Source organism: Mustelus asterias, chromosome 15 (assembly GCF_964213995.1).
Source record: "Mustelus asterias chromosome 15, sMusAst1.hap1.1, whole genome shotgun sequence".
In the NCBI taxonomy this organism is placed as follows: domain Eukaryota; kingdom Metazoa; phylum Chordata; class Chondrichthyes; order Carcharhiniformes; family Triakidae; genus Mustelus; species Mustelus asterias.
In genome coordinates this window covers 85,257,078-85,545,435 of record NC_135815.1, presented here as the reverse complement: position 1 = coordinate 85,545,435, position 288,358 = coordinate 85,257,078, and the positions used below count along the sequence as shown (strand labels likewise).

General features: G+C 43.2%; 3 protein-coding genes across 10 annotated transcripts in view; all 3 read right to left on the bottom strand.

Moving 5' to 3' along the window:
* The window catches only part of LOC144504617 (SAM and SH3 domain-containing protein 1-like), a 97,331-nt gene extending 93,713 nt beyond the window's left edge, over positions 1 to 3,618 (bottom strand). The window contains exon 1 of the mRNA XM_078230243.1: positions 3,309 to 3,618. Within this exon, the coding sequence (XP_078086369.1) occupies positions 3,309 to 3,311 (3 nt within the window). The 5' untranslated portion in view covers positions 3,312 to 3,618. The remainder of the gene's footprint in view (positions 1 to 3,308) is intronic.
* A 48,715-nt stretch (positions 3,619 to 52,333) lies between these two features.
* Positions 52,334 to 53,523, bottom strand: LOC144504749 (sterile alpha motif domain-containing protein 5-like). The gene has a single exon (XM_078230491.1). The coding sequence runs from the start codon at positions 52,850 to 52,852 to the stop codon at positions 52,334 to 52,336; it is 519 nt and encodes a 172-aa protein (XP_078086617.1). The 5' UTR covers positions 52,853 to 53,523.
* A 25,294-nt stretch (positions 53,524 to 78,817) lies between these two features.
* On the bottom strand, positions 78,818 to 261,538 carry stxbp5a (syntaxin binding protein 5a (tomosyn)). 8 transcript variants are annotated; one of them, XM_078230233.1, is made up of 30 exons: positions 261,202 to 261,538; positions 258,106 to 258,203; positions 235,234 to 235,315; positions 228,756 to 228,856; positions 203,426 to 203,560; positions 199,113 to 199,176; positions 187,729 to 187,812; positions 182,071 to 182,194; positions 179,280 to 179,358; positions 171,309 to 171,463; positions 163,937 to 164,009; positions 158,955 to 159,102; positions 156,930 to 156,997; positions 151,697 to 151,737; positions 150,087 to 150,307; positions 148,485 to 148,663; positions 136,374 to 136,499; positions 133,571 to 133,722; positions 131,379 to 131,462; positions 129,319 to 129,381; positions 120,260 to 120,319; positions 120,114 to 120,161; positions 107,639 to 107,689; positions 99,201 to 99,314; positions 97,531 to 97,770; positions 95,638 to 96,007; positions 89,719 to 89,884; positions 88,030 to 88,141; positions 85,779 to 85,999; positions 78,818 to 80,650 (listed from the first exon to the last, which is right to left on the bottom strand). In XM_078230233.1, the coding sequence occupies exons 1-30, from the start codon at positions 261,337 to 261,339 to the stop codon at positions 80,609 to 80,611; spliced, it is 3,639 nt and encodes a 1,212-aa protein (XP_078086359.1). In that variant the 5' UTR covers positions 261,340 to 261,538; the 3' UTR covers positions 78,818 to 80,608. The 8 variants fall into 8 exon arrangements, with proteins under 8 accessions (XP_078086359.1, XP_078086362.1, XP_078086360.1 ...); XM_078230236.1 differs by lacking the exon at positions 99,201 to 99,314; XM_078230234.1 differs by lacking the exon at positions 131,379 to 131,462.
* Positions 261,539 to 288,358: the final 26,820 nt, after the last annotated feature.

Genomic DNA, 288,358 nt, shown 5'->3' with positions numbered 1-288,358 from the left:
GTGTACAGTTCTGGTTACCCTATTATAGAAAGGATATTATTAAACTAGAAAGAGTGCAGAAAAGATTTACTAGGATGCCACTGGGACTTGATGGTTTGAGTTATAAGGAAAGGCTGGATAGACTAGGACTTTTTTCTCTGGAGTGTAGGAGGCTGAGGGGTGATCTTAGAGGTCTATAAAATAATGAGGGGCATAGATCAACTCAATAGTCAATATATTTTCCAAAAGGTAGGGGAGTCTAAAACTAGACGGCATAAGCTTAAGATGAGAGGGGAGAGATACAAAAGGGTCCAGAGGGGCAGTTTTTTCACGCAGAGGGTGGTGAGTGTCTGGAACAAGCTGCCAGAGGTAATAGTAGAGGCGGGTACAATTTTGTCTTTTAAAAAACGTTTAGACCGTTACATGGGTAAGATGGGTATAGAGGGATATTGGCCAAATGCGGGCAATTGGGACGAACTTAGGGGTGAAAAAAAGGGACAGCATGGACAAGTTGGGCCAAAGTGCCTGTTCCCATGCTGTAAACCTCTATGACTCTATGAAAATCCCCTAGTCGCCACACTGCGGCACCTGTTCGGGTACACTGAGGGAGAATTTAGCATCTAACCAGCACGTCTTTTGGACCATGGGAGGAAACCGGAGCACCGGGAGGAAACCCACATAGAGATAGGGAGAACGTGCAGACTCCGCACAGACAGTGACCCAAGCTGGGAATTGAACCTGGGTCCCTGATGCTGTGAGGCAGCAGTGCTAACCACTGTGCCACCGTGCTCGAGGGTCGGTAACCAGAAGATGCATTTAAAATAATCTGCAAAAGGAAAGGGCATGGGGGAGAGACAAATAGAATTATTTTGTACACAGGGGCGGCACGGTGGCACAGTGGCTAGCAATGCTGCCTCACAGCGCCAGGGACCTGGATTCAATTCTGGCCTCAGGTGACTGTCTGTGTAAAGTTTGCACATCCTCCCTGTGTCTAGGTGGGTTTCCTCCGGGTGCTCCCGTTTCCTCCCACAGTCCAAAGATGTGCAGGTTAGGTGGGTTGACCATGCTAAACTGCCCCTTTGTGTCTGGGGATTAGAAGAGTAAATACGTGGGGTTACGGGGGTAGGACCTGGGTGGGATTGTTGCTGGTGCAGACTCGATGGGCCGAATGGCCTTCACTGTAGGGATTCTATGAGAATAGTTATGATCTGGAATGCAGGCCTGAAAGCTTGATTGGTGGAAGCCAATCCAATAGTAACTTTCTTAAAGGAATTTCTGCTCTGAACAACTCCTCAACAAACAGCATTAGATTTCCTTCAACTTCTCATCACTATCTCAACTTAATTCCTTGAAACCCTTTGCCAGAAAGTGACTCTGATTTATTTTGTGGAATGACCAGATCCTTCCCTTTTATGGTTTCCAAACTGTGATTCGGGCAGGATCCTTCAGCTGGATTTTGAATAACGAAAGAAAATAGTGAAGAAACAGAATCAATCTCACTGGAGGTCTGGCAGCATCTTTGGAAGCCATGATGTGGAAATGCCGGTGTTGGACTGGGATAAGCACAGTAAGAAGTCTCACAGCACCAGGTTAAAGTCCAACAGGTTTATTTGGTAGCACAAGCTTTCAGAGTGTCACTCCTTCTTCAGGTGAGTGAGGAGTTGTGTTCACAAACAGGGCACATATAGACAATTATCTTGTAAATTGAGTTTGTGTCTATATGTGCCCTGTTTGTGAACACAACTCCTCACTCACCTGATGAAGGAGCAGCACTCCGAAAGCTTGTGCTACCAAATAAACCTGTTGGACTTTAACCTGGTGCTGTGAGCCTTCTTACTGAGCATCTGTGGAGACAGAAAAAGAGTTAGCATCTCAAGTCTGTATGACTTCTTCAGAGCTGAGTAGGGATGGAAATGTGATGGATGATATATTTGGAGAGGGGGAGTAGAGGAAGTGGAGCAGAATAGGTCACAGCTGACCATCTATTCTGCCCCACCTTCACCATTCCCTCCCCATCACACATTTCTACCTCTCTTCAGCTATGGACTTGAAATGTCAACTGTTTCTCGCTCCACAGATGATGCCAGACCTGCTGTTTTCTGTTTTAAGAACATAAGAACTAGGAGCGGGAGTAGACCATCTGGCCCCTCTAGCCTGCTCCGCCATTCAATAAGATCATGGCTGATCTTCTCATGGACTCAGCTCCACTTACCCGCCTGCTCACCATAACCCTTAATTCCTTTACTATTCAAAAAATTATTTTAATTCAGATTTCCAGCAACTGCAGTATTTTACTTTCTCTTTATTATAGAATCCCTTCAGCACAAAAGGAGGCCATTCGGCCCATCATGCCTGCATCGACTACAATCCCACCCAAGCCCTATCACTTAACCCCAAGTATTTATCCTGCTAGTCTCCCTGACACTAATTTAGTAGGGCCAATCAACCAAACCTGCACACCTTTGGAGTGTGGGAGGAAACAGGAGCACCCAGAGGAAACCCACGCAGACACGGGGAGAACGTGAAAACTCCACACAGACAGTGACCTCTGGCTGGATTTTAACCAGGGTCCCTGGCACTGTGAGGCAGCAGTGCTGACCACAATGCCACCGTGTCACCCCAACTTCTATCAATCTCACTGTTTTGAGTGTAAACTATCCCTGACAACAGTCTAAAATATCAGTCATCTCCAACTTAATATTGAAATAAAACTGGTACACAAACGAACAGTCGCCATTAAAAAAAAACCCTTTCCTTCTGTGTCTGTGTATAAAGGAACAAGTATCAAATAACAACAGACAGAAAGTAGCAGGTTTCTATAGTCCTTTAAAAAAACAATTTTAGTATCTTTTTAACTCAACGCATTTGAAAAAGCAACTTTTGAAAAAGATCCACCCACAGAATGGCGCATTGGAGTGTGCATCATACCTCACCCTCATTGCTCCAGTCTCAAACTGAATAAACAGGCAGAACAACTTCAAGTCTGAACTGCCAGGTTTTGGATTATCTGACCTAATATCTCCATAAGTGGCTCAGTGTCATATTTTGTTTATAATGCTCCAATGAAGTGTCTTGGAACACTTTATTACATTAAAGGTGCAAATTGAAATACAAATAGTTATTGTTGCTGTGAAGGCAACTGAAATGAGTAGCTACGATTAAACAAAATGACACCATGTCAACTGAACAGCAGTGCACAGGAGAAATATGTGGCAGAAACCAGCAGAACATATAAAGTAAAGCCCTGGGGTTGCAGGACCAAAGTGTTGCTTGGGTGACATGCAGTCAGTCATATCTGTTGCCTTATCACTTACTTGGAGTACACTTACCATGTGACATCAGGAATTGCAGCTATGGTGGTGTTATTCTCCCTCGGATTGGCAGCATGTAGTGTGTGCACCTGCAGTCCCTTCAAACCTTAGTTAGAAATCCATCCCACGTGAAACCTTACTGAGCACGGAAGAATAATTATTTCCCAAGAGTAGGAACAAGTCCAGGTGACCCACAATCCAGGGTAACAGCAGCTGTCCTTACTTTCCTCCGATCTGTAGTCTTTTCTCCCGGAGACTATTGTCTGCCTTTACTACAGGCACACTTTTGGATAACTCGCCCTTCCCTTTCCAGAACACCCTTCCTTTCCTGGTGACGATGTCATTTCCACCCTGGCTCCTCTCAACACCAGAATTGGCTGTCGCTATCGGCAACCTATGGCTGAAAATTGGCACCGTGACAACTCACCTCCCAACCCTGCAGCAGAGTAGGGCTCCACACCTACTGAACAACAAACATTCTGCGTAAGCAGGCACCAAGCTGAAAGTGTGACGCACTCTCTCTCTCCCCTAACAATTAATCTGAAAGTCACTACAAACTTATAACAACTACACTACCTGACTTTAAAGGTACGAGGCAGCAGAATGGTGCACCATGCAAGGTATCATACTCCGCTCACTCGAAGACTGTGTTATTATAATTCTATTTATACACAGGATTTACAGTGTGGAAATGAAGCATTCAGCACAACTGTGTTTGCGCTCCTATCCTGTCAACAACTATAACAATCACCTGTATTTATGTAGTGCCACAGTAAAACATCCCAAAGAGGTTCACAGAAGTGTCATGAGAGAAGTTTAGACACATGAGGGGACAGTCGGGCAGATCGACCAAAAGGATAAGACAACACAGGAGCAAAGAAGTGGATTAACAAAACCATCGGTTCTCAACTACCCACTCACTCAGATATCTATCCAACGTGCCTTTAAATCATTTTATACCCTTTGCAGGACAGTGTGCTCCATACTTTCCACCAGCTGCTATGGCTTCAGCTGTCATTGAGTGGTGGCACTCTCGCTTCTCAGAAAGTCATAGGTTCAAGACTTGAACATATAATCTCAAGGTCAACATTCCAGTGCAGTAAAGATTCTATGATAACATTTTGAAGGAGTTTTCTTTATTTATTAGTGTCACAAGTAAGTTTGCTATCACACTGCAATGAAGTTACTGTGAAAATCCCCTAGTCGCCACACTCCGGCGCCTGTTCGGGTACACTGAGGGTGAATTTAGCATGGCCAATGCACCTAACCTGCATGTCTTTCGGACTGTGGGAGGAAACCGGAGCACCCGGAGGAAACCCACGCAGAGGGGAGAACGTGCAAACGCCACACAGACAGTGACCCAAGCTGGGAATTGAACCCAGGTCCCTGGCACTGTGAGGCATCAGTGCTAACCACTGTGCCACCGTGCCGTCCTATTGGCCTATCGGTCGTGTCCTGGCCAGGTATTTATCCCTCGGCCAACACCACTAAAGCAGGTTGTCTGCTCATTATAACTTTGTAGAATTAGGTTGTGTCCAAATTGTCAGTTAAAGCTGCGACTACTACAGTTCAAAAGTATGTACTTCAGTGGCTGCAAAAGCCACTGGGACATCCCAAGGTTAAAAAGGCAGTATTTAAGTGCAAGTCTTTCTTTTTTTCTTCCATCGTGCACACACCTCTTAAGGTTCTCACTATCCTCAACGTCTCAGAAACACCTTTGTTGGCCGACAGTGTGCCCTCCACATGTGTAATCAGTGGAGAGGCTGTACAGGAAGTTAAGGCAGTCATCTCTCCATGTATGACTGATGCACTATCAATCGAGTCAAGACTAGTTGTGAGCAAGACAAATAGGCTTTTATTAGCAAGAACTTGGAGCCATCCCTGTCAGAGATCTGGTCTGTACTGAAGGCTAGGGGGAGGAGCCACCGCCATTATACCCGGACCAGGGGAAGGAGTCTTGGGCGGAACCGACAGGGATGTGCCACATATACAGGTAATAATAAATACTAACTAACAGTGGTTAACCACCACGGATAACAGATAACAGTGGTTTACCACATTCACCCCCTGTTTAAAAAAAGAGTCCGTCAGGGGTGAGGCAGAGTGAACAATATTTACAATATTTACAGATTAAGTCTATCCGAGGGCTTGCTTTGCCGCTGCGATCGCCGTAGTGCCGGTTCCGATGTGGTTTCAGGTCGCGGTGTCATTTCAAGCGCCGGAACGTTGCTGTCATCCGTAGTCTCGTCCGCCCATCGGGTGTGTGGTGACGACTCCTGGGGCTCAGGCGAGCTGTATACAGGGGCGAGAGGAGTGAATAGTGGTTCTGACGTGGTAGGGACAAAGTCGGGGGTTGGGGGTGAGGGGTTGGGGGCTATAGAGGCCCCTGAGTCACCTGCGGGCGCTAGGTCACGGATAGATACCGTGTCCTCCCGCCCGTCAGAGTACAGCACATAGGCGTACTGGGGGTTGGCGTGGAGGAGTTGTACCCTTTCGACATGGGGGTCAGACTTATGGGTCCTGGCATGCTTCCGAAGCAGGACAGGGCCTAGGTATGCCAGCCACGACGGTAGTGAAGTCCCTGGGGAACACGAACATCCGTTCGTGGGGGGTGGCATTGGTTGCCGCGCACAGGAGGGACCTAATGGAGTGTAGCGCCTCCGGTAGGACCTCTTGCCAGCAGGTGACTGGAAGGCCTTTAGACCGTAGCGCTAGTAAAACGGTCTTCCAGACAGTGGCGTTCTCTCTCTCCACCTGCCCGTTACCCCGGGGGTTGCAGCTAGTAGTCCTACTTGAGGCTATGCCTTTGGAGAGCAGGTACCGTCGCAGTTCATCACCCATGAAGGAGGATCCCCGGTCGCTATGGATATAGCTGGGGAAACCAAACAGAGTGAAGAGGCTGCGCAGGGCCCTAATGACTGTGGCCGAGGACATATCTGGGCAGGGAATCGCAAAGGGGAAACGTGAGTACTCGTCAATGACATTGAGGAAGTATATGTTGTGATCAGATGAGGGGAGGGGGTCTTTGAAGTCGATGCTTAGGCGTTCAAAGGGGCGGGTGGCTTTTATGAGGTGTGTCCTGTCTGGTCGGTAGAAGTGTGGCTTGCATTCCGCGCAGACCTGGCAATTCCAAGTTATACACCTGACATCCTCAACTGAGCAGGGCAGGTTTTGGGCTCTAATGAAGTGAAAAGACCTGGTGACCCCCGGGTGGCAGAGGTCATTGTGGAGAGCCTGTAACCGGTCCACCTGCGCACTGGCGCATGTTCCACGGGACAAGGTGTCAGGTGGCTCATTGAGCTTCCCAGGCCGATACAAGATATCGTAATTGTAGGTGGAGCGTTTGATCCTCCACCGTAATATCTTGTCGTTCTTGATCTTGCCCCACTGCGTATTGTTGAACATGAAGGCAACAGATCGTTGGTCCGTGAGTAGGGTGAACCGTTTACCAGCTAAATAGTGGCACCAGTGCTGTACAGCTTCCACTATGGCTTGGGCTTCCTTTTCGACAGAGGAGTGTCGAGTTTCGGGGCCTTGGAGGGTTCGTGAAAAGAAGGCCATGGGTCTGCCCGCCTGGTTAAGGGTGGCGGCTAGGGTGAAGTCAGATGCATCGCTCTCCACCTGGAACGGGATGGATTCGTCTATAGCATGCATCGTGGCCTTCGCAATGTCAGCTTTGATACGGTCGAAGGCCAGCCGGGCCTCCGCCGTCAAGGGAAAAAGGGTGGATTTTATAAGCAGACGGGCTTTACCCACATAGTTGGGGACCCACTGTGCATAGTATGAGAAGAAGCCCAGGCATCTTCTCAGTGCTTTGAGGCTAGTGGGGAGGGGAAGTTCCAGGAGGGGACGCATACGGTTGGGATCGGGGCCGATGACCCCATCCTCCTCTACGTACCCGAGGATGGCGAGGCGGTGTGTACTGAATACACACTTCTCCTTATTGTAAGTCAGGTTAAGGAGATTAGCCGTGTACAGGAATCTGTGGAGGTTGGCATCGTGGTCCTGCTGGTCATGGCCGCAGATGGTGATGTTATCCAGGTACGGGAAGGTGGCCCGCAGCCCGTTCTGGTCTACCATTCGGTCCATTTCGCGCTGGAAGACCAAGACCCCGTTGGTGACGCCAAAAGGGACCCTGAGGAAGTGGTAAAGGTGACCATCCACCTCGAATACCGTATATTGGCGGTCCTCCGGGCGGATAGGGAGATGGTGGTATGCCGACTTCAAGTCAATGGTGGAGAACACCCGATATTGTGCAATCTGATTGACCATGTCAGATATGCGGGGAAGGGGGTACGCATCCAGCTACGTATATCGATTAATGGTCTGACTATAGTCAATGACCATTCTGTGTTCCTCCCCGGACTTAACGACTACCACTTGTGCTCGCCAGGGGCTGGTACTAGCTTCGATGATCCCTTCCCTGAGGAGCCGCTGGACTTCGAACCTGATAAAGGCCCTGTCTCCAGCACTATACCACCTGCTCTTGGTGGCGATGGGCTTGCAGTCGGGAGTGAGATTCGCAAACAAGGAGGGAGGGGCGACCTTAAGGGTCGAGAGACTGCAGGTGGTGCACGGTGGGCAATTTAGGCGCTGCTGATTGCAGACGGAGAGCGGGGGAAAAGGGCCATTATACTGTATAGTGACACTCTTCAGATGGGTCATGAAATCTAGCCCCAGGAGTACAGAAGCGCAGAGGTATGGCAGCACGAGGAGCCTGAAGTTATCATATACCGTGCCCCGCACCTTCAGGGTCACCACGCAGCAGCCGAGGACATTTACAGAGCGGGAATGCGATGCCATGGAGATCGTTTGCTTGACGGGCCGCACGGAAAAGGCGTATCGGCGCACCATATCAGGGTGAATGAAGCTCTCCGTACTCCCGCTGTCAAACAAACAATGCTCCCTGTGCCCGTTTACCTCAATGTCCATCATGGACTTGGCGAGACGCTGAGGCTTGGTCTAGTCCAGGGTAATCGACGCCACCGTTGAATCCTGCAGAAAGCTGTAGGGGGCTAATGAGGTAGGAGATGGCGGCCCCTGCTGCTCCCTCGCGGCCGTTGTCATCCAAGATGGCAGCCCCCGCGGGTCGCTGGCGGCCGATGACGTCATCCAAGATGGCGGCCCCCGCGGGTCGCACACGGCCGGTGTCATCCAAGATGGTGGCCCCCGTGGGTCACACGCGGCCAGGGTCGTCCAAGATGGCGGCCCCCGCGGGTCACACGCAGCGCTCGTGGATTTGGAGGTAGACTTATGGCAGACTTTGGCATAGTGCCCCTTCTTCCCACACGCGGAGCAGAACGACTCCCTCGCCGGGCAGCGTTGTCGGGGGTGCTTACCCAGGCCGCAGAAGTAGCATTTCGGGCCTCCAGAGGTTGCTGCAGTGGTCAGGTCACCGGTGAGGCGTGGGGCGGTGTAGGTCTGTGGTCCTCCTGGTAGCGACGGCTGCGGTGTCCACGATGCGCCCACGTGGTCAGGTGAGTAGACTTCGAGGTATTGTGAGGTCACCTCTAAGGATTCAGCCAGTTCCACCGTTTTCTTTAAGTCCAGCGCACCCTGTTCCAGCAGCCGTTGCCGGATATAAGTAGTTCCGATGCCCGTGACAAAGGCATCCCTGATTAAGTCGTCTGTATATTGGGTGGCAGTCACAGACCTATAGTTGCAGTTCCGGGCAAGCAGTCGCAACGCACGCAGGAACTGGTCAACTGATTCACCTGGCTGCCGTCTGCGCGTAGCAAGGAGGTGTCTCGCGTAGACTTCATTAGGCCGTTTATTATACTGGCCCTTTAAAGATTTGATAGCGACCGTGTAATTTTCCGTGTCTCGGATCGTAGCATATACTACATCACTTACCCGGCCGCGGAGCACCCGTAGTTTGTCAGCATTTGTACGGACGGCAGTGGAGGCTTCGATGTAATCTTCGAAGCATTTCAGCCAGTGATCAAACGTGTTGGACGCTCCGGCAGCTTGCGGGTCCAGATTCAGCCTGTCGGGTTTTAGTAACTGCTCCATTTAAAAAAAAACTTGCTAATAAAATTGATGCACTATCAATCGAGTCAAGACTAGTTGTGAGCAAGACAAATAGGCTTTTATTAGCAAGAACCTGGAGCCATCCCTGTCGGAGATCTGGTCTGTACTGAAGGCTAGGGGGAGGAGCCACCACCTTTATACCCGGACCAGGGGGAGGAGTCTTGGACGGAACCGACAGGGATGTGCCACATATACAGATAATAATAAACACTAACTAACAGTGGTTAACCACCACAGATAACAGAGGTTTACCACAATGACCACTTATGACACAGAGGCAATAACATTAAGGAAGATTTGTAGTTACTTTAAAACATTTGGCTAATTTTAATTTTTTTTTAAAGTTTAAAAAGGACATTTAATACTTTGTGTCACTTATAAAGGGCTCAGTTGTAATCTTTGGATAAGAAATACTGGTCCCTGTGATCTGGTGACCCTTGACCTGGAAGCAGTACCAAGAGAAAGTTAGTTAACATGTGGAAGCTGTCTGGCCAGACACAAAGATGCAGATGGAAGAGCTGGAGACAGAGGTGATTGGGCACGATCAGCACGCTAAGTCAGAGAACTGGACTTCTGAGCAGTGGAAAGCACATCAAGGATTGCTGCTCCTGTTTCTTTCACGTCTGAGTCATTGTACCCAGGGTCAGCCACAGAGGGTGAATGTGTAAATTATCAGTTCTTAGGTCATCCCTTCACTTGTTATACAGCCAGTTGACACTTTACACATATTGATTATACTTAGCTGCTTGCATTTACCTATTAGCACTCATGATTACCTGTAAAGACTTATTATTCAGCCGGCCTTCACTGCACTACACTGTCTGTACTTATAAGTTGACACTCTTGATTACCTGAGAGAGTCGGACTGTCCTCACTCCCGTCTACATATTCTGTGCCTGTGCGCTTCTCTCCACTTTACCTGATGAAGGAGCAGCGCTCTGAAAGCTTGTGAATTCAAACAAACCTGTTGGACCATAACCTGATGTCGTGTGACCTCTCACACAATATGAAGGCATAGGCAGCTCTGGTGGATTCAAGTTATCTCAACCAACCGGAGCTGGGAATGGAGAAGATTCAAGAATGAGCGTGCCTTACAGAGAAATTTACATGTGTGTAACTCTATTTGTGTGAAAGTTGCTGCCTGCTAAGTCCTTGAAGGAAAAGGACAGGAATTTGGTTTGGAAGAACTAGAATCATAGAATCCCTACAGTGCAGAAGGAGGCCATTTGGCCTATCAAGTCTGCACTGACCACAATCCCATCCAGGCCCTATCTCTGTAACCCCATGCATTTTCTCTGCTAGTCCTCCTGACACGAAGGAGTAAGTTAGCATGGCTAATCAACCTAACCTGCACATCTTTGGACTGTGGAAGGAAACCGGAGCAAATTCACGCAGACACGGGGAGAATGTGCAAACTCCACACAGACAGTTACCCGAGGCGGGAATTGAACCCGGGTCCCTGGCGCTGTGAGGCAGCAGTGCTAAGCACTGTGCCACTGAGCCGCCCTCGTGACTAGTCATTAGTCACTGCGTGACTGAAACTGATGCTATGCGGGCATGTGGCCTAGAAAACATGTAAATCAGTCGTTGTTGTATCTGTTATTCCATGCTGATTGTGATTCACCTGTTAATTCATGTTTAACTTATGTTGATTCTGATTCTTGTTAAAGTAAAAGTTCCAAAAGGAGAAACCTTACTGGCAATTTTTTCATTTTGGGGGTCGATTTGTAAAGTTGCTTTTTCAGATGCAACTGGGATTGTAACACATGGAAAGCCCTCTGGTGTACATCACAATAATCAGCTCGCTGATAGCGTTAGTAACTTCATTGCAGTGTTAATATAAGCCGACATGTGACTAATAAATAAACTTACTTTCTTCTGGGAGCACCTTCATCATTTGGACTGCAGTGGTTCAGGAAGACAGCTCACCGCCAGAGTAATTAGGGATAAGTGATGAATGCTGGACTTGCCAGTCATGGCCACATCCCCAGTTTATTTTCTCTTTTAAATACTGGCTCTATAAGAGGGAACTTCAGCTGCATTGCTCGAGTTTAATTGTTCATGCTGCATGGGTCTCAGGAAAATTGTCCTCCACGAATCATAAGATTCAATAGCGAGATATTATTGACTGCCCTAAAACGACAAGCCATCAAACATTGCAGCACAGTAATATCGAAAAATACAAACTTGGAATTTCTTCTGCAGTTGCACCCAGAGATATGCACAATCTGGTCTCAAACAAATTTACCTGGCTTCAAACGCCATAGAAATTTGGGCATTAGCAAGTTGCACATTACGATAAAATGGTTGCAACTCCTCCGGCATTTATGTCCATCTCCCAATCTGAATTTATCATCCAAACCAATCTACAACACTGCTGTGTACCCAACAAGATAGAAAATTGCCCACTTATGGCCTGTTCACAAAAAGCAGGACAAGCTTGACACCATTCAGGACAAAGCAGCCCACTTGATTGGCACCACATCTACAAACATTCAATCCCTCCAGCACCGACGCTCAGTAGCAGCAGTGTGTATTATCTACAAGATGCACTGCAGCAATTCACCAAAGATCCTTAGACAGCACCTTCCAAACCCATGACCACTTCCATCTAGAAGGACAAGGGCAGCAGATACATGGAAACACCACCACCTGCAAGTACCCCTCCAAGCCACTCACCACCCTGACTTGGAAATATATTGCCATTCCTTCACAGTCGCTGGATCAAAATTCTGGAATTCCCTCCTTAACGGCATTGTGGGTCAACCCACAGAACATGGACCGCAGTGGTTCAAGAAGGCAGCTCACCACCACCTTCTGAAGGGCAACAAGGGATGGGGAATAAATGCTGGCCCAGCCAGCGATGCCCATGTCCCACGAATGAATGAAAAAAAAAGTCCAATCCAGCTCTCGGTCGTCAGCTAAGTAATGGAAGGTGTCCTTAACAATGCTACCAAGTGTTACTTACTCAGTAATAACCTACTCACTGATGCTCAAAATGTGTTCTGCCAGGGGCACTTGGCTTTAGATCTCATCACAGCCTTGATCCAAATATGGACAAAAGAACTGAATTCCAGAGGCAAGGTGAGAGGGACTGCCTTTGGTGCCAAGAATCACCATCAAAATTGAAGTAAATGGGAAGCAGGGGAAACTCCCTTCTGGTTGGAGTCATACCAAGTGTAAAGGAAGCTGGCTGTAGCTATTGGAGGCCAATCATCCCAGCCCCAGGATATCACCAAAGGTGCTCCTCAGGCAGTAGGAACAGCAGCTCGGCACTCCGGGGCCATCACACAGGTGACTCCATCAGCTCCAACTCCACAGGCCGAGGAGGGTGCATTTGCTCAACAGTAGAATAGGACCCTCCAGAGGATGCTCACCGAGGTCATCACAGACAACAGATAGCAGTCAGCACACTACCCGCACCCCCACACCTTGAGGTGGAGCTCCTTGAGGTGTGTTGTCAGATGGAAGGCATACAGATAATATCCCACTCAGGATTGTGTACCTGCCCGTGCGTGTTGCAGGATGCTGTTGAGATTGCGATGCTGGATGAACGTGTAAGGATGCAGCACTTTATGATGTCTGATGTTCTCCTCCAGGTAGCTCTTCATTTCAGGACTGACATATGCCCTGTCTTCAAGGTCTCATCATTCTTAAAACGATCAGGTCAATATGAGTGAGCTGTGTCGAACACTCTTGGGATTTATGGTTGTTTTAAAATCATAACAAATACGAACTGAGCCATCTGATTTCATGACAGGTACGATGGGGATAGCCCAGTCACTCATTGTAACCAGCTCTAACACACCAGTGTTAACAAGTCGTACTAATTCCTCTTTGACGTTGGGACAAATTGCATATATCATATTTGCTTCAAGGCCTTGGTTGACTATTAGGCTTTATCTTGAGTTTCACTTGAACTCCCTCCATTGAGCCAAGTGTCTCATCGAATACACTCTTGGATCTATGCAGAAGATGCTGTAGGTCTGTTTTGACATCGACATTGACATCGAGTGTTGACAGCACTCCAGTTAAGCTTTATCTTCTCCAACCATGATCTCCCAAATAGAGTTGGAAAATTACCACGGACAAAATGGAGGGGCAACTCTGCTGTCTATCCACTCAACCCTATGTCGACCATGATATAACCTTTTAACAGCACGACCTCTTCCACATATGTCCCTAAAAACACATCACCTTGTTTTAAAGGGAGATGCTACAGTTTTTGCTGGTATATAGTCTCAGGAATTAAAGACACAGCAACATCAGGATCAACTTTTATCCATTTAAGGTCAGAATCACTCAGAATCTATGTGATGAACCCTGTATGGATAAGATGTTGGAGCTCTTCATCATATTTCTGGACATTTCCTTCTTCACAGTCTTAAATCTTTTCTTCTATGTTGTGAATTCCTTTTTGTAGAATGCAACCTGTTCTTTTCGAAGGTACCCAGATTCTTCTTCCGCATATTCTTCTCAGGGGAAGCTAGTCTAGCCCAATGGGTTTTTACAATGTGACCCATTTTGCCACAATTTTTGCATTGATTACCCTTGCTCCAGCATTCACTCAGTGAATGGCCTATTTTAGCACACCTGCGACATGCTCTTGCTCTTTTAACTTCTTATGGGCAATTCCCAACTTGTGGATCTTCATTCCTGCACCAAATTGTGATGCCTCTTTAGCAGCCAGATCCATTGACACTGTAGCTTCTACTGCTGTTTTTAAAGTCAAAGCATGTTCAGTAAGCAATCTTCTTTGGGTAGCTTCATTTTGGAGACCACAAACTAAATGATCTTGAACAGTATCTTCCAATGACTGGCTAAACTTACAATGTTGTGCCAGCCTTTTTACGGTCGCCACAAATTGAGCAATGCTTTCGCTATCCACTTAATTCCTTCGATGGAACCTGAACCATTCCGCGATGATCATTGGCTTTGGAGAGAAATGCTCATCAAGAATCTTTGTCAAGTCATCATAAGTTTTGGTTCCTGGCTTTGCTGGACGAACCAAGTACTGGAGTAAATTGAAGGTTTTACTTGCTATTGTACTGAGAAAAGCTGGTATGAGCAACTCATCAGCAATTTGATTAGCTTGTACAAAGTACTGAACATGTTCTGCATAGGAACTCTGTGATTAATTTTCTCCATTGAAAGGACACATGGATCCTAACTGACCCAGCGTTTCTCTTGCAGACACTAGCGACTTGAGATTGCGCATTATATATGTATTTTTACTGCCTTCCCAGTACCCACCTTTTTACTCTGGAAACCGTCGACTTAATGTATTTTCTTTTCAAATGGTCTCAGTCATACAGCAAAGCACCCCTGCTTTTCAAATATGCCAGCTACTCCCTGGCACCTCACCCTTCTCTGATCAGAATAAAACACTCTTAAAACCACCCAGACCTTTTTTTTACTTCTTGGGATCTTTTCTTGATGTTCTCAACAAAACAAAATCCCGACTCGTCGCCAATTTTCTTTTTGGAATGTCCTATCTATGTTCGGGTTGTGGGTTTTAAACAAAAAGAAAAAGACAGGGTTTGCACATGTGGATTCAAAGTAACACACAGATGCATTTAAAGAGATGTGCTCTGCCCAGAACAGAAAATGAAATAAAGACTGAAGCCTCTGAAACTCTTTAATGACTTAATGATCAAGCCATGTGACCTGCTCTTAACGTAATTATGCAACCACTTAAAAATATAACAAGCATGAGCCTCGCTATCACTTCCCTCAGCAGGCTTCTGAAACTGCCACATGGACGCCATCAGCCACACACTTTATAGGTAAGCCTTATCCCTGAAGAGCCAATCTTTCATTCTGTGTGGTCTCTGGAAGGTGTTAGGGATCTGAGACCTATTGAGGATGTACAAGTTTTGGATGCTTCCAGGGTATCTGGTGCAAACCTGCAGGATATGTTTGTTCTGGTCATACTCCAGCTGAACATTGAGTGACTGGAAGCCTTTTTAGTTGACATATTCAACTGCTGGTTGCCAGGGAGCTTTTAGAGCCACAAGACTGCAGTTGATAGCACCCTCCACGTGTGGGGATCCAGAAATCTCAGCAAAGCCCAGTGCCTGATTTCTGTTGACATTGATAAAATTGTGTGCCTTGACAAAAACAACGTCTGTGTCCTGTTGGGTACATTCGTGGGTGGCAGCTTGCAAAATCCCCACACAGGTCCTCAGTAGAGCCCTGGAAAGAGCAATCACTTCCTCGTTTTATGTTGTTGGAAATCTCGTTTCAGATCTTTTCGTTAGATTTTGCTCTCATGCCCACCATGACACCCAGCCCCTGGAATGGAAGATTTTGATTTGATTTATTATTGTCACATGTATTGGGATACAGTGAAAAGTATTGTTTCTTGCGAGCTGTACAGACAAAACATACCGTTCATAGAGTACATGGGGAGATGGAAAGGAGAGGGTGCAGAATATACTGTTGTAGTTACTGACAGGGTGAAGAGAAAGCTCAGCTTAATATATGACAGGTCCATTCAAAAGGGAAGAAGCTGTTCTTGAGTGGGAAAGTATATAACCAGAGGCCATAAATAATAAAAACCCAACAGGGAATGTAAAAGAAATACCTTTAACCAAGGAATAGTGAACACGTGCAAATCTCTACCATGGGGAATGGCTGGAGGGAATGGTATAGGTACATTTAAAGTGAAGCTAGACAAGCATATGAGGGAGAAGGAAATAAAGAGTAATGATGATAGATTTAAATGAGGAAAGAGATGAGCAGAATTTTTTTCTCAGAGTTGTACAATTTGGGACCCCTCTGCCTCAGAAGGCGGTGAAGGTGGAGTTGTTAAATATAATGGGCCTAGAATGGTGGCACGGTGGCACAGTGACTAGCACTGCTGCCTCACAGTGCCAGGGACACAGGCTCGATTCCCGCCTTGGGTCACTGTCTGTGTGGAGTTTGCACATTCTTCCCGTGTCTGTGTGGGTTTCCGCCGGGCGCTCCGGTTTCCTCCCACAGTCTGAAATATGTGCGGGTTAGGTGCATTGGCCGTGCTAAATTCTCCCTCCGTGTACCCGAACAGGCGCCGGAGTGTGGCGACTTGCGGATTTTCATAGTAACTTCATTGCAGTGTTAATGTAAGCCTATTTGTGACACTAATAAATAAACTAATGAATAAACTTAAATTTCTAAATTTCAGAATCGGGGATACTGTCTCCAAATAAGAGGCAGGTCATTTAGGACTGAGATGTGGAGGAATGTCTTCACTCAGAGGATGGCGAATCTTTGGAATTCTCTACCTAAAGAAGCTCAGTCATTGAGTATGTTCACGAGAGAGATCAATAGATATCTAGATATTAAAGCTTATCAAGGGATAAAGGAATAGCGCAGAAAGGTGGCACTGAGGCGCTGATGATCAACTGTGATCTAGTTAAATGTAGAGCAGGCTCAAGGGGCCAAAAAGCCTACCGCAGCTTCCATCTCCCATGTTCCCAAGTTCCACAACACATTTCAGTAAAAGAGTGGTCAATTAAAAGACAAAATTGTTTTGGTGCTTGAGAAAGAAAAAAAATGCAAAAATATAACAAAACACAATCAGGTTCAAACAATTGTAAATCTCTCTTCAAGCAACATAAAGATCTGGATTCTTCTGTGAAAAATGCTGATGACATTTTAAAACTTTAAATAAACTGTTACAATTACTATTATATCTTGGGGTTGTGTCTTTAAATTTATGGTAAATGAAGAGAGTCAGGTGAGCTGTACTGCAGTTTGGGCAGTAAGTGTGAATCGTTTGATTGTCAGAGATCAAAGAAAGATTCAGATTGTTCAACTGAGAAGGTGATCCAAGATATTCATGCTTGGAGCCTGCAGTCCGAATATACCATGAGTAGATCCTGAGTCTTCCAGAGTCCCAGAAAGGAGTTGATGTATCACATTGTAAACAGTTCTGCTGTAAAGTATCTATTAACTTCTAAGATTAAAGGGAGCTGGGATCAAAGATAACTAATTAGCACTTCTATTTAGATACAATGTTTCCCACTGCCTTAGGGAAGAGGATAACAGGAGCCATTTTTCAGATTATGCTACAGGCTTCCCTATAATCCCATGAATATCACAGACAGACAGCAGTTTTCAGTGTTGTCTTCAGCTATCTGAGAGGTAGAGAGCAAGAGATAAAAGCAGGCAGGCCTGCACCTTAAGCAGAGAAAATGCTAAGTTACTGCTGAGTCCATCATTCATCGCGCAGAACACAAATGGGAGTTTGCACTCTGAGTAAAGACTGAATTTGAGGGGTTTTAGAGGAGGTTGAAGGATTTGACTAACTTGGAGCTGGAGGAAGGAATCCACAGAGGAGTGCTTACACGGAATGGCATTTCTGGGAATAGAAGTTACCCGGCTGGGAAAGTAATAAGGAAACGAGCCATCAGGAGCTGAGAATAATTTGGACAGGTTCCTGGAGGATGAAGTGTTCATTTAAGGGAAAGCGTTGAGTATAACTGCAGCGGCAGATTTCCCAGTCATAATTGAAGTTAAAATGGGGAATCTCTTTTCTGGAGCTAAGTTGCCTTCGGACAAGAAAATAGTGTTTAATTAACAGTGCTTTTCAGTCACAGTAAAAGGTTATAAAACCCTTTCACCTTGACGTCTTGATCTTGAAATCTTGATGTGCCATTCTTTCAAGCTGTTGACTGGGAGTTCAAGCATATCTTTCAAAGCTATTGCTCTCTAAGGATATCATAACAAAACATTGAATTGTTTCAAACATGAATCTTTTTAAAATGCAGTAACAACAGGCAGTAGACAGCTTCCAGCCTGACAACCTTTTCCCCTTAACAACTAAGGTGACATCTCGTTTGCCACTGCGCCATCTAGTCTCACTGGCAGTCACCCCGTCTCGGCATTTTCCATTGATTACCATCAGAATGGAGGGGTGTGGCACGGTGGTGAAATGCCAATCTGATGAGCTGTATGCTGGTGCATTCACCCCTTCAGAAATATCACATTACTGATCTTCAGTCCCATGGTTCTGTATCAAATAGCCATTTGGCAGTATGGAACCTGAGCACTGCTGAAAAAGGACATTTTGTTGAAACTTTCCATCTTGCACTCATCAGGACAAGCGCATGAATATCAATGTCAGGGCACACAACAAGTTATACTGTACAAGAAGAGAGTGCTGATTGGTCGGCAAGTAGATTCTGATTGGTGGAGGTGCCACACCCTCTTCTTACACAGTTGTTGTTTCCCCTGACACTGGAATTGTTCTGATGAGTGCAAAATGAAAAGCTTCAGCAAAATGTACTTTCTCACCAATATTCAAGTTTCTGTATTAGCTTGTTTCCTTTCTAATTGGACAGTAAACCCCATTATACTGCTAACATTTCAAAATATCTCAGGAAATATTGTAACATTTCCAAAATACCTTGGACGTTTCCTCATAACCACTCAGGAGATACTGTAACATTTCCAATTTTTATCCCAGGAAACATTCTAGTGCTTGTAGATAATGTACCATGCTCACTGAGAACGTGACTTTCAAAAGCCACACGGTGTGTGTCAAATTCTCTGAGCTCAGCAATAGGAGCAACAAACTCAGTGCATCACTTTACATTATTGTCATCGTGCTGAATGCATGTTAACCGCCACTGATCTCTCAGTCATCTGTTTCCACTAATAGATCAATTTACACCTGATTTTGTCTCATTGTCTGCTAATCCTGTTGCTGGGTAAATTGCATGCTATCATGCATTTAGAATATTGGTTACTGTTGTTGCTAGGCAGATTTCCACCCGGGCAATTCACATTTTATCGTGCCTTTTAAAGTTCTTGTTACTGCTGTTGCTCGGCAGATCCCTGGCACAACCTAATTGCAAATCAGATTTCTTGCAAATTAGATTTTCTTTTCAATTTATGCAAAAGATTAGTTTTTTCATTTCACCTCCTCTGTATCCTTGGTAAAAAAGTTGTATCAATTTGGATGGTCTGGATAAGCTTGTCAAGAACAACATTATCATTGTTGACAATCCACCTGACTTTTGGATAGGGGCAGTTATGAGTTGAAACTCAATGAGAAATCTCGTGTCACCTCACTTCTTACCCTCTGAATTCAGTAATTCTCCTTACATTTCTTTAAAACCAGACACCAAACTATTATCAGGATTTTTAAAAACACACTCTGAACCACTCCATTCAACTATTAATCCTTGATCTTATTCCTTGCATATCTACATGCTTTTAAAAAAAATATCCAATCAATTTCAATCAGCCAGACATCCAACTTGTCCTTCATCACAATCAAATTCACCTCAGCCTGTTTAACTTCAGAATCATTTTAAATTCAAATTTCTTCCATGACCTCACCCTGCAGTTTTCTTTTCCAGGAGATTCATGTTTAACGCTGCTTTTTTTCTGTGAAAGTTGTTCATTTTTCTTTCAAGTCAGATCTTCTTCAGCTGCTTTAAGAACATCACAGAGGTTATGCCAATGCTCAGCAGAGAAAGCTTGATGCACCTTTTTAATTCAATTCACTAATTTTACCAATCGCATGCATTTCTTCCATGCTCAGAGTTCAAGCTTAATACCGCTCTGATAAAACCCACTGCTGCCTTGTTCTGAAGTTTTAATTTAGGTTAAAGAATACGTGGCCTGCCTCGGAACTATATAGTGTCAGTACTGGATTTAGCTTTCCCACTTTCTATCAAAGCATATTTTCGCTTCCTTTCATCATTAACTTTCAGTACGATTGTTATCTGTTTTACTTCACTTTGCTGATGGTCTAACTGCATTTTTAATTCAGGTGAGGTTTAAACCAGCAGGCTAAGTTTCTGATTCTTTAGACCCTTAGGAACATTAACATACAGGGGGATCTGGACGTGCAGGTCCACAGTTCCCTAAAAGTTGCAGCACACGTGGCCAAGGTGATTAAGAAGACATATGGCATGCTTGCCGTCATCGGCCGGGGCATTGAGTACAAGAGTTGGCAAATCATGTTGCAGCTCTATGAGACCTTGGTTAGGCCGCATTTGGAGTAATGCGTGCAGTTTTGGTCGCCACACTACCAAAAGGACTGGGAAACTTTGGAGAGAGTGCATAGAAGATTCACCAGGATGTTGCCTCGTCTCCAGGGTGTTGGCTCTGAGGAGAGGTTGAATAAACTAGGATTATTTTCACTGGAAAGACGGAGGCTGAGGGGAGACCTGATAGAGGTCTACAAAATTATGAGGGGCATAGACAGGGTGGATAGTCAGAGGCTTTTTCCCAGGATGGAAGAGTCAACTACAAGAGGGCACAGGTTCAAGGTGAGAGGGGGAAAGTTTAAGGGAGATGTGTGGGGAAAGTCTTTCACGCAGAGAATGGTGGGTGCCTGGAATGTGCTGCCAGAGGTGGTGGTGGTGGAAGCAGGCACATTAGCAATATTTACACGGCATCTGGATGGGGAGGGAATAGAGGGATACGGAGTAAGGACAGAAGGTTTTTTTAGTTCAGCTGAGGCATCATGATCGACAGGGGCTTGGAGGGCTGAAGGGCCTGTTCCAGTGCTGTACTTTTCTTCGTTCTTATATAGCTTTAGTTGGAACATCAATTTTAACAGCAGGTTCACAGAACCTTTTGTTTCAAACTGATTTGTTTAAGTCACTCACCTTTTCCATACAACCTCAGTTTCAACAGCTTTAGTGAACTCTCCCAAAACAACTGGAGATGGCGATACCTTTATCCCCAGCCGAGTCACTATCCAACAAGAAAATCACATCTTCAATAGGCAAATTCGGAATGACACCAACAATGACAGGATTAGTGACTAAGTCACATTTTAAATTAACTCTATGCAAAAAGGAATGGGTAAACAATTTCAATCGATAAACTGCATCAATCTGTTTCCATTTAGCAAAATTCTGGAGAGAAATTCACTTCACTTGCCAGCATCAGTGACTGTGCTGATTCTATATGTCTAGGAATGACAACTGACTTCCCTGTCACACCGGACAAAAATGATGATACTTCACCTTTAAACAGGAAGCTTCCATCATTTCCCACACAATGAAGAACCTATCCATCTGTGTAAGCTTGACTCACTCTGGGACAGTATTTTCTGGATGTTCATTTCATTTGACAAAGTCAACAGGGGCGATTCTCCCCCCAAAAATTCTAAGTGTCGAATTTGGGAAAAACTGGAGTAAATCACGCTGTTTTTTTCAGTGGGAGTTTCAAAATGGATCTCCCATACTCTGCGCACTGCAGACTGCCTTAGCGCCAATCCCATTGAAAATCAATGGGTGGGACCCATTTCCGCTGGCAAGGCCGACAGCATAGCACTGAGTGGGCCACTGCGCATGCGCTGATCTGTCAGTGGTGAGATCGGCGCATGCACAGTGGCCCCTGTCTGCTGGCCTCCCAACCGCTGGCCAGCCCCGCGACCCCTGATCACTGCTCCTTTGACCTCCCCATCCCCATGGCCCAATTTCTGACCCCCTGGATGGCCCAGCCATGTCCCCTGCACCCCGATCTCCCGACTCCCCCCCCCCTTCAATCTCCCGATTCCCTCCCCCCACCGGGCAGGTAGCCTCGACCCTCCTCCCCCACCCCCAACCCTCCCCGATTGTAGGCCTCCCTCCCTCTGATCGGGATCCCAGTGCAGAGTGGCAGTGAGATCCCCCCCCACCCATTGCCCGCAGAGGCCCCACCCCTCATTGGGCCCCACCCCCTTGGTGCTGCCCAATGCTTGATGGGCAGTGCCAAGATGCCCCCTGGACATTGGCACTCTGCCCCTTGGGCAGTGCCAGGAGGTCCAGGTTGGCACTGTCAAGGTGGCAATGCCCAGGGGGAACTCCCCAGTGCTTGAGAATCTGGGGGGCCTCGATGACCCCCGTTCACTCCAGCTGGGTTAGGCCACCAGCTCCCCACAAGTACCGGGCCCATTAATTATATGTAAAGGAGATTGAAATGTGCATTAGAATAATTTATCCAGCTCCACGCCAGAAATGAGCAGAGATGAGTGGAGGTCGTGGCGCCCAACGGGGAGCCCGCAAAACAGCCCCCACTCGAGTCTCCCGGCCCACTGCATTACAAAACAGCGCAACGGGATAGACGAATCGCCCCAAACATGTTAGCCCCGTTGAATCAAGTTTATCTTCTGGACTTTCTCTCTTACTAATCTACGGAGTGTCTGCCTCGTCAACCTGTCCATCTTCCTATGTTGACCAGATTTATTTTTGCCATCAGACCTGTTATCTCTCCATTTTCTCTGCGATTTGCCATACAAAGGTCTGCTACTGAGGTACTTGAGAGACAATTTGTGGTTGCCTGCCGTTACTGCAGAATCTCTCATTTTAGAAATTTCCAAGTAGGACCTTACATTCTTCCATCAGAATCACACAAGGTTCTCAAAATCTTCAACCTTCGTCAACCTACACCCGGTACCGATCAACCTTCGTCACCCCTGGCTACCTATCAACCTGGCTACTTATCAAGCTAATGTCCTTCGGGAAAGGAAACCTGCCTTCCATACCTGGTCTGGCCCATATGTGACTCCAGACCCACAGCAATGTGGTTGACTCTTAAAATCCCTCTGAAACAGCCTAACAAGCCACTCAGTTGTATTCAACCATGAAAGATTGAACAAAAAGGAATGAAATGGGACGGACCACCTCGCATCGACCTCGGCACCAGAAATGACAACAGCAAACCCAGCCCTGTTGACTCTGCAAAATCCTCCTTACTAACATCTGGGAGCTTGTGCCAAAATTGGGAGAGCTGTCTCACAGACTTGTCAAGCAACAGCCTGATGTATTCATATTATTGGAATCATACCTTACAGATAATGTCCCAGACACCACCATCAACATTCTTGGACATGTCCTGTCTCACCAGCAGGACAGAGCTAGCAGAGGTGGTGGAGGCACAGCGATATACAATTGGGAGGGAGTTACCCTGGGAGTCCTGAACATTAGCTCTGGACTCCATGAAGTTTCATGACTTCAGGTTAAACATGGGCAAGAAAACCTCCTGCTGATTACCACGTACTGCCTGCCCCCCGCCCCACCCACCCCCCACTCAGCTGATGAATTAGTCCCCCTCCATGTTGAATACCACTTGGGGAAAGCACTGAAGGCAGCAAGAGCGCAGAAGGTACTCTGGGTGAGGACACAAAATCCATCACCAAGAGTGGCTTGGTAGTACCACTGCAGATCGAGCTAGCCGGGTCATAAAGGACATAACTGCTCGACTGAGACTGCTGCAGATGATGAACAACCAACAAGGAGGAAAAACATACATGACCTCATCCTCACCAACTGCCTGCTGCAGATGCATCTGTCCACGACGGTGTCAGTAGGAGTAGACAGTCCTTGTGGAGATGAAGTCCCCCTTCACACTGAGGCTACCCTCCATTGTGTTTTGTGGTCAAACTACCACTGTTTTAATGGGATTGATTTTAAACAGATCTCGCAGCTCAAAACTGGACATCCATGAGATGCTGTGGGACATCAGCAGCAGCCGAATTTTACTCAACTGCAATCTGTAACCTCCTGCCTGGCATATCCCCCACACTACCATTACACTGGCATATACCCAGCAATGTGGAAAATTGCCCAGATATGCCCTGTACACAAGAAACAGGACAAATCCAACCTGGCCAAGTACTGTCCCATCAGTCTACTCTCGACCATCAGTAAAGTGATGGAAGAGGTCATCAAGCTAAGAGTGACTGCCCTACATCAGCCTTTGACCGAGTATGGCATCAAGGAGCCCTGGCAAAACTGGAGTCAATGGGAATTGGGGGCAAAACCCTCCGCTGATTAGAGTCATACCTGGCACAAAGGAAGATGGTTGTGATAGTTGAAGGTCAATCATCTCAGTCCTAGGACATCACTACCTCAGGGTAGTATCCTAGACTCAACCATCTTTAGCTTCTTCATCAATGACCTTCCTTCTATTATAAGGTCAGAAATGAAGATGTTCGCTGATGACTGCACAATGTTTGGTATCACCAGTGGGATGCCCCAGGGATCTGTTCTGGGACCCTTGCTCTTTGTGATTTTTATAAATGACCTGGATGAGGAAGTGGAAGGATGGGTTGGCAAGTTTGCTGATGACACAAAGGTTGGAGGTGTTGTGGATAGTGTAGAGGGATGTCAGCAGTTGCAACGAGACATAGATAAGATGCAAGACTGGGCGGAGAAGTGGCAGATGGACTTCAACCCAGATAAGTGTGTGGTGGTTCATTTTGGCAGGTCGAATAGGATGGAAGAATATAATATTAAGGGTAAGACGCTTGACAGTGTGGAAGAAGAGGGATCTTGGGGTCCGGGTTCATAGGACGCTCAAAGCGGCGTCGCAGGTAGAGGCTGTGGTTAAGAAGGCGTATGGAATACTGGCCTTCATCAAGAGAGGAATTGAGTTTAGAAATCGGGAGATAATGCTGCAGCTGTATAGGACCCTGGTCAGACACCACCTGGAGTACTGTGCCCAGTTCTTTTCGCCTCATTACAGAAAGGATGTGGAAGCCATAGAACGGGTGCAGAGGAGATTTACGAGGATGTTGCCGGGATTAGGTGGCATGCCTTATGAGGATAGGTTGAGAGAGCTAGGTCTATTCTCCTTGGGGAGGCAAAGGATGAGAAGTAACCTGATAGAGGTGTATAAGGTGTTGAGAGGTATTGATAGAGTAGATTCTCAGAGGCTTTTACCCAGGGCTGAAATGGTTGTCACGAGGGGCCACAGGTTTAGGGTGCTGGGGAGTAGGTATAGAGGAGATGTTAGGGGTACATTTTTCACTCAGAGGGTGGTGGGTGCGTGGAATCGACTGCCGGTAGTGGTGGAGGAAGCGGATTTGATTGAGTCTTTTAAGAGACTTTTGGATAGGTTCATGGAGGTTAGTAAGACAGAGGGTTATAGATGAGCCTAGAAGGTAAGGAAATTGTTCGGCGCAACTTGTGGGCCGAAGGGCCTGTTTGTGCTGTAGCTTTTCTATGTTCTATGTCCAAATGCTGCAGATCTGGATAATATCCAGGCTTGGGCAGACAAGCAGCAAGTAACATTTGCCCCACACTAGTGACAGGCAATGACCATCTCCAACAAGAGAGGATCTAACCATCACCCCTTGACATTCAATGGTATTACCATTGCTGAATCCCCCATTATCAACATCCTGGGGGCTTACCATTGATCAGAAACTGAACTGGATGAGCCATATAAATACTGTGGCTACCAGAATAGATCAAATGCTACGAATCATGTGGTGAGTAACTTACCTCCTGACTCCCCAAAGCCTGTCCATCATCTACAAGGCAGAAGTCAGGACTGTGATGGAATACTCTCCACTTGCCTGGATGAGTGCAGCTCAAGAAGCTTGACATCAGCCTGCTGGATTGCTGCCCCTTCCACAGACATTCAATCCCTCCACCGGTGGATAGTGGCAACCCTGTGTACCATCTACAAAATGTATTGCAGGAACTCTCCAAGGTTCCTTAGGCAATACCTTCCAAACCCATGACTACTACCACTACTAGGAGGACAAGGGCAGAAGATATCTGGGGAAATCACCACCCTGGAGTTTCCCTCCAAGTTACCATCCTGATTTGGAAATATATTGGTGTTCCTTCACTGTCGCTGGGTCAAGAATTCAGCACTCCTCTCTAACAGCACTGTGGGTGTACCTACACCTCGGACTACAGCGATTCAAGGCGGCAGCTCACTATCAGCTTCTCAAGAGCAATTCATTGCTGCCTCACAGCACCGGGAACCAGGGTTCACTTCTGGCCTTAGGTGACTGTCTGTGTGGAGTCTGCACATTCTCCCCGTGTCTGCGTGGGTTTCATCCAGGTGCTCCGGTTTCCTCCCACAGTCCAAAGATGTACAGGATAGGTGGATTGGCCATGCTAGAATTGCTCCTTAGTGTCCCAAGACATGTAGGTTAGGTGGATTAGTGGGGTAAAGTATGGGGTTATGGGGATAGGGCAGGGGGTTGGATGTTCTGTTAGAGAGTCAGTGCAGACTTGATAGATTGAATAGCATTCTTCTGCACTGTAGGAATTCCGTGACATTCAATGGTCTAGCTACCCATCAACCTTTGTCAACCCCAAGGCTACCCATCAAGCACCATTTCCATTCCTCTCGGAAATTCCACTAAAGCCTGATTCTGTTTCCTTTTAAAATTTCTGTCCGTGAACCGCTGGCACGAACTCAAGGACATTAAGAACAGCAGTTTTCACCCTATCACAGGCACCAGACTGTTAGGCTGACAGAGCTGAGTACACCATCAACCTTTTCTCTGCAAACACACGCTTTAGGTCACTAAAGCCTCGTGACAATTTTCTCAAATTATACAAACTTGTTCCTCCCTGAATTAGGCACTAAATGGATAATCCTCACCAAATCAAAACCAGGAGTTGATTCTGAGTCATCTTCAGGTTTTACTGCCACCCCCTGTTGGTGTAATCTAAACCTTTCTCTTTCCAGTTTGAATGTTCTTGCGTCACTTTCTCTTTGAAATTCAAGATTTTCTCTCTCTCTCTCTTTGCAATTATAATTTAAGTTTTTTTTTCACTTCTCCCTCTCTTTCCAATTCAAGTTTTGCTCTGTCTGACTCCAATTCAAGGCCTTTCATTTGTAACTTGAGTCTAGAAAACTCAACCCGAGTGCTATTGGGGTCACCCTTTCCTTCCTCAAGATTCAAGTGCTGAGCCAATGCCTCAGCGATGCCTGCCTCTCCAGCTTCTGCTTTCAAGCTAAACCCCAAATCCTCTGCCACACCTTTCACATTATCCTTTGTTAATTGTTCCGAGGCATGCACAGACAAGTCCTCTTGCCACAAACACTTGGGGATTAAAAGTAGCCATGTTGATTTCCCACTGAATTTCAGCAAAAGCAGACATGAAACTTTGTTTGTTCAAGCACTGGATCTCCTGACACAAACTGGAAAGGCGTCAGGGATAATTCCATGTACAGACTCGGCACACACTGGCTGCCGATACAGGCACAACCTTTCCTGATGCCCTTTTTGATTTGATTTATTGTCACATGCATTATACAGTGAAAAGTCTTGTTTTTTTTGCACACCAAACAGACAGGCAAAGCATAGCGTTCATAGAGAAGGAAAGGAGAGGGTGCAGAATGCAGTGTTACAGTCATAGCTAGGGTGTAGAGAAAGATCAACTTAATGTGGGGTAGGTCCATTCAAAAGTCTGATGGCAGCAGGGACGAAGCTGTTCTTGAGTCGGTTGGTACGTGACCTCAGACTTTTGTATCCTTTTCCCGACAGGTGGTGGTGGAAGAGAGCATGTCCGGGCTGCGTGGGGTCCTTGATTATACTGACTGCTTTTCCAAGGCAGCGGGAAGTGTAGACAGAGTCAATGGATGGGAGGCTGGTTTGCGAGATGGACTGGGCTTTGTTCATGACCCTTTGTAGTTTCTTGCAGTCTTGGACACAGCAGGAGCCATATCAAGCTGTGACACAACCAGAAAAGATGCTTTCTATGGTGCATCTGTAAAGGTTGGTGACAGTCATAGCGGACACGCCGAATTTCTTTTTGGTTGGCAGGCAATAGCAGTTAGCAATTTTGAAATACTTAAATGAGATCACTTGTGTTGCTATCTTTAGACCCAGTGTCACCTCCCTAATTTATTAAAAGGCTATGTTTATTTGAAGAGTTAACAAGTTGGATAAATGTCGCTAATTCAGTTGGTAGATAACGGGAACTCTTAATCCCAGAGGTCACGGTTCTGAGCCCACAATGGATTTTTATTTGAGTTGCTTTTAAGAATTTGTTTTTCTTAAATTTTCAAATAGGTTCCTGGGGAAAAAATATCTGCCTGTCACTCCCAGGCATCTCGTATTCACTACTGGAATAACTATTTGAAAAGCAGTATTGCTTTATTTGATACATTTTCAAGACTTTAACTTAAATAAAACTTTCCATCATGAACAAAGCTTCAAAATAAGATCTATCGTCGTTATGTCAAATTTTGCCCACTGAAGAAAGATGTTTTAATAGAAAACAGCATTTAAAAGCATCTCATCTTAAGTAACCACAGCCTAACAATCTCTCTGCATCTGCACATGTGCAGAAAGTGCTCCCTCTAGTGTTGTGGCACAAATAAAATGCAGCCTTGTCGGAAAATTCCAGTGTGCTATTTTACAGTCCCCCAGTTCCATTCTGCAAGAGATCCCAATCTGCTACGAACCCCTTGGCAATCAATAACCCGTTAAAAGAAATGACTCTCCACAATGCCAATAAAATAACGGAAGGCCAAGATTTCACTGTTAGACATTTACTGTAACATACAAACTAAAATCAACATAGTTCAAACATTACTTAACATGCAACTGATAAATCAAACTCAAGAAAAAAGGTGGAGTTTTGCAATAAAGTTTAAGTTTATTTATTAGTCACAAGTAAGGCTCACATTAACACTGCAATGAAGTTACTGTGAAATTCCCCTAGTCGCTACAGTCTGGCACCTGTTCGGGTCAATGCACCCTAACCAGCACTTCTTTCAGACTGTGGGAGGAAACCGGAGCACCCGGAGGAAACCCATGCAGACACAGGGAGAACGTGCAAACTCCACACAGACAGTGACCCAAGCCGGGAATCGAACCTGGGACCCTGGGGCTATGAGACAGCAGTGCTAATCACTGTGCCACCACGCCACCCATGACCAAATAACACCATTAAAATAAGCCTTTTGAAACACTCTTCTGGTTAATACATAGCATTCAGTCTGAAAAGTCATTCCTAGCTCTCCAGTAGTTCAACTCTCCACATCAGGACGAAACCTCCAGTGTCCTTTGAGAATTGTTCCACTCTACCTGAGTTTTCTCAGATACAATCACCACCAGCAAGGCACGTTTTGCCAAATCCCCTTCTCCCTCATGTCACCACAGTCCTGACAATCCAGAATTCCAGACATTCCTGCATCTGAGACAGAAAGTGCTGGAGAAACTCAGCAGGTCTGACAACATCTGTGGAGAGAGAATAGAGTCAACGTTTCGAGTCTGGATGACCCTTCATCAGAGCTGTTTCTATTTTTGTCTCAGATTCCAGCATTCACAGTATTTTGCCTTTATTCATAGAAACATAGAAATGTAGAAACAAAGAAGATAGGAGCAGGAGGAGGCCATTTGGCCCTTCGAGCCTGCTCCGCCATTCATCACGATCATGGCTGATCATCCAACTCAATAGCCTAATCCTGCTTTCTCCCCATAACCTTTGATCCCATTCACCCCAAGTGCAATATCCAGCCGCCTCTTGAGTACATTCAATTTTTTGGCATCAACTACTTCCTATGGTAATGAATTCCACAGGCTCACCACTCTTTGGGTGAAATGTCTCCTCACTTCTGTCCTAAATGGTCTACCCTGAAACCTCAGACTGTGACCCCTGGTTCTGGACTCCCCCACCATCAGGAACACCCTCCCTGCATCTACCCTCTCTAGTCCTGTTAGAATTGTACTCAGGTATAGTATTCCTGCATCTGACCCCTTTAAATGGTTTAGTCGGCTCTGGTAAAACTGCTTTCCCATAGATGCCCTCCCCATCATTTCCCATAGAGCAGAAAATACCTGTTCCTGGGAGAGTTTCAATCCACATCTCCCAACAGTCTGAGGTTTCAGGGTAGACCATTTAGGACAGAAGTGAGGAGACATTTCACCCAAAGATTAGTGAGCCTGTGGAATTCATTACCACAGGAAGTAGTTGATGCCAAAAAATTGAGGTGCTATAAACTGCAGTCCTACACGCAACTGGCTTTTACTTGAGTTTCTCTCCCTTCTCAACTTACATCTGCAGAGCAACGGGAAGTCACATGGGCACTTTTCCGAACCGAGGTGTGCACCAGGAATTTGCCACCCCTCTTTTCGCAACATCTGTTTTACTTTGGAGTTAAAGGGACATTTTGAAACATAATCACTTTGTAAAATTTATGACACCATGCTGCTTATCCATCTTTTGATTTGATTTGTCACATGTATTAACATAGTGAAAAGTATTGTTTCTTGCGCGCTATACAGACAAAACATATCGTTCATAGAATAGGAAAGAAGCGAGTACAGAATGGAGTGTTACAGTCATAGCTGGGGTGTAGAGAAAGATCAACTTAATGCAAGGTAAGTCCATTCAAACGTCTGACAGCAGCAAGAAGAAGCTGTTCTCGAGTCGGTTGGTACGTGACCTCAGATTTTTGTACCTTTTTCCGAAGGAAGAAGTGGGGGGAAGAGAGAATGTCCGGGGTGTGTGTGGGGTCCTCAATTATGCTGGCTGCTTTACGGAGGCAGCGGGAAGTGTAGACAGAGTCAATGGATGGGAGGCTGGTTTCAGAAGATACTGGTCTCAGAAGATACTGGAGCAGTTCCATATTCTTTTCCTCAGGGGATTCTGTAAAATCGCCACATTATCTCAGGGAATTCTGTAACATTTCCACATTACCTGTCTGAGGGATTGTGATAAAATTTCCACATTATCCACCCCAGGAGATACTGTAACATTTAGGCATTATCTGTGTCAGAGATACTGCAACATTTCCACATTATCTCTCCCAAGGGACAGGGTACATTTCCACATTATGTATTCCCAGGAGATATGGTAACAATTGCACATTATCCATCTCAGGAGGTAATGTAACAATTTCACATTATCTCACCTGAGATATTGTAACTTGTTCACAATATCTCACTCAGGAGATTTTGCAGCATTTCCACCGGGAGCTGCTGTGACTTTTCTAGACGATGTCATATTTCCGCATTACGGAGGAGGAATAGGACTCTGGGCCATCTGATATTTCTAAGCACAATGTGGCCTCTTAGTGCTTGAAAATTAGGTCTGAAATGCAGGGACGATTCTGACAGGAAGCATGCTGGACATTGCCTTGGCAAAATTGATTGTGTCTGGAGATCTAATGACCAGAACAGCATGAAGATCAGGCAGATTATAACCTCAATGATTGTGCAGGCTGATTTAATGCCAGCATTGCCATTTTGAACTCCAGGTTGCAATCTAGGTCCCTATTTTGTCGTGCACACCGAAACACAGCATTAAGTGGAGAGAAGGATTCCCACTGACCAGCAGTGATATTTAAAGAGATCATGAAACACTGTCACAATCCCTGTAGAGACCAATAGCTTTAAAGAGATTTAACTTCCCAGCTAATTTAAAGGGATTACACAAAATTTCAAGACTTTTACTACAACTAAAATCAACATTGACTAAACATTACTTAGTGAGCAACTAACACACTAAACCACAGAAAAAGACATCCTTTATTAGTGGTTTAACATATTCAAAAATCTGCAGAAATGTCCCTGTGGCAATTGCCCTCCATCACCCATAACCATGTTCCTTTGTGCTAGGTATGACTCCAATTAGTGGAGAGTTCTCCCCGATTTCAATCAACTTCAGTTTTGCTCGGGCTTCTTGATGCCATACCCAGTCATTGATGTTCTTGATGTCAAGGCAGTCACTCTCACCTCACCTTTGGCGTTCAGCTCTTTTGCCCATGTTTGGACCAATGCTGCAATGGAGTTAGGTGCTGAGTGGTCCTGGTGGAGTGTAAACCGAGCATCAGTGAGCAGATTATTGCTAAGTGCTAATTGACAGAACTGTTGACGATCCCTTCTATCACTTTGCTGATGTTCAGACTAGACTGACAGGCTGGATTGGATTTGTCCTGCTTTTTGTCGACAGGACATACTCGGGCAGTTTTCCATATTGCCAGACAGATGCCAGTGTTGTAGCTGTACTGGAACAGCCTGGCTCGGTGTGTGGCTAGTTCTTGAGCACAAGTTTTTGGTTCTATCGTTGGAATGTTGTCAGGACCCGTAGCCTTTGCAGTACCCAGTTCCTTCAGCCATTTCTTGGTGACATGTAGAGTAAATTGAAATGACTTTTGACTGTAATCCTAGGAAGAGTCTGAGATGGGTCATCCACTAGGCACTTCTGGCCAAAGATGGGTGTAAATGCTTCAACCTTCTCTTTTGCACTGATGTGTTGAATTCCACCATTATTGAGGATGGTGATGTTTGTGGAGTTGCCTCCTTCAGTTATCTGTTTAATTGTTCACCACCATTCATAACTGGATGTGGCAGGGCTGCAGAGCTTTGATATGTTCCTTTGGTTGTGGGATCACTCTATCGCTTGCTGCTTCTGGTGTTTAACATGTGTGCAGTCTGTATTGAAGCTTCACCAAGTTGGTAGCTCACTTTTAGGCACGCCTGGTGCTATTTCTGACATGCTCTCCTTTACTTTTCATTGAATCAGTAATGATGACCATGAAAAGATTGTTGATTGTCATAAAAATCCATCTATTTCACTAATATCCTTTAGGGAAGGAAATCTGCTGCCCTTACCTGGTCTGGCCCACATGTGACTCCACACCTACAGCAATGTGGTTGACACTTAAATGTCCACTGAAATAGTCCAGCAAGCCACTCAATTGTATCAAATCATTACAGAATGAAACCACCCTGACATCCAACTAGACATCAGAAGTGGCAACAGCCCCATCAACCCTGTAAAGTTCTCCTTACTAACATCCGGGGGCTGGTGCCAAAATTGGGAGAGCTGTCTCAAAGACTAGTCAGAAAACAGCCAGACATGCTCATACTCTCAATATCCCAGATATCACCACATCACCATCCCTGAGTATACCCTGTCTCACTGGCAGGACAGACCCATCAGAGGTGGTGACAGTTGGGAGGAAGTTGTCCTCGAAGTCCTCAATGTTGACTTTGGACTCCATGGATTTGCATGGCATCAAGTCAAAGATAGGCAAGGAAACCTCCTGCTGATTACGACCTACCAACCCGTCTGCTGATGAAACCATACTCATCCATATTGAACACTACTTGGAGGAAGCACTGGGGATGGCTAGGGGACAGAGCGTCCATCAACAAGAGTGGCTCAGTAGCACCACTACTAACCTACATGTCCTCACCAATCTACCCGTGACACTATAAACAGGAGTGACCACCACACAGTCCTTTTGGAGATAATGTCTGGTCTTCACATTGAGAATACTCTGCATCTTGTTGTGCGGCACTACCGCTGTGCTGAATGGAATAGATTTCGAACAGCAAATCAAGACTGGGTGCCCATGAAATGTTGTGGGCCATCAGCAGCAACAGAATTGTATTCAACTACAATCAGTAACCTCATGGCCCAACATATCCCCACTTTACCATTAGCATATCTCAGGTTGTTTGCTGCCAGGATGTGGTTCGTCCCACAGTTTTGATGCCCAGCTTTTGCACATGTGCAGTACGCACCTCTCAACCTGGAGGGTCACACTCTCAGGTTCGCCAGCAGTCCCACCCCCCCACCAACTCTGGTCGTATGATCCCCCACACCAATGTCCCTTCATTTTTCTCCCTGAGAGTTGGTCACCCTCCTTTTGCAACAATGTTAATTATATAAGGCTGAGGAAAAGCAGATTAATTTTGAGTACTGATTGATTACGGTTTTTGGCAAATGTGAGATGGGATGTAAAAAATTGAGCCAATGATGAGGCTCGTGGTGCTGTCAGTACGATATCCCATTTGCAGATGAACTCACCTTGACAACTCATCTCAGATTGTTGAACTTTATCCTGTGCTGCATCATGTTTGTGGAGTAACATTGACCTCTGCCACAACTTCTTTCCATGATCTCCTGAACGTATGTTTGGATAGCCTCCTGCCCAACTTGCAGGTACAGTATATATCTCTCCTCCCACCCACCTCTTCTACCTCCAGAGTATTCTCTGAAAACCTTGATGCTTGTGCTCTTGCTTGCTCAGTTGTTGCAAAAGGAATCACAACGCAGACTGACATCTGGAAGGGAAAATCTCCCAGTATTTCTCGCTTTAGCACTTGCTTTAAAGTACTTTAAGAGGGTGCAGAATTACTTTACATTGCTGAGGTATATAACCAATCAACAGTCTGGGACATGCAGACTTCAGACAGTAATGAGTTAAAGGAGTAAGTAGCACCAATTTAATAGGCTGCTTGCAATGCAATGAATGGGTGAGGGTAAATTGTGTATTGCATTCCCACACTCAATGTTAGGGGTTAGTCAATTTGTCTTCGAGTTCTGAAAGAAATACTGTCACAATTCCAAATATCACTCATGGGATAATAACATTTCCACACTATCTTTCCCGGAGACCCTGTATCATTTTCACATGACCTCTCTCAGGAGATACCCCAATTCCACAATATCTCTCTGAGGAGAGACTGCAACAGATTCTCTCTTCCAGGAGGTAATATAATAATTCCACGGCACCTCTCTTGGGAATCCAATATCACTTCTCATTTTCTCTCAGGAGATACTGGATCATTTTCAAATTACTTCTCAGTAGAAACCTGGATCACTTCGATATGGTCTTTCGCATAAGGTACTGTCACATCTCCTCTATCGCCCAGGAGGTTGTCACATTTAAACATTGCCTCGGAGTGGATATTGTAACATTTCTACATTATCTTCCTCAGGAGATACTCGACCATTTCCACCTTCTCTCCCGGAGGAGAGTGAGTCACATTTCCACATCAACTCTCAGGAGATTTAACATTTCCGTATTATCTCTCATGGGAGATACTCTGTCATTTGCACATTACCTACACTATAAGATACTGTAACATTTCCAGTGTATCTCTCAGGATAAAGTATCAGTTTCGCATTCTCTCTATTTTGGGACATGGCAATGTTTCCAAAGAGATACTGTCATACTTCCCCATGGTTTCCTCCAGGGGATGCTGCTTCATTTCCATCTCACTATCTCAGGGGTCTCTCTCGGGAGATATTGTAAACATTTCCAGATCACAGAATCTCCACAATGCAGAAAGAGGCCATTCAGCCCATCGAGTCTGCACCAACCACAATCCCACCCAGGCACTATCCCTGTAATCCCACATATTTACCCTGCTAATCCCCTGACACTAGGGCCAATTTAGCATGGCCAATCAATCTAACCCACACATCTTTGGACTGTGGGAGGAAACCGGAGCACCCGGAGGAAACCCAGGCAGACATGGGGAGAATGTGCAAATTCCACACAGACAGTGACCCAAGGCTGGAATTGAACCCGGGTCCCTGGCACTGAGAGGCAGCAGTGCTGACCATTGTGCCACCATGCCGAGTAACTATCTATCTTCTTTTTCTCATGAAACACTGGCATTTCTACATTATGCTGTCAGGGGGAAAAAAAGTACTATTTCCGCATTATTTTTCTCACCATAGAATCTTCAAATGGTTAGAATACAGGAGACTATTCGGACCACTAAGTCTGTGCTGTTTCAGCAACTCAGCTAGTCCCATTCCCCTGTCCTTTTCCCCACAATACTGCAATCATATTCTTAATCTACAGGTGATCAAATTCTCTTTTGAAAGCCACCATTGATTTTACCTCCACCAACCTCAAACAGTGCATCCCAAACATTGGCTGCATTATTTTTTCCCCTCATGCTGCCTTTGATTCTTTGGCAAATCACCTTATTTCTGTGTCCTTTGGTTCTCAACTCTATCACCAAAGGGAACAGTTCTTCGCTATTTACTCTTGTTGAGACTCCTCTGTTCATGATTTTGAACACTACTAACAAATCACCTCTTCTGTAAAGAGGACAACCTCAGTTACCCATGGAACTGAAGTCCCTCATCTCTGGAACCACTGTCATAATTTTTCCAGAACTCATTCTCTCTCTAAAGCCTTTGCATTCTTCCCTAAAGCAGGTGGTTAGCACTGCTGCCTCACAGCGCCAGGGACTCAGGTTCGATTCATGGCTTGGATCACTGTCCGTGTGGAATTTGCACGTTCTCCCCATGTCTGCATGGGTTTTCTCTGGGTTCTCCTCCCACAGTCCAAAGGTGTGCGGTTAGGTTGATTGGCCGTGTTAAATTGACCCTAGTTTCAGGGGGATTAGCAGGGTAAACATGTGGGTTTACAGAGATAGGATGGGATTGTTGTCAGTACAGGCTCGATGGGCTGAATAGCCTCCTTCTGCACTGTAGGGATTCTATGATTCCATGAAGTGCACTAGCCAGAAGTGGACAAAATACTCTAACTGAAGTTGAACCAGTGTTTTACAAAGGTTCAGCATCATTTCCTTGCTTTTGTGCTTTATACTTCTATACATAAAGACCAGGATTGCCTTTAAAACCAATTTGTCAAATTGCCCAGTTGCAGTTTCAACAATTTGTGCACATATACCCGTTCCAGCACTCCCTTTAGCATTGTACCCTTTAGTTTACATTGTCGTTCCTCATTCTTCCTACTGAAATGTATCACCTCTCATTTCTCTGAAAAAATATGGCATCTGCCAGGCGTCCGCTCATTTCACTACCATGGCTACGTCCTCTTTGAGTCTACCGCTAACCACCTGGCAGTTCACAATACTTCCAAGTTTTGTGTCATCGGTAAATTTTGAATCTGTGCTCTGTACATCCATGCCCAAATTATCAATAAAGAACAAATAAAGCAGTGATCCTTGTACTGGTCCCTGAGGAATCCCATTGTATATCTCCCTCTAGTCTGAAAACAACCGTTCATCACTCCAGTGCTCAGTTTCCTGCCACTCAGCCAGCTTTATATCATTGCCACCGCGTTCTCTTTTGTTCCATTGACTTTGCTGATAAACCTATTATGTGGCACTTTATTAAATGTCTTGTGGAATTCCATATACACCATATCAATCATATCACCCACATCAAATCTCTATTACCTCATCAAAAAACTCAATCAGGTTGTCAAACATGATTTATCTTTAACGAATCCATGCTGGCTTTCCTTAGTTAAAGTTTATTTATTAGTGTGACAAGTAGCTTACATTAACACTGCAATGAAGTTACTGTGAAAATCCCCTAGTTGCCTCGCTCAGGTGCCTGTTCAGGTACACAGCCAATGCACCTAACCCGCACATTTGGAGTGTGGGAGAAAACCAGAGCACCCAGAGGAAACCCACGCAGACATGGGGAGAACATACAGACTCCACACAGACAGTGACCCAAGCCTGGAATCGAACCTGGGTCCCTGGCACTGAGAGGCCACAGTACTAACCAGTGTGCCACCGTGCTGCCTTGGATAATCCATCCTTATCCAAGTCACTGTTAATTTCATCCCAGATTTTCATTTCAAAAAGCTTTCCCACCACTGAGGTTAAACTGACCGGGCTGTGGAGACTGGATTTATTTTTACATACTTTTATGAAAGGTTTGCAATTCTCCAGTCCTCTGGCACTTAGCCTTGTAACCAAGGAGGATTGGGAAGTTATCGCTAGTGCTTCTATAAATTCGACTCATACTGTTCTCAGCATCCTTGGATGCATCCCATCAGGCCCTGGTGACACACTGACATTTTAGTACAGCTATCCTATCTAACACCTCTTCTTTATCAATTATCCTTTCCTTCACTGACTTTGGCAGAATCTGTATCTTTAGTAAAGACCCATCTGTGGGGAGCGAGGTAGAAAAAGAACAAAATGGGAAGGTCTACATACACATCTTTACCTTACCCTCTATGCTTCAGGGAGCTCTGGTTGCCCTAGCTTTTCCCTTTATGGGAACATACTTTAACTGGACTCAAACCAATTCCTCTTTAAAGATGGACTATTGTTCTGTTTTGGCTGCTAATCCTTTAATCCGATTTCCCTGTGCTATCCCTCAAAGGGTGGCACGGTAGCACTAGGGGGGCACGGTAGCACAGTGGTTAGCACTGCTGCTTCACAGCTCCAGGGACCTGGGTTTGATTCCTGGCTTAGGTCACTGTCTGTGTGGAGATTGCACATTCTCCTCGTGTCTTCGTGGGTTTCCTCCGGGTGGTCCGGTTTCCTCCCACGTTCCAAAGATGTGCGGGTTAGGTTGATTGGCCATGTTTAAATTGCCCCTTAGTGTCCTGAGATGCGTAGGTTAGAGGGATTACTGGGTAAAATATGTAGGGATATGGGGGTAGGGCCTGGGTGGGATTGTGGTTGGTGCAGACTCGATGGGCTGAATGGCCTCTTTCTGTACTGTCGGGTCTTTATGAACCCTAGAATTGTTCCTCATCTATTCCCAAACTTAATCTTCCCATACTATGTTCACTGTTCCCATACTTGATCCATCTGCCTTGCCTCTTTGCACAGATCCAGATCCAGGAATGTTTTCTGCCTCATAGTTCATAAATGTACTGATTAAGTCTTCTTCCTCTCTGCCCTTTAGACCATTACAACTCCATTCTATATTAGACGAATGAAAGGTCTCCATTATCACTACTCTTGAACCATTCTGTAATTTCCTGGCAGAGTGCATTTCTGGATCTTTCTCTGTGGTTGGTGGTCGATAGTGCTGAACCAATAGTGTATACTTACGCAAAATACTGCAGATGATGGCAAAACCAAGATAAAAATATAATACCCAGCTATTCAGTGGAAACATAGATACCCTTTCACATCAGTAATCTTTCATTTGAAACTCTCTCTCAAAAGATATTTTACTCTTTCCACATTATCTCTCTCAGGAATTGCTGCACCAGTTCTGCGTTATTGATCACAAATGCTACTTGAACATGTAGCTCTCACAGCTGGCCTGCAAAATTGCACAAACTCTCCCATGACATAGGGCTACATGTCCTCATTGAGTGTCTCAGTAATGACTGACATGTCCACATTATCTGCCTCAGATATAGGTATGTGAAGAGTAAACGATTAGTGAAAAGAAATGTAGGTCCCTTACTGTCAGAAAGAAGGGAATTTATAATAGGGAACAAAGAAATAGCTGAACAAGTAAATAAATACTTTGGTTCTGTCTTTGCAAAGAAAGACTTGTAAAGCAATGGCAGGATCGGACAGAGTCAGCATGGATTTATGAAAGGGAAATCATGCTTGACAAATCGACTGAAATTCTTTGAGGATGTGATTAGTAGAGTTGACGAGGGGGGAGACAGTGGATGTAGTTTTTTTTTGGATTTTCAGAAGGCTTTCGACAAAAGTCCCACACCAGAGATTAGTGTGTAAAATTAAAGGGATGGGTTTGGGAGGTAGTCTGTTAAGATGGATAGAAAACTGGTTGGCAGACAGGAAACAAAGAGTAGGGATAAACGGGGCTCTGATGAAGGGTCATCCAGACTCGAAACATTGGCTGCATTCTGTCTCCACAGATGCTGTCAGACCTGCTGAGACAATGAGCCATGATCATAACGAATGGTGGAGTCGGCTCAAAGGGCCGAATAGCCTACTCCTGCTCCTATTTTCTATGTTTCTATATATTGCAACATGTCCACATTAACTGTCTCAGGAGAGACAGAAACGTGTTCACATTGTGTCAGATATGCTGTAACGTATGCAATTATCTGTCTTGGGAGCTATTGCAACATGAACATTATGTACCTCGGGAGATGCTGCAACACGTTCACATTATCTGTGTCAGGACATACCAATGAATATTCAGATTATCTATCTCATAAAATAGTGTAAAAATTTAGTTTATTTGTCTCATGAGATATGCAACTGTCACACTCTCTGTGTTAGGAGATTCTGTTACATGTTCTCATTATCTGTGATGTGGAGATGCCGGCGTTGGACTGGGGTAAACACAGTAAGAAGTCTGACAACACCAGGTTAAAGTCCAACAGGTCTTCAAATAAACCTGTTGGACTTTAACCTGGTGTTGTTAGACTTCTTACTTATTGTCTGTCTCAGAGATACTGTCCACATTGTGCATCAAGAGATACTGTAATGTGTCCACATTGTCTGTGTCAGGAGATACTGCAACACGTTAACTGTGTGTGTGTCAGGAGATATGTAACATGTCCACTATATCTGTGTCAGGAGAGCCTAACATGTCCACTATATGAGATGAAGGTGCCACTGGGCATTGCTGGTTGGGTCAATATTTATTGCCCATCCCAATCTGCCCCCGTTTCAGAGGGCATTTAAGAGTCAGCCACATTGCTGTGGATCTGGGGTAACATGTCGGCCAGAGCAGTTAGTGACCCAGAGGGATTTTTATGACAATCGACAAACCTTTCATGGCCATCATTAGACTTTTAGTGTTAGATTTCAAATTTCACCATCTGCTGTGGTGGGGTTTGAACCCGAGTGCTTGAAACTTGCCCCAGGTTTCTGGTTGAACAAATGAACCGTGACAATACCACTACACCAGCACTTCCCCATAATTTGCATTACCTCTGAAGAAATATTGTATTATTTCCACGTTATCTATATATACTGTACCTTTTCCTCATTATCTCTGGAGACACAGCACCAGTTCTATTATCTCTTTAATGAGATACCATATTATTTCCACATTATCTACCGTATCACATTAAAATATCCCCTGAGAGAAGTAATGTTTTCACAGTTTCTGTCTCAGGAGGTGCTCTCACGCTTCCACAGACATGAATCTGTAACATTTACATGTAACGTTTTTCAGAGGATACTCAAACAGTTCCATGCTATCTTTATCAGCAGATTTGGGGCAGAATTTTCTGATGCCCTTGCAAGGGTCTTGGGGGACTGGGGGGGGGGGATTCAGTGGGTGGCCTCAACTTGGCCTTACATCAATGTGAATTTCACGAAGGACCTTCCGCCGGTGCCCACCATGCTCCATCTGGAAACCCACTGGAGACTGGAACTTGCCCTGCTAGTGGCATGCTGATGAAGGCCCAACCAACCTTTGCCCACTGTTCCACGACACCACAGGAAAACACGCCAGTGCAAATCACATTTGGAGAATGTGGCATGCGGATCATAGAATCCCTACAGTGCAGAGGAGACCATTCGGCCCATCGAGCCTGACTCTCTGATAGAGTATCTTACCCAGCCCCTCTCCCCCGCCCTATCCCTGTAAGGCCACACAGATATTGGGACTCATCTGAATGATGCCTGGGGCTGCCTCCAAAATTCAGCATGGAGGCTGCCAGCAATCCTGGAAAGCCACAGCAGTGTGTAGGAGGGCGGGGGAAGCAGTTGCAGGTGAACCGTCCAGGTTCAGTATTCTGGAGGGGTCCACCTTCCAGTCTCAGAGTGATCCTGGAGATCCATCTTCATGAGGTCCACCTTCTTTCTTCAATATAAAGAAGGTGGGCCTCATGATAGTTTGCACATTCTCCCCATGTCTGCATGGGTTTCCTCCAAGTGCTCCAGTTTCCTCCCACAGTCCAAAGATGTGTGGATTAGGTGGATCGGCCATGCTAAATTAACCCTAGTGTCAGGTGGATTAGCAGGGTAAATATGAGGCTTTATGGGAATAGGGCCTGGGTGGGATTGTGATCAGTGTAGACTCGATGGGCAGAATGAACGCCTTCTGCACTGTAGGGATTCTATGATATAATAGTGATGTTGGGCGTGTTGGCACCAGATATGACAATGGACTACGCATTATCAGGCCTGCCTCGGATTATGACATGAAACATCCAGGTCCATAATTAATGAGGTCGGGGCTGGAAAATTTGGCATGCTTTCCACAGCGGGAAACACGTTTGCACCCCCACCAGACTTTGTCCAGGAAAGGGGGGAATTCTGCCCGTGGTAACTATTAAATATTATCTCGGAGGAGATAGTCACATTTCAACATTATCTTTGAGATATTTTATCATTTCTATACTTCCAAGAAGATATTGTCAAAATTCCACATGCTGTGTCTCACAAGATATGTCTTGTTTGATACAGAAATATTTCCACATTATTGCTGAGGAGATACTCACATTTCCACTTCTCCCTATCAGTAAGTACTTTCACATTTCCACATTCTCTCTCATGTGCTCAAGGTAGAACTCTGACATTAATTCCCAGGTGATACTGTAATATTTCCAGTTAGACTGATCTGTTGCAGAAAGTACAGTTCTGTCATATTTGCACATTAACCTTTTCATATTTTCACCTCATCTGTCTCGGGACGTTCTGCCTACATTCCACAATGTGTGTGTGTGGAGCAAGTGCAATCATTCCACACTCAGGAGACACTTCAACAATCCATGTTAGCTGCCTTAGGATATAATCTATCATCTGCACATGATCTCTCTCAGGAGATTCTGTCACCTTTCCACATAATTCTCATCACAGGCTAGTGATTTTGTTACTCAGGTGCTGATGTGACAATTTCATGTCACCCTAAGAGATATGATAAGTATTCCATAATGTCCCTCTTGGGAGATACTGTACCATTTCCATGTTAACTCTCTCTAACATACTGTAACATCTGCATTCTCTCTCTCTGGCAATACTGTAGCATCTGCACTCTCTCTCAAGAGATACTGTAACATCTGCACTCTCAATCTCTCTCAGGAGATTCTGTAACATCTGCATTCTCTCTCTCTCTGGTAATACTGTAACATCTGCACTCAGGAGGTTTTGTTAAATCTGGACTCTCTCTCAGGAGATTCTGTAACATCTGCACTCTCTCTCAGGAGACACTAACATCTGCACACTCACTCTCTCTTTCACAGGAGATTCTGTAACATCTGCACTCTCTCTCTCCAGAGATTCTGTAACATCTGCACTCTCTCAGGAGATATTGTAACATGTCCACATTTCTCTCTCTCTCTCTCTACCTCCCTCAGGGAACACTGCACCAGTTACAAACAGCAGTTAAATTTGCACATCTCTCCCTCAGTGCAGTTACATTTGCAAGTGCGTGAGGAGTGAATGCGTGGACTGGGGGGTGGGGGAGCAGGATGGAAAGTGTGGGCAGGGTGGGGGGGGGGTAAAAGAGTGGCACATGGGTGAGATGGCAGGTGGATGAGGTAGATCGATGGTGTGTGTGTGGGGGGGGGGAGGGGGGGGTGATGAGTCAGGTGGCATTGGCGAGTGAAGTCAGATCGGGAGAGGGGGCAGGAGTTTGGGGGAGAGGGTCAGTTGTATAGTTACCTAGGAGTTAGACTAGGATTTTTCCAACTAACGTTTCCTGGATTACTATTACCAAACTGGAATTGTCTGATGTTTATGACTCTAATAAAGTTGGAGACATTTGCACAGGGTCCCAGGTACCAGGGGAACAAACTTCCCAGGCAATTCCCATGCTATCAGTGCATTGCGACTTCTGTGGGATCTTGATGGGGCAACTTGGCCCAGTCTCCGATGATCGGAAGACCGGAAAGATCTAGGCCACTGTCTCATTCCGTATTATCTACCTCAGGAGATACTGTCACAATTTCCACCTACCTTTCATGAGGTGCTATGACATTAACTCCCAGGAAATATGGCAATATTTCCAGATTAAGCTCCAAGATAAGATATATCACTTCCACTTGATCACTTGAAGGTGGCACCGTCACGTTTCTACGTGAACTTTTCCAGGAAACAATGTCACACTCGCATCATATCTGTCTCAGGATGTTCACCAATCCACATCATCTCCCTCAGGTGATATCACATTATTTCCCCATCACCTCTCTCAGGAGATAGCATCACATTTCTACAGTACCAATCTCAGGGGCTACAAGCCATGTTTGCACATTATTTCTCATGAGTTACTGTAACCATTGCACATTATCAAGAAATATTATAATATTTCCAAATTATCAGTCAGTACATTTGTATGTCCACTTTCAGGAGATATTGCAATGGTTTGTAATGTGTTGTAAGCTCTCCACTATCTCCCTCTCCATTTCCAGATTACAATCCTAGATCGGCACAAGTGATTAGCACTGCTGCCTCACAGCGCCAGGGGCCCACGTTCGATTCCGGCCTCGGGTCACTGCCTGTGTGGAGTTTGCACGTTTTTCCCCGTGTCTGTGTGGGTTTCCTCCGGGTGCACCTGTTTTCTCCCACACTCCAAAGATGTGCAAGTTAGGTGGATTGGACATGTTTAATTGCCCCTTAATATCAGGGGGACTAGCAGGGTAAATACATGGGGTAACAGGATAGGGCCTGGGTGGGATCATTATTGGTGCAGACTCGATGGGACAAATCGCCTCCTTCTGCACTGCAGGGATTCTACAGCCTGCATCATTTCCACTTGATTTCTTTGCAGGAAGTACAGTCACATCTGCACACGAACATTTCCTATCTGTCTCATGCCACCTTGCAACCCTTCCACACTTGAAGAGACACTGTAATATTTCCATGTTATCTGCCTTAGGACATACTGCACACTATTTCCTTCAGAAGATTTTGTCACCTTCACATATTATCTTTGTCGTAAGGTACAGTAACATTTGCAATTGGGTTTCTCAGCTGCTACTGGAGTGATTCCACATTATCTCTCTGTCGATATTGCCAGATTTCTACATTGATCTGTCTCAGAAGATAGTGTATTATTTGCATTACATCTTCGAAAGAAACATTGTATTATTGCCATGTTAGCTGCACTGCTTTTCTGCATTATCACTTTTACGAGGTATTGTCATATTTCTGTATTCTCTCTCTTTGGGGATATTGTAACATTCCAATATTTGCTCTCAGGACATGATGTAGTGGTCAGGTGACTAAGACTGCACACCATATCTTTAGAATCTATATACATATTACATGTATCATCATGGCTAATTTATAACATTTTAAAACTGGACAAAGACTTTAAAATGACTGAAACGATGGTTGGCAATGGCTCAAACAAAAGGAACTTCCTGGCATTCAGAGAAACTGAAACCTCAGTATCTCCGAGGAGAAGATAATGACCCAGTGAGCTGTAGAAGGCCAATTTCTACGAAATTATGCAGTGGCCATTTACATTTCATAAGCCAGGTCTGGCCAACAGAAATGAGTAAGAAGTCTAACAACACCAGGTTAAAGTCCAACAGGTTTATTTGGTAGCAAAAGCCACTAGCTTTCGGAACAGGCTGTCCCTTTGTCAGGTGGGTGGAAACAGAAACGATCCACCTGCTAGGGCAAAGGACCCTGAAATCACTTGAATTTCTGAATGGTCAAAACATTAATAACTTGAAGAATCCAAGAATAAAGAATAGCTCTGATGAAGGGTCATCTAGACTGGAAACTTTGGCTCTATTCTCTCTCCACAGATGCTGTCAGATCTGCTGAGATTTTCCAGCATTTTTCTGTTTTTGTTAAAGAATATACATCCTATGTCAACACTGAAATGGAGAGATTGGTGTTCCGTAAGCCCCTGTGCAGCTGGTGGAACCTGTAATATTGCCTTGTCGAACTGCAAAGCTGAGTCTGTCATCTTACATCGGCCAAGCAACAACTCAGAAAAAGGGTTTGAACACCTGGTCCCAACTATGCAGTTTCTACTGGAACTTGTACCATAAGACTGATTCACCTCTGTGTACTCATCTCATCGTGGAAGTCCTCTCTATTGGAGAGGTGGATTATCCAGCATCAGTTTTCACCCTGTTCACAACCTCTGTGAAGGAATACACCATTAGACTTTTGATTCTGGACTCTGGACTCACGCAAAACAAACATCTCTGTGCTCTTTGCCCTATTCATGTTTCTTTTCTTTAACCCCCTTTTACTTTGATTTTTTAAAATTTGATTGGTCACGTGTATTGGTATACAGTGAATAGTATTGTTTCTTGCGCACTATATAGACAAAGCATACTGTTAATAGAGAAGGAAAGGAGAGAGTACAGAATGTAGTGTTACGGTCATAGCTAGGGTGTAGAGAAAGATCAACTTAATGCGAGGTAGGTCCATTCAAAAGTCTGATGGCAGCAGGGAAGAAGCTGTTCTTTACTGTTTGAATGCAAAATGGGGGGTGGGGAGGGGGAGCTTTGTGAATCCTCTTCCCATGTTTTGAATATGTATAAAATAAATTAACCCTCTAAGTTTATCCTATTTTGAATTTGCTGCTATTCAGAGAAAATTGGATCACACCAGATTTGAATTGTTCAGTAAATATGCCACTGCCTATAAAGGCAGGTGGTAAGTGAGAAATCAGGGCTGTTTAAGTTAAAACCCCCTCCTGTCCATAACAGCAGTACTTCCAAGTGAACTCCCAGGTTACATTTTAATATTTCCAGGCTATATTCCAAGATAGCCTGTATCATTTCGACTTGACCTCTTCACGAGAATAGGAGGAGTAGGCAATTTAGCCCCTCCAGCCTGCTTTGCCATTCAATAGACCATGGCTGATATACTGTTATATTTACATATGGCCTTTATTGGAGATATATTGGGCAGCGTGGTGGCACAGTGGTTAGCACTGCTGCCTCACAGTGCCAGGGACCCAGGTTCAATTCCAGCCTTGGCTAACTGTGCGGAGTCTGCACGTTCTCCCCGTGTCTGCGTGGGTTTCCTCCGGGTGCTCCGGTTTCCCCTCTCAGTCCAAAGACATGCGGGTTGGGTCGACTGGCCATGCTAAATTGTCCTTTAGTGTCAGGGAGATTAGGAAGGTAAATATGTGGGGTCACAGGGATAGGACCTGGTTGGATTGATGTCAGTGTAGGCTCGATGGGCCAAATGGCCACATTCTGCACTATAGATTCTATGATTATCTCTCAGGAGATACTGTAACATTTCCATTATCACTTTAATGAGATAACACATTATTTCTATATTAGTTGGTGTACCTGTTCTGCATTCCCTCTCTCAGGAGGTGTTATAACATTTTCACAGTAGTTCTTTCAGGTAGTTCTTTCATATTTGTACAGTTTCTCAGTCTAAAGATACTGTAACATTTACATATCATGTTTTGCAGATGTTACTCAAACAATTCCATGTGATCTTGCTCAGGAGATATTCTAACTACTCCGTATTATCTCTCAGGAGACAATGTCACATTCCAACATCACATCTGAGATATTTTATCATTCCCACATTATTGCCGAGGAGATATCATCAGCTTTCCATGTGCACTCTCTCAGGAGATACTGTATCATTTGCACACTAGCCTCAGCAGTTCCTGGATCAATTCCTCCTCATCTCTCAGGAGATTGTCATTTCCCAATATTCTCTCCCAAGAAACATTGCATTATTTCCAAATTCTCTCTCGGGAGATGATGCAACATTCCCACGTTTTCTCTCGCTCAGGAGATAATGTAGCACTTCCGTATGAAATCCCAGGTTATATTGCAATATCTCCAGGTTTTACTTAGGCTGTATGTTTTTTTTAAAACAGGAGGTCCTGATATATTTACACACGAACTTTTACAAGAGATAATGTCACATTTCCACAACATTGGTCCCGGGACATTCTGCAACAATTCCTACATTATCTCTCTGAGCAGATACCTCAACAATTCTACGTTATCTGCCTGAGGAAATACAGTTAATATCTGTGCATTCTCTCTCTCTTGGGAGATACTGTCACATTTTCACATTATCTCTGTCACAAGGTACTATAACATTTGCGCATCAAATCTCTCAGGTACTACAATTCCACACCATCTCTCTCAAGAGATACTGCATTGATTCGTACATGATGTGCCTTGTCAGATACAAAATATTTCCACATTAATCACCCAGGGGAACTTGCCACACATCATTTGTCAGGTGATGCTGTCACATTTACACATCATCTCTCCCAGGAGACACTATCGTTTCCACATTATCTCTTGTAGAGGAGATATCATTTCCGCATTATCCTTAATATACATCGCTATATTCCCACATTATCCTTCCTAAAACATATTATAACATTTCCACATGATCTGCCTCAGGTGGTGGAATGATGTTTTGGAAGCATTTGTCACGAGGTTCTGCAACATTTGCACATCTAACTCCCAGGAAATATGGTATTATCAGGCACATTTTCACATCACCTCTCTCTGAGGTTAATGGAGCACTTCCACCTTAACTCCCAGGAAACATTGTAACATTCCAAGACAGTCGGTAACATTTCCACTTTTAACCCCTCCCACATTTACACACGTAATCTTTTCCAGAGATTTCACATTTCCACTTCATTGGTCTCAGGATGTTTGCAAAATTTCCACATTCTCTCTCTGAGCAGATACGGCAACAGGTCTATGTTTAAGATCAAGTTTATTTATTAGTGTCACAAGAAGGCTTACTTTAACACTGCAATGAAGTTATTGTGAAAATCCCCGAGTCGCCACACTCGGCTACATAGAGGGGGAATTTAGCATGGCCAGTGCGCCTAACCAGCACGTCTTTCGACTGTGGGAGGAAACCGGAGCACCCGGAGGAAACCCATGCAGACACGGGGAGAACATGCAGACTCCGCACAGACAGTGACCCAAACCGGGAATCGAACCCGGGTCCCTGGCGTGTGAGGCAGCAGTGCTAACCACTGTGCCACCCTGATGCCCTATCATAGAATCCCTTCAGTGCAGAAGGAGGCCATTTGGCCCATCGAGTTTGCACTGAACACAATCCAAACCAGGCCCTACTCCTGTAACCCCACGTATTTACCCTGCTAACCCTCCTGACAGTAGGATCAATTTAGCATGGCCAAACAACCTAACCCGCACATCTTTAGACTGTGGGAGGAAACCAGAGCACCCGGAGGAAACCCACGCAGACACGGGGAGAACGTGCAGCCTCCACACAGACAGTGACCCAAGCCGGGAATTGAACCCGGGTCCCTGGTGCTGTGAGGCAGCAGTGCTAACCACTGTGCCACCGTGATGCAGTATCATTTTTTATTCTCTCTTTGAGGTGGTACTTCACTATTTCTACACTGGCTCACTCAAGAAATACTTCCACAATTCCGCGCCAGGATAAACTAATTTTTCCACACTATTTCAGACAAATTTTCTCACTTCCACATTATTTTCTAGTCATGTATCCACCTGATCTCTCTCTCTGGGGATGCCCCATTATCCCTTTCAGAAGATATTGCCAGATAATCTCTCTCAAGAGATGCTGTAACATTTCATCATTATTTAATTTGCAACATGTTTTAGAGAACCTTGTCAGTTCACTTTAACTTTGGATCTTCTTGAATTTCAATGGCGAACGCCTTTAAACTGCCAGGCATGTTTATTCAAGTGGGTTTTTAAAAAATCTATTTGTTTTAATGGTATTGAAACAATTATGCTGGCCCACTATCAAAAGGAATAATTAAAAAAGAGCTTTCGACACAATACACAGTGCTCCTGAAAATCCCAATTATTTCAGTGTACTGTCAAACTACCCAGCCTCGGTGTAACGAGGGGTCACTTTCAATTTTCAATTCAGTGTCAAACTGGTTGTCAAGCACACATCGTTTGCTGCTGAGGGAAGGTTTCCCAGGCAACAGGGCGACTGAACCAAATTGCCGATTGGCATGATTGACACAGGATTGTGATCTCTGGAATATTGAGCATGTTTGGGAGACCAACAGATTGTGAGAAACCACGCCAGTCAGGAAGACGGGGTGTCTATTCAATGTGAATATTTTTTGTTTAAACTTGCTGGGAATTGTAACGTTCGGCCATCTTTCACTGCACGATTCAGTGCAATGAAGTCCGTGTCCTCCGCAAACCGATGAGGGGAAAACATCTTCACAACAGAACGGCAAGGCACATCAATACTCATATAGAAATCCAAATGAGGGGAAAAAAAATTGTTCCTTTGACAACCCTGTAACAAACTGAATGAAAGAACTCGGGTTCTCTGTGACAAACTGTCTGGAGGATAGATTAAGTCTGGAACCGATTCATTGATTTTTTAAAAATAAATTCCTTCTAAAGGATATTTAACAGGAAGGATTTTTTTTTCGCCCAGTGAAACAGCTGAAGCATCTTGATAATCTCCTAAATTCAGACACAGGTCCTTGCGCCTGCAATTTCCCTGGGGATAACTGACCAGCTTTTACTTGGGCGTAGGTCAACAGTGTGTGAAATCATTTCTTCCCCTTCAGGCACAAAGCTGGATTGCTTCGGGGAACAGCTGACACCACTAAACTCAGAGATACTTGTGCCAGACCTGGATTGTTAAGATTTATAGGAAACCGTGTTCCACAAGTGGATACATATCTCAAATACAACAACCCTATATACCTCAAATGCTGAACACATTCCACCTGTGGGGTTCAAATATTCAACATACTCTGTACAGAATGTGTTTACATGATTGAAGCCACTATATAACCCCGGCACAATGTTTGTAACAGTTGTTTTCTAGATCGTTCAGAATCCATCCCACTACCCTGTGCTCTCTCCCACCACTTGATCAGCTTCACATATTCATCCAATGTTTCCTTGGCAAAAGCAACCATTTCCCACAGCAAAGCATCTCATGCTGCGATGACTCATCTCTCATAGAACTTAGAATCATACAGTGCAGAAGGAGGCCATTTGGCCCATCAAGTCTGCACTGACCACAATCCCACCCAAGCCCTATCCCCATACATTTACCTTAGCTAGTTCCCTTGACACTAAGGGACAATTTAGCATGGCCAATCCATCTAACCGCACATCTTTCGGACTGTGGGAGGAAACCGGCGCACCCGGAGGAAACCCACGCAGACACGGGGAGGATGTGCAAACTCCAAATAGACAGTGGCTCAAGGCCAGAATTGAACCCAGGTCGCTGGCGCTGTGAGGCAGCAGTGCTAACCACTGTGTCACTGTGCCGTCCTCTCTGTTCACGCTTGGTGACAATTTTGAAAATCTAGGGCATTTCATCACCAACTCCCCAACCATTCTCCCAAAACTCTCCATAATTAAAAAAAACTCCATTAAGTCTCCTCTTAACTTTTCTCATTCCAGCAAAAATAGATCCAGTATCTTGAGTCTCTTGCTCAATAATAACTTCTCATTCTGTGCATCGCCCTAAATCTATGAATTACATGAAAAAGCATATAAATCTCAAAGATCTGACAGCTGCTATGTATCCAAATAATATGCAAGCACATAGCAATCACCATAGACCTGAGGCACATTCAGTGTCATGGTGGCACACTGGTTAGCACTGCTGCCTCACAGCGCCAAGGACCCGGGTTCAATTCCCGGCTTGGGTCACTGTCTTGTGGAGTTTGCACGTTCTCCCCATGTCTGCGTGGGTTTCTTCCGGGTACTCCGGTTTCCTCCCACAGTCCAAAGATGTGCGGGTTAGGTGCATTGGCCATGTTCAATTGTCCCTTAGTGTTCCCCAGGAGGCGTACATTAGAGGGATTAGCGGGGTAAATATGTGGGGGTATGGGGATAAGGCCTGGGTGGGATTGTTGTTTGTGCAGACTCGATGGGCCGAGTGGCATCCTTCTGCACTGTCGGGATTCTATGATCCGCTTGAAACTTCTCACATTCTTTGATCTGTGCAGAAGTCAAATATCCAAATTTCTAATGCATATACATATATACACACACTCTATATAGGCTCAAATACCGGGAAGATTTTGACATTTCTGGCTAAGACTCAAATTACCTATAAATTCCTGCAAGCTCAAATATCAAGCAGATTTCTACAATTCCCTACAAAACTCAAACATCCACATAAATGTAACTCCAGACAAATATCTATATTACTGTGCAGAACACAAATACCTCACACATCTCTATCCATACAGAACTCAGATTCTCCACTTGCCCCCTTCCCCTCCGTCGATTCCCATAGATGCCTACAGAACGGAAAATCCCATTTGTTCATATCAAACAGTCAGATTCCAATATTCATGATTACTTTACACATTCCAGCAACATTTCCAAGAAGGTCACCTCCTTTAACCTTTTACATGCTGCAATTTTTATTTGCATGGACGATGGGCATTGCTGGCAGAGCCAACATTTGTCGCCCATCCATAAATTGCCCTCGAGGTGGTGATGGTGATGAGCCACCTCTTTCATCCTGGATAAAATGAACTAAAGTAAAGTTTATTTATTAGTCACAAGTACAGCAATACTGCAATGAAGTTACTGTGAAAATCCCCTAGTCGCCACACTCAGTCGCCTGTTCGGGTACACGGAGGGGTAATTTAGCATGGCCACTGCACCTAACCAGCACGTCTTTTGGACTGTGGGAGGAAACCGGAGCACCCGGAGGAAACCCACACAGACACGGGGAGAACGTGCAAACTCCACACAGACAGTGACCCAAAGCCGGGAATCGAACCTGGGTCCCTGGTGCTGTGAGGCAGCAGTGCTAACCACTGTGCCACCGCAACTGTCCAAATTGCAAGTTAAAACTTCTACACATCTGATGCAAACTTCCATTCATCAACCTACCTTTCAACGTAAATCATATTAACTTCATTTGCTGTGTTGTACCATAGAATATAGGAGTAGAATTAGGCCATTCAGCCCATCGAGACCTGTACACGATATCTTCACAAAACGGTAATTTGAGATGAAGGGGGCTCCTTTTCCCACCACCTATCACCCACCTTATTAGAGTAAGAAACCTTGCTGCTCCGAAGCCGTTTATTCTTGATCTTCAGTATCAGTTTGGAGTAAATGATTCTTTTCTTGTGGTTTGCTCGCCTGTTGGATGTCATGTTATTCTGCAATTCTCTGCTGGCTCTTCGTCCTCTCCTCCACAGAACAGTCCTCATTCTGGGTTGGTATTCTTTGATGCTGGTATAGCTGTAAGGCTCACCAAAGGGTGGAGCCCGCGGTTCCAAGGTGAAGTAGACCACCGTGCCAGTCTCATCTTCCTCACGGAGTCGTGCCACGGCTGCCTTGATGAGATTCCGATGCCCGGGAGCCTCAACCCCAATGGCATCCAGGTCTGGCTCTCCGATCTGTTTGCAAACCTCCAGGTCATCATAGCCATTGTCCATGAAGGATTCGGTGTATTCGGACAACTTTAGGCTCTTCAGCCACTCCAGCACAATGTTGGTACCCATGGGGTGAAGGAAGATTCAGAAACAGTGGTCACTGAGTGTGCCAGGGCTGGAATTGGCAGTAGGGGTTAAAGTTGGATGAGTAGGGTTTGGTGTGGGACACATTGGGGAATTGGGACTAAAGTTGGTATTTGTGTTAGGATTGTTTTAGAGTTGGGATTAAGAGAGAGAGATGAGGTTTGGGATTGGGATTAAAATTGGAGATAGGTTTGGGATTGGGGTTAAAATTGGAAATAGTATTGGAATTGAGACTAAAATTGGAGCTAGGTTTTGGGTTAAAATCAGAGATAGAATTAGTACTGGGATTACAATTGGAGATAGGTTTGGGTTTGGGATCAGGGTGAAATTGGGAGTTGGAATGGGATTAGAATTGGGGCTGGAATGGGAATGAAAGTTGTGAGGGTGGAATTTGGGATGAGGAGGGTTGGAGAGAGTTCGAGTCCAATCCTTCAGACGGATCAGCTCCGGATTCAGAGCGGCTTCTCCCCCCACCCCGTCTCGTTTCGAGCTCCTCTCCTCGGTTGCTGTCTCTGATGTTCCCCGACCGCAGTCTCCTTCCCCTCAGGCGGATCCCTGCGCTGATGCTCTCCCGCCCGCTTCTCCAGGCTCCGGTACCGCAGACTCCGGGGCTGAGACTGTCCGGAGCGACCCGGCTCCTCCCGCCCGCGCCTCTTCCCAGCACCGCCAGGGGGAGCAGCGGGGCAGCGGAGCCGAGGGGGAGGGGACAGCGACACCCAGCGACCAGCCTGCAACTAGCAGCCAGAACAGCCCAAACCAGCACCCAGCACCCAAACCAACACCCACACTCAAGCCAACACCCAAACCCAGCACCCACCCCCAAACCAACACCCAAACCCGCACCCACACTCAAGCCAACACCCAAACCAGCACTCAAACCAACACCCAAACCCAGCACCCACACCCATGCCAGCACCCAAACGGCATGGTAGCACAGTGGTTAGCACTGCTGCTTCACAGCTCCAGGGTCCCGGGTTCGATTCCCGGCTCGGGTCACTGTCTGTGTGGAGTTTGCACATTCTCCTCGTGTCTGCGTGGGTTTCCTCCCACAGTCCAAAGATGTGCAGGTTAGGTTGATTGGCCAGGTTAAAAATTGCCCCTTAGAGTCCTGAGATGCGTAGGTTAAAGGGATTAGCGGGTAAATATGTGGGGGTAGGGCCTGGGTGGGATTGTGGTCGGTGCAGACTCGATGGGCCGAATGGCCTCCTTCTGCACAGTAGGAATTCTATGAAACCAGCACTCAGCATCCAAAACAGCATCCAACACCCAGACCAGCACCCACACCCAAACCCAGACCAGCACCCACATCAGCATCCAGACCCAAACCAGCACCCAGACCCAAACCAGCACCCAGACCCAAACCAGCACCCAGACCCAAACCAGCATCCACATCCAGTACCCAGAGTCAGGCCCCAGAACCCAGCCCAGCACCTACACAGACACCAGGACCCAGCCCAACATACAGAACAGCGTCCAAACCAATACGCACACCGAAATCCCAGCACCCAAAGCAACGTCCAGGCCAGCTGCCTCATTGACCCAGTGAGGTTACAAATCTTCAGCTTCGTAACACCAAGCAGATCCCACTCCTGACGTAAGCCTAGAAATGAGAAATTCTATTAACCTGGAGCCAAACCCAATAAAAACCAGCAGGCTAAAATCCAGCAGAGCAGCAACCCCTTCTTAAACCAATGCTAACTTAACAATACCACCAACCATATCTCAACAAACATGATGAGCAGGTTGACTACAATCCAACAAAACCAGCTGAGCTCAACCCAACCAAGTCCAGAAACTCCTGCAGGTTCATCCCAATCAAGTTAAACAGGAGGTTCAGAAAATGCTGATCCTTGTTGTGCATTAATACTCAACAGCTCTAGCTTTCAGACAGGGCTGACCTTTATGCCACCATTAACACCTGCTTTAGTCTTTAGTACTATTACCACTCCCATTGTCCTGTGCGTCCATGATATCTTTGTCAAGGGATCAAGGGATATGCGGGGAAGGCGGGATCAGGATATTGAATTTGATGATCAGCCATGAGCAAAATGAATGGCGGAGCAGTGTCGAAGGGCTGAATGGCCTACTCCTGCTTCTATTTTCTATGTTAATCGTTTAACCTCTCTTGAGCTCCCCGACCTTCCTATTGTGCTCCTGGTGCCTCCCCGCCCCCCCATCACTTTACAACAGCATAAAACCCATCACATTTCTACCTCACTTCAGCACTCTGTTTCTCTGCACACAGGTGCTGTCAGACCTGCTGGGTCTTTTCTGTCCTGAGGCCAGTGAGCTGATAGGAGCACCGGTTGGCTGATTAATGTTGAGGGCTGCCTGGATGAGAGCGAGAGAAAAAAAATCATACACAGTGACAACATAATGTTGATCCTTGCCAAGGTACAGCAGGCTACTGATCCCAGCTCAACCTCACAACTTGGCTGATTCTAAACCAGGAGCTAAATCCAAGCCCAACCAACTTAATGACATTTCTGAGCAGAGTAACCCCAGCTGCCAGATTTTCATCTTGTCGAGAGAATGGTTCCAGTGCTTCAGAAAAGGAAGAAAGACTTGAGTATATATCATGCCTTTTAAAACATTAGCATGTCCCAAAGCACATTGATTTGATTTATTATTTATGATTGTCACATGTATTGGGATACAGTGAAAAGTATTGTTTCTTGCGTGCTATACAGACAAAGCGTACCATACATAGAGGAGAAGGAAAGGAGAGGGTGCAGAATGTAGTGTTACAGTCATAGCTAGGGGTGTCGAGAAAGCTTAACACACGGTGGGTCCATTCAAAATTCTAATGGCAGAAGCTGTTTCTGAGTCAGTTGGTACGTGACCTCAGATATTTGTATATTTTTCCCGACGGAAGATGGAAGAGAGTAGGTACTTTTGGAACATTGTTACTGATGCGATGGAAGGAAGATAGTAGACAATTTGCAAATTCCCAGAAATAGGAATGAAATAATTACCCAAATCATAGAGACATAGAAGATAGGAGCAGGAGGCGGCCATTTGGCCCTTCAAGCCTGCTCCGCCATTCATTACGATCATGGCTGATCGTCCAACTCAATAGCCTCATCCTGCTCTTTCCCCATAACCTTTGATCCCATTCACCCCAAGTACTATATCCAGCTGACTCTTGAATACATTCATTGTTTTGGCATCTTGTGGTAATAAATTCACCGATCAATTTTAGTGATATTGACTGAGGGATAAATATTGGTCAGGATACGGGAGAACTGTCCTGTTCTTCTTCGAATAATGCCAACGCCATGTGTACCCTCTTCGTTTGATAGCAGATGTGTCCAGTCCAGCTCAACATCACAACGTTACCAACCAACAGACTCATTGTACCTTGTTCAGCAACATCAGCAGGTTGGGTTACTAACCCTCCAGGATTAGCCTGGAGTCTCCAGGAATCGAATGTCAATCTCTGGGACACAGCTGTGTGCAGCCCTGGGGAAAAATCATCGGGACTTTAAAAAAGACTGTTTCCTTTTGTCATTTTTCTTGGAACATTTCTCTTTACCAGATATAAAAATATTGAAAATGGGGAGAATAAAGGGCTGTTTGGCTGACAATCAAGTATCATCCAATTGGTGAATGAGTCTTCTTGCTTTCCAATTTGTGTAGGAAGGCAGTGCATCACAAGGATGGATGTGTTGATCAATGATTGGCTGGAACATCGGGGCAAGTCATGTGATGAAACCTCCAGGAATATATTTAATGACAGTTGGCAACCCTAAGTTTGATCCAAGCTGAATCCAACTGAGTGGTAGCATCAGGTTGGACTGGTAACAGCCCAAAGAGGTTGATAACAGCATGAATGAGACTAGCAGTTTGATCCAACTGTAGTAGATGCCAAGAGGCCCGGCGACCCCAAGAGGCCTCTTCCCAACCCAAATGCAAAAGGTGCATTGAGGCCCACAAGAAACATGGGCTAAGCTTAGCCTTAGCACCAATTCCAGCAGGAATATCTTGGCTCAGGAGCAAAACTAACTACAGGTGACAGCTCAGCCATGTTCGCTGGATTATCTTAGCTCAGGAACAAAACTAGGTACAAATCCCAGCTCAGCAATGTCAACAAGCAGGTTCCACTCCAGATCCATTACTGTGCTTCTCCCTGGTTTATCACAACTAATCTATGCAAGGAGTCAGAGAAGGGGTAATCGAGGATATAAACAACATACAGGAAGGAGAAGAAGAAAAGATATAGGCAGAGAAACCAAGGGCCAGAATCAAACAGGGCCACAGTGAAAGATAGTGGGAATGGGACAGGTGATGTTAAAAAGATAAGCCTTAAGGCTTTGTCCCTTAACGCACAGAACATTTGCAATAAAGTGGATTAATTTATTACGCAAATAGATGTAAATGGGTAAGGTATAGCTGGGATTACAGAAACATGGCTGCAGGGTGACCAAGGAGGGGATTGAACATCTACTATTCCAATACTATTCAGTATTTAGGAAGGACAGACAAATGATGGTGGAGTTGCATTGCTGGTTAAAGAGGAAATTAATGCAATAGTGAGGAAAGATATTTGTTCTGACAATGTGAAATCTGTATGGGTAGAGCTGAGAAACACTAAAGGGCAAAAACGTTAGTGGGGGTTGTACATAGACCCCTAAACTGGAGTGCTAATGTTGGGAATAGCATTAAAGAGGAAGTTAGAGACACATGCAATAAAGGAACATCTGTAATTATGGGTGGCTTTAATCTGCATATTGAATTAGCCACAATACTGTAGAGGAGGAACTTTTGGTGTGTATACAGGATGATTTTCTGGACCAATATGTTAAGGAACCAACTGGAGAACAGGCCATCCTCGACCTGGTACTGTGTAATGTGAAAGGTTCTAGTCACCCTATTATAGAAAGGATATTATTAAACTAGAAAGAGCGCAGAAAAGATTTACTAGGATGTGACTGGGACTTGATGGTTTGAGTTATAAGGAGAGGCTGGATAGACTGGGACTTTTTCTCTGGAGCGTAGAAGGCTGAGGGGTGATCTTACTGAGGTCTATAAAATAATGAGGGGCATAGATCAGCTAGATAGTCAATATCTTTTCCCAAAGCTAGGAGAGTCTAAAACTAGAGGGCATAGGTTTAAGGTGAGAGGGGAGAGATACAAAAGGGTCCGGGGGCAATTTTTTCACGCAGAGAGCAGCGAGTGTCTGGAACAAACTGCCAGAGGTAGTAGTAGAAGTGGGTACAATTTTGTCTTTTAAAAAGCATCGACAGTTACTTGGGTAAGATGGGTATAGAGGGATATGGGCCAAATGTGGGCAATTGGGAATGGCTTTGGGGTTTTAAAAAAAGGGCGGCATGGACAAGTTGGGCTGAAGGGCCTGTTTCCATGCTATAAACCTCTATGACTTGCTAAGATTTTCCAGCATTTTCTGTTTTTGCGTCAGCAGTCTGGGCAGACCATTGAATAACAGCAAAACATAACTGAAGGGTACCTGGAGACCATGTTGATAAGTTTGCAACTTGTTTCTTGCCACTGGCAAAATCAACAGCTTCTTTTCTCTGCCACAGACCCAGTTTTACCCATTAACCACATCATCACATGACCCTGTCAATCAACTTCCCAAAGAATCTTTTTATAAAAGAAAAGTCCATTAGCTTTATCAAAGTAACAAATTCCTAGCTGAAAAGAGTAATTATCCCGCTTCTAAATGTTTTCCAGACACACCGACTGCATGTAGAATAAAGCTGAATTTTAAACATACCCATTAAACATAATGTTCCTCCGGTTGGAGGAAGGTAACTAGTGGCGTGCCGCAGGGATCGGTACTCGGGCCGCAACTATTTACCATTTATATAGATGATCTGGAGGAGGGGACGGAGTGTAGGGTAACGAAGTTTGCAGACGACACAAAGATAAGTGGAAAAGTGAATCGTGTGGAGGACGGAGAAGATCTGCAGAGAGATTTGGACAGGCTGAGTGAGTGGGCGAGGATATGGCAAATGGAGTATAACGTTGAGAAATGCGAGGTTATACACTTTGGAGGAAATAATAACAAATGGGATTACTATCTCAATGGAAACAAATTAAAACATGCTACCGTGCAAAGGGACCTGGGGGTCCTTGTGCATGAGACGCAAAAGCCCAGTCTGCAGGTACAACAGGTGATCAAGGCGGCAAATGGGATGTTGGCCTATATCGCGAGGGGGATAGAATATAAAAGCAGGGATGTCTTGATGCACCTGTACAGGGCATTGGTGAGGCCGCAGCTGGAATACTGTGTGCAGTATTGGTCCCCTTATATGAGGAAGGATATATTGGCATTGGAGGGAGTGCAGAGAAGGTTCACCAGGTTGATACCGGAGATGAGGGGTTTGGATTATGAGGAGAGGCTGAGGAGATTGGGTTTGTACTCGTTGGAATTTAGAAGGATGAGGGGGGATCTTATGGAGACTTATAAGATAATGCGGGGGCTGGATAGGGTGGAGGCGGAGAGATTCTTTCCACTTAGTAAGGAAGTTAAAACTAGAGGACACAGCCTCAAAATAAAGGGGGGTCGGTTTAAGACAGAGTTGAGGAGGAACTTCTTCTCCCAGAGGGTGGTGAATCTCTGGAATTCTCTGCCCACTGAGGTGGTGGAGGCTACCTCGCTGAATATGTTTAAAGCGCGGATGGATGGATTCCTGATCGGTAAGGGAATTAAGGGTTATGGGGATCAGGCGGGTAAGTGGTACTGATCCACGTCAGATCAGCCATGATCTTATTGAATGGCGGGGCAGGCTCGAGGGGCTAGATGGCCTACTCCTGCTCCTATTTCTTATGTTCTTATGTTCTTATATCAATTCCATTACGATCATCACAACTGGGTAAGCCAAATTAGCACCAATGATATGGAGGGCGAATTACTAGAATGCATATGTGATTGTTTACTGGAACAGTTTGTTGAGGAACCAACGAAGGGTTGGGCTATTTTAGATCTAGTATTGTGCAATGAGAATGGGTTAATTAATAATTTCATTGTGAATGAGCCTTTGGGGAAGAGTGATCGCAATACAATAGAATTTTACATTAAGTTTGAAAATGATGAAGTTTAATCTGAAAGTAGGATCTTAAATCTAAACAAAGGAAATTATGAAGGTATGAGGTGCAAGTTGGCTGTGGTAGAATGGAAAACTACATTAAAAATATTACGGTAAACAGACAATGGCTTGCATTTAAAGAATTAATAAATAGTTTGAAACTAATATTCACACATTGGGTACAAACACCAAACAGGTAAAGTGATCCAACCATGGCTAACAAGAGAGGTTAAAGATTGTATAGGATCAAAGGAGAAAATAGTATGCCTGAGGATTTGGAACTTTTTAAGAATTCAGCAATGGAGGACCAAGAAACTGATAAAGAAAGATTAGAATATGACAGTAAACTAGCAAGAAACATAAAAATGGACAGTGAAAGCTTCTATTGGTGTGCAAAAAGGAAAAGATTAGCAAAGACAAATGTGGACTCATAGAATCCCTACAGTGCAGAAGGCGTCCATTTGGCCCATTGAGTCTTCATTGATCACAATCCCTCCCAGGCTGTATTCCCTTAACTCCACTTATTTACCCTGCTAACCCCCTGACACTAAGAGGCAATTTAGCATAGCCAATCAACCGAAGCCGCACATCTTTGGATTGTGGTAGGAAACTGGAGCACCCGAAATAAACCCATACAGACACAGACAGTGATCCGAGGCTGGAATTGAACCCAGGCCCCTGGTGCTGAGAGGCAGCAGAGCTAACCACTGTGCCACCGTGCTATTTCATCACAAGTAGAGACAGTATAATTTATAATGGGGAATAAGGAAATGGTAGAGAAACTAAACAAATGCTTTGGGGGACTAATTAATGGGACTGAACATTAATAAATCCCCTGGACCTGATGATCTACATCCTGGAGAGTTCAAAATAGAATTTTCAGAGCTAGTGGTTGCAATGGTGATCATCTTCCAAAATCCTATAGATTCTGGAATTGTTACTGGAGATTGGAAGGTAGTAAATGCTATTGCATTATTTAGAAAGAGAGGGAGAGAAAATGGGAAACTGCAGCCCTGCTGGAAAGACATCAGTAGTAGGGAACATGCCAGAATCTAAGGGATGCAATAATTGAACAAAATTGAGCACATGAGATTTGTTTGGCGGGGGCGGGGAGGAGGGAGTGGAGTGGCAGGTCACAAACTGGCATGGATTGAAAATCGGTTACCAAGCATAAACCAGAGAATAGGAATAAATGGGTCATTCTCACATTGGTGGGTTGGTGGGGTCAGTCAAGGGTCAGTTCTAGGATCCCAGGTGCATGTTGGCCTTTATTGCAAGAGAATTGAGTACAGGAGTAAGGATGTCTCACTGCAATTGTGAGACCACACCTGGATTATTGGGTATAGTTTTAGTTTCCTTACCCAAAGGAAGATATATTTGCCATAGGTGGAGTGCAACAAAGGTTCACCAGGCTGACTCTTGGGATGGCGTGATTGTCCTTAGAAGTGATTGAGGGGACAGATCTGTTTTCCCTAAACTTTAGAGGAATGGGAGGAGACCTCATTGAAACACAAAATTCTTACAAGGCTCAATAAGGTAGATGCAGAAAGGATGTTTCTGCTGCCTGAAGGGGGTGGGGGCTGTCTTAAATCAGGGGACACAGTCTCAGAATAAGAGGTAGGCCATTTAGGAATTTCTTCACTCAGAGGGTGTGAATCTTTGGAAATAATTGCTCAGTCATCAAGTATATTTAAGAAAGATTGATAGATTTACAGATAGAAAAGACATCAAGGGATATGGGGATGGTGCGGGTAAACGGCGTTGAGGTGGATCAGCCATGATCTAACTGAATGGAGGAGCAGGCTCCTGGGACTGAATGGCCTACTTGCATTTCTTATGTGCCTATGCTTCCACCTAGACTGCTTATTACATTGCCCATCTTTGTGTCATTGGCAAACATGGATATATGGCTTTCATTCCCATTTTACAAGTCGTAAATAAAAACAGTCAATAGTTAAGGCCGCAATACAAAATCCTCGTGGGACTTGGTGACTCACATTCTGCCCATCATCTCCACTCCATATTTCACCCCATTTCCTTTTTTAAAAATTCATTTGTGGGACATGGGCGTCACTGGCCGGACAGTATTTATTGACCATCCCTAGCTGCCCTTGTTCAGAGGGTAGTTGAGAGTCAATGACATTATTGTACTTCTGGAGTCACGTGTAGACCAGACCAGGTAAGGACGGCAGATTTCTTTCCCTAAAGGGCATTAGTGACCCAGATGGGTTTTTCCGACAATCAACAAGGGTTTCACGGTCATCAGAAGATTCTTAATTCCAGATAATTTTTATTGAATTCAAATTCCACCATCTGCTGTGGCGGGATTCAAACCCGGGTCCCCAGAACATTTGCTGAGTTTCTGTATTAATAGTCTAGCGATAATACCACTAGGCCATCACCTCCTAACCAGGTCAATAACTTGCCTTCACTTCCATGTATGGAATTGCTAACTGTCTCTTATCAGGGACTTTATTATATGCTTCCTGGAAGTCTACGCAAGTGACATCCAGAGGTATTCTGCTGTCCATGACTTCAGTCACCTGTTCAAAAGATGCAACACATTTGTCAGGCATGACCTACACAATCCAAGCTGGTTCTCACTCATCAGCTGTAAAGTTTCATTGTATTCAATCACTCCATCCTCAAATTATACACCCTAGTATTTTCTCAATTACAGATGTTGGGCTTTGCTGATGTTTGGATATTTCCTGCTTTCCCCCTTTCACCTTTCCTCAAGAGCAGAGCAACATCTGTGATTTTCCAAAGAAATAGTTCCCTGATTTTAGAACTTTGGAAGATTATTAAAAGCACAAGGCACTAGAAATACTCAGCATCTGTGGAAAGTAGTTGAGGCCAAAAGATTGTGAGATTTCAAGAAGAAAGTAGATATAACTTTTGGGGCTAAAGGAATCAGGATATTGAATTTGACGATCAGCCATGATCAAAATGAATGGCAGAGCAGGCTCGAAGGGCCGAATGGCCTCCTCCTGCTGCTAGTTTCTACGAGAGAAAAACCGTGAATATTTCAGGACTGTGACCTTCCAGCAGATTTTCAGTCTGTGTTGTGTTGTTAGGTCCTCTTTCTTTTAGGAGCTTGTGATGGAAACCATCTAGTCCTGGAGATTTGTCACTTTTTCATGCTATTGTTTTATTTATTACTGCCATTTTGCTTACTTAATTTGGTGAGCATTGTTAATGATTCCATACTAGTTTCCGGAATACAGCTTTGAGTTTATTCACTTAAGAATAAAAATTTTGATTGTGGGTCTAAGTCCTGCCGTAGAGGCTGGTGGGAATTAGTACTGTATCACACAATGTCAACCCCTGTAATTTTCCAGTTGGGGGTTTGCAACATATTTTGAGATGGGCTGCAGATCACAGGGACGTCCAACCCCTGTTTCAGTGATGCAGCCTTGGAGGAACTTCAAGGAGTTCAGCGGAGGTCAAGAGGGCCTCTTCTACCCAGAGGACAGAAGGAGGAGGCTGAGTTGTCACACAAGCCCAGCATGAGGAGTCGTCTCTGGGAAGATCTGGGCCTCCACCAGAGGTCTGTCCTGCTACGCTACAAATGGATGAATGATCTCATCCGCTCCATCCGGGTAAGTGAACTCTCCACTGCTCACACTCTCCTCGCCCATTCAGCCTGCATCAACAACAATCCCACACAGGCCCTATCCTCATAACGCCATGTACTTACCCTACAAATCCCCCTGACACTAAGGGGCAATTTAACATGGCCAAATAACCTAACCTGAACATCTTTGGAGTGTGAGGAAACCAGAGCACCCGGAGGAAACCCATGAAGACATGGGAAGAATGTGCAAACTCCACACAGATAGTGACCTGAGGTCAGAGTTAAACCTGAGTCCCTGGCGCTGTGAGGCAGCAGTGCTAACCACTGTGCCACCATGTCACCCATCCGTGCGTCTCATTTATAGAAGAGCTACTCAATGTGATAAGCTGATGCCTTACAACCCTCGGGCAATTGACTTCACCTGCAGGTGAAGAGGCCAGTGTGGATCCCTGACCCTTCAACACACACAAAGCTCAGATGCTGTCTGGAGCATTGGGGCTGGTGGGGGGGGGGGGTTAAGCATTGAGGGCACCTGAAAACACTGCTGATGACAATCATAGAATCCCTACAGTACAGGAGGAGGCCATTTGGCCCATTCAGTCTGTACCAACCACAATCCCACCCAGGCCCCATTCCCATAACCCGACACATTTACTCTGCTAATCCCCTGACACTCGGGTCAATTTAGCATGGCCAATCAATCTAACTCTTACATCTTTTGGAGTGTGGGAGGAAACTGGAGCACCTGGAGGAAACCCACGCAGACACGGGGAGAACGTACAAACTCAACACAGACAGTGAGGCCGGAATTGAACCTGGGTCCCTGGTGCTGTGAGGCAGCAGTGCTAACCACTATGCCATCGTGCTGCCCTTGTGTCAGGCGCCACGGTGTCTCGGTGAACCTCATCCTTCTGTCTGCCTGGATTCACCACTCTGGAGGCTGCTGCCCCAGAATCCTTCTGGACAACCTGCAGGACATCAATCAGATGGCACCCAATCCAATGGGTTATCTATCAGACTGGAGCATGAGTAAGACTTACTTCCTCTTAATTATCTCCAACTCCATCTTTGCACTCTGCACAGGAAAGGTTGAAGTACAACAGGAGAGATTGAGAGAAGATGGGAGGGGGCTGGCCTGACCTCCAGAACCTCACAGAGGAGTGGACAGCCAGCTGGCTGGGGAGGAACCACACCGAGCTTCTGCAGTGATGGAGAGAGCGGTGGGGCGGCCTCCATCCAGTAAGAATGTTTCCATCTTACAGAGAAACTGGAGGATCATGTGTTCCTCCAAGCTGGACTCAGCAGGTCAGGCTGCAGGAAACAGAGTTAAGGTTTCAGGTAGATGGCCCTTAACCAGAACTGAGAAAAGATAGAAATGTGATAAGTTTCGAACTAGCAAAGTGGGGAGTGGCAAGTGTGTGTTTGGCGGAGGGTGGTGTGGGGCGGGGGGTTACGGATGGAGAAGAGAACATAAGACCATAAAAACTGGGAGTGGGCCATCTGGCTCCTCAAGCCTGCGCCGCCATTCAATAAGATCATGGCTGATCTTTTTGTGGACTCAGCTCCACTTACCCGCTCACCATTACCCTCAATTCCTTTACTGTTCAAAAATTTATCTATCCTTGCCTTAAAAACATTCAATGGGGTAGCCTCAACTGCTTCGCTGGGCAGGGAATTCCACAGATTCACAACCCTTTGTGTGAAGAAGTTCCTCCTCAACTCAGTCCTAAATCTGTTTCCTCTTATTTTGAGGCTATGCCCCCTAGTTCTAGTTTCACCTGCCAGTGGAAACAACTTCCCTGCTATCTTATCTATTCCCTTCATAATCTTATATGTTTCTATAAGATCTTCCCTCATTCTTCTGAATTCCAATGAGTATAGCCCCAGTCCACTCAGTCTCTCCTCATAAGCCAACCCTCTCAACTCTGGGATCAACCTAGTGAATCTCCTCTGCACCCCCTCCACTGCCAGTATATCCTTTCTCAAGTAAGGAGACCAAAACTGTACACAGTACTCCAGGTGTGGCCTCACAGCTGCAACATAACCTCGCTATTTTTAAACGCCATCTCTCTAGCAATGAAGGACAAAATTCCATTTGCCTTCTTAATTACCTGCTGCACCTGCAAACCAACTCCTTGAGATTCCTGCACAAGGACACCCAGGTCCCTCTGCACAGCAGCATGCTGCAATTTTTTTACCATTTAAATAATAGTTCATTTTGCTGTTATTCCTACCAAAATGGATGACCTGACATTTACCAACATTGTACTCCATCTGCCAGACCCTTGCCCACTCACTTAGACCATCTATATCCCTTTGCAGACTTTCAGCGTCCTCTGCACACATTGCTCTGCCACTCATCTTAGTGTCATCTGCAAATTTTGACACACTACACTTGGTCCCCAACTCCAAATCATCTATGTAAATCGTAAACAATTGCGGTCCCAACATTGATCCCTGAGGCACACCACTAGTCACTGATCGCCAAACAGTAAAACACCCATTTACGCCCACTCTTTGCTTTGTTAGTTAACCAATCCTCTATCCATACTAATACATTACCCATAGCACCGTGCACCTTTATCTTATTAGCAGTATTTGGTGCGGCCCCTTGTCAAATGCCTTCTGGAAATCCAGATACACCACATCCACAGGTTCCCCATTGTCCACTGCACATGTAATGTTCTCAAAGAATTCCACCAAATTAGTCAAACATGACCTTCCCTTCATGAACCCATGCTGTGTCTTACCAATGGGACAATTTATATCCAGATGTGTCGCTATTTGTTCCTTGATGATAGATTCAAGCATTTTCCCTACTACTGAAGTTAAGCTAACCGGCCTAATAGTTACCCACCTTTTGTCTACCTCCTTTTTTAAACAGTGGCATCACATTTGCTGTTTTCCAATCTGCGGGAATCACCCCAGAGTCCAGCGAATTTTGGTAAATTACCACTAGTGCATTTGCTATTTCTCCTGCCACCTCTTTTAGTACCCTGGGATGCATTCCATCAGGACCAGGAGACTTGTCTACCTTTAGCCCCATTAACTTGCCCAACTCTACTTCTTTCGTTATAATGATAGTTTCTCATAGAATCCCTACAGTGCAGAAAGAGGCCATTCAGCCCATTGAGTCTGCACCGACCACAATCCCACCCAGACCCTATCCCCATATCTCTATATATTTACCCACTAATCCCTCTAGCCTACACATCTTGGGATACTAAGGGGCAATTTAACATGGCCAATCAACCTAACCTGCACATCTTTGGACTTTCTAGGTTCTCAACTGCCATAAGCTTTCCTGTCATCAATGTTTGGCATTTTATTTGTATCTTCCACTGTGAAGATACAAAATACCTGTTCAATGCCTTAGCCATTTTCTCATTTCCAGTTATTACATCCCCCTTCTCATCCTCTAAAGGACCAATTTTACTTTAGCCACTCTTTTTCGTTTTATATATTTGTAGAAACTTTTGCTATTTGTTTTTGTATTCTGATCTAGTTTACTCTCATAATCCATCTTACTTTTCTTTATAGCTTTTTGTGTGGCTTTCTGCTGACCTTTAAAGATTTCCCAATCTTCTGGGTTCCCACTAATCTTTGCCACTTTGTATGCATTTTCTTTCAATTTGATACCCTCCTTTATTTCCTTAGATATCCATGGCTGATTATCTCTTTTTCATGATGTGGAGATGCCGGCGTTGGACTGGGGTAAACACAGTAAGTAGTCTCACAACACCAGGTTAAAGTCCAACAGTTTTATTTGGTAGCAAAAGCCACTAGCTTTCGGAGCGCTACCCCTTCGTCAGGTAAGTGGGAGTTCTGTTCACAAACAGGGCATATGAAGACACAAACTCAATTTACAAAATAATGGTTGGAACGCGAGTCTTTACAGGTAATCAAGTCTTAAAAGGTACAGACAATGTGAGTGGAGAGAGCGTTAACACAGGTTAAAGAGATGTGTATTGTGTCCAGACAGGACAGTTAGTGAGATTTTACAAGTCCAGGCAAGTTATGGGGGTTACAGATAGTGTGGCATGAACCCAAGATCACGGTTGAGGCCGTCCTCATGTGTGCGGAACTATCAGTTTCTGCTCAGTGACTCTGCGTTGTCGTGTCGTGAAGGCCGCCTTGGACAATGCTTACCCGAAGATCAGAGGCTGAATGCCCGTGACCGCTGAAGTGCTCCCCAACAGGAAGAGAACACTCTTGCCTGGTGATTGTCGAGCGGTGTTCATTCATCTGTTGTCGTAGCGTCTGCATGGTCTCCCCAATGTACCATGCCTCGGGACATCCTTTCCTGCAGCGTATCAGGTAGACAACGTTGGCCGAGTTGCAAGAGTATGTACCGTGTATCTGGTGGATGGTGTTTTCACATGAGATGATGGCATCCGTGTCGATGATCCGGCACGTCTTGCAGAGGTTGCTGTGGCAGGGTTGTGTGGTGTCGTGGTCACTGTTCTCCTGAAGGCTGGGTAGTTTGCTGCGGACATCAGTCTGTTTGAGGTTGTGCGGTTGTTTGAAGGCAAGAAGTAGGGGTGTGGGGATGGCCTTGGTGAGATGTTCGTCATCTTCAATGACATGTTGAAGGCTGCGGAGAAGATGTCGTAGCTTCTTCGCTCCGCAGAAGTACTGGACGACGAAGGGTACTCTGTCCGCCGTGTCCCGTGTTTGTCTTGTGAGGTCGGTGCCGTTTTTCGCTGTGGCGCGTCGGAACTGTCGATCGATGAGTTCCATCGCTTGTCCGTAGGGGATGGCTTCTTTAACGTGTTTAGGGTGGAAGCTGGAGAAGTGGAGCATCGTGAGGTTATCCGTGGGCTTGCGGTACAGTGAAGTACTGAGGTGACCGTCCTTGATGGAGGTGCATGTGTTCAAGAATGCAACCGATTCCGGAGAGCAGTCCATGGTGAGTCTGATGGTGGGATGGAACTTGTTGATGTCATCATATAGTTGTTTCAGTGATTGCTCACCATGAGTCCAAAGGAAGAAAACGTCATCGATGTATCTAGTGTATAGCATCAGTTGAAGGTCCTGTGCAGTGAAGAGGTCTTGTTCGAACCTGTGCATGAAGATGTTGGCCTATTGAGGTGCGAATTTGGTCCCCATGACTGTTCCATGTGTCTGGATGAAGAACTGGTTGAAGGTGAAGATATTGTGGTCCAGGATGAAGTGGATGAGTTGGAAAATTGCATCTGGAAACTGGCAGTTGTCGGCATTGAGTACTGAGGCCGTTGCAGCAATGCCATCGTCATGGGGGATGCTGGTGTAGAGTGCCGAGACATCTATTGTGACGAGGAGTGCTCCTGGTTCAACTGTTCCACGTGTGCTGAGTTTCTGTAGGAAGTCCATCGTGTCGCGACAAAAGCTGGGGATTCTTTGTACAATGGGTTTCAGAATGTCCTCGACGTAGCCGGAGAGGTTCTCGCACAGGGTCTCATTGCCCGATATGATGGGATGGCCGGGTGTGTTTGCCTTGTGTATCTTCAGGAGGCAGTAGAGATCTCCAACGTGGGGAGTACGTGGGATGAGAGCATGGAGTGTGCTCTGAAGGTACAGATCAAAGATCTTGATCAGTCTGTTGAGTTGACGGATGTGTTCTTTGGTCGAATCTGTGGGTAACTGTCTGTAGTGTTCCTCGTTGTTCAGTTGTCGGTCCACGTCATTGCAGTAATCCGTTCTGTTCAGTAAGACGATGGCCCCTCCTTTGTCTGCTGGTTTGATGACAAGGTTGCGGTTGGTCTGGAGAGTGCGGATGGCGTTGCGTTGTGCTTGGGTGATGTTCGGGGCTGTCTTGTGAGTGCAGCTGATGAATCTGGTGTTGACGCACCTCCTGACGGCTTGGGCATACATGTCAAGTCGAGGGCAGCGGCCTTCTGGAGGAGTCCAATTCGACTCTTTCCTCTTCAGTTGCTGCACTGCGGATCTCTGTCGGCTGTTCCGGTTCATTGGCTGTCTCATTGTGTTCACTGTTGGCCTCTTGGGGTTTGTGGAAGAACTCCTGCACGCTCATTCGCCTGATTAATTCTTCTGTGTCTGCTGCAAGACTGATGGGGTCTATTTTGGTGGTGGGGCAGAAACTGAGCCCTCGGCTGAGAACTTCGATTTCATCTGGTTGAAGTGTATAGTCCGACAAGTTGACAATGAACTTCCCTGCATCTCTTTTTCTACAGTCCTTCCTTATCGCTGGTATATACTTTTGCTGAGCACTGTGAAAGATCGCTTTGAAAATCCTCCACTGTTCCTCAATTGTCCCACCATAAAGTTTTTGCTCCCAGTCTACCTTAGCCAACTCTTCTTCATCCCTTTGTAGTCTCCTTTGTTTAAGCACAAGACACTGGTATTGGATTTTACCTTCTCACGCTCCATCTGTATTTTAAATTCAACCACACTGTGATCGCTTCTTCCAAGAGGATCCCTAACTGTAAGATCTTCAATTATTCCTGTCTCATTACACAGGATGTGGAGATGCCGGCGTTGGACTGGGGCAAACACAGTAGGAAGTCTCACAACACCAGGTTAAAGTCCAACAGGTTTATTTGGTAGCAAAAGCCACTAGCCACTCCTTGAAGGAGCAGCGAGCGCTCCAAAAGCTAGTGACTTTTGCTACCAAATAAACCTGTTGGACTTTAACCTGGTGTTGTGAGACTTCTTACTGTCATTACGCAGGACCAGATCTAGGATAGCTTGCTCCCTTGTAGGTTCCATTACATACTATTCAAGGAAGCTATCGTGGATACATTCTATGAACTCCTCCTCAAGACTGCCTTGACCGACCTGGTTTGACCAATTGATATGTAGATTAAAATCCCCCATGATAATTGCTGTACCATTTTTACATGCATCAGTTCTTTGTTTATTTCACGCCCCACCATGATGTTATTATTTGGTGGCCTATAGACTACACTTATCAGTGACTTTTTCTCCTTACTATTTCTAATTTTCACCCAAATGGATTCAATCTTTTTTTCCATAGAATCTATATCATCTCTCACTATCGCCCTGATGTCATCCTTAAACATCAGAGCGACACCTACCTTCCTGTCAGTCCCTCCGAAGAGTCTGATACCCATGGATATTTAACTCCCAGTCGTGACCATCCTGTAACCATGTCTCTGTAATGGCCACCAAATCATACTCGTTCACAAAGATTTGTGCCGTCAACTCATTTACCTTGTTTCGAATGCTATGAGCATTCAGATAAAGTGTCCTTATGCTAGTTTTTGTACCTTTTTTGAATTCTAACACTTCCATTAATAACATCTCCTGAGTTCTCCTTCCTTTTAACTTTTTTCCTGATTGTTGTAGTTGGAACATTCTCCCCACATTTTGTCCTTGCTCCCTCCTTCTATAGGTTCCCATCCCCCTGGCGTATTAATTTAAACCCTCCCCAGCCGCTCTAGCAAACACTCCCCCTAGGACATCAATCCCAGTCCTGTCCAGGTGTAACCCATCCAATTTGTACAGGTCCCACCTCCCCCAGAACCGGTCCCAATGCCCCAGGAATCTGAAACCCTCCCCCTGACACCATCTCTTCAGCCATGTATTTATCCGATATATCCTCTCATTTCTACTCTGACTAGCACATGGCACCGGTAGTAATCCTGAGATCACTACCTTTGAGGTCCGATTTCTTAACTTTCTTCCTAGCTCCCTATATTTTGCTTTTAGGACCTCATCCCTATTTTTAACCTATGTTGTTTGTATCAATGTGTACTATGACCACTGGTTGTTCGCCCTGCCCCTTCAGAATGTCCTGCAGCCACACTGAGACATCCTTGACCCTAGCACCAGGGAGACAACATACCATCCTGGAGTCTCGTTTGCGGCCACAGAAATGCCTGTCTATTCCTCTTACAATTGAATCCCCTATAACTATTGCGCTGGCACACTTTTTACGCCTTCCCTCTGCAGCTGAACCACCGTGGTACAGTGAGTTTGGCTGATGATGCTTTCCCCAATGAGGTCATTCCCCTCAACAGACCAGAAAGGAAGGTCTGTGATAGGGTGGAAGGCAGTGGAGATGAGATGAGATGCAAGCCCTGTTACCAATTTAAAGATTTTCTTAGGCAAATCGGCACCCTGCAAAACAGATCTGATTTCTAAACATATCCCTTACAAAAAACATGATATAAATATATGTTTTAAGGGCACGGTATTATTAGTTAGCATAACATTTACCACCTGCCAGACTATAATAGTCACTGTCTGGCATGAATGATGCTTGCTACTTATAAATCTAAGCCTGAATCTTGTCCAGGTCTTGCAACTGAGCACATGATTTGATGATGTCGTCATTTGGGTGTTTGCAGAGGCTGCTGTTTTACTTTCAGCTTTGTATTCTGGGCAGCGCTGAGGGCAGCTCTTCAACTAAACCCGTTCCGTGTTTGATTGAATGTGTGTGTGCAAAGTATTTTCTTTATGTGTAAAGCCCACATAGTTAGGACAATACAATGCCAACCTACAAAACACAGAGAAGTTGATTGTTTCGACTCCGAAACACACAACTGAAAACCAGCCCTTAATAAAGCCACTGACCAAGGGCACTGTATTGCGATTGAAGTTGCTAAACTCTATTTACTAAATTTAATTTCAAGATCATCAGTATTTTGGGATAATATTCCACAATTATTTTGAAAAGCTTGTATCTTTATTCTGGCAGTCTACCATTTTGGTTTGTAACTTTCTAATCAATGTTATTAAATATTGCCTGGTGCATTGCAGGTGCCCCACTCTGGCATGGCAGCCCCTACTACACTTGCTGCCGATGAAGGCAGAGGTTTGAAAAGGTGCAGAAGTTGCTGGGCCTCTGCTTTCTTCTTGGCCAGCTGAGCTTTCAATTTCTTCTTGCTTCTTCCGACGACACCTCTGACAGTCAGCCACCAGAATTCTCAGCATCACAGAGATTATGGTTTAGTGTTGATGGAATAAGCATGCCCCGGACCCTCTTGAGTTGGCAACCTTGTTCAGAGACAGCAAAGGTGGAGTCTTTTCTCCTACCTAGCGTATGTTGCCCGTGTCTCAGTACTTCAGAGGAATGCAGTGAGGACGCAAGCTTGCACTGCTGTGTTCATGATCAGCTTGTTCTTTCTCAGTTTGGACATGACAGCAGCTTTGAAACGTAGGTGTTAAATTTCAGCAGTTTGTGACGGATTGCTGATAATTGTGGACCCTGAGAACTTCCAAAAGGTTCTTGTTACAATGGGAATGTCATAGGATATGTACTCACCCTGAAATAAGCAACAGTTCCACTCAATACTCCATCAGATGTATTATCTTTGAAGTGGAGGATTTAGAAATTTAAGATGATGCACACGTCTGGCCTCATGGAATTTGGATTTTTGGTACACTTACTGCATTTTGGTTTAGCATTTTAAGTCATTACAAGAGACACAACTGACATGATTTCTGCACCATCAGTAAGTCGATACTATAGCTCTCACCAATCATCAAGACTATTGACTATAAACAACCATGGCAATTTTCCCAATACTTCTGGTGGCCTAAATTTGAAACACCAGTTTAGCCTGCATTTCATGCAAGGTGACATCTTTGGAGTTGAAGCTTGCGATAGGAATGGCCACCCAGAGGATTATGAAGCAGTTGACTGTTCCTTAAAATGCCTGGTGGTGCTCATTAAGCAGGTTGCATGGTAAATTGGAGACTAGAACTGGTCTCAACATCCTCTAACAGCGACCAGTTGATTGAGAGTGAACAGGTTGTTACAGATGTATCAAATGTAAAACTTATTGGAGAGATGGACACTTTACTTTTGAAAGGCAGCCTTAAATATGGACAATTACCTTCACAAAATGGACTCAAGTGACCGGTGAAATTTATATACAGATAGAGACTACCAGACATAAAGTTAGTCCCTGTAAAGTCATTAAGATGTAAATGTCCTTGTGGAGAAACTTCTATTGAAAAGAACTGGAATTGACAAAATGATTTGCGGAATAATCAATTGTACCAGATACCATTGTCTGGATATTTACAGAAACTCAATAGAATGGTCACCCCAGAACTGGTGTCTGTAAACTTTAAATCAAAAAATGGGGTGTGAAAGAACCATTTTATCAGAAGCAGGTTCGAACAGCTGCCATTCATTCCCCACTGAGAGACAATGGCTATGACATCAAATCATTTGTGTGAAAAAAAGGAATACATTGGCATTGTCATCTGACTGATACTAGGCACGGTGGCACAGTGGTTAGCACTGCTGCCTCAGCGCCAGGGACCCGGGTTTGATTCCCGTCTTGGGTCACTGCCTGTGTGGAGTCTGCATGTTCTCCCTGTATCTGCGTGGGTTTCCTCCGGGTGCTCCGGTTTCCTCCCACAGTCCAAAAGACGTGCTGGTTAGGTGCATTGGCCATGCTAAATTCTCCTTCAATGTACCTGAACAGGCGCCGGAGTGTGGCGACCAGGGGATTTTCACAGTAACTTCATTGCAGTGTTAATGTAAGCCTACTTGTGATTAATAAATAAACTTTACTTTAGCTGGACATAGCCAACATCTTACAAAGCCACAAGGCAGTCTAGTAGGTCAGTCTGGGATATAAAGTCCAGTGGAAAGCCATCTCACCTCACACAAGGGAGACGTCACTGGAGTGTGTGGTGATACTGGGATAGGGCAGGGGAAAAGGCCTGGGTAAGATACTATGTCATAGTCGATGCAGACTTGATGGGCCGAAAAGCCTCTTCTGCATTGTAGGGGTTCTATGATTAATTGAAAGAGTTAAAGAAGGCTAACTGAACTCATTGATTCCACAAGGAAAAATGCCAATATCTTACAAATTGTAAGAGAATTGGGGCTTAATTGTTTTACCTGCAAGATCATAGTTCATCACTACATGGGCTCAAACAATTTCAACTGGAAAGCTAGAACATTGCTGTTGTTTGGGGTGAACTAGTGTGAGCCCATCAACAGAAATGTCCAACGTTCAGTTCTCAAGTATGTTCAAGGGAGAATCATTCAGGCCTGCAACATTTCAACAACCATCTCAGCGACTGATTAGAAGTGACCTTTTTTGACTCAGATAAGTGCATCCTACATCTTTGGAACTCATCCTTGCTTGAATGTGTATCTAGTGTGAATGAGTGGGCATTTGTTGCGTTAACATTTTGCATGTTAAGAAATAAATGTTTATCCTCTCTTTTGCTTTGTACTTACAAGGAAGCACGTTTTGTGTCTTTCAACTCACAGCAATCAAGGGATTGGAACATACCCACTCAAACATACATCTCAGGTCAGCTGAGGTGAGAAAGGGGGAAATTATCCCACATCTCATCCTGTCCATCATAACCCTTTATTGAGACTTCATTAACACTCTTATCAATATTGATTTCAGAAAATTATTTCACCTAAAAATAGCACGCACGGTGCTAACCTACCTTGTTGGACACTTATAGAAGTCACCAGGGGAGAGCGAGAGTTCAGTCATTAACATCTTTCTAGGGTTCCTTTTGTCTACAGGAGGAATGGGGGAAGAATGGGAGGCCCAGAAGAGCAGCATCAGCTGCTAGAGAAGGATGGGTGCGCAGGAGTGGGGGGGTTGATCCCCCCCCCCCCCCCTCCACGGGTACAGGGCAACCCATTTGCTCTGGGCCTCCAGTACCTCATCCAAGAACCTGTGCACTATCTCACTCAGTCCCTGAGTCATCCTGAAAGGTGACGCTCTGTCAACACACACATCTTCAGTAAAAAAAAAACTGCTTGGAATCTACACAATCTGCACAATGGAAATTGCATTGAATCAGAGCTCGAGCATCAAACGTGCAGGTGTCTTGTTGAGCAGCTCTGGGCAAACTCAAATTATAGCAACTAATGGTTAGCGCCAAAATTACACAGTAAAACCGAACCTTTAAAACAGAAGCACAGCGTCGTTTTGTACCTTTCACCAAAATAACCCCCAATATTGTTCATACCCTAAAATCAGATCGTCATTAAATTCAATTATTGGTTTTTAAAACAGTAGGTAATAAGTTACTGAACTTTCTGCCATAGAAACTTAAAAAGGTATTAAATAAAACTGCAGGCAACAATTTGTAATGAAAATTAGTGGATGCTGCCATTAGGTGCCTTTCTTCAAGTCTCATGAAATAAGATGACATTGAAGTCTGTTGGCAGATTTTAAATGGATGCTACACCAACAATAGAACAGCCAATAACGGGCCTTATTAATCCAATCATTCAGACCAAGGACACAAAAATACCTTGCATTTTTCCTTGTGGAATCAATGAGTTCAGTTAGCCTTCTTTAACCCTTTCCAATTAATCATAGAACCGCTACAATGCAGAAGAGGCTTTTCAGCCCTTCAAGTCTGCATCCTCTATGGCAGAGTATCTTACCCAGGCCTTTTGCCCTGCCCTATCCCCGTATCACCTACACATCTTGAAACACTAAGGTGCAATTTAACATGGCCAATCCACCTAACCTGCACATCTTTGGATTGTGGGAGGAAACGGGAGCATCGGAGGAAATCCACGTAGACATGGAGAGAACGTGTAAACGCCACACAGTCATTCAAGATTGGAATGGAACCCGGGTCCCTGGCATTGAGAGGCAGCAGGGCTAACCACTGTGCCACCGATAGGCAAAATAAATGCTCGTCTTGCCAGGTCCCATGCGACAAACACGCATGTAGTGAAGTGGGTTACATTTATCTTTTTATGCACAAATCTTATCGGAACAAGTATCATAGACAGTCAATGTTCGTTCGTGACACAGTCAGTTCACTGCTTAATAAGTTGTGAGCAATATATTTGATACTTTATAAATAAATGAGTAACTCAAGATATTTATTCCACTTGATGTGGCATTCCCCTTCAGATATCTATCTGACAGTAATTTGTCACTGTGTAGAAAAAGGATCCATAGCAAATGCAACAGCTGAATGTAAGGAAACCTTGTTAATTAGTTACACCCCCTAAATTTACTTACCTTACTGATGAAGGCTGAGGACAAACTATTTTAATGAAAATTGGAAGAAAATATTGTAAATTCTACATTCTTTCCTTTTTGCTGCGATAACGTACCTAACAATGCTCATCTCCAGGACTGTGGAGGAAGTATTTAGTTCCATTGCCTATCAGTACGAATATTAATACTAAAATCTGGTTTAATCTTGCCGACAGCTCGTAATCAAAATGTAGAATTCAGTAAAGCTGGACTGCTGATGATAAAAGGAAATGAATCATTTTCTCCACCATATAGGATCTTTGAATTTCAATCCAAAAATTAATCTTGGTGTTTCCAGTATTTTAATAGTTGATACTTTTGATAAACACCAATCTGAAGAATCCATTTGCAGCATCATTTGCAATTCTGTACCATTACTCTGTCGTTTGCAAAGACTGTACTGTAGTGTGAGAAAGGACATGCCAGTGCAAAGGGAGGTGGATCAACAACTCTGTCTCATTTAATCCCCAGTATGACAAGGTGTTTTCATACCTTTCAGGCTGCCCAATTTGAAATTCCAAATATAGCTCCTGATGCAATTCCCACCACAGCTGAATACAGGGTACAGCAGTCTTACCATCACAGCTCTCATCCAGTAACCGTGTAAGTCATGAAAACCTAGCAATTGTCAGTTGACATCAAAAACAATGATCAATGAAAGGTTTTAGATTGCAGTAAAAACCCAACTGATTTGCTAATCTCCCCAATGGACGGAAATCATAGATTCTCTATAGTGCAGGAGGCGGCTGTTTAGCCCACTGAGTCTGCACAGACTCTCCGAAAGAGCATCCCACCCTGGCCTATCCCCCACCCTAACCCCGTAACCCCATGCATTTACCTCGCTAATCCACCTAACCCACACATCTTTGGACATGAAGGGACAATTTACCATGGCCAATCCACCCAGCCTGAACATCTTTGAACTATGGGCGGAAACCGGAGCACCCGGAGGAAACCCATACGGACAAGTGGAGAAGTTGCAAACTCCACAAGGCCAGAATCAAACCCGGGTCCGTGGCTCTGTGAGGCAGGAGTGCCGCCGCCATCCCAATTGGTTTTGCTTACACATAGCACCAGGCCAACACTACTTGGTTAACTTAATGCCCTCTGAAGTAAGCCTCTCATTCGCAAAACAATTTTTTACCCAAAGAAAAAGCACCATTACAAGGACTGTACGTTTCAGGCAGGCCCACTATCATCTTCTCAGGGAACCAAGGGATGGCTTGTCCCAGTGTTGTCAGCATCTTGTTAACAAAAGAAAGGGAAGCAGCTGGAGGTGACCATTTTCGGGAAGGTTTGAAAGTCACGAGGCTGTCCGTACACCACATGGAACAGGTGCTTTGAAAACAAACACTTTCAGATTTGTCAGCTGGATTGGATATTTTAATTTTTTTTTAGAAAAAACAATTTTCAGGAAAAAACATTACAATTTGGCAGAAGTACTCGGCAAATTCAACTTCATTAGCTTTTAATTTAACAGAACACTCAGAGACTTGATGCACATCACGGGTAACACACAAACAGCAGTTAATTTCGTGCACTTCCATCAAAAGATCAGGGAAATGAAGTACAGACCCTACACTGAAAACATGTTTAAGGAAATATATTTCTCAACACATATACTTCATATTTATATATTTTCAAATATGCTGAAAAGAAATCAGTTTCATTAAAGAAATCCTGAAATGCTAATCAAGAGGATAAAGACCCTTTGTGTATGTACAACTCCCCTTGTTAGGAGCATTGTGCCTTCATAATTAGGGGAGAGAGAGGACAATCCAGACAGCAGCCACTTTAAAAAGAGGTGCTCCAGATTTCAATGAGGTACTAGAGCAACAAAGAGGAACTGCAAACAAAAAGGAATGAAAACGACCTCAAAATATAAATGCAGAAAAACTGAATATGGAAAGCTTAGCAACAAATAATAACACACCAGATAGACACATTTCTGCACTGAATTCGACCATGGGGATCGATATTTTATATTGAGTGCAGGTTAGAATTTCACCATGAAACAAAAGCTCGGGAATTTCTAATAGACTATATTTTAAAAGCTTAGTGGTCTGCTGTGTTGATCTGGATACCGTGGCTGCTGAGGTCTGTGAGCAAAAGGTTCTACTGCATGGGCAACATACAACAATGGGACTCAATTACATTCCAAGTCCAGGCTTCGTCATTAAACATCAGCCCTCTCTGCTGGAACCAGCAGCATTCCGTCACAATCTCAGCCTTTAATTTCCCCACACAAGACCCAAGATGAATATGTGCAATGATCATGAATGGGAAAGGCTGCAGACTTTACACACCATAGCTAAAGCAAAGAGACCAGGAAGCGGTGGTGGGTGGGGGGGTGGGGTGGGGGAGGTGGGGGATGTAGGAGGAGGAGGAGGAGAGAGAACTACTGTATGTACAAAAACAAAGGTAAAACACAGTTATGACCGACTTCTCAGGTACATTCCATTTAATTTTCCAATATGGGCATTCCCAAAGTATTGCACTAAATATCACCTCCATGTAGCACAGAATGCTACAATACACCAATAATGTACAGCAAGGTATGAACAGGAATCAGAACCAGCCCATGCTAGCAGCTGACCTCACTTACAAAAAACTAACTATGCTGATATTCCATGCACGCAAGTGTTTCTCTAAAAGGAACTTCAATGTCCTATTAATCTGCCACCCACTTCTTCCTCCCACATCATAAATAATATTAACCTGCCATCTTTCTCCCCTTTGGTTCCAACCATGTTTCTGCCAGGAAAATAGTTCTTATTGTCGACCAGAATTTGTTCCTTGAACAAGAAAAAATACTTCCACGGTCTCCCAAAGTATTCTGCAGACACACGTCTGGTAAATGGCATGATTTCATACAAGACCTAGGTAGCAATAGGGTAGGAGTTAATACAATAACTATTAGAGTATTCAAACTGGAGTAAAATCTGGCAACGTAATACTATTAATGAACATTAAAATTTTATTTGTTTAATGGCTATGCGGATTCAAACCCCAAAGATGATTTAATTTTTTTAAAAAAAGGTCATTAGTTTAGAAGGATTTGCATTATTGACAAATATTTATAGTAAATGGGGAGACATACATAAACTTACATTAACAAAAGTAACAAATTTAATTACAATACTTTCTGTATGAGTAATGTTACAGGCAGCATCTGGCATGAAATGAATCCATATCAACTAAGTTATCAACCAAGGACAAAAGCAGGTCAAAAAATTTATTAATTCGACCAGTGTTGGACGCAAACTGACATCATCCAATCACCAATGAACAGAAATCAACATCGACCAATCATTGTTGGAGATACTGACATCATCCAATCACCACTGGACAGAAATCTACATCGACCAATCATTGTTGGAGATACTGACATCATCCAATCACCACTGAACAGAAATCAACATCGGCCAATCATTGTTGGACACAAACTGACATCATCCTAACTCAGCCAGACATAAACCAGCATCAGCCAATTAGCATGGCCACAATCTGACATCATCCAATTAGCACCGGATACAAACTGTCCAACCAGTGGACATACACCAATATCTAACCAGCATTAGACAAACAAGCATCATCCAATAGGAACTGGATACAAACCTGTATCTTCCAATCAGCGTCAGATGCAAATCAGTATCACCCAACCAGCTCTGAACGCAAACCAATAAGGTGCAAATTAATTTCTTGGGGCCAGAAATAGATCATTGTTTGGATTCTCATGTCAATACTCTGCTACATGTATTTATCCTCTTGTTTTGCATTTGTTGGCATCTGGAGTGAATGCAGTATACATTTATAGCTCCATGGGTGAAACACTGGCAGAGACAATAGCACAAAACATTTGGCGTGTGAAATAACACAGAAAACCCAGCACGGCCCCATGTGTCCCTTGTTCCCTGCTCAGGTCCCACACTGTGCACCAACCCACAGTTACAGTAGAAAACACCTTCATGTTGCAAGTTTTCAGTTTCCTCCTCAGTTTAAAGCAATGTGACTGAGGGAAAGTTTATGAGTTGTGCTAGGAAACAGCAGTACTCAAAGATGAACCTCCTGTCCTGCAGAAATAAATGAAGAGGGAGAATCATCTGTGGATAACCTCCTTCCAGCTTAAGTTTGGTAACGTGGACCAAGGCCATCAGAACTGGTACCACTTCTTATCTTTGCACTTTAACATCATCTGGAAAGAAAAGACAAAAATATTACTTCCAAAGAACAGACTGAAAGAAGTTTATATCTTCTGAGATGTCCTCCGAACTATCGCAGGATCGAGATAGTGAAAGAGTTGGGCAAGCAGATTTACTTTTGACCAGGGTTTCAAAGAATGGTTGTGCCAATTTGAAAGAGCAGCATAGCCATGAATTGTACACCAAGGTATTAGCTTTCCCTTGTTTATAAGAGATGCTTGCTGACTGCTCCAAGAACCTCAGGGACATTTGTGAACAGAAGGGCAGAACACAAAAGGCGGGTTTCTGGAACGTCTGTGACAAAGAATTGATTTCCTTTCTCAAAAAAAAGTGTTTTCCTATGGTACCAAGTGAACTGCAATAACCCTGTTGAATTCCTCATGATCGTTCTCTCAAGAATATCTCAATGAGTTGTGCAAAACTATTCAGGGAATGCTCCAATCTAATACAAAAGCTCAAACAACAACAGAGCACTTGAAAATAACGTCATGGTTTCTTTTATGCTCATCAGAAATGAACGATGGGGCCTAGTTTCACTTCTCGTCTGAAAGAAAGGATCTCTTAAGACAGTGTAGCACTCCTTTAGTGTGGCACAGAAGTGTCAGCCTGAATTACACGCTTGAGTCTTTAGAGTGGGACTTGAATCCACAACCTTCTGACTCAGAGGCAAGTGTGTCCAACCACTAAGTCATGGCTATTTTGATTCTGGATAATATTGATCTGGTTGATCTATCTCTTACCTCTATTGCATGCTGCTATGAACAATGCATTTTCCAACTTACTGTATTAAATTAGTATGCAAGGACAGCTATGATTAGGAAGGCAAATGGAATGTTATCATTTACTGCAAGGGGAGTCAAGCGTAAACGTACAGCTGTATAGGGCCACTTCTGGAGTACTCTGCACATTTTTTGGTCTCCTTCAGAAAGGATTCAGCTGTACGAGCAGCACTTTGGAGAAGATTCACTCGATTGATTCCTGGGACGAAGGGGGTTAGCTTATGAAAAACAGTCGAGCAGATTGGACCTATACCCATTGAAGTTTAGAAGAATGAGAGGTGATTGTACTGAAACATAAAAGGTCCGGAGGAGGCTTGACAGAGTGGACACTAGGAGGATGTCTAAAGTTTAAAGCAAAGTTTAAGTTTATTTATTAGTCACAAATAAGGCTTACATTAACATTGCAATGAAGTTACTGTGAAATTCCCCTAGTCGCCATACTTTGACACCTGTTCATGTCAACGCACCTAACCAACATGTCTTTCAGACTGTGGGAGGAAACCGGAGCACCCGGAGGAAACCCATGCAGACATGGGGAGAATGTGCAAACTCCACAGAGTCAGTGACCCAAGCCAGGAATCGAACCCAGGTCCCTGGCGCTGTGAGGCAGCAATGCTAACCACTGAGCCCCTAGGGCGTACAGTTTAAAAATTAGTGGTCTCGCACCCAAGGCTAAGATAAGGGGAAGTTTCTTCTCTCTCTCTCTCTATGGGTTGCTAGTCTGTGGAATTCTCTTCCCCAGAGGACAGTGGAGGCTGGATCACTGAATACATTCGAGGCCGAGTTTTATAGATTTTTAATCTACAAGGGAGATGGGGGTGGGGCCAGATAGGAAAGTGGAGTTGAGGCCACAATCAGATCAGTCATGATTTTATAGAATGGTGGAGCAGCCCTGAGGAGCTGAAGGGTCTACTGCTGCTCCTAATTCTTGTGTACAGGTTCATTTGTTTCATAAAATATGTTGTAAAATCTTGTAAGGAAAGACCTTGCACTTACAGAGCACCGTATTACATTGAGGCATTAGCCGGCCAAATTACACATAGAAAAGCTTCAAACAATAATGAATGACCAATTTGCTTCTGGCGCTGTTGATTGAGAAACAAATATTGGCCAGGACACTGGAGAACTTTCTGCCTTTCTTCAGGAGGATATTTTACCTCCAGGGCAGACAGTACTTCCTGTTAGTGTCTCATCACAAAGTTGGCACCTCCTGAAATGTAGCATGTCCTCAGTACTGAAGTGTTGGCCCGGATTTTGACCTAAGTCCTAGAGTGGGGCTCAAGCCCCCAACCTTCAGAGTCAATAGTGCTAACCACTGAGCCAAGCTGAATACTGGTGTTGGTCAGAATGCTCAGAGACTTTAACACCCATCTTTCAGGCATTTCAAAAAGCTTTAAATACAATCGGCTGCAGTGTGGTTTTGCTGTTTTGGGGGCAAAAACAAGTACTTGTAATTGAGCTGTTTAAATAATAGCTCATGTTACAAGATTTTGGAGTATAAAGTTTATTTATTAGTCACAAGTAAGGCTTACATTCACACTGCAACGAAGTTACTGTGAAAATCCCCAAGTCATCACACTCCGGCGCCTGTTCGGGTACACTGAGGGAGAATTTAGCACGACCAATGCATCTAACCAGCACGTCTTTCGGACTGTGGGAGGAAACCTGGGCACCCGGAGGAAACCCACGTGGACATGAGGAGAATGAGCAGACTCCGCACAGACAGTGACCCAAGTCGGGAATTGAACTCAGGTCCCTGATGCTGTGAGGCAGCAGTGCTAACCACTGTGCCACCCCATACAAGTATACATATTAAAGAGAACGTTTGAATACAAATAGTGCAAGGATCATGCCCAAATCAGGAAAAGATGCTGTAACAATTTTTACTTATTTGGCTGGAAACTACATCCTGTACAAAGATGTTGATCTACCAGTAGGCACTGCCAGCTTTGCAGGATTACCAAGACTGGCTGAAACCTGATATTTCTATCACTAAGGCACAGCTTTCAGAAATGCCTGCAGCTCCTTCAGGCTTTGGTGGAAAGACTTGGAACCTCCTCTGGGACATCCTGTCAACTGACAGCAGATGGCACAATGACCCAACAAGCAATGTGACAGTCATTGACATTCCAAAATTACAAAAACTCCAAGCTCTACTCTGATAACGACACAAACAAGGAGAAAACTTTCTTAGTCCTGGTCCCATGATAGGAAGTGGTCAGATTGAAATCCTTAAATATTCCTTCTTCGGTGTACAAGACGCAGGATATAAAGAGAAGACAAAAACATAAGGATATGGTGACCTCAATTCCCAGTTCGCCAAGATCAATAATTTCCCATGATGAAGTTAGCGGTACAAACAAAACTGTTTCAAACAGCAGTTTTACCTCCAATAATAGTCAAAAGTCCAAAAGGGGAGCAACATCAACTCAGGAAATATTGGATTTATTGGGTGGGAAATCAAACTGCCAAGCCACTTTTATCATAGAATGCTAGAATCCCTATAGCACAGAAAGAGGCCATTCAGTCCATCGAGCTTGTACCAACAACAGTCCCACCCAGGCCCTATCCCCATAATCCCACATATTTACCCTGCTCATCCCCCAGACACTTGGTCAGTTTAGCATGGGTAATCAATCTAACCCGCACATCCTCGGACTGTTGGGAGGAAACCGGAGCACCTGGAGGTAACCCATGCAGACACGGGGAGGATGTGCAAACTCCACACAGACAGTGACCCGAGGCCGGAATTGAATTCGGATCCCTGGCACTGTGAGGCAGCGTGAAACAGTTGGTCACTGAATTTTCCTCCAGATATGAAATTCCTGTTGTTGCAAACACCCTAAAGGAAGCTGGGTGTGGCTTTACTCAGCAAGGTGAGGGGGTTGCTTGGTAATGACCGACAATGCACAATAAAGAATATAGATCCTACTTCTGGCATTACAGAAAAAATCACTAGTGCTTATCTTTGTAAAGCCTTGGAATAGTTTGCAGGTTTCCCCATTACTTGCGTTATATTACCATAGGTTTGCACAGACTGAGGACTTAACCCTTGAATTCTCTCATTTATCTTGATCAATAATATTAGTAAGTAACCCAACATTATTATCGACTGTTTTTAAGTACCACCTCTAAGTTTGGCAACTACATCAAAGTCCTGTTGGACATTGTATGCTGCTGAATGATATGTGGTACAAAATAGAAAAGCAGGAGTGACTTTCAGTTAAATAAGATGTAGCAGGAAAAGATCCAACACCATATCCTCAAAATTTTGTCCGGTAAACATATCAGGGCCAGAGAGATGATTGGGGGGTAAGAAGCAGACACAGGACACAAAATCCAGAATGACATTTTCCTCAGTGTTGAGGAAGTGCTACATTGTTAAATGTGCTGTCTTTCGGATTAAACGTTAACCTAAAGACCCATCTGTCCTCTTAAGTGGAGCCAAGAGATTCCAAGATAATATTACTTATCCCTCAACCTACACCAACAAAACAGATTGTCTGCAAATTGGCCGCCATGATTCCTACATTAAACAGCAGTGACTACACTTCAACCAAGTACCCGATTGAATACAAAGTGCTTTGAAAAATCCTGAGGCCCGGAAAGGTGCTATAAAACTAAATCCAAATTATTCAAAATGCAGATCCAGGGATGCAGTGAACTTTATTGGTGTGGTCTGTTGGGACACTGAATGTTGAGGGTTTTGGGGAATGGCCAGAAAATGGTGTTGAGGTCATAATCAGATGAGCCTTGATCGTACTGAATGACGGAGCAGCCCCATGGGCCAAATAGTCCACTCCTACTTCCAATTCTAATGATCTTGTCACCTCATGAATGAAGCTTCCCGCTCTGCACTTGATGCAACACAATCAGAACAGGCATTTCTTTATCAATGTGTTAACAATTGGAAGAGATTTTAAAAGGGATATTTAGTGCATAGCAAACTTAAGGGAAGAATTATTTGCAAAGCAATATTCTGCCTTTGCATCACACATTAGGAGTAGGTAAACAAGAGATGCTGCATGGCTTTCCATACAGAAGGTATATTCTGGATTATTATTTAGCAATTGAATGTTACACCAATTTTTCTGTGGGGGGAGAGCAGGCCAGTTAAGATAACCTGAAAGCCTGGGGCACTCGTGGGAGGAAACGTGAATCAATGATGGAAAAGGCAACATGTTGCTTGTGAAAGACAGAAAGCACGAACTTGTATCTCTGTAGCACCAAGTACTTCTGAATTGTCTTCTTATTACATGTTATGGTTCCAAGCTAAGGAAACCAGAAATTAGAGATAACATGACATTGCTAAATGTAGTACAGATCACTGCCTAGTGCTTACCTCATGAGCATGTTTAGAGAAAGTGTCAGCACTATATAACATGGCTGCTGTTCGCTCTTCCAGTTCACTCAGTTTCTGTCCTCTTTCATCAAGTGCTATCCTGGCCCGTGCCAGCTCGCCCGCAACACCAGACGCTGCTCCTTTGACCCCTTCAATTCCACCAGTCCCTGGGATATGTTGCGCCAGGCTCCTCGAGGGTTTTCCTGCTGCGGATTCACCGACTGGTGTAAAGGAAAAGTAGATTTTTAGTATAGAAATAAAATATGACACAGGTAAGATTGGGGGGGGGGTACAGGTTTTGAAAATAATAAATGTTGAGAACTCAAAATGGTGTGAAGTCCATATCTAGTTTTTAAATGTAAATACCAGAAATAGTTTTTATTTCTGCTAAATTGTGGGGATGGTTGGTCCATTTCCAATAATGTATGAGCTGGAGTGAATGACTGCCTTTCTTCTTTTCTCCAGCAGGGTTCTTTAATCCTGACTGTAGAAAACCAGTGGATCACTGCACAGTAACGTTTCAAGTCCACACTTTAACCAACACATACAACACTACTGAATGAAACAATATACTATCAAATTCTAGGCCTACACCAAGGAGATTGGATTGATACTGCCAATATGAGATGGTCATATGAAAGTGTAGTAGGTGTAGACCATTAGGCACCTGCTCTGCCATTCAGAAAGATTATGGCGGATCTTACTGTGGAGTAAACAGCACTTTCCTGCTTGCCCCCTCGTAATTCCCAACTGGTCGATCAAAAATCTGTCCAACTCAGCCTTGAATATTGTTAATGACCCAGCCTCCACTGCTCCCTGTCGAAGTGAATTCCATAGACTGATGACAGTCAGAGAAGAAACGACTTCTCATCTTTAAACTATCTCCCTTAGTTCTAGATTCCCTGATGAGACAAAACATCCTCTCAGCATCTAACTTGTCAAGCCCCCTCAGAATCTTTAAATCTTTCAAAAGATCACCTCTTATTCTTCTAAACGCCAGTGAGTATAGGCCCAATCTGCTCAACCGTTCCTCAGAAGGCAACCCCTTCATCCCAGGAATCAGCCTATTATTGGTCACTAAGAGTCCATGACACAAACATGAAATGGCAACATCGCAATACAAATATTTCTAACCAATAGGAACATCCCCATCACCTGAAAGTGCCCCTCCAAACTACTCAGCATCCCGACTAGGAAATATATTGCTGTTTCCTCACTGTTCCTGGGTCAAAATCCTGGAAATCTGTCTCTAACAGCATTATGGGTGTAGCTGCAGCACATGGATTACAGTGTTTCACGAACGCAGCTCACTAACACCTTCTCAAGGGTGATAAATACTTGCCTAACCGGTGTTGCCCAAATACCAAGAATGAATACAAGAAATTCAAAACCTGTTTGGGATGAACTGGAATAGTTCAGCATTCAGTTCCAAGTACAAAGCTAGATTCATCATAAATAGAAATCTAAGATGCAAATTAATTGAAATAATAGAAGAAGAATAGAGAAAGCTCGAGTGATGAGGAACAGTGATTGGTTGACTTGCCACAAGGTGTAGTAAATTTCCATGGAAGCCCAAACTATGCATAAATAATGAATGGTATAAGAAGTGGTGCTGATACGTGTCCAAGGGATTGTTGATGTTCTAGATTTGAATCACTTTGTTTTTTCCAACTCCCAAATTCTGCCCTTCACAAACTGTAATGTGTCCAAACCTACATCCTCATCTTATCGTGTCCTTCAACTTTCATTGTCATTCTATCCTATGCAAACCCTTGCCCTCTTATGACTTTATAACCTCTCCGACCCCCTCCATTCTTGCCTTCCTGTACAGGTGCTCCACTCATTCATAATGGCGAGATTACAAAGGTCTCTTACTTGCTGTGAAGGGCTTTGAAACATCATGAGATTATGAAAACCTCGACATGAATGCAATTTGTTCTCCTACTTCTGATCAAGTTTTGAGTTTTTCATTGTGCTGCTCTACCCTCAGTTATAGATCAGAGAACCTCATGCTCAAGTTGAAATCACAAATCAGAGGGAGCGAATAAGCCACAGGGATACTGCAGTGTCTGATGGCCTTCTTTTCTTGTTTTTATGTTACAAACCTTCTGTACAGCCTAGAAGCAGACATTTTGTTTACCAACATATTTCTTGCTTGCAAGTAAAGATGACACGGAGATCTTAAAAAAGCCAGCTAAGGACACAGCTCTAAGGACCGAAGTCATCCTTGTCATTACCCCATTGTACTTACAAAGCTCTTCTCTGTCCAGTGACTGGGCACCTCCACCAAACAAGCCTTTAAAGAACCCTCTGTTCGGAGCTTCTGGTGTTTCCACAGGAGTAAACAGTTCTCCTAACATTTCCTGGAAAAAAATCAAAGGTGTTTTATTTAAAACCTTTTTTACAAAAACCGAGGGCACCCAGTTGAACAACACTGCTAACTAGTCAGTGGCCTCTTGAAAACACTTCATGTGGAAAAAGACCCTTCAATTCATACTTAGAAACCCTACAGTGCAGAAGGAAGCCATTCGGCCCATTGAGTTTGCACCAATAACAGTCCCACCTAGGCCCTATCCTTGTAAGCCCAAATATGTACCCTGCTAATCCCTCTAACCTATGCATCCTGGGGCACTAAGGGGCAATTTAGCATGTCCAACGCACCTAACCTGCACATCTTTGGACAGTGGGGGGAAACCCACGCAGACACAGAGAGAACTTACAATGAGTTTATCCCCAGCTTTCTCTAAATGTGCTCCCCGCCAACACCTCCAAACAACTGTACCAAGTTGTATTTTGAGGTGAACCTCAGCCTTTTTGCAAAGGGACTGTAGTACAAGAATAAAGAAAAATTGTTTCAATTGTGTGGTGCTTTGGTATAACCACAGCTGGAATACTATGTGCAATTTTGGTCTCCATACGCAAGGAAGGCACCAGAGGCAGTACAGCGAAGGTTCACTAGATTGCTCCTTTGGATGAGTCGGTTGTCTTATGGTGAGAGGCTAAGTAAATTGGATCAGTATTCTTTGGAGTTTAAAAGAATGAGAAGTGATCTCAGTAAAACATTCAAGATTATGAAGGGGGTTGACACTGAAATGTTTCCTCTGGCTGGGGAATCTAGAACAAAAGGGCACAGTTTCAGGATAAAGGGCTGATCTTCAAACTGACTGAGAAGAAATGTCTTCACTCAAAGTTAATCTTTGGAATTCTCTACGCAAGAGGATTGTGGATTTGGTATCAAGTAGGTAGCAAAGTGAAGCTGAAACCCATGGCCATATTGAACGCCGGAGCAGGCTTGATTCTTTTGCTCCTATTTTTTCTGTTCTTACATTAAATGACCAGAAGTTTGATCAAAGAGGTAGTTTTTAAGGAATACTGAACAGGATTATGAAGGTGCAGAGAGGTGGGGAGGTTTGGAGAATGAATTCCAAGATCTTAGGGTCCAGGCAGTTGAAGGTACAATGATGGGGTGAAGTAAATCAGAGATGCACAAGGAGCCATGGATGGAGATTTGTAAGGCAAAAAGTGCAGAGCTGACCGCTGCTTGCCGAATGAAGGATATTTCAGCAATGAATTGGCACATGCTGGATTGTCAGTTGACTGCTGGCATCAGTCACAAGGAGCCTCTGATTTTTGAAATGTTTCTCCTCACTTTAGTGCCTTATCAGATTCTGTTGCTTCAGGCCAACATACAAGAAAAAACAGCAGCAAAAATAATCTAACTGATTTGTGATCCTGGAACAAGGCAATAGAGTAGGGTGATTATACCACCTGCATAACGCATGTCATAATAACGCCTTCTGTGTCGAGTATGTTTCAGATCTACTTTGATATAGATGACATGCAAATAAAGAAACATCATTGAGAACAGGCGCTCTAAAGGCTAGCTTCTGCAGTGCCATTTTCACTGTGCGGAAATACAACAAACTCCAATGATCCTCACCTGTAAATTCTCACATGTTCCTTGACTGTAAGTGATGCGCTGGATCTCAGTTGGGGAAACCAGGTACAGAGCCTGCCCGTTGTTGGTGAAACAGAAAGTACGAGCTATTCGCATGTCCGTCAGTGGCAAATAATTGACATCTAGCAGTGGCCTAAGGCTTGGCAAGCTTCAAAACAAAATCAGAATATGATTAAAATATGTATTCTATTATATTTTGCTTAATGTATTACATATCACCTGTTGCAGATACACAAACTGTACACAAATCACTGGTCACAGATACACTGTACTAGATACATGTTCTCTATACTAGCTATCTCATATACACTGTTCTATTAAAACACCTTTCTACTGGTATCAAATCAAAGTGAAGCAAGCAAGGTAGCCTTAGTCCAAGATGACCATAGGCTGCTCGCCCTTTTTGACCATGGGAGATGACTGGTGGTGATTTAACCTGAGGGTCACCACACCTCAGGTTAAGAAGGTGGGGCCTTCATGAATAGTCTCAGCCAGTACAGGAATTGAACCCGCACTGTTGGTGTCACTCCACATCATGAACCAGTCATCCAGCCAACTGAGCTGACTGCTACACTGTACTCTAAAGACCTGTACCAGAAAGCATGCTTCTGACATGCAGAACCGGCAGGCACTTAGAAGAGAACATTTGCTAAAAATGATCAAATGGCCATATATGATTAAAAAGCTTTTTTCTTCTGGTACAGACTTTATCATTGTGACTTCAAATACAGCTTGATGAGTGACAATCACTTAAAATACATGATTTCAAGTACGATGCCGAAGACCTTGAATGAAAAAAGTGGTAACAAAGTGCTGACTATAAAAGAACTTTGTGAGCTCTATGTAACACTCCCTCTTTACAATAGAGCTGCTGTTCAAGTCACTCCATATGTTATCATGAAAGTCTTTGGAAAGACTTACATTTTTAAACTGCACTGATGAATTTGACCATTTTATAAATCTATTCAGTGCAAACCCTCGCACAAATTCAATGCACATGTCTACAACACCTTTCGCATCCTCAGGACATTTCTAAGTACACTAGGATGCAAAGTAGGAGTATGATGTATTAGCTATTAAAGAAACATGGTTGCAGGGTGACCAGGATTGGGTGCTCGACATTCCCGGGTATACAATGTTCCACAAGAACAGGCCAAAGGGGAAAGGAGGTGCGGTATCGCTATTAATCAAGGAAGGTTTCAGAGAAGTGCTGGCATGTGACATAATAGCAGTGGATAGTGACGTAGACTCATTAAATTTCGGCACGGTACCAGAAGTTGGAAAACAGCCAATGTGACTCCCTTGTTCAAAAAAGGGAGAAAGGCAGAAGACAGGGAACTATAGGTCAGTTAGTTTAACATCTAGCATTGGTAAGACGCTGGAGTCAATAATCAAAGAGGAAATAGCTAATCATTTAGGAAAGCTGAATATAATCAAACATAGTCAACATGGTTTATGAAAGTAAATCATGTTTTGACAAATTTGTTCGAATATTTTGAGGATGTAACAGGGAGTGCAGAGGGGAACCTGCAGATGTAGTGCATTTAGATTTCCAAAAGGCTTTTGACAAGATGCCTCATAAGAGACTAGTGCATAAAGTAAAAGCCCATGGAACTGGAGGAAGTGTGTTAGCATGGATTGAAAACTGGCTGTTACATAGAAAACAGAGTTGGGATAAGTGGGTCATTTCCAGAGTTGAGAGATGTACCTAGTGGAGTACTGCAGGAATCAGTTCTTGTCCTGCAATTGTTCGCTATTTACATTAATGATCCGCAGGAAGGAACAGAATGTAAGGTTTCCAAATTTGCTGATGATACGAAGATAGATGGAAGGGCAGGTTGTGATGAGGATATTGTGATTCTGCAATGGCATACAGATATAGATTAGGTGACTGGGCGAAAACCTGGCAAATGGAGTTTAATATGAGGAAGTGAGGTCATGCACATTGGTAGGAGGAATCAAAAGGCAGATTATCTAAATGGAGAGAGACTGCAGGTGAGTGAAATAGAGAGGGATCGAGGTGAACCAGTACATGAATCACAAAAAGCTCGCAAGCATGTCCAACAAGTAGTTAAGGTGGTAAATGGCACTTTGGCAAAGGGGTTGGAGTTTAAAAATAAGGAGGTTTTGTTGCAATTGTACTGGGTACAGTTTTGGTTCCCTTATCTTAAAAAGAATATAGTAACATTGGAGGCAGTCCAAAGGAGATTCACCAGGCCAATTCCAGGGGTGAGACGAAAATGTCTGGGTCTGTATTCCTTGGAGTTTAGGAGAGTGATGGGTGGCCTTATTCACACATATAGCCCGATGGGGCTTGACAGGGTAAATGGTGAGATGTTTTCACTAATGGGACAGTCTCAAACAAGGAGGCACAGCTACAAGATAAAGGCCAGTCATTTAAAACTGAGGTGCGCAGAAATTTCTTTTTGCAGAGGGTGGTGAATCTCTGGAATTCTCTGCCCCAAAGGATAGCGGATTATTAGCAGTGCTTAAAATGGAGGTGGATAAATATTTGATAGATGAAGGTTTCCTCCCACAGTCCAAAGATGTGCAGGTTAGGTTGATTGGCCAGGTTAAAAAAAAAAATTGTCCCTTAGAGTCCTGAGATGCGTAGGTTAGAGGGATTAGCGGGTAAAATATGTGGGGGTAGGGCCTGGGTGGGATTGTGGTCGGTGCAGACTCGATGGGCCGAATGGCCTCCTTCTGCACTGTAGGGTTTCTATGTTTCTAATAGAGGGCTATGGAGAAATAGCACAGCAAAGGAATTGAGGCCTGCATAGATCAACAATGATCGTACTGAGAAGCGGGGCAGGCTTGAAGGCTTACACCTGCTTCTATCTCTCATGTTGCTTCCTGCCATATCCCAGGACTCCCTTAGCGCTCCAGATCCTAAATCATCCCATTGTTACCAACTGTAAAGGCTATCGCCCCTGACAGTATTCTGGCAATAGTACTGAAGACTTGTGCTCCATAAATTGCTGTGCCCTTAGCCAAGCTGTTCCAGTACAGCTGGCATCTACCCAGCAATGGGGAAAATTATCCAGGTATGTCCTGTATACATGAAACAAGACAAATCCAACCTGGCCAATTACCACTCCAGTCTACTCAAGATCCTTTGTAAATTGATGGAAAGGGTCAACAGTGCTATCAAGTGGCACTTACTAACCAACAACCTGCTCACGCAAGCTTAGTTTGGGTTCCACCAGGGTCACTCAGCTCCTGACCTTATTACAGCCTTGGTTCAAACATGGGCAAAGAGCTGAATGTCAGAGGTGAGGTGAGGGTGACTGCCCTTGACATCAAGGCAGTATTTGACAGAGTATGACATTGATGAGCCCTAGCAAAACTGGAGTCAATGGGAATAAGGGGGAAATCCTCTGCTGGTTGGAGCCATATTTGGCACAAAGGAAAATGATTGTGGTGGTTGGAGATCGATTCCCTCAGCTCCAGGGCAGTGTCCTAGGCTCAACCATTTTCAGCTGCTTCATCAATGACCTCATTTTCATCACAAGGTCAGGAGTGGGGCTGCTCACTGATGACTGCACCATGTTCAGTACTCCTCAGATACTGAAGCAGTCTATGGCTAAATGCAGCAAGACCTGGACAATATCCAGGCTTCGGCTGACAAGTGGCAAGTAACATTCACATCACATAACTGCCAGGCAATGATCATCTCCAACAAGAGGGAATCTAACCAACACCTCTTAAAATTCAATAGCAGTACCATTGCTGAATCCCCCCACTATCAACATCCTGGGGGTTACCATTGACCAGAAACTGAACTGGACTAGCCATATAAAACTGTGGCTACCAGAACAGCTCAAAGGCTAGGAATCCTGCAGCAAGTAACTCACCTCCCGACTCCCCAAAGCTTGTCCATCACCTACAAGACACAAGTTAGGAGTGTAATGGAATGCTCTCCATTTGCCTTGATGAGTGCAGCTCTAACAACACTCAAGAAGCTTGACACCATCCAGGACAAAGCAGCTCACGTGATTGCTACCCCTTCCACAAACATTTGATCCCACCACCACCGGTGAATAATGACAGCCTGTATACCATCTACAAGATGCACTACAAGAACTCACCAAAGTTCCTTAAGCAGCACCTTCCAAACCCACGACGACAGCCATTTAGAAGGACAAGGGCAGCAATTCCTGGGAACACCACCACTTGGAAGTTCCCCTCCAAGCCACCTCACTTGGAAATATGTTGCTGTTCCTTTCACTGTCGCTGGGTCAAAATCCTGAAACTCCCCCCTAACAGCACTGTGGGTGTACCTGCCCTCAGGGACTGCAGTGGTTCAAGAAAGCTCACAACCACCTTCTCAAGTGCAACTAGGGCTGGACAGTAAAAATGCTGGTCTAGCCAGTAACGCCCACATCCCGTAAAATGATTAAAACAACATTCAGGCTGAGTTCACACAAGTCTCAGGACCCTTCCCAATGTTCTGAGGCCATTATTTTACAGCCAAACCCCATGAAATGCATGGCAAACTTAATCTGATATTCCATCCATCAGCATTAATAATCCCAGATTTTCTTCTTGTATTATTGCCACATGGCAAAACTATACCCTTGCAACCAATTCACCATTCTCCTATTGATGTGGTTCCAAAGGAAAGAAGTAAAAGATAAAAATTAAGTACACAGATAAAGGAATATCTTTGAGGGCCAACCTCACCATAAAGCAATTCTAGGTGATTATGTTCAGTATAATATTAGCAGATGTCTGGCAGTGTTGCTTAGTGAATCAGACAGTATGCGCTAGGGCGTTATGTAACCTACAAGGCATCATAAGGCTAAATGCTTTATGGAATTTATGCACTGGAACAGGGAGTTGCAACAGAAAAGCTAGCACCAGCACAGGCACAAAGGATCAAAGAGGCTTGTTCTATGCTGTAATTTCCATGAATTTTCCCTTCTGTAATGTTGGGAGTGGAGTGAGAAGGTGCATGATTTGAGACTCTGTGACATTGGAGCCACTTGTGCACGCGCTGGGGAAAAGCAACCTGTATTTATAAAATACCTTTTAGTCTTCAGAACATCCCAAAAAGTGTTTCACCATAGTACATATGAAATGCAGTTGTGTTGATGGAAACATGATAGCCTATTTACACGCTAAAGGTCCCCGTGAACAGCAATTTAGTAAAAATTTCTTTCGTGGGATGTGAGCATTGCTGACAAGGTTAGCATTTGATGCCCACATGGCCATCCATAATTGCCCTTGAGAAGGTGGTGCTGAGCCACTTTTTTTTTGAAACACTGCGGTCCATTTGGACTAGGTACACCCTCAATGCTAGAAGGGAGTGACAGTGATGGAACAGTAGTAAGATTCCAAATCAGGATGATGAAAGACTTGGGAGGGGAGCTTGCAGGTGTCTGTGTTCCCATTCACCTTTCCTTCAAGGTGTTAGAGGTTGCAGGTCTGGAAGATGCTGTCTTCGGAGGTTGGCATGTTGCTGCAGTGCATCTTGTATATGGTACACAATGCAAGTGGATAACATTCCAACAATGGTATATACGAGCAGATAAGCAGTATAGGCAGAGAAATTATTGCTGGTCAAAGCAGACAAGACCACATATCAACTTATAGACCAAAAGCCGGCTCCTTCAGCAATGTAGCATTGATCAAGTACTTAAAGCCACAATATGCTGACTGGAGGGCAAGAGTGTTACAACTGAGCCAAGTTGGAAGATGTTGAAAATTTAGAGTTTTTAAACTTATACCAAATTGGTAACAACAACCAATTCTTTCCAATAAAACTTATTTAAATACAAATTTCCAATATCCTTGCAAAAAATTATCAAGTGCTTAACAAATTTCAATTTGTGTACTGTGGACTCAATCACACATCCTGATACAACCAGTTCATTCACACTTAAGCACAATGTGAGTTACCTGAATGTCATGATATGTCCATTGGCACAGAAGCATGCAAGGCAGATGCTCCCATTCAGTCCCACAATATCAGCACGAAGAACAAATGATGTTTCAGTTATGTTGTGTTTATAAATACAGTTTTGGGATGGCAGCGAGATAACTTTTGCCTGTTTTTCTGAACATATCACTGCGTATTGGGTTTCATTTATCTCCTGAGAGGATGAGGGGGAGACAGACACCGGCCTCAGTTTCCGACATTTATCCTTGTCATCCTTCTCCTCTGGTACATTTGGTTCTCTCCAGGGTTCGTGTGCTGGGTTGATGAGGCTTCCTGTGGTGTCCAGAAATGCCATTCTCAAAATTGCCCCTTTTAGTCTCAGTATAGTCCCTGTAGAATATACAAAATACTGTAAAGAATAATATAGAGCTACACTAGGCAAAACAAATTCAGCAATGTACACTATACAATTAAGGTTTTCACTTACAGCAACAAGCTACTTTTCAAGGAGAACAATAAAATACTGCAGATGCTGGAGACGCTCAGCATGTCAGGTAGCATCGGTGGTGAAATGGAGAGAGAGTTACTGTTTCAAAAGGACGATCATTTGTCAGGCGAAATGTACCAAAATGATAACCCCAACTTCCTCACTCCAAAGGTAACAACATAAATTAAATGTTCTGTCTTTAAAAATCTAATCCCATCACTTAGAAGCTGCATTGATGTCATTTTTAACATGAGCCAGTTCACTTGACAAAGACGCTATTAGATCCATTAAACATGCCTGGTGTGACAACACAATCTGCATTGTACTTGAACCCAGCTGATTGACAAACTGTAATCAGTGGGAGAAACAAAGTTGACAAACTGTTGACAACTAGTCTCGTTTGGCTCACAATTTGCAATTATACAACACGAACTTAAAGCAAGGTGAGAGGGGAAAATCAATGAACTACAGACCAGTTAACCTGAAATCAGAGAGTACCAGAATCTGTAACTAAGAATAGGGTTACTGAACATCTTGAAATTATTCAGCTGGTCAGAGAGCCAGCATGGATTTGTCAAGGGTAGGTCATGCCTGACCACCTGACTCAACGTTTTGAAGCAGTGGACATGGAAATGTGCTTAAACGTTTTTATAAGGACTTCATAGAATCTAGAAATCCCTCATAAAAGACTATTGGCTAAAACTGAAGCTTAAGAAATTGAAGGCAACTTATTGATTTGATTAAGAAATTGACCACGTGACAGGAGACAGTGAGCATGTACTATAATTGGCAGCATGCGTTGGAGCCTCAATTAGTCACTGTATTCATTAATGACTCAAGATGATGGGAAAGGCACATATTCAAATTTGTGATGATATAAAGATAGGTTGCGGTATACATGGACGAAGTATTGGAGATTACATACTTTGGTCCAATAAGGTTAGAACAAGATGAAGGAACAGTGAAGGTCCAAAGTGACTCGGGGATCCAGCTGCATAGATTAAAATGTCAGGAACCAGGACAGAAAATGATAAAAATTAATGGAATGCTAGCCTTTATACCCAGAGGACTGGAATATAAAGGGGTAGAGGTCTTGCTACAGCTATTCAAAGACCTGATTAGACCACACTGGAGGTACTGTGTTCGGTTCTGGGTACCAATATTCTCTTTAAAATTTAATTATCATGTGTGGCCAGTTTTTTCACGTGTATTTCCTGTAAACAGTCAATCCAATAACTAAGTGCAAGTCTTTACATTCCACACAAGTCTCTTCCCTTTACTGCATCTCACTTTAACAACAACTCGCATTTATATAATGTCTTTAATACAGCAAAATGTCACAAGGCATTTCACAGGAGCATTATGTCTCAATTATTTTCTTTACAATGTCTTTATATGTGAAATATGACTGTACAAATGCTCTTACCACTGGGAGACACGATGACTGGCTGAGTAAGTCTCTGCTCTCCTCCAGGTGGCAGATTCAGTACTATGACCAGTACAGTGCCAAGTGTAGTCCCTACCCACAAACATGGTGACGTGCATGTGTCCGCCTTTCGGGTGTAAGTCTCACAGAAGTGAAGAGCTGTGATTGCCTCTCGGGACTCCTTGTCAATGCTGGTAACACTGGAACTGCGAGAACGGCTGAAAGAGTTGTCTCTCACATCTGATTTTGAAACATGAGAAGTAAAATCCTTCATTCAAATAGACCAGAGCACAAATCAGCGTACCTGCAGCTTAAATTATCTGGACATTAATAATGACTCAGAATTGAACATTTTATATTTCAAATAAATTTGTTCCCACTTCATTGATTTGTTGACAGAAAGTTAATAGTCAGATCAATTAATCCAGACATACTGGGAAAACCTTATGGTAGGAAGCACGGATCATTGGGACATCGAGTCAGTCTCCAAAGGTCTGCTAAAATTGTACTAGTAGAAATTTTACTTCTTACTCGCCCCAACATTTTGGCCCTTTATTTTCTTTTGCCTTGTTTCATTGAACTTTGAAGACAATACACATATTTAAAGAACTTGTATAATTCGATGACTTTGTACATGAAGGGTGGTAGGAGTCTAGTTTGATGCATTTTTCCCCTGGCAATGTAACTTTAAGGATTACATCAATTCCTCTTGATGTCTGGTGTACTGTTGGGTCATTAAGGGGTTAACGGTTACTGCTTGGGAATATTGCCGTTTCGGCTTCTAAGAGTTGATTTGAGGGACAGGGGTTAGGGATTGTGCCGAAACAGCCTCTAAGAATGGGCCTCAGACTATATGGTATTTTTCCAATTGCTTGCAGATATTTTCCATCACTTGTTCCAACTGTTATTTGCCCAACAGGCGCTCCATCCATGCTTTCATGGTGGGTGCTTGCTGTCATAGTCAACAAAGTCAGTAACTTTCACTGATGCAGCAAATGACAAGGCTTTTCTCAACAGGGATCAGTTACATTGCGGGGCGGGAAAAACTTCTATTGGGAGAAGCCTCATGTACCCCCACCCCAGGATGCTCCCATTGCTCTTGCAACTGATGCTGCAATCGGTGGCTGTGGTATATCATATCACTACCGCTCTCCCGACCTCACACTCCTCCTACACCACCAACTCCTCCAGCTGGTGGACTAGCACGACCCTCAAGTTTATGGCTACTGGCCTCATCAATTCAGATTGAAAAAAGTACAATTTTACAGGTTAACCGTGGAATAAATAATGGTGCAGACTGGTCTTAAGTCAAGTCATTATGGGTCTCCATAGTTAAATATGGATTAAGAAGATCTGACTGTTATATGCAGCCTTTTTGCATCTACAAAAAGATGCAGATGTGCTGTACCCAAGTGTATTTCCAGTTACCCATTGTAGAAGGGAAATCATCATACCATACTTCATTTCATAGAATTTTCAGCGCACATTAGTGTAATGCAATCTAAAAATAGGAATTAGATGAGTCAACTTGAAGATGATTACTGGAGATTTTGAAGAAAGAATCCATTGGTGATAAAAAAATTTAACACCCTGAATGAACATGCAGGTTGATCAAAGATTAATTTAAAACCTCAATCCCATTATCAAGTTTTTCAGAAGCAGAATCTTACTAAAGAAATGTGCACACAGAGAAGTCATGCTCCAAATATTGTTTTTAAGCTGCTTCATTTCTTCGGGCTGATGGTTAAGGTGTTGGTCTCTGCCCTTTGACCCATCTCCAAGCTCTATCATTGGCAGAGAGCAAAGAATGGAGGTCAGTACTGTAAATGATGAGCCACTGCCCAAGTAAAATAAAATCTCATTTGGGTTATAAATATTGCAGATGTTTCTTTCATGAAGCCCTATGCGCTGGAAGAGAAAAATAACCAGCATATGGTTATACACCCACTGCATTATTACCCTGCTGTATACCCACTGCCACTCTGCATTGTTACCTGTAGTTATATACCTGTTAGATTGTAAATATAGTACCATTTTTGCATCAGTATATAGTATTCTCAACAACAAACATGGCAAATCCTGGAAGTCACCCTGATGATCTAATTCTTGCAACAAGTGATCAACCTTGCCCCATATGTGATTTCATATCAGATTGCAAACTGGTGCAAAGCTAATTTAAGTTTTAATAGTTCACTTGTGAACTTTTAAATTTGAATGAATTTAAAAGTTACCAGCGCTCCCATTCTCTGAAGGTGAACATTCTTATCAGCTTATTGAGCACAGTACAGATAAGAATCAAGAGACCGCTAGATGAAAAATACATGAAGCATCTATGTTGTTCAACACGACTTGAATGACATTTTCCACTTTATTTCCTTTTGTTGCAATCTTTTTCAGCTTGTGGATCCTCCCACTTCATGCCCGATTTTGTAAGCTGCGTCTTTTCATCAGCAGAGACCCTGTAACCCAGTTCTTTAGATTGTAGTTTAAAAATTAACAATTAATTGACCATCTCTTAAGAGATCAGAGTTTCAAAAACACTCAAGGTTTCCTTGCATTGTCTTTGTTGCCAGAGCATTCACAAGGCCAAGATGTTACAGGTTAATGCAGATATTTAACATTAGCCCCTTATTAATCAGGTAGATGACGACAAAAGTCAGATGGTGCTCAGAACACTGGGTTTCATTTGGAAGGCAGGCAGGCAGACAAGGAGCAGCTTTCTCTCAGGTACTGCAATGCTGGTCTCTTTTGCCATGCTATGCCAAGGCTGCTCAATATCTAGCAACACAGTAAGGTAACCCAGGGATTGAACTAAAAGACCTTGTTGTGATCTGAACCAGATTTTTACATCTCATACATACCCAGAGGTGATGTCCAATCTTTTTGAAATCACACTGATAACACTTAATTCAATGAGAAAGACATTTTGCAAATTATATTAAATAATGGCAAAGCTACATTTTCCCGCATTGATGGGCCTGACATAAACAAAATAGTTTCTAACTGTTCTCTTGTATTTTAACCTTTTAAGTCTGATGAAAGCCTACCGCAGCAACTTGTTTAAAAATCTGACCAGCAATTTGTTTATAAAGTCACTAGACATCCTTGTACCTTATTAATATGTCACAGATAGCTGATGTTCCAATTGCCCATTTTATAAAGAATGGCACCTTAACTAAAAAAACAGTCCAGCAGGTGGAGTAGTGTTATTATTCTATGAAACAAAGGCAGCAAATGTTGTAAACCTACTGTCTGCAATGCATTACAGAGATACCTTTGAGAAAATTATCAGTGCATCTACTTCACCTCATGAAATTAGACATGGGAGTTTGATTGTCTCCAAGTTTCAGAATTCCTGATCTACCACTGTCACACAACAAAGTCACTTCTACAGTTACGCCATTACTTCAGTGATGGGAACTTGTATTCATTTGCTTATATTTTATCCTGAAGTTACTTTAACACTTAGCACTTCAATCCCAGTGTGTAGTTAACATGAGGTTGTGAATGGTCAAAGTGACCGACTGAAACAAGTGGGAACAGAACATGTCCAAGTATTCAAAGGGCAGATCTGTGGAAAGAAGATAGGTTTAATGTTTTCTATCGACATTTGCTGCCTGACCCAAGTATAATAGGCATTTTCTGTTCTCACCTTCCAGCACCTACAGCCTTTTGCTTTTTGTCCTCTTGAAACAAATGCTTTATTTGAGATATAAAGGTCTATAAAGAGCAAACTTGAGCATCTCACTGGATACTTCAAATACATAGTAATTTAAAATGGCTGGCTGAAATCCTACTTTCAATCTGCAACCTAAGAGGTATGATGAGTTGGGAATACAACTGACATTTCATGAACTATCTGCTTCTATATCAAAGCCTATAAACTATCTAAATTTTCAATCCAAGCTTTGGCAATGAAACAATCAGAATAATGAGATGAAGGTATCGGGGGCGATTCTCCCAGCCCGCTGCACTGCTTTTGTAGCGCAGCGAGCCGGGAGGCTCAAGTGGAGGCCGTTTTGCGGACTCCAGCAAGGTTTACAATAGCTGCCCACTTGCAGGGAACTAGCAGCCCGATCCCGCTGGAGTGAAGGGGGGGTCCCCCCCCCCCCCCCCCGCCAAGAGGATCGGGCACAGAGGTGGTGGGGGGTACCTCCTGGACATTGGCAGGACCAGCCCGGGCCCCCTGGCACAGCCTAAGGGGCAAAGTGCCAATGCCCAGGGGGCACATGGGCATTGCTGAGCATCAAGCAATGCCAAGGGGACGGGGCCTAATGGGGGCGGGCCCCAGAGGAGATCGGTGCCACTCTGCAGTTGGGGGCCGAGTGACAGAGGGAGGCCAGTGATCGAGGCTGGGCATTGGGTTAGGGGTCAGCCTGCTTAAGCGGGGTGAGGGTGAGATTGTGGGGGGGGGGGGGGGGGGGCGGGGGGAAAGAGGAGATCCAGGCTCTGGTTGGATATGTTTGGTGGGCCAGCAATCGGGCCGTGGGGGCTCTGCAAGTCAACGATGCGGGGGTCATAGGGCTGGCCAGCGATGGAGTTGATTAGCCATCAGGAGACCTGCAGTGGGGGGCCACTGTGCATGCGCCGATCTATCGGCGCATGCGCAGTGGCCCCACACTGCCGGCCTCCTGATCACTGGCCAGCTCCATCACTGGCCAGCCTCGCATCACTGGCTTGCAGAGCCATGGCCCGATCGCTGGCCCACCGAACATCTGGCCAGCCTCGATCTCCCCACCCTGTAGTCACAACCCCCCCCCCAGCAGGTTGAACCCCCATCCCAATGCCCAGCCCCAATCACTGGCCTCCATGCCTCTGTGCTCACGTCGATCTTGGCGCTGACAGATCGGTGCATGCGCAGTGGCCCGCTCAACGCAATGCTGCCAGCCTCTCCAGCGGAAATAGCTCCCACCCACTGAATTTGAGCGTAATTTACACTGAGGCACTCTGCAGCACAGAGTGTGGGAGCTTCGTTTTGAAACTCCCACTGGTTTTTTGAGCAGGATTTACTTCAGTTTTTACGCAAATTAGACACTTCGAATTTTTTGGGGTGAAAATTGCCCCAATCATCTTTCTGTTGGCTAGAAGGACCCATAACTCACCGTCTACTAAAAGACTCAGAATCCCTAGTGCAGAGGAGGCCATTTGGCCCATCATGCCTGCACTGACAACAATCTCACCCAGGCCCTACCTCCCTAACCCCACGTATTTACCTTGTCAGCCCCCCTGACACGAAGGTGAAATTTAGCACAGCCAATTAACCTAACCTGCACATCTTTGGAGTGTGGGAGGAAACCGGAGCACCCAGAGGAAACCAACGCAGACACGAGGAGAATGTGCAAACTCCACACAGACAGTGACCCGAGGCCGGAATTGAACCTGGGTCCTTGGCGTTGTGAGGCGGCAGTGCTAACGACTGTGCCGCCCTTACGTATGGTCAAAAATCCACATCACAAGCCTGCCCATAATCTTGCATGGATGTGGAATGAACAAGTTCAGGGTACTTCTGAATTTGTGGTTTGGCGACATTATTCAGCACTTTAGCTTCAATATTTTGAACTCAGCCATTTCAGCCAAATGTCCTTTTCTGTCTATTCAATTTCCTACATCCCTTGTTTCTATCTACTGTCTCTATACCTGACCCTGGAAGTACTTCCTGTTGATTTCTATTGCCTAAATTGGGAAAGCTGTTCCATTATGACACTGACGTTTAACATAAATGAGCGGAAAACTAAACCTTTTTTCCAAGGCTTTACTTAGTGCAATAAACTGGAAATAAAATAAAAACCTGATTCCAACAAGGTGAAGATTACTTTTCTACAGAAGGGCAGATTACATAAATCTCTTCAACAGCTGAACAATCAATAACTGTGTCACAGAAGACATGGCTAATCCTAGATGATAGAAGTTATAACATGCAAACGTGGAAGGCATTTAGAATGGATGAGAAGGGAGACAAATAAGAAAGTTGAATGCGAGTATACCTGGTGCATGAGGCACTCTGGGAGACTAGGGTGGGCAAATGAGCACAGCAGTAAAATAAAACAATGGCAAGATATTCTCCTTGTTCATTTGTGTTCAATGAGAAATGGCTCAGGTGATCATTTGGGGTTTGCTAAAGACTTATCAAAGAAATGACTCATTACCTGACAATATTAGAGAGTGAGGAACATCAGGTAGCACTGACAGGATATGAACCATGTCTTCAACTAGCAATGTCTAAAAGCATCAACTCAGAGCATTCCAGGTACATATGCACCTCCACTATAAACTTGTATTTATTTATGCCTTTAGCGCAGCAAAATGTCCCAAAGTGCTTCATAGAATCATTATCAAACAAAGCTCAATACCAAGAAACACAGATATTAGGACAGATGACCCAAAAAAAAAGCTTGGCCAAAGAGGCAGGTGTTAAGGAGCACCCTAAGGGAGGCAAAAGAGGGTAAACAGGCAACAGTGTTTTAGGGAGGGAATTCCAGAGCTCAGGGTCTAGGCAGAAGGCACGGCCATCCCAATGGGGAAGCAATTAAATCGGGGATGCATGAGAAGCAAGAATTTCAAGGAGCACAGATATCTGAGGAATGTAGGAAATTACACAGCTAGGGAGAGCCAAGGCCATGGAGAGGTTTGAATACAAAAAGAAGAGAATTTTAAAGTCAAGATGTTGCTTAACCAGGAGCCAAGATAGTCCCAAGTAGATCAGCAAACCTGGGATGAAGGGTGAATGAGACTTTGTGACTGGGGCATGGCAGCAGGGTTTTGTTAGAACTCAAGGTTACGGAGGGCGGACTGCGGGAAACCAGTCAAATGAGTGTTGGAAGAGTCACATCCAGAGGTGACAAATACATGGGTGATAGTTTCAGCAGCAGATGAGCTAGGGTGGAGTCAAATGGTTTTAAAGAGGTGGAAAGGAAAAGTCTTATTGATGATGCATGTGTAGTCGTAAGTTCATCACAGGTTCAGTCTCAGACAAAGTCAGGGAGAGGGATGAAGTCAATGGCTAAAAAATGGGACTTAATAGGATGGAGGGTTATAGGTAGGCCTAAAAGGTAGGGATATGTTCGGCACAACTTGTGGGGCCGAAGGGCCTGTTTTGTGCTGTAGTTTTCTATGTTTCTAAAAGAGAGATTGTGGCAAGGATGAAAACTATGGTTTCACTTTCCTCTAGTTTTAGTTGGAAAAACCTCTACTCAGACAGTACTAGCTGTCGGTGAAGCAGTCGGATAAGTTAGAGACCGTGAAGGAGTCAAGATGGTTGGCAGTGAAGAGGAACAGTGTCAGCTGTAGCTCAGTGGGTAGTGCACACACATCGGAATCAAAATGCTGTGGGTTCAAATTCCACTCCAGAGACCATGTAATGAGGTGATGCCTTATTAATTTGACATTAAACCATTTTGCCCTCTCAGGTGAGGATTTTTCCCCCCCAAGAAAACAGGGTGTTTCTCCCAGTCCCCTGACTAATACATATCCCTTAAATCACATCTCTAAAATATACAATACTTTTCACTGTATGCTAATACATGCTACATTAATAAATCAAATATACGATTTTGTCAATATTGCATTGCTGTTTGTCAGACTTTGTTGCTTGCACAAGGGCAGTTCCATCTCCTGACATTACAACAGTGACAGTGGGCGGGACTTTTCGGCTTTGCTTGGCCGAGACTGGAAATTCCTGCCCGAGGTCAATGGAGATTTCCATTGTAGGTTCCTCGCCCGTGCCCATTCCATGGTGGGCGAGATGGTAGAGTTCTGGCCTACGTGTCCATAATACCTGCAGGTAAAGGACACCTTGAGCTTGAACAGGAGTGGAAAATGTGGTAGTAAGAACCTATAAAGGGCAGAACACCATGGCGGGTAGGTGAACACAACAGATCAACTAGACAGCTATTTTAAATATAGTTGGTGGTAGAAAAAGAGTGATAGTTGATCCACTATCATTAAACATTCTGTTGATGTTCCTGTCCCCACTTGGGTCAAGGATGTGTATGGGACAGTCTCCTTGTGAAGGCTGAGCAGAATTGTTAATGAGGTAAATTGCTTTCAAACTTGCTACACTCCACTGTCTTCATCTGAATAAAAGTAAAACACTACATCTATCAAAGTCAAATCCTGAACTACATTCTCTGTTCTCACCTGTCCTCATTGTAATTTCACTGGTCCAGACTCTGAACATGCAGGTCTAATAGCAATACGGTTTCATAGGCAAACTACTGAGAAGTACAGATTTTGGGCAGAGATAGGTGCAGGATAACTGAAGGTTCACTCTGCCTAATAAACATTAGGTGGAAACAAAAGATCTCCTGAAACCCTTTAAAAGCACCATCTAAAATGTTAATACTTAATCAGTCATAATTTCAGTAATATGCAGTCAGTTATATAGGATGGATTAAGAGAGGGGGGGGGTGGAGAGAGAGAGAGTCATCAATGGATAGGATGTTGCAGCAGTTGCTGTATTTACAGCACGACAGGCATTATAGCGATCAGGACCTGGCAGTAAGTTATTGGACCAGGAGCAGCGATAACACAATTCTCTGTTAGAGAAGGAAGTATTCAACATCCAGAACTGTGAACATAACCTTGTTTCTGGCAATTGAATTGGTAGCAATGTAACATAACTGGCAGCTGAGTAACGTATAGCAACAAACTTCAGAGAGAAGTCCGACTTAGAGAACTTAAAACAGGAATAGAATTGCCACCTGCTATGCCTCAAAAAACTTCCACAATCTGATCTCAGTATATCACTTGTGAGTCAACTTGGCTCTATTCCTTGTACAGGAAGAGTTGCAAAACTTATTTGCTGTTTAATTAAATCTCCTGCTGATTAAATAGACTATACAAGTTTCTCATCTATGTTGACGAAGGACTCAACACTAAGATCCTCTGGCAGTGCTGAGAACTAAATGGATTGTAATGATTTCCCATCCCTCCACCCATCTTCACAAATGCACTCATGGGCACAAAATTACAAGATGTTCTGACAAGGATTTAACACCTGGGAGAATAAGCAGTGAGATAATGTGTGACAATGCTCTAGTTACAATCCAGCCAGGGTTAATGTACAGGAAACTTGAAGGGTCTACTTGCAATTAAGGGTCCTGAATGAAATGAAATAGGATAGCCTAATCAGGACAAGCCTACAGCATAAAACAATCTGCAGTTTAAAAAGTGACATTGAGGTAGTACCACCAGTATGGCTCAAATGGAAATTGTGACAGTGATGCCAAGCACTTGCAATACCTCAACTCAAGTAAGAGGTCATAAGAAATTGTGGGAGGTTACTCAAACCATTATAGCTGAGCACAATCCTCTTCTGAACCTGATACCTGCCATATATGCACATTTTCAACCCTGTTCATTGGATATTGATCAGCAATGGGAATCTTGACTGATTTCCCCTCTATTCTCAGCCACTGGATGGTATATGAAGTGGGAGCTCTGGCTAGTTTTCCCTTTTAGGCCACAAGCACTTATTTATTCCTAGGATTTGGACTTCAGTGGCATCTTTAGTATTTATTGTTCATCCCTACTTGCCTTCAAGATGGTAGCTGCAGGCCCTCTTCCTGAACTGCGACAGACCTATTGGTGAAGATATTCTACAGTGCTGTTTGGTAGGGAGTTCGAGGATTTAATTCCAGCAACAATTGAAACATGTCCAAATTAGAGACTTGGAGGGACAGAGTTACAGAGGTGATGGACTTTCCCATACATTTGTTTGCCCTTGCCCTTCTGGATGGTGGAAGTCTTGGGTTTGTGTGGTACTGCCAAATGCTTGGCTACTTGCTACAATACATTTTGCTGATATTAAGGATGAGTCAAAAGACTTGCTGCTCTATATAGTTGGTTAAACTCACTAAATCATAATGGTAGTCTGCTCTCTTCAGCTCATTCTCAAGCAAGTTAATTCTTACAGACAGATCAGCATTTAACATTCTATTATAACTGTGGTAAGAAACAAATAAGCTTTATTAAAACTACGAGCACTTATCTGCACTTAGATTGGTAGATCAACATGTCTACCCATTCGCTGTTTCCAGTTGCACACAAATAAATGTAAACATACGAAGAATATTTCAACACCAAGTATCGTGCTAGCCTCCGCACTTACCTAAATCAGGTTTCAGTTCAGTCGGCAAGCTTAGTTTTCTTGACATCTTCGCTGAAAAAAACCCACAGAAAGTTAGGTTTAGGCAAAATGATACAAACCAGTACTGAAGCGTGGAGTCATAAACTGATATATTTCCTTGTCGATTCATGACCACTTAATACATACTGCAGGGTTAACACAAGCCAAGATTCCAATATGAGATTTGCCAAACACCTGCCCCTTTGAAGGGTTTACCTTAGAACACAAAGATGGTTTCCAAACACCATTTTTGAAACTCAGCATATCACTCCACCCCACTTCAATGAAATACAAGACAATATCAGCAGCAGCCAACAACTTGCATTTAAATAATGCCAAGGCCCTTTAAAGGATCAATCAGAAAAAAATGTTTGAGCCACATGAAGAAATATTACAACAGGTGAACAAAAGTTTGACCAATCAAATAGGTTTTAAGGAACACCCGAGAAGAGGAAAGAGATTTAGGGAGGAAATTCCAGGTATCAGCAGCAGATGAGCTGAAGTAGGGTTGAAAGTCAGCTTTCATTGTGACAAGAGAGGAAGTTCAGCTCTAGATCAAACTGGATGGCAAGATTGTCAATAGTCCAATTTAGCCTCACGGCTTGTGACCAGCGAGAGGGATGGAGTTAGTGAATAGGGAACAGTTTGTCTCTTTGATCTTCTCCATACTACACTACAGAAAATGCTAGATGTCAGACAAGTAGGTTGACAAATCAACAACAGCAGTGGGGTGGTTGAGAGTGGTATTGTTAAAGTAGAGCTGGGTGGCATCACTAGATATGTAGAACAGGAGGTCATTATTTCTGATGACACCAAAGGGCAGCTTCTTGGGGGATACCAGAGGTAATGGCACGGAAGTGGATGAATAAGCCATTGCAGATGATTTTCTGGCTATGACTGAATAGATAGAAATAGAACCAGTGTGGACTATACAGGAGTTAGAGGTGGACGATGCAGTTAACGGCCGCTGATAGGTCAAGTGGGTGAGGAAGATAATTTAGCACTGTGACAGTCACAATGTCATGTGATTTTGATGAGGGCTATTTCAATATTGAGGCAAAAATGGGAATCTGATTGACAGGATTCAAAAATGGAGTTGCAGGAAGAATTGAGATGACAACACATTTAAGCAGCTTTGAGGGGAAAGAGATGCTGGAGAGGAAGCAGCAGTTTGCCAGTACAGAGGGAACAAGGACTTTTTTGGTGGCGTTGATGACAAAGACTTGGAGTATGAGACAGCACCTGAGGAGAACAACCATCAACAGTTAATAGGGGGGGGGGGGGGACAGGAAGGGAAGTTGGATGGTCAACAGTTTGATGAGAATAGGGTTAAGGGAGAAGGTAGGTTGCATGAACAAGGTGAGCTTGTAGAGGACATAAAGGACGATAGATGAGTTGTTGGGAGATAAAAGGTGGGGGGGGGGGCAGTGTTGGGGCGGGAGAGGAGAGAGAGGGGGTATTTAAAAAGACAGTTTGTAATGGAGATGAGAAGCCACTGACTATCTTACCATTCTAAGCTAATCCTGGAAGAGTAGACAATTTTGCAGAGGAGAACAAGACCAAATAGTGTTTTATGTAGCCCTGTCAGATCTGCCAATGTATTGCCAGATCAGCTGTCCAACAGCAATTTTCAAATCTGCTATCCATAGACTTTACTCCAAAGCTGGTTCTCCTTCCATTGGAATACAAAGGTAGTTCTTTCAATTGTATTTGGAACTCAACAATATCACCCTATCAGTAGAATGTAAAGCAGCTTTTAAGTTTTCTTTGGAACTCAATCTACCCTTATCATTGAAACACAAGGCAACTTTTGCCACAGTATTTGGAACTCAGTAATCTCTCCTTTCCCCAGAATACAAGACAATTGTTCCAGTCATATTTGGAATTCACCAATACCTATTTCCCTTCTATTCAAATACTACAAAGCAATCTTTTATTTACAAGCCATATCCCACATGACCTCCCTCACCCTTCTAATTGGCTGGAAATGTTAACATCTGCATCTCAAATTTTATACTTGTACGCTAAAACGAGAATGGGCCTACCCAAGTAGTAATTGTTAAGGTGTCAGCTGTGATTCAGCTGGTACACTCTTGTCTGAGTTAAAAGGTTGTGGATTCAAGTTCTACTCCACAGAATGGAACACTGTTTAGGCTGGCATTTCAGTGCAGCTTTGAGGGACTGTTGTACTGCCTTTCTGACCAATAATTGAACAGAATTTTCCATCTGTCCTCTTGAAGATAAGTGCAAATTTTCTGCTGTGTCCTGGACAATATTTATCTCATTGCTGACAGGTGTGGCTGTGCATAAATTGTCCGTTTCATTTGTCTACAGTTCAAAGTACTACATTGGTTGCAAATGTTTTGTGGTGTGCAGGGTACATGAAAGGCACTAGGTAAATGCAATTCCTTTTTTCCTCAACTAAACAGCATTAGCTGGCTTTCTTCTGAATCTTGTCTTTTGAAGGAAATCCCCATTTGACAACACATTATACTGATACGTCTTTTACAGGGACTGGAACTGCAACAGATCGCGTAGGAGTTAAATTCCAACCTGCTGAATCATATTAACGGAATCCTCAGATGCCTGCACCCAGGTGCAAATCAATATTTAGAATGGACATGGAGGCACTGGCATATTAGTGTATTGGATAGAAAACAGAATTAACAACAGAAAACAGAACGTGATAGCAGCAAATAAGAAAAAAGCTTTGAGAATGGCCAAAGGACAAGATAAGGGAAAGGATAAAGGAGATACTGCAATATAAAATACCTTAATGACGGCAAGCCATGTTTCCAAGTAAGAAATACAGAATAGGAGGACTGGGCCAAATGGTCCCTCTAGTCTGCTCTGTCATTCAATAAAATCACAGCAGATCTTCTCCCTCACCTCACTTTCCAACCTAATCCACCTTTCGCTGAATTCTCATATTGCCTAATGGTCTAGAATTCTGAGTCTTGAATGTAGTCAATAACTAAGCATATACAGGCCTCTGTGATAAAGACTCAGCGCTCTGGCTAAACAGATTTCTTCTCAGACATAATCAATGATTTCAAAAGGAAACTGGATTGGCATCGTAAAGAAATAAAGTTGCAGGAGCGAGCAGGGGAGTGGGATTGGCTAGAGCAGCTGGGCTGCTATTGATGGGCCAAATGGCCTCCTTCTGGGTCATAAATGGTAACGGCTCAAACCCCTCTAAGAATTTTGTACATTGCACTAAAATCATCTCTTATTCTTTTAAACTCCAGAGAATATAGGCCCATTAAGTTGGACCAGTTAAGTAAACAGCAGGTAGATTTTAAACAGAGATCAATGTAATGAACACTGACATAGAAGGTATGAAAAATGCCTGCACACAGACATTAAGAAAAACAGTAAAAGGATATGGTCGTTGCTGCTGGTTATTCACTAAAAGTTCCCAATCAATATGAAACTTTTCAACAGGATAATGATGTACTGGGATGTTATTCAAGTCTTGCACACATCAGTTGCTGAGATAATGTGCTAAATATAGTTCTGGGCATCCTAACATCACCATATGTTAAAGAAGATTCAGAGAAGAGCAGGAAGTGAGATTCTGGGACTGATTTCTCAATATAAACTAAGAAACTGAAATTAGCATTAGCGAAAAGGTTGAGGGAAGGTATTATTATGCAATTATTTAATCTATCTGCAGAGAAATTGAACAAGTTTGCCTTTCCTTTGCTGTCACGCTGCGGATCACTCAAATTTGTGCCACACCTATAATTCAAAGGCTGATTTTACTTTAACTAAACAAACCAGGAAAATCACAACACGCAGATAGTATGAATTAATAAGCAGCAAGCAGAATGAAAAGTATCAATTGTTGCGTTGGAAAAATCAACATGGAGTCCGTCCAGCAAGAGAAAAAGTTTGAATCAAACATTTTAATGGGATCATTTAAAAATACTTTTACTCTTCAGTCTGCCAAGATTTATAACAGAATTAAAAGATCAGAAAACATATTCAGTTTGCAAATATTTATCGAATTGCTTTCGTATCTTGAGCATCTTCATTAGGATTGCACTAACAGAGACACTGTCATGTAACTATGTAAAATCAGCTGCAGTGCCCTGCACCTGCCCCATAACGCAGTACACACAGGCTCAGGCTGTTCAGTCCGTCGAGTCTGCCCGTAATTTAATGATGTAATGGTTGATCTGCATCTTAACCTCATTTACCCACATTGGTCCCACATCCCTTAATACACTGGCTTTACATACACCTATCAATGTCAGTTTAAAAAAAAAATTCAATTTCATCTTGCATCAATTGAAATATTTATCCATTTCCTATAAAAGGTGGAATGGTCTGTCTCAACCACAATGGAACCACAGATGTCAACCATCATCGATGGGCTGAATGGTCTTTTTGCACTGAACATTTCTACGGTACTAGCTGTGACCAAAATCCCCAGGATTTCCTAGCTTGGATCAATATAATTCTCTCGTTACAGTGTGTAGGATTTTTGCATAATTTTGGAGAACTGTCCATTCTTTTAACACTTAGAATCAAGAACACTCACAGGAAATGTATTTATTACCCCAAGTGTAAGTCAAATTACATCTTTCCACGACGTGTAGTATTTTTTGAAAATCACTTGAAAGCTAAAGGAAGATTAACTTGAAAGCCTTTAAGCTGAAACTTCAGTGACACAGAATTTGCAAAATCTGTACTCTGTTTATATTTAGAAATCCAAGACACTTTCAGCTGTGGTACTTAAAGGAAACAATTTTTCAAGAACTCACTTCAATGTCACTGGAGAGTGAAATCTGAAGACACTTCTTTCAAAATTCTTGCACTGCTGCTGTGCATCTCGCTTCCACTTCTACAATCCAATTGCAAAATTCTCAAACTCCAGAATTATCCCCTCATTGTTGCCAAACAAAGAATCTGCTCTCAGTGCTACCAGACTGCAGGATGTCACTGTGTTACTGAACACCAAATACCTCTTCAATGTTGTAAATTCTCATTCTGCATTACGACAAAACCCCAGGTCACCAAACCCCTGACAACATTCTGCAATTCCACAACTACCCACTCTGTGCTCCCAAGGTGACAGCTTTTGCCAGTGACAACTCTTGCTGGAGTCAGCTCATGGATTGAAGTCCCATTCCAGAGGTTAACACCATAATGCAATACCTTCTCAGGTAGACAAAAAAGATCTCATAGCACTATTTGAAGCATAACAGGAGTTCTTGAAGTCCTGGCCAATATTTAACCCTCAATGAACACCACTAAAACAGATGATATCATCATCAACTCATTGCTTTCTGTGTGAGCTTGCTGAGCACAAATTAGCTGGTGTGTTTCTTACAATGGTACAGATATTCAAAAGCTAATTGGTTGCAAAGCACTTTAACACATCCTGAGTTCTTAAAAGGCATTGTATAAATTCAAGTTTACTTTCTCCCAAATCCCAGGAAACAAATTCCTCCCTTCTGCTAAATCCCCTAACCAAAGGTGTTCCAGGTTCCAGGACTCCACTACAACAATGTCAAAACTTCAGAATCCCCCTTTCATTCTGCTAAGTAACAGAACCGCCACCACAGTCCAGTCAAACCTTTAGAATCCCACCCCAGAGCTTCCAAATTCTAAACACCCTATCATACAATACTAAACCCTTCCCTTTCTATATCCACCAATTACACAACTAACTTGAAAATGGCACATGCTGCCCATCAAGTTACTGTATTTCCTGAGCTTCACCAACAGATAATGGATAAAATCAAATACATAATGAAAGAAACATTTATTCATGAGGTCACAAATGTAGTTTGCACAGAGCAATGGACACTTGGGTTTTCAGATTCTCAAGCTGACTTGGGTTGGTATTAGAGTCCATGCGTAATCAGAGGAAATAGGTACTTTTATCTGGTTTTGGTTTGGTTTGGTTCAATCCAACATATATGGAGTTTAAAATCTAGCTGCCATAAAATCCATGCCCTTGCCCAAGTCCATCCAGGGGAGACGGTGGAAATGTGACTGGACTGGTAATCCAGAGGCCCAGGCCAATGTTCTGGGGTTCAAATCCTATCACAGGAGTTGGTGGAATTTAAATTCAATTCATAATCTTGAATTGGAAAGCATGTCTCAGTAATTGTTGTCAAAATATATCAAAAACATGCAGCTCACCAATGTCCTTACCTTGCATGTGATTCAGACCAATAACGATTTGGTTGAGACACAATTGCTCTCTGAAATGGTGTGGCATGCCACTCAACTCAAAGGCAATTAGGGATGGACAATAAATACTGGCCTTGCCAGCAATGTCCACATCCCATGAAAGAATAAAAAAAAATCCTAGTATTTTGATTGTTTGTGTCTCCAAGGTTTCTGCCTTGAGAAAGTAACCAAACCAATTAATTCAGATATTAGCAACTGCACACGATTTGCTTTATTCTGTAGTTGCCAGTTAACTTTTGAATCTGGCAGGGAATTTGTCAAAGCTAAGAAGCTGGAGTTTTCAGGAACATTTAATGCATTAAGCAGAGCTGTTCTGAGTGAAGTTCACAAAATTAGTTTGAAACTTTCACAAGCTAGGTCAGACTTGTTTAGTTCCCACAATGGCACGAAACAGATGGTAAAAGCCCAGTAAGTGCTATGAAGAACATTAAAGCTGGTTGTTGATTCACGGCCAGGAATACTGCTATGCACATATTATGACTGATATCCCCTTTCAGCTGCTCACCAGCCTGCTTTTCAAGAGGGGATCGTTCAACAGGTTGTAATGCCAAGTAAAGTACACTTTCAACGTGCAGCTTCAATATTTATAAAAGAGGCTTCAAAATAAACTATTATTTCAACATTTATTATGTATAATGCTTCTGAAAAAATATTTAATGTCTTAAAGGAATATCATCCTTATTAAAAGCTAGTAAATAGTTCACATTAATGAACATTTCAATGCTCCTTGAGTTAAGATACATTAATCATTTATGCTGCAAAGCCCCCAGTCCGCTGAAATCAATGAGCAACAATAACTTATATTTAAATAACACCTTTAACGTAATAAAATTGCTCGAGGTGCTTCATAGGAGGAGCATTATAGAACATTATAGGACACCGAGCCACATTCAGAGATATTAGATCAGATGACCAAAAGCTTGGTCAAAGTTGTAGGCTTTAAGGAGTGCAGTTATGTTGGAAGGTTGCGGGGCTGTAGGTGATTAAAGAGAGAGGAGGAGAGGCCTGGAGGGATTTCAAAAACCAGGATGAGAATTTTGAAGTTGAGGCGCTGCTTGAACAGGAGCTAATTTAAATATGATCACAAGGGTGATGGGCGAGGGTTAAGACATGGGCAGCAGGATTTTAGATGACAGCAAGTTTATGGAGGGTACAACGTAGGAGAGAGAGCAGCTGTGGTGGGCTGAAATAGTCAGGTCTAGAGGGATACAAAGGTACGGATGAGTCCATCAGCAGCAGACAACAGTGGGGACAAAGTAGGGCAATTTTATGAATCTGGAAATTGTTCGTCTTGATGATGGAATGACAGCTCATCTCAGGATCAAATGTGACACCAACATTGCGAGCAGACTGGTTTAGACTTGCACAAGTGGCGAACGGAGGAGATGAAGTCAGGACTCGGGAAATGAAGCTATAAGTGAGTATTCCCAATAGTTAATTGGAGGAAATTTCTGTTCATCGTGAATGTCGAATAGGCACAGTCTGATAATTTAGCAACTGCAGAGGAGACAAGAAAGGTGGTGAGGTAGAACAACACAGATAGTTAATGGGTGCTGTCCCTACTTCTTCTTCTCCAGACTAAGATACTGTTAACCTAAAAGCAATATCTCAAGAAGGCCAGCTGTTTCTGCTTAGTCCAGACAAACATTTGTGACCTCAGCCTATTAAAGAGACGAGGTTATTTGACATACCATTTCCTCTGGCTAACCATGAGCAATTCCATGGGGGGGATTCACTAGCATTACATATCCAACACATTTGAAAAGTTTGTTAAAAAAGCTAAACATGATGATATATTGAGGTCTGACCAGAGATGCAGAGTCCCACTATTCTCACGTGACAAATCATTTCACAATTTATACAAGAAATACTACAACTTACCACCACTGATGAGATATCTGCCACTGATATCCTGAGTGTAAGAGTGGAGACAGAATATAATTATTCAGTCTCTACTTAGATAATGTATTTACCTGTGAGGACTAAGACTTGTATAAGTACTCAGAAAATAGTGCATTTTAGTCATTTTGATTGTGTTTACATTCCAGTTCTATTGATTATTGACATTATAAATAATTAATGGAGTTTTCAGTATTTCTCATGGTGAGACAGGGGTATGTTTTATAACGAATGGAATATTTGTGGTCCAGTGAAAAATGCCTTATTTTGGTGCTATATTACTCAGTAAAAAATTATAACGAATAGCAGGTAAAAATAATTGCATATAGAATTTTAAAAAGGCTACAATTCTAAAGGGGATGCAGGAGCAAGGTGACCTGGGAGTATCTCTGCTCAAATCAGTGAAGTTGGCAGGACACATTGAGAAAGCGATCAATGAAGCATATGGGATTTGGGGCTTTATAAATAGGAGCAGTGTTAGATAAAAGTAAGGAAGTTGTGATGAATCATAAAACACTGGTTCTGCCTCAACTGGAGTACTGCGCCCCATTCTGAGCACTACACTTTAGGAAGGAATTATTGCAAAAGTATTTGAGAGGGTGGAGAAAAGACTTACGAGAACGGTCCCAGGGATAAGGGGCACCGGCTGCATGGATAGATCGGAGAAACTGGGGCTGCTCTCAGAAGATTGAAAGGCGATTTGGTAGATATTCAAAATCATGATGGGGAGAAACATCCCTGTTTGCGGGGATGTTGGAAACGCAGAGTATTCTGATTTAAGGTGATTGGCAAAAGTAGTAATGGCAACATGAGGAAAAACATTATTACACAAGTGGTAAGGATCTGGAATGTACGGAACGTGCAGTAGAAGCAGATTCAATCAAAGCTTTTAAAAGAGAATTGGACCATATTCTGAAGAGAAAGAAATTGCAGGGCTACGGGAGATGCAGCAGAGTGCGACTACATGAGCTGCTCTTAGAGAGCCTGCATAGACAAAACAGGCCAAATGGTTTCCTTCCGCGCTGTAACCATTCTATGGATCCAAAATAATGAGATCAAATTATACATTACATAACAAAGAAGATTCCCTTTTGGTTTGATCAAATTTGTAAACTTAATAAATTGCATATAAAATATTACACTATATACTAAAATCTCCTGTGGCATTGCATAAAGGAGTCAAGATGACATGTTTTTGGATGTTGACCAAGGCCATTTAAACTTTGGTGTTTTAATTGACACTTAGCTGAGCTTCTGACCACTCATCATCTCTATTATTAAGATTGCCTACTTCCAAGTCTACGACAGCCCGTTCCTGTCCCACCTTGGTCCATCTACTGCTGAAACACTAATCCTTTTGCTATCTCCAAACTCAACTACTTCAATCCTCTGCTAGCCAGCCTCCCATCTTCTATTAACTCAAGCTCATCCAAAGTTTTGCAGTCTATATCCTGACTCGTAGCAAGTCTGGCTTCTGTTGACCTACATTGGTTCCCGGTCTAGCAATAAGTAACAGCAGTTTTGGAATTCATATCCTTGTGGTCAAATCCTACATTGGTCATACCCTTCCCTATCTATGTAACCTCTTCTAGCCGTACAATTGTCTACACCTCTGCATTCCTTCAAATGTGGGTTCTTGATTTCCGTTGCCCATCCATTGGTAGCTTAGTCTTCAATTGCCTATGCTCTAAGCTGGTATTCCCTTTCAAAATATCTTTGTATTTCTATCCCTCTCGCAATTGTGATAATCCTTTAAAGCTACCTCTTTGATCAGGCTTTCCGTCACCTCAACGAACACCTTATGTGGCTCAGTGCCAATTAGCAGCTTTGGTCATTTTATTAGGTTAAAGTTGCTAAACAGAAAGTTGTTATTTTGCTAAAACTGGTTCCCAGCTGATGACAAAGAATTGGTTGGAGGACTGGAGAAATGCTGGAGGCGATTGGAGCAGCTTTGGGAACACAATGGATCTCTATGTGGAACGTGGTTCTGCACATGCAATGGAAAGTTGAGGAGGGAGAGAGAAAATTTGGTATAGAAGCTCAGCAGGGAAGGACGTAGTGCCCCTTCATAAGCAAACTAGGAGTGAGACTTCTGGTAGATTAGCTGGTATCAGAATAAAATAAGAAGTCTAACAACACCAGGTTAAAGTCCAACAGGTTTACTTGGTAGCAAAAGCCACCAGCTTTCGGAACAGGCTGTTCCTTCGTCAGGTGGGTGGGAGTTCAGATCACAAACAGGGCACAAAGACACAAATTCAATTTACATGAATAATGATTGGAATGTGAGTCTTTACAGCTAATCAAGTCTTAAAGGTACAGACAATGTGAGTGGAGGGAGCATTGAGCACAGGTTAAAGAGATGTGTATTGTCTCCAGACAGGACAGCTTGTGAGATTTTGCACATCCAGGCAAGTTGTGGGGGTTACAGATAGTGTGACATGAACCCAAGATCCCGGTTGAGGCTGTCCTCATGTGAGGCCAACATGTTGAGGCCGTCCTCATGTGACTTCATACTGTGTTTACCCCAGTCCAATGCCGGCATCTCCACACCAGAATAAAAACCAGGGTGAAGTCACTTCAGAACAGAAAAGGTGAATTGTATACTTAATTCAGAACTAACTTTTCATATACGTAAAAACCTGATAAAAGATGTACTTTGAACATTATAAATTTCTTACTAAGAATATCAAGCAAGTAGGATTAAGGATGAGAGAATATGTTCCTTGATTGAGTCATTTAAATGGCCTCCATCTAGATTCTATCTTTATATGTGAACAAGTAAGTTTGAAATCAAGTCAAGGGGAAAATAAATTGGTTGAAGCCAAATATTTTATATGCCCAAATGAAGGAGAAGAATTCAGATCCAGTTATGTATCTAGATACATGTATAAATATGACTGGTTTAAGTGAGATTTTACTGCACTAGAACATTACAAGGACTGGCTGATGTGCAATATGATTTTAAAATCCACCAATCTGTGACAACATTTTCAATTTTAAACCCACATTTACAGTGGAAACTGCTAACGTAAACTTGCCAAGTTTTGATTACATCCTCCCCAGCAATGCAGCCCCATTACGTGTGAGCAAATGTTGTACAATATGGTGTGTTTACATCAACAGTTTTCAATATGGATTATGGACATAGCAACTTATGACAAACATAAAAAAATGGACTGTACGAATGCAAGATGAGAACTGAATTATATCTGTGCGCCCTGGTTCAATTATCTCCCATCCTCTAACCCACCTGAGCTCACGACTGTACTTGGTCTGACTCCCTGTATGCAATGCCAAGAGAGATCAACCAGCATAGATTTATATTACAGTTTGAACACTAAGTGCCACATATTCTGTTGCAGCTTTCCAATAGACATATGGCTACTCACTGGGAAGCAGGAAGTGCTCTTCTGTTACCAGTATTTAACAATTTGGTAGCACTGATAATTTTCATTTCTTGCAATAATCAGTGCCGTGAACCATATGGGCCGCACGGTGGCACAGTGGTTAGCACTGCTGCCTCACAGCACCTGGGACCCGGGTTTGATTCCCGGCTTGGGTCACTGTCTGTGCAGAGTCTGCACGTTCTCCCCGTGTCTGCATGGGTTTCCTCCGGATGCTCCAGTTTCCTCCCACGGTCTGATAGACGTGCTGGTTAGGTGCATTGGCCATGCTAAATTCTCCCTCAGTGTACCCGAACAGGCGCCGGCGTGTGGTGACTAGGGGATTTTCACAGTAACTTCATTGCAGTGTTGTAAGCCTACTTGTGACACTAATAAATAAACTTAAAAAAAACAATTTCTACCAGAGAGATCCTCACAGTGGAGATCAATCACCTCGTCTGAAAAGGGGCAAACCATCAAATATCAAGCAGTAATATCATCTACCAATCGACTGATTTAAAACTGAACTAAATACACACATTTAAAATGTTATACCATTTGAATTGTTAGGAAAACATTCAATCAATAAATTGGTTTCACAACTGTTGTATAGGATTGCGTTCTATCAGGTACCTGTAAAGTCATCTGCCTATAGATATCCTATAGAAAATACTAACATCTTCATTAATATAATTATTTTGATTAAAAAAGCAAGATCTGGGAGATAAAGCAATTAAAATAGTTCATCTGTAGATCAGTCTGCGTTCAGTCTGAGATTACAGCGATCCCTACTGAATAAAAAGTGATCAATCACAATCATGCACTGCGCTCCCAGATCAGAAACAGCCCAAAGCACAGTGTGGATTAGAAAAGCCACCCCAAGCAAGGTGCTTTGATTATTTGTTTGCATTTTGGTTAGTGCTTCAGAAAGAAAGGCATTAGCAAAATATGGAATTGTCACATCATACCTATATCAGACACTACGGTCTTGGAAAACTTTCTGCTTTTGTTTTTCACTGGAAAAGCATAATGTTTTATATGTAAATCAAAAGAAAAATACTGAAACAGAAGAAAAATCTGAGAACTGAAATGATATTGTACAATAATACTATACCCCTTTCTATAAAGTTAGGCATTTTTTGTTCATCTTCAGAATTGCATGAAGAAGTAGAACCTACACAGGAATACATTGACAATATATTAAATAAAAAAACAGCACAAACATTTAATCTTCCTCCAACTTAATCTAGGTTTAAATATGCAAGGTGCAAATGTGCTTTATTTCATTCAGACCCATGTCAAGGCACTCTAATGAGATGCCCATGTTTCTGCACACTAGGACACACTTCAGCAATTCAGAAACAACCCCCCCCCCCCCGCACCATTCTGTTTCTCTCCCTGCATCAAGGACAATCTGACATGCATTTTTAGAACTTACTTTAAGCATCAGCATAAGCCACTTCCAATCCAGTCACCGGACGTTCAGATACAGTACAGTACAGATACCCCTCAAATAATCATGCATTTTTATTGCAAAAAAACCCCAAACATTTCTCTGCTGAAGGGTGAGCCTACTCAGAACATTTGGTCTTTTATCAGCTTCTCCCATTTTACTTGGGGTTGCCACAATGCCGGTTGATTACCCTTCTCCATTTCCTTCTGTCAATCACCCATTCTTCTTCCAGTCCCGCTGTGTTTAGGTCTCCTGCCACTGTATTCTTCCATATGCTCTCAGGCTTTCCTCCTTTCTGTTTGTCTCATCTCCATCACGGATCTCACAACATGTCCTCCTTCTCTCTGCAGCATACGACCATACCATTTCAATCTCCTCTTGGCTACTTTCTTTGTTGCTTCCATAATCTTCACTAATCCATTGATGTGCTGGTTCCTGATCTCTGCTTTTTCGTTAGAACATTTAATTACAAGCTAATCTCAAAAATGTAACAAAAGAAGCTGTGTTACATCTTTAAGATTAGATCAAGATGTGGGGGACCTTTAATCACAAACACTCCTCTCCTGAAAGCACTGACTCCTTGTCTGTTACAGTCCAGCAGGAACCATCTACTAGCTTGTCCATTTGCTCATCATTCATGTGGGAGACTCAATAGTGAGAACCACCAACAGCAAGTGCCCTTTGGTTATGAGGGATGTCAGCCACCAGCTTGATTCTTCCTTGGCATGATATCTGCACACAAATATCTCCATCAGAGGGTGCTGACTAACCATCAGGAGGTCATGAGGTTCATTAACTCAATACTGTGAGAATCAAACCTGCAACTCGTGATCTAAATGGTGAGCTGTCTTAATCAGCTGAGGAACAAGAGAGATGCTCTGTAAATCTAATTATTAATCTTGGAAGGAATACCATTCACATTAATTTGCTGACTAAAGCCAATAATTTTTCTAAATAGAAAGCCTCCCTCTGCTACCACTTGCATCAGAAGCAATGGGTGAATATGCTCAAAGTACTCAATATACTGAGTAGATTGAGTATATACTCAATATGCTCAGAGTGGTGGGTGCCTGGAACTCGTTGCCGGGGGAGGTAGTGGAAGCGGATACAGTAGTGACTTTTAAGGGGCGTCTTGACAAGTACATGAATAGGATGGGAATAGAGGGATATGGTCCCCGGAAGGGTAGGGGATTTTAGTGAAGTCGGGCAGCATGGTCGGTGCAGGCTTGAAGGGCCGAAGGGCCTGTTCCTGTGCTGTAATTTTCTTTGTTCTTAGTTCTAAAATAATTCTAACTCCAACATCTCGGTTGCAGATTCTTGCAGCAATCAATGATTCTCACCAGCCAGTTGCGCTTGGGTTGCAGCAGTGTAGTGTTTATGTTCATTGGTTGTGCAAGTTCAAATTCACACCGCCCCTTGGCAGTTTGAGAATATGAATTTTATTTTAAAACATGGAAATAAAAGTGGTATCGATAAAAGTGACCATGAACTATCAGACTACTGTTAAAAACCCAATGCGTTCACTCATGTTTTTAGGGAAGGAAAGCCTGCTGTCCTGGTCTGGTTTATATGCAAGTCAGTCAGTGTCAGAAAAAGATTGGTTAATATGTCTTTTCCATTTTCAGAAATGCAAAACTGCTCTGCTGGCCTCTGCCATTTCTTATCTTTATTATTTATTTAACAGCAATAGCTCCAGTAAGAGTCAACCCATCATGAACCAGTACACTTAACAGAAATGACAATGTCAGGAACACCAATCTCCATTGAATCTCACTAGATCTGAGCATACAAGTATAACACAGCAACATACATCATTTGTGATCAGAGATGCACTATTGCCTCTGCAGTTACACACAGACATACACATTTTAATTCAGCACTAATCATAAACTGAACGCAATGCAACATATTCCAATATAGCTGTAACATTGTACATACATGTATTACAGATGAGACATTAAGCCAAGGACAGTATTACGGTGGCAGAAAGGACGTTTGATGAGGACTTGTCTACTGAGGTAGTATGGGCTGAGGTTAGAAACAGGAAAGGAGAGGTCACCCTGTTGGGAGTTTTCTATAGGCCTCTGAAAAGTTCCAGAGATGTAGAGGAAAGGATTGCAAAGATGATTCTGGATAGGAGCGAAAGTAACAGGGTAGTTGTTATAGGGGACTTTAACTTTGCAAATATTGACTGGAAAAGCTATAGTTCGAGTACTTTAGATGGGTCAGTTTTTGTCCAATGTGTGCAGGAGGGTTTCCTGACAGTATGTAGAAAGGCCAACAAGAGGTGAGGCCACATTGGATTTGGTACTGGGTAATGAACCAGACCAGGTGTTAGATTTGGAGGTAGGGAAGCACTTTGGTGATAGTGACCACAATTCGGTTGCGTTTACTTTAGCGATGGAAAGGAATAGGTATATACCGAAGGGCAAGAGTTATAGCTGGGGGAAAGGAAATTATAATGCGATTAGGAGAGATTTAGGATGCATAGGTTGGGGAAGGAAACTGCAAAGGATGGACACAATTGAAATGTGGAGCTTGTTCAAGGAACAGCTACTGGGTGTCCTTGATAAGTAGGTACCTGTCAGGCAGGGAGTAAATGGTCGAGTGAGGGAACCGTGGTTTACTAAAGAAGTTGAATCTCTTGTGAAGAGGAAGAAGGAGACTTATGTTAAGATGAGACGTGAAGGCTCAGATAGGGCACTTGAGAGTTACAGGTTAGCCAGGAAGGACCTAAAGAGAGAGTTAAGAAGAGCCAGGAGGGGACATGAGAAGTCTATGGCAGGTAGGATCAAGGAAAACCCTAAAACTTTCTATAGGTATGTCAGGAGTAAAAGAATGATTAGGGTAAGATTAGGGCCAGTCAAGGACAGTAGTGGGAAGTTGTGCGTGGAGCCTGAAGAGATAGGAGAGGCGCTAAATGAATATTTTTCGTCAGTATTCACACAGGAAAAAGACAATGTTGTCGAGGAGAATACTGAGATACAGGCTATTGGACTAGACGGGATTGAGGTTAATAAGGAGGAGGTGTTAGCAATTCTGGAAAGTGTGAAAATAGATAAGTCCCCTGGGCCGGATGGGATTTATCCCAGGATTCTCTGGGAGGCTAGGGAGGAGATTGCAGAGCCTTTGGCTTTGATCTTTATGTCGTCATTGTCTACAGGAGTAGTGCCAGAAGACTGGAGGATAGCAAATGTTGTCCCCTTGTTCAAGAAGGGGAGTAGAGACAACCCTGGTAATTATAGACCAGTGAGCCTTACTTCTGTTGTGGGCAAAGTTTTGGAAAGGATTATAAGAGATAGGATTTATAAGCATCTAGAAAGGAATAATTTGATTAGGGATAGTCAACACGGTTTTGTGAAGGGTAGGTCGTGCCTCACAGACCTTATTGAGTTCTTTGAGGTGGTGACCAAAGAGGTGGATGAGGGTAAAGCAGTTGATGTGGTGTATATGGATTTCAGTAAAGCGTTTGATAAGGTTCCCCACAGTAAGCTATTGCAGAAGATACAGAGGCATGGGATTGAGGGTGATTTAGCGGATTGGATCAGGAATTGGCTAGCTGTAAGAAGACAGAGGGTGGTGGTTGATGGGAAATGTTCATCCTGGAGTTCAGTTACTAGTGGTGTACCGCAAGGATCTATTTTGGGGCCACTGCTGTTTGTCATTTTTATAAAATGACCTGGATGAGGGCGAAGAAGGATGGGTTAGTAAATTTGCGGATGACACTAAAGTCGGTGGAGTTGTGGACAGTGCGGAAGATTGTTGCAGGTTACAAAGGGACATAGATGAGCTGCAGTGCTGGGCTGAGAGGTGACAAATGGAGTTCAATGCGGAAAAGTGTGAGATGATTCACTTTGGAAGGAGTAACAGGATTACAGAGTACTGGGCTAATGGCAAGATACTTGGTAGTGTGGATGAACAGAGAGATCTCGGTGTCCATGTGCATAGATCCCTGAAAGTTGGCACCCAGGTTGATAGGGTTGTTAAGAAGGTGTACGGAGTGTTAGCTTTTATTGGTAGAGGGATTGCGTTTCGGAGCCAGGAGGTCATGTTGCAGCTGTACAAAACTCTGGTGTGGCCGCACTTGGAGTATTGCGCACAGTTCTGGTCACCACATTGTAGGAAGGATGTGGATGCATTGGAAAGGATGCAGAGGAGATTTACTAGGATCTTGCCTGGTATGGTGGGAAGGTCTTATGTGGAACGGCTGAGGGACTTGAGGTTGTTTTCGTTAGAGAGAAGAAGGTTAAGAGGTGACTGAATAGAGGCACACAAGATGATCAGAGGATTAGATAGGGTGGATAGTGAGAGCCTTTTTCCTCGGATGGTGATAGCTGGAACGAGGGGACATAGCTTTAAATTGAGGGGTATAGGACAGATGTCAGAGGTAGGTTCTTCACTCAGAGAGTAGTAAGGGCATGGAATGCCCTGCCTGCAGCAGTAGTGGACTTGCCAACATTAAGGGCATTTAAATGGTCATTGGATAAACATATGGATGATATTGGAATAGTGTAGGTTAGATGGGCTTTAGATTGGTTTCACTGGTTGGTGCAACATCGAGGGCCGAAAGGCCTGTATTGCGCTGTAATGTTCTATGTTCCAAGATCCCATGGCATTATTTCTCCCATTTGCTGGTTACCACCCCTAAAAAAGAACCAGCTGCTTATCTTCTTAGCACAGCCTTGGTGCACTCAAACTAGCTGCCTACATAACAGTGACTCCAGATCGTAAGCATCTTTGATTCGCTGCAAATACCTCGGAACATCCTGAAGGTATGAATTGTGCTGGACAAATCTAAAATCTTTTGTTACCTGTATTGCGCTAGTGTTAAGCTGTAATACATGAAGACAATGAAAAGCATAACACAAGATAATTAATATGCAAGAGAGGATTAGAAAGCTGTGGCTCTCAACTAGGTTACAAGATAAAACAAGAATGCAGACGATCAGAAAAAGAACAGCAAAAAGACTAGCAAGTGGGACGTAACGATAAAAAGACCATCCAGGCTTAGAAATCTTCTATTAGACTATTCAGTGTATCAGAAAATAAGCTATTTTAAAATTAACAAGTGCCTTGTCCAAATAACTTGCATCTTTGAGTCTTTCAGACAAGATGTTAAATTGGGCCCCACCACTCTTTTCATGAGAATGGATAAAATTCCACAACACTACGAGGAAAATTTGGAAGTTCTCCAATATGTATCCCTCAACTAACATTACTAGAACAGTTCAACTGGTCATTATTGCATCATTGTTTGTGGGATGCTGCTGTGCGTTAAACGGTTGCCACATTTTCTACACTATAACATAACTATAAAGCACTTTGAGACTTCTATAAAAGTGCAGGTCCTCTTTCCTTAAGGCATCAGGACGTGACAAATCTTTAACTACATTCACTCCCATATTTCCTGAAGGCACCAACTTCTTTGGTGATTACAGTCCTGCAAGCACATTCCTTGTCTGGAGAAATGGGGAATGAAATTAGTATCAATTGCATTTCACTAAGGTTTCATTTTACTATGTTTCCTGAAGAGATTCCTGAGGACTGGAATGTAAAGTGTTCCACTGACGAAAATGCTAAACTTGCTTATGACAAGGTGTTGCCAATGAAAAAGCACAAGAGAAAATTCCTGTACTAATGGGCTACTAAACACAAGCCAACAAATCAAGCATTAGGGGTCTAGCACCACTGTATTTGTAACAAAGAAAGGCAGTCGGCAAAAGACTAGAGGGTGAACAATAGGGAACTAGAAAAGCAGAATACTGCAGATGCCAGCAACAACTGGCACTGATATGAGAGGATTTAGAAAAATGGAACTGGGCCAAGATCTCTTCAATGTACTGAAGTAAAATCCAATGCAACATGATAATTGGGACCCAAGACAAATCTAAATTCTTAAGATATTTGAATATTTCAGAATCCTGGAGGATCTTGTTCAATATTCCTTCTTCCCCTTTTCACCTGGCTTCACAAACATTGCTCCCCATTTCATTCTCTTTTATCAAGATAAGAATTCATCAATTCTCATCAACATTACCTGCTGGCTTTGGTTCGTAAAGGATTCTCTCCTCAGGTACTTTATCAAAGGCTTGGGGAGTCTGGGTAAACTACACAATGTGGTCTTTTCTTTGTTGGCATTGAGCCTTTCCTATTATGTTTGTACTTTATCAACTCAAAAAATCCTTCAACTTACAAAACTTAAAAACTGTCCTTAGACAGTTATTTTGCAGAACTATTACAGAAAAATTATAAATACCCTAAAACAAAAATGATCTACAATTCCTGCCAAAAGGAAAGTTGGCACTCAGTGCAGGTCAGCATTGTGGCAACAACAGTCTCATCGATTTAAGCTTCATCCAGTTAGACTTCAGACCAATCCCAAGGTTTCCCAGGACTAACTAGGCCACAATTACATTAATTACCTCTGTCCCTCTCAGCTGATGATGGGGCAGAAGTTGGATGTGGACAACAGAACAAAATGAGATTATTCCATGAGGAAGGCAACCATCATGACTGTTGGTAATTACATCAAATTCAAAACCCACAAGGACACAGACATGCGACATGGATGGAGCACATTATTAAGAAAACGAAAATGTTTTGGAACTGGAGATCTGATCATGCAGACAAGAACATTCTGTTGCGACAAGCCCAAAGGGTTGTTGATTAAAATAAGGAAAAGATGACTAAAGGAAAACAGTAATGACAATGTTAGTTTAAAACTTGACAGTGCATGATGACAGTGCATTAATAAGGCAACACAGCTGGACACCATTGCTAAAGCAAAAAGCTGTGGAAATTGGAACCCTTCCAATCCCCTTCTAAAGGGACCCTATGCGATACCCTGCTCTGATTCTCCATCACCCCCAACAACAGACTACCCTACGGTGTTTTTCTTTTAAGCGCAGGAGATACAACATTTGCCCCTTTGGTCTCTTCTCTTCCCATCCTGCAAGGTCCCAAAACACTCCTTCCATGTGTAACACCTATTAACTTGTGCTTCATCCAATTTATTCTATTGCATTCAAAGCTGACCACATGGTCTCTTCTACACTGGGGAGACCAAATGCACACAAGGTTACATTTGTAGAACACCTCTGTACAGTTGGCAAACATGACCCCAAGCTTCTGATCATTTTAATTCCCCACCTTCCTCCCACTCTGATCTTGCTGTCCTCGGAGCCTTGCAGTGTTCTGATGAAGTGCAATGCAAGTTGGAGAACTTTTTCATGTCTGGGCACTTTACAGCTTACTAGACTTGCTGAGTTCAACAATTTTAGTTCATAACCTCTGACTTCCGTTTCATTTTTTTCCCACTACTTTCCCCTCTTCTTCCTTTTCTTGACATTCATTCCTCCAGACATATCTTTGTTTCTTTATTTGCCTCATTACCACTCCCTTTAGCCACGCATCATGAATTCCATTGCCATTTGTCCTCCATCCCATCACAGATCTTCCCTTTTTTTGTTTTTTCCCCCCCACCCTCCCCTCTTTCACCTGTTCAAAATCTATCACATTCCTAAATTTTCCCAGTTCTGATGAAAGTTCACAAACCTCAAACGTTAACTTTGTTTTCCTCACCACAGATGATGTCAGGCTTGCTGAATAGTTCCAGCATTTTCTATTTTTATTATAGTTGGATACCATTGGCAGACAGAAGACAAGAACAGGTCAGACAACCATGAACGCAATAGCTGCATACAGTGGCACCACTATTTCTGGTCAGAATGGGGATCAGTACTTAATTCCTACATTAGTGCTGTAAGTGACTGGAATTGATTTTAAGCATGTCCATGCTCCATTCACTTCATTTTGCAGGAGACATCAGCTTGCTTTTATTAGAAGAAGTTATTGCAGTTTCGACTGCAAGTTCTGTTTGTTGAAGTTTAGGAGAGGCTCTCTTTAAATTGAGTCTGTAAATAGACTTTGTTTGCTTTGCTGCAACATACACAATTTTGCTGTCGGTCCAGTGCCCACGTCTAACTCATTGGCTGACACTGTACTACCAACAGAACATTTCACTCATCACCTACTTTTTCTGACTGCTAAAAGAGGTAGCCTTTTGCTAAATAAATCTGACAAAATTGATCCAGAATAACTGGAATCTGAAGCATTATTTGAATTGTTTTGTTGTACAGAATTCTGCAGCAAAACGGTATGCAAACACAAACTTTAAGAATCACAGAAAGCAGATGACAGATAAATCTTAATTAGGTTTTATTGTAATTTAGAATGAATATTAACTGGGCACAAACTTTGGACAAAAACTGTCCTCCTCCTGTCACTGTTGTGCTAATTGCTTTGTCAGGATATCTTAGAGATTCAAACTTTCTTTGGTGGCTTATAGAGGGGATTGTAACAGAACCACAATCTCGGGATTGATCCAGAATCTCTGTTGTACCATAGTCACTCAGATTGGATTGTTCTTCTATTTGATGGCAAACCACCATGAATTTATTTTAGGATGAAACGTAAAACTGGGATTCCACCGTTTACTTTCATATTACTCCTCAGCTACACACATCATGAAAATGTTGGGTGACGAGATATCATTTAAAATGATTTTAGGTGTGCAGCACTAGATTCTGTCAACCAACAAACCACTTTCACTTCCTATCCACTGCTGCTCCTTGCATCCTTTTATGCAAATACAAGCACCACATTTTCAATTAATCCATTCCCTGAAAATAAAATTCCCATAAACTCATTGACACACTTACCTGATGTGGGAGATTTGCAGCGGTCATCTAGAGTTGTAGAACCCTCATTGATATCACAGAGACCTGACAAAGAAAGTCAGCGTGTTACCACAAAGAACACAATGATAAGGGGGTTAAGCTTGCATTTATTGAACTCCATTAATGCAGAAGAACATCTCAAGTCACTTCAGAGCCAAAATAGGCAAAAATGGACAGAAATAATTGCTCAAGAAAACAAAGTTACTCTGGAAAGCATTTGGGTCACAAAGGATCAGAATTTCATCATAGTGCTATGGGAATAAATGGGATGCCCGAGCATCATAATGTCAATGTTTGTGGAACATCTCATCTTGAGATGGAGAACAGGTCAGAGAAACCAGAGGGAATTCATAAGCTATTACATCAATCAGAAAAGGCTTCCCTTTTTTTGCTCCACTGCAGCAAAATTTTGAAAGCCCTCAAATGAAATATTTTACCTTTTTTTGATTCTTAAGCCTGCCTAATGGACCGGGAGAACATTGCTGCATGACTGTACTTGAGGAAGAAACATTGGTGAGATTCTTAATGCACTTAGAGAGTTAAGTATCTCATCAAAACCCAGTTTCTTCTATTCAAGTCCATTCTTCCTGAACATTAACTCAGCCAGAGTCCATCCCTTTGCAACGTCAATTCTCCCGCCAATCTATTTTTGTGATAAATTCTCACATTGGAACGCATTCATCTAGTTCAATCAAAGCCAAGCGTCTTTGCTACGCTAATTATGCCATCAAAGCAAATCATTCTGGTATAGTAACTCATCTAAAAACCCACCTCTCTCGTGCACTACTCATCCTATTGAAGCCCATTCCACCAGGACATTTAATTCCCAAAAACCTCATCTCATGATGGCAGTCCGAGATAACTTTTAAAGTAGAGTATTTGTCCGACAACACATTTCACCCCTGGAGCCAGACCATAAATGAAAACATACATTTATCCAGGCATCGCACAAATCCACATGGCAGACAAGTGCAGGGATCTTGTAACTGAACAGCTAGTGTCTCCCTGCCCTTCGATGAACTTTGGGTAGAACTCTCAAAAATCTCCTTGGAAATTTCAATTCACAGTGAACTGCATCATGCCTGATATTCAGATTTAGATTCCTATTTGTGTTTCTAGAGGGACCAGCTAATCTACAGTACCGGTTACATGCCAGGGCAATACAGTGAAAGTTTATCCTCATGTGTCAACGATCATTGTGAAGCAATGTTGGAATTTACAGAACAAAAATGTATTTTCAGAACACTTCCAAAATATAGCATGGTGCATGTCCGTCTTAGGTTTAGAAAAATAAACCTCTTGCACTTTAACCTGGTGTAGTGGGACTTCTTACTGAACGATAAGTTACTTCTAGGCTTCTTGAACAATTCACAAAGTGCGTGTTCAAAGTGACCATGATTTTTTAAAAAAACATACTAAATCCAGCTACTTAGAACAGACAACCATGATCAGTGAAGAAAACAGAATGCTTAGTCAGAGTCTGAAGACTGAATCAGGAGAAAAGAGCAGAGAAGCCTAGTCTCTTCAATCTTGAAAGGAGTCCAGGATGGATGTCTCATAGAGGTAAACCAAACTAAAATAGATATCATTAAAATGCTAACTCCTGCAGTGGTCTAATGACATGCAACCCTCTGCTGCCAGCAAACACTTGGGCTGGACTGATCATTAAATTTTTGCTGTTCTATGAGGCCAACACAGGAGTTGTCATCACTTGGTTGATAATATAAGAGACAGCGAATGTTGAATCTCCTGCCAAGTGGAATATTCTCCATTGAAGCTTCGGCTTCCTATCTTAAATAAAACTGCTCAACCTATTTAACACAAGTACCCTCTTATAGAGCAGCTATTGAAACAAAGCCACTCAAGAGCAGCTCCAAGCATTATGCAACCAAAGCGTGCAGCTACAGTAGACTATTTTTAATAGCTTATGTGCAAAGATAAAAGGGACCCATTGAGAATGATTTCAACAGCTGATGCGACGTATAGTAACTTCAAAATCCAAACACTAAGACAGAAGTTTGTATCAGCGTGAGATAACTTACTTAGATATGAAGAACGTAGTCTTTTCACAGACTCAGAATATAAACTAGAAAGACCACACATGCAAGAAGTCACCGTCAGCATGCCTTAGGACGCAGTAGAAAAAAAGAGCACAACACCAAAATAATAATTTGGCTGTAATAACCTGCAGAACAAAACTTAGAACACAGCAACAGATAATGCAATCTGTACAAATACAGGAAATTAAAATCAGAAATCACTGGGGCTATTTCCACATGACTTTTTCATGACCCCAAAATAATATTCATGATATGTAGGAAAATCACATGCTAAAGTAGAGTTCAAGGCATGAAGACAAACAGTCATTCAGAAGAATGCAGGATATTTAAGAAAAAACCTTTTGGTTCTATAAGCTGTATTAACCTTCTCATCAGTCAGCTGACGTGTATTTAATGTGTGTGTTAAAAGTTACTGGAGAATTTCAAGTTACTGAATTATAAAAGGTGGAGACAAAATGGAATTAACAACTTGTGAAGAGGAGCTCAGTGCAGTAGGTAGGTCATCTTGCAAAATGGCGGTTTTTGAAAATGCTCCGAGTGAACAGTGAGTGGGATTGCTCCCAAGGATGGTGGACATGATGGACTGAATGGCCTCCACTTCTGTTCTGCAGATTTCTAGGGTCTATGTTGAGAAGCGAGGCTGCTCCAAAGCTAGAAGTTGGAAGTAGAAAATGACGATCCTGACAATTATGTTAAGAAGAAGCTGGGTCTGGGCAACATGACATGGAAACGGCAGATACAGAGAATATGTGAAATTATGTCCTTCCTCACAGCTGGTCAAAACTTTCTTTCCCATAGTTTTGTGTTCTCTTGCAGGAATACCCTGATCTACTTTCAGGTACGCTCTAGGTTTACCTAATTTTTTACACTTTGACTAGATAATCTCCTTTTGAAGGCTAAAAGCACTCCAGGATCCCCTGTCCTTCCTCTGACACTGAGGATCACCCTCCTGTCTCTTCTCTGCAATGCTTCCCTGGCTCAAATATTTCTCTCTCTTGTTGACCCAGAGTGAACTCAGTACTCGAGCTCTGTCCGTAATCAGGACACTGTTCAATCTTGGAACCATATAGTCTCCTTGCATTCACTGACCGAGTGATACAATTCAGCACTTTATTCATTGCATTCATTGCTCCTCCACAGTGATGGTAAATGTTAATCTATGAGCAGTTACACATCTTTTTCTGTTTTAGCTTTAGTTGTTTCTTTTGTATCATACAGCACAGGGGGTCATTCCTGTGCTGCCTCTATAAAGAGCTATCCAAGTAGTCTCATCTCTGGTGCCTTTTCAAGTTAATACTACTCAGCATACATCTTTGGACTGTGGGGGGAAACTGGAAACCCATGCAGACACGGGGAGAATGTGCAAACTCCACACAGCCAGTGACCCAAGCTGGGAATCAAACCCGGGTCCCTGGCACAGTGAGGCTAACCACTGTGCCACCATGCTGCCCCAAAATTTGACTGTGTCTCCTTAACATTTGCAAATTTGACTGTTTTTGCTTGGTCAGAATAATACAACAAAAAGGTTATTTGAGCCACTGAATTTCCGTCATTCTTCACGTTTCCTCATTCCAGGCCTCACAAGCCTGCTCTACTATTCAATAATGGCTGACCTGAATGTGGTCTTAATACCCCCTCCACCTCGTCAATATCCTCAGACTCCCTTATAGATCCAAATCTTTAGAATCAAAATCTTAGAAGCCCCAGCACCAATTCCTGAGGCATCTCATTCAGCTCCTGTTGCTCGACTAACAAGTTCACACAGTTTCCTTTCCTTCTGTCAATTTCTTATCCAGACCAATTTGTTCTAATTTCAGTGAGACACTTTAGTGAGAAGTTTTGTAACATTTGCATACTGCTTGCAGAACGCTTTTTGTTTAATTCTATCCCAAGTAAATAATAAAAAGCAATTCATTCAATGAACTCAGGCCGATGATGACGCTCCCTTCAACAGGGAACCTTTCCATCACAGTAGTGACAGTTGTTGCTCCGCTCTTCATGCTGCCTTACAATATCTGGACACGAGCGATTAGCTCACTGCACTGGGCTTCTGCCTAATTAATGCTTCCACACTACAGATTCCTTCTTACGAACATGGTGCCCAAGTTGGTTGAGCACATCAAGTCTATTTTAATTCCAGAAGGTGTTACAAAAGTAGAAGCATCAGTGCTTACCTCCTGAGGCTTGTCGTGTTTTACGCGGGGACTTTGGTTGTCTCTGGTAAGGGTCGTTCGACCCGTACAGTTCAATTGTGCCCAGGTTTAGCAACACAGTTTTCTGAATGTAATCTACCATTGCAATGCCATTGCAGTTTCCAAACACCAAACTAAAGAGAAAAATGCATTATATTAAAGAACATCTTCAGTCCACCAATAAATCCCAAACACTCAAACCTACATCTTTTCTTGAAAATCCAGTGCTTTATGCGAATGCGTGCCTGTAAGCCAGAAGTTGGCTAGAAAGGACAATGGAATGCATTCTAATAACTCATATCCCTTGTTCTAACATTACCATTAAGTTAGTGGACCAAATCTACTTCAATAGGAGTGCAGAAGAGCATGCCAGTAGCAGCATCAGGCACTCTTAAAAATGAGGTGTCAAGCTGAAGAAGTTATGATAGAAGTGATCCCACAACCAGTGGATCACATTAAAACTCTGCACTCCTGCCATGTCCAGTTCTGAATGATGGGGGACAATCAAACAACAAATGGGAGGAGCTGACCAATGAATATCGCCATCCTCAGCCCCAGAATAATGGAAGCCAGTAGAAATCTGGGCAAATCCTATCCACCTCACCAATTGGTGTTTTTTCAGATATGCTTTTAGGTGGGTTGGTTGTCAATCCTGAAAAACAACAGTGTTATTTGGGGAGACTTTTTTCTGAGTCTTTATCCAGATACACTGGATTTCTGGAGCACAGCAAGTGGGTCAGAATGCTCACCTCAAATGCTAGCTAAGGCATGGATCCAGGATAAACTCCCCAATTAAATCTGTGTAATAACAGGCTGCATGTATATAACAGTTCATGCAACAAAATACGCCAAGAGGTTTTCAAAACATCAACTTATTTAATGTCTTTCATAGAAATGATTAAAGGAAACTTAACTCCAAGCCACATACAACAATTTTAGGAGTTGGGCTATTGCATGGTTAAAAAAGGTAGATTTTTGAGGAGTGTCTTAAGAGTGCACAATAGAGACACATATGTCTAGAAAGATAACGTAGCAATTAGGTCACAGATCATTGAATGATGGAACTGACTCAATGTGATTAAACAGCATACCCGTTCTTTTATGTTCCTAGAGGTTTAGGGAGGGAATTGAAACCCTCAAGTATAAATTCTGTGACTAAAAGAGCAGGTAAGGGGCTGGGGATTCAGTGGCGAGTAACTCATCTGAACTCCCCAAAGCCTGCCCACCATCCACAAGGCACGAGTCTGGAATGTGATAGAATGTTCTCCACTTGCCTAGATGAGTGCGGCTTCAACAACACAAGTTGGACACCATCCAGGACAAAACAGCCCGGCAGCCCCCATCTACCCGCTTAAACATTAATTCACTGCACCACTGACATACAGTGGCAGCAGTGTGCACATCTACAAGGTGCACAACTTGCAACAGCTCCGAAGGCAGCAACTTCTGCCAATCTCAACGGCAGGCAAGGACAAGGGAAAGAGATGCATGAGATCATCATCTGAAAATCTTACCCCTCCGGCTGACCCCAAGCCATTTGCATGCATCTACACCAGATGGACTACATCAGGTGATTCACCACTACCATCTCAAGGGCAATTAGGGATGGGCAACAAATGCTGGCCTTGCCAGTGATGCTCATATCCCAGAAATGAATACATGCAATGTCATGGAGGTAAAAGTAGGCATTGCTGATGGCACAGGTATGGGGTCAGACACTAAACTCGGTGTCAAATAGGACATCAAGGTTACCAACCATTTGGTTCAACCTCAAACACAGAACACAGAGGGATGGAGTCAGTGGCTAGTAAACCAAGATTACAGCAGGGACCAAAGACATTGGCTTCAGTCCTCTCAGTATTTAAGTGGAGGAAATTTCTGCCCATTGTATAACTGGATGTCAGACTAGCAGTGACAAATCAGCGACAGTGGAGGGGTCAAGAGAACTGGTGGAGAGGTCAAACTGGATATAGTCATCGTACGTGTGGAATCTTAGAATCCCTACAGCACAGAAAGAGGCCATTCGGCCCATTGAGTCTGTACCGACCACAATCCCCACCCAGGCCCTACCCCCATATCCCTACATCCCTACATATTTACCCACTAATCTCTCTAACCTACGCATCCCAGGATTCTAAGGGCAATTTTTAGCTTGGCCAATCAACCTAACCCGCACATCTTTGGACTGTGGGAGGAAACCGGAGCACCCGGAGGAAACCCACGCAGACACGAGGAGAATGTGCAAACTCCACACAGACAGTGACCCAAGCCGGGAATCGAACCCAGGTCCCTGGAGCTGTGAAGCAGCAATGCTAACCACTGTGCTACCGTGCCGCCCTCAGCTTACATTCTCACATTGTTTTTGGATGCTGAAGCAGCATGAAGGAGAGAAATAGAGGGGGGCACGGATAGATTCTTGGGGTCACCAGAGGCAACGATGCAGGAGAGAAGCCAAGAAATTAAGAGAAGGTTTTGAAGGTATAGACAGAGGGATGACAAAGAGTGTACACAGTACCAGAATAAGCTGAGTGAAAGCTGTCACTGAGGATGAAGACAACAGGCTTCATGACAGGGTATGGTGAACACAGTCCCTGGTAGAAATTTGCTATTCGGAAATCAAGAGGAAAGTAGATGTGGAACAAAAAGTTAACTTGAGATCTCAAAAAGCAGGAAATCTACTCAGGAGTGCTGTAATACATCACATTTTAATTTAGGACAAGTTTGCTAGAAATTATTTTGTGCACAGGTGATCAAGAGATTTAATGACAGCAAGGCTGATACTCACAGTCCATACGAAGAATTCACTGCCAGGCTGCTTATCTGCTGTGGAGGTTCACCATTAACCCATACTAGTTGAATCACTACTTCAGCCTGATAGCCTGCCCCTTGTTTTAATGGAGTACTTTTAATTCTGGAGAAGGAAATGTACATTTGATTAATATGCAATCTTTTAGGATTGTGTGAATTGCACATAAAGATTGATTAATACATTATAGTGCTTGGAATTGTCCACTTAGTCTACACTAAACACAAAATCTTCAAATCACAATAACTAAGAACACAATGAGGTTTAAATTTCCTCATCAATATTTCTCGTTCTCAACTCAGGTGACAATTCCTTACTTAGCCATAGTTCTACACTTCTAGATCATACAGGGGAGCCCAAGTGATGACTGTAGGGAGAGTTGGTGTTCACACCTGAGGCCAACCCTGACCATACCCTGGTACCATTCTTATTAGCAATCAAGAGGAGTGGATCCCAGTTGGGTTCAAATGCCAAATGCAGTTGCCCTATCTTGCCTTGAATGGCGGTTGGCTCATTTATCGTAAACTGGGGATACAACTTGGGCCCATTCTGGCTCAGCTACATTTTCTAACCAATTGACCCATGGTAAATTTGGTTCCCAAGTACAAAATTCACAAAGGCTATTCCACTGTACAAAAGAGACGGAGGTACAGCAGTTAATTAGAATTATATTGGACAAATCTTTATTTGCAGGAACCAATGTAGTAATTAGAAAGGTGATTTTAAAAAAAAGTTAGCTCTTGATTAATGTGAATCTGGGATGTGATCGTGTAGTGGTTGTGTTACTGGACCAGCTATCCAGTGGCCTTGTATGTTTTTTTAAAGGTGAAGTTGCCCATGTTCATCATCTGGGCATTTGGTAAGGTTTCAGTAAGTGCATAGGTAACTGCCAAGACTAAACTATGTATGGAAGATTTTACAGTTAATAGGACATGATACTGCAGACGATTGAGCATTGAATAGTGACCAATGGTGACCATTGAATAGTGACCAGTGGTGTTCCGCAGGGCTCTGTACTGGGACCTCTGCTATTTGTGATATATATAAATGATTTGGAAGAAGGTGTAACTGGTGTAATCAGCAAGTTTGCGGATGACACGAAGATGGCTGGAATTGCGGATAGCGAAGAGCATTGTCGGGCAATACAGCAGGATATAGATAGGCTGGAAAATTGGGCGGAGAGATGGCAGATGGAGTTTAATCCGGATAAATGCGAAGTGATGCATTTTGGAAGAAATAATGTAGGGAGGAGTTATACAATAAATGGCAGAGTCATCAGGAGTATAGAAACACAGAGGGACCGAGGTGTGCAAGTCCACAAATCCTTGAAGGTGGCAACACAGGTGGAGAAGGTGGTGAAGAAGGCATATGGTATGCTTGCCTTTATAGGACGGGGTATAGAGTATAAAAGCTGGAGTCTGATGATGCAGCTGTATAGAACGCTGGTTAGGCCACATTTGGAGTACTGCGTCCAGTTCTGGTCGCCGCACTACCAGAAGGACGTGGAGGTGTTAGAGAGAGTGCAGAGAAGGTTTACCAGGACGTTGCCTGGTATGGAGGGTCTTAGCTATGAGGAGAGATTGGGTAAACTGGGGTTGTTCTCCCTGGAAAGACGGAGAATGAGGGGAGATCTAATAGAGGTGTACAAGATTATGAAGGGTATAGATAGGGTGAACAGTGGGAAGCTTTTTCCCAGGTCGGAGGTGACGATCACGAGGGGTCACGGGCTCAAGGTGAGAGGGGCGAAGTATAACTCAGATATCAGAGGGACGTTTTTTACACAGAGGGTGGTGGGGGCCTGGAATGCGCTGCCAAGTAGGGTGGTGGAGGCAGGCACGCTGACATCGTTTAAGACTTACCTGGATAGTCACATGAGCAGCCTGGGAATGGAGGGATACAAATGATTGGTCTAGTTGGACCAAGGAGCGGCACAGGCTTGGAGGGCCGAAGGGCCTGTTTCCTGTGCTGTATTGTTCTTTGAATAAGTTGTTGGCTTGGGATTTCCTCTCCTGACATTTACTGTCTGCCTCTGATAAGCGCTTGCTTTCGAAGGAGGCCACACCGTTTCTCATTTGGCTGTGTCAAATGCAGGAATTCTAGGCGTGTTCATCCTCCATGATTCGAAGTTGGTATTAAAACTCCTAAGTGAAGGCTTCCGAGTGTCCACATGGCACTTCCTTTGAACACCAGGAGAGCACACCTCAGATTCAAGCTCTCCACAAAAGATTCATTGGATAAATAATCTAGAGACTGCAGATCTCACCATGGTAGTTTAAGAATTTAATCTGAGTTTTTAAAATCGGAAATAAAATGCTGGCAGTGAAAGTGAACATAAAGCTGTCAGGTTGTAATACAGTTCAAATGTTTAACCAACACCCAACAAGGGGGGAAACCTACCGTCCTTACCTGATTGGGCCTATACGTACACAAGTCCCACACCAACACAGTTGATTCTTAATTGCTCTGAGGTGACCCAGCAGCTGTATCAAATTTTCTCAGAGCAACTAGTGCTGGGCAATAAATGCTGGCCTTTCCGGCAAAAACAACATCAATTCTTTACAATGTTTATAGTCGAAGAAAGTGGGTGAAGCATTTTTAGTGTGTGCAAGTTAAACAGTAGTGCAACATACAGCAATGCAAATGCTGGCAAAAACATTTACTGGAGGTAAACTTACCCCATGCTTTTAACAATCTCAATCAGGTGGTGCATAGGTCACAGTTGTCAGCCCTACTCACAGCACTAGAGTAATGCAAAATATTCACTAATTCACCAAAACTCAGTTTGGTCTACTCATTAGATAAATCTGTAAAGGGGCAGGAAGTCACTTAGCTTCTTGCTTAGCATTTAACTGAAAGTCCAAACATCATTAGCATTAATTTACATATCCCTAATTTCCTTTCACATTGCTCAACTAAAACTGAAATCTCAAAGAGGATGGCATTTGAAACCATGTGATTGTCTTGAATTCAATGCCAAAATGCAATGAAAATATCACATTAACTGAAATTGTTTCACTCAGCTTGCAAAACTTAGAAACATAATGAGATATTCACTCTAATTGCTGTGTGCAATGGGAATTCACTTTTCATTGCAATAAAGCAACCAATTTATGCACATTCGTTTATGGGGCTTATAACAAATTATGATATTCTTAATATAAACACAAAACTAACAGAGAACTTGGGCTCTCATTTCTTGATAGCAAAGTCTGACTCGAGGGATTAACCTCGTTTACAAGTCACTCCATCTCATGAGAATTGTATAATCTGTGATGTTATCTTTATGATTGGTTAATGATCAAGCTGATTGCCTCAGAATTTCCTGAAAAGTTGTGCCGTAGGAAGTACAGTTTCTCAAGATTTCGGCGACTGTTCCAACAGGTGCAGCATAAAAGACCCAGGAAACTTTGGTGTGGCATGAAAGTTAGTATAAAACCACAGGTTGGTCATGGCAGAAATTTGCATTCATCACAGGTGCACCATTACTATGGCACAGGTTTTCAGGAAATTCTGGGCCATTAAGATCCTCGCAAAGGATTATTTAAATAATACATCAAGAATCAACAAGGTAAACTGTTTGCCACAAGACGTGGTGTGTCCCTTCTGAATTCAATCGCTTCACCACTGGGAGACAGGCCTTCAGCTGCCAAAGCACTAAACTGCTGTAGTTGCTTGGCAGTATGGTACATGAATGCTGCTGAAAATAGAGACATGTTTGAGGTTCTTCCTCTTGCACTCATAGGACAAATGCAAGAATGCCAAATTTCAAACTATCACAACAATTACACCACAGGAGGAAAAGGGTACTGATTGGTTGGCAAGTCAATTCTGATTGGCCAAGGCATTGCCACGGGGAAAGCAATAAGGAACTATAGGCTCCCCATGCTTCTGGATAATTCAACAAAGCAAACAGCTTGAACATACTCCTTTTGCTTGTAGAAAACTGTTGCCAGCGTATGAATGGATGTTGCTTCTAGCAAGTATAAATGAGCCCCACATTACAAGCTTGACTGATTATCTTAAATTGGTCATTCGAGTAGCAATGAGCGCACTCAGGATTGTTCAGGAAGTGTTGTCCAATTGCAGAATCACATCTAAGAGTAGTTATTTTGTTTTAGGTTTCACAAACACAGGCTGGTTAAGTACGGTTTGGACTTGGCCTACTTAGCACAGCCTGAAGAACATGTTGTTTCATTTGGTCAGCCAACCGCTGGGACGTACAGCTTAAGTACTGGACATCACACTGGTGCAGAAATTCATATCTGGACTTGCTCCCTTGTGGGGTAATCAGAATGTCTTTCTGGACTGATGGCAGTATCCTATGAGTGGAAAATAACATGTTGCCACTGCATAGTAACAGTGTGAAATGGTTGGCTTAACTTGTTCAAATTTTGTTTTTAGATACTTTGTCTTCCAGGGTAATTTGAAGTAGACTGGGACTCTTCAGTTCTATATTAACAGTCTTTGGTCTATTTGCGAGTTTGCACAATACACAGTGAACAACAAAGCGATTGGGGTTGCAATTGTCCTGCAAGATAGCTTTGGTGCGCTTTATTCCTTGCAAGATAACCAAATAACCCCGCAGCCCTATTTGCAAGATTGCTAATAAATAGCACGTGGAGCTATATGAATCCCAATGTGTATATTGACTGGTGAAGAAAGGTTTGCAATAGACAACAGTAGAGAATCCATTATTGATTGCTGAATGAGCACTTTGAGGCAAGGGAGTTTGTTAAACTGTCCTGCCTCAAAACTGAATTGGAGGGCGGGATGGAGCACATTAAAGGTGTGCAAGGAAATCCTTCTATGCGGCTGTAGATTCAAAGATCGCGAATGTATCATGTACAGCTTCAAAACTTGCACAGGGTAGGATGTTAGGGCTCATTCACAAAACTGCGTTTATCATGGAAACTGATGAAAATGTTAGGGAGTGCTGGACCTAGACGGGATTCCACAGCTACACCATCTATTTGGGCATAGGTGGCGTCATTAAATCTAAACTAGACCTCGCAAGGTTGTTAAGTTCAAGATAAATGGATACAAATTCAGAAAATGACAGCATATTCAGATTGTCATGATATAGTGACAGGGCGCAAACATCAATGACTTCCTTTAGTAGCCTGCTCATAAGTAAGTCAACAATGTTGAACAAGCAGATAGACAAGCTATTGCCAACAACGTGTGGGTCATGTATAGTCTTAGCTAAGGTGCAGGACTCCTTCATGTACATTCAAAACTGAGTAAGAACTGGTTGCAGTAACTCACTCATCTATTTGGTCAATTCAGGGTGTGTAGAATCAGTCACTGTAAAATCAGGTATAATAGGACATCATATCTGTGCGTCTTAGGCAACCCATATATGTGTGGACACACTGAGCCATGAGGATGAATCCCATCATATACATTCTGCAGTTCGTTACTGTTACACAAATCCAACGAACATTTACTGTTAGATTGGGCAGCACTTTCCAAACGATCTCGAATGTGCTAATAGTTGCACTAGCAACAAAATTAAGACAATCAGCAGATCTCTTAACGTTGTTTCACTTACACTTGCAATTTGTTGTGACTGTTTGAAATTTCACCTTCTTGCATTTATCCTAATGAGTGCAAGACCAAAAGTTTCAACAATATTCATTGTTCAACCGGAGCAAAGGAGAGAGGAGCGATTTGTGAGTTCAGGTAAAGGGGTAAGAAATTGATTATTTTTACTTACTTTTTCGTGGGGTTTCTTGGTGTAGTAGTTTAAATTTGAAAAGTGGAAGTAGGCCGCCCGCGGGGCGACCTGGGAAGGCATTTAGTTTTTTTAAAAAAGTGCACGGGAGGTTTAAAAAGCAGGTTGTAGTATCCAGCGAGCAGCGTCGAGAGCAGGCAGCGGAGTGAGAAGGGAGCAGAGTGAGAGCTGAAGGGCTTTGGCTCTAAGGGCTTAGGCAGAAAGGGCGAGGCGGGGTAAGTTTAATTCTTAAGTACGTTTCTCTGTGTTCCTTGAAATAAGAAGGGAAATTATGAGTGTGAGGCCAGTCTGTTGTTCCCAATGTAGGATGTGGGAGGTCCTGGGGCTCCTGGCCTCCAGGACATCCATATCTGTGATGGGTGTGTCGAGCTGCGGTTCCTAAGGGACCATGTTAGAGAACTGGAACTGCAGCTTGAGGATCTTCGTCTGGTTAGGGAAAATGAGGAGGTGATAGACAGGAGCCATCAGCAGGTGGTCACACCAGGGCCACGGGAGGCAGACAAGTGGGTAACGCCCAGGAAGGGGAAAGCTCGGGTGATAGAGAGCACCCCGGTGGATGTGCCCCTTCACAATAAGTACTCCTGTCTGAGTACTGCTGGGGGGGACAGCCCACCTGGGGGAAGCAGCAGTGGCTGTGTCTCTGGAGCAGAGTCCGGCCCTGTAACTCAGAGGGCTAAGGAGAGGAGGAGGAAGGCAGTATTAATCGGGGACTCAACAGTAAGGGGGTCAGACAGGTGTTTTTGCAGAGGCAGATGGGAGTCTCGGATGGTGGTCTGCCTCCCTGGTGCCGGGATCCGGGAGGTGGGAAGGAGATGAGCCAGAGGTCGTGGTACATATTGGTACTGCTGACATAGGTAGGAGGAGGGAAGGAGTCATGAAAAGAGAATATAGGGAGTTAGGTGGGAGGAACGCAAAGGTAGTAATCTCAGGATTGCTGCCTGTGCCATGGGAAAGTGAGAGCAGGAATGGAGTGAGGTGGAGGATGAATGCGTGGCTGAGGGACTGGAGCAGGGGGCAGGGATTCAGGTTCCTGGATCATTGGGATCTCTTTAGGGGCAGGTGTGACCTGTACAAAAAAGACGGGTGGCACTTGAATCCCAGGGGGACCAATATCCTGGCAGGAAGGTTGGCTAAGGCTACTGGGGAGACTTTAAACTAGAAAGATTGGAGGAGGGAATCGTGATGAGGTGACTGAGAGCGAGGAGGTTAGCCCGCAAATAGAGAAGGATTGTAGACAGTGCAAGAGGGAGAATAGACGGGTGATGGAGAAGGGGAGAGCTCAGACCAAAGGTTTGAGATGTGTTTATTTTAACGCCAGGAGTGTAGTGAATAAAGTGGATGAGCTTAGAGTGTGGATCGATGCTTGGAAGTATGATGTGGTGGCCATTACGGAGACTTGGGAACAGGGACAGGGCTGGATACTTCAGGTACCGGATTTCAGTACTCGATCTGGTACTGGCTAATGAGCCTGGACAGGTGTCAGATCTCTCAGTGGGGGAGCATCTTGGGGATAGTGATCATAACTTTATCTCCTAGGGCGGCACGGTAGCACAGTGGTTAGCACTGCTGCTTCACAGCTCCAGGGTCCCGGGTTCGATTCCCAGCTCGGGTCACTGTCTGTGTGGAGTTTGCACATTCTCCTCGTGTCTGCGTGGGTTTCCTCCGGGGCGTTCCGGTTTCCTCCCACAGTCCAAAGATGTGCAGGTTAGGTTGATTGGCCAGGTTAAAAATTGCCCCTTAGAGTCCTGAGATGCGTAGGTTAGAGGGATTAGTGGGTAAATATGTGGGGGTAGGGCCTGGGTGGGATTGTGGTCGGTGCAGACTCGATGGGCCGAATGGCCTCCTTCTGCACTGTAGGGTTTCTATGATTTCTATGATGATTTCCTTTACGCTAACATTGGAAAGAGATAGGATCAGGCAAGCTAGGAAAGTGTTTATCTGGAGTAAGGGGAAATGTGAAGCCATCAGGCAGGAGATTACAGGCGTAAATTGGAAGGAGGCATTCTCGAGGAAAAGTACCGAAGTAAGGTGGCAGATTTTCAAGGAATGTTTGGCTGGAGTTCTGCATGACAATGTTCCGATGAGACAGGGAGGTTTTGGTAGGTTACGGGAACCGTGGTGCACGAAAGCTGCGCTGAACCTAATCAAAAAGAAAAGGAAAGCGTACAAAAGGTTCAGAGAGCTAGGCGATGATAGGGATCTAGATGAGTATATGGCTTGTAGGAAGGGGCTTAAGAAAGAAATTAGGAGAGCCAGAAGGGGTCACGAGAAGGCCTTGGTAGGTAAGATTAAGGAGAACCCTAAGGCGTTCTATAAATATGTGAAGAGTAAAAGGATGAGATGTGAAGAAAGAGGACCTATAAAATGTGAAGGTTAGAACGTCTGTACAGAACCGCAAGAAATAGCACAGGTGCTTAATGAATATTTTACCTCGGTATTCATGGTGGGAAAAGTCCTGGGTGGTTGTACTACAGGATTGAGGTGGACTGAAAAGATTGAGTATGTGGACATTAAGAAAGAGGATGTGTTGGAAATTTTGAATAGCATCAAGATAAATAAGTTGCTGGGACCGGATGGGATGTATCCCAGGTTACTGTGGGAGGCGAGGGAAGAGATTGCAGAGCCTCTGGCGATGATCTTTGCGTCATCGATGGAGATGGGAGAGGTGCCGGAGGATTGGGGATGTGGTTCCTATTTTCAAGAAGGGGAATAGGGATAGCCCAGGAAATTACCGACCGGTGAGTCTAACCTCAGGTGATTGGTAAGCTGATGGAGATGATCCTGAGGGACAAGATTTATGAGCATTTCGAGAGGTTTAGAATGCTCAAGAATACTCAGCATGGCTTTGTCAAAGGCAGATCGTGCCTTACGAGCCTGGTGGAGTTCTTCGAAAATGTGACTAAACACATTGACGAAGGGAAAGATGTGGTTTATATGGATTTTAGCAAGGCGTTCGATAAGGTCCCCCATGCAAGGCTTCTAGAAAAAGTGAGGGGGCATGGGATCCAAGGGGCTGCTGCCCTGTGGATCCAGAACTGGCTTGCCCAAAGGAGGCAGAGAGTGGGTATAGATGGGTCTTTTTCTAAATGGAGGTCGGTCACCAGTGGTGTGCCCCAGGGATCTGTTCTGGGACCCTTGCTGTTTGTCATTTTCATAAATGACCTGGATGAGGAAGTGGAGGGATGGGTTGGTAAGTTTGCCGACGACACAAAGGTTGGTGGGGTTGTGGATAGTCTGGAGGGATGTCAGAAGTTACAGAGGGACATAGATAGGATGCAAGACTGGGCGGACAAGTGGCAGATGGACTTCAACCCACACAAGTGTGTAGTGGTCCATTTTGGCAGGTCAAATGGGATGAAGGAGTACAATATAATGGGAAAGACTCTTAGTACTGTAGAGGATCAGAAGGACCTTGGGGTCCGGGTCCATAGGACTCTAAAATCGGCCCCGCAGGTGGAGGAGGTGGTTAAGAAGGCGTATGGTGTGCTGGCCTTTATCAATCGAGTGATTGAGTTTAGGAGTCCGGGATAATGATGCAGCTATATAAGACCCTCGTCAGACCCCACTTGGAGTACTGTGCTCAGTTCTGGTCGCCTCATTACAGGAAGGATGTGGAAAAGATTGAAAGGGTGCACAGGAGATTTACAAGGATGTTGCCTGGATTGAGTGGCATGCCTTATGAGGATAGGCTGAGGGAGCTCGGTCTTTTCTCCTTGGAGAGACGTAGGATGAGAGAAGACTGAATAGAGGTATATAAGATGTTGAGGGGCATAGATCGGGTGGACTCTCAGAGGCTTTTTCCCAGGGTGGAAATGGCTGCTATGAGAGGACACAGGTTTAAGGTGCTGGGGGGGTAGGTACAGGGGAAATGTTAGGGGGAAGTTTTTCACACAGAGGGTGGTGGGCGGGTGGAATTGGCTGCCGTCAGTGGTGGTGGAGGCAAACTCAATAGGGTCTTTTAAGAGACTCCTGGATGAGTACATGGGACTTAATAGGATGGAGGGTTATAGGTAGGCCTCGAAGGTAGGGATACGTTTGGCACAACTTGTGGGGCCGAAGGGCCTGTTTTGTGGTGTAGTTTTTCTATGTTTCTTCTATGACACGAAGGTTGAGGGGTGTTGTGGATAGTTTGGAGGGATGTCAGAAGCTGCAGCGTGACATAGATAGGATGCAAGACTGGGCGGAGAAGTGGCAGATGGACTTCAACCCGGATAAATGTGTAGTGGTCCATTTTGGCAGGTCAAATGGGAAGGAGGAGTATAATATCAAGGGTAAGACTCGTGGCAGTGTAGAGGATCAGAAGGACCTTGGGGTCCGGGTCCATAGGACTCTTAAATCGGCCTCGCAGGTAGAGGAGGTGGTTAAGAAGGCGTATGGTGTGCTAGTCTTCATCAATCGAGGGATTGATTTTAGGAGTCGGGAGATAATGATGCAGCTTTACAAGACCCTCGTCAGACCCCACTTGGAGTACTGTGCTCACTTCTGGTCACCTCATTACAGGAGGGATGTGGAAATGATTGAAAGGGTGCAGAGAAGATTTACAAGGATGTTGCCTGGATTGGTTGGCATGCCTTATGAGGATAGGTTGAGGGAGCTCAGTCTTTTCTCCTTAGAGAGACGAAGGATGAGAGGTGACCTGATAGAGGTGTACAAGATGTTGAGAAGTATAGATCGGGTGGATTCTTGGAGGCTTTTTCCCAGGGCTGAAATGGCTGCTGCAAGAGGACACAGGTTTAAGGTGCTGGGGAGTAGGTACAGAGGAGATGTCAGGGGTAAGTTTTTCACTCAGAGGGTGGTGGGTGAGTGGAATCGGCTGCCGTCAGTGGTGGTGGAGGCAAACTCGATAGGGTCTTTTAAGAGACTTCTGGATGAGTACATGGGACTTAATAGGATTGAGGGTTATAAGTAAGCCTATATATAAGCCTAGGTAGGTAGGGACATGACCGGCGCAACTTGTGGGCCGAAGGGCCTGTTTGTGCTGTATTTTTTCTATGTTCTAATATGTCTGTTTTCAGTAATCTAATTCTGTCTTAACTTTTCTCATTACTCCTTTAATACCGATTTGCCTTAATTACTCGTGTCAAATATTGTTAATAACAATCTTGTGAAATGATCTGAAGGCGCTATATAATACAAGTTGATGCTAAAAGTTTAATCCTTTTAAGTCAAAATTTTCTATTGAGAAAGTGGAACCCTTTAAAACGGACATTATGCAAGTTCATGGGTGAAATATTTTATAAAAAGTAAAGATGATTTTAACCTCAAAAAAACTTTCATTTCTGCTTACACACCTTCAACATGTCCCAAAGTGCTTTATAAGCAAGTCACACTTCTGAAGTGCAGTCACTGTTAAATATGCAATTCACTGCAAAGCTCCATAAAACAAGCAGGATGAATGATTCTTTTTGACAAGCAGGGCCTTTACTTAGTCCTAAAGATAGCATCTCCCAGAATGTAGTATTCCCTCAGTTACTTCACTTGATGGGTTAGCCCAGATTACATGCTCAAGTCGCTGGAGTGAGGCTTCAACCCTCAGTCTAAAACAGAGATATGAGCATTGGCAACTGAGCCTGGATGAAACACTACGAGAACAGTGAGCATGTAAAGCACAGGAAAACTGGTGTGATACAGACAAAGGGTAACAGGAGTTAGTGCTGTGACTGATACTATCACAGCAGCTTGGGTTCCTCAAACAGAAAATCTGACGCCTTTGGCATACTTTACAATCTACACTATTTCTATCGTGTGTCAGTTGTGGCTCCATTAGATGCACTCGCCTCCGAGTCAGAAGGTTCAGGTCCTACTTCAACACAAGAATCTAGGCTGATATTCCAAAACAGGGAGTGCTGCACAGTCAGAGGCATCCTCTTTCAAATGAAAAGTTAAACTGAGGCCCCATCTGCTCTCAGATGGGAGCGATCCTATGTCACTAAAAGAGAAGCTGGGGAGTTATCCTCCGTGCCATAAATCAAATTATAAAGACCGATCCAACAGTAACTGTGGAGAGAGAGAACCTAAAGCAGATCATCTAGTCATTTTTCTCATGAGTGTTTGCATTCCCTGCATTACAGCAGTGATTGCATTTCACAAAGTGCCTGAGTTTTCCAAAGAGGAGTCATTTTGGACTCAAGACATTAACTCAGATGCTGCCAGACCTGCCAAGCATTTTTCCAGCATTTTCTGCTTTTATTTCAGATTGCCAGCATCCACAGTATTTTGCTCTTATTTCAAATTGGCTGTAAAGCGCTTTAGGACATCACAAAGTCATGAAATACAATATGTAAAAGCAAGTCCTTTTAAACGGAAACTTATTTATCAAGGTCAACCTTAATTTTCTTGGGTAGATCAATACTCACTTAAGACAGGGCACATTATCGCGGAGACCATCTGATGAGCTGCTGCTTGTAGAGGGATGCGACTGAGAGTTTGCAGTCTGAGAGTTTGGCCCCTGGCATGATGTCACCAACGATGGCACTTGTTCAGTGTCCGGTGATTCCAGATCATTTATTTCGTAATGCAATCGTATTTCGAGCATCTGAACAGGAGAGAGAATAAAGGGTGCTAAACTATTGCACAGTAGTCATCTACTCATTCAATGTCCAGCAACCTAAACAGTACTTTGACTTGACTGAAGCAAACAAGATGATAATCAATATGCAGTTCATTCTATCAGTCAAACAGTTCTAAAGTGCAGTGCTGCGAAACACTGAATGATTAAGTCATTTTAGTTACATCACAATGTCATACAGCTTTTAGCATCATGAAGAAAAGTAACTAATTGTTACTTGTTAGCACTGCAATGGAGCACGATTTAAGTCAAGAACAGCAGAGTTCACAATGAGTTCTAAACTCATGTGACGTGAACAAAGACACCAGGCGTATACATTACAACACCTTGGGCTCACATCGCTTGTGGACTTTGACCCAGGAAGCTTGAATGCCTAAACCCGAGCCTCAGCTGCTGAAGGTATTATGTCAGCTCCTGATGATAATTACCACGTTAGCTGACAGTCCCGCCAAACACTTCAGGGTAACTATATATTACGTTGATGCTCTGGGGCTCATTTCGATAGGTGTCACTAATACATCTTGGTGCAATTTTCAATGCCATTTAATTTTAATAAAGTTAAGAATGGTATTGATAAGGGTAAATAAGCCAAAATCTTTTTCACTGGCAGGTAGGACCAGAGCAGCAGATAATGATAACAGGCACAGAGACCAGGTGTGAGAAGAATTTATGTTCTGCAGCAAGTTTATGATCTGAAATGTATAGTCTGAAAGGTTAGTAACTTCTAAAATGGAATTGAGTGTATACTTGAAAAAGCTAAAAACTGTTGAGCTTTGGGGAAGGAACAGGGGAGTGGGTTCAATTGGTCAGCTCTTTAAGAGTAAGAATGGTGGACTAAACTCTATCCTGTATGATACTATGAAATATCTCAAAACTTCATGATCAAGACTACTGCCAGGTTACCAGCTGACGTGCTAATTGTACCATAGATGCCGGAGTATAAGTTGACCTATGAAGCCTCAAAAAACGTATTGGAAAACAGGGGTCAACTGCCCTCCAGGCAGGGGTGCTGGCAACTGCCTTTTAGAAATGTGACTGGCATCCAATGCAGAGTGGACATGTCTTAAAACTCCCACACATCTTCGCAACGCAGCCTGTATTGCTGACTTGATCCCTTGCACCCAGTTATAAGATACTGGGAAGTAAAACATGCATTTATGAGGTGAACAATTGAGACCGACTGCAAAGGCAAGTATAGCATATTGTGCTTGAAAAAGTGTGTGGGAGTATGGGGGCTAGTGGTTGCCAACCTATACACCAAGCATATGCAAAAGAATGAGTTGCGGGGTTGGCAAAATTGGGTTGTCTTCTACATTACAATCTACTTTAGATATAATCAACTATTACATCAGTAAGGATTCAATATCTACATCTTAACTGTTGGTCATACCTGGATAGTCTCTGTTGTCACTTCCTGTCTGCTGAATTTGTAAACTATTACATGTGCTGATACTCCTGCCACACACAACATTCTGCTTTCAGGACACCATGTGATGATCTGAATGGCATATGGGTCTTCATCCACAATGTCTGTGTTTGGTTTTTCCTCTTTATTCCGAGATTTTTCAAATACCTTGGATGTCTTCATCTTGTACAAAACTTGTAACGTTACTAACAAGTAAGGAAAATAAAAATGTGGAAAATAAGAACATGTAACAGATCTGTCCAAATTAAAAGCAACTTAATGCATATTCAATATTGAGCACTTGCATCAAGACAGACTACAATATTCTTGGTCCTAGAAACACCATAACTGATCAGCCAGTAAATATTAAGAAACCAACTTCTCTGAGATATGCTCAAATTTTAATTTAAAAAAAATTCTGAAGTATTCCTTATGATCGGCTCCTGTGCAGGAATAACTAGCTGTGGAATGACAGCCAGACAAATTAAACTACTTTCACTTTTGAAGAAACATCAGATCTCAAGAACAATCAATTTTTGTATGTCAGCATAAAACTGTGAAAGGGAAACTGTTCAAACTAAATGGTTCACTGTTCAAACTAAATGGTCCTCCATATATGATGAACAAGGATGTAAAACCATGAGGGCTTTTTCCAAGAACTATTTTATTGACATATTCCACAGTTACTGCCCCTCTGCACATTCCAAATAATGGTTTGGTGTCCTATATGTGGAGGGCTTTCCCCAATAACTAGAAACTAAACCTTTCAACTGAACTTGGTTGAAGGCTAAGGAGAAGAATTGGAATGGGGAGGTCTATTACATCTTTGGCAGGTAATTCACTTTATTTCTTCTCCCTGTCTAAACGTTAAATATTAAGAATAACTTCATTCCAGCAATTAAACCCAAATCATTTTACAGAATGTTTATTTTGGAGTCAGAAATAGTATGATGAAGCCAAAGTAAGTTGCTTTCCTCAAATTATTTAAGTCAGGTCCTATTCAGAATTTTATTGCTTTCATTGATTCTGCTCCCTTGCATAGTGCACTTGGTATAAGGAAAAAATGTAGTTGGAAGTGATGGTTGGTTGTTCTGAGGTAAAAAAAAAATGCCCAGTCGAAGTCAGATTTTGCAGACAGACCGAGGCCCTGACATTAAAACTTTGAAAGACACAACGAATAAGCAAATGTAATCACAGCATTGTCAAATATATGTTTGAATTTGGTCTGATGAAAGCATATTACAGATATTAGAAATGTCAGTTACTGAGAAAAAAGTATGGCAAATTAATTTCTTCCCCAAGAGCATTTTGAATAATTTGATAATCAACAAACTATATATTGGGAATTCCCATCATGAGACTACCCACATGTTTGACCTAATTTAACAGAAGATAATCTGGCTTGCCTGCATAGAGGGGGAAAGACAAGCTCACAAAATGTAACATCATAACTTTAGTCTAATTCTATAAATACAGTCGTCGTATCAACTCCCTGCAATGATGTCCATGAGGAAAGTGTTTTAAGATATGGTAATAATTTGTCCCTCGGAGAAGAATACTTCATTTCGGTTTTTGAAGGAATTTAACTAACTTACTGGCTGAAGCATCCCAGAACTTCAATGATCCATCTGCATGCCTAAAGGCGGCAAAAGAAAAATACGTTTTAATATTTTGTCCACTTGCATTTTCAGTGTTTGAAAAGTATATTGGCACTTATACAAGAAGATTAGTTTTAGTATGCCTATCTATCTTACTTTTATGCAAAAGATTTTTCGAACCAATTGAGCAAGCCTTATCCAAAAGAGGGAGCAAATCTCATTTCACATTGGAAAGTTAAGAACGAGTTAAACCAAGCTGGTCATGCTATCAGCTTGTTCGGTCCTTGGTGTTTTAAAATACTTTTCCAATTTTATTTGTGCTTAGAATGCGGATACTGTTGACAAGGTCACATTTAATGTCCATCACTAGATGCCCTGAAATTGTGATGAGCCCAGTCCTTGTGCTAATGGTGCTTCTACAATGTTGTTAGGAAAGGGATCCTAGAATATTGATCCAGCCATATAACTCCTTATAACCTGTTAGGTGAACCCTGCTTCTCCAAAGAAACAAAACCCAACTGCTTTAACATTTTCTAGTTACTTTCCTGCTTAGGTGGAACTATCTTGCTCCCAGTTTCTTCTCATGATCAAAGTTTGCCTCCTTGGAATTAGCTACAGAATTGTACACACAAGACATTGGAGCAGAATTAGGCCACTCAGCCCATCAAGTCTGCTCTGCCATTCAATCATGGCTGATATTTTTCTCAGCCCCATTCTCCTGCCTTTTCCCCATAACCGTGATCCCCTTATTAATCAAGAACCTATTTATCTCTGTCTTAAAGACAGTGATGACATGGCCTCCACAGCGTTCTGCGGCAAGGAGTTCCACAGATTCACCACTCTCTGGCTGAAGAAATTCCTCCTCATCTCTGTTTTAAAGGATTATCCCTTTAGCCTGAGGTTGTGATCTCTGGTTCTAGTTTTTCCTACTAGTGGAAACATCCTCTCCACGTCCACTCTATTCAGGCCTCGCAATATCCTGTAAGTTTCAATCAGATCCTCCCTCGTCCTTCTAAACTCCAACAAGTATAGAACCAGAGTCCTCAACCGTTCCTCATACCACAAGCTCTTCATTCCAGGGGTCATTCTCGTCAACCTCCTCTGGAACTTCTCCAAGGCCAGCACATCCTTCCTTAGATACGGGGCCCAAAACTGATCACAATATTCCAAATGGGGTCTGACCAGAGCCTTATACAGCCCCAGAAGTACATCCCAGCTCTTTATTCTAGCCCTCTTGACACGAATGCTAACATTGCATTTGCCTTCCTAACTGCCGACTGAACCTGCACATTAACCTTAAGAGAATCTTGAACAATGACTCCCAAGTCCCTTTGTGTTTCTGATTTCCTAAGCATTTTCCCATTTAGAAAATAGTCTGTGCCTCCATTCCTCCTTCCGAAGTGCATAACCTCACACTTTTCCACATTGCATTCCATCTACCACTTCTTTGCCCACTCTCCTAACCTGTCCAAGTCCTTCTGCAGCACCCCTGCTTCCTCAATACTACCTGTCCCTCTACATATCTTTGTATCATTTGCAAACTCAGCATCAATGCCTTCAGTTCCTTCCTCCTTCTGTCAATTCCCTGCATATTCTTGGAAACAAATAAGGACATCTCAAAGTCTGCTTCTCCAAAGAAACAAAACCCAACTGCTTTAACATTTTCTAGTTACTTTCCTGCTTAGGTGGAACTATCTTGCTCTCAGTTTCTTCTCATGATCAAAGTTTGCCTCCTTGGGATTAGCTACAGAATTGTACACACAAGGATTCCACCCACCACAGCCTTGTAATTTCTGCACTCCAAACCTGTTAACAGTCCTATACAACCCTCAATTTTTAACCTATGTCTAATTCTTAATATTTATTCATTTTCAATTTAATTCCTCAGATGCCTATCCAGTTGTATGAATGAGCTACAGTCTACTCATTAGTGCCAAAAAAAATCTAACCTTATCTCAATTAGTTTCACTATTATGTAGTTTAGAAACAACAGGGATTTCAGCTTCACTCAAAAATCTTTCCTACTTCGATAGTGCACCACTTAAATTCTCTGCATTTCCGATTTTAAAATCTGTTTCTCACCAATCCCATGTCCTAACCTGAATTTGTGGGGTTTTTATTTTAATTAGAATCATCCATGCAATTCTGGAAAGAATAAATACTTATCAACTAGACAATAGTGTCATCTTCACCAATTTCTTAATCTTACTCTTAAAATTGATTCTGCTCTTTGTCTTGCTACTGAAGTTAGGCTAACAGACCTGTATTTGCCTGGGGCAGACTTGTTGCTTTCAGAATATACATCCTACCTTTAAGTATACATGTGGAAGTGACCACCACCTACAGCTCTAACCCCCTCCCTAATTGCTTCTGTTCTTATACTGAACAAACATTTTGCTTCAAATCTCTTGCAAACACCTTTGTTGGTTTCCACAAGAAACATATCTGTGATGGAAAGACACACAACCTCCTAGCCCTTACATGTTTCTGATATGTAGATGATATGGTTGCAGATATCTGAATGCACAGATGCATGCAAGAACTTCTTTACACACTTCAATGGGCTCCATCCTGCGCTGAAATTCACCTTTAAACTAGTGCAGTCAAATAAGCTCCTTTTTCTCAATGTGCTAGTTCTTAAGTTGAGAAATCTGTCAATGGGTTTTCTACTATTGTTTACCACAAGCCTACCTTTACTGGTCAATATACACAAGGATTCCTACAGTTCCATGCACTATAAGATTGGCCTCAACGACGACCTCAAATATGGCCTGAGCCACTTGCTCATCATGCAAGCTTGATGCTGAAACAGGGTGCAAAGCCATCCTGCAGGATAATGGCTACGCTGATCAGATCATTGCTCATTTATATCATGGAAATTCATGAATGGGCCCCAAGGCTGCCACTTTCAGTCCTGAAAAGTGTCCAGTCTGCCTCAGAATCCAGGAAGGGTATGGTGTCTCAAAACTCTGAGCAACAATAAAGCTAGTTGTTGCATGCTGTTACTATGCAGTAGCAACACTGAGTGGTAGGCTCCAATAAAAGGATGCTGCTGTCAAGCCAAACAGACGTTCTGCCTATCACACAAATGAGTAACATGGTCTATGAATTTCAGTGCCTTTGAGATGCTAGGTATGTAGGCCATATGTCCCAACAGGTGGAAAGTCATCTCAAACAGCATGATCCATTTGGATGTTCAGACATGTGCAGACCGCACCCAACTAGCCCGTGCTTGCAAAACTCAAGTAGCCAATATTAGATGTGATTCCACAATTGGACAATACTTGCTAAACAATTCTGATTGTACCAATTTAAGATTTTCAGTCGGGCCTGCAGTGTGGCTCATTTACACATGCTAAAAAACACATATATTCACTCCTAAGGGTCCTGCCCTTTCCAGACAGAAGGAGCATGTCCACGCATTATGCCTTTTCCAACTAAACAAATGCTGGTGGACTGCCATTCCCTGGTTCATTCCCCATGGCAATGCCTTGACCAGTTGACCTGCCTGCCTTGAGTTTGAAACAAAAGCTTGGCAGTTAACTGTTTTCTGCTGCATTCTAAATGGCAATGTCTCTATTTCCTCTTGGTTCATCTTGCATAGCTATCCTAATGAGTGCAAAACAAAGAACTTCAATTGTATGTCTCTTTTTTATCAGCAATTGTGAACTCAACAAAAACTACAAGACTGACAGATGATATTTCAAACAGCAACTCCAACACTGCAGCACTCACTTTGTACTGCATTGAAGCTGTTGCTTGAAATATGTGCTCATATCCTGAAGTGGGGCTTGAACACATGACTTTCAGACTCAAGAGGTGTAAATGCTACATGATCAGCCAGTTGTTGAGCAAAAGAAAGAATGGAGACAGGTATTAGCTAAAGAAAAGAGGGCGAGGTGAGCCAGTTAAGTTTATGATTATAGGGCTGACTAACAAAGAATTAAAAAGGCAAAAAGTAGAAATGGTCGGGTTTCAGAAGAGATAAAAATTCCTAACTTCCTCCCGTGTCCTTGCTCCTTTTCCTTATAGCCTGCAATTTGTTTTCCCTTCCTATTCCTATTTTAAATAGGAATCATCCATTTGCTTGCTTCAGGATTCACTTCTACCACCTCCATCTATATAGAATCCCTACAGTGCAGAAGGAGGCCATTCGGCCCACCGTGTCTGCACCAACCACAATCCCACCCAGGTTCTATCCCCGTAACCTCACATATTTACCCTGCTAATCCCCCTGACACTATGGCCATGCTAAATTGAACCATCAACCTGACCCGCACATCTTTGGACTGTGGGAAGAAACTGGAGCATCTGGAGGAAACCCACACAAACACGGGGAGAATGTGCAAACTCCACACAGACAGTGACCAGAGGCTAACTACTGTGCCACCCCTTTATTTTGATCAACAGACATTTTGCAGCACAATACAACTAAGCACATCCTTCAATCCTCTGAATCTTGTCTTAAAACTGGGAGAACAGAGGAAAAGTGCTTCACGCCAAGAAAAATGTCAATACACAAACTGTAAATTCACCCTTGGAAGTAAGGGTTCAAAATATATATTTCATCCATAAATAACTGGAAGAGAGAGAAATTTGCTGAATAGGGAAATTTGAGATAGAGCGGAATTTTAGGTAAAAATACAAATAACTACAAAATAAGTTTAGGGAAGAACAAACTTAGTTGCATCTCAAATGAACAAAGCAAAACAGTACTACAAATACACACAAAGCTATAATCTTTCATCATCAATAAGGCATGTAATCACCTTGTTTACCCATGGATTCATAAAGAATACCACAGACGATCTGCAATTCTTTCATTTCATGGTCCAACCTTTGTCATTGTCAAATGACATATCCCAAACTAACATAACATTACATTGGGATATCTGATCGTATACTTTATTCGCAATCACTCTTTCACGATTGAAGATGATGCATTTTGAACTTCGCTGGGTTCAATTCAGCTGCTAACGTTGTACAGATTCAGCAATTTTAAATTGTGTACATCAGCAAATGTAAGGAAAGTTAATTTGATAAACATTTATTTTTCAATGGACTAAGCACCAACAAACTAGAAATTTATTGATCGTACGTTGAGTTCAAGTAACATACAAATATATGCATCTGTTTCTTAAATATTAACAATGTGATTTGTACTTAAAGGACACAATTGTACTTAACAAGGCATATCTTGAATAAGAGAGGCAGAATGTTCCATACTTACCCTGTAATAATTATCTCTGGATAACTCTGAGTGCCTAAACCCCAATTACCTCCATTGATGGGCCATTCCTAGAAGATATAATAAAAATAAATGTAGACACCATAAGAGATTTCCTTTGCAATAGATGCTCTTACCACTAATCATGCTATCCAAAAATTCAGGTAAGCATTTAAGGCAGTCCTAGTGGGCAAGAAAACTACACTGCAACATGAACCTCTCACCAATAACTGTCTGTGACCCACTGCATAAACACTGCCTTCCCTGCCTTCAAACATAAGTTCAAATTTAAACATTGGACCCCCCCCCCCCCCACCCAAACGCGCGCGCGCACACCCCTCCCCCCCATGCGCGCGCACACCCCACCCCCCCCAACGCGCGCGCACCCCCCCCCCACGCGCGCGCGCACACCACCCCCCCCCCCACGCGCGCGCGCACCCCCCAACGCGCGCGCGCGCACACACCCCCCAACGCGCGCGCGCGCACACACCCCCCCCACGCGCGCGCACACCCCCCCCCCCCCACGCACGCGCACACCCCCCCCCCCGCGCGCGCGCGCACACACACCCCCCCCCCCACGCGCGCACACACCCCCCCCCACACGCGCGCACACACACACACACGCCCACGCGCGCGCACACACACACACACGCCCCCCCCACACACACACCCCCCCCGCGCGCGCGCGCACACACCCGCACACACATCCCCCCCACACACACACAACCCCCCCCACGCGCGCGCACCCCCCCCGCGCGCGCACCCCCCCCGCAAGCGCGCGCGCACACCCCCCACAAGCGCGCGCGCACACACACACCCCACAAGCGCGCGCGCACACACACACCCCACAAGCGCGCGCACACACACACCCCACAAGCGCGCACACACACACCCCCCACAAGCGCGCACACACACCCCCCACAAGCGCGCACACACACCCCCCACACACACACACCCCCACGCACACACACACCCCGCGCGCGCGCGCACACACACCCCCCCCCGCGCGCGCGCCCGCACACACACCCCCCACAAGCGCGCGCACACACACACCCCACAAGCGCGCGCACACACACACCCCCCCACACGCGCGCACGCACACACCCCCCCCACACGCGCGCACGCACACACACCCCCCCCACGCGTGCACACACACACACACACACACACACACCCCCACGCGCGCGCACCCCCCCCCCACACACACACCCAACACACACACCACACCACAGCTCCTTGTTTGCAAAAAAATGGCCAATTCCTCCACAATTAACTTTCCCTGTTATAGTTTGGCAGCTTCAGGGACATTCAAATTCTCTGCTTTCCTCTCCATCTTCAATTGGCACACAATTAAAACATTTGCAATTATGGTAGCAGGACTCGAGTCCCAAAATCTCAGTCAAAAAATGAAACTACACTGAAGACACCCGAAATATAAAACGTAAAAGTCTGCAGCTCAGGAGCCAATTCACCCCATTTGATGAGGTACAACATTGGAGATTTGTTGCAAAAATGAATGACACCAGCAGAAAAAGTAAATTTAAGTGCTGGAGGAACACTGATTGTCAATGTGTTAATGCTTCAAGGAAGTATAGCTGTTCCAGTTTTGCAGATATCAATGAAAATCTATGCATTGTTCAAACGCCACTTTTTTCTCTGAATGGAGACCATAAATAACTGGGTGTAAACACAGGATCCTATTTTAAGTCACGCAATTTAAAAGGTAATCTAATTTTAGAAACAAAACTTATGACAATGAAGAGAAGCTCTGAATACATGAAAATAGCAGGAGTATTAACCAATGTAGAGGTGTGTTTATTCATGTAAGCAACAGGATCAAAGAGGTCACACTGAGCAGAGACACACTACTCTCCAAGGGGAAATAAGTTAACGGTGTGGTGCACGATATGCTAAATAGCAAGGAAATTCTGTATAAACATTCGTGCGAGAGACTGAACATACAGAGGAAATACATAGGAGCACAAAAAAACTGCATGGCTTTTAAATTTTGAAAGACAAATCCAGCACCTTTTTGCTGTATCCTTGCCGCTTCTGCTTTGCCCCAACAGAATAAAGTGCAGGAATTAAATCAACAGGGCAGTCAGCAAAATACTCGCAACAGGTGACAGGTGATTCATGTATATCCAAGGGGTATGGGTTCTCAAATATAGGATAACTGGAAGACAAAAAAATAACATGCATTCAGAGTCCTAAAATAAGCAGTGGCAACAGACATTTCATTAAAAACTATGAAGTTAGTTTCCAACAAAGTTAGGACTTTTCATATAAATCCATTGACTTAAGTCATAAATCGGGCAAAGACTGTACACAGTAATTACGCCATAACATCCAGTTTTGATAAAAAGGAGCATATTGTCAAGGATTTTCCCATTGATGACAGTGTTGCCCATTGCTTTGCATTAATTATTCCTTCAACAAAACAAAAGTACTGTACCCTGTTCCATACCATTTCTGTTTAGTTTTAGTAAGAACAATAGATTCAAGATCACTTATCAGATAGCCACCTCAAAATATCCAGCTCCCAACTAAACAATGAGTAAGAACATGTTAAAATCAAAGAATAGTTACAGTGCAGAAGGAAGCCATTTGGCCCATCACATTTGTGCTGGTTCTCTGTAGGAACAATTCACCAAGTGCCACTCCCTACCTTTTCCTCATAGGCCTGCACATCACTGGCCTTTTCAGATAATGACCAATTTCCTTTTGAATGCCATGACTGAACTTGGCTTCGCCACACTCCTCAGACAGTGCATTTCTGATCTCAAACACTTGTTGTGTAAAACAAAAGGGTTATCATTGCTTCTTTTGCCAATTACCTTAATCCAGCGCCCTCTGGTTATCGATCCTTCCATCAATGTGAATGGTTTTGCCCCATCTATTCTGTTCAGACCCCTCAAGATTTTGAAAACCTCCATCAAATCTCTCAACCAAGGAGAACAGCCCCAGCTTCTCCAAACTGTCTAAATGACTAATATCCTGGAACCATTCTCGTGAATCTTTTCTGCATCCTCTTTAACATTTTCACCTAAAGCGTGGTGTCCAGAATTAAATGCAATACTCCAATTGAGGCTGAACCAATGTTTTATTTTTGGTACCCTATGCTCCTACTTATCATACCATATATTTTATTAACCACACACTCAATCTGTCCTGCCACCTTTAACAATTTGTGTACACATACATCCAAATCGCTCTGATCCTGCACCCACTTCAGAATTGCACCCGTTAATTTATAATGCGTCTCTGCGTTCTTCCGAGCAAAGTGAATTATTTCACACTTCTCTGCATTAAATTTCATCTGCCACGAACATATGTCCTTCTGAAATTCTACACTATCCTCCGCAATTCACAATGGTGCCACATTGTGCGTCATATTCACATTTTACAATTGTGCACTTTACACCAAGGTCTAAATCATTAATATACATCAGGAAGAGCAAGGATCCTCAAACACTGACCACCTTAGGGAACACCACGGATAAATGTTTCTTCAGTCCAACAAAAACTAACTGCTCACCACTCCTGTTTCCTGTCACTCAGTCAATTTTGTATCCATGTCGCTACTGCTCCTTTTATTCCATCAGTTCTAATTGCTCACATGTCTGTTGTATGGCACTGTATCAAGTGTCTTCTGGCACCCTATGTACACCACACCAATAGCGTTACCCTCATCAACCCTCTCTGCTACTTCATCAGAATATTCAAACAAATTAGTTAAACATGATTTTCCCTTAACAAATCCATGCTTTCCTTAATTAACTTGCATTTCTGCGAGAGACTATTAATTTTGTCCCGAATTACTTCTTCCAAAAGCTTCACAATCACCGACTCTAAACTGAATGACTTGTAGTTGCTGGGCTCATCTTTACAGTATTTTTTGAACAAGAGCGTGAGGTACAATTCTCCAGTCCTCTGCTCAAGACTACAGTCTAAGGAAGACTGGAAAGTTATGGCCAGTGCTCACTCAATTTCCACTCACTTCCCTCGGTAGAACAAAGAAAATTACAGCACAGGAACAGGCCCTTCAGCCCTCCAAACCTGCACCGACCATGCTGCCCGACTGAACTAAAACCCCCTACCCTTCCAGGGACCATATCCCTCTATTCCCATCCTATTCATGTATTTGTCCAGACGCCCCTTAAAAGTCACTATCGTATCTGCTTCCACTGCCTCCCCCGGCAGAGAATTCCAGACACCCACCACCCTGTGTAAAATACTTGCCTCGTACATCTCCTTTAAACCTTGCCCCTCGCACCTTAAACCTATGCCCCCTAGTAATTGACTCTTCCGCCCTGGGAAAAAGCTTCTGACTATCCACACTGTCCATGCCCCTCAATCTTGTAGACTTCTATCAGGTTGCCCCTCAACTTCCATCATTCCAGTGAGAACAAACCAAGTTTCTCCAACCTCTCCTCATAGCTAATGCCTTGTATAGCAAGCAACATCCTGGTAAATCTTTTCTGTACCCTCTCCAAAGCCTCCACATCCTTCTGGTAGTGTGGCGGCCAGAATTGAACACTATACTCCAAGTGCGGCCTAACTAAGCTTCTATAAAGCTGTAACATGACTTGCCAATTTTTAAACTCAATGCCCCGGCCGATGAAGGCAAGCATGCCATATGCCTTCTTGACTACCTTCTCCACCTGCGTTGCCACTTTGTGACCTGTGTACCTGTATACCCAGATCCATCTGCCTATCAATACTCTTCAGGGTTCTGCCATTTACTGTATATTTCCTATCTGTATTAGACCTTCCAAAATGCATTACCTCACATTTGTCTGGATTAAACTCTATCTGACATCTCTCCAACCAAGCCTCCAACCGATCTATATCCTGCTGTAATCTCTGATGGTCCTCATAGCTATCCGCAAATCCACCAACCTTTGTGTCATCCGCAAACTTACTAATCAAACCAGTTATATTTTCTTCCAAATCATTTATATATATTACGAACAGCAAAGTCCCAGCACTGATCCCTGAGGAACACCACTTGTCACAGCCCTCCACTCAGAAACACACCCTTCCACTGCTACCCTCTGTCTTCTATGACCGAGTAAGAAGTCTCACAACACCAGGTTAAAGTCCAACAGGTTTATTTGGTAGCAAACCCCACTAGCTAGTGGCGTTTGCTACCAAATAAACCTGTTGGACTTTAACCTGGTGTTGTGAGACTACTTACTGAGTTTACCCCAGTCCAACGCCGGCATCTCCACTTCTATGACCGAGCCAGTTCTGTATCCACAGAATCAGCCAAACTAATACCTTATCTTCATCAATTTTAAATCCTTCTCTTTCACCATGACTTGGGCAGCATCTTGTTCCTTGGTAAAGACAGATCCAAGTATTCATTCAGTATGTTAGCCATGCCCCCTGCCTTCATGTGTAAATTCCCTTTTAACCCCTGTAATTAGCCCCACTCCTCCTTTTACCATCCTATTGCTATTTATATGCTTATAGAAGACTTTTGGATTCCCTTTAATATTAGCTGGTCTCTTCTAATACTCTCCCTTTACTTCTCTTATTTGTTTTCACAATTTCCTCTAAACCTTCTTTATTCAGCCAATTCTCAATTCTATTATCCACCTGACATCCGTCATAAGCACACTTTTTCTACTTCATCTTGATCTCCATCTCTTTTGTTGCCCAGAAAATTCTGCATCAGTTTGCCCTACCTTTCCCCGAGTGGGACTATACCTCCACTCCACCCTTCTTTAAAGATAGCCCACTGTTCAGGTACAGTTGTGCCCACCAATCTTCTTGGTTCAAATTTATCCGAGTCAAATCCATTCTTATACCATCAAAATAGGGACGTGGGGATGCTTTCTGGCCATTCATGCCGGTAGGATCTTCTGGACCCGCTGACAGTGCACCACCCCCCCTGTGGGTTTCACAGCACTGAGGGGTGCATTTAATGGGAAACCCCGTTGACAATGGCAGGACCAGAAGATCCCCCTGCCAAGCCAGAGGGCAGCTTCCTCCTGCAACTGTTGGGTTGGCAAGTTGAGCAGTAAATCCTGCTTGGGCTTTCTGCCAATTGATTTTTCTTACTTTACATTGTTTCTTGACTTTTCCCATAGCCATCCTAAACCTTAAAATACAATATTCGCTAACTCCAATTGTTGCTCTACTGACACTTGATCCAACTCATTCAGAGGAACCAGGTTCAGCAATGCGTCCTTTCTCGTTGGACTGGAAACATACTGCTGTAGAAGGTTCTCCTGAATACACTCACCACTGCCTTTACACTACTATCCCAGTCACTATTTGGATAACTGAGTTACTCTCTCACTCCTCTTTAGTTTCCTGGCAAATTGATTCCTCTTCATTTTTCCCACTAGTCAGAGGCATATTGACTACACCAATGTAATTCCAACTTTTTGTTTCTTGGCTCTAGCCAAATAGGCTCTGTCCTGGATCCCTCTGGGACATCCTCTCCCTCCAGCACTGCCTTGCTCTCCTTCATCAGTACTGCCACCATCCTCCTTTCCTTCCTTCCCTTGCTGCACGAAAACTGACATCAAACTCGTTATGTCAATGGTCAAAGTGTGATATGCTCGACCAAGCCTGGGAAAATTCTTCAACCAAGGATAAAGTCAGCAACTGAAGTTTTGAATGTTATATTTTTGTTCAAAGCAACCTTAGGTGAGACAGAGAGTAAATGGTGTTGAGGGATCTGTTAGATATCTAAAGAGGAATATGCTAGCTCATGGCCTTTGATTGCTGGAAAGTATTCTGCATTTAACTTCTTTTTCTAAAAGATATCTCCTTGAAGTCCCCATTTCCTCAGGCCTTTAAGTTACCTCAGTCAGGCACCCCTTTTTGAGGAATAATGCTATTACTTATCAAAACATTTCCGCAAGTTAAAACAATGATCAGATATGGCAGGGAGAGATACCTCCTTTGATTGAATTTTATTTAAGCTGAACTGCTATTCTTTGACCCAGTTTATTGGTCATTATTGCAAATGTCAATTTCAGTACAATTCTTACCCATTTTGTCCAAGATCTACAACTACTAAGTCCTTCTCCAGAAGGACAACGACCGCATACGGCTCCTGAAAATCTGTAGAAATACAATAATAAATAAAACCTGTCAGAAATAGATGCATACAACAATTGGAAAAATGGCCTTCAGATAAATTAGGCCTGTGGAGTGCAATGCAATAGTTGGGAATTTTATTATTTTCTAATGCAGAGAAAAATCAAATTGCAATTCTGTAATTTTTCACTGAAAGCAGAAAAGAACGATCCACATCAACTTATCTCCCCAAATTTGAATAGCAATAAGTCATGTGACTGCAGAGGTCTGGAGAGTGTGGAATTAAGCCGCAGTGAGAACCACTGAGACTTAAACATTGACACTTCCATTTATATATTTTACTGTATTTTGAGTTTAATACTATTTTCAATGCCTTCATTTTATCCATTCAATACTGAGGAGTGTTTGAAATTGTGTATTTGGCTCATGAAGAAACTGTGAAAGGGAAAAATGGATGTGGATTTCAGCCCTAGAGTTGCAGCTGTACTTGCATTTCTTCCCACAGTTAATAATCTTGTGAAATAAGAGTTTGATTCTTGTGAAGGTATGTTGCTCGTGACAGATCCAGCTAACACAGTCTGTTTATTCCTTAAATGAGGCACAAAGGGGTGCAGGGAACCCTCTTTATGTATATAAAGTGTAATTAGAGGGCTACCCTGGATCCCTTGTGCAACCAGGGGTAGCAGGAAATGTCAGAAAATTGAGCTGAAGATCTCTGTTGGAGGAAAAATTGCTTGCTCTGAAGCAGAGATCATGTGCAGTTTCTTGGTCTTCCGCCCCAGAATATCACCACTCAAAGGACAGTACCGGGCAGTGAAGGATACAGAGATAACAGGGAGGAAGACATGCATGTTAATCCACAAGAGAAACAGAGGAAGGCAACACTCATGGGTACTAGGATTAGAGTCATAGAGGTTTACAGCATGGAAACAGGCCCAACTTGTCCATGCTGCCTTTTTGTTTTAAACCCCTAAGCTAGTCCCAATTGCCCGCATTTGGCCCATATCCCTCTATACCCATCTCATCCATGTAACTGTCTAAACGCTTTTTAAAAGACAAAATTGTACCTGCCTCTGCTACTACCTCTGACAGCTTGTTCCAGACACTCACCACCCAGTTTGGGGAAACAATTGCTCTTCTGGACACTTTTGTATCTCTCCCCTCTCACCTTAAACCTATGCCCTCTAGTTTTAAACTCCTCTACCTTTGGGAAAATGTATTGACTTTCTAGCTGATCTATGCTCCTCATTATTTTATACACCTCCATAAGATCACCCCTCAGCCTTCTACGCTCCAGAGAAACAAGACCCAGTCTATCCAGCCTCTCCTTATAACTCAAACCATCAAGTCCCAGTAGCATCCTGGTAAATCTCTTCTGCACTCTTTCTCATTTAATAATATATTTTCTATAATAGGGTGACCAGAACTGTACACAGTATTCCAAGCGTGGCCTTACCACTGTTTTGTACAACTTCAACAAGACATCCCAACTCCTGTATTCAATGTTCTGACCAATGAAACCAAGCATGCTGAATGCCTTCTTCACCATTCTGTCCGCCTGTGACTCCACTTTCAAGGAGCTATGAACCTGTATCCCTAGATCTCTTTGTTCTGTAACTCTCCCCAACGCCCTACCATTAACTGAGTAAGTCCTGCCCTGTTTCAATCTATCAAAATGTATCACCTCGCATTTATCTAAATTAAACTCCATCTGCCATTCGTCAGTCCACTGGCCCAATTGATCAAGATCCCATTGCAATCGGAAATAACCTTCTTCACTGTCTACTATGCCACCAATCTTGGTGTCATCTGCAAACTTACTAACCATGCCTCCTATATTCACATTCAAATCATTAATATAAATGACAAATAAGAGTGAACCCAGCACTGATCCCTGAGGCTAACTGCTGGTCACAGGTCTCCAGATTGAAAAACAACCCTCTACAATCACCCTCTGGCTTCTGTCATCAAGCCAGTTATGTATCTATTTAGCTATCTCACCCTGGATCCCATGGGATTTAACCTTATGCAACAACCTACCATGTGGTATCTTGTCAAAGGCCTTGCTAAAGTCCACGTGGACAACATCAACTGCACTGCCCTCATCTACCTTCTTGGTTACACCTTCAAAAAACTCTATCAAATTTGTGAGACATGATTTTCCACTCACAAAGCCATGCTGACTGTCCCTAATCAGTCCTTGCATCTCTAAATGCCTGTAGATCCTGTCCCTCAAAATACCTTTCAACAACTTACCCACCACAGATGTGAGGCTCATCAGCCTGTAGTTCCCAGGCTTTTCCCTGCAGCCCTTTTTAAACAAAGGCACAACATTTGCCACCCTCCAATCTTCAGGCACCTCACCTGTGACTATCGGTGATTCAAATTTCTCTGCTAGGGGACCTGCAATTTCCTCCTAGCCTCCCACAATGTCCTGGGATGCACTTCATCAGGTCCTTGTGATTTATCTATCTTGATGTGCTTTAAGACTTCCAGCACCTCCTTCTCTGTAATATGTATACTCCTCAAGACATCACTATTTATGTCCCCAAGTTCCCTAACATCCATGCTTTCCTCAACAGTAAATACTGATGAGAAATATTCATTTAGGATCTCACCCATCTCTTGTGGATCCGCACATAGATGACCTTGTTGATCCTTAAGAGGCCCTATTCTCTCCCTAGTTACTCTTTTGGCCTTTATGTATTTATAGAAGCTCTTTGGGTTCTCCTTTGCCTTATCTGTCAAAATAATCTCATGTCCCCTTTTTGCCCTCCTGATTTCTCTCTCAACTCTACTCCTATACTCCCTATACTCTTCAAGGGATTCACTTGATCCCAGCTGCCTATGCACGTCATGTGCCTCATTCTTCTTCTTGGAAGGAGGATTCATGGAACTGTTCAGACACTTGGGGTTGGACAGGAAAGAGATGGACAGTGACCATGACAAGTGCAGCATCCTGGAATAATGAATTAGGAGGGCAGGGTGGGAGGAGGGGGCAGCTGAGACTCAGTGGAAATTTTATCTTTTTCCCTTTGATTTCTAACATTAGCCATATGGATTCTATCTTAAAGTGATCCTTTAGGACCTGCTTCCAACCAGCCCTGATAGAATCCTTCACAAACATAGCCACGCCTGCTACTTACAAGAAATGTATTTGTCCCTTCCCCCAGCAAGACACTGCAGTTGCTTAGCCCTGACACAATTCAACTCAGTTCTCTGGAATAGTGTCCAAATTGTTGAAAGTGCTTTCTTGTTCATTTGAATGGACTACTTGAAGCACAATAGTGTCTTGCTCCAATCTGCTAAACTTACCACTCCACAATGAGAAGATAACCCAGCTTCTTTTCTCTATTTTAAAACATGTGCTAGATGCCTTTCCCGTCTCATTCACCATTGCCTCCAATAACAATTGCAAGGAGCACCAAGTTTGAGACCATGCATTCTGCGATTTTCCCCACTCCATACCACATTGGGTCAAACATCTTTGAAAGATGCCTCTGCCCCAGCCTTAAACTTGCATCTTTCTCCTCTCTCTCTCTCACGTCCCCTCATGCTCTCTCTGAGCTTATCCTATCCATAAGACCCACCCTCTGCTCCCTCAACCCTAACCCCCCATTAAATGGATCACCCAACTTGGCCCCCATGTTAGCTCATGATCCTCTCGTCTCAGCTATTGTGCTGCTTTCCTTCAAATCTGTCATCGCCCCCTCCTCAAAAACAACTCTTGACCTCTCTGTTCTTATACATCATCAACCCGTCTCTAAGCTCCCTAATCTTTCCAAAGACCTTGAACTTGCTGCTGCTTTCCAAATACATGTCTATCCTTCCAGGAAATCCATATTTGAATCTCTCCAATAAGCTTCCTATAAACTCTGTATGAGCTCCATATAAACAGCTCCCCAGCACTTGTTCCACAACGACTGCAAGGGATGGCAGCCAAGGCAGTACTGTGCTTTTCAAACGGGGTCCTCGTCAGGATGCTGGATGGAGTGGAGACACCCTCTACTCCACTCCAGGAGGCGGTCTTCCACCAAGGTCACCACACCCACCTGGGATGCAGTGGCAGCCCTTGTCAGTGCCTGCGCACTCCAGAATAGGATGGGGCAGCAGTGTCAGAAGGCGATGAATGATCTTCTTTGTTCAGCCAGGGTAAGTGAACCAACCCTAATCTCCCACTAATCTCCCACTAGACCTCCCCCTCCCCCCCCCCCCCCAGCCCTTTCTCTCACTCAGCCACCTTGGCTTTTGCGAACACCAGGCACCAGGTCCCTGCCTCCCTCTCACAAACGTCATGTTCCCTCAGTAGCTGCTATGCTTCTCATACTACAGCTCCCACCCAAGCCCCATGCCTGCCATACCTCATCACCATCTTAAATGTCAACACTCTTCCTCTGTGTCATCGCAGGACAAATTCAACCACAACAGATGTGAACGAGTGCAGCCAACTGGACTCATGCTTGAGGACCCTCACAAATTGGGGAGCGAGCCCTCAACCTGCACCATCACTAAAGCTGTGGTTACAGCACAGAAAGAGGTCATTCAGCCCATTGCACCTGTGCTGACTCTGATCCCAATTCCCTGTCTTTTACCAATAGCCCTGCAAATGTTTTCTCTTCAGATAATTGTTAATTCTCATTTGAAAGTGTCAATGAAATCTACTTCCACCAGTCTCTCAGACAGTGCATTCCAGATCCTAACCACTTGCTGTGTAAAAGAATTCTCTGGTTCTCTATCCTTTTGCCAATGGGAAGTTTCTCCCCATTTACTCCGTCCAGACACCTGATGGTTTTGAGCACTTCTACAAAGTTCCTCTTAAGCCGTTCTTCTCCATGGCAAACAGCCGCAGTTTCTCTAATCTATGTATCTGAAGTTCATCCCTGGAAATGTTCTTGTAAATCCTTTCTGCACCCTCTCCAATGCCTTCAACTAAGTGTGGTGAACCAATGCTCCTGAGGCCAAACCAGTGTTTTACACAGGATTAACATAAATTCCTTGCCTTTGTACTCTTGTGCACCAATTGATAAAGTCCAGGATGCCATATGCTTCATTAATTCTTTTCTCAAATTGCCTTGGCACTTCCATTGATTTGTGCATGTGTACCCGAAAGTCCCCCTGTTCCGGTATGCAGTGTAGAATTGTACCCTTTATATTGCCTCTCCTCCTCCTTCCGGGCAAAATCAATCACTTCACACTCCTCTGCATTAAATGTAATCTGTCATTTGTCCGCCAATTCCACCAGCATGTCTGTGTTCTCTAATTCCACACTATCCTCATAGTTCACAATAGCGAGATGTTTCATGGCAATGACAAATTTGAAGTTTGTGCCTGTACACACACATCATTGACATGCATCAGGAAAAGTGGGGCTTGTAACACCAATCCCTGGGGAATCCCACTACTTGCCTTCCACCAGTTCGAAACGCATCCATTCACCATTTTCTTTTCACTCAGCCCATTTTATGCTGCCACTATCCCTTTGATTCCATGAGCACTAACTCTGCTGACAAGCCTGTTCCATTGTACTTCACCAAATATCGTTTTGGAAATTCATGTACAGCACACCAACCACGTTACTTTCTCTGTTACCTCCCTAAGATCACCTGATTCCATCTCACCTCAACTTGTGTCTGCTGCTGAAACCTCAAGAGTGCTGCAGTATAGCACATGTTTGAGACCATTATTGGGGCAAGCACACTTTCCAAGACTTGTAAATCTAGGAGTCTTTAGCTGAAGTAGTTCAAACACTGCACTCATAACCAATACTGCACTTACTTGCACTTCATTAAATGAATACTTCATAATGATGCACAGACAGTAATTTGAATCAGAAGTGAGACAAACACGAGCAAAATGTAAGCACTGTATAACCGATGCAGAACCCCAAGATGGCTTTTACTGAATTTTAGGTCCTTTATTAAGCCAACAGCTGCTCTCAAACTTTTTAGCGGTGGTCAACAAATTCTTGTTATTGATGGGAGATAACAGTTTCAACCATGGTGAGGGGTTCACCATCAGAAATGCCCACACTCCGGTGAGTACAAGCTGGATTCTTGCATAAGTAGCCACTTGCCAGCAAGTGCCAATTTAACCTAGACCAGAGCATGTTTACAAATGTTTCGCTGGTTGAAAGTTTCACTTGTAATATTATCTTTAGGACTACCATAGGCAGTTTCTAAATTTTACTTTGGGTCTCCTCTCCTTCAAACGTAAACACCAACGAATAAATTGCAATGAACTGTCAGATTGCCCGAGAGGAGTGAACTTCTTGTGATAAAAATCTCAGCCAGAGCTACCCTTTTCTTCTAATGGGGTCAGCTATGGCTCAGTGGTAGAACTAGCATATTTGAGTCAGCGGCCATGGGTTTAAGTGCCAATCCAAAGATTGGAGCACATAATCTACATGGTGTATAAGAAAATCCAGAGTGTAAGACAACCACATTTTTGTGGCCCCAAAAATCATGTAAAGTCAATCCCTCCTTTTCAGCCATGACATACTATACTCTTATTAGTAAACAGGTTCAATTTTTCACCCATAAATGCATGACTTACCTACCAGTACTTAATAACTGGGTACAAGGAATCATGGTAGTGATAATGGCTGTGTTGCAAAGATGCATGGGGAGTTTGCATCCACACAGAACAGACCACCTGCCAACAAGCCCCTCACCCTGCCCCCACGAAGAATGATAAAGATGGCTACCATCCACACCAGAAATTCACTTTCATACTAGGCGTATCAGTCATACTGTTAATGGAGTGACCTTTTGAGGCAAAGGCCAATTTATACATCAAAGTCTATGATAGATTGACACCCAGTGCATTACTGATGGAGCGCTGCACCGTTGGAGGTGCCATCTTTCTGATGAGATGTTAAATCAAGGCCCGCATGCCCCCTCGGGTAAAAGATCCCATGACATGACTGAAACACGACAGGGAAGTTCTCCCTGGTGAGATGACTAATATTCATCTCTCAATTAAGATTACTAAAATCAGATCATCAGCTCATGTATCTCATTGTTTGTAGGTTTTGCATGTTAAATGACTCTTGCACAGTGACAATACTTCAAAATTATGTATTGGTTGCAAAGAACTTTGGGACATCCTCAGGCTGTGAAGCACTATTTGAATGCAAATCCTTTACTTTCCTGTGGGTAGTTTGCATCCAGAAGGTGCCACAAATTCAGATTCAGTTGTCTTGGGCGATGCCCATAAAAAGCAAATACATTTGCAATGGATTTTTATTTTCGGATTTGTGGAAAGAGGGCTGCAGAGTGCAAAGCTGTCACAGCTGATACAAACTGGGTAACTGAATAAACTTACCACTAGGATATGGCGTTTCACAGAGGGTGAGAAAATCAACAATCGGGTAGTCCATCTCAAGTACTGCAGTGCTCTTCCCATGCATCACTGTTAAGCATGGTCTTCTGCCTACAGTATCATAGGACAGACCTCCTGAGAATATGATGAAAGGATCTCTGGAAGCAAAAATTATAAATATTAGTTTGAAAAAAATGTACACATTCAAGGTTTGATTTTCTACGCTAAAATGGCATGAAACCGCAAAATCCCAAACTAACGTTCCACTGCAATTAGTCACTTAAAGCTACTGGGGTGCCCATCTTTCAAAACAATGTGCACGTTACATAATAAACCTGATGCAATAGCCTAAAGACTAGAACATCCAATAGCACGGTGGCACTGCTACCTTACAACGCCAGGGACCTGGGTTCAATTCCGGCCTTGGGTGACTGTGTGGAGTTTGCACATTCTCCCCCTGTATCTGCGTGGGTTTCCTCCGGTTTCCTCCCACAATCCAAAGATGCGCAGGTGAGGTGGATTGGCCATGCTAAATTTCCATTTCGTGTAGGTGGCCCCAAAATGTGTAGGTTTAGGGGGGGTTAGTGAGGTAAATGTGTTGGGTTACGGGGATGGGGGTATGGGTGGGCTGAGTAAGAAGGCTTCGTCAGAGAGTCAATGTAGACTCAATGGCCTCCTTCTGCACTGTAGGGATTCTATGAACAATCCTATTAGCTTCTTATGCTGATCAATTTTGTGAAAAAATAGTTCACTTATGTGAAAAGTCCTTCCGCAAAACTGATCAATCACTTCACAAAATTATAATCTGAAATGCTATACAAGTGCTTTACGTTAGGAAATGGATGTTTAATATTTTAGAAAGGGTAATTTTGGAATGTTATTAGATAGGTTAAAAACTTAAAAATACCCATATTTGTAGAGAGACTTGCAATGTATACAATATTTCAATTAACCTATGGACACAACATGCTATGTGAGCTGATGTTAGTCTTGCAATTTTAGCTGATACCTTTGGGTGCTTAAATCGGTGGACAATCAAAGGCCAAAGTGAAAATAAACTTACCCAGAGCATTAGCCCTGTACTGTGTACAATTCTGATGACCGTACGAGGGGATTCTGGCACTGCAGGGGGCACAGGGAAAGATAACTGAACAGATTGGGACCTGAGCTACAAGGGCAGTCTCCAGAAATGGGGAATATTTGCAATGGGGAAAGACAGCTGAGACACACCGTACTGATATTTCCAATACTTTAAGGCATAGAGATGTACTATACCCACGTTAAATATGTTTGATATTCCAAATTGTACAGATTTAAACTGAGAACAGGAATAGTCAATGCTCAGTTCAAAATGAATTATTTTATACAGGAAATGAGAAATGCAAGGGAAAAAAGTGCCCAGAGAAACAAGGAGTGTCTAAATTTGAGAGAACTAGACAGGAGGAGGAGAAAGAAAAGCAAGAGGAGAGGGGAAAGAAAGAAAGTAGTCAGGGAAAAGACATGCAGAAATACACAAATATTTTTCCAATTCTGGGGCCAATGATCATCTCTGGCCCTGTTTATCGCTATACTGCTTCACAAAAAGCATCCCTTCCCTGATCAATACATCATTGGATCACTCAAGCTCATACTAGGGCAGAGAAGAGATTTTTCTTCTCAGGTGGCTGTGAGACTTTGGAACACAGCCTCAGGAGGTGGTGGATGTGAGGTAATTGAACATTAGAGAGGCAGAGTTAGATAGATCCTTGTTCGGCAAGGCAATCAAAGGTTAATCATGATGGTTGAGAACGTGGAATCAGAAACAAACAGATCAGCCACAATGTTACTGAATGGCAGAGCAGACTCGAGGGGCAGAACGGTCTATTTCTGCTTCTACTTTGCATGTTCGCACCCACATTTGTTTACTGAACTGCAAATTCATATGAGCTCCATGGATTTAATCGCTCTGAATCTGTTTTTTTTCCTCATTCTTTGTTTCACGCCCAATATTTACAAAATCAGTAATATCGGAACTAACTTTCCATTTCAACAAAACCACTTACACTATTAAATAGCACACAGCGCTAACGCTACAGATTTCAGAGAGCGCACAGTGCTAGCGTGGTGAGACCAAGAGTCAGAGGAAAGTTTACATCTAAACCACCTCCACCAGGATGGGACTTTGGCTTCTTCTCAGGGATCCCGCAATCCTGTCCACAGTGTGTCCTTGTTAACACTGCAACTCAGACATGATTTAACCAACTGTAACCGTATATTCAAAAAAGAATATGACAATTTATATCATAAATTCTCACTAGTAATTCAGTCAAGTGCTAGCTTCCCATCACCAATACCCTTCATTGTAAGACGCACAGTCAGGTAGTCTTCACCTCAGGACCTACAAACCCGGTCAGGGTAAAGCTCAAAAACCCCTGCTGACTGCTTCCCATTGGGCAAGCCTCCGCTTAATCAATAGGCAACTCGTATGCCATGAAGCACATGGGAAGATCTACTGATGATAGATACCCTGTGGCTTTTATGGCCTCAATATCCACCTTTCTTACATGTTTCATTTATTTTTTTTCCCCACATATTTTATTTGTTTCATGTAATGCTTCAAAACACAACTTACAAGTTATTGCCTGGCAAGGGAAAGTGACAGATGACATGCAGAGCCAGGAAGGCAGCAGCAGCAGCTAGGGCAAGAGGGAAACAGCTGACAGGAAGCAACAGGCAGCAATTAGAAAAAGGAAAAATCAAAAAGCTAGAGCAAGAAGGTAAGAAGATGTTATAGAGTGACAGAATGCAAGAACAACCAGTGCTGCAAGTAAAGGGACCAAAATTCCTTAAGGACGTTTTCATCTGCAATGTTCATTATTATAAATCAGACCCAGAACAAAGAAAATCGGCAGGAGGTCAGAGGTACAGGAATATTGTGATGCAAGTGAAAAATTGAGCTACCTTCAATGTGTTGCACAAATGGTAAAGTATAATTGCCACTTAAGTGACCCATTGAATATTCTTCTTACGGGAGCAGCACTGAGGATGTAGAGAATGATTAGTAGAAATCGCATAGCAAATCCAATCAAACTACAGTGAGCCATGCAAATGAAATAAATTCATTGAGAAAAAATATCTGTCAAATAATGTTTGAGTAAAGTAACTGTGAATTTAGGTGTGTTTCACACTTGTATGATTACAATTATTAATTTATGAGAATTGAATGTAATTAAATGAATTGTTCAAAAGTTTCCAATATATTACTCAATAGAAGCATTTTTGTGGTCTGTCTTTCAGCTTTAGTACTTACTTCATTCAGCTGATATGCCAGTAGGGCAGACATAGCAGTTTATTAGTTCATAAAAAATTTTAAAAATCTTATTTTTGAACTTTCACTCCTTTAGCTCTCAGACACGAGGGGTAGCCCAGCTTGTTACTAATACTGGACGTGATAACGTGTATGGTCAGTGCATAGATGGTCACCTGCATGTGCGTAGTTTAGGAAGAGGAACAGGATGGCATGGTTTGCTATTTCTCTTCCTCATGAGGAAGGAGCTCGTGCTGAAAAGCATTAACTTTGCCCCAACTGTCTCAGATCAGCGCAGGCACACTCGTGCATTGAGAAAATAGTTTTTTAAAAGTTAAAAAGCTTATTTATTAGTCACAAGTAGGCTTACATTAACACTGCAATGAAATTACTGTGAAAACCCCCTAGTCGCCACACTCCGGCGCCTGTCCGGATACACAGAGGGAGAATTTAGCATGGCCAATGCACCTAACCAGCACAGCTTTCGGACTGTGGGAGGAAATTGGAGCACCCGGAGGAAACCCACACAGAACACAGGGAGAACATGCAGACTCCACAGAGATAGTGACCCAAACCGGGCATTGAACCCAGGTCCCTGGCGCTGTAAAGCAGCAGTGCTAACACATTGTGCCACCGTGTCACCCTGCAAGGCGGAATTTGCAGCAAGTTGGACGGAACATTATCCTGCCAACTGTGCATTCTGAGATAGCCATAATACAGCAGTGTAATCAGAGAGACTGACAGCAAACCAACTGAGAAAATATTTTCAGAGAGGTGACGAATGGCTCGGTTAAAGAGATAGATTTTAAGGAGCATCTTAAAAGAAAGAGAGCATACGGAGAAATTGAGGGAACCTTTCAAGTTTTTCCACCATACCTCATCTCACCCGATCAGCATATCCTGCAATTGTTTTCTTCATGTACTTAGCTAGTTTCCCCTTACAAATGTGCTATTTGTTTCAACCACTCAGTGGTAGCGAGTTGCACATTCCGACCATTCTGGGTAAAGAACTTTTTCCTAAATTCTCTCTTATTAGTGACTATCATAATCATAGCCCATAGTTTTGGACTCTCCATTAATGGCCGCTGCTTGCCTGGCACAAAGGTTGCTTCTTTGGGTCCCTTCCTATTTTCCATTTATATCTGCCTCATTGTTCACATCATCTATAAGTGCGGGGTTTTAACTTTCCACTTGTTTGCTAAGGATACTAAGCTTCACCTCTCCAGCACCACTCCATTGAGGACTAGCTGTGTCGTGACAGGCTGCTTATGAAGTTGTGGATGACACAGAATGACGTGAAGCTTGGCATTTGTCTAGGCCATTTTGTTTTGATGTCTGTCGCAAAGTAGTCTGACTGCGTCTTCTTCCTGAAATGACTAAGTTCAAGTGAATGGTGCACAAACTGGGTTTAATGTTTAGAACCAAACATGGAGCTAAACACAACAAAGTTGCCTATCATGCTATCAAAACATCACCCAACCAAAACATCACCCATCTGTGCCCAAACTTACCCACAATCCCTCCCCACCCACTACCACTGAAATCTTCATTCACATTTGTCACTTCTGGACAAGATTTTGAACACTCTTTGCTGGCGTTACAACACCACTTACTACCTCCAACTCATTCAGACATTTGCTACCACTATCGAGTACCCATGATGTGGAGATGTCGGCGTTGGACTGGGGTGGGCACAGTAAGAAGTCTCACAACATCAAGTTAAAGTCCAACAGATTTATTTGGAATCACGAGCTTTCGGAATGCTGCTCCTTCATCAGGTGAGTCTCTCTCTATCTTCGTTTCCAGGTTGCGGCGTCTGCTGTAGAGCTGGTATACAAGATGGTTGAGGAGAGAGAGGTGTGACGACAGAGCCTCTCAACGTAGTCGGTGTTGCAGGTCGACTTGAGTGGGTTTGTGATCTGTAGTCCTTTTGGGATCTTGTCTGCTTTCTTGCATCTTTGTTGAAACTTGCTGTCTGTGTCGATATGCGTGATCTTCTTGGTGATCCTCTCCACTTTGAGCCAACAGTTTGCGGTGTTGGTGGTAGCCATGATGTGAAGATGCCAGTGTTGGACTGGGGTGGGCATAGTAAGAAGTCTCAACCCCCAGGTTAAAATCCAACAGGCTATGTCCAACAAGTTCAACAGTCCTTGATGAAGGAGCAGCGCTCCAAAAGCTTGTGATTCCAAATAAACCTGTTGGACTTTAACCTGGTTTTTGTGAGATTCCTTACTATTGAGTACATTATTATTTCATACACTTTCTACCATCCACCAGGGGGAGAAGGGGACCTGGTTACTATGGCAGGCAGTGGAGGATCCATCCATGTAATTTTTTTTCCTTTGCAAAAGGACTGTCATTTCTAAGAACTCCTTTAATTACCAGTGCTCTTCCTTAATTAAACTATGCTCTTCCATCGGTACACAAATCCTTTAAATTAATTCTAGAGATTTTTACTCAATAGGTTTTGGACGTCTGCTACTCATGAAAAGGATATTGCAGCATTCTGATGTGTAAAATTTGACCCCTTGACAACTAATCTTAACAGAGCACATCATGAGGAAAGTGGACAGAACACCTCAAACTGCAAAGACAAGACATCATTTTTCATACAATCATTTATAAAAGAGATCAAAACAATAGAACTACTGTTAGTTATGCTGGACACCTTCTTCCTTCTCTCCACTGAACCAAGTTCTCCACAAGTGAATGATTGCTGTTGAAAGATAATACTTTTATTTTGGCTAGATTTTAATTTTTAAACTTCAAATCCCTACATCACAAGACCCACTGCTCGATTTAAAACACCAGCAGCATTTGGACATGTATAAGGCATCACTTGCAAATGATAACTGCATTGCCATTCTTACAATCATATTAATAGTATTGAAGTGTTCAAAGTTGAGTTGAATTGCACAGTTTATTTTGGTTGAGCAGATGGACACAGTATTCTGCAGCTGAGTGTATGCAATGACAAGAGGAGAAGAGGTTGTTACTAAGGAGATTATTGCGGGGTTTAATATTTTCTAGAGTCTTGATGAGGTGTGGTCTATACGCAAGGGTGACCAAAAGTGTTGCCTAAATAAACAGGTGAGTGTTGTGCCACCCTGGGTGTTGTTTAGTTCCCTCTTAGTGCTGGATTGTGAAGGTGGAATGTGCTTTTTTTTCTCGTGGTGCTTGGTTGTAGATTCCATGACTTGCAGTAGTCAGCCAGCTTTGTAATATCATTGCTTTATACATCTTCCCGTTCCAGGAAAGTCTCTGAGCCTGTACGTCACAGCAGAATTTGTCTGCATTGATAAACTTCCTGGACTGGGTTGAGGGGAGAGTCTATGGTGCAAAATTAAAACAGGGTTGGGCCAAGACAGGCCCCTGGGAAGCCTATTTGTCTGTTTCTTCCAGACGCTACTCTTGTTACCAATGTACACAATGAATCATTTGTCCTAGAGTAAGCAGTTCAATGGCGTCCGTAACCCAGCGGGCGAGAACTCTTGATATTTTGGTGAATGGGCCAATGTGCTGCAGTGATGTCAAAGAAAACTGCTCCATTTTGAGATTCCGTTGAAAGCAAGCACTGAAATCCACGAAATCGCTCCCTCTGTGAGCTAACACTACACTGATGAAAATGCATGTTGCCGGTAGCTGACTTATTTTTATTCATGGAATGAGAGTATTGCTGGCAAGGCCAGCATTTATTGTCCTTCCTTAATTGCCCTTCAGAAGGTGGTAATGAGCCAACTTCTTGAACCACTGTGGTCCATCTGGCTTAGGTAGGGAATTCCAGGATTTTGACCCAGTGCCAGTGAAGGAGCGAGAGAGAATAGGAGGGGAACATGCACAATGGTGGTGTTCCCATACATTGGCTAGAAACAGAGGCTGTGGGTTTAGAAGATGCTGTCAAAGAAGCCTTAGCGAGTTGCTGCAGTAATCTTGTCAGATGGTGCACAGTGCTCCCAATGTGCACTGGTGGTGGAGAGAGTGAATGTTCAACCAAGTGGATTGCGTCAGGATTTAATCTTTTGGAGCTGTGCTCATCCAGACAAGTGGAAGAGTAATCCATTACACTTCTGACTTTTCTTGATGGTGGAATACAAAGTTGCAGATGGAGGAGAGGCTTTGTGGAGTCAGGAGGCGAGTTGCTTGCTGGAGAATTCACAGCCTGCTAACCTGCTCTCGTAACCACATTATTTATATGGCTGTTCTTGTTGAGCTTTTGGCCACCGGTAACTTCCAGATTGTTGATAGTTCTATTTCAACCCAATGAATATCTCACTCATCCTATCTGGAGATGTACAATGAATTAAACATCTTAACAACTCCATTTGACCTGGTTTTACATCAGGCTGATAATGTGTTTTATACCTGTAACTTATGGCATAGTAAAGAGATGCCAAGGAGAAATAAGGGGAAAATACATTTAATGTTCATTAATCTATCTTTTTGCAGACATATTTATCAAATATTTCATACTAAACACAAGAATTTCTCCACAAACTTTGACACTGAGTATTTTCAAGGACATGAAGGAGCTGTGGCTCTGAGTACATGCAACTTTTGAAGGCCTTGATGACATCAATAATTGATCATTGTTGGGAGACAAAATGGGAACTCTTCCATGCTTCAGCACTGACATCTCAAAGTACAGAATATTCACAGAAACATATTGAAAGAGCAGGCGCAACACATACCCGGATTTACAGGTTCTATACTCCACTTTTAGGATGGGCTTGCAGGGCTCTGGTTTCTTCCCATCTTTTGGCAGCTTTCCTGAAAGCATAGGTTTGATTAACTGTAGTGTCGATTAGCTCAGATGTTCCCCAAATGCAATGGGCACAATGAAAATGTTCTGCTCTTAGGCAAGAACATGCAGAGCTCATGTTGTAACTAAGCAAAGCTAATGCACTGTAGCATTTGGTCATCATTCCTCATCAAGGAGGAACTGCTTCCATCTGGGGAGCTATTCATTTTATTTAGGAACAACACTTCAAAGAATATTAAGCAGAGTTTAACAAATTGGGAATTGGAACAAATCTCTTTGTCTGACCTTTTAGCTGGGCAGGATCCACTGGGAGGAGTTTGAACTCATTCCATTCATGCAGTGCCCCAACTTTGCTAGGAACTCAGCTCCTTTTGAGGCAATCTGCATATTATGCATGCTCTAACGAAGCATTGCTTTCTGGATGTGACAGCTCAGAATATGCGGTGACCAAGCAATTGCTATTTTCCATCAAGTTGTGACTCAAAGTTTGCTCTGCAACATAGGCTATATTTAGGCTTTGGAAGAACAGGAAGGACACCCTAGGCTAGATTATAGTTCACACAAACAGAAATGTATATGCAATTCAAAAATAGAAGCACAGAAAGCTGTAAACTATTAAAAGACTCGGTGTGAAAGAGAAACGAACAGTTAATAAACATTGTACCAGTTGCAAACATCAACCAGCAGGTGTAGATAGGCAATAAGCACAGATACCCAATCTAAAAGAGCTTAGGGGCAAGGGCTTTTGTTTGAATTATAGTTTGCAGCAACATTTCTTTGAAGATGTTTCAAACAGAAAGGACAAATGAGTAACTACGGAAAGAGGAAGATTGATTACAGATCAAAAAGGCATGGAAGCGGAAGACATGGCATGGTTCTTAATGAGGACTTTGCATCTGTCTTCACAAAAGAGGGGGACGATCCAGATATTGCAGTTAAGGATGAGGAGTGCCAAATATTGGATATGTATCATGAAAGGGGAAATATTAAGGAACATGGCATCTGAGTGGATAAGTTGAGAGGCCTGGATGAAATGTATCTTAGGCTGCTCAGCAAGGGAGAAAATAATGGAGACACTGACCATAATTTCTCTATCTATTTGGCTACAAGCATGATGCTGGAGGACTGCTGACATATTTTGTTTAGAGAGGAAGCAATGGGTTGACCAAACAATTACAGGTCAGGGGTTTGTGACTGGAAGGCTGGTTCTAAAGGGAGTTCTGCAGGGCTCCACACTGGGTCCCTTGCATTTTTGATATCGACGATTTACACAAAGATGGGGGGAAAAAGACAATTTATAAGAAGAAACACTGTAGCTTGCAGCAAGATTTCAATTAACGAGTCAAGTGGGCAAAAAATTGGCAAAGAAATCATGCATTTTAGGAGGACAAACAAGGCAAGGAACTACTGGATCTTGGATTTCATAGATAGTGTTTTCGAGTACAAAAACATTGACGTTATAGTGGACTTTATAAAAATGCTAGTTAACCTCAACTGGCGCATTGCATCCAAATATGGGCACCAGACTTTAGGAAGGATATGAAGGCAATGGAAAAGTGGCAGAAAGGATTGATGAGAAAGACAAACTTCAGTTACGCGGATAGGTTGGAGAAGCTGGGGCTGTTCTGAGAGGAGATAAAGAGGAGATTTAAATAAGGCATTCCAGAATCATGAGGGGTCTGGACAGAGTAGATAGAGATAAACTGTTCCCATTGGCGGAAAGGCCAAGAACTAGAGAGCACCTGTCTAAAATGAACCAGCGCCAATGTGAAGAAAAAACTTTTATGTAGTGAATGGTTAGGATTTGGAACGCATTGCCCGAGTTTTTAGTGGAAGCAAATTCAATCATGGCATTCAAAAGAGAACTGGATAATTACCAGATGAGAAAACTATTGCAGGGCTATGGGAAAAGGCAATCGAGTGGAACCAGCAGGTACAGACATGATGGGTCTCCTGTGTGGTAACAGTTCTATGATCCTTTAATACACAATACACTTCAATATCCTAGCATATAGAAGGCCAGAGGGACCTTACTACATGCCCATATATCTCAAAAGGCAGCAGGACAGAAGCATAAGGTGGTTAAGGTAAAACAGGATACTATCCTGTATTAGCCAAGGCAAAAATAACAATAACAGGGAGGTTATATGAGATTTGTATAAAACATTAGTTTAGACTACAGCACATCATTCTGCTCACCATATTACAAGCAGGATGTGATCACACTAGAAAGGGTACAAAGGGTCTTGCCAGGATTGGAAAATTTTAGATATGAAGAGATCGCATTGGTTGGGGTTGATTTCTTTGGTACAAAGCAAATGAGGGGAGATTTAATTTGAGGTGTATAAAATTATGAATAGGAAGAACCTATTACCCTCAGCAGGGAGGTCAATAACCAGGGAGCATAATCGGCAGAATGATTACAGGCAAATTGAGCAGAAATGTTTTCATCCAGAGCATGGTACAAGTCTGGAACCTGTTGTCTGAAACAGTGACAGATGCAGAAATCTTCATCGCATTCAAAAAAGTACTTGGACATACACTTGAAGTGTCATAACCTTCAGGCCGATGGACTTAAACTACAAAGTGGAATTAGGCTAGATAGCTCTTTTTCTGCCAGCACAGAAACAATGGGCCAAATGGCCTTCTTCTCCTCTCTATGTTACTATGTAAGTCATACACATAGGCCGTTAAAGCCATACTAACAGGTTCGCACTTACCATGTGGTGTAATAATGTGCGCAGGTTTGATGGGAGATTTTACATTCCAGATAGTAAGGCTGCCATCTGAATGGCTACAAACAAACTGTTTTCCTTCATGATGCCAAGCCACAGAATGAATAGCCTGTTGAATAGAAATGTTGAGTCAGTAAACAGAGTGTTGCAATAGCATTAGTAAGAAAGAATACTGATAATGACCATAATTATTTGCAACAATTTAACATTTGCTTGGCTCAAAATGGAATACTGAAAAACAACAATATAAAAGTTAGAGACTTGATTGCTGGCAGTCTAATAGATTAGCATACAGACAGCTGCAAACAGAAACAAGCCACATTTCTCAGTATATGACCTTGTTCCGTCCCATCTCTATGAGATCGTGCAACTTAAGCAACCCTCACTTCCCTTTGCCCTGCTGATGCCAAAACATTGAATGCATTCAAGAGGCGGCTAGATATAGCACTTGGGTGAATGGGGTCGAAGGTTATGGCGAAAAAGCAGGATTAGGCTGCTGAGTTGGACGATCAGTCAAGATCGTAGTGAATGGCGGAGCAGGCTTGTAGGGCCAAATGGCCTCCTCCTGCTCCTATTTTCTATGTCTATGTTAGCAGCCATGCCTTCAGTTGCCTAAGCTCACCTGCCACTCTCCTCCTGGAAAACCCTCCTTAAAATCTACTTTTTTGACCAGTGCTAATATCTCTCTCTTTGGCTTGGTGTCAATTTTTCTTACTGCACTCCTGTGAAGAACCTTGGGACGTTTTAGTATGTGAATAGTGCTACATAAAGGCAAGTTATCGTGTTGAAACGCGTCATCAGTGCTGGAGGTACAAAATGGGTTGGAATAGAGTCTTACTCAAAAACATTCACAGGAGCATAAACAGTAAGAACCCTGCAAGTCCCCAGTTTGTTAATGTTTTGAAAGGCATGAACTTAAATATGCCGGGGTAATGTTTATAACTGAGCAGTTCCTTTCGATTGTACTCTCCTTCATTCGAACAATGGGTAGTCTAAACAAAAATGATTGAGCTTAACGTTCAATAGCAGACATGAAGTCCATAACAGAGCAAGCAGACATTAGAAAAATTAACTGGCGTTGAGGCACGTTAGTGCACACCAGCATGTTGAATTGTAAATGATTGAAAATATGACCAAAAGCACTGTAGCACAATTTTATTTGTGTCAAAATTGATTGTTGTAACATTACTGGATCAGAAACCTGTGGCATGAGTTGAGATTTACTATTTTACGATGGCAGAGCATTATAACACCACGAGAGCATTGTCAGTGGTAAAAATGCACGTTCCTGCTTCTATGCCATTCTCGATGAGAGTTATATCTTTGCCTCTCGGGAGGCGGGAGAGGGGAAGGTTTAGAGGAACAGGCAGCAGGAGAATTGAGAGAAGCCTGTGTGCTAGATGAGGGAGGGGCCAGATCTCATTTTCTGCAGCAATATCCCTGCAAAGTATATAGAACGCAGACCTGGGTGGGTATTGGGTTCAGGCTGAGCCAAACCCTTGTGGACTCGATGGGGGCAAGTTGAAGGAGATGGAAGAGGACTAAATGCCCCAAGAGTAGTCATACTGAGAAACATTAAATGAACATGAACAGGCCACAATCATGTTAATAAAAATATTGAAATGCTGTTATTTTGGTGTACAAAATGCTGATTACCTCTTCACCATAGAGATTTCATATTGTAAAGCATTTGTCTGGCAAAACTGTTCATTCTGGGAACATCCTGGAATGCAAGATAGCCCCAGTTTCCTTACTCAACTGAAAATCCTTCTCCATTGTCTCCCCCATCTGTACCTCCAACAACTGCAAACAGCTTATGGCTTTCTTTAACTCAAGGATCGAGACCATCTGATCAGCTGCTCTGCCACTACCCTCCCATAGCTCACCAGGTCAAACTTACTGTAAATTCACCCTGCCTAGTCCAGAAATATGGTTCTCTTGCTCATCTCCCATCTTTCCTCATGCCCTCTCCGAGCTCATCTTGCCCATGATGGCACAGTGCCACTGGTTAGCACTGCTGCTTCACAGTGCCACGGATCTGGGTTCAATTCAGGCCTTGGGTGACTGTCTGAGTGGAGTTTGCAAGTTCTCCCCATGTCTGCGTGGGTTTCCTCCGGATGCCCCAGTTTCCTCGCACACTCCAAAGGTATGCAGGATAGGTTGATTAGCAATGGTAAATGCACATGGTTATGGGGATAATGTGGGCCTGGGTAAGATGCTCTTTCAGACAGTGGGTACAGACGTAATGGCCCAAATGGTCTCCTCCTGCACTGTAGGGATTCTATGGTTCTGAGACAACCTTCTGTTCCTTTGACCCTATTCCTACAAAACTGTTGATCACCAACATTCCCTTCTTGGACTCCATGTTAAATGATTTTAATGGCTTTCTCTCTAGGTACTGTCCTTTTCTTCAAATCTGCTAGCATCAATCCTATCCTCAAAATAACATTTAATGCCACTATCCTTGCAAACTAGCACCCCATCTCCAACCTCCCTTTCTTCTCTAAAGTCCCTGAAATGTGTTGTCACTTAGCTGGTTCCATTATGTCTTTAATCATAGCTAGAGAATAACTTGCAATGATGTCTCTTCCCCCTTCCACAGTTACCTCTCTTGTCCCCCAGAGGATGTATTCTCGTTTCCCCTCCCAATTCTACCTCACCACCTCTCTCAATGACCCAAAGGTAGGGGAGTCTAAAACTAGAGGGCGTAGATTTAAGGTGAGAGGGGAGAGATACAAAAGGGTCCAGAGGGGCAATTTTTTCCACACACAGGGTGGTGAGTGTCTGGAACAAGCTGCCAGAGGTAGTAGTAGAGGCGGGTACAATTTTGTCTTTTAAAAAGTGTTTAGACAGTTACATGGGTAAAATGGGAATAGGGGGCTATGGGACAAACGTGGGCAATTGGGACTAGCTTAGGGGTTTAAAAAAAGGGGCGGTATGGACAAGTTGGGCCGAAGTGCCCGTTTCCATGCTGCAAACCTCTATGACTCTCTGACCAGATTGTGGGATTTTTCTCATTTTTTACTAATGTGTTAACTCAGGAGACAAAAGCAGAGTGTAGGCCGACAGCTGTACTGCTGGCTCTTCCCGCCCTATTTCTTGACACAGTCAAAAGGAGGCAAGTTCCACACGACACGCTGGCAACATTGGCTTTCAAAAAATTGTGGTGTCCTTAAATACAAATAGAAAAAAAATACGGATTCCATGGAGGGGCCTGTACCTCCCTGGCAGGCTCTGTTCGCCAGTTCCCAATTTTTAAGAACCTGTTGTAAACACCGCTGGCGTGATGTCACACTACCAATTGTCCAGCATTGGGGGGGCGGGGGGGGGGGGGGGTAATCTCACAGTGGGGAAGGCCCATTAATCATTTGTAAACATATGGCTGGGATCCTGATATATCACTGGTGGGGGCGAGAGAACACACAATCGAGTAAGGGAATCCCACCGGTGTAAAAGCAATTTTGGGACCCCTGCTCCATTCTTCGCCCCTTCCGCCAATCCCAGTGTAAACAGGGGTGGAAAAATTCCCCCATCTGTTTAATATCCGGTATTGGATTAGCAGCAATTTCCTCCAATCATACGTTCAGAAAGCCAAAAGTCATTGCCTGGTTCCCACAAAACTCTGTTGCTTAGCCCCTTAGGGGGGGGTTGTGTGTGTGTGTGTGTTGGCAGCAAAGTGGAGTTGAAGCAGATGACCGCACTGATTGTCAGAGCAGACCCGAGTAGCTCTATGGTCTACTCCTGTTATTTCCTTTGGTCTCGATATGATTCCAAGACTAGCTTCCGACTACACATCATTAAGATCATCTATTTCTACCACTATGACATCCCCTTGCCTCAGCTGGTGCTTAAACCTTTATCCATCCTTTACCACTTCTGACAATTCCAATGCACTCTTGGCTCGTGTCTAACATTCTAATTTCTGTGACACTGTTCAGAATTCAGCTGCCTAGTTTTCACCAATTCCTGCTCACCCAATAATTCTGTGCTCGCTGATCTATATGGGCTATCTGTTTTGTTCCTAGTTTTACAATCTCTCCATGTCTTCAGCCTTCCATAATCTCCTGCAACCCCACAGCTCTGCTAGATACCTGCCCTCCTAATTCGTGCCATCTCCAGCACCTCCAATTTAAACTGCTCTAACATTGGCTGTGACTTCACCTGCCAAGACACTACATTCTATAATTTTGTTTCTCAACCACTCAGCCTGTGCTTCCTCCTTAAAACGTTGACCAAGCTTTTTGGTTATCTGCCTTAATATTTCATGCGCTTGGTGTCAAACTTTGTTCCATGATGTTCCTAAGAAGCAGCTTAAGATGCTTTGTATGCAGGTTCTTCTTGTTAAGTGCTAAAGAGGGAATGCGAGTTATCAGCTAAACATTTTAAAGTTACAGTTAATTTATTAGTCACAAGTAAGGCTTACATTAACACTGCAATGAAGTTACTGTGAAATTCCCCTAGTCGCCACACTATTGGCGACTGTTTGGGTAAACGCACCTAACTAGCACGTCTTTCAGGCTGTGGGAGGAAACCGGAGTACCCGGAGGAAACCCATGCAGACACGGGGAGAACGTGTATACTCCACACAGACAGTGACCCAAGCCAGGAATCGAACCCGGGTCCCTGGCGCTGTGAGGCAGCAGTGCTAACCACTGTGCCACCACGCCGTCCCTGGTATTTGCCTCGATATGTAATAATTCATATCGCATGATGACAATTCAGAACCAAGGAAAAGAAAAGCGTCTGTGTAACCTAGTGACCAGAACATTGATCACAGACAGACTCAAACAAAATGTTTTTAAACAGAGGAATTGTGCAGATATCTTATGATGGGGAAACATGTGAATGGAAAACCTTATGCACCATTCACATGCAAGACAGGCAACAACAAAAATGAGAGATTTTGGAACAATTAATATTTGTAAAGACCATCAGGGAAGTTAACAGGTGACAGGTTGATTTTATTATATAGGTGTAAGCAGTGCACACTCAAGCCCACTTCCCATCACTGTCCCTCTAAAAATGCAGAGACAACCATCTGCATGACTATCAGGACTTTCATAACCACCCAGGCCTGGACTAAAGTCATTTCAATAACATTTTTAACAATACAGACTTGCCTCTACAGAAAGGGGTTATAAAAAGTTGAATAGGACAGGCATGGATTACCCCGACTTCTATAGTCCTTTATGTTTTAAAGAACACATACCTTGTCAACTTTGCCAATCTCTCTTCAATCTTCCCTCAAATTTTAGACAATATTTAAGTGAAGCCGAGTTAGGGATTACTCTATAAACACTAGCTGTTACAGGCAAGAATTTCCCATCTTCAGTAGGTTTGGTGCTGAGGTCCAAAATTCCTCCTGGACCTCATGGTCCAAGAATTGGTAGCACAAGAAGATGTTGTTTCACTTGTCCAAGAGGAAAACACTTGTGACTGCTGCCACAATCACTGAAAATAATCCATAATAAAGTGTTTTCATATAGGAAGGAAGAAGTATATTTTGCAGACTTACTCATGTGGGGGAAGAAATGTAAATCGTTTCCAAGTATCAATCAAGGTTGCAATGAAAATTACAAATGCTACTCACCAAGAATTCAGTTCACATCAATGTATTTTTATTCCGTCAAAGCATGTGCTTACCTCATCGTAGCTGTATCTGTACTCCCCCTTCTTTGATTTAAGGTCCCACAATACCAGAGTTCCAGATTCAAAACCAATTAAAAGCTGCAGAGATTAAAAAAGATACAAGATGGGTCAACCATATCTCTAAAATCCATCTCCAGTTCCTCTTTGAGCAAATTCATCACCACATGGATTAGCATTGATCGAGGATCTCAGCCACAGGGGTGTTATATTTATTTGCCACTCGTGTCCTCAGGCTAGGGTAGGTTTTGCACACCTGAGGCTACCACTAGAATATTTTGCTGCTATACCAAATTGCAAAAGTGCAGGTGAGACTGGGCCAGTAAACTGTCAGTGCTTACTGGGCAGGCTTACAATTGAAAGACGTCCTGGCTGAAGCATTAGGACTGCTAGCATCTACAGGATGAAGCGCCAGTTGGCAGCTTTTGAAGGGACCAAACAATGAATACAATATTGAAAGCAGGTCTGTTACTGTGTCATCACCTCCTCCCATTCACTTCCTATCCTCCATCCATGAAGGTGCCTTTCTTGCTTTCTCTTCATCATATATGATTAATAGCAAAGGAAGTGAATATGTAAAGCACCCTGGTTTGCAAACACCTCAACTCCCATTTTATTTCAACTCCAACCAAGTGAGCTAAACAAACACTGACACCAATGTTGTGATGCTATACTTGCAAAATCTGCCCTGCTCAGCAGGCTATGCACTGAAGGAACATTCAGGATTACATACAAATGCAATTTGGAAATGAAGGTAGTTAAAATTACATCGCATGAAGAATACAAAACAAAATTGCCTGGCAAGAATGGATAAGCATGTATAGGATATCGTTAATAGCAGAGTTGGATACCAATGAAAATAATTTCAGTGATTAGCCAAGAAATACATGCATGGTCAATAGCTGATGACAAATCTAGCTGGTGTAAACTTCATATGCTCAAGTGGAACTGTGAATCAAAATTAATCGGCATAAAAATGCTTTTAGTGCATCATTAAAGGACTGACTAAAGAGTCGAGCTATTAATCTGAAGATTAATTCAGCTCATAATTCAGTGGAAATTTTGGGGATTGTGCCACAACCTAATTAAATAATACAACATGAACAGAAGCAGCAATAAAGGGGAGAGGCAACAGTTAATAACTTGAGGGAAAAAAAGGCAATTTTTAATTTGAGGACAGTTAACTAGTAAATCTGCTATAGAATATCTCAGTTAAAGAGGAATGAACCATTATGTTCGAGGTGCAGGATTCTAACAAATTCAAATGATACAAAGGATGCCTAAAGTAGATCATTTACTTTTAAGTGAGCAAATGGAATGTAGAAGGAGACATAAGTGAGATTAATGATTCTGCAGTAAAGAGATCTCCAGAAAGAGCTCAAGAGAATGTTAGGGGTGTAAAGATGAATAGTTGAAAAAACCAAAACGTCATAACATAGATTCCAGTAGAGCAGCAAACAGTATCGGTGTACATATCAAAAAAGTGAGTAAACCCAATCAGACCTAGCCTTTCACATTCTGTGAAAGATCAAAGCCCTGAAATATTAACATTGTTTCTCTTCTCCACAGATGCTGCAAGGCCTACTGAGTATTTCCAGTAATATATGTTTTTAACCACACCTTGTGGTTTGCCACAAGGTTAACCACACCTTGAAGTTCAGTCACTCATGAACATTTATGTACATTCTCATGGCAATTAACTTTAAACACAGCAATGGCACACACACACACCCAAAAAACCCACAAAGTTATCAAACAACACTTCTAAAGTAAGTCCCATTCCAAGAAAATGTAAGTTCCCTAATCAGAGAAATCAGGAATTCTAAGAAAAATGGGCAAATTGAGGAGTGGGGGTAAATGTTTTTTTTAATTGATGGGATGTGGGCATCGCTGGCCAGGCCAGCATTTATTGCCAATCCCTAATTGCACTAGATCTGAGTGGCTTGTTTGGCCATTTCAGTGGGCAGTTAAGAGTCAAACTCATTGCTGTGGATGTAGGCCAGACTAGGTCAGGACAACAGATTTCCTTCCCTAAAGGACATTAGTGAACCACAAGGGTTTTTACGACGATCGACAATGATTGGGTCGTTAGACTTTTAATTCCAGATTTTTATTGAATTCAAATTTCATCTGCTGTGGTAGGATTCGAATCTGGGTCTCTGCAGTGCTCTGGACCTCTGGATTACTAGCCCAGCGACAATACCACTATGCCACCGTCTCCCCATGAGTCAAGGTGCACAGCCAGAATCTGAGTGAATTTTAGACCTGTTTGAGGAACTGAATGACCAACTCCTGTAACTACGTCCCTGTGGACATTTGAAAACTCTCAGAAATATAACATCCATTCAAACATCATGGAGCACTGTAAGGTCATTGTGGCAGAGCTAATGGACAAGTTGAAAAAAATTGATGAAAATTAGGTCGCAGGTATCCTTGGGTGCTGAGTAAGATTTTAAGGGTATTAGCTGTCTTTATGAAAAAAATGCTGAGGTAATTCAGATTGGAAGCAGGCTCACACCACAAGAAGGTGAACATAGTTTTGGAAATTGCCCTGACGTTGAATGGACAAAATCTCCGTTTTCATCTGTGGGTGGCATGGTGGCACAGTGGTTAGCATTGCTGCCTCTCAGCGCCAGGGACCCGGGTTCGATTCCCAGCTCGGGTCACTGTCTGTGTGGAGTTTGCACGTTCTCCCCATGTCCGAATGGGTTTCCTCCAGGAGCTCCGGTTTATTCCCATAGACCAATGATGTGCGGGTTAGGTGGAATGGCTATGCTAAATTGCCCCTTAGTGTCAGAGGGGTAAATGCATGGAGTTATGGGGATAGGGCCTGGGTGGGATTGTGGTCTGTGCAGGCTCAATGGGCTGAATGGTCTCCTTCTGCACTGTTGGATTCTATGATCTCTTATGGACCCCAAGTGAAAACTGTTTGGAGCTGTGGAAAGTGAGTATTCACGAACCTGGCTTGTGTAGAAAATAGCAATCATTACATATTCCATTAGTAACTGAAACCACAAATGGTTTGGAAAATCAGGAATCAGGAGGAAAGAAAGGCAAAACAGGTGGCTCTAAGAAATATCGTCTGGGTATTCCAGCACCAGGCCAGGTTCGACTGTGGGATATGGGTGGGGGATGGGGGATGGGGAATGTTGGGTGGCAGGAAACAACTCCCTACAAGATGTTTGGTCTGATCTAATATTTTATGGAACCTCAGATGTAACCCTGCTTTTATAGGATCTAGTCCATCCTGGAGCACCAGATCAGTTTTGCTGCAGATAAAATAAGCAGGCATGCATTTATAATGTGTCTTTCATCACCTAAAGTCCCAAAGTCTTTCATAGCTAATTATGGACTTCTGAAGTGTAGTTACTGTTGTGGTGCAAGAAACAAAGCATCCAACATGCAAATAATAGCAATGTGATGAATAGCTAGTAACCCAGTGATCCAGGGGAACGCTCTGGGAACCTCAGTCTGAACACCACTATGGCAGATGGTAGGATTTGAACTCAATAAAAATCTGGAATTAAAAGTCTAATGGTAACCATGAAACCATTGTCAATTGTCGTAAAAACCCATCTGGTTCACTCATGTCCCTTTCGGGAAGGAAGTCTGCCATCCTTACCTGGTCTGGCTTACATGCTACACCAGGCCCAAAGCAACATGGTTGACTCTTAACTGCCCTCAGAATGACTGAGTGAGACATGCAATTCAAGGGGCACTTAGAGATGGGCAACAAGTTCCAGCTCAGTCGGTGATGCCCACATCCCATGAAAGAATATTTTTAAAATCTGCCTTTTTTTGTGAAGAGTCATAAGGAATTGAAACCTCAGCCCGAGTTTCTCTCTCCATAGATGCTGCCAGGCCTGCTGGGTTTTCTAGCATTTTCTGTTCGTATTTCAGATTTCCAGCATCTGCAGTATTATGCTTTTACGTTTTTGTGGGGTTGGCTGATTGATAAATGTTGATCAGGATACCAGGGGGAACTTATTTTCTCTTTAAACAGTGCCGTGGCATTTTTTAATGTCCACTTGAGAGGATAGATGGGGCCTCAGTTTCAGCATCTCATCCAAAGATAATAGTGGTTTGCACTTCCTGCAAGGTCTACAGGGTTGGCTTGCGAAAGCGCATAATGACAGAAAGTCATTAGAAGCAAAAAACATCCTCTTGCACATCATGTCCTCCACACTACTAACTTAGGTAGCACCTCAGAATGAGAAGGTTTTGCGTGACACAAGCACTCCAGCCACTAAGACAGGCTTGTTAAGCAAAGCACCTGTCATCCCATAGCCAACTAAGTCAAGTCAGTCATGTTTGCTAAAGGCATGTGGATTACTTCATTTAGCCACTTTACAACACGGCTGACAGCAGCTCAAAATACTTTCCGTAAGCCACCTGTCAAGCTACTGTTTGGTCACAGATGTACCACAATGAGGGGAACAAATATTCATGAAATTAATGGAGGAATTCTTTAGGATCCACATGGCACATTAGATTCCTACGTCATTCCCCAATGGAACTTTCCCATTTCCAATTTATGACTGGGAGGATCAAAGAAAGAAATCCATTTCATGACCTATGTGAAAGTTAATACAACCTTAGGCAGGAAGCCAGACTGTTAAATACATGATTAGTTCATTGGATTAGAAAGTAATTGATAAGTATGTGCCCTAAGTGAATAACAGTGCTTTTTAAAAAAAAAAGAAAATAACAATACAAGAACAAGAGATTATTTTTAAAGTATATTGCTGGAGCATGAATAATTTATCCAATAGCCACATTTGTGGCAAAGTCCAATTCTTATGAAAAATTGAACATTGGGAGTCAAACACAACAATGGGGAGATCGTGGGACTGCTTCAGCAAAGAGCCTCCACAAACCTAATGGACCAAATAGACTTCCTGAATGCTGCAAGTGACTACATTTGAATGCGAGGTGAGCTCCATTTGATAATGTTGGGGAATGGAGTTGGACTCCATTATACTGAGAGCGTGGGTGATCTAATCAAACCATGCAGCACGATTACAAAATACTCAGCATGGGCTAGACTCGAGTGAATTACTGGCATAATTTTTAGTAGACCGTCAAATGTCATACGTTCCTAGTATATTGTTGGTAATTTGATTTTATAGCGAGGTGTATATGTATCCTGCTAGTCAGAAGTCAGCAATTTAGCTCCTGTGGCTACAGCAGTTGATTTATATGGACAAGGTGGCAGAGATTTTGCTGATCTCAGCTAAGCCAGCATTCAATGAGCTTGCATTGGCGTCAATGGTTAGAGAGGGGGCAGAAAAGGAAATGTGTCAACTTGTCTTGCTGTTCGTCACAGAAACCTCAGAATTGACCTCAGGAAATATCTAGCTTGGATAAAACTGGGTGCATTTGTGTTTTACAAGGTTGTAAAATTTTACTTCATGATGTTCACTGCATGAAAATTGAAGTCCATTGCAACTATTTTTTATATATATATACATTTTGTAAACATAAGTAAAAAGCACAGCTTTTCAGCAGTCCTTCATAGGTAGCCTTTCCCTCAAGTTTGAATCATTTTCTGAAATTAAAAACTTAAATTGCTTCAGTTCAAACTTGAAAGCACAATGTTCTGAAGTTCATTCTCTAACTTGCAGTCAAATCAGTCAAAGCATACAAAGTTTGTCCTGAAACAAAAGAATTGTTTTGGAATTCAATTGTGAAAATGAAAATATGTGCAACAGTTCAAATGGTTTGAATCATCTTACTTCTCTCTCTGACAGACAGCCTCTCTAGCTTAAAAACAAAAACCCTTAATATTAACTCCATCCAAATACACGTTTGAAATCTATCTACTAGAGAATGCAGATCTGAAATACTTGGCTTTCTGAAAGAAACAAAAGGATACATTGGCCTCAATGCTAATCAGAATGTGTTACAGAGAAGCCTAGTCAGGACAAAGTCAGGAACATGGCATGCCTGTTGATTTTAACACCAGGTCCACATTCAACTAATGCTTCACTGACTCCTGTCCAACACTTGGCCAGATCGACCGACTGCACAGGCATAAGTAGAAATTTAGCAGCAGGACAATAATAGGAACAGTCCCTATAGGTCACTGGAAGCGGGGTGGGGCAGGAGACCCAAGGATTCCTTGAGGGGCCTGGGAGAAAGTACTTCTGCGCTGCCCAAAAAAAAAGCAGTATTTTAATATTTACCTTATCCAGTCATCACCTCCTCCCATCCTAAGTGTGCTGCCGGACAGGCAAACACGCAGGACTCTCCCTGATGTTCAGCTAATTCTGTCATCGCAGTGATGTTAGTATCTGAATGCTAATTAGGCCCTGACAGGAACCTTACCCATGGCCTGATTTGGGGCAGTAAAAATTCAAAAGGCTGGGAAGGCAGTGGGTTGAATCCAGGAGGGAGTGTTTTGAATTTTAACTCCCCCTGCACCATTCCCACTGGGTGGGGGAAGGTTAAAAATCATAGCCACAGATTCTGAGGCTGAAGATAACTGTGTTGTTAGGTTGGCAAATTCTTGGTATACTTTGGGAAACTTTACACGTATATATTCTGGTCTCAATAACTCAAAAGGTGTGTGTGCACAGTAATGATTTCCAGCCACACTCACCTCTCAAAATTTATTCCAATCGTGTCAAATTTATTCTATCACACCTGACTGGATCATTCTTCTCACATTTGACAATCAGCCCTGACTCCCCATTTATCGAGGGTGGGAAGTGACTTAAAATGAATCAAAGAATTGAACAGTTGCATATTAGGTGTGAATCTAGGAAAGTTGACAGCGCAGTTTTTGATAAGTTTCTGCCTCCAAAAAGTCAACTATTTCTGCAATTGTGAAGCAATCTTAAAAAACTAAGCACCCGTGTAGGAAAATACATGGTTGCTAACTTGTTAATTGGACTGTCCAGGTTTCAACTTAACCTCTGTCTGAACTCTCCAAACATTTCCAGAACAGAGCACAATTACACTTCTAGCCTTAAAAAGACCATCCTAATAACTGTACTCTGACTCACTGCAAGCACGAATCCAGAAATTTGCCAAGTAGATTAAAAAGAGCTAACACACACACACACACATTTCTAGTTCAACAATCTCATGCAAAACTGAATTTGTTGCACATAAAATATTTCTTGCACCTGACCAATGTGAACTGTTTAACGCATAGAAATTTCAAATAGCTTAAAACACAGAAGAGTCCATTATTTTCTCCCAACTTGCTTGCAAACAAAGATAAAATAAGATTAATTAGCAAAAGATGTTTTAAAATATATTTCACGATAACATGACTGAACAATGGCCTCAAAGGGTCGAATCTTCTTGCCCACAGATTTGAATCTGCTGGTTGAAGGAAGTCCGAGCACGTACAGTGTACCAAGTGTAGGTGTGGGGTGGAACAAGACATTTTCAGGGTGGCATGGTGGCACAGTGGTTAGCACTGCTGCCTCACAGCACTAGGAACCCGAGTTCAATTCCTGGCTTGGGTCACTGTCTGTGTGAAGTCTGCACGTTCTCCCTGTGTCTGCATGGGTTTCCTCCCACAGTCTGAAAGACATGCTGGTTAGGTGCGTTGACCCAAGCAGGTGCTGGACTGTGGCGACTAGGGGAATTTCACAGTAACTTCATTGCAGTATTAATGTAAGCCTTACTTGTGACGAATAAATAAACTTTAAAGGAAACCATAGAGGGAATTCTCAGCTAAAAGTGACCAACTGTGTAAATTTGCAAATTGCAAATGTGACAAACATACACGATAAGCCTTAATAAGTATTTTTATACAGATATTCGGAATTTAAAAATAATTAGCAGAATATTTTAGTTAATAGAATATTTTATTATATAATCCATTCCTTTGCTTCTCCTCATCATCAAACAAGAACCTTCTGAAAGCGAAACGTGAAAGCTTTCCTGATAAACATTTCACAGAGACCAGGCTAATTACAGTCAGCTGTGCTCCGCTTATATATTCAGTTCAAAAACATTAAACTTCATGGAGCTGTGTGGGTAAGGGAAAGCAAATGAAGGAAATATTACATTTTCTTTGAACACACTGCTGGCAAACTTCAGACCCCCCCCCCCCCTCCTTTCTCCCGGTACCATCCAGGACCCAGACCCCCGTTTCCCCAATACTATAAAACCTCTCAATACCTTCTCTCCCTGGTCTTGCTAAAGGCTAGAAACCCACTGCCAGTGTATTCCAAGTAAAAATCTCAATAAACATATAGAGGTTTTGTGGGGTCTTTGTCACGTTTTTCTCAAGCTAATCTCGAGTCATGCATAATTTTTGTCTCTGCAGCAAAAGGAAAAGGGAACCATCCACATTTTAGAGTTGCTTCCCTAGTAACACAAAACATCTGTTTTTATGCAGGTTTTCAACCCAAAACCTCGACTGAACCTCCAAAGAGACGTTGAGCACCAGGATAATATCAGAGATGGACTAAGAAATTTTCAGGGTCACACTGATATGAGATATTTTTGGGCATTCGAGTCACAGACATAGCCGGGCCAGAATTAGATCAGACTTTTGTCAGGTCAAGTGAGGCCATGTCATGCCTTGCCGGGATATTTTTGGGCTGATGAGGATGACTTCTTTAGTTTTTTTCAAATCACTTGCCAATGACATTCTACATTCTAATTAAATTAAAAAGGCACTGTATTTTTAATTAAATTCCAAATTGACTAGAATGAAGTAGACTGACTGGCTATTGAAAGATATGAAGGGCAAAAGCAGCCATAGGAAACAAAGCAGCAGTACTGGTGACATAGATGCAAGAGATTTCAGGAAAGACAGAATTCTCCCACATCTTAGAACTGGAGAAATTGATAAGACTGTGCAAGACTGGCACTGAAAGGGAAAACAACACAAGGAGCTTGCATTTATATAGCGCCACTGACATCCTACAAACTCTCTGAAGTATTTGACAATTAATTCATTACATAATTTAGGTAAAAATAACAGTCAGTTTGCACACGGCAAGGAGCCACAAACAGCAATGACCAGTTAATCTGTTTTTGGTGGTGATGCAGGGACATATGTTAGCAAAGACACCAGGAGAATTTTCTACTTTTCTTTTAAAAAGTGTCACCAATTAGAGAGGACATTGATCTACTGTATTGTTCAAACAATTCCACCTCCACAATGTCACACTGAATTCTTAAATTACAATTCCCAGCCAATTCAACAAATTCCATTCTATCCTCACCAACACCACCCTCCACACATTTATTTCTTCCATCTCTTCACAGGTCTTGCAACCAGTAATTTATACATCAAATAGATACTTACATTGGACTGGCTTTGCAGATGGTGCAAGAAATACTTGCAGGAACTGTGCCAAAAGACTCAGGCATCAATGACAATAAAGGCAGTGAATGGCACATGAGCTCACAGGCACACTTTCACAAGTCTGTTAGCTACAGGTGGCTTTGAATCTTTATGAATCAGTGCTCTCACTCTCGTGTGTGGCACTGCTGCCTGAAATCTTGCAAAGAAGCCATCACTAGTGTTGTGAAGTTGAGTTTGTATAGATGTAAAAAATGTTTGTAAAAAATGTAAAATAGCAGAAGGAGAACAACAGAGTGCGGTCCCTTTAAAAAGGTGGTTTTGGGTTCAATACTGAGATATTTAAAACGCAGACAGAGTACATAAATGACAACATTTGCCACAGAGATCAAAATGTCAGGGTTGCCTTGGTAACAGGCTCTGTAGGTTTTTGTATTTTGATAGCCTCCAAGTTTAAAGACGACCCTCAGTTTCAAGAAAACACTCAGCTAACAGGAACCTTTCAAATTTGAATTTGCTATTGTTGTCAACCTCAGACCAATCCGGTTACAGGGAATGGATAAGTCATCAGGAGTATAAACAGGAACTCAACTGCCACACTGGAGTTCAGTTGAGTTCAACTGAGAGCCAGCCAGAATAGAAGGCCATCTCTAAAGTGGTTCTCCACCCTGCTAGCTAAAGAACTCTGGAGAGAATTCTCCATCCATCTAACAACAGGATATCAAACCAGAAAGACCTTACAGACAGAGAAATCACCAGAAAAAACTCCAAAGCTTCCAAAAGGCATCAGACCTGGCTGTATATATTTTTTGAGAGTGACTAAAATTCTGTTTTAACTGTTTTGGTTCTTAGTCCTAATACCCCTCTCAGTGGATGGGTCAGTGTCAAATATTGTTTGATAACTGTTCCTGAGAAGCACCTTGGGACATGTACTATATAAATGCAAGATGTTTATGAGTTATTATGGATGTTGCGCACCCATGATACTTCCTTCATAACCAAGAACAAGGCAGGCTGGTTGTTTGTCATTCGTGTTTAAACAATTCTGGTCTACCACTTCCTAGTTTCATGAAAGTCTTGTCAGAATGAGACATGTGATTTAACAGAAAATACCGGAAACAGTTTGCAGATTAGTATAAAAGGAGCTGTTTGTTCAAAATTCAACAGCAGCGCTAGCACAAGACCCATAACCTTAAAAATGTTAACTTCGAGCAAAAACACAATGCTTTTGCAAGAATTTGTCTCAAATGATACACATAATTATACCTGATACACATAGAAAGATCATGGGCTAAAAAAAAATTGAGTCAAGTGTGTAAGATTAATGTGTAGATGACGCAGAACTCATGATATTTTTATACAGATTCAGGCAAAGAACAATGGTACCTAAATTTCTGAAACAATGAGCTAAATACAGAGCTTAGAAGGATGAAGGGGGGGGATCTCATTGAAACTTACAGAACATCGAAAGGCCCAGACAGAGTAGACATGGAGACGATGTTTCCATTAGTAGGAGAGACTGGGACCCAAGGATACAGCCTCAGAGTAAAGGGACGACCTTTAGAACCGAGATGAGGAGGAATTTCTTCAGCCAGAGTTGTGGTGAATCTGTGGAATTCATTGCCACAGAAGCTGTGGAGGCCAGTTCATTTAATGTATTTAAGACATAGATAGGTTTTTGATTGGTAAGGGGATCAAAGGTTACGGGGGAAAGGTGGGAGAATGGGGTTGAGAAACTTATCAGCCATGATTGAATGGCGGAGCAGACTCAATGGGCTGAATGGCCTAATTCTGCTCCTCTATCTCATTGTCTAAATGTAAAGCATTGCACCTCTGAGCTATGAACTTCAAGACCAAAATTACAGAATGCAGCAAACACAAACTTAATTGGAATAATTTAGAGTAAATAAATATATTCCTGATATAAAAATAGTTTATATTGGTTAGAGTATTGCCCAAGAATAGGAACGAGAGTAGGATGTTCAATAACTGCAGTACGAATGCATAGTCCCTGAAAAAAATCTTCAACTTCCATAATTTTATTTCCACTCAACTTTGCCATTGAGGTTAATTTTAAGCAGTTACCCATTATACGAGTCACATATACCTTGCCTTCATCCATGGGGTTGTCACTGATGTGGACAATTAGTCCTGGGTGAGTTTTTGATGATCTGCAATTAAAACATTCATTTAGCTATAAAAGAAAGGAGAAAAAAAACATGGTCGTGCAAAGCTTTCAAACAGTTTAAAAATGGCTATCAGATTACATCATGAACATATAGCAACCATTTACAATAACAATTTTAACTAGTTTCTCAGGCTAAAAACCACGCAAATTAATTTATTCAGCTGTCATTAGTGTTCTGAATTAAACTAAATCATGTGGCATGCATTAAACATCCTTATTCCACTCATTCCGTAATTGCAGATTTGACTATTGATGATAGAAGCATCACTAACTACAAGACACTCAACCTCCAGCCAGTGGCATTAAGTTTGCAACTAGGTTTTAAGTTTTTAATCTATTCACAAACATGCAAGATTGTAAAGAACCAGCGATGAAATAAGAGCAATCAGGAGGCCAACTGATCAGCTATCCAATCAACAGAATGGACAACATTCAGACCAGCAATGTGATTGGGTGCCCATCACACAAAAGCTTGCAATTGTGGAGAACTTGCACTTATGTAGCATGTGAAGAAACAGAAGTATCTGGGCAGCAAGGAACTTCAAATACGTGTGGTTAGGATGACTGGTGATGCTAAATTGACTCTTAGTGCCAGGGAGATTAGCAGGGTATTGTTGTCGGCGCAAGCTCAATGGGCTGAATGGCCTTCTTCTACACTGTAGGGATTCTATGATTCTAAGTTGGGGAGGGGGTGTAACAAACAGCTTTGTTGAAGAGGTCGGCTTGAAGGAAGTCATTCAAGGTGGCGAAGGAGTACAAGATGTTTCGAGAGGGAGTTCCAAAGTTTTGATCCAAGATGTTTGTGCAAAAGGGGGAGGAGGAATACATGAGACTAGAGTCAGTAAGAGAGGACAGCTCAGTAGGACTGCCATGTCTGCAATGGTTGTATCTGAAGTGTAACTTCAGTTGTGTAGCTTTTGTATAAAAAAATGTGAAATTAGAAGAAAGTCCACTTGCAGTTACTTTAAGTATGCTGAGAAATGCAAGCAGGTGAGATGAAACGTGTTTGATCAATATCGCTTCAATGCTGCACAAGGGTTGAAAACCCAATTGCAAGGTTTGAAACAGGGAGTTGCAGGAGATATGGGCACAGGTCTCGGAAGTGACAACAAGTTCAAAGACATTGGTAAGGAGTACTTTGTATACCAAGAAGGTTGTCAATAACAGGGATTCTAGCATTTTACAAGTATTAGCTCCTGTATGCCTGGGCATTAAAAAATGTCGCCATCATCCCAGATGACCATAGGCTGCTGTGGGGCGAGCTGACTGGTGGCAATTTAACCTAAGGATCACAACACCTCAGGCGAGGGGCAAGGTTGAGAAGGTGGTGTCTTCATGAATAACTTCAGCCAGTACGGGAATTGAACCCACGCTGTTGGCGACACTCTGCACCAAAAACCAGCCATCCAGCCAACTGCTTTAACCAAAAGTATTCCTCATGCCAACATATAAATTATTAGTGTAAAAAATCCACAAGAACAAGGGAGGAGCGCAAGAACATCAAGATGCTATCTATTTCTTTTGACTGTTTGGCTGAGGCAATATCTTATCCATCTATGTAGCTAAATTAAAAATCTTAAGACCTTGCACGCACCCATTGTGGCACAACTGAAAACACTCCACAACGTCGACTAAATAATCTTACACCATTTTCCTTCTTTCGGACCAATGTGCTTACCTAAAGCATTTATTATATGACAAAAGTGTGTCATGACTTGGAAAAAAACAACTGGATATTTCAAATTAGGGATGCCTGCAGGATGTTTTCGCACATAGTCCTTCTGACTGAGGCTAGACTTCTATTAGGCAAGGATATCAAGGGATATGGAACCAAAGCAAGTGAATGAAATTAAGGTATAGATCAGCCATAACAGGTATACATGGAGCTGAAGAGCCTTCTCCTATTCCTAATCATTGATGTTTATATTGGGGATCAAAGGGTACACAGAAAAATGTGTCTTTAATAAAAAAAACATAAAATAAGACATTTATTGATCCATGATAATACCAATTCACACAGCTGCCATGGACCAATCCAATTTCAAAAATGAATGCTGAACCTATTTGTGTAATTTTTAAATTTACTTAATTTCCCCAACAATCTCCCTGGTTACTTCTCAAAGAAGTGAAATAATTGGCATGACTTGCACAACCAAACTTAGGTTTTGCTTCAGTCATTAAAAAAAATACTGGCATATAGTTGAGCTTCTGAACAAAGGCCCAACCCTTTGCAACCTGAGGCAGATACATTTTTGGATGAACTATTGTGTTATGGAATTGAGATACAAATCAACCACGATCTAATTAGTTGGCAGAACAGGTTAAAGGAATGCTTATCAATCAAACTGATTTAAATGGATAGTTAAGTGGACAGGGGAAAGTTCAAAAATAACTATTCCTCTCTGGAATTTTTTTTTTAGTTAATGGGACATGGGCATCGCTGGCTGGCCAGCATTTATTGCCGATCCCTAGGTGCCCGAGGGCAGTTGAGAGTCAATCACATTGCTGTGGCTCTGGAGTCACATGTAGGCCAGACCAGGTAAGGATAGCAGATTTCCTTTCCTAAAGGACATTAGTGAACCAGATGGGTTTTTCTGACAATCGACAATGGTTTCATGGTCATCGGTAGATTTTAATTACAGATTTTTAAAAATTGAATTCAAATTCTATTGCTGTGGCAGGATTCGAACCTGGGTCCCTAGAACATTAGCTAAGTTTCTGGATTAATAGTCTAGCGATAATATCACTAGACCATCGTCTACCCGTATAGAGAACTGCAGTTGCACTTTCTACTTTCTATACTTAATATTAAGCTGGAATTGGAACAAGCGTTTCTGACTATGACTTTATAACCAATTCACCACTGATCTTTCAAAGAGCTCCCCTGTTCCCCCCGGTCCCCCTCTCACTCTCATCAGTGTCAAAAGGGCTGAAAAAAACAAACTTGCCTCAGCCTCTCTGAAATGCATTTGCAAAAATGTTGGTTTGATCAGAAGAAAAAGTGTCCAAAACTCAGAGTTTCCAATTAAAACATCAGTTTTCAAGAGCACATAGATGTCTGCATCCCTCACCATTTTGGTAACACACTAACATGAGGCATTCCTTCATCTACAAGCAATGATATAATAAAGATTTGTGTTTGAAAGCTTCCTGATCCACATCACAAACAGTGTGCCCAAGGTGTATTTGGCAAACTGCATGGTTCCTTTAATCTTCAATAAATATACAAGAAAGAGGGGCTAATTGACAAAATAGTCATAGAATCATAGAGGTTTACAGCATGGAAACAGACCCTTCGGCCCAACTTGTCCACTCCGCCCTTTTTTAAAAAAAAATCACTAAGCGAGTTCCAATTGCCCGCATTTGGCCCATATCCCTCTCTACCCATCTTATCCATGTAACTGTCTAAATGCTTTTTAAAAGGCAATATTGTGCCAGCCTCTACGACTACCTCTGGCAGCTTGTTCCAGACACTCATCACCCTGTGTGTGAAAAAATTGCCCCTCTGGACCATTTTGTATCTCTTCCCTCTCACCTTAAACCTATGCCCTCTAGTTTTAGACTCCCCTACCACCATTGTAATTCCATTGCAATTTGTTGTGGCAAGTATGAATTAAGGCATCCATATTGAGGCCAAAGAATTAACCAAATCTTTTAAAAGGTTATCTCGAACATGAAAATAAGGACAAACCCTAGCTGGGGCGGCACGGTAGCACAGTGGTTAGCACTGCTGCTTCACAGCTCCAGGGACCTGGGTTCGATTCCCGGCTTGGGTCACTGTCTGTGTGGAGTTTGCACATTCTCCTCGTGTCTGCGTGGGTTTCCTCCGGGTGCTCCGGTTTCCTCCCACAGTCCAAAGATGTGCGGGTTAGGTTGATTGGCCATGCTAAAAATTGCCCTTAGTGTCCTGAGATGCGTAGGTTAGAGGGATTAGTGGGGGGATATGGGGGTAGGGCCTGGGTGGGATTGTGGTCAGTGCAGACTCGATGGGCCGAATGCCCTCTTTCTGTACTGTAGGGTTTCTATGATTTCTATTGTTGTAACACTACATTCTGCACTCTCTCCTTTCCTTCTCTATGAACGGTATGCTTTGCCTGTCCAGCGTGGAAGAAACAATACTTTTCACTGTATACTAATACATGTGACAATAATAAGTCAAATCAAATTATTCATGCACAATATTGAGTAGGATGTTTCCAAGAGAACATGCACTACAAGAATGAAGCACTTACAGTTCGATGGCTTTATTCCACATAATAACGTAGCCTGAGAGTGTGAAAGACTCCACGTTGACAATATGTACATTGCCTCTTTCTGTGCCAACATACAACCATTTACTCTGGAAGGGCAGATGGCAAAATGTTATCCTGCAGAGAAGAAAAAAAATGTTGAATGAAAATATTACCCATAAATTGTATTCATAAATCTAACAAAAGAATAGTCACTAAAGACAAGTCTTAAATATATTTTAAATAAAAACATGAATATATTGATTGGTAATGAGTTGTGTGGCTGTGGTACTGGACTGGAGTGCATACTCCATCACAGCCACTTGTGAAATTTAATTCATTAAGTGGTAGTTTGACGGTTTTAAAAATCCAACCGATTCAGTAATGGTCTGCAGACAAATGAACTTGCTATCCTATTCCAGTCTGACCTACATGTGGCTCTGTTCCCACTCAATGATTGACTCTTTGGTTCTCCAAGCAGTCCAAAAATCTAGTCAGTCACAGCAACCATTACTATCTTCAAGAAAGCAGCCTGCTACTGGGCTCGATTCCCGACTCGGGTCACTGTCTGTGTGGAGTTTGCACATTCTCCTCGTGTCTGCGTGGGTTTTCTCCGGGTGCTCCGGTTTCCTCCCACAGTCCAAAGATGTGCGGGTTAGGTTGATTGGCCAGGTTAAAAATTGCCCCTTAGAGTCCTGAGATGCGTAGGTTAGAGGGATTAGCAGGTAAATATGTGGGGTAGGGCCTGGGTGGGATTGTGGTCGGTGCAGACTCGATGGGCCGAATGGCCTCCTTCTGCATTGTAGGGTTTCTATGATTAAAACATCATGAATCACAAATTCCATTGGGACAATGTTAAATTCCATTTGATTAAAACTTATCACCGGGCATAAACATTCAGGCAAGAATTTTGGCCACTAGAAAGGTATATTCACCAATCATTTCACCAAGCAGAAAAGATACTGCAAAAAGGATAATCATTGTAAGACTTGGACAGTGAATGGCTGGAGCTGAATGGACATCATCAGCCTCAGTTCTGATGAAAGATCACAGACCTGAAGTATATAAACTCTATTCCCTCTCCACAGAGGCTGCCAGACCTGCTGAGTGCTTCTAGCATTTTTTGTTCTTATTTCTGATTTCCAGTATCAGCACTACTTTGCTTTTCCATTACTCATCTGTTCTTATCTCGCATGTACATCTATAATATATTGCAGCCACTCGTATTGATTTTGCAGGGGATGCAAGTACTTCCCCCATTTCTGTGCCTCAGACATTTTAACTGCCACCTATGTTTGCTGAATGGCCCTTAGTTTAAGGGAACTCCTCAGAACTCTGGAGGGTAGAAATGAAGTGAATGAATGCAGGTTGCAAGGGACTCCTCACTAATTGTCATGGAGCTGATCTACGCCAAACTTACATGTTTGCAATCACCAGTTTCCTATCTCTTCAACGCAGACCAACATTCAAGACACCATCCACAGTACACTGTTACTTCAAACTACGTAGCCAACGTGTAATCCCCACCAAGCAAATAGCTCTCAGATAATGTTGCCCTGGTTAAACCAACCAACTGAATACGCCTTTATGAGAGTTACTAAAATACAGCAAATTTAGAGCTGTATACGTACACATTTTGGGAAATAAAACTTCATTAAGCTTAAATAAATGTAAAATTGCAAAATCAAAATATCCAACATAGGCGAGTAGACTTGTGGCTAGCAGTTGGCCACCTTGAAGAAAGTTTAGCTGCAACTTTGAGAGAGGTAAGGGACGTACTGGTTTTTGGGCCATTTCATTCTACAAATAAAGGTCAAATGGACTGGTTGCAAGGTTCAATATATCTGATTAATTTAATTGCAATTCCCACACACTTTCAATGCTAGTGTACCCATTGGGTGATACCTCCCACTCCGAAGCATGTGACCCTTTCATCACGGGTATCATATTAATCTGTTATATCACATGAAGAAGAGTAAACATGAAAATGCTATCTAACGCGTTACAAGAGAGAGAGATGTGCAATGAAGGCTGCTGTTCAACAGATATTCCAGTGGAATCGACAGCGTGTTTCATTTTTAATGCCGAGGAAAATCAAGACATTTGTCGAACTTCAGCCTCAGAACCGACTGACAGTCAATTTTGTTCTTCATTGGCCAAAAAACAAAAATATTTGATTTTATTAATGATTCCCCCGAACACTAAGGTTTATGATAATTATTATATACTAGACAATCTGCCTAACACTACTACTCAGCTGATTTTTCCCCAGCGCTACTGTATTTTGGTGTAATTGAGTGCAAAACAGAAACCGAGCCATTCAGTCCCTTGAGCCTGCTCTGCCATTCATTTTGATCATAGTTGATCATCAAATTCAATATTCTGATCCCCCTTCTCCCCATATGCCTTGATCCCTTTAGCCCCAAGAGCTATATCTAATTTCTTCTTGAAATCACACAACATTTTGGCCTCAACTACTTTCTGTGGTTGCGAATTCCACATATACACTGCCCTCTGGGTGGAGAAATTTCTCCTCAATTCAGTTCTAAAAGGTTTACCCCTTAACCTCAAACTATGACCCCAAGTTCTGGACTCCCCCACCATCAGGAACATTCCTTCTGAATCTACCATTGAATCCCGTTAGAATTTTAGAAATTTCTATGAGATTCCCTCTCACTCTTCTAAACTCCAATGAATATAACACTGATCGACTTAGTCTCATGACAGAGCTGCCATCCCAGGAATCAGCCTGGCAAACCTTTGCTGAACCCCCTCTATAGCAAGGACACCAAAACTGCACACAATACTCCAGGTGTGGTCTCACCAACATCTGATACATCCCTATTTCTATACTCAAATCCTCTTGCTTTGAAGGCTGACATGCCATTTGCCTTCTTTACTGCCTGTTGTACCTGCACACATTCAGTGACTGATGCATGAGGACACCAAGGTGTCGCTGAGTATCCAGCAGTTCCTTCTGCCACCATTGTTTTTTTTACCCATAACTACACTGGCTCTTCTGTGCTCATGGGATTTTTTAAAGAGATAACAGAAAAGCTTGATGAGAGTAATGTTGTTGATGCTGTACACACAGATTTTCTAAAGGCATTCAATACAGTGACAAACAAGGGACTTGAGAAAAGTTATAGCTCGTAGAATAAAAGCTACAGTAGTGTGGATACAAAACTGGCTGAATAATAGGAAGCAGGGCGTAATGGTCAATGGGTATTTTTCAGGCGAGAGGAAGGTTTGTACGGGTGTTCCCCAGGGGTCAGTATTGAAGCCCTGGCTTTTCATGATATATAGTAAAGATCGTGATCTTGGTGTGCAGGGATAATTTCAAAGTTTACGATGATATAAAACATGGAAATATTGTAAATTGTGTTGGTGGAGTGGGCAGATAGGTGGCAGATGAAGTTCAGTGTGGAGAAGTGTAAGGTACTACATTTTGGTAAGAAGAACATGGGAGTGTCGTTTATGTCTGGAATACATTGTCTGAAAGTGCGGTGGAGGCAGGTTCAACTGAGGCATTCAAGAGGGCATTAGATGATTATTTAAATAGAAACAAGGTGCAAAGGAACAGGGGAATGGTACTAAGTCATAATGTTCATTTGGAGAGCTGTGCAGACATGGACCAAATTGTCTCCTTCTGCACCATAACAATTGTATGAACTCTATGGCAACCTTGGCTCTTAAATCCTCAGTTTGGCTATCCAGATTCATTGTTTGCTATGGTTGATTTCTTTGACATTCTCCAATAATATTATGGTTCAACTTCATTCTCTGGAATCCAGGTGTCTGAATTTTACAACTTTTTGGTGATATTCATTGCCGCACGAGTCATTTAATTATTTTTTTAATGTTCAGATGATCAGTGACATTCAAATGTCAAGGGCGTTCCTTCACTTTATCGGCCACTTTTTTAAACCCAAGAATTATATATCATAAATAATTTCTAGATCATCATCCTTTAACTTTATACTACTACAATGCCACATTTGATCCCTAATCACACTTGAGTATACATTTCAATTCCATTTCGTGACAGACTGTGCCTGCAATTTGACTCGTACTGGATACTTCATACAAAGGCAAACTGCCGTGGATGTTGGAAATCTGAAATCTAAACAGCAAATGCTGCAAAAACTCAGTAGGTCAGGGAGTATCTGTGGTAAGAGAAAAGGAAAAATAGTTTCAGAATTTCTGACAAAAGGTTATCAACCTGAAACGTTAACTCTCACAGATGCTGCCTTACCTGCTGAGTATTTACAGAATTTTCTGTTTAAATTTCAGATTTCCAACGTCCACGGCATTTTGCCTTTGTATGAAGTATCCAGTACGAGTCAGATTGCAGGCACAGTTTGCTGGATGACTTGCATTTTGTGAAGTGGGATGAAGTAACTGAAGAGTGTTTCAGCAGGGGATGCAGGGGCAGAGGTGCACAAAGCTTCCAAGGCAAAAGAAAATGACAGTAACACAACAAACATAGGGAAGAAAGTGGAACTGAAAAGTTGAGCAAGAAGCCAACATGAAGCTAGAGGCATTAGGTGATTAAAGTATCTAAAAAGGATTACTTTGGCTCGGTCAACATGAACACCCAAGACTCATGTTGGACAGGTCATATTGATTTAATTTGAATTTCCCGTGTTATTTTTTTCTTATTTCAAAATGGTGACCCATTGCACCAACACTTCATATTTCACATCCTGTGTACAAGTCGACCTCCTGTTTCTTGGAAGCATTTTTTGAAACTTCATAGCTCCACTTATATACTGTGATCTACAGTAATGACAGAATGAGAGAATAGAGGGGAAGGTGTGATATAAAGATATTAAGAGTTATGATGCAGGGTTTTGAGGGGTGCTTGAAGGAAAGCATGGTACATTAGAATCCCATGACAGCAAGTCTCCACTCAAAAGCCCAGAGACTTTGTATGGAACTACCAACAAGGTAAAGGGCAAGTACCATTCCTTCACCATTAACCACAAAATTGGAGCATGGTGTCAAAACAATTTAGAAATGACAAAATGCTGGGATATGCTGTCAAGTGCACCCAATTTTAATTTGCATTTATTAACCACAAAAAAAAGCTTGCTTGTTTTACTTATATAGTTTAACCTAAATTACTGGACCTGCAAGACAGTCTAAAGCTCCAGATTAATTACATTGGTTAGGCCACAACTAGACTATTACATTTTATTCAGCACACCACTGAAATGATATATATGGACATATCTGTACATTTCCCTCAGGTGTATACATACATACTCAATTTTTTTCCTTTACGATAATCCTTAAAATCTATCCCAATGACTTAGCTTTTAGTCATCTGCCCAAATATCTTAAGTGATTCCGTAACAATTGTTTGACAACAGTCCTGTGCTGCACCGTGGGACATTTTATAACATAAATGCAAGTTGCCATTGCTTTTAGACACACTTAAATACATGTGTACACATTCTTTAGAACAAAATAGTGACTGATTAATCCTGAGTGATGTGACAGTCAAGGAGTCTAGATCAAGGGCAGGAGAATGCACAAACAGTGAGGGAGGGCACAACAGGCAGGGAAAGAGAGTGAGGGAGAGAATTAATAAGAGAAAGAGAAGAAAAAGGAGAGAAGGGAGCATTGAAGGACAGAGCCACAGTGGGCTGGGGAGCAGAGTCTTCATACTTGTATTGAGTGAGATCTGACAGGATTGCAAAAGCAGAAAGGCTATCCACTTCAGGACTTCCTTATTAAATAAAGTAAAAACTTTTTAGAATAATTTTTTGCTCAGATATGGCTTGAGTAGTTATTAATATGATCATTGACAATTCTGTTCTGACATGATGGCCTTTATTTCAGAGTAAAGTCACAAAACTGCACCAAATAAACACACTCTCAGGTCAAGATTAGTGCAATGGGTTCTTGACAACTCTGACAGCTCACCACCACCTTGAGGGTAAGCAGAGATGGGTAATAAATGCTGGCCTTGCCAACAATGTTCAAATCTCACAAACAACTAAAAGAAAACCTTTACAGGAGCACTGCCACAATTTTATACACATCTTTAGCCACCAATATTTTGTAACACATCTTACTGGAATATTGCACAAGTAGAAGCAATCTCAATATTGTGTTTTTGAGGAACTAGGTTAGTAATTATTTAACATTTCAAGTAGGTAGAGAATGGTCTCCTTTGCCCACTGAGAACAAGATGAGCTGGCAGAAAGTCAGCACGTTGAGAGCAAAATTAAATCTTCATCGTGCCCTGAATTGTTTTGTGATTAGCTGCAGCAATTACAGGACACAACGCTTTATGTCACAGATCAAAGTATCTTCTCAGCACCTGCAGGCATATTGCCAATGATCTGGTCAGCATATTTCCATCATTCAATTTGCAATCACTTGGAATCAGCCTTTCCCAAATAGTCTCATCAACCACAGAACAACTCACATTTATTACATAAGAGTCTCTAATGCAGTGACGCACCCCAAGGTGCTTCACTGATATGGTAATGAGACCCAACAGATGACATGTTGCTTCTTAAAACCACTGTGGGTGAGGAGACTGTGAGCAAAGCACGCAGTGACTGCTATGGACATATAAATTGGAAAACTTAGCAACCACTCCATTCTACGTACTATAGAATTTGTTTGGAAGCTTGCACACAAAGAATGAAAGTCACTTAAATAAGCATTACAAAGCTAGCTATCAAAATAATGGCTCAATTAACCAATCATTTTAGAAACCACACTGTTTCACTCCACATGACTCAGTGGGTAACACTTTTGCCCAAGCCAAAAGGTCATGAGTTCCAGCCCCATTCCAGTACATAATCTAAGCGCACAGTCCCAGTGCACTATTGGAGATGCTGCCTCTCAGATAAAGCACTAATGTAAGTGTGCCTGTTCTGCTAGATATAAAAGATGCCATGGCACCATTCATTTAAAAAAAGCCTCATGTCTTGCCCAACATTCATCCCTCAAACAAACCCACCAAAAAAAAATCAACTCATTCATCTCATGTGCTGCATGCAAGATGCTGCTGTGCACTACTTTGCTTGGTGATCTCTCAAAACGCAATCCATTAATTACAATGGTCTTGAGAGACTGATGTAATGGGGTTCTACAGTCATCGGGGCTTCTTTTGCCTACTTTCACTTAAGCAGGGAAATTAAACACCGCTCAAGGTCCAGGCTAAAAAACAGGTTAAGTCGTTCAATCGCCCGAAAAGGTCCGAGCATAATCTACGAAGAGTTCTTGTCAAAGGAATAGCTGGCCTCTAAGCCGCCCTGTAACTTGAGCGAAGCAAGCACTCAATTAATTAACTGTTCAAAATTCATTTAAAGAAGTTTTCCAGAGGAAAGCTTGCTGCAGAAGGTACATAAATCATCTATCATTGACTGAAGTATAAACTCTAACCACCACCAAAGCAGCCAGAATGTAATTATACAGATCATTTTTATGTACCCTTATACAGATTATGTAAAGAGAAAGCCTGTCAAGTGAAGTGTGAAATAAAACCAATTTGGACTTTCTGCTCAACAGATGTTAATTAATAGTTTCTACATAATAAGATAGCCATGAATAGAAACTGTAAATGAAGCCTCCCTCATTGAAAGGCGTCAAAAATGCAGATATTTTCTTAAGAACAGTCGAAAAGAAAGTACCACTAATACCAATTAGACCACAAAATCATAAGACTGTAGCATCAGAAGCTGAGCGGATATCGTGCTCTTCAGTGCAATAGAAATATATTTAGGTCTTATAATTTGCTGATGCCATCCCTAACCCCGCAATCTCCTCCAACCCACCAAGCCTCAGATCATAGAATCCCTACAGTGCACAAGGAGGCCATTCGGCCCATCGAGCCTGCACCAACAACAATCACACCTATCCCCGTAACCCCACACATTTACCCTGCTAATCCCTCTGACCTACGCATCCTGGGACACTAAGGGGTAATTTAGCATGGCCTACATATCTTTGGACTGTGGGAGGAAACTGCAGCACCCGGAGGAAATCCACACGGACACGGGGAGAATGTGCAAAGTCCACACAGATAGTAACCCAAGCCAGGAATTGAACGCAGGTCCTTGGAGCTGTGAGACAGTAGTGCTAACCACTGTGCCATCGTGCCACACTCTAATTCTGACATTCCCAATTTTAATGACTCCACCATTGGCAGTTGCACCCTCAGCTGCCAACATCCCGAACTCTGGAATACTGCTTTTCTAAACCTCTGCACCTTCCTTAAAACTCATTGTTTTGGCAAAGCTTATGCTCACCAGCCTGACATCTTTTTTTAAGTTTAATTATTAGTGTCACAAGTAGGCTTACATTAACACTGCAATGAGGTTACTGCAAAAATCCCCAAGTTGCCACACTCCGATGCCTGTTCGGGTACATTGAGGGAGAATTTAGCATGGCCAATGCACCTAACCAGCACATCTTTCAGACTGTGGAAGGAAACCGGAGTATCCGAAGAATACCCACGCAGACACGGGGAGAATGTGCAGACTCCACACAGATAGTAAACCAAGCCAGGAATCGAACCCGGGTCACTGGCGCTGTGAGGCAGCAGTGCCAATCACTGTGCTACCGTGCCACCCCTTTTGCGGCTGTTTGTAAAATATTGTTTGAGGATGCTCTTTGGGATGTTTTATTACATTAAAGGCAATACATAAATATTAATTGCTGATCATACCAAGCCGTGCAGCCAAGGTATAACAATGCAGACTGACAACATCTCTGAGGAAGGCAACAGGCTGTAATAGTCACATGTTTACAATGGAATACAGGTTATTTTAAAACGCCGATTTGGAATCCACAACTCAGCAGACAAATAGGCAAAAATGCTACAGAGAATGGCCTGAGAGTAAAACAGAGAACACTCTGTAACATGAACCGCAGGAAAGGAGGAGTCCCCACATTGATATTGTTTTCACTGAAAATTACATGAGACAAGACACAATCCATTTTACATTGTAGATGAAGGTTACCACAGAATGCAAGGCCCACCAACTTGACAGATCACAAGATATTGTTTGCATTATAGAACTCCCCAGAGACAAGGAGATATCTGCTGTTTATCACCACCAAAAGCAACTTAATGGCCTGCCCAGTTTTCATCCCTTAACCGAAAAATCAACTGGTCATTCATCTCAGAGAGCCAGCTGTGCACATTTCAAAAATAACCCATTAGTTGTTAAGGGTCTGAAATATTGAGGATGTAATGAGATTCTAAAATCATCTAGGTTCCTTTCTCTTACTTCCCCTTATGTTAAACATTACACAGGTTGACAAACAGGTTAAGCAGTTCCATTAGTTCAGTCAAGGAAGAAAAAGCCAGAGTACAATCTTGAAAAAATTATTGCTGATAGTATAACAGGCCATGCTGTGCAATGGGAAATGCAATAACCGAATAAAACTGTCCAAGGTGTCTTTTGAAAATAACTTCTTTGATAAGGGGCAGTAAGGTGGCACAGTGGTTAGCACTGCTGCCTCACAGTGTCAAGGACCCAGGTTTAATTCCAGCTCTATCAGAGAGTCGGTGCAGACCCAAGGGGCCGAATGGCCTCCTTCTGCACTGTAGGGGTTCCATAACAATAAAGATAAACCTAGATGCACGATTCTCCAGAGATCAGGGACTGCTGGGACTGCGCAAATACCAGCTGAAGGTTGGTCAATAACGTATTATATTATTAGTTTATGGGGTCAGATGAAAATGTCATATTTCTCTTCTTGGGTAACCAAGCAAAAAAGCTTAAATGGTTGACTAGCCTCTTCCAGCTTTGCACCTAATTCCATTACACAAAGCTGCTTGTTGGACAGGGCTAAAAAAGATTGTGTAAATGCGTCCCTGCGTTTTAAAAAAAAAGAGCTGCAAATTAACACTGATCTGCTGAAAGAAAACCATCAGTTTTAGCCTCGGGGGGTAATTGACCGACATCTGCACAGTAAATGGCAGCAGTTCAATCAAGGGCACTCTCTTCCAAAAGCTTTATCTTCAGCATCATTAACAGTGAACAACCCAGGGTACCAGCAATCAGTGCAACACCATCATCGGCTGTGAACAGTGCAAGGTTCCAGCTCTCAGTGAACATGGTTACATAGTGAACAACCCAGGGCAGCGGTAATCAATGCAGCACAATGAACCACTGAACAGCCCAGCATACCAGCACTCTGAAGAACCAACCTCGCTGAAGTTTGGAGGTGATTCACTTCACTAATAAGGTGGATAGGGGAGTGTCTATGAATGTTGTCTTTATGTGATTCCAGAAGGCATTTGACAAGAGTCCACATAGGAGGTTCAACGAGAGAAAAAAAGAACACATCGGTACTGGAGTTAACAACAGGACATGGGATAGGAATTGATCAGAAGGCAAGAGACAGGGATTAGTGGTATGGGACAAGAGGTGCCTCCCAGGGATACTCAGATTTTCACCAGCATTTGGGGAAGAAGGGGACATAGTACAAATTCCATTGGATTTATAATCCAGAGGCCCAGGCTACTGAGGATATGGGATTAAATCCCGCCATGGCAGCTGGTGGAATTTAAATTCAATTAATAAATCGGGGAAAAAAAGCTAGTCGCAGTAACAGTGACCATGACAACCGTCATTGATTGTTGCAAAAACTTATCTGGTTCACCATCGTCCTTTAGGGAAGGAAAGCTACCATCCTTACGGAGTCTCACCTACATGTGACTCCAGATCCACAGCAATGTGATTGATTCTTAACTGTCCTCTGAAATGATCTAGCAAACCACTCAGTTCAAGGGTAACTAATGATGGTCAATAAATGTTGGCCTTGTCAGCAATGTCCGCATTCCATTAAAGAATAAAGAAAATAAAACAAACACTGGTGACCTGGATGTAGGAATGGTAAGTTGTATATTTAAGTCTGCCTATGATACTAAATTGGGAAGAAATGTTATGTCGATGGAAGCAGAAAGTTATAACTGGAAAAAGACTGATTGAACAAAGTGGCTAATGGTGAGGGAGTGTGATACCATCCAATTTAAATCCAAAGACAAGTCAGACAAAATTCTTAATACAAGAGGCACGCAACTTGGGAAGAGCAAAAGAATTTAGGCTTCCTGGTGTACAAATAGTTTAGTGCATGGGTACAAATTGTACCTAAAAAAGGCTAAAACTGGCCTTTATCTAAAGGGAGGAGGCATATAGATAATTCGTTTATTAAAAAATCAACACAGCAAGCAGCATGTGCCAAACCGTGACGACAATGCAAATAAACAAGGAATCATAATTCATGGTTTATAGACAGTTGAAATACAAGTATAAAATAATAAAACATAATGAACATTACAAAAGCAAGGAAGTGATGTTTCAGCCATGTAGAGTAATGTTTGGTTTTGTACTGCACACCTCAGGAAAGATATATTGGCTTTGGAGGGTGCACAATGTAGATTCAGGGCTTAAAGGTTTAAATTATGAAGTCAGGTTGCGTAGCTTGGATAAAAGCCAAACATTATGGTCGCTAGAAATCTGTAATAAAAATAGAAAATGCTGGAAGTACTAAACAGGTCTAGCAATATCTGTGAAGAGAAAAACAGTTAATGTCGAGTCGAATATGATTCTTCTTCAGAACTGGCTGTTGTGGAGGTTGCACCTTCAGAACAGGTGCAATGGGAAACTGGGAGAACAGAACAGAGTGGAATGAACAGGAGGCAGGGTGAGGAGAGCAGTCGACGTAGCTGTGGGAGTCAGTGGGAAAATGATTAATACACTGCCTATTCCCAGAAATGGAGACAGGGAACTCAAGGAAAAGAAGTGTTGGAGATTGACATACTGCGTAACTAGAACAAAATGTTCAGTCAGAGAACAGGAGTGTCGAACCAGGGTCCCTGGTGCTATGAGGCAACAGTGCTAACCACTGTGCCACCGTGCATTGTTTCTATCCACACAGGTACTTCCAGACCTGCTGAGTGTTTCCAGCACTTTGCATTGCATTAACCTGGTTGTATTCTTTTGAGTTTAGATGGTAAAGGATGATCAACTGTGCTACTTAAAATTCTAAAAGGATTCGGCAAGAGTGGATAAAAGGAAATCCATTTCAGCTGGTGAGGAAATTCACAAGTGGGTGCAACATTAAAATTAGAGCTTAGCCATTTCGGAGTGAAACCAGTGAGCACTTTTTCACAAAAGGTAGTGGAATTATGGAATTCTATTTCCTAATGTTTTCATCCAACTACTTTAAGACACTGGATAGGGGCTGACTGGGTTCTGAGAATTCGTCACCCTAGGTGTCATATTTAAGTTCAAGTTGAGATATCGACCTAGCTCTGTCACCATCACTCTGATACTGCGCCCATCTCATCTCATATGCTGCTGAGAACTTCAGCCACTCCTTTATTGACTTCTAAACTTGATTATTTGAATGGTCTCCTGCATTCTATCATCCATAAACTTGAGGTCAACCAAATCTTTGCTGCCAGCATTCTTATTTATACCAGGTTCCATTCACCCATCGCCATAGAGTGTGCTGACCTACATTAGCTCCCTGTCAAAGCAATACCTAGATTTTAAAATTCTCATCCTTGTTTTTAAATCCCTCCACGTCCTTCTCCCTCCATATTCCTGAAGTCTCCTTCAGCCCTGCAACCCTTGAAGATCTCAGTGCTCAGCTAATTCTGACCTCTCGAGCATCTCTGATTTTAATTGCTTCACGATTGGTAGCTGTACTTTCATCTGCTTAAGCCCCAAGCTTTGGAATTGCATCCTTAATCCTCTCAATCTCTCTTTCTTCCTTTAAGATGCTCCTTAAAACATCTGATAAGCTGTTGGTCACCTGTCTTATATTTGAAACATGTCTTAATTGGGTTGGTGTCAAATTTGGCTTTATAAGATTCCTGTAAATGTCTTGGGTCATTTTATCACGTTAAAGATGCTATAAAAAAAATACAAGCTGTTGTTTAGTGCCATTATTTTCTTCATTATTGTTATTCTGTTTATATTAATTTTGTCGAGTCCCTGATCCGATTAAACTTTACTTTCCTGTTGATGTCCTCTTCCTCTACTGCAAATACCTTTGCAAATTAATTATTCAACACATCCACTATTTCCTCATTTTAATTGACAATATCACCGCCATCAGTTTCCAAGGGGCCCATATTGCTCCTCACCATCTTTTGTCTGAATATAATTGTAAAATGTTTGTGCTCATTTTGAAATTCCTTGCTGGTTTATTCACATATTCTATTTTTACTTTGTAACTTTTGCTTGTTCTTGTGTCTCTCCATTTATTTTTGCAATTAATTTACAGAATGTGGGCATCGCTGGCTCGGCCAGCATTTATTGTCCTTCCCTGATTGCACTCGAGAAGGTGGTGGTGAGCAGCCTTCCTGAACTGCTGCAGTCCCAGAGGTCTAGGTACATCCACAGTGCTGTCAGGGAGGGAGCTCTAGGATTTTGACCAGGCAACAGTGAAGGAACAGTGATATATTTTCCAAGTCAGGATGGTGGGTGACTTGAGAAGGGAACAATGCATCAGGATCTGTGCTTTTTTTTTGCATTCTTGAACGTTTCTTCTAATTTTACCTCTCGAGATACCCATGGGTGGCCATTTTTCTGGCAAGTAGAGCTCCTGCCCCTTAATGTACACAACTTCCACTCTTCTCACTGATTCAATTGCTGCATAATAATCTTCTCTATTTCATTCCAGTGGCACAATGGTTAGCACTGCTGCCCCTCAGCGCCAGGGATCCGGGCTCAATTCCAGCCTTGGGCGACTACCTGTGATGAGTTTGCACGTTCTCCCCATGTCTGCGTGGGTTTCCTCCAACATCCCAAAGATGTGCGGGTTAGGTGGATTGACCATGCTAAATTGCCCCTTAGTGTCAGGGGGACTAGTAGAGTAAATACGTGGGGTTATGGGAATAGGGCCTGGGTGGGATTGTTGTTGGTGTAGGCTCAATGGGTTAAATGGCCTCCTTCTGCACTGTAGGAATTCTATGATTCAAATATCCCCTTCAAAGAAAACTGAAGTATCCCTGGATCGTCCATTAGCAGTTGACACTCCTGTCCTCACCAACATCTCTGGCCTCAACGGAGCTTCCATTTCCTCTCCACTGCTAGAGACACTGAAAAAAAAACTGTTTCTCTTTCATGACGAACATAACAACATCTTACTCTTTCAATACAAAAGGCCCAAATCCAAAAGTTAGAACATCATTTCTGCAACAGTCCAGTCCGACACACTCAAACACAGTACAAAGAAAAAGACAAACATCACATTACATCTCTCTCTTGGCATACGCATAGTAATGCCTGCTCAGTGTGTCATAAATCAGGTTCCTCCAAATAGTTCTTCTCATCAAGTCCCAAAGCAAATCCGTGCTTCCTGTGCACTGAAGTTAAACCTTGTGTGTAATCTGGGACAGCGTGCCGTGGATTACATACAAGGTTTCAGATTGTGCCCTCATCACTTCATAGAAGCTTTAGCAGCAGATTATATTATGAAAAGTTCTATACATAGATAATCGTTTAGAATAACAAAGAAAAAGTGAGTTGAAATCAGTCCAAATAACACAGCAGCTTCAAAAGAATTAATGGAAGGATTCAACAGAACAATGTCATCAATGCTGTCCCTCTGACTGGCTTTCTTTACAGACCTTCCAAAAAATGACAAACAGGCAATTTTTGCAAAGAAACAGCTATCCAATCTGAAGAATTATCATCTTTCAAGGAATTACACAGGCTGCGCTCTCTGTATTGCATCTGGACACCCGTGGCCAGGTCAAAATAGGACATCAAAAAAAGTGAGATCTTAGGATAAATAAAAGAAAATGCTGGAAATATTCAACAAGTTAGTCAGTATCTGTGAAGAGACAGAGCTGTATTTGAGATCAATGATCTTCCATAACTGTTTCCCTTTGCTGCCCAACTTCCACCACTTTCAGTTTTAATTCCAGATTTCCAGCATCTTCGGTTCTCATTTTAACACTTTTAAGACGTCAGTCTGGTGACAAAGACTTTACTCAAACAAGAATATTAATCACCATTTCACACTCCCAATGATTGTTTACCAAGAAACACACATCTGGTAGCATTGATGACTCAACATTTTTTAACCACCTAAACTTGGTCAAGAATCAAAGCGATTCTCCCAACATGAGGACGAAGAGTTCCTAATTAAACCCATTTTTTGAAATAGTCCCAAGACTGAGGGGCTTCAGTTAAATTGGGGGACTGGAGTTGCTGGGATTGTACACCTTGGAGCAGGGGAGTTTCAGGAGAGATTTAACAGACATATTAATTATATGGGGCTTTGACAGAGTAGGTAAGGACAAATAGTTTCCACTGGCCAGAGTGTATGGATGGCGGTCCTCACTATCCAAATGTCTTATTGTCCTAAGGCAGCCTGTAGGACAAATTGAATGACCAGTGCACAATGAGTTTCTGCTGAGTACAGGACTGAGGCTCAATGTGGATTGCAAGCCATTAACTATGCAAGGGGAAAGGGCACCTCCATAAGGGGATGATGGACATCTGAAAGTAAGTACTCAATTATGTCTCTAAATAAGCTTACTGGATCACCGGTGTCCACAAGTGGCACTGAGCTAATTAAGACATGAACATAATGGGATGATTGTAAGGAATTAGTGTGTGCATCTTGGACTATAACTTATTACTTATACTAGGCCTCTTGGTTTCTATGCATTTTCGTTTCACTTAGCTTTGCTGCATTTAATTAGCTATGCGTCACTTGAGTTCACTGTGATTCATTGAATACATAAAAAGTAAATGATCAAAAAGGGAAAAACTTTTATTTAAGAGCCAACAAATCGGTGTTTGGTGGCATTCAATCTGGAATTGCAAAGCATGATGCCCCAATGTTGCATTGATACAACTGCATTCGTACTTGGCTGTTTAAAGTAACACGATGAACAAGAAAGCAGTCCAACAGAGAATCAGTAATCAGACATAAATTAAAGATAATTAGCAAAAGAATTAAAAGGGGAGAAGAATTATTTTATCTAATTATAGAACCATAGAATCCTTAAAGAGCAGAAGGAGGCCATTTGCCCCATTCATTCTGCAGCGACTCTCAGACAGAACAATTTACCCAGGCCCTGTCCCCATGACCCCGAACATTTACCATGGCTAGTCCACCTAACTGACACATCTTTGGACTGTGGGAGGAAACCCAGGTGGACATGGGAAAAACATGCAAATTCCACACAGTGACCCAAGACTGGAATCGAAACCGGGTCCCTGGCGCTGTGGGGCAGCAGTGTTAAATATTGTGCCACCATGCTGCCCCTAATGAATCATGATCGGAATGCGCTGCCTGAAAGGGCGACGGAAGCAGGAGCAATAACAACTTTCAAAGGGGAATTGGGTACACGAAAAATAAAATCTTGCTGAGCTAAGGTTAAGGGTAGGGGAGTGGGATTAATTGAACATCTTTTTCAAAAAGCCAACACAGGCATAATGAACTGAATGGAATTCTGCACAGCATAATTCTGTAACAGCAGAGAAAGTCAATAAGCTACTGATAAATTTTTGGTTCAAGTACTCCTCTTAATTTTCTTCTGTCGGTTCCATTCCGCCTGGCTTTTACATTCCTCTCATTCCATTTCCTGCTGTGTTGTAATCCACATTCACTGCACAGTCCACTACTCCCTCGTGTATCTTTTCCCGCAACTTCAACATTTGCCAAATTGAGTTTGTGTCTTTATATGCTCTGTTTGTGAACAGAATTCCCACTCACCTGAAGAAGGGGCTTGCAGCTCCGAAAGCTTGTGTGGCTTTTGCTACCAAATAAACCTGTTGGACTTTAACCTAGTGTTGTTAAACTTCTTACTGTGTTTACCCCAGTCCAACGCCGGCATCTCCACATCATGAGGACCATGATTTACCCAGACCACCCGGACTGCAATAGTTAAAGAAAATGACTCAACCATCTTCAAGAACAATTAGGGATGGAAACAAATGCTGGCCTTACCAACAATGCCCACATCCCCAGAACGAGTGCAAAAAGAAAACGTAGACAGATGATGTAATGGCTTTGGGGAGTGAGGTGATGTGTTATTTGCCACAGATTTCAAGCCTTCGACCTGGTCTCTCAGCCATTGTATTTATATGGTTGGTCAAGTTTCTGGTCAAAGGTAACGCAAAGGACATTGATGGTGCAGGATTTGGCTATGGTAATGCCATTGATCATCATGGGTAGATGGTTAGATTCTGTCCTGTTGCAGAGGATCATTCCCTGGTACTTGCGTGATGCAAATGTTACATGCTGCTTTATCAGATCAAGCCTGAAGGTTCTCCAGGTCTTGCGGCATGCAGGCACAGACTGCTTCGTTATCTGAAAAATTGCGAATGGAATTGAACGCTGTGCAATCGCCAGCAAACATCCTTGCTTCTGACCTTACGCTGGATGGAAGGACAGAAGTCGAATGGGCTCTGGCAGAACCCAAACTGAGCAACGAGAAAGTTATTGCTGAGTAAGTGTCACTTGATAACACTGTTGACAACATCTTCCTTCGCTTTGCTGATGAATTGAGGGCAGACTCATGGTGTTGTAATTTGCCAGGAGAAGAGTCCTGCTTTTCAAGGACAAGATGTAGAGATGCCGGCGTTGGACTGGGGTAAACACAGTAAGAAGTCTCACAACACAACAACAACGATTACATTATTCTGTAAATTGAGTTTGTGTTTTTATGTGCCCTGTTTGTGAACAGATCTCCCACTCACCTGACGAAGGAGCAGCGCTCCGAAAGCTAGTGGCGTTTGCTACCAAATAAACCTGTTGGACTTTAACCTGGTGTTGTGAGACTTCTTACTTCAAGGACAACATATACCTGGACAATTTTCCACAGTGTTGGGTAGATTCCAATGTTGTAGCTGTACTGGAAAAGCATGGTTAGGCTAGTTCTGGAGCTCAAGTCTTCAATACTACAGCTAGGGTGCTGTCAAGCAGAATAAAATTGCAACAGCGGTTATCCTCTGGTGACCTACAATCCTCGAAAAGAGGATTATGCAGAAATATATGAATTTCTTGAAGGCTACTCGAGCCCAAAGGCAGCAGGTGCTTGAAAACATCAGCAGCTCTAAGTCACATGATCCCAGCATGGACATCAATCGCTGTTCCTTCACCGTCACTGATTAAAAATCCTGGAACTCCCTATTAAACAGCACAGTTGCAATACCTTCTCTATATGAAATGCAGCAGTTCAAACACAATTGTTTCTATTCTTCGAGGGCAACAGGGGTGGCAATAAATGACAGCCATAATCCTGAGAATGAGGTTTATAACAAGGCAAGCCTGACTGGCCATTTAAGTTTCATTTCAAGCCACATGCAGTGCTCCTTTAATTGGAAAGTTTGGGAGCCTTCCCTTTAAAGCAAACAATTTCTCAAAGTTTAAATGATTAAATTATATTTAAGTCATCACTCTGAGGAGCCAGCAGATCAACCTCCCCTTCAAGGCTTTGCACATTGCAACTGAATCAATTCTTACTTCCTGCGAAGGTTAATCGTTCTCTGAACTGTAGAGTTAGGTAATATTTTTGAGAAACTTTACATCTTTCACATTTTGTGACAATGTCTGATCTTCACTGAACCGTCTTCTGCAAAGATAGTGAATGTCGAGTCACCAGAAGAATAATTTTCTCAGATCCTTGCAGTAAGTTGTGACGATTACATCAACTGATGCAGTCAAGTGATAAAAGAAAACAGTACCGAGGGTGCCATGTTCAATTCAGTTACTGTCAAATGATCATATTTAACCATGACTTTCATCTGTCAGGTATTAGCTGCCTCAATCTCTGTTGGAGCCCTGGGCTAAAGAATGTCCCAACCTTCTACCAAAGTTTAAGTTGGATTTCTCTGGAGTGAGCTCCAGGAGCTCTGCTTTCCTGTCCCTCTCTCTACTTTTACTGCTTCTTAGGTTACCAAAGGCAGCACTAGTTAATTAATCCCGTTTTGCTAGTTTTCATCCTTCCAGGATTGCCCTGCAGTCTGCAGGCAATAGAGATCATTCACCTGGAAACTCATGAGAAATCGGTGAGATGAAATGTCACAGGGACAACTCGGCATCCCTAAATTTAACACGACCGAAATCTTGAGTGGTTCATTTCCAAAATGCTCAAAACTTGTAAGGGTGGCACGGTGGCATAGTGCTTAGCACTGCTGCTTCACAGCGCCAGAGACCCGGGTTCAATTCTGGCCTCAGGTCACTGTGTGTGGAGGTTGCACGTTCTCCCCATGTCTGTGTGGGTTTCCTCTCAAAGATGTGCGGGTTAGGTTGATTGGCCATGCTAAATTGCCCCTTAGTGTCAGGGGGTTAGCAGGGTAAATAATGGGGATAGGGCCTGGGTGGGATTGTGGTCAGTGTAGACTCGATGGGCCAAATTGCCTCCTTCTGCACTGCAGGGATTCTATAATTCTATCTTGAGCTCTCTTCGACCGCCATTTGCTCCTTTCATCATACGTGGCAATACCAAGCTTTGCTTGAAAAGCTGCAAAAGCCACAACCCCTGTCCCAGTAGAAGAACGGTGCAGGCCATTAAATCTAGCACACAGGAAGCTTTAAAAATTGGGCAGACAACGGACAAGAATTCAAAGTGGACTGAGAGCCGACAAAAATGCTATGAACGTGAAGAGCAAAAGCAAGAGACCCAGCTTCCCTGATAAAATTGCAGCTCCGCCCTGATACTCAGTAGTGGCCTGAAGTCAGCCAGTCTTGCAGCAGCTCCACATTCATTCCACTGAACAAACTAGCATTTCTAAATTTGATTCTAATATTTGGCACAAGTTCCAAATTTGACCAGGAGCCAATGTAGATCAACAAGCACAGGGACAATACATGAAAGGGATTGGGTGCAACCCCACATTTAAAGGGCAAAGTGGAGGAGCACCGTCAGGAGTATGTTGAAATAGTCAAATCCAGAGCTAACAAAGGTTCCAATGAGGATTTCAGCAACGAATAAGCTGGCAGGTGGTCTTAATAGGTGGAAACAGGTAGTCCTATAATGTCGGGAATGTGGATGGCATCAGTAATCTGGACATGGTCTGAGATTTGAAATCAGTACTCAAGATAAGTAATAGAGGTATGTTCCACTACTCAGGATGTAGCTTGTTACTTGGCACCAGTACCTGGGAGAATGGCTAATATTCAACACTGGTACTTAGGATTGTTTGATATTCAGTATTAATACTCCAGTTATGATCTGATACCAGGATATGGTCTGTTTCTTGGATATAACCACAGGGCTACTTGCATGCCAAATAGCGAAAGCAGCATGCAACTGACAATAAGTAATCCCATAGCTAACGGATCAGATCTAAACTCTGCAGTCCTGCCACATAGTTGGGGATGGGGGCAGACAATTAAACAACGAACTGGAGGTGGCAGCTCTACAAATATCTTCCTCCTCAATGATGGGGAAGCCCAGAATATTGGTCTGAAAGATGAAACGGAAGCATTTGCAACAATCTACATCCAGAAGTGCCCAGTGGATGATCCGTCTCGGTCTCCTCCTGAGGTACACAGTATCACGCCAGTCTTCAATCAATTTGATTCACTCCACGTGACATCAGAAAACAGCTGAAGAACTGGATACTGCAAAGGCTCTGACAACATTCTGGCAATAGTACTGAAGACTTGTGCTCCAGCACTGGCTCCGCCCTGAGGCAAGATGTTCCAGTACAACACTAGCATCTACCCAGCAATGTGGAACACTGCCCGGGGCATGCCCTGTACATTAAAAGCAGGACAAATCCAACCTGGCCAATTATCACCCTATCAGTCAGCTCTCAATCATCAGCAAAATTATGGAAGGGGTTGGTGACAGTTCTATCTAGCGGCACTTACTCTGGAATAACCTGCTCATTGATGCCAAGTATGGGTTCTGCCAGGGCCATTCAACTCCTAAATCCATTCCAGCCTTGGTCCAAACATGCACAAAGCAGCTGAACTCCAGATGCAAGGTGACAGACTGCCCTTGACATCAAGAAGTATTTGATTGAACATCGCATCAAAGAGCCCTAGCAAAACTGGAGTCAATGGGATGGAGTCATACCTAGCACAAATAAAGATGGTTGTTGGAGGTCAATCATCTCAGTCCCAGGATATCAGTGCGTTCCTCAGGTAGTGTCATTGACCCAACCATCGTCAGCTGTTTCAATGAGCTTCCTTATAAGGTCAGAGGTGGGGATATTTGTTGATGACTGCACAATGTTCAGTACTATTTGCAACCCCTCAGATATCAAAACTGTTCATGTCCAAATGCGGCAAAACCCAGACAACATTCAGGCTCGGACTGATAAATGGCATGTAACATTCACACCACACAAGTGCTGGGCAGTGAAAATCCAACCATCTCTGCTTGACATTCAATGGGATTACCATTGCTGAATCCCCTACAATCGACATCCTGGCTGTTACCATTGACCTTAAATGGAACTGGACTATCTAGTTACAAGAGCAGATCAGAGACTGGGAATTCTGCAGGGAGTAACTCACCTGCTGACTCCCCAAAGCCTGTTCACCATCTACAAGCCAGAAGTCAGGAATGTGGTGGAATATTCTCCACTTGCCTGGATGAGTAGAGCTCCAGCACCACAAGAAGCTCAACACCATCTACAACAAAACAGCCTGCTTGATTGGCACCCCATTCACCACCTTCAACACCTACTTCTTTCACCACCAAAGTACTGTGGCAGCAGTGTGCACCGTCCACCAGTTCTCCTCGGCATCTTTGATCGCATCTTCCAGATCCATGACCCCTACCACCTTGAAGGACAAGGACAGCAAATGCATGGGAATACATGCGCCTGCAAGTTCCTTTCCAAGCCACACACCATCCTGACTTGGAACTATGTCACCGTTCTTTCACCGTCACTGGGTTAAAATCCTGGAGCTCCCTTTCCAACAGCACTTACACTACATGGACTGCTGCTGTTCAAGGAAGCTGCTCACCACCATTTTTACAAGGACGATTAGGGATGGACATTAAATGCAGGCATAACCAGTGACGCTCACATTCTGCGGAAGAAAAATGCAATCCAACATTCATTACCAGCGCTTGGCCTAAGGGCAGTTACATCGGATCACTGCTCAGGATACAATCACATGGTACCAGTAGCCAGGATACAACACAATATTCTGTACCAGTTTTCAGTATAAGGACCAGTATTCAGAACAATGTTTGTACTTTGTATATGATCCGTTGTTTATTATTTATACTCAAGATGAGAACGGATATTTTGCTACTAAATATCGGGCTGTGGTTGCATGCGGACCATCTATACACAGGGTAAGATCTGATAATCTGGATATGGACTGTACTCAAGATATTGTCCGGAATAGCGGCACGGTAGCACAGTGGTTAGCACTGCTGCTTCACAGCTCCAGGGTCCCGGGTTCGATTCCCGGCTCGGGTCACTGTCTGTGTGGTGTTTGCACATTCTCCTCGTGTCTGCATGGGTTTCCTCCGGGTGCTCCGGTTTCCTCCCACAGTCCAAAGATGTGCGGGTTAGGTTGATTGGCCAGGTTAAAAATTGCCCCTTAGAGTCCTGGGATGTGTAGGTTTGAGGGATTAGCGGGTAAATATGTGGGGGTAGGGCTTGGGTGGGATTGTGGTCGGTGCAGACTCGATGGGCCGAATGGCCTCCTTCTGCACTGTAGGGTTTCTATGATTTCTATGAATGAGAGATCTGCACTTAGGATATTAACTGTTACTCAGGATCAGCATTCGCGATGTTGCCTCATACTCAGGATCAGTACTTGCAATATAGTCCAGCATTCTGTATCAATTCTGGGTGAGGTCCAATATTCCATACCAGTATCAGGTTTGGTAGTCAAGATCAGGATACACTACTCAGGATCATTACGTGGGATATGGTCCGATATTTGGCATCAATGCTCAGGAACAGTATTCAGGACATGATCTGGTGCATAGGGTCCTTACTGAACAAATATGTACAACTGTATCATTAACACCGTGTAAACTTTTGAAATCGGAGGGTTTTGTTATGGATTTACTAAGGATTTCAGAGGATATGGGGCACAGAAACAGGTCATAAACTAGTCTCTGCTGGTATTTTATGGTCCACTCAAAGGCTCCTCCCATCTTTCCTCATCTACATATATCATAACTCTCCCTCATGTCCGTGTCTAACTTCCCTGTAATGCTTCCATACTATTTACTTCAACCGTTCCACAGTAGCAAATTCCACATTCTCAACGCTCTTTAACCTACATAGATGAGTCAAAACTTTGTCTTTTAGCAGGGCTTTTTTAAAAAAAAACAGTCGTACCATAACAATAAAAAAAGATACCAAAACTGACTGACACGAGAGGCACCAGCTGACTATCATCGTTATTAGCTCGCCCACAAATCAACAACAAACCAACGTGGGGCTGGTAAACCACTCTGGGCAAAGTCAGACTATGCTTTGCAAACTGGACTGGCTCTGAAACAGGAAGCTATCTGGTTTACAGAAGGACAGGAAGTAACATCCAAGGACAGCTGCAGTCACACCACTTCTAGCTGAAATCCTTATTGAACAGACACTAACAATTGACCAATGAAATCTCCAGGCTCATGCACAAGGAAATTGCTTCAGAGCAGCATAAACCACAACTGAAAAGTTTAAGATTGACATAGGCAACAACAACTTAACTAGCATTCGCTCTCAAAACGAATTGTGCAGCAAATTTGATCTGGGAAAGGCCTCGTAACTTCTCATATTGCAAAGTGGGGGAAGTTTTTGTTTACACAGAAGGTGGTGGGGGCCTGGAATGCACTGCCAAGTGAGGTGATTGAGGCAGTTACGTTAGCCATATTTAAGACTTATCTTGATAGACATATGAACAAACGGGGAATAGAGGGATATAAGCGGTTGGTTTAGATAGGTAAACGTGATCGGTGCAGGCTTGAAGAGCCGAAGGGCCTGTTCCTGTGCTGTTCTTTGTAGTAACCAACCAACTTCAAGGCAGACACTAGACCCAAGGTTATGTAGCACAAATGTATGTTAAAGTTAAAACATTCTATCAAGGATAGTCTTACCTAATGTAACCATGTATTCTCATTGGTATCATATTCGGTTACCCCCCTTTTCTGCTACCAACACATTTTCTGCTCTTCCAGACAGAGCATACAGCATCAACATTTCAATTTTTGGGTTTCTTGATATCTCCCTAAATTTAACCCATGAGTAGTTGAGCCATTGCTTTGGGCAAAGGGAAGGGAAAAACTGATAGGCTGGAGAAATTTAACTTTTAGTTGAAAGATTTATGACAAGTTTTGAAAGGGAACAAAGTGCATGCAGGTTACCATGCTATCACATGTGTACAAATAACATCCTCTGATATGGATGGGATTAACTCTTGACATTTATAGTGAATTCCCATTGTGCAAAACCAAAGAAACAGCAATAAGAGGTATTTATCTGTGGGAAGATAACATTTGTGACTGTATAAATTCAAGGTTACCTGTAACCTGCTTTGCTGCTAAGCATATTCAAAACAAGAGAAACCTATACAATCCCACCACTTTAGATGTGTGTCCTGCATTCGCCATAATCCCATATCATTATTGAATTACAGACACCCTACCTTCCCATATACATCAACCACACTCCCACTAGAGGGATGGGAAGCCTAGTTTTGTTATTCTCTGCCTCCCAATCCCAATGGAATCGGCACCACCTGCGGCTAAGGGAGCTATCTGCTTTCAGTGTCGCACACCTCCTGAGTCTTGTAGCACGCAAGTGTGGCCTGGGGATGACTTTCCCTCCCAATTCCCCCTCCCTCCGAGAAGAAGTTGTGCAGCTCCTGTTTTCTTTGGACAAGACTCATTGGGTGAGAGGGCAAGATACACAAGCTCCAACAAGGAATGAGGTTTTACACTAATGTAATGGGGGCGTTTTGTAAAAAAAGTAAACAAACACTATATAATCAGATGTTCAAAAAAAATGCAAAACTCAGTTATCCGATATGTCCCTCTACTGTTGCACTTTCCCCTTAGTCCTGTATAATATTCCTTTTCAAGTATACACCCAATTCCCTCTGGAAAGTAACAACTGAATCTGCTTCAAGCGCAATTTCAGGCAGTGCATTCCAGATAATCATAACATGCATAAAAACTCTCACCTCCCCGTGTATACTTTTACTAATTACTTTAAGTCTGTGTCTTCTGTTTACTGACCCTATTGCCAGTGAACACAGTTCACAATGAAATAAACTGCAAAGTACAAACCTCTGACCATTGTATCAAATGTTCAAATTGGTTCTCAATACTTATCTGTTGCATAAAATGAACACAATGATACCAATAGAAACTCAAAAATATTATTGACAAAATTCCCTCTACCTTTCTTTGTTGAATTTAAGAGAATGGAGTATGGCAGGCCTTTTCTGACGTAGATTCCAGAGATGTAAAGTATCATCCGCCAAGGCACTCACAAGGGCTCCCTGAAGGGTAACAAAAATACATTATACCTTTCAACAAATGAACACACAAAAAGACTAGAAAGACCACCAGATCTGCCCTGCCCAAAATACAGTGCAACCTCCCCGACTGTTCACCCACCCATTGCCCTCTCAATCTCCTGGAAGAGGTAAAAAACCCAAAATATGTCACAGTCAACTTCGAAGAGACCCTTGGAAATTGTTAATGCAAAATAATCAAAGTAGGTTCCCAATGCCCTCATCTCATCATAATCGTAACAAAACAGCAACTTACCCCTGGGATCAGGAACATTCACTTCACTCAAGAAGTGGTCATGTTCCCTTTGAAAAAAGGCTGCGGTCACTCCATTTTCACAATTCGCAGCAGTATATCCCAGAGAGACCTGACATCTATCCTGACCGCATATAAAATCTGGATTTTTTAAACTGTTGAGTGCTACCATTGATCTGTTTCAAATATCCTAAGCAGACTGCACACAATCCCTTCGTCAACTTCATTGTTTTCTACATCCCTTGCTGTGTTTAACCAGGTATCCACTAAAACTCGCTTCATATCAGCTTTCCATGCAAACGCAGATAGTGCAACACCTGTCCTGTTACCTCCTCACTCCTCAGTTTCCAAGGTCCTAAACACTCCTTCCACGTGAAGCAGCGAGTGATTTGTACTTCTTTCAATCTAGCCTCCTGCGTTCGCTGCTCACATTGCGATCTCCACTCCATTGGGGAAACCAAATGCAAATTGGGCGACCACTTTGCGGAACACCTCAATACAATCAGCAAGCAGGACTCCAAGTTTTCAGTAGCCTGTCGTTTTAATTCTCTACCTTGCTCCCAGGTTGACATCTCTGTCCTCGGCCTATTTGCACTGTTCCAGTGAAACTCTACATAAGCTTGAGGAAAAGTACCTCATCCTTCATTTACGGAACTTTATAGCCTTCTGAACTCAACATCGAGTTCAACAATTTCGGACCATAATTTCTGCCTCACTTTGCTTCCTTGTCTTTGCATGTTTTGGTTTTTTTCTTATTTTTGGTTTTAGGGAGCAGCACATCCACTCTCGGCATCTCTTTTATTTATTTCACCCTTCCTCACTCCCCATCACCATTCCTTATGGCCCCGTGTCATTCAATCTCTCCTGTCTTCCACCCTAATAGAGAGCATTCCTTGCTGAAAACCTAAGTTCACCTCTAACTTTTCCCAGTTCTGAGGCAAGGTCCTTAACCTGAAACGTTAACTCTGTTTCTCAGTCCACAGATGCGGCCTAACCTGCTGTATATTTCCAGCAATTTATGTATTATTTCAGATTTCCAGAAGCAACAGCATTTTGCATTTTGATTAGTGCACACAAACTCTTCAGTTTAAAAAGCTTTAGTTATATTCGCTTTGAGCTTGTCGCTCCAAAGTATATATCTCTTATTTTATATATATTCCACATAGTAATATTCTACCTCAAGAAAAAGTTAACACAGGAAACAGGTTTGAAGAAGCTACCTGTAAGATGTCACTTGGAGAAAGAAGTTGACCGTACAAACCTAATGACCGTAACATTTTTTTCAACATTTTCCACAAACTGAACCAGTATTTCCTCTAGAAAGTAATGGACTGTGGATTAGCACCCTTTCTGATTCAGCAGTGACTCAGTCAAGGCCTGCTGACTGATCTAGAGGACACCTATGCCGTGGCTCAACTGGTACCCCTCACGCCTCTGGAATCAGCAAGTCATGGAGATAAGTCCAACTGAGTACATAATCCAGATTGACACTCCAGTACACTACTTTGGGAGTGTTGCATCCTCTGAGGTGCCAGCTTGAGGATGAAACAAGATAGGGCTTTGTGGAGTTGAGGATAATATAATAACATAAATGGAAAATTTGTTAACAGACAGTCAGTAGGAATAAATGGGACATTTTAAAGTTGTCAATCTGTAACAAGTGACGTGTTGCTAGGGCCTCAGCTATTTAGAATCTATATTAATGACATGGGCAAGAGACCAACAGTAATGTATCAAGTTTGCTGAGGACGCAAGGTGAGGTGGGAATAGAACACGGGGGCATGGGAAGAGATGAAGACAGGTTAAATGAGTAGGCAACAAGGTAGCAGATGTAGTATAATGTGGATAAGTGTGAGGTTATTCACTTTTCTATTAAAAATAGAAAGGCAAAATACTTTCTGAAAGGCATGAAACTTTAAATGACGTTGAGATTTGGAGTACTCATTCATACAAGCAATAACTTAGCATGTAGCTACAGCAAACAATTAGAAAGGCTGATTGCATGTTGGCCTTTATTGCAAGGGGAATGAACTGCAAGAATAAGGAACTCCTGCTACAGTCATAGAGGGCTTAGATGAGACTGCACCTGGAGTACTGTGCGCAGATTTGATCTCCATATCCAAGAGGAATTATACTTGAATTGGAGACAAAACAGCGAAGGTACACCGGATTGGTTCCCGAGATGAGAGGGTTTAACGAGACACTGAGTAATTTGGACCGATGGTCTCTGGAGTTTGGAAGAACGGTAAGATCTCAAAACATACAAGAAAAGGGACATGACTAGGTAGACACAGGTTGTTTCTACTGGCTGGGGAATTCAGAATACAAGGCACAATCTCAGGAGAAGAGGTCAATCATTTAGGATTGAGCTGAGGACAAATTTCTTCACTCAAAAAGGTTTCGAGAATCTGTGGGATTTTCTACCCCAGACTGATGCTCCATCAAGTATATTTAAGGCAGGAAGTAAGCGCTTTTGGTCTCTTAGGGAATCAAGAATTTGGGGAACGGGTAGAAAAGTGAAGTTGAGGTAGAAGATCAGCCATGATCACACCGAATGTTAGAGCAAGCACGAGGGGTCATATGGTCTCCTCCTGCTCCTATTTCATATGTTTTTAAACCAAAGCCCCATCTGCCCTCAGGTGGACATAAAAGATCCCATCACATTATCTCAAAGAAGAGCTAAAACATTCTCAAGAGTGTCAAAGCCAATGTTTTATCCACAACGAACACACTAAAAATAGATTACATGGTAGTTAGGTTATTGATGTTTGTAAATTGACTACACTACAATAGTGACTAACTTCATATGTCATGAACGTACTGTTGCGATATTCTAGATATCTGTAAAAAGCTAATCCTCCTTTTAAGTGGTCACAGGGAGCCTTAAGGATGACTGCTAAAAGTCATCTAACCTTTTTCAACTGCAATGTAGTCAGACTCCAAATGGATTGCAGGTAAGCATATCCAGAAAGGTGGAGATATTTGGAATTCAATTCTCATTTCCACAAGAATTAACAAACTCGTTGTGGCTTCCCTAGAGATGTGAATAGCTATTTCCTACCTCCTCAAACCTGACAGAATGGGTACCATTCAAATTAAAGGCCAAAACATTTAAAAGTTTAATTACCTCACCTAAAAAGACAATGGATGGAACTGTGATCCCCAGATTAACCTAACAACTAGTATGGAAGCATGCTTTGACAGATTGGGATAGCAGTCATTTTAAGTATTAGAACTTTATAAAGTCTGGCTGAGAACAACAGAACCCCAAGGACTCTGAGAAACAACTTCAGAGGGTTCTTGCCCAAGGGAGGACAAAGAGGAAAGCATTAAAAAATCAACTGTGGTACTGCGAAGAGCCCAAATAATCTGCAAATATCTTAACCGCAGAATTAGCGATGAATAGGAAACCTTCTCTCACTCCCAAAAACCTGCTGACCCATTGAGTCCACCTGAAAAGGCATCGCAGAAGCCATTACTGCTACTAAATCTACCCTTAGTTTCAACCCTTCACTTTGAAGGAATTCAATTAAAAGATCAGCAATGATACCTCACAGATACTGATTTGAAACCTCATCTTTATTTCCCTTTATCTGTATTTTAACCATTGTAACAGTATTTTAGTTAACAACTATCATTTTTACTTAAACAACTGTCAGCAGTAGTTTTGCAATAATCTAAATTGTACCTTGTTTAAGACTAAAGTTTGAATGCTGGCTATTTTTAAATTGAACCACTCAATGAACAAACACATTCTTAGCTCACAGACCACTTTAAAGAAATGCCTCTTACGTGGTTGTGATGCATTCTTCATTGCCTATAAAGTGCTTTGGGACTTTGAGGTTCCAAAAGGCATTACGTAAATGCAAATTCTTTAGTTTTCTTCTGTCTGACGCTGATGGAGCTCATATTTCGCGTGAATTCCCTATTTACACATGTTGCAGATCCCATTAGGAAAAAAGAGGAAGCAAAGCAATGCACAAAGCAAACTTCACCTCAGAAGACTGTAATATCCAAGCTGACTTAGCAGTTTCTGGGCAAATACTCGGAAGGTGGCCAGAAATGCAGCTGCTCATCCCTGTTTGACCCACAGCTCAAAGAGGAGAGCCGTATTTAACACAAGAATCTGTAGATTCTTGGTCCCTGCATGTTGCTTGGTTAGTTTGATTTAATACCCTTGGTCGGGTGTGGTCTGTATCTTAAACACATGCACTCCCTTGCTCAGGTGAAGGCACTATTTCAAAAAACTGATGAGTCAGTTCAGTTTGTGCAGTCCACCTAAACAAGTAGTAATTAACAATGAGAACCACATCGTTATTTACATCTATAAATAAGCCTTCACAATTATCCTAGTGGACACCTATACCAAATGATAGCTGAACTGCTGTGTTGATTTACTGCCCTGGTACCTTTGAAGGTTTCAGGCATGGCTCAGTTGTAGCACTCTTGCCTCTCAAATCAAAAAGTTCAGTTCCCACTCCACAGTTCCAGAGACTTTAAACACTCAAACGCATCTGTGCATTGAGGAGGGTGCCATCTACCAGATGAGACTACATTTGCCCTTTCAGGTGGATGCAAGATCCTATTTTCCCCAGTGCCCCAGACAACATTAACCCTTCAAAACCTTCACTTTTATGGCAGTGTTATAATGGTCGTAAAGGTGAGGCACTGTGTCTGAATTATGAATCACTGTTACTTCCTGATACTGCAGGGAAAGTTAATCAGTTATCAGATGGGCAGAACTCTCATAACAGGAGCAGAGTTCAGGTGGCATAACCAGAAATTCTTGTGTTTCGCTTTGCTCAGTCAAATCGATGCAGTCACACACTAAAACGAGGAAGTTCCAGATAGGATGGTCATTGGATGGATCACAGGTGGCTTTTTTGTTTTGAGTAAAGGAGTGAGGACTGCAGTTTTGAAAGAGAGCCAAGAGGGCCAGTAACATTATCGAGTAAGCATGGGGGCTAGGGGGGATCCAAGAGCTGGGCAGTGGAAAGGGCAAAAAGATCAATGAGCAAAGAGAAAGGAACAGGAAAGTGACGCGGATCAGAAGATAAGGTAGTTGCAAAACTAGCTGCGTGAATGACTTTTATCTTGAGAGCCAAAGAAATCCAGAGATCTTTACATGCATCATAAGGGGTGAGGGAAAAAAAAAAAGTAGTTTCCGGCACACACACATGCAGAAATGGAATCATGGTTTGAAATAACCAGGAGAAATAATTGTGGAGACAGAGCACACTTCCTAAAGTATTTGACAGCCATGTAATGAGAAATTCTTCCATTAGGTAACAGTGAAAGAATTGCTTAAAATACTAGTGGGAAGAGGGGACAACTTATTAAAGATAATAAGGGCCAGTACTTTGCTTGTTTTCATCCTTGTAGGAAATATTTAGTTGTAAATGGAGGTAGAAAAAATGGACAATAATTACAAACCTTCAAGTACAGTTACTGCGGCAGGAAGGAATTTTATGGGAACTACCCTCAAATTTCTGACTCTTTTGGAAGGCATGGTTACCATGCACTAAATCACAATGAACAACTGACTTATTGTGCAGCATTGAACCTTGCATATGCAAAGATGACAGGATTACAACAGTACAAACCTCAAGTTTAGGGAAACAGTTTTGTCAAATTGTGAAATGAGATTCTGTAGATCACGAATTTGGAAAGCAGAGTGTGCAGGCCCAACAGATCACACATCAAATGTATGTACCACAATTCAGGACATTTAGCAGTAAACAGAAAACCCCAATGGAGTTCAGCTTCGCTTAGAGCAAATATAACTTGGACCCCATAAACATACTATCCAGATCAGCAAAATTGCAGTAACAGTATAAAAATTACTTCCTTTAATAGCATTTTTTTTTACAAATTTATATATGAACAGGCAAAAGATCAACACAATCCTGTTGGTGAGGTTTAGGATTTATATTATTTAAACTACACAATCTAAGTGTCTAAAAGACTGTGGCCAAAATGCCAATTAAAAAATAATCTTATGTAATGCATCATAAATCCACAAAGGCTTTAAAATGTGTGAAAGAAACATTCTGAACATTTTCAGCCCCTGCCCCCCCCCCCCCCCCTGCACACACACAAAACAACTAACCTCATTGACTAAGAACTGCAGTTGGATCACTCCTGCAGCACTGTCATGTTGGCAGTAACACTCCACTCCCGGTCGTCCAAAGCTGAGGATTCACATGGTTAAGGAAAGTCAGCATTTCCCACTGATCTAAACTCAAGATAAATTTTCCAAGCCATCAGATTAACCATTGGGCTACGGTTTTTGCTACACAAGCACGCAAAGCTCAGGAACAGTGGTATCAATCGCACTGGATTATATACTAGCAGTCTCTGGTACATGATCCTCAGGCACAAGCTCCAACGGCATGGGTCTTAAGGCGACTGGGGTGAAAATTGGCTTTGCACAGTGTTCATCATTTTTTGCTTTTAGAATTGTGCAGAAGGCAATTCAGGTGTAACCTCCCACACTGATTTTGACAAAAGGAAAATTGCCAAACTAACTGTAAAAGATGCTAATGTTCCAAATAGGTAAACTAGCTGATGGGAGTCTCACCCAAACTCTAGCCCATCTTTATCCTGCTGTGCATCTTCAGTTTTTCTTCATTTAAAAAAAATATATGTGCCAAGGTTTCGATTCCCCAATGTAGTGATTCAGCAAACAGCAGCTGGAAACCACAAAATAAATGAATGCATTTTTTTTTAAGCTTGTTGCTCACATGCAGCCTTGGACCGGGAGTTCAATTTCTGGTATTTACCACAGGCTCACTGCAACATAATGACTGATTTGCTCATGGGTGCACAGGTTTGCTGAATGCATGGAATCACAAAAAAGGAAGTTTTTTTAAAAAATCACACTTTATTAAGATATATTGCTGAGATATCTGTAATACTGTCAACTGCCACTGCAAAAACGTTGCAGAAGATGCAAGTAATTGTTTGTCTTCTCCAGAAATACATTCTAATTATCTGCTGGATGGTGCCAGCTTTGCTTAGTGAGTAGTACTCATGCCTTTGCAAGGTCATGGGGTCAAACCAGTCCTCTCGAGCACACAATCTTACACCAATATTTCAATGCAGTACTGAACTGTATTGAGGTACCACCTTTCAGATGCGAAGTTAAAACATAAACACCGCCTGTTCCAGTGGACGCAAAAGATCCAACCGCATGATTCAAGGACATTTTGTGCCTTCATTCCTGAACCAAAACAGATTATCTGGTCATTTGTATCATTGCTACTGGAGGTCTTATTGCAAATTGGTTGCTGGGTTTGCAAGTGTTTCCTCTAATTTGAGTTTCGCAAAAAATTTCGCAACTACATCCACTGCATTTCCGTCATCTATTCTTGGTCAATTTGTTGAAGAACACTGAGGTTGTTTAAGCATAACCTGTACTTAAGAAATCCATGTTGACCACACTAATTAACTTGTTTCTCAAAATGCTTAATGGCTTCATCTTTTATTGTAGATCAGTAATTTCCCATGACCCAAAAAGAGACTAACTGGCCTGTAATTTCCTGACTTATTTCGGTCTCTTTCATGAAGAGGGGAGACACATTTCCCACCCTCAACCCACCTGCATCAGTTTTTCTTCTCTCAGAACTTTAGACAATGATCAGAGTCTCTGCTATTTCATTCTGATTGTTGCAGAGTCTGGTAGTGGTGGCTGCAATCCTAACATCTACCTCTTTGCGAAAAGTGAAGCAAAAGTATTTTAATACCACTGCCTTTCCCTAACTCGGTACGAGAACCTTTGCCTCCACCTTTTAGTAGTCCAAGTTGTCACAACCTCAACCAGCTTTCAACTATAAATGCTATTTAATTGCCTTTTGTTTTGCTAATTTTCATTGCCAGTCTGTAGATTTGTAATTATATTTCTTCAATCTTTTTTTTAAAAAACCAGCCTGCAAGTGCCAAATGCTTCAGTTTCAAATGTAAATATTTCAATAATGAACCCCACCTTTTGACACTCCCTGTTCTTCATTACTGGAATGCACTTCATTTTTCACTCAATTTCCTGCTCAAATGAAAAAAAATCTGTATTTATAAAACGTCAATCACAACATCAAATCGACCAAAATGCTTCAGAACTAATTAAGTATTTTTGCCATGTAAACTGTATCTCATATAGTAGCACTCACCTCCAAATCTAATCTTTGAGCACGGTAAAGATCCCACAAACAGGAATGGGATAAACACTGGTCAGAATAACAGGAAGAGCTCTTGGCATTTCTTTGGTGGATGTACGCTTTCCTGGAAACTATTCAGAGGGGGTGGATTTGCCCTCGTTTTAACAGCTCATTGGAAAGACAGCAGGCAAAGCAGCAGTCTCTCAATGCTACACCAAAGGTCAGCCCAGATCATCTGCTCAAGTATCTGGGGTGGGACTTAGACCCACAACATTGTTATTCAGGGTTAAATTGCTACCACTGATGTAAGGCTGATCCAAAGATTTCCCACTGATGGTTGTTTCTGTGGTCATTTTTCTTTCCAGTTAATTTGAGCATAATGCTTCTCTAATTATATTATAAAATGTTTTTCTCAGGTAAGTACACTTCTGTTCTTACTATGAACCTAAATATATTATGCTACCTCTTCTCAAATGTTTATGTCACATACCAGCCTTCCCTCATCACTTAGAATTTCTTTCAATCTTCCTCCTTCATCTATATACCTAAACCTGATTTCGTCTGGCAAGCAGCCTACTCTACTTTCTTCCTCCCCATTAGTGTATTAATTTGAATCCTCTCCAATAACCCTTAGTAAACTTCCTTGTGAGGATATCAGACCCAGCTGCTGACAAGACAACCTATCAATGCTGTAGTCTGCACACACATGAATGTACAAGTATATCACCACCATACAAAAAAATCATAAACCACAGCTACATGATCACTGAATTTTCAAATATTTGGTGACCTTATTCCAATTTCTTGCCTTCTCTCCACTATCAGTGGGCCATCATTCTTTGTTGCTTTCTCTGTCCAATAGTATCTTCTGCGGTTTCAATCCCTCTTTTGAAGGTTTCCCATTGTTCATCCATGTTGTCCAACCTCAGTAGTACTTTGAATCTATTGGAAAGGGCCAACTGGAAACATGTCCGTAGATGTGCAAGTTGGATGGATTGACCATGCTAAATCATTTCTTAATGTCCCAAGATGTTATGTTAGGGGGCATTAACAGGATAATATGTGGGGTTTCCACTTCCAGGTAGATCTAGAGGACTGTCAGGCCTTCATCACTGATTTGGCATTGACCAGTTCACCGTATCTCACCACTGCCCAGGATGTCAAGTTGATAGGTTCTCACCTCTTACAGCACCTGGGACACCTCCCCATAGTGGAAGAGTGTTCGGACATTCCAAGTGCTGATTCTGGTGATGAGAACTGATTCTGGGTTGTAAAAGTGTGGCTGTTGCTCCCAAACTGCGTTGACAGTCCCCAGGACTTATCCCATCTAACCCAGGAGCCTTGTATATATGTGACCCTTCCATTTTCTGTATGGCACATCCCTTACTAATTTTGACGTGCGACTTCATCCAGATTACTTTAACTGGAATTTATACACAATTCTCTTTTGGGAAACCTGACGAAGCAATATGATATATCTGCCATATGCTGATCACTTGAAACATACAAACTAATGAATTAAAAGGTGTAAACCACCCCCCCGGGAAGCCTGCATTGCCACTTAATAAGATCATGGTTGATCTGATTGCAACCTCAACTCCACATTCCCACCTATCCCCTATAACCTTTCACTCCCTTGCTGATCAAGGAACAATTTTACCTACATTTACCCTTCAATAAATACTCCACTGATTGTCAACTGCCTCTCATGACAACACTGGTTGTCCCACTGAATTAAAGAATGACAGAATATCACATTGTGCACTATGCATGAGATAAAGTAAGAATGCTTCACCTAATAATGTGCTGCGTTCTATAATGATGGGCTATCGATTTAAATTCGATGCTCAGGGGAAACATTTTTTCAGAGAGATTTATGAGAATGGTATTTTATTCAAGAAACAATCATGCAGCTCAAAGGTTGAATTGCGGCGTAACTTGCACCTAAAGGTTCATAAAATCCAAAACAGACTGAGTATTTCAATTAAAAAACATGGAAGAATGGAAGTACGAATGCTTGACCACAAAGAGGGCTGAAACAGAGTCCATTGCATATTTAAAGCGAACATAGGACAAAGATTTGTAGTAGAGAAAGATACACGGCAATGAGGAATGTATGGTGGGAATGGTTTTGTTCTGCTCAAACAAAAAGCTAGTACAGACATGATGGACTAAATGGCTGTCTTCTCCACTGTAAATGTTATGGTTTACTTTTCCCTAGGAATGTTATACCGTGCAGCAATGTGGAACATTATACCATGTAACACTATTATATCATGTAGCACACAGTGAATTGTTATATAATTCAAGGTGTTTTTGTTGTATTGTCGAACAACAAATGATATAATACAAAATTATACCTTATAACTCAGTGTGTTACCAACGATGTAACACTTGTAGATAATAACGGGTGTTGTACTATTTAACACGAGAGTAGATTATTCAATAAAGGAACATTAATTATACTGTGTGATACACATTGGACTACTGAATGTGGCCGAGACATGGCAAAAATGGCTGAGGTCAATTCATCCAAGTACTGGGGGAGGGTGCACTGGATCAGGCTGCACTGGGAGGGAAAGATGAGCACAGGGCATACCAAGGTACAATGAATAATTTTTGGTCTGGACTGGCCAGTCTTGGAAAAAACAGTAAGAAGTTTAACAATACCAGGTTAAAGTCCAACAGGTCTATTTGGTAGCAAAAGCCACACAAGCTTTCGGAGCCTTAAGCCCCTTCTTCGGGTGAGTGGGAATTCTTGGAATTCAGTCTTGGAAACACAGTAACAAAGAATAGGAGTATAGAGATTATATATGGAAGCAGAGGCAACTGGGATAAAGAGCAGAAACATAGGCACGGATTATTTCTGTGTGAAAATACTTTGCCAGAGGGGAGTGAGAGCAGGTGAAGTATTTTCATTGCATCTCTTGGGAACAGCCAAGAGGAACATAACCAATTTCAGGGCAAAATCCTTAAAGTTAACAAGAAAAATACTTTGTTTCTATATTTAAAGTCACCTTTGTTCAAAGCAAACAGGCAAGATAAATATCAAGCTCTCAGCCTCTCGCCAAATACGTGATTCCCCCTCTCCCATTCATTTTGAGTGACTCCCTCCCTACCCATGTCTCTTTCCTCTACTCCAACTCTGTATATGTCCTTCCCTTGCCTCGTTGGTGTGCATGCTCCTCTCTCATCTCACAAATGTTTCTCTACCCCTTCGCTTCCATCGAGTCTTTCGCCCCTTTCATTTCATGTGACTATCTCTCTATTTCTTCCCACAATTCCCACCGTTGCCGCTATTGCCAAGCATTGGGTCAATTTAGAAGGAAAGAAAATCAGATACTTTGAGAGAATCTAACCATCTCCCCATGACATTCAATGGCATTACCATCGCTGAATCCCCACTATCAACATCTTGGGCATTATCATTGAACCAAATCAATCATACAAATACTGTGGCTGCAAGAACAGATCAGAGGCTGGGAATTCTGCACAGCCTAACTCCCCTCCTGATTCACCAAAGCCTGTCCACGATTAACAAAGCACGTCCACGATTAACAAAGCACCTCCACTTGCCTGGATGAGTGCAGCTTCAACAACACTCAAGTTCAACACCACCCAGGACAAAACAGCCTGCTTGACTGGCACCTCATCCACCACCTTCAACATCCACTCCCTCCCATCACCGACACAGTGGCAACAGCATGTAATATCTACAAGATACACTGTAGCAATTCACCAAGACTGCTTCAACAGCATCTTCCAAATTCCCGACCCCTACTGCCTAGAAAGACAAGAACAGCAATGCATGCGAATACTACCACCTGCAAATTTCCCTCCAAGCCACACACCATCCTGACTTGGAACTATAATTGCTCTTCCTTCACTGTGGCTGAATTAAAATCCTGGAACTCCCTCCCCAGAAGCACTGTAGGTGCACCACCACATGGACTGCAGTGGTTCAAGGCGGCAGCTCGTCACCACCTTCTCAAGGGCAATTAGGGATGGGCAATAAATGCTGCCAATTGGGACTCGAGTTGCCGATGGGCTCAGATTGGGTGAGCACGAAGATTTCCATCCCTTAGGATCATGAGTGGCCCAGCTGAAATTTACCAATAACTCAACAGTTTTGTGGTCACTTTTGCCAATTCCAGCTTTTTGTTTCAAAACTAAATTTACATTCACAAAGTGTTTCATGAGATTAGAACCACAACTGAGACAGCAAAGATGTCCATGCTGTCCCAAAGACACCCAGGTGCCCTTTCTAATCCCATCTTCCTGCACATGGCTCATAGCCCTGCCACTTACAGCACTCAAGTGCAAATCCAGGTACTTTTTGAACAAGTTTAGGGTCTCCACCTCCACCCCAACTCAGACAGTGAATTCCAGACAATCACCACCCTCTGAGTAAAATGGTTTTTGCTCATGATCGAACTAAACCTTCTGCCACTTAGCTTAAATCTATAACCCTGGTTTTTGAACTCTCTGCCAAGGGAAATAGGTTCCTCCTATCTACTCTCTAACCCTCACAATTTTGTATACCTCAATCACTCCTCGGCCTTCTCTGTTCGAAGGAAAACAACCATAGCCTCTCCAATCTCTCCTCGTAGCTACAATTCTCCACCCTGGCAACATTTTAGTAAATTTTCACTGCACTCTCGTCAGAGCAATTACGTCCTTCCTGTAATGTGGTGACCAGAGCTGCACACAATATTCCAGTTATGGCATCAGTGTCTAATACAATTTCATCTTTATATCCCTACTTTTTTATTCTATATCTCTGCCAATGAAGGGGAGTATTCTATAGGCCTTCTTTACAACCTTATCTACCCGTACTGCTACCTTTAGGGACCTGTGCACTTGCACGCCAAGATCTCTCACTTCATCTACCCTTCTTGTGTTTTGGAGTTGGGGACCAAGTGTGTCAAAGTTCGCAGATGATGCTAAGATGAGTGGCGGAGCAAAGTGTGCAGAAGACACAAGGTCTGCAGATGTAGATATAAATAGTTTGAGAGATTGGGCAACGGCCTGGCAGATGGAATACAATGTTGGTAAATGTGAGGTCATCCATTTTGGCAGGAACAGCAGCAAAATGGGCTATTATTTAAATGGTAAAAAATTGCAGCATGCTGCTGTGCAGAGAGACCTGGGTGTCCTTGTGCATGAAATACAAAATGTTGGTTTGCATATGCAGCAGGTAATTAAGAAGGCAATAGAATTGTATCCTTCATTGCGAGAGGGATGGAGTTTTAAAAACAGGGAGGTTATGTTGCAGCTGTATAAGGTGCTGGTGAGGCCACACCTCATGTAGTGTGTACAGTTCTGGTCTCCTTACTTGAGAAAGCATGTAGTGGCACCAGAGGCGGTGCAGAGGAGATTCACTAGGTTGATTCTGGAGTTGAGAGGGTTGGCTTATGAGAACAGACCGAGTAGACTGGGACTATATTCATTGGAACTTAGAAGAATGAGGGAGATCTTCTAGAAACATATAAAATTATGAAGGGAATAGATAAGATAGAAGCAGGGAGGTTGTTTCAACTAGTGGGTGAAACTAGAACGAGGGTACATAGCCTCAAAATAAGGGGGAGCAGATTTAGGACTGAGTTGAGGAGGAACTTATTCACCCAAAGGGATGTGAATCTGTGGAAATCCCTGCCCAGTGAAGCAGTTGAGTCTGTCTCGTTGAATGTTTTTAAGGCAAGGATAGATACATTTTTGAACAGTAAAGGAATGGAGGGTTATGGTGAGCGGGCAGGTAAGTGGAGCTGAGTCCCTGAAAAGGTCAGCCATGATCTTATTGAATGGCGGAGCAGGCTCCTGTTACTAAGCCAATTTTGGATCCAATTTGCCATATTACCCTGCATCCCATTTTTTTGACCAATCTGCCATGGGGGACCTTGTCAAATGCCTTACTAAAATCCATGTAGACAACATCCACGACACTAACCTCATCAATCCAGTTCCAGACTCCAATTCAGATCAAAGAATTCAATCAAATGTATAAGGCATAACCTTCCCTTAAAGCCATGCTGACTATCCGTGACTAGTCCATGTTTTTCTAAGTAACAGTTTATCTGATCTCTCCGGATTGATTCTAACAATTTGCTCATTACCGGAGTAAGACTGGCCTATAATTGGCAATTTCTTCTTACCATTTTTAAACAATGGAACCATATTTGCATTCCTCCAGTCCTCACCTGTGTCTAGTGAGGATTGGAAAATAATCCTCAGAGCATCTGCTATTTCCTCCCTGACGCCCTTCAACATCCGAGGGAACAATCCATCCGGCTCTCGCAACTTAACCACTTTCACAGATTCCACGCCCTCTCTCATTACTTGAACCAATATTTCACACTGTTCCTCTTGGATTACTATTTCCACATCATCCTTTTCCATTGTGAATACGGAGACAAAAAATTCATTTAAAATCCTTCCCATACCCTCTGCATCTTCACACGTGTTCCCTTCTTCATCTCTGATGGGTCCCACTTTTTCCTCAACGATCATTTTGCTCTTTATATACTGGTAAAACATCTTTGGGTTTTCCTTAATTTTGCTTGCTAATATTTTTTCAAGCCTACTCCGGTTTCCTTATTTCTTTTACTTGATCCCTGGACTGTCGAAACACCTCTAGGCTATCTGCAGTGTTAAGTTTTTTTGTGACTATCATAAGCTTTCTTTTTCTGCTTAATCTTCCCCTGTATTTTTATAGGCAGCCATGGGGGTCTAGATTTGGCAGTACCATTTTTATTTTTGGAGGGGACATGTCAGCTTTGTACCCTAAGGATTTCACTTATTAATGTTTGCCACTGGTTTATCACTGATTTATCCTTTAGCAGTCTTGTCCAGTCTACCTCAAATCACTTCTCAGTTTTATAAAATTTGCCTTTCCCCCATTTTAAAACTTTTACTCCTGATTTATCTCTGTCTTTTCCCATAATATGAAATCTAACCGAATTGTGATCACTATCCCCAACATGGTCGCCCACTGTCACTTCACCCACTTGCCCTTCATTTTCCAAGGCTACATCTAGAATTACATCTCCTCTTGTTGGGCTTGTCACGTATTGCTTAAAAAAAAATTATTGTACGTAGTACATGAACTTTTCACCCTCAGTGCCCCTTATATTGTTTGAAACCCAGTTGATATTGGGATAGCTAAAGTCTCCTACTACTATTGCCCTCTTATTCCCACAGGCAGAAATTTGTCTACAAACATCTATCTCCTTCGCACTCTTTGGGATCTGTAGTTATACTCCTAGTAGTATGACTGCCCTTTTTTTATTCCTAAGCTCATAAACCCATAGAGCCTCATTTGTTAACCAGTTAGTATATGATACCTTCTCACAACTGTAATTGATTCTTTAACCAATAATGCTACCCCCCCCCCCCCTCATTTATGTCACCCACTGCCTGAAAACTCTATAGTAATAAGTCTCACAACACCAGGTTAAAGTCCAACAGGTTTATTTGGTAGCAAATACCATAAGCTTTCGGAGCACTGCTCATTCGTCAGATGGGGAATTATGAAGCCATAATTCCTCCATCTGACGAAGGAGCAGTGTTCCGAAAGCTTATGGTATTTGCTACCAAATAAACCTGTTGGACTTTAACCTGGTGTTGTGAGACTTCTTACTGTGCTTACCCCAGTCCAACGCCGGCATCTCCACATCATGAAAACTCTATATCCAGGGATACTGAGCTGCCAATTTTGCCTTCGTTTCGCCAGGTTTCTGTTATAGCAATGACTCATGCTGCCAAGTGTCTATCAGTGCCCTTAGTTCATCTGCCTTGTTTGTAATATTCCTTGCACTGAAGTATAACAGCTCAACTCCTTCAATTTCCTTTGTTGGATGTTTTTTAAATCCTTGTTTCTTTTCCCTTTCTGAGTCGCTGACTACATCACTAGTTAATGTTCTACCTCCCATTTCCTGGTCTGAATCTGACCCATCTAAGCCTATCCTTTGTTCCCATCCCCCTGCCATACTAGTTTAAAACTTCCCCAATAGACTAGCAAAAGTCCGTGAGGATATTGGTCCCAGCTCTGTCCAGGTATAATCCGTCTGGCTTGTACAGGTCCCACCTTCTCCAGAACCCGGGTGTAGAATCTACAGTGCAGGAGGTCATTTGGCCCATCGAGCCTGCACCGACAACAATCCCACCAGGCCCTGCCCTATTCCCGTAACCCCACATATTTACCCTCCTAATCCCCCTGACAATAATGGGCAATTTAGCATAACCTAACCTGCACATCTTTGGTGTGTGGGAGGAAACTGGAGCACCTGGAGGAAACCCATGCAGACACTTGGAGAATGTACAAACTCCATATGGACAGTTACCTGGGTCCCTGGCGCTGTGAGGCAGCAATGCTAGCCACTGTGTCACCGTGCCGACCCCAAGGTCCAATTTGAACTTACAATAACTGTATGATCAATTCAGTAACTGTCACTATGCTACCATCTTTTTTACACTAGGAAGGGGAAAGGGTAAATAATATTCAGAGCAAAATCATCAAATGTGAACAGGCCCTTGTGTTTTGGATAAACATGAATAAATGTGGCAGAGTTAGAGGCATAATGAAAATATTGACATGGCTTATGTCAGATAACAGCTAAGAGCTGGTGACAGGTGGAAGAGCTACATTATTGATCAGGAGTGACACAGCAACTATAGAAAGGATGCAGAACTTGAAACATTACAGACAGAGATTAGAGATTACAGCACACAGCAGTTTCCACACAAATGCCAGTCAACTTCTGTACTCTTTAAACCCTAAAATTGTCAGCTCAACAGCATCTTTTGATAAAATATTTAGTGTTCCAGTCACAGAAAACATTCCTAACTTCCTCTTTATTCTTCTAATGATAATCCTCAGTCTGTGGCCCCTTACCAGTGGAACCAATCTTTCATTGTTTACCCTTCCAAGAGGTTTCATGATTTTGAAACCTATCAGACTCTCACTATCTCTAGCCTTCTCTGTGCCAATAGAGAAAGTCTGAATTTTTCAAGCCTCTTCATAACTCATATTTGATGTCTCTATAACATCCCAGTGAAACTTCGGGATACCCTTTCTATAACTATAACGGGGTGGCCAGAACCAATGGCTTCAGCAACTCATGATCATGGCATTCCTTTTATATTCAGTAAAGTCCCCATAGTCCCAGATGACCTTAGGCTGCTCTCCCCATTGAGGGGGAGAGCTGACTGATGGTGATTTAACCCAAGGATCACCACACCTGAGGCAAGAGGCAAGGGGCAAGGTTGAGAAGGCGGGGCCCTTCATGAATAACCTCAACCGGTCCGGGAATTGAACCTGTGCTGTCATTCCATCACAAACCAGTCGTCCAGCCAACTGAGCTAACCAACCCCCAATTGTATTCAATGCCCCTATATGCAAAGTCCAGATTCCCCTTTGTCTTTATACGGTCAATTTACCTGCCCCCGCACTGCAGATGTCCATGTACCTCCACTCTATTCCCCAATAACTCAGGACACTATCCTGTCCAGCAGATTTTATTCAGCACATTGCGCCTGCTCTAATTCTCCACTTAATACAAGATGGCCTCTTACTCCTTTGATTATCCCTGTATTCAAATACTCAGAAAAGCTCTATTTCACTTCATGTTGACCAGCTGTCTTGCAGATCACACCCATCCCCCCCCCCCCCTTCCCACCCCTTCTCCAACCTCCTACAATTCTCACTTTTGTTTGGTATTAGTCCATTGATAATTACCATAAGACTATTATAATATTTTCCTAGCCTACTGATCCATGCAGATCTTATTTTTATTCTCAAGTCGAAATCTATTTATCAGGATCTATTTAACCTGCATCATCGCCATGTCAGTCAAATTTCTCCAGCTGTCGGTTCACAGTTTGATCTACTTTTTAATTTTTCCAAACAATCTGGGTTCAGTCTTTTTTCTATTCCACTAGAATTAGTTCATGGCCAGTCCAACTGGTTTATCTTGAATGCCTCTTTTCTCCCTGGTTTTCAGTTTGACTCCAACCAAATTAGTTGCTGCTTCATAAATGATTTTCTCTCAGTCATGACTCACTGCTTCTGCTTTGTTACTCAAAATTAATCCTAGCACTGTACCTTAATTCCATTCCCATGATTAAGAGGTCTGTAACTCACTACTCAACAGGGAATAGATCCCTTCTTAACTCTGACAACCATCAATAAAAGCTCTTCTCTAGGTCTGAGAAATGAGTGATTAAGAGTAACAAAGCATTAATTGGTAACGACCAAGGAAGCAGGTGGATAGGGGGATGATCAATTTGCTAAGAAATCTGCAGAATATGGTCACATGCTAACTAAAGGGTTTCAACATACTGAAGGTTGAAGGCACAGATGGGGGAGTGGTCAGAGAGAAGTGTTATCAAGAAATAAGTAGTGAAAAATACGAACTGATTTCCTGATACAACCCCTAAACAAGCAGATGGAGTCATGATTATGTTATCGTAAAATCCCTACAGTGCAGGAGGCCATTCAGCCCATTGAGTCTGCACCGACAACAATCCCACCCAGGCACTATCCCTGTCACCCCACACATTTACCCCGCTAATCTGCACACCCTGGGACACTAAGGGGCAATTTAGCATGGCCAAGCAACCTATCCCACATGTCTTTGGAGTGCGGGAGGAAACTGGAGCACTCGGAGGAAACTCATGCAGACACGGGGAGAACGTGCAAACTCTGCACAGACAGTGACCCAAGTGTTGAGCTGACGTTTGGTGACCCAACAGAACAGGTCAGTGGCCTGGAGGTAGGTGACTGCCATACGTAATCTGTTGACTTCAAAATCATTAAGATTTAACTTTGGAGCCTTGTAGGAACTTAATACGGAAACCCAGATCACAAAAGTAATAAAATAGAATGACTTCAAGTCATTAACCAGGATATGGAAAACAAGATAGAAATGAAAACCTTAGGTTAGAACTAGGGCAGTGGTTATGAAGGATGGATAGAACCTAAAAAAAAGTGAAATAATTAATACAAGGAAGCAAAGAAATTGAGGGAATCATGACTCACACATTAGTCAAACAAAAAAAGGAAGAGTGAAGGAAATTGAAGGACAGGGTGTCCATTCAAGAATAAATTGAGTAAAACTATTCAGTCTCCAGGTTATGGCAGATACATTGAATGGGCACATCACATCAGGTTTCATAAACTCCATTACATACAGTAGCACAGGCAGACATTAGTGAAAGATGTCCTGTGCAAAAGATAGAATTAAATGTTCATAAATCTCATGGGCCAAATGGGTTTATTTCCTGAAATCAAAGATGCTTTCGCTAATATTTTCTGTACAGTCATGAATATTCAGATTAAGGGAAAGACAAATTCAGTAACTACAGTTAACTTAATTTCATATTGGGAACAACATTTGCAAGCATTCCAAGGACTGTGGGTGGCACGGTGACACAGTGGTTGGCACCGCTGCTTCACAGCTCCAGGGACCTGGGTTCGATTCCCTGCTTGGGTCACTGTCTGTGTGGAGTTTGCTCATTTTCCCCGTGTCTGCGTAGGTTTCCTCTGGGTGCTCCGGTTTCCTCCCACAGTCCAAAAATGTGTGGGTTAGGTGTATTGGCCATGCTCAATTGTTCCTTAGTGTCCTGGGATGCGTAGGTTAGAGGGATTAGCAGGGTAAATATGTGGGACCACAGGGATAGTGTCTGGGTGAGATTGTTGTCGGTGCAGACTCAATGGGCCAAATGGCCTCCTTCCGCACTGTAGAGTTTCTATGATCCAATGACTGCTCTGAATGAGAAGCCACAGAGCACAGATACTTGGGGACACATTCAGCATAAATTAGCAGTAATTGGCCAACCCTCAAGCCTACTGGTATTCTTTGGGGATGTGACTGAATAGGAATATTGCCTATTTGGATTAATTGAACATGAAGCAGAAGAAAGTGAGTAGTGGTAAATAGAAAATGAACTGTACCAAGTTTGAGATGATCTATTTGGTCAAGAAGGGATTTCAGATTAATTTATGTGATGATATTACTAATTTCAATTCCACTTAGCAAAGTGGAATCTGGTTCAAACATTGGATTCATCACTGTGGCCAGATGAAGTAGCCAACATACCAGCATTTTCCACATAATGCATCGGTTTGAGATGATGGGGCTCACTATCACAAGTGAAGACAGGAATTGGATGCAATGCTCAAATAGCTTCCATTTATGGAGTGCAGGATTCCAGCTGATGTCTCAGTAACACAAAAAGGAAGGAGTGTAGTTTAGATTCTTGACCAATGAACCAATCCTCAAAAGAGCATCGGAGGGAGGGCAAAGATCAAGTTCTCTTTTTTATTCACTCCCTTGCTTGCGATGGAAAAATTGTTTCAAATTCAAACTGCGTGTAGACTGACACTGAGGAATAGAACTTTTCTTCAGAAGGTAGGGTCAGTTCAAGGCATAACAATTTGCGTTGTGAAGCTAGGCTTACATCAAGGGCTAACTTAACTATTTATTATTTTTGGATGTTACAAGGAGTGAGAGCAAAGATAGAATTTCAATGAAACTTGTTATTTTCATCAAATATCTTGATTTTAAGTTGATTAGTTTACAATGTTAACATTTTAGTTGGAGGACAATCGGCTTTCCTGAAGATAAGGCAAAATGCAGATGGCGTTGGTGAAAGATCACAGAAACTAATACACACAATTAGGGGTCTCAGTGTCATGGCTCCCAGGCTATAGCAACAAGTAGCCAGATATCTGCAAGTACAAATACACCCCTGATCATAGGGGATGGATGTAGGATCCATTTACAATCATAACCAATGACCCTGAACCCAAGAGGAGTATTTGGAGTAGACCCGAAACAAGTAACATTCTTTCAGACAACAAGTAGTGAACTTCCACGAGAATCTACGCACGCATCCTCGTTTACAATATCAAATAAAATGGTACCGACTTTGCTGATAATACATAACAGCATGGGTAGGTAAGATGAGAAAGATTAACTTCAGGGGCACTTGGACAAATTTTACTGGTGGGCTGTGGTGTATGGATTAAAATGCTGAATGTGAAAGCATCCTATTTAATCACCACAGGCAAAGCTTAAAAGCAGGATTTGATAGTCAATTTTAATTAATGTATTAAAATCATTATGTCCAGCACACCAAAATATGCCAGACATCACACTTTGCTACAGATTCAAAAACAAGGTGCTCAACATGCAGTTTGAAATTGATGAACATATTCCAATTTGCAAGGCTCTTTAACCAGATGGCAATGGCTGGAATCTATAGAGGGACAGATCTACTTTAGCAACATGCGTTACATAGTCTAACACAACTGGCCTTACAAAACAGCACATCATCCAACTGTGAACCCAGTGCTTCATCAGCACTTGTCCAATTCTGATCTCTTGCGCATCTCCAGATTCCTTTCATTCCTCCATCAGCAACTGTACATTCAGCTTCCAAGGCCTTGGGCTCATGAATTCCCTTTCCTAAACCTCGCTTTCTCTCTGTTCCTCTCAAGATGCTCCTTAAAATCTACCCCGACCAAATTTTTGGACATTCGTCTTAATAGCTTCTTACGTGACTCTGTCAGGTTTTTGTCTTATAATACATCCATCCAGCTTTCCCTCCCCCCACATAGCTTTTATGTCATCTGCACATTTGGAGATATTACATTTAGTTTCCTCACCTAAATCATTAATATATATTGTGAATAGCTGGGGTCCCAGCACTGATCTCTGCGGTATCCCACTAGTCACTGCCTGCCATTTGGAAAAAGACCCGTTTATTCCTACTCTATTTCTAGTCGCCAGCCAGTTTTCTATCCATCTCGATACAATATCCACAATCCTATACGCTTTCATTTTACATGCTAATCCCTGATGTGGGACTTTGTCGAAAGCATTCTGAAAGTCCAAATAAACCACATCCACTGGCTCCCCTCATCAATTCTACTAGTTACATCATCAAAGAATTCCAGTTGATTAGACAAGATGATTTCCCTTCTGTAAATCCGTGCTGACTCTGTCCAATTCTACCACTGTTTACCTAAAAAAACAAATAGTCTGCACTATCACACAGCTATTTGTGGGACCTTGCAGCGGATAAATTGGTTGCCGTGTTTCCCTACATTACAACAGTGACTATATTTCAGTGGGCTGTAACGCACTTTGGGATGTCCCATGGTCATGAAAGGCTCAGCATAAAAGCAAGTTCTTCCAAAGGTGGTGGCCACAGGCACTTTTTTCCATTTAGGCTCGAGCCCCCTATCCCAAGATTTATTGCGACTTTCAAATCTCTTCCTCCTTTTGATCATTCAACCCAAGCTTATCTAGAATTCAAGATGTGTCACCTCCGACTAGACAATTACAGACAAGGAAAGTCATTGACCCATTGTAATTTATCCATCCAGAAATACCCACTGGATCAGAAGTTAATTACAGAACTCTTCACTTCGAACTTCAACAAGGTTTCATTTGCTTCCTCCACATTAACATCTGCTCTCTCCGATCATGCCCTGTACAACCCACTTTCCTCAACAATTTGATTCACTCCCAAAAAGCGTGGCAGTTATTTACAAACACTACTTGATTAGCGGGACAGCCACTAATTAGTCACTACAAGAGCGAGGAGAGGTTAAGAGAAGCTTATTTCTGCAAGAAATTAAGAGCACGGAATGATTTGTGGCTTAGACAGAGACCAAAAGCATATTTTCTGGGAAAATGGGATGAATATTCAAAGCAGCAAAAGAAACAGTGCTATGGGAGAAGCCAAGGCAGAGGGAATTGATTTGGATTGCACTAGCAGAAAGATGGCACCAGCACAATGAATTGAATAGCCTTCTGTGGTGCAAACCTCTTCTTACATGCAGAAGTCTATTCACGGCTTTCAAAAGATAAAGGGTAACCCAGAGTTTACAGCTTTAAGTTCTACCGCTCCTTCTTCCTAATATCAGTCCTCCGCTCTTCTCAAAGTCTTTAACCAACTAGGCAAACACGAGTGGTCTCTTAACGTCAACCCATCCCCAGCTTTTTCAACATTTACAAACCACAGCTCTGCAGCACCTAGCAATCTCACTGTTAGAGGGATCACCAACAATGACTCATCGTCATGCAGCACTATTCAAGTACAAAAACTCCAATGGTGCTTTACAAAGTTGAGCAGGAGAAACTAGAGGTGACAGATGCACAAATAATGGTTCCAGCAGCTAAGTTGAGCAATGCTGCATGAATTTTATGCAGTCTTGGTGATGAACAGGATGTGGCATTTGAATCTCAGCTCAAGATCAAACAGGACACAGGCTGCGAACTGAGCCTGCACAAGCTTGCAGGGGAGCAAGTACCAGGCAAACAATGGCTGACGTTCATGATGGTGTTAGACAGGCAATCTGATTGCAGAGGGGTGATCAGGGGTTGAGACATGAAGAGGAGGTCAATCGGGATGCAAATAGCAGAGATACAGAAAATATCTCTGCTTGCAGAGGAAGGCAATATATAGATGAGGAAATACTTCCTTGCCTGTTCCCTGCAACTTCACCTCTCAGGAGGAGAAGCAATTGCTGCGGTGCACTCAGCTTATCTGGTTAGAACACAATGTCAGACCCACAGAGCTAGGCAACAGAGGGGAGTTGATGAGAAAGGCCAGTGAAGTGAACTGCGTTGAACGCTGCTTGAAGATTGAGGAGGGTTATGAAGGATAATGCATCGGTCACAGACAAGAGGACATTCAAGACTTGGGCTAGGGTAGTCACGGTGGTTTGACTTAACAAGAAGTTACTTAGACAGCTTGAAACAGAGTGTCTCAGGAAAGATAAACAGAGAGCTAGGAGGTATTGACTCTTTTTCCTTTTCTCCTTGAAAATGTTTTGATTGTTCCAGAACTCCCCTTTTTTAAGTGTCCTTGCGCTGATCAACACATGAATCCCATTTGATAGCATTATTTCCCTCCTGCAAACCAATCAATTGCCGCCCAAATCATGCCTGCTCTCTCTAACTTCTCCACTATCAGCACTTCCTATCCAACTTTTGTACCTTATCTTGTCCGTTTACTGTACCTAATCCCTAAACATAAAAACAATATGGTTCCAATTCCAGCACACAATACTGGAACTCCTTGATACCAGATACTCTCAATACATTTGTCTGAACTTTTCAGTTTCCAGTCTAATACACAATGAGAGCGAGAGCGGCAGCTAGGTAGACAGTCTGAAGTAGAACGAGAGGTGGCAGCGACTGGCCATAGACTAGACAGCTAACCTTCTGGTCTGCAGCAAATAACTAACCTGGATGGTGCTGAGTTACCCAAGGATGAAACTAAAATCGGCTAAGTTCTGAGGATCGGATTAAAAATACAGTTTGCTAACAATTGCTATCAATTAATGACTGGAAAGTGTATGTATGGTCTTGACCAAGGAAAACTCATCAAATGGCATTCCAACACTCGCAATCCATGCTCATAATGAATTAACACTAAGTATACCAAACAACCTGTCCTGGTCATCACCCCCCCGCCCGATTCTGACACTATTGTTAAGAAAGCCCACTAATGACTCTACTTTCTCAGAAGATTAAGGAGAAATTAACACTAAGTATACCAAACAACCTGTCCTGGTCACCCCCCCCCCCCCCCCCCCCGCCCCCGCCCGATTCTGACACTATTGTTAAGAAAGCCCACTAATGACTCTACTTTCTCAGAAGATTAAGGAGATTTGGCATGTCAGCTACGAATCTCACCAACTTTTACAGATGCATCATAGAGAGCATTATTTCTGGTTGTATTACAGCTTGGTATGGCTCCTGCTCTGGGTAATAACGCAAGAAACTATAAAAAGTCATGATTGTAGCCCAATCCATCACGTAAACCAACCTCCCATCCATTGACTCTGTCCACACTTCCCGCTGCCTCAGCAAAGCAGCCAGCATAATTAAGGACCCCACGCACCCCGGACACACACTCTTCCGCCTTCTTCCATCGGGAAAAAGAAACAAAAGTCTGATGTCATGTACCAAGCATCTTAAGAACAGCTTCTTCCCTGCTGCCATCAGACTTTTGAATGGGCCTACCTCGCATTAAGTTGATCTTTTTCTACACCCTAGTTAGGACTATAACATTACATTCTGCACTCTCTCGTTTCCTTCTCTATGAACGGTATGCTTTTTCTGTATAGTGCACAAGAAACAATACTTTTCACTGTATACCAATACATGTAACAATAATAAATCAAATCAAATCGGCTGCCTCAATCTCAAACGGTATCTGGTGGGGGCCTGTGGCCCAGGGCCTCACATTCCTGAGCTCTGAAGCTGGTGTGCCTCAGATCCAAGTGCTCCGAGTCGACAACCCTGGGCCCAAGGAGTCAGTACACCATCGTCCGAACTCCAAATCTCAGTGAAAGTCAATGCCCCTTCAACAAAGGAGGAAAGGCTTGTTTTAAATCACATTACTTCTAATTGAGGCCATGGACTAATTCAGTTGAGTTAATGTGGAGCACCTTAGTTGTGGAACTGTTTTGACCACTTCAGAGGGAGGCAGAATCTGTTTAAAAATGGGCGAGCAAGAGAAGCCAATCATTGGAGTCAACTGGTTGTGAAGGAGGAGAGAAAAATCTTTTGATGTGCAGCGAATGTCAAAATATATCTAAAATCAAATTGGAAAAGGCTCCATTATTAAGCAAACAAAATTAGTGATGAGGAACCATTTTGGAGCTAAGCATTGGTAAAAGAAAACAAAAGGAACTGAGCTATCGTAGTTTTAGATACGTTTGGGTGAATAATTTGCCAAATGGTAGTCATTTCCAAAGAATAAATGACTTTATATATATATATGGGTGCTCTTGGAAAAGATCAGATCAAAATTAACTGGCTTTTTTCTTGTTAGAAGCTGAATCATGTGGAGGGGGTTGGTTTCAGCTTTAAATATTAAGAGATAAGATCCATTATATGGATTTTTCAATTACGGAAGACATTCAGAAAAGTCCTGACAGTTCAAATATTGACTGCATCTGAAGCTACGAGTCTCAGTGTCATAACTAAATTTTAAGCCAACACATCATGACACCAAAATTGACAGTTCAGTAACACCTCGCATTATCTGGTCCCTTTAACCACAACCTGCATTAATATTGTGCTTTTAATGCAGCAAAACATTCTGAGACACTTAACAGTAAGCACTCTCTACCACAAAGGAACATTTGGACAGATGACCAAGGTGTAGGTTCTAAGGGGTGCCTTAAAGGAAGAAAGAGAGGCAGAGGGAGATGATTAGCAAGGAATTCCTGAACACGGCCCAGCAACTAAAGGCACAACAGTAGAGCAATTAAAACCACGGATGGTCAAGGAACCAGAATTATAAGAGTGCAGAAATCTCAAAGTTGTGGAGCTGGAGGAGATTGGACGGAGGGGACGGGGCAAGGCCATGGAGAAATTTGAAACATGGATGAGAATTTTAAAATTGAGGCATAGCTTAATTAAGTGCAGGGAGCACTTGGGTGATGGGTAAATAAATGGGACTTGGTGCCAGTTAGGATATGGACAGCAGAGTTTGGATAGCGTAAAGGTCGAACATGGGAGGTTAAAAGGCATGGATGGAGATTTCAGCAAGTGATGAGCCGAGGCAGATCCAGAGTCAGGCAACGTTGAGGACAAAGATACTTGGTTGAAAACTCATCCCAGGGTCAAATATTTTACCAAGGTTGTGAACTGTCTGCTTCAATCCCAGACAGCTGACTGTTGTCAGAAATGAGGATATTTATTTCCACTGGTGGGTGAAACCAGAACTGGGGGGCATAGCCTCAAAATAAGAGCAGATTTAGGACTGAGTTGAGGAGGAATTTCTTCACCCAAAGGCTTGTGAATCTGTGAAATTTCTGGCCCAGTGAAGCAGTTGAGGCTATTTCGTTGAATGTTTTTAAGGCAAAGATAGATCAGATTTTTGATGGGTATGGTGAGCGGGAGGGTAAGTAAAGCTGAGTCCACGAAAAGAGCAGCCATGATGTTATTGAATAGCGAAGCAGGCTCGAGGGGCCACATGGCAAACAGTGTTTGCGGCAGGGATTGAAGATAAAGGCTTTGGTTTTCCCGATATTTAATTGGAGAAAATTTCTGCTCATCCAACTCTGGATTTTAGACAAGGATCCGACAATTGAGAGAAGTGGTAGAGAGGTAGAACTGGGTGTTATTAGGATGCATGTATTATCTGGCATTATGACGATGCTGGCAAAAGGCAACAGGTATTAACACAATAAAGTACCCGAAGCCACTTCATAAAAAGTTAACAAAAGCTGACATGGAGCCACTCAAGAAACGAAAACAGGTGATCACATGTGTAGTCAAAGGGGTAGGTTTTAAAAAGCGTTTCAAGTGAGGAGACAGAAATTAAGTAGAGAGATGGAAGAGAAGGGAAGGAATTCTGGGACAATGGCCCACGGCAGCTGAAAACACAGCCACCAATGGTGCTGTGATGAAAATCAGTGATGCACAACAGGCCAGAACTGGAGGAGCGCAATGATCTGAAGGAGGTTAGAAGGGAAGAGAGGGGAGGGCAAGCGCTTGGGTGTACTTGAGCACAAGGATTTTTAAAATTGAGTTGAGAACAGAGGTAAAGTTTATTTATTAGTCACGAGTAAGGCTTACATTAACACTGCAATGAAATTACTGTGAAAATCCCCTAGTTGCCACACTCCGGTGCCCGTTCGGGTCAATGCACCTAACCAGCACGTCGTTCAGACTGTGGGAGAAAACCAGAGCAAACCCACACAGACATGGGGAAAACGTGCAAACTCCACACAGACAGTGACCCAAGCCAGGAATCGAACCCGAGTCCCTGGCGCTCTGATGCAGCAGCGCTAGCCGCTGTGCCAGGATAGACGAATGGGACTTAGTTCGGATAGTAGCAACAAAGAGGCTTCCGAATCAATTTGTCGCTGATCCTGTTCATCACCACAAGCACCTGACACCCCTAGTTCCCATTTAACTACACAAGGAATACTCAAAGTGATAGATTTTATTCGAATGTGAATGATGGTCAATGACAGATATTTTATGCCAGACAACCAGGGCCAAAAAAAATTGCAAATTACTCTAATGTTTCAATAATCACAAAACATAATTCACTTTAAAAACAAAGCTGCTGAATGCACTATAACATTCCACTAACATAAGCCAGCCCATGCATCAACAGTGTAACATTTGAGTTGCATTATATAAGGCTAAATCATAGAAGAAAGATTGTGAACACTGCAGTCACAGGTGCAATGTTTTACCATTCTGTTTTTTTTTGTTTTAAAAGAGATGGCAAACAAAGCATGCTGCAACGCACGCACAGTTGTAAAATATAACAAGCTACACTGCACATGTTCCGCGGAGGGAGGCAGCTGTACCAAGTCAGATGGATAGATTGATAATGAAGCTTTAAGCATGTGACCAACCAGAACTGAACCACCAGAGCTTGTATACGCACACTACGTAACAGGCAAAAGACACAGGCCCCACAGCTTAAAGTCTGATAATTAGAATCCATAATAAATGCAACATGAGTAAATTGCAGACTAATTGCTACACAACAGATTAGCAGAGAACTGACAGGCAAGACACAATGACAAGCCAAATGGCAAGGCATTACCTCCACTGACTGATAAATCAAAAAAGGATTTCTCCTGCACATCTTCATGGCTGTAACAGGAGAAATGTCGCATGTCAATGGCCCATGCACCATTCAAAGACATCACCGTGCCAAGGGGGCAGCAGGGCACAGAATACGCGGCCACCCTTTCCATTGGGGTAGAGCAAGGTGCCAAGGGCACTGTAATGCAGATGGAGCTCAGCAATGTTTCTCAGATAGTAGTTAAAGGATACAGTCTTAAAGATCCAGTTTGGGTTCCAATTGCCAGGATTTTCTGCACCGGATCGAAAGCCATGGCTGAAGGCTGATACGGAAATCCATGACGAACCGTCTGACACCACAAGTAGCCGAAGGAAAATCCACATACAAGAGGGAAAAAATGGGCATTAACAGACTACAGCGACAGCAAATTCCAGGACACAAGGGGGTGACAGTAGTAAAACAGATTGACAGATAGCAACAGTGAATAAATGTGGTTTAAACAGAAAAATATGTTGAGGGAAGGTAGTGGGGTGCAAAAGGAGACTGAACGGGGTCAGATGGATGGAGTGGGTGCCCTGAACTACGGCGAAGGTTGGGGGGGGCGGGGGGAGAGAAATGAGTGGCCTGAGTGATGGGGTAGGGGAAGGAGGTGGATGGGTGGTCTGATTGACAGATTGGGTGGTCCAACTGACCGGGTGGTGGGTGGCCTGACTGAGGGGGTGGATGTGATGGTCAGACTGATGGGTTTGGGGAGGTGGGTGGTCTTATTGACGGGATGGGGTTGGGGAGGGGGAAAAGAGGGCAGTCAGATTGACGGGGTGGGTGGGTGGTCCAACTGATGGGATGGATTTTCCTACTGACGGGGTGGGGGTGGCCTGACGGGGTGTTTGGGGGGTGATGGTCTTACTGACGGGATGGGGAGGGGGGGGCGGCAGAGGGAAGACTGTGGTTCAACAGACTGGGTGGATGGTCTGACTTACAGGTGTGGGGTGGTTGGTCTGAGTGAGTGGGTGAGGGGGTGGGTGCATGGGTTGACCGGGGGGGGGGGGTGGGTGGGTAGTCTGGGGGCTGGGGCTGGTGGTCCGACTGACAGGTTGGGTGGTGGATGGTAGTCTGATTGAGGGGGTGGGGGTGGGGAGGAGTGTGGTCTGATTCACCAGGTAGTGGGTGGTCTGACTGACGGGGTGGGGGCGGAAATGGGGCGGTCTGACTGACCAGGTGGGCGTTCCTATTGACGGGGTGGCGGAGTAGCCTGATTGACAGTTTAGGGGCTGAGCGACCAGGTAGGTGGATGGTCTGACTGACAGGATAGAGGGGGTTGTGGGTGAGTAGTGTGACAGATGGGTTAGAGTGGGTGGTCTGAATGACGGGATGGGGAGGGGGGGGGGGTAATCTGACTGATGGCATGGGGGGGGGGGGGGGGCGTTGGGGTTGGGTGGGTCAACTGACCAGGTGGTGGGTGAATTGGGGGGGCGGCAGGGAAGTTGGGGGGGGGGAAAAAGAGGGTTGACTGGCTGACTAGCTGGGTGGGTGGTCCGACTGAAAGAGCAGAGGGTCTGACTGACAGGAAGGGTTGAATGGGGTGTCAGACTAACGGGGTGGGGTTTGGGCCATTTAACTGAAGGGGTGTGGCATTGGGTGGTCTGACTGATGGGTGGGGTTGTTTGGTGCTGGGTGGCTACGCATTTGGATTGAACGAGTGAGGGGTTTGTGGGGCTTGGACTGATGGGTTGGGGGGTTGAACTGCCAAAATGCGTGAGTGGGTGGTTCAACTGATGGGGTGGGTGGGTTGGGGAAGGGAGGTTGGACTGACAGTATGGGCCGGATTTAAAGGGTGGGTGAGAGTACTCGGACTGACAGAAGGGGGAGGGGTTGGTCAGACTGATGGGGTATGGCGGGGTGGGAGATGGGGGAGAAGAGTGGTCTTACTGACGGGATAGAGGGTGGGGAAGGTAGTGGTCTGATGGATGGGTGGGAGGTTGCCTGACTGACAGGGTGAGGAGAGGTGGTCTTACTGACGGGGTGGAGAGTGGGTGTATGGTCTGAGGGGATGGGGATGGTGGTTGGGTGGTGTGACTTGACAGGTTGAGTTGGTGGGTGGTCTTACTGACAGGATGGGGGGGGGAGGCGCGGGGGGGGATGGTGAAGAATGTAGACTGACTGGGTGGGTGGGTGGTCTGACTGACTGGGTGGGGTGTTGAGTAGGTCTGACTCACAGTTTGGTTGTCTTGCCTGACAGGTTGGGGGGCAGGGGGGTGGCGGCGGTTTGGACTAATGGGGTTGGTCACCCTAATGCGAGTGGTCGAGGTGTTGTCCTGACAGGGTGAGTAGGTGGCCTGACTTGACAGCGGGGGGGGGGGGGGGGGGGGGGGAGTGGTCTGACTGGCAGGGTGAGGGATGGTGCGTGGGTGGTTTGTCTGTCTGAACAAACATATGGACGACGGGGGGGGGGACGGGGTGGTGGTGGTTTGACTGACTGGTTGGGGGGGTGACTGACTGACAGGTGGGGTGACCTGATTGAGGGGGTGGGCTGGTGAGTGGTTTGACTGACTGGGTGGCGCGAGGTGGTGGGGGGGGGGGGGGGGTGTCTGACTGACCTGGTGGTGGGTTTGGGTGGGTGTGTGGCCCGACTGACAGGGTGGGGGGCCCGGCTGAAAGAGCCCAGGGAGGAGAGGAGGGGAGGACTTATTCCTGAAGAAAGGGCAAGGGGGTCCCAGAGAAAGAATTGGGGGGGGGGGGGGGGCAGACAAAAAGTGGCTGAGTGACAGGGTGGGGGTTTGGGTGATTTGATTGACAGATGGGGTCTCCTGGGTGCTGGGTGGGCCCATGTTTGGACTGACAGGTGGGGGGTGGAACTGCTGAGGTGGGTGGGTTTGGGTTGACGGGGTGGGTGTGGAGGGGGTTGTGTCACACTGACTGTGTGGGTTGCCCTGAGGGGGTAGGTGGCAGAGGGGGTGCCCTGATGGGTTTGGTGTGGGTGCCTCCAATGGGAGAGGGAGGTTGCCCTGACAGGGTGGGTGTGGTGCTGACAGGGTGGGTTTGGTGTGGGCCCCCTCCTGATGGTGGGGAAGGGGGGGTTGCGGGGCTGAGGCGGGGACCTTGCCCAGTGAGGGGGGGGGGGCGGTGACAGGCGGCCCGGCCCCTTAAATGCTGCATCACCCGGGGCCGAAGCTCCCCTCCCTCCCGCTGTTGTGAGTGAAGCCCGGGAGTGTGTGGGGCCCCGGGCTGGGGGGGTGTGTGTGTGGTGGCGGGGCTGAGGGGCCGGGCAGGAGGTGGGTATGTAGCCGGGGATGTGAGGCCGGGGCGGGCGGAGGGAGGGACAGGCCGGGCCCGGGAGCCGCACTCACTTTGCAGAGCTGGAAGTGTTCGGAGCACAGGCTCTCGGGGATGTCGGTGTCGGGCGGCCGCTGGCCGGGCTGCGAGGAGGACGAGGCCGCCGCCGCTGTCAGGCCGTCCAGCACCTTCCTGATGTTGAACTTCTTCATGGTGCCGCCTGGCCCGCCTCACATCTCAGGGCCGGCCCTGCGCCGCGGAGCTGCTGCTGCTGCTGCTGCCGGCCGGCAGGCTGTACTCCCAGCCGGGGCCGCTCTCCCTCCTCCCGCTGACAGCGCTCCCTCCCCCGGTCCCCGGCTCCTCGCTCCCGCTCTCTGTCTCCGTCTCTCTAGCCGGGACTCGGAAGCGCAGCCGCCAGCCCCCCAACCGCAGCACCGCGCCTGCGCACACACTGCACACACCCGGATGTCAGGCAGCACCTGAAGCAGCAGCAGCAGCGTTAATATTCACACAGCATTAATACTCACTGACAGCATTAATACTCACTGCCAGCATTAATACTCAGCATTAATATTCACACAGCATTAATACTCACTGCCAGCATTAATACTCAGCATTAATATTCACACAGCATTAATACTCACTGCCAGCATTAATACTCAGCATTAATACTCACTGCCAGCATTAATATTCACACAGCATTAATACTCAACATTAATATTCACACAACATTAATACTCACTGCTAGCATTAATACTCAGCATTAATATTCACACAGCATTAATATTCACACTGCATTAATACTCACTATGTGGAGATGCCGGCGTTGGACTGGGGTAAACACAGTAAGAAGTTTAACAACACCAGGTTAAAGTCCAACAGGTTTATTTGGTAGCAAAAGCCACACAAGCTTTCGGATCTACAAGCCCCTTCTTCAGGTGAGTGGGAATTCTGTTCACAAACAGAGCTTATAAAGACACAAACTCAATTTACATGAATAAAGGTTGGAATGCGAATACTTACAACTAATCAAGTCTTTAAGAAACAAAACAACGTGAGTGGAGAGAGCATCAAGACAGGCTAAAAAGATGTGTATTGTCTCCAGACAAGACAGCCAGTGAAACTCTGTGGGGGTTACAAATAGTGTGACATGAACCCAATATCCCGGTTGAGGCCGTCCTCGTGTATGTGGAACTTGGCTATCAGTTTCTGCTCAGCGACTCTGCGCCGTCGTGTGTCGCGATTAGTTGTAAGTATTCGCATTCCAACCATTATTCATGTAAATTGAGTTTGTGTCTTTATATGCTCTGTTTGTGAACAGAATTCCCACTCACCTGAAGAAGGGGCTTGCAGCTCCGAAAGCTTGTGTGGCTTTTGCTACCAAATAAACCTGTTGGACTTTAACCTGGTGTTGTTAAACTTCTTACTGTTAATACTCACTGCCAGTATTAATACTCAGCATTAATATTCACACAGCTTTAATACTCAGCATTAATATTCACACAGCATTAATATTCACACTGCATTAATACTCACTGCCAGCATTAATATTCACACAGTATTAATATTCACAGCATTAATACTCACTGTCAGCATTAATACTCAGTCAGCATTAATATTCACACAGCATTAATACTCACTGCCAGCATTAATATTCAGCATTAATATTCACACAGCATTAATACTCACTGCCAGCATTAATACTCTGCATTAATATTCACACAGCATTAATACTCAGCATTAATATTCACACAGCATTAATACTCACTGCCAGCATTAATACTCACTGCCAGCATTAATATTCACACAGCATTAATATTCACACAGCATTAATACTCACTGCCAGCATTAATACTCAGCATTAATATTCACACAGCATTAATACTCACCGCCAGCATTAATATGCAGCATTAATATTCACACAGCATTAATACTCACTGCCAGCATTAATACTCAGCATTAATATTCGCACAGCATTAGTACTCACTGCCAGCATTAATACACAGCATTAATATTCACACAGCATTAATACTCACTGCCAGCATTAATACTCAGCATTAATATTCACACAGCATTAATACTCACTGCCAGCATTAATATTCAGCATTAATATTCACACTGCATTAATACTCACTGCCAGCACTAATATTCACACAGTATTAATATTCACAGCATTAATACTCACTGTCAGCATTAATACTCACTGTCAGCATTAATATTCACACAGCATTAATACTCACTGCCAGCATTAATATTCAGCATTAATATTCACACAGCATTAATACTCACTGCCAGCATTAAAACTAAGCATTAATATTTGCACAGCATTAATACTCACTGCCAGCATTAATACTCAGCATTAATATTCACACAGCATTAATACTCACTGTCAGCATTAATACTCAGCATTAATACTCACTGCCAGCATTAATATTCACACAGCATTAATGCTCAACATTAATATTCACACAACATTAATACTCACTGCTAGCATTAATACTCAGCATTAATATTCACACAGCATTAATACTCAGCATTAATATTCACACAGCATTAATATTCACTGCATTAATACTCACTGCCAGCATTAATACTCAGCATTAATATTCACACAGCTTTAATACTCAGCATTAATATTCACACAGCAGTAATATTCACAGCATTAATACTCACTGTCAGCATTAATACTCACTGTCAGCATTAATATTCACACAGCATTAATACTCACTGCCAGCATTAATATTCAGCATTAATATTCACACAGCATTAATACTCTCTGACAGCATGAATCCACAGCATTAATATTCAAACAGCATTAATACTCACTGCCAGCATTAATACTCTGCATTAATATTCACACAGCATTAATACTCAGCACTAATATTCACACAGCATTAATACTCACTGCCAGCATTAATACTCACTGCCAGCATTAATATCCACACAGCATTAATATTCACACAGCATTAATACTCAGCATTAATATTCACACAGCATTAATATTCATACAGCATTAATACTCACTGCCAGCATTAATACTCAGCATTAATATTCACACAGCATTAATACTCACTGCCAGCATTAATACTCAGCATTAATATTCGCACAGCATTAATACTCACTGCCAGCATTAATACACAGCATTAATAATCAAACAGCATTAATACTCACTGCCCGCATTAATACTCAGCATTAATATTCACACAGCATTAATACTCACACAGCATTAATACTCAGCATTAATATTCACACAGCACTAATATTCACACAGCATTAATACTAACTGCCAGCATTAATATTCACACAGCATTAATATTCACACAGCATTAATACTCACAACATTAATACTCAGCATTAATATTCACACAGCATTAATACTCACTGCCAGCATTAATACTCACTGCCAGCATTAATATTCACACAGCATTAATATTCACACAGCATTAATATTCACACAGCATTAATACTCAGCATTAATATTCACACAGCATTAATACTCACTGCCAGCATTAATACTCACTGCCAGCATTAATATTCACACAGCATTAATATTCACACAGCATTAATATTCACACAGCATTAATACTGTCAGCATTAATACTCACAGCATTAATACTAACTGTCAGCATTAATACTCACTGCCAGCATTAATATTCACACAGTATTAATACTCAGCATTAATATTCACACAGCATTAATACTCTGTCAGCATTAATACTCAGCATTAATATTCACACAACATTAATATTCACACAACATTAATACTCACTGCCAGCATTAATACTCACTGTCAGCATTAATACTCACTGCCAGCATTAATATTCACACAGCATTAATACTCAGCATTAATATTCACAGCATTAATACTCACTGTCAGCAATAATACTCACTGCCAGCATTGATATTCACACAGCATTAATACTCAGCATTACTATTCACACAGCATTAATATTCACTGCATTAATACTCACTGTCAGCATTAATATTCACACAGCATTAATACTCACTGCCTGCATTAATACTCACTGCCAGCATTAATACTCAGCATTACTATTCACAGCATTAATATTCATACAGCATTAATTCTCACACAGCATTAATATCTACACAGTATTAATACTCACTGCCAGCATTAATATTCACACAGCATTAATATTCACACAGCATTAATACTCACACTGAATTAATACACACACAGCATTAATACTCACACAGCATTAATATTCACTGTCAGCATTAATACTCACTGCCAGCATTAATAGTCACTGTCAGCATTAATACTCACTGTCAGCATTAATATTCACACAGCATTAATACTCACTGTCAGCATTAATAGTCAGCATTACTATTCACACAGCATTAATATTCACACAGCATTAATATTCACACAGTATTAATACTCATTGCCAGCATTAATATTCACACAGCATTAATATTCACACGGCATTAATATTCACACAGCATTAATGCTCTCGCTGCATTAATACTCACAGCATTAATACTCACAGCATTAATACACACACAGCATTAATACTCACTCAGCATTAATACTCACTGTCGGCATTAATACTCACTGCCAGCATTAATATTCACTGCCAGCATTAATACTCAGTCAGCTCTAATACTCACTGCCAGCATTAATACTCACTGCCAGCATTAATACTCACTGCCAGCATTAATACCCACTGTCAGCACTAATATTCACTGACAGCATTAATACTCAGCATTAATACTCGCTGTCAGCACTAATACTCAACCTTAATACTCACTGTCAACACTGATACACAGCATTAATACTCACTGCCAGCATTAATACTCACTCTCAGCATTAATACTCAGCACTAATACTGCCAGCATTAACACTCAGTCAGCATTAATACTCACTGTCAGCACTAATATTCACTGTCAACATTAATACTCACTGCCAGCATTAATACTCAGTCAGCATTAATACTCACTGTCAGCATTAATACGCAGTCAGCTCTAATACTCACTGCCAGCATTAATACTCACTGCCAGCATTAATGCTCACTGTCAGCACTAATACTCACTGCCAGCATTAATACTCACTGCCAGCATTAATACTCACTGTCAGCATTAATACTCACTGTCAGCAATAATACTCACACAGCATTAATACTCAGCATTAATACTCTGCCAGCATTAATATTCAGCATTAATACTATCAGAATAATACTCAGCATTAATACTCACACAGCATTAATACACAGCATTAATATTCAGTATAAATACTCATTGTCAGCATTAATACCCAGTCAGCATTAATACTCAGTGCCAGCATTAATACTCACTGTCAGCATTAATATTCACTGTCAGCATTAATACTCACTGCCAGCATTAATACTCAGCATTAATACTCACTGCCAGAATGAATACTGACTGCTGGCATTAATACTCAGCATTAATATGCACTGTCAGCACTAATACTCACTGTCAGCACTAATACTCAGCATTAATACTCACGGCTAGCATTAACACTCATACAGCATTATCGCTCACTGTCAGCATTAATACTTGCACAGCATTAATACTGTCAGCTTGAATACTCACTGTCAGCACTAATACTCACTGCCAGCATTAATACTCAGCATTAATACTCACTGTCAGCACTAATACTCGCACAGCATTAATACTCACTGTCAACATTAATACTTACTGTCAGCATTAATACTCAGACAGCACTAATACTCACTGCCAGCACTAATACTCAGCATTAATACTCACACACTATTAATACTCACTGTTAGCACTAATACTCACTGACAGCATTAATACTCACTGCCAGCAGTAATGCTCAGCATTAGTACTCAGACAGTATTAATACTCACTGTCAGCATTAATACTCACTGTCAGCACTAATACTCATTGTCAGCATTAATACTGTCAGCACTAATATTCACACAGCACTAATACTCACTGTCATCATTAATACTCAGCCTTAATACTCACTGTCAGCACTAATACTCACTGACAGCATTAATACTCACTGCCAGCACTAATACTCAGCATTAATACTCACACAGCACTAATATTCATTGTCAGCATTGATACTCAGGACTCATACTCACTGTCAGCACTAATACTCAGCACTAATACTCACTGTCAGCACTAATATTCACTGTCAGCCCTAATACTGACTGTCAGCAATAATACTCAGCATTAATACTCACTGCCAGCATTAATACTCACTGCCAGCATTAACAGTCACTGTCAGCATTAATACTCACTGCCAGCATTAATACTCAGCATTAATACTCACTGTCAGCACTAATACTCAGCATTAATACTCACTATCAGCACCAATACTCACACAGCACTAATACTGTCCGCATTAATACTCACTGTCAACATTAATACTCAGCATTAATACTCACACAGGATTAATACTCACTCAGCACCAGTATTCACTGTCAGCAATAATATTCATTGTCAGCACTAATACTCATTGTCAGCACTAATACTCACTGTCAGCATTAATACTCACAGCAGCATTAATACTCACTGTCAGCATTAATACTCACTATCTGCACTAATACTCACTGTCTGCACTAATACTCACAGCAGCATCAATATGCAGAGTGGCACTATTACTCACTGCCAGGACTAATAATCACTGTTAGCAGTAATACTGACAGCAGCATCAATATGCAAAGCACCATTAATACTCACTGTCAGCATTAATACTCACTGTCAGCACTAATACACACTGTCAGCTCTAATACTCACTGTCAGCACTTATAGCACCAGCAGCAATCATTAATACTCATGGAGGCAATACTGACTGTGTTAACATGGACAGTAGGACTGACATTTATAAAAATTGCACCATTCATAGATGCCACCACTTCTAATAGGAACATTAATAAGGACAAAAGGACTAACAGTAATGTTAGCATTAATGGCCAGTGATGGCACAGTGGAAGGTTGGCACAGTGGTTAACATTGCTGCCTCACAGTGCCAGGGACCCGGGGTCATTTCCGGCCTTGCCTGTGTGGAGTTTGCATGTTCTCCCGTGTCTGCGTGGGTTTCCTCTGGGTGCTCTGATTTCCTCACACACTCCAAAGATGTGCAGGTTCGGTAGATTGGCCATGCTAAATTGCCCTTTGTTTCCCAAGATATATAGGTTAGGGGCTTAATGGGATAAGTGTGTGCAGACTCGATGGGCTGAATGGCCTCCTTTTGCACTGCAGAGTTTCTATGATTCTATGAATGAGCTAAGTTGGGCCACTAATAATGCCAACAGGGAGGTGAAGGCCTGGTGCTATTATCGCTAGACTATTAATCCAGGAACTCAGCTAATGTTCTGGAGACCCAGGTTCGAATCCCGCCACAGCAGATGGTGGAATTTGAATTCAAATAAAAAAATCTGGAATTAGGAATCTACTAATGACCATTGTCAATTATTGGAAAAACCCATCTTGTTCGCTAATGTCCTTTAGGGAACGAAATCTGCGGTCCTTACCAGGTCTGGCCTACATGTGACTCCAAAGCCACAGCAATGTGGTTGACTCTCAACTGCCCGCCAAGGGGCAACAAGGGTTGGGCAATAAATGCCAGCGATGCTCATGTCCCACGAATGAATTAAAAAAAGGTAAGCAGCAGGAAAACACGCTCACTTTCACCTCCTTAACATGGCCTGTCTCCAACCTTGCCTCAGCTTGTCTACTGTTTAACTCCTCACTTTGTTACGTCTAAACTTTATTCTAATGCTCTCCTGCCAGTGATTACTGTGATCCTCCAATCCTAGCTTGCTGAGCTACATTGGCTCCCCTGGTCTGTGCTAAATTTTTTTTCCTTTCAAATTGCTCCATGATCTCACTCCTCCCCAATCTCTACAACACCCTCCTGTCTTATAATACTCCTCTGCACTCCCCCAATTCTGGCTCCATGTGCATTCCCGACTTTAATCGCTGCACATTAGTCACCATGCCTTCTGCTTCTTAAGCTCTGGTATTCGTTCCCTAAACCTCTCCACCTCTCCAGCATGATCGCCTCCCTGGAATACTCCTTAAAACCTACCTCACATGTCCTTCTATCTTCTTATGTGCTTGCTGTCAAATTATCTTTGAAAGCACTTGTTTGAAGATCCATTCGTTATTTAAACAACAGTAAACTTGGTGTCATTCTGCATTCTGGAATTCTCTCTTAACCAGAATTTTTGACTGCTCAATTTTCTTCAAAGGCCAATCATTTTCAGTGTTCGGATAATGTATTATTTTTTTAAAAGGCTAATAATGATAGATTGTAAATCTCCAGAAGTTGTTCGTATTTTTACATTAAAATTGTTCAATTATTTTGACTTGATTTGATTTGATTTAATATTGTCACATGTATTAACATACAGTGAAAAGTATTGTTTCTTGCACACTATGCAGACAAAGCATACCACTCATAGAGAAGGAAACGAGAGAGTGCAGAATGTAGTGTTACAGTCATAGCTAGGGTGTAGAGAAAGATCGACTTAATGCAAGGTAAGTCCATTCAAAAGTCTGACAGCAGCAGGGAAGAAGCTGTTCTTGAGCCGGCTGGTACGTGACCTCAGACTTTGTATCTTTTTCCCGATGGAAGAAGGTGGAAGAGAGAATGTCCGGGGTGTGTGGGGTCCTTAATTATGCTGGCTGCTTTTCTGAGGCAGCGGGAAGTATAGACGGAGTCAATGGATGGGAGGCTGGTTTGCGTGATGGATTGGGCTGCATTCACGACCTTTTGTAGTTTCTTGTGGACTTGGGCAGAGCAGGAGCCATACCAAGCTGTGATACAACCAGAAAGAACGCTTTTTATAGAACATAGAACATTACAGCGCAGTACAGGCCCTTCGGCCCTCGATGTTGCGCCGACCTGTGAAACCAATTTAAAGCCCATCTAACCTACACTATTCCAATATCATCCATATGTTTATCCAATGACTATTTAAATGCCCTTAATGTTGACGAGTCCACTACTGTTGCAGACAGGGCATTCCACGTCCTTACTACTCTCTGAGTAAAGAACCTACCTCTGACATCTGTTCTATATCTATCACCCCTCAATTTAAAGCAATGTCCCCTCGTGCTAGCTTTTATGGTGCATCTGTAAAGGTTGGTGAGAGTCGTAACTGACATGCCAAATTTCTTTTGTCTTCTGAGAAAGTAAAGGCATTGGTGGGCTTTCTTAACTATAGTGTCGTCATGGGGGGACCAGGACAGGTTGTTGGTGTTCTGGACACCTGAAGCTCTCGACCCTTTCTACTTTGTCCCCGTTGACGTAGACAGGGGCATGTTCTCCTCTGAAGTCGATGACAATCTCCTTCGTTTTGTTGACATTGAGGGGGAGATTATTGTCACCACACCAGTTCACCAGATTCTCTATCTTAGGCAAGTTTTGGCTATTCTGCCTGAACAAAGATATACAGCACCTTGCCTTGTGTTCGGAGTAATGTAGCTCCCCATTAACTAACAATTATGTTTAACTGGCACCACCCATTCCCCAAGCATTCTGAATGACAAAGGTTTTACAGTAAAAGGTGTGATATAAGTACAGCTTGTTGTTATAGTAATACCAGTTTAATATGCAAATAGGATGAATAGAAGTAGCAGCTTCAGCAGGAACAACAGGACTAATCGTAATGGTGGTACTAATAGGAGCAACAGTAATAGTAATACCTGCGTTAGCAGGGAGAGCTGGACAAATAATCATTCTTATCTTCAATGTGAGCAGTGGGACTCTGTTATGCCAAATTTAATAACACCAGTTAGAATAACAAATCATAGCATTGCAATGAAGGGCGGCACGGTGGCACAGTGGTTAGCACTGCTGCCTTACAGCACAAAGGACCTGAGTTCGATCCATGGCTTGGGTCACTGTCTGTTCGGAGTCTGCACTTTCTCCCCAGTCTGTGTGGGTTTCCTCCGGATGCTCCAGTTTCCTCCCACAGTTCAAAGACATGCTGGTTAGGTACATTGGCTATGCTAAATTCTCCCTCAGTATTCCTGAACAGGCGCCGGAATGTGGCGACTTGGGGATTTCACAATAACTTAATTGCAGTGTTAATGTAAGCTTACTTGTGACACTAATAAATAAACTTATAGAATAGAATCCCTAAAATGCAGAAGGAGGCCATTTGGCGCATTGAGTCTGCACTGACCACAATCCCACCCAGGCCCTATCCCCATAACCCCATCATTTACCCTAGCTAATCCCCTGACACTAAGGGTCATTTTAGCATGGCCAATCCACCTAACCTGCAATTCTTCCGAACTGTGGGAGGAAACCGGAGCACCCGGAGGAAACCCACGCAGACATGGGGAGAAGTGCAAACTCCACACACAGACAGTCACCCAAGCTGGGAATCGAACCCTGGTCCCTGGCGCTGTGATGCAGCAGTGCTAATCACTGTGCCCACCGTGCCGCCGCTTAATAAACTTAATAGGAACAGCATGTTTAATAGTAATACCAACATTGTTAGGGAATGCTAGACTAATAGCAACGTCAGCATCAATGAGCAGTGGAATTCATATTTCAATTGTTCCTCATAATGCTAGTACTAAAAACAATCAGGGTCAGCATTTATTGCTGCTCTCTAATTTCTCTCGAGAAAGTGGTGGTAAGCCGGTGCCTTGAACTGCTGCAATCTTCGCAGTGTAGTTACACCTACAGTGTTGTTTGGGAGCGAGTTCCAGGAAATTGGCCCAGCAACAATGAAGAAACAACAATATATTTTCATGTAAAAACGGTCCATGACTTGGAGGGGAATTTGCAAATAGCAGTGTTCTGTTGGACCAGCTGAACTTGTTCTTCTAGTTAGTAGACTTTGTGGATTTGGGAGGTGCTATCAAAAGTTCTGTCCAAATTTAAGGGCCATAATTAAAATAGAGTAATTTAACCCAATAAGGAGTTCAAGAGAAACTTATTTACTCTGAGTGTTGTAAATGTGGAACTCATTAGCACATAGAGTGATTGATGCAAAGCGCAAAAATGTATTTAAAGGGGAACCTAGATGTTATATGAAGGAATAGAATGATATGCTGATGGGTTAGATGTCATTCTATTTAATAAGGTCAGCTAGGCTAGTAGCAATAAGAGCACCGATATGATTATCTGGACTGCCAGTCGAACCTATATTGATAGGGATAACACAATCATACTGGCGTTAACAAGGGCAGCCAGACAAATAGCAACATTAATAGCATCATCAGAACCAAAAGTAATTTCAGCATTGATAAGAATGACAGATCAAGTAGTTATAGAAGCATTAAGTGAAACAGCAGATCATTTTTCAACTCAATGGCTCTCAGTACAGTTGAGGCATCCTGTGCTTTTTCTTCTAGTTCCTGGAGCTTCAACGTCAGGTTTACATTTTCCTATCTTTTTTGTGTCTTTTCTTTCTCTGTCCTGTGTTCTTGTCCTTCATTTTGGTTTCATTGTTGGCCAGGTCTGTCTCTGGTGAAATCTTAACCTGTTTCAGTTCTGTAACTGTGCTGCTCTTGGCTTCATTATCTGCTCCCAGCCTTCTGGAAAGTTCTCTGGCTTTTCCTTTCAGTGCCTCCTCTTTTCCAATCAGCTGCTTCTTCAGCTCCTCACTCTCTTTTACCTGTAGTTCTTGTCTTCCTCCTGGAATACAGAACATTCCGGAAACTTGACTGCCAACTGGTTCTTCAATTTGTTCAGAGTGACAATAAATTCATTTTGTTTCTGTTGTAATTTCCCAGAGGAACAGACTTTGATCTTTGGGGCTTGTGAAGATCCTTCAACAGGTTTTCCTTTTCTTTGTGAAGCTCAATTGCTCTGTCTTGAGTTTTCTTGCACTTTCTGCACTTCCATTCTGCTGTTCAAGAGAGCCTTCATTTCTCTATGCTGCTGGAGGGTCATGTACTCCTTTCGCATTGGATCATGAAGGACAATCAGCTGTTCTTCCCACTGTTTATTTTCTTATTGACCTACTGATAGGTCCAAAGCTGCTTTGCTGAAATAATATTCAACATCTTTGTTTACCCATGACTATCTTCAAAGAAATTTTCAGGGCACTGACTTCTTTGAATACCTCTTCTGCTTGCTGTTCTGCTTGGCTGTACTTCTGGTTGATTTCCTTCAACTCAGAATGATACAAACATTTCCCTGTGGAGTAGCTTCATTTCCCCTCTGCAGATTTTGTTTCTTTTCGGTTACCTCAGTTGATATCCTTCATTCACAGCTGGTTGCTCACTCAACATTGCTCCCGCTGTTGCAGTTTAGCATCTTCAAAATGCTCTACTTTTAAGCCATTGGCTGTTTCTCAGTCTTTTCTTTCTTCTACACTAAACTCTTTGGCTCATGCGCTTCATTACGCTGACACGGTCTGCGACCATCTTGTGTTTCACTTTACTATTGTCCAACTCGGCCTGGGGTCTTCTGTCTCCCTTACTCTGGAGTCTTCTGTCTCCCTTGTTCTGGGATCTTCTGTCTCCCTCACTCTGGAGACTTTTGTTTCCCTTGCCCTGGGGTATTTTGCTTCTTTCGGCACTTTATTGGGGTATTCTAGACCTTTTAATATTTGCATTCTCCATAACATGACAGTTAAAATATTTGTCAAAGGCTTTTAATATCTCACCAAATGTGGTAGAGGTTTCATCGATATCATGGTTTAGCATTACGTCATCTGCAAATGCACTAAACAAGTGTAAAAGTGTCTTCTCTTACACTTATTTTGATCTCTTACTTAATTCCAAAGTACTCCAGTAATTTAGAAATAAATCTTCCAATCTTGGATCTGGTTTGGCCCATACCTTAGCCTAAATTGGTTTGGAATTTTTAATTTTCTATCCATGGGAGTTTTTTTATAACAGGTGAGTACATCTTTAATATTTTTCTCTCTTCAAGACGGCTCCATCATTTTATTTTCTCTGTGCTTCTTCTCGCAATTTGCCAGTTTTGGCAGGTTTCATGGCAATTGCAGGCCTGTTTTAAAAAACATTTTCACTGCACAGAAAATTCTTAAAACAGTAGTTCTGGCCCTTTGTTTGATTTTTAAAGCAGAGACAGGAACTGGAAGGCGATTTTTTCTTCCTTCTGTTTATTAAAATTTATTATTTTAAATTCAACTCGGCCACCTCATATTATGGTGTCAGCTGGGACTCTTGTTGCAGCTTTCTTCTACCTATGCCTTGAATGTGCTGATTCTGATGGCTGCCTGGTTTCATAAGAGGAAGAAGAACTCAGAGTAGGAGTAGGCAATTCAGCCCCTTGCGCCTGCTCCGCCATTTAGTATGATCATGGCTGATCTCATCTTGACCTCAACTCCACTTTCCTGCCTGTTCACCATCGCCCTTCAAACCCTTACTAATTAAAAATCTGTCCACCTCTTCCCTAAAATTACTCAATGTCCCAGCATCCACCACATTCTGGGGTAGTGAATTCTTTAAGTTTTGAAAGTAGTAAGTTCTTCTCATCTTTGCTTTAAATCAGTCTCCTGTTATAAACTATGTCCTCTTTTTTTAGATTGCCTACAAGAGGAAACATCCTCTCCACGTCTACTTTGTCAATCTCCCTTATCATCTTGTACACCTCAATTAGCTATCCTCTCAATTTTCTAAACTCCAGAGAGTATAGGCCTAAACTGGCCAATCTCTCTTTGTAAGACAAACTCTGGAATCAATCTAGTGAACCCCCTCTGAACTGCCTCCAATGTAACTACAAACCTCCTCAAGTAAGGGGACCAAAACTGTACACAATATTCTAAGTGTGGTCTCACTAATGCTTTCTACAGTAGCAGCAACACTTCTCCACTTATATATTCCATTCCTTTAGCAATAAATGCCAAGATTCCATTTGCCTTCCTTATTACCTGCTGTACCTCCTGCGACTCATTCACGAGGACACCCAGATCCCTCTGCACTGAAGCACTACAAAGTTGCCGTTCATTTAAACAATAATTTGCCTCTGTATTTTTCCTACCGAAATGGATAAACTCACGCTTATCCACATTAAACTCCATCTGCTAAATTTTGCCCCATTTACTTAATCTATCCCTATCCATTTGTAAATTTCTTATTTCATTATCGCAACTTACTATCCCACCTATTTTAGTGTCATCTGCAAATTTGGATTTTGTACCTACTAACTCTGCATCCGAGTCATTTAATTAGATTGTAAAAAGTTGGGGCTTGAAAACTGAGCCCTGTGGCACCCCATTAGTTATAATTTGCTAACCAGAAAAAGACCCATTTATCCTGACTTTCTGTTTCCTGTTGGTTCGCCAATCCTCTATCCAAGCCTCTATTAAAAAGTACGTTCAGCTTTTGTACAGTATTTTCTTGCTCATCCTTCTTGTGAACTGGCTAGGTCTGTTGATCCTGCTTTCACTCAGCTTCTTCTTTTGATGCTTGACTCTGGGTTCACTCAGTGTCTGCTTTTCATCTGCACAGTGGATTACTCTTTTCATTTTTTTTAAAGTCACTCAGCCTTCTTGTAATGTAGCTGAATTATTTTACTCTGCCTCAACGTCCAATCAGGTCTGGCTTTTCATCTGCATGGTGGATTATTTTACTGCCTTTCATCCATTTTTTGAACCTTGCTCAGTGTTTTTGATCTAGCTAAGTCCCTTGGCTCTGCCTTTGATTGGGTCTGGCAAAGACCTCCACATGCCTTGGTGGAATCCTTTAGTTTCCATGTCTACAATGGAGCCTTTTATTGAGGCACTTTCCAACCGGGTCTTCAATTTCATTTTAGGCAACCTCCTACTGTCTTCAATATCGGTGCTCTTTCTCAGGTCAGACTTCAGTTCCTTTACTTCTTCATGCTTTGAGATTCTGGTTTCCTTCTCCAGCTTCATTGGGATTTTGGGGTCCATCGTACCGCTGCCACCATGTTGTAAAGGTTGTTCGATGTTTCATGAAAAGGTTTGGAGGTTTGTATGGTTGAACATAAACCATTTATTAGTAATCCATAACTATCGACATATCCAAGTTTCTACCATTCAGGTGTGCTGTCTCCATGCTGACTCCTTCCAGACTCTACTCCTCTACAGTCTACTATCTTGTGACTTTCTATCTCAATATCTGGCTGGTAATGTTCGACAGGTTTCACATTCTAACCATTCTCTGGGTAAAAATGTTTCTCTTGAATTCCCACTTCGCTGTATCAGTCAATACTTACATTTCAGACCCAACTTCTTATATCACCTGCAATTTAAACATCTTCTCTACATTTTGATTTTCAAACCTTTTCACAATATAAATATCTCTATCAGATCACACCTCAGTCTTCTCTTTTATATAAAAAATAAACACCAGGCTGTTCAAACTTTCCTAATAGGTATAACAGGAGCGACATCAGTGGGGGGGGGGGGCCTACAACCAGAACCGCGAACGGCGGGAGGGGGGTGGAGGGGTGGGGGGGGGGTGTCAGATAGGCTGTGATTGGGGGGGGTGAGGAGGTTGGTTGGGAAGCCATTGCTAAAATAAAATCAGAGGTGATCCCAGAAGCCACCCTTGTGGAACACGGCCTCTCAGTATTTACAATCTGAGTCATAGAATCCCAGAATTCCTACAGTGCAGGGGAGGCCATTTGGCCCATCGAATCTGCACCAACTCTCCGAGAGAGCACCCCACCCAGGCCACCTCTGTACCCTATCCCTATACCTATTCCCCATTTCCCATGGCTAATCCATCTAACCTACATATCTTTGGACTGTGGGAGGAAACCGGAGCACCCGGAGGAAACCCATGCAGGCACGGGGAAAATGTACAAACTCCACACAGAACAGCTACCCAAGGCTGGAATTGAATCCGTGTCCCTGGCGCTGTGAAGCAACAGTGCTAACCACTGTGCCACCATATCGTCCTAATCACCTTTAACCTCTACATTGTGTTTTGTACTTTGTGGACATAGGTGGCAGACTTTTACCACCTCGCCCGCCCGAGGCTAGTAAGATCCCACCCAAGGCCAACAGAGAATGCCGTTCTGTGAGCCTCGCCTGCCCCGATTCTGGGGCGGATGTGGCATAAAATTCCGGCCATGCTATCCATTCTGATACCTGTTCCCTGACTTCAGATATTTGATCGTTGTCATGAGTCTAGCATCTGGTAACCTATCGAAGGCTTTTTTGGAAATCCAATTATATTATTTCTACTACATTACTCTTTGGGGGGAATTTTACCATTTTGAGTCTAAGGGCTTGATTTTGGTGCGAAATTGCGGTAAAGTTGGGTGTCGGGCCTATACCGCGATCTGCACCCGATTCGCTTTACCGACACCCGATTCGGGCGCGGGTCCGGCGCGTGCCTGAATCGGGCGGCCCGACGATTTAAATGCATGTGCGTGCATTTGGGGAGGGGAGGGGGTGTGACCGATCATCCCCTGGAGGAGAGGCTGGAGAGGGGGTGTGACATATCATCCCCTGGGGGGTGGGGGCGGTGGAGAGGGTGTGTGACGTATCATCCCCTGGGGGAGGGAGGTGAGGTGAGGTGGTGTGACCGATCATCCCCTGGGGGGGGGGGGGGGGGGGGGGGCGGAGAGGGGGTGTGACGTCTCATCCTCTGGTCGGGGGGGTTCTGCTGCGTGTGTGCGGCCGATCCCTTCTGGCACCATCACTGGTACACTACCAGCCACAGCCATCTCTCCCGCTCTCTCGCACCTGCAGGGAAGTGTAATCTGTGGCTGATAGTGAACCAGTGATGGTGCCAGGAGGGATCGGCCGCAGACAGGCAGCAGAAACCCCCCCCGACCAGAGGATGAGACGTCACACCCCCTCTCCATCCCCCCCTCCCCCAGGGGATGATCGGTCATACCCCCTCTCCCCCCCAAGGGATGAGACGTCACACCCCCTCCCCTCCCACCCCCCCCCCCCTTTGCAGGGGATGATACATCACACCCCGTCTCCTCCTCCCACCCCCCCCTCCTGCCCCGACCAGAGGATGACCTGGGTCAGAGAGCCGTTGCAGTCTCTGACCCCGCTCTTCGGAGGCTGCAGTGGCAACTGCAGACTTTTATTTTGCAGGTCGGTTACAGCGCGGACGCGGATCGGGCCAGAAGACGGTAAAGTGGGATTTGGCGGTAGAGTTGAGCGCGCGGTTCATTAAGTCGATTTAAATGCATGCAAATGCATTTCAATCTTCGGGCTGCCTGATTCAGGCACGCTCCGGACCCGCGCCCGAATCGTGTGTTGGTAAAGCCGCGATCTGCTCGGAATCGGGTGCAGATCGCGGTATAGGCCCGACGCCCAACTTTACCGCGATTTAGTTTTGGTAAAATCAGGCCCTTTATGTTATTTCTTCAAAGAATGAAGTAAAGTTGGTCAAGCATAACATCTTCTTGAATTTGTGCTGACTACTTTTTACTATATTTTCAGTTGCTGTGAGAAAACGTTAACATTCTGATGTGTTGGGAATGGAGTTGGATTGATGGTGTTGTATTTACGGGTGGGGAGTGGTAGTGGTTTACACTTGGTCGAGCAAGGTAAACCCAAAGGTCTCGATTTCCATGGATGATGTGGAGCTATAAGTCCACAGCAAGCCTTCTTTCATCATCAACAGTTCACTGCCTGGGAGTTGGCCTGACTCCCAGGCCTCCTCCAGTGTGCCTCCTGTCCACTTGGGCAGGAGGCACACTGGAGAAGGCCACAGGACCTGACCTCCAGGGCAGAAGGATGAAGGGAGCGAGTCCGATTCTGCTATGAGAGGCTATTGCTCACCCCTGGGCAGGGAGGTCTGAACTCCACGATGGGGGAAGATCTAATCCCTGACTGCAAAGTGCATGTCTAATCTCAAGAAGAAACTAGGCCCTGGCATTGGGCAAGGATCCAGTCCCAAGGAATATCCAATCCCTTACTCTGAGATGGAGGAGCCTGATCTGTGACTCCAGGGGCACTTGATCATGAGATGATATTCCATGGAAGGTATCTGATTCCTAATCTGGGGAGAGGTTCTGATCTCAAGGTGGGGCGGAGGCCTGGGGGTTGTGATCTCTGAACGTGGGGTGAGTCCAATCCTGGGCGTTCCCACTCTGACTCTGGAGTTGAGGTCATTCTAATCCCTAACCCAGGGAGAAACCAATCACAAGTGGGGCTTGATCTCTGATTTTGAGTGGGTACTTCTCATGGGGTTCCAATCACTAACGTGGTTATGGGAGAGGGAGGCTGGGGGCAGACGCCAAAATGGTGTCCAATCTCTGACCCGAGGTGAGAGTTGATCCCAAGGGCGGGGGGGGGGGTCTAATTCCTGATCTTGGTGGGTGGGGGTGGAAATCCTTAGGCCTAAGAGTGCTGAGGTGGGGGGATGAGATGAGATGTCAGGTTTTAGGGGTGATGCCACGGGCAGAGAAGTGGGTACTCACCCTTGCAGATGGGAGGAGGTTGTTCATCTTCTTGTGGCATTGAATGCCTGCTCTCCTGGTGAAGCTCCTGGTGCTTGCTGACTCAGCCATCGCTTCCCATCCTTCAGTGGCCTCGGCTGATGGCAGCCTCCTGCCATCTCTCGGGAAGAGGGCGACCCTCCTCTTCCTCCAAAGCTTCCTGTCCACCTTTGCATCCAGGAACCTGGCTGCTGACCTTCTCCTGGCCATTTTGCTGCTCTGGCTTGGAAAGGACAAACAGCTGATTCCCGACTGGGGTGAATCAGGCACTGGGCGAGTCAGGAATCAGTGTGAAACACATGGGGGGAGAATTGGCCTATTTGAATAGCCTGAATAGGGCATGCAGATCGTTGTTATCGCCAGTGGGGTTTTCCCGCTGGCAAGGACATTGGTCCCGATTTGGGAGAACCATGGCTGCTGTAAATAGCAGGAAGGGGACTTGTACCTTTGCTGAAGGCTGGGATAATATATGACTCAACGGAGCCTATAACCATCAAGGATGCCATATATTTCCAGTGTAAAAGAAACCTCATTTGTGTTACAAAGATCTGTGCCCGATAACTGCTCCATCAGTCAAAATTGATAATGGAAGAAGTCTCACAACACCAGGTTAAAGTCCAACGGGTTTATTTGGAATCACGAGTTTTCGGAGCGCTGCTCCTTCATCAGGCCATTCACCTGGTGAAGAAGCAACGCTCCAGAAGTTTGTGATTCCAAATAAACCTGTTGGACTTTAACCTGGTGTTGTGAAGACTTCTTACCGTGCCCACCCCAGTCCAACACCAGCAACTCCACATCAAAATTGAGTAAATAAGGAAGAACTATTTACAGTGGCAGGAGAGCCAGTAATCAGAGTACATAGATTAAGGTGAATGACAAAAAACCCAGAGGTGACATGTGGAAACATGTTTTTTACATGGAGTTGCTATGATTTGGAATGCATGGCTTGAAAGGGTGGTCTTCACAGATTAAGTTGTAACATTCAAATGACAATTGGTTGGATACATGAAGGGAAAAGATCAACAGTGATAGGGCAAACTGATGTTTTTTAGAATGTTGTGGGGTGTTCCATTTAGAATGTTGTAGATAGAGTTAGAATGTTGTGGATTGTCTCAGCTGTTGTGGTTAAATTTGTCACAATGTGCGCAGAGTTTTCAGAGTAGGTTGCTGGATGCAGATTGGCCTGAAGAAGCCTTCTCAGTGAAATGGAAGCTCTCAATAAAAAGATTTATATTTTCAATTTTATAGTTTCAGACCCTCAACCAGGCAAGGAAAAGCCTCGAGGAACACCTGTGTAATTGATATGATGTTGAGTTAACACAATGTGGCAGATGTATGCATTCTACTGAGTGCCCGTTTCACTTGTTTGAGCATACAACTAGTACCGTAGAGAAGGGGGGACCAATGGATGTAGTGATTTTGGATTTTCAAAAGCATTCAATAAAGTGTTGCAGTCTCAGAATAAGAATCTGGCCATTTAGGACTGAGTTGAGCAGAAAATTCTTCACTCAGAGGGTTGTGAATCTCCAGAATCCTCTACTCTGGAAAACTATGGACCTCTCTCGGGGTAATGGCATTTGTCCTCCCACCACTATTGCTCAGCCAGTGCTCTTCGAGTTTTCTGTCAGCCAGCCAGCCCAGACTGCTGCCACCCCTGCCAACATCGTGCCATCCTAAACTGCACCTTCTAGAGCTGGAGCTGTTTGAGGTCATTCTGCAAGGCCATCTGCAGTTTCTCCCACTGAAAGTCAGCAATTTTCTATCACCTATGTCACAAACACTGGGGTAGTACTGCGGAGGAACAAAAGGACAGGTAAAGGCACATAGAAAACAGGCACTAAATAAATGTAAGAGTGAATAGTTGAAGCTTGTATGTAAAATGGTAAAATGGCATAGAATCATAAAATCCCTACAGTGCAGAAGGAGGCCATTGGGCCCATTGAGTCTGAACCGATCACAATCCCACCCAGGCCCTATCTCCATAACCCCATACATTTACCCTAGCTAGTCCCCCGATACTAAGGGGCAATTTAGCATGGTCAATCCACCTAACCCATGGCTTGATTTATAAATTTGGGCCAGAATTTTACCGTCCTGCCTGCCACAGGAATTGGAGCGGGCAAGGGACGGACCATGAAAAGGTCAGTTGACCTTGGGCAGGATTTTACGGTTTTGGGATGAGCAAGGCCATAAAATCCCACCCTTGATCTGGAATGTTTATTTTGTGATGTCTTTCATTTTTGTTTTGTGGCCAAGTGGACAATGTGTGGTCAGTAACAGCATGAAGGTAAGTTTTGGCACTGTTGATTAATGGAATAGAGTTGTTTGTACTCATACCACAGATAGGTGGCGTGATCACAGACAGTCCAGGTATAATCATTGAATCCCTACGGTGCAGAAGGAGGCCATTTGGCCCATCGAGTCTGCACCGAACACAATCCCACCCAGACCCTATTCCCACAACCCCTCATATTTACCCTGCTAATCCCCCTGATACTAAGGTTAATTTAGCATGGCCAATCAACCTAACCCGCACATCTTTGGACTGTGGGAGGAAACCGGAACAACCGAAGGAAACTCCACACAGACAGTGACCCGAGGCCGGAATTGAACCTGCATCCCTGGCGCTCTGAGGCAGCAGTGCTCACCACAATGCCACTATGCTGCAGTAAAAGGCTGCTTCAGTTGCCTGCTCCTTTTCTCTTCCTTCTCATCCTTCTTATCCCCTTTCTCCTCTACTTCCCATGATGTTCACAATATATCTGGTGGAAAGGGCTGTGCCCTCATGATGGCAAGGTTGTTCAGATGTGGTGAACTGCCACAAATCTTGACAAATGCTTTGCTGTGTATTTCAGGACTCCTTCAGAGTGGTGAAGGTAATGGAAGTGTTGTTTCTATATCCAATGATCTGATCTATCACATTTTTTAAGGCAGCACACAGTGAGGTTCTTGGGAAGAAACAGTAACATTCAGTGAGAAGCATTCAGAATCAGGACTGCATATGCTGCTAAACCATGGATTCCCTTATTTCACTCCAGACTCCCTCTGCTGGCGTGTGTATGTAGCTTTAAGTAGACACAATTCATAATGCAATTTTCAAAATACTACAAGTTTAATGGATGCTGGTGTGGGTTGTACACCAGAATTATGAATCATATTGTCAAAGCCGAGCCCTTGATGCTTAGTAGTTACCATCTGGTTTGCCATTGTGGCTCAGATGGAAATGACACAGTGAACTTCCACAGAATTAAAGCATCAGGACTATTGCCAAGATAGAATCATAGAATAGAATCATAGAATCCCCACAGTGCAGAAGGAGGCCATCTGGCCCATTGAGTCTGCACCGACCACAATCCCACCCAGACTCCATCACCGCAACTCCACACATTTACTCTGCCACTAAGGGGCAATTTAGCATGGCCAATCAACCTAACCTGCACACCTTTGGACAGTGGGAGGAAACTGGAGCACCTGGAGGAAACCCACACAGACACGGGGAGAACGTGCAAACAGACAGTGACCCGAGGCTGGAATCGTACCCTGGTCCCTGGCGCTGTGAGACAGCAGTGCTAACCACTCCTGCTTCATGTTTGCATGTTCTAATAATATTGCTAATATTGATAAGTTTGTATACAAGTGCGGCACAGTGGCACAATGGTTAGCACTGCTGCCTCACAGCGCCAGAGACCCTGATTTGATTCCTGGCTTGGGTCACTGTTTTGCGGAGTCTGCACATTCTCCCCATATCTGCATGGGTTTCCTCTGGGTGCTCCGGTTTTCTCCCACAGACCAAAAGACTTGCTGGTTAGGTGCAGTGGCCATGCTAAATTCCTCCCTCAGTGTACCGGAACAGGCGGAATGTGGCGACTAGGGGATTTTCACAGTAACTTCATTGCAGTGTAAATGTAAGCCTACTTGTGACTAATAAATAAACTTTAACATCTGCATTAGCCCTATTCCACAGATCAATGGATCAGATTTGAAGTGGTCTCTCTGGTGTACAATGTTACCTGGGTGATATTCTAATTATAGGGGCGATCTTCTGAAAAACATTCTAAGTCCAGAATGGGCATGAAAACGGGAGAGTTTCTGATCTGTTTTTTCAGCAAGTTCAAATTTGTTATCTTATGCACTTAGAGCAAGAAAAACCTCAAAATCTGTTTCTCGCCTGTAGAGGGGAGGTCGGGGCTTAAATTGCCAGAATGTTGGCTGATAACAGCAGAGGGCACCATTGTGCATGCGCAGGTCTCCCTGTTCTGAGCAGTAAAGAGACCTATCACACAGCTTCTGCTGCTTTCAGCTTGCCACCATGGCCTAAAGCATGCCTCCTCCCGTCACCACAGGGGCCTGCAGCCTATTGCGACCCCCCCCTGCCTGGAAAGATCAACCCCCATTGGAAACATAAACCCCTGTGAACTCCTACCCCACCCAGAAAGGTTGACATCCATGAACCCCCCCACCCAGAATGATCAACCCGCTCAAACCCCCCCCATCCGGAATGATTGACCCCCATGACCATCCCTCCTCCTGGACTGATTCACCCTTCTCTCCCCCCCACCGATCCCAGTGCAGAGTGGCAGAGGGCCCCCTCCTTCCCCCACCGATTGTTGTGCAGCGTGTGCAGCCGTTCCCCCGCCCCCCCACCACCACTGATCATCAGGCCCCTGGTCTGGTTCCACCCCTCAGTTTGCCCCGCTCCCTTGGCACTGCCCAATGCTTGGTGGGCACTGCTTGGTGCTCGATGGGCAATATCAAAGTGCCTGGCTGTGAGATGTGTCAAACTTATGAGAATTGTTCGTAAAATCCGTTATTAACTTCTACTCCTTACTAACCAACATTGAGTAAAACTCAATAGACTTGGAGGGTTAGCTGTAATTGTTTCTAACGATGAGTTGTCATTGGTCGTGTCAAAACCCAAGACCTGCAGCCATGATGGTCTTTCCAACCATGTGCACATTTCTGTGTCTGCTAAAACTTTTTCATTAAGGTGGTGACAACTGCATCAAATTCTCTGACGCAGCATTTGGGCTGTTGTGTGACTTTCAGTTCCATCAATACAGGTTTTGCTGCTGACCTTTCCAAAGATTAGGGTCTGGTGAATCATGTGGTTTGAAGGTACAAATCTAAGTGCTGAACTGGCTCTCGATGTTATGGGTTGTAAAGGCTTTCAGTGCATTGTCACCGCACTAAGGCACAGATGGGATGTGTCTGCATCTTGCTCCTCCTGGAATCTTGTGGCCATCAATGTGGCAAGTCTTCCATGTCGTACTTCATCAATGGCATTCCCACATGGAAGTGATCTTCATCTCCCTCTTCAGGTTCCTTTGAAGAGCTCCCCACGTTTCCCTCGGGCAAGGGATCCCCCCTTTGAAGTGCCAGGTTGTGAAGGGTGCAACAGGCCACAATGATACAGGACAATCTCTGTGGAGAGTACTGCAGAGCCCACCTGAATGGTCCAAACATCGGAAGCACATCTTCAGGATGCCAATGGTCTGCTGGATGACAGATCATGTCACTGTGTGTCATGTTGCATCTCTCCTCCAAGGCACTCTAAGGATGACACACAGGTGCCATGAACCATCAGTTGAGTAAGTATCCCTTATCCCCATGCAGCCAGCCTTGTAATCACACCTGGGAGTGATTGAGGATGTCGGAGTCATGGGAACTTCCAGGGCACCTGGCATAACTGTACATGATGTGCTTCTGATAGTTGCTCATCAACTTAGCGTTGAGGGAGTTGAACCCTTTCCTGCAAATGAACAACAGTTACATGGGTAGAATGGATATAAAGAGATATGGGCCAAACATGGGCAATTGGGACTAGCTTAGTAGTTAGAAAAAGGAAAGGGCGGCATGGACAAGTTGGGCCAAAGGGCCTGTTTCCATGCTGTAAACCTCTATGACTCTATAACAGGGGCTGCTGCCATGGAGCTCTCAAAGTGACATGTGTGCAATTGATTGCATCCTGAACTACAGGGAAGTCTGAGATAGCTGCAAACCTCAGAATCTAGCTCTGACTACATTTCAGTGTTGCGACTCTAAGTAGCTTGAGGGTGATTTGTGAAAGGGCCAGCTGTGGGCTCCTCCCACACTCCTCCAGTTGCCTCCTTCGGGGTTTCAAGATGCTGGTGCTGCATTTCTACCTTTAGACAGCTTTGACCCTCCCCCTGTCAGTTCGGGGGACCTGAACCTTCTGAGAACCTCTGCAGGTAGACCTCATTCTGGTTATTCTCCAGCCTCCCCCATTAACCCTGTATCCAATTCTCATTTTGGTGGACATTCCAGACCTCCCCTCCACCTCAACTCATCACAGTTGATGGCCCAAGTCCCATGTGGACCTCACCCCTCCCCTCTTGAAGCTGTGTGCACAGTCACAGACAGGGGAGAAACCCCTCCACCCCAGGATAGCTTGGAGTATTCCCCTGATTGATTAACTTTCGCCATTTACAGGCTACAGTCCAGTCCTGAGCCGGACAACCCCATCGCCACCGACTATAAGATTATAACCATGTCCTGCATGCCAAGCTGTGCCTTACCCCAGTTGAGCACACAGGCTTTGCCCTGCTCTGGAGCAGGACTATGACATGTGTGCAATGCATAGCCCTGTAGCATGGCCCATAATTCCCCAGGATTGGCTTTAATTTCTCACTCCGACCTTTTGCCCCAGACCAGGGACTTTGACTGTCTTTCAATGAGCTCGCTCATTCCTTCATGACCAATCACAACAAAATCTCTTCCCCCCCACCGTCCTCCATGAGTATCTGTGCAACCCATTCCTCATGTGCAAGCCTTTCCTCTCCACCATGAGTCTCTGTGCAATACTATTCCTCTTGTGCCACACTAAGACAACACCCTTCCCCCCCCCATCTTCTATTCCAGAGTTTGCATGCAGTCCATCCCATTCATATAGTTCAATTCCCATCCGCTGTGTTTGTGTTCTAGTCTTCCTCGTTGGGCTCCAGCTTTCCCACCCTTGGCCTCCCCTCTGCCTGCCATCGTTCCTCCCACCCCCCAGCAAACCCCACCATACCCCATTGTTCCTCATGTCTCTGTCATCCTTCCCCATTCCCTCTCCCATCCCCAAATATCCCATTATCCTATTCTCTGTCATTCTTGACCCCCTCCCCCACACCATCCTCCCGCCTACCCTGCCCCTGTGCTTCGATCACAATGCTGATCTCTGTTTGAGTGTGCAGCCCCTGCCTGAGACTCACAGCTGGCCTCCCAGAGGCACCCACTGTGAGAAGACCAACCCTAAACTCCACCAGTGCAGCATAACATTGGCATTGCTGAGAAATTGGAGTAGTGCTATTGCAGGTAGGCTTTGAATGTTGAACTCACCTCAAAGTCATTATGTGGGATTTTCCGGCACACTCGCCCTGAAACTGGAAAATCCTGCCCGAGGTCAACGGACCTTTCCATGGTCCACCCCTCACCTGCTATGATTCCCGTGGCAGGCGGAATAGGAAAATTAGCCCCAATGTCTCTTCGAGGTCACAGATCATCTTGATTTGGATATCATTGCGGGGGCCAATATCAGAGAATTCCATGCTGTGGTAAGTATCTATTTTAAATCCAACTTTTGTTTAAGGAATTAAATTTTTAAATGTAGGGTAATTGAACTCATGAGTTCAAAGTTACTAAATTATCCAATGTATTTACACATCAAAGGTCCTTTCCTGTGTCAGGACTTACAAGGTCAAGGTTGGAAGGGTTGTAGCCATAATATGGCAGGTGGGCCCATTAGGTCTCAATTGTAGATGGTAAGTCTGAGGAGAATTGTTCTGATTTTGTGGGAAATGTAAATTATTCCTGTAGTTTCCCAGATCAAAGAAGTTCTAACATAATGTTATAAACAATGGATTTTTGGATGGAACCAGTTAAGTTCAGAAAAGATGCTGTTGCCTACCTTAGAGATATATATTATTCATGTGGATCACAGAATCAAAGGGTTATTTTGGAGGTAAAAAATACTTTGTTTGCAATTCTGTTTGGAACATCACAAAATATGCCACATTACCATAAAAATGATCTGTGGGGAGGTGCTCTTTTGTTTGAATGTGAATGCATGGGAGAGGGTGCAGAAAAGATTAACAAGAATTGCTTGGGGCATAAGAGACTTCAGTTACAGGGATAAATTGGTGAAAGTTGGGCTGTTCGCCTTAGTAAAGAGGTTGAGAGGAGATTTGATAGAAGTGTTCAAAATCATGAGGGGTCTGGATGAAGCACGCAGGGGGAAGCTTTTCCTACTGGGGAAAGGTTGGGAACCAGAAGACTCCGATTTAAGGTGATTGGCAAAAGAACCGGAGGCAACATGGGGAAAAACTTTGTTATGCAGCAAGTGGTTAGGATCTGGTGTGCACTGCCTGAGACCATAGTGGAGGCATATTCAATTGTGGCTTTCACAAAGTGAATTGGTCAATTATCTGAAGAGAAACCCAAAGGCATTAGAATTTGTTGAGAACTGGAGAGGTGAGGGGATAATGTCACTTTACCTTACCTGAAAGCATAGGAAACTGATCAATAAAAAGAAATATCAGGTTGGTCAAACTATAACTGAAATACAGGCTTGTGTCAAACGATTCTGCTTCTGTGAAAAAGCATTTTCGCAAACCTCAATCAAAGGCCATTCAGAGCTGCTCGCAAGTTGATAAGGAAAAGTACAGCTCCTTATGTGCGATTACGAAAGGAGAAGCTGTCCTCGGTAAACCCCAAAACTCGAAGTAGAATCCATAGAATCCTACAGTGCAGAAGGAGGCCATTCAGCCCTTCGAGTCTGCACCGACCACAATCCCACCCAGACCCTATTCCCATAACCCCATGCACTTACCCTAGCTAGTCCCCCTCACTAAGGGTGTAATTTAGTATGGCCAATCCACCTAACCCGCACATCTTTAGACTGTGGG

Coding starts and splice junctions, on each gene's coding strand:
- LOC144504749 (XM_078230491.1), bottom strand. CDS start 52,852: ATGGGTACCAACATTGTGCTGGAGTGGCTGAAGAGCCTAAAGTTGTCC.
- stxbp5a (XM_078230233.1), bottom strand. CDS start 261,339: ATGAAGAAGTTCAACATCAGGAAGGTGCTGGACGGCCTGACAGCGGCG. Junction 150,308..151,696: donor GTTCTGGGATGCTTCAGCCA/GTAAGTTAGTTA, acceptor CTTACTTGTTAG/TAACGTTACAAGTTTTGTAC. Junction 133,723..136,373: donor GTGAATTCTTCGTATGGACT/GTGAGTATCAGC, acceptor TTTTCTCTTTAG/TTTGGTGTTTGGAAACTGCA.